The sequence below is a fragment of the Cryptomeria japonica genome, chromosome 8, assembly GCF_030272615.1.
Source record: "Cryptomeria japonica chromosome 8, Sugi_1.0, whole genome shotgun sequence".
Lineage (NCBI taxonomy): Eukaryota > Viridiplantae > Streptophyta > Pinopsida > Cupressales > Cupressaceae > Cryptomeria > Cryptomeria japonica.
Window position 1 is genome coordinate 400166532 of NC_081412.1, and position 288358 is coordinate 400454889.

General features: G+C 37.3%; 1 protein-coding gene across 1 annotated transcript; it reads right to left on the minus strand.

Moving 5' to 3' along the window:
- Positions 1 to 65910: 65910 nt before the first annotated feature.
- On the minus strand, positions 65911 to 228984 carry LOC131079450 (uncharacterized). The gene is made up of 24 exons (XM_058017404.2): positions 228706 to 228984; positions 228200 to 228625; positions 216215 to 216276; positions 215877 to 216014; positions 215428 to 215715; positions 215167 to 215253; positions 162747 to 162848; positions 162604 to 162669; positions 136595 to 136708; positions 136397 to 136458; positions 136130 to 136174; positions 135810 to 135883; positions 128324 to 128391; positions 128134 to 128202; positions 127880 to 127980; positions 127672 to 127753; positions 127456 to 127534; positions 127209 to 127296; positions 126954 to 127107; positions 101526 to 101717; positions 101343 to 101402; positions 100867 to 101201; positions 66409 to 66514; positions 65911 to 66299 (listed from the first exon to the last, which is right to left on the minus strand). The coding sequence occupies exons 1-24, from the start codon at positions 228809 to 228811 to the stop codon at positions 66249 to 66251; spliced, it is 2955 nt and encodes a 984-aa protein (XP_057873387.2). The 5' UTR covers positions 228812 to 228984; the 3' UTR covers positions 65911 to 66248.
- Between the last annotated feature and the right edge of the window lie 59374 nt (positions 228985 to 288358).

Genomic DNA, 288358 nt, shown 5'->3' on the forward strand with positions numbered 1-288358 from the left:
AAATCTTCCTCCAGTAAACCTTCCACCTCTACCTCTTTGTCTCTGCTCATGCCTTTTATTCAATTTCTCTTCATCTTTTATTGCATGCTGGTAAGCCTCTTCAACACTCTCTAATTTGATCATACTAAGTTCATCTTGTATAGACATCCGCAACCCGTTCAAATATCTTGCAATTTGTTCAATTTCATCATCAACATGTCCGGATCTGATGTTCAACTTGTAAAATGCTTCAATGTACTCCTTCACACTAGATTCCTTATGTCTCAGATTCTGCAACTTTTGAAACAAATCTACTTGATAATTTGTCGAGACAAACATTGATTTTAACTTAGCAATCATGCTATCTCATGTCTTAATCTTTTCTTTACCTCTTCTTTGCCTATCAACTTGCAAGTTCTCCCACCAAAGAGATACATGACCCTTCAACCGAGTACATGCATACTTCACCTTCCTCTCTTATGCAGTGTTTTCAAAGTCAAAATACTTCTCCATCTCCGAGATCCAGTCCATCAATTCATCTGAATCTAACTTCCTATCATATTCTGGTGGGGTAAAATGAGGTTTAGTGTTCGCCCTACTCAAAACCCTTAAAAACCTTTCCTCCTCTGGATCAACTGTCGGTAGGTTCACTTGTTCTGTCGGGGCTTCTTCTCCTTCATCTTCACTCACATCCTCAACATGTCAGCCTCTTCTCTGGGCTGTCTCCATGACTTCTAACCGGGCTGCTATTCCTCGCAACATCTGCATTATAGTAGGGTATGCATTCCCACGTGCTCCACCATTCCTAGTTCCTCTTCGCGCCATTCATCCACACTAGTCTTCTGCAATTGCAGGCCGGATCCACAATTTGCCACCCTACAACAAGATTCAAGACATGCAACACCTGAAACGAACTTCGCTCTGATACCACTTTAATCAGTCATCAGTGAGGAGGGACCTCGAGGAGATCAGTCCAAACCGGTCAGCAAGAGTAAACACAACAGAAATACAGAGATATGGAGGCAATGCATAACATATAGTTTTATTGCTTGAAAGTTAATTACATCCAACCGGTAACAACCGGGTTACAACATATCGACACACAAGCCTGGTAGAATAGGTCACACCGGGACCTTGAATCGAAATATCTATCTTCTAGGCACAATCTATCTATTTGATACTCCTTGATTCTCTGCTTGATTACATTCTAAAGCATGATTACATATATATATATATATATATATATATATATATATATATATATATATATCCAAAGGATCTGGTCGGCCCAAAAAGGATCAAAACCCGAAGAACAAGAACAAATGTGCAAAATGAACAAGGTCGGCTCCACCAAGAGATTCCTCCAGAAAATCCAAGGGATGAAATGTAGAAGGTCAGCCACACGCCAAGAAATATCGAGATCAATGTCCAAGCCTCCGCAAGCTCCGGGATGGGTTCTGGTCGATCACTAGAATAGGTCTCAGGCAACCGGTAACAAAGGAACAACCGGTAACAAGAAACTATCAAGGAAACCAGTAGCGATATCTTGTCGGAAAGTGATCCAAATGAGATGTGGTTTGAAAGAAAGAAAAATGATCAAGTCTTCAAGTAGAATCCAACTCCATAGGGACCGGTGAGCCAAAGCCAGGACACACAAAAAGGAAAACTGAAACTGCAAATAGAAAACAAAACATAAAAGAAAATGTTTTTGGTTGATGCAAGATTGTTGTGAACCGGGGATGCTCCTACATCACTGTTCTAGTTCTACCACCAGCGGGGGAGGTTGCAACTATTGATGTAATTGACCTTACTAACAGAATCTACAGAATCAGACTCACGCTCTTCTATCATAATAGTTGCATCGTCAGGATCTCGCGAACTGGATCACTATGTTGGGATCAGAATAACGCTTAGGAAATTAGAGGCTTCAAACTATGCATCACGCTCATCAAGAACAGAAGGAATTGGATCTCGCTCTCGAACTGGCGTAGTAATTGGTCCATGAGCTAGGGCCGGATCTACTACTGTTGAACTTGGAACTGCAATTAATAAGCTTCTTTCTCTATTCTTTCATTTGTTGTTGGTGTTGAATCTACTTCTCTTGCTGCTTACGGGTAGCCATATGGCTTACCAAGGTATGCTTCTTGGTCGATAAGGAAGTTTTCCATATGGGTATAGATCTGCAATGGGTTAATTTGACAACACCTTCAACCTTATTATTTATAAATAATCCCCTACTATATATATATATAAAGCAACTATCTATATAACACATATGGAAATGAGCCAAGGAAGCAAGCTATGACAGGATAAGCTATAAGCAAGGAAGCTACCACTAGTGGGTATGCATCCATCGCATAGATTATGGGACTTATACAGAAGTGGTACCTAGGTATGTGACTTGATCTGTTCTATCAATAGACTAGACACTACCTAACCAAATTAATGAACTATATACTTTTGAGGAGATTCACAAACTAGATACTTTTATGCAGATATTCAAAGAATCCACCTTAGCTCACGGGACGAATAGGAACAACTTACCTTTGTCACATATGCAAAAAATAGGCACATCTTCCTTGCTAATTACCTTATATGGATATGCGTAAAATACATTCATTCTTTATCACTAAATATTCACTAAGGTACTTCACCCTAGCTATAAGAAGAAGGAGGAGGTCTTCTTCCTAAACTACAGATTGCCCTTGAGCCCCTTCTTGTCTTGGTGATCCTGACATAAACCTAATTGAATTAATGGAACAAAGAATTGATTGAAAATAAGATTGGCTTGAAAGAGGGCATTTAACAAAACCCTGTCTCATTCATGTCCATGTCTTCGTCTGGCGAGGGGCCCCTTTTTTGCTGTATTTTTATAACAAGCATGTTACCATTCCCTTCCAATACTTATAGATTATGATTGGTTGTGTGATTGTTTAACAGATTCAGTTGGTGGACATTTCATTGATCATTGGTTTCGAGTATTATCGCTTGGTTCGTCCTCCCCAAGCCCAGTATTCTCTATCAGTTGGCTACTCGACCAACTCTTTGTATGAATGGTCGCCCTTATGAGGAGATTATGCTTTACTTCATAAGCAACCAAAAGTGAAAGTAAAGGAGGCACATTTATGTTAGGAGCGATGGCGACATTCCTATGAGTTTGAGTATGTATTAAGATATTCAAGAAAAAAGGGATTGATTGTGCCCAACAAATTTATGATTTTCTTGGATCGATCCTTCCTATCTCCCATGGTTTATTGGTGCATTTCCAAATTGTGGGTTGTTCGTGTATTGATTCATCTCATTTTTCCTAACCCATGCAAGCAAAAGCATATGGAGATACGAAGTCGATAGAGTCAATCTAGCATAGTAGCTTGATCCTATCAAAAGCTCTGATGGAAATTAGGCCTCCTCAATTCATATGGTTGGTTATTACCTTGACTCATCTTTCCTTTGAGGGGATAGATTTCTTTAACAGTCGACATAGCACCACACCCTAACAAGAAGGTGTACTCCTATCAAAAGTGTTGACGGAAATTAGGCCTCCTCAATTCATATGGTTGGTTATTACCTTGATTCAGAGGGGATAGATTTCTTTAACAGCCGACATAGCACCACACGAAGCACCACACCCTGGCAAGAAGGTGTACTTTCAACCTCTCTCTCGAGGAGCTTAGAGGAATAAGTAAGCTTAGATAAATCTTTATCAGCCCATCAACATTTTGAAACTAGAATTTGAGTAAAGAGAGAGGATTTTGAAATGCTTCTTCTTTAGTAAAGAGATGGATAATCTTCATTGAGACGAATATTTCTAGCATTGAGATGGACAATAGACAGCTAAGAGACATCGATTCCCAATTCTATATGTAACATGCCTACAACTATTATTCCCTATGCACCACTCAATATAGGGATAGACTATCTTATAGATTCTATACGTAACATGCCAACCCCCTACTAAATAAATACCCCTTTTTTGCGTCTTGATTTGCCTCCCTCATCTACCAATGCCTGAATCTGGACTAGGTTGAGGGAGGTGCTTCACTGGCATTCCTCTAGTTCAATCACTCATACCTCCGAATGGGAAAACTATTTTGAAATTGAAAACCCCCACTTTTTAATTGATAAGTAACGTAGGAAAGACTTCTCACATTATAGTGCGGACCATTTAATTTATTTTTAAAATAGGGCCAACCCTCCAATTCTTATATGTGAGTCAAAGGTTTTAATTTATTTAACCAGGCTAATGCTTAAACAAAGACAAGCAACTATGATAATAGTTCCACTATTCGCTGGAATTGTTGGAACTCTGAACCATCTTCACTTCGCACAGCCAAACCAAACGAAGCATACTCATCGACTATGAATCAAAGCCCAGGGAACACCCCTCAATCGTGGATTACTTTCCCTCATATGGATCGTCTAAGTTGATGTCTTCCGACTACTCGATTCTCCCCACATGTATATTCTATAATTTGTCTATTTCAGTACACATGTGCGCATCTGTTATGCTTTGGGTCCATCCAGCAGATTGATATGTTTCTTATTTAGATATATCTTGAAATGCGAGGCACCCTCTTTCGCCATCTCATAATGAGCATGGAAGAGCGGGCCTTGCGCCTTTTTTGAAGGGCATAAAAACCGCCGCTATTTTGAAGAAGCACCGAACAAACTAAGATATTCACGAATGGACTGAACTAAGTGTACCTCTATATTAGCTCCTTACACCCGGTCACTCCACATGTCGTGTCGAGGGGTGACTCACAGATACAGAGTACACATGAAACCAAATTCATGTGTCAAGATATGTGGCCTTACGATTATCTTCGCTAATGAATGCTAATAGCTCAACTATTATGTGTAAGGGCGGCGCCATGCAAATAGAGTCATATATGTGAGGAATCGAACAAGTCGGCAATTCACTATTTACTCTCTCCCTTTTTCCCATCTCTACCTAGGGGTTTCAAAGAAGCTTATTATTATTATTATTTAAAGGCCTAGGATTAGGCCTAAAGTAGGGCCATTGCTTTCCATCACCCCCTATAGAATTTTAGGGCTTCCCATCTATCCAAATCATTCCATTGCAAACCATCTTCCATGGGAAAGTTAGGTCGTCTTTCCATCACCCGGTTGGGGCATTGCTTCCCATCCAAATAATATCATTCCATTGCAAACCATACTCTCTTCTAAGATTCTATACGTAACATGCTAGAGGGGTGGGTGCGAAGAGATAGATGGGGCCCAGGGTGGGTAGGAACTATAGGGCTTGGGAGGGCCTCTAAAATTCTATGGTAGGAAGATCAAAAGTCTGGGTCATATGACTTCCCCCCCCCACTTCAGTATATTATTGTTGTAACCTAGCAAACTTTGTGCTTCGGATCGATATATAGGGCCCACAAATCTATAGGCCGCCCCCCACCCTGCATTGGGATGACGAAAGGCCCACATCTAGATGTAACATGCCCCACCCATAACTAGAATTCCCTCCCACCCTGCATAGCCCCAACATATTAATCTACCTCTCGAGGGGGCGCCATGAAGAGCACATTCGAATAGGGCGGGACTGAATCGTTCTCGATTCTATACATAACATGCCCACAGGATGGGTAGGGTCCCTAAAATTCTATGGTAGTTGGGTATATTAATTCGTGGGAGGAGATAGAAAGCTATAGTTCTGGTTATTTGCTAAGGCTGATAAATTAGGAGGAAGAAGCGCCTACCTACCTACCCTACTTCTTATTCCCACCCACTACTAACTATAGAAATTGCTCCCACCCCACTACCACTATTGTTCGTAAATCCTCCCACCTAATTATAATCATCGTGGTAAAAAAGGGTAGGGGTTCGGTATGGAAGAACTGCTAAAAGCATCTAAGCGGGAAATCGTTCTCTATACAAGTTCTTGCCCAATTGTGAACATGAACAATATAGTTGGCCATTGGAAAATTGGTAAAAGAACATCACTTCGATAGGTGTTTCTGTGTAAGCATTGTGAGGTGTGAAGCGAGATCGTACTAAACTAGGCGATTCTTTAAGAAAGAAACTCACCAGAGAAGAAAGCCCATAGAATTGTAGGGATATTTCAAGCGGTTCAAATAGAACCGGGTGGGAGGGCTGGGGTGGGTGGGAGGATATAGATCATGTAGGTGGGCGGGTTCCTTCTCAATGTAGGGTGGGTGGGAAGCAGGGGGGAAGGGCCCCTAAAATTATATGGTAGTCGGTAGATGCCAAAGTTGGGGTGGGTGGGAGGACCCTACTATTCTAAGGGCAGCGACAACGTCACTTATTGAGCCCCACCCAACCCTTATTAATCAGTCAATTCATTTTATTTTAGCTTATTCTAGCGGGTTGATGTTATTTAATGATTAATGAACCCTACTATTTTCAGTCAACACAAAAGCAAACAAAGAAGATTTAGTTTTGATTGGAAGGAAAACAAGAAGGAGAGAAGGATGAAAGGAAAGGAAAGAAGGATGGAGACTTAGGGACGCCTAGTTGGCTACTAGGTACGAGACCCCTTCGGCCCATAGAACCAACTTGGAAGGAAACCAGAGAAAGGATGGATGGTCCTACCTATGCAGGGGTAGTGCTATAGGGTAAGTGCTTTAATACTACTACTAATATCTAGATGGAAGGAAGGCCTAAGGAAGGAAGGATGGATTTGACCTACCCCTACCCATTCAAATGGAACCCCATGGATTTTACCTTCCCCCCCACATGGCCTCTTATTATAATAGTAGGGAACCTACCCCTACCTATTAAAATGGAACCTACCTCTACCAATGGATTTGCCCTGCCCCCCCCCCCCACACTCACTACCCTAGTGATTAGGTCGACGCCCTCCCACCCATGTTATGTATAGAATCGAGAAGTGGGAGGCCCTACTACTATTATAAGTTGGGCTAGAATAGGTGGCTACCCCTACCCACGAATCACTTAGTGATTCCCCTAATCAAATTGGACAAAATTATTAGCTCGAATTAACAAATTAGAGTCGGTAGATTATGGTGTTGGCATGTTGTGTATAGCATCGAGCCTTTAGAATAGTAGAGCGGCACATACAAATAGTAGGAGAGTTTCCCATCCTGCTAGATTATGGTGTTGGCATGTTACGTATAGAATCAAGCCTTGAGAATAGTAGGGCAGAACTAAATTTTCCCACCCCCCCCCACTTGATTAATGTATGCCTGACCACCCCTACTCCTACCCCATTCTATGGCATCAGATGAATAGTTGTGGATGATTGATCCATGAGGTTTGAATCCTCATTCATCCACCCATGGTGGATCAGTGATAGTAGCATCTCCCCCATCAATGAATTCACACTATTCAAACATCCACTTCACCACATCATTCCAACATCACCGGATAGATGCTTCCCATACCCAGTCATTCCAACACCACTAGATTCTACTACCCATACCCCATCACTAGGTGCTTACCAATCCCACCCATACCCAGTCACTAGATGCTTTTCGAACATGGAATGGACTAGATGCTCGTCGATCATAGAATGGTGGGTCACCCTAGATGCAAATGCTTACCGAACAGTTGATCTGGATGTGTACTACCAATCATGAAACCAAGATGCTTACTTCCGATCACGTAATGGGTTACCCCTCCCACCATACCCAACATCAGGATCTCCTACCGCAATACTTGGCAACTGCACCCGGATCTCCTACCACCCACCATATTACCACCGATCACAAAAAGGGTTACCTAGATCCTACCATAATACCTACTGGTAGTACCCCAATCCTATTAAATACCATGTTCTCGAATTCTACCATACCCAGATCCTACCATACCCGGTATGAACCCAGTCCTTTTTGGATCCATGCCCGGTATGAGGAGTTGATGATCCAGAATTGACCCAGTACAACCCCTTGATTGTGAATCGGGATTCGTTGGTTCCGAGCAACTCTAATTTCCCTGGCAACTATAGTGAGAAGGGGGGTGGGAATTCTAGTGTAACAATGGTGAACCCTAGTGTTGAAAGCAAAGGGAGTGGTGGGTGGGAGGCATGTTATGTATAAAATATAGAATATATTCTAGCCTAGGCATTCCCACATGAACACCCTATAGGCATGTTATGTATAGAATCGATCCTTTAGAATAGTAGGGCTATCGAACTAGACAACTAGAATTTGACCAACATTTTGAAACTATAATTTTAAGGGATTGTTCGACAAAAGTTTTTAGTCGAGTTAGATTAATTTACAACTCAATGGATAGCAGCTACCCATAAGGCCACCTTCCCACTCTGAAATTTACCATCTTGATATGCCACCCTTGAACTCTTTCATTTTTCACTTAAAGTCATGGGGGAATAAAGCAACTACTCTATATAAGGCCACATTTTATTACTGAATTTACCACATTGGAAGCTTTTATTTTGGGGAATGAACCAACTACTCTTCTTCTTTCTTTAGTCTAGGTTCATAGATAGAAATTGACTACCCCAATAGGCTTTGTAGACACTTTCTATCGGTCACTCTAGAGACTTGCAATTGGTAACTCCAAAAGCAAAACATGATCTTCGAGCCTTGGGTTGGGTACCTTCCTCTGTGTGTCCTTACTGTTGCCCTCAAGTTGGATGATTTAGTGATGAAATTTGTCTTTAGGATGCTTGAGTGGGTGAGGCAACTACTTCAACGTGATATATTTTATGTTGTTTGACTATATCGTAAGTTCATTCAACACCAATTTGATCAGTCCATTTGCCCATTCTTTTATAGTAAGTTTGTTTGACTTTTACTATAGTGGGGGAAGTTATGGGTTAACCCTAATTTCTATATAGTAAGTTCATAAGTTACCAACAACTAGCAGCTACTCATGGGGGAGCCGCAAAGCAGCCAACCGGACAAATCCATACAAAGCCATCCACTCCAGTCAGTTATTACCTCACCCACTTAGCCAGTAGCACAAGCCACCATCCAATCGTTCATAAATCAAGCCTTAGAAGAGTTTACAAATAAATTCTATGCGCGTGGTTCAGGCATTCAAACCTACCCTTCTGACCTAAAAGGTAGGGTGCTTAATAGAAGGGGAAGCACTCTAACTAGCCTTTAGGGACAATAGAGCCTCTTTCCGATGGGATGCTTTACTTGACTGGCCCTGGTGTAAAGAGTTCTCAGTCCCTCTGGATTCAATAGCTCTTCTTTATCAGTTAGGCTAGTCTTTAAGAGAAGGAAGGAGAATAGCTCTTATTTATAACTAGAATAGCCTTGATTTGCGCTATTGGGGGGATGGGACCAACTCTAGAGCAGCTATAGCCTCATGCTATTGGGATGGAACAAATTTAGAGTAGCAGAATTCTGACTACCCATGAAGACCCTCGATTCGTACTGCACCTACCTTGACTAATAAAAATATCCCAATTCAATGCCCAACTACTCTTAACTGTTGTATAAAGCTACTTGGGTTGGCTTGGTTCGGTAGTATTCTAGCTTTGAGATAGCGTCAAAATAGCAGGTTGATTCCCCCCTACTATTCGGCAAAGGCTAGTAGGTTAATTAATTGACTCTAACAAGATGCTCACCCTACTATTCTATGGGGGTGGGTGGGAGGAGTTCCTTGGAGGCTGTCTCGAATGAACTAATTAATTAACTGCTTGAATGGCTAACTATTGAAAGCAGGTTAATTAATGAAGGGAGATAACTATAGCTTATGGACGCTCGATTCTAGCCCTTATTATACCAGGTTTATTAATGAATGCCCTGTAGGGCTTTTCCGAATAGTAGGGGCCCACCCATGGAACAACAGGTTTTGATTGATAACGGGCAGAGGAGGCATGCTCCACTATATAGATCGCAGGCATAGATTCATTTATTTTTATATACGTATATATCGATCAGTTATGATGTGGACTCCACGTGCAATGGTTACTACTACAGGGTTTCTCCCCCGTGGTCAAGGAAGGGTGCTTACATGATGTTGGTGGTTCAAAATAAATTACTGAAACTATATATGGAATGGGTCCAACTGAGACTAGCTCTACAATTAGCTATTGAAGAAGCTCTCGATCCACTCAAACGGGCACTGCCATTGGTCCCTTCGATGCGGGCTATGGAACTTTATCTTTAATTGGGTAATAAAAAGAAGTTGGATTGGCCTTATTAAAACCATGACCACAACACAAGGACCCATGTTCTTGTTCCCAAAGAAGATGTTGTAACTGACGGATGAGGGTGAGTTTTAGTGTAGTACCCCTACTCATTGGAACTCATATTTTGTTCTTGTTATTCTCAGTGGATACATTATCATCATTTGTTATTCAGAATTATATAACATTGTTCCATGTTTTATCTGATTATGAGATGTATGATTTATTTGCAGTATTTTTGTACTTATGTTTTATGGCATTATATGGTTCATTGCTATGTACTGACGCTTTACTTCGTCTATGCATTGTGTGTTGTGTATCTGTGAGTGTATGGGATGCAAGGGGACGATTTTCCTTCACTCATCTCAGTGAGATAGGGAACGTCACGATTCTCCTTCATCGATGTGTATGTTGTAATTTCTATATATATATATATATATATGCATGTGTGATTGGTGATGCAGGATGTTGCAGGTACAAGTACTGGGTAGGTACGGGGTATTGTCTCCACCTGGCTACACAGGTCTAAGCGTGCCTTATATTTTTCGATGGAAGTGAAGGAGATAGTAGTTGACCCTATTTTTAGTCAGTTACACTCAGGTGAGTGCCTTCAGTTAGTCGTTCTGTCAATTGGTTTGGTCTTCATATTTTATTGTTTGATCTTTATAAAAGTCGCATGATGCTTGCTCAGTTTGCGTGTCTAGTGTTCCCAATTATTGTATGTCATTGGTAATTGTTACGTTTATTACGTCTATAAGAGTAAAGAGTAGTTTTGGTAGTTGGAGGAAAAAGAGTCAAGTGATCTAGTGACTTAATATTGTTTATAAAGGACGAGTTAATATCTTGGTATGAGTTGATATGAATTTTATCAGCTTGTTAGCTCGATAGTTGCAATTCGATCGTTTGAATATATGTAAGGACATTATATACACGGAGGGCAATAGTCACTTATAAGTAGTTATTGGAGTTAAGATAAGGTGATTGTATTATCAGTAGTTGATATCGCCCATCGGATTATTGTGTTTTTGGATTATGCATGTATATAGTTAGAATTATAAATATATTATATTTAATATGCTTTTCGAACGGGTAATATATATATATATATATATATATATATATATATATATATATATATATATATATATATATATATAATTCGATTGTTTGAATATAAATATATATGAAAAAAAGTCATTAGTTATAAGTATTTGAAATCAAAGTATATATTTATATATTTAGACGTAAAATTGCTATGAAGATTAATGTTTAAATATTATAATGAATGTTATTAATTAATTATTAAAATATAATAATGAAATTATATTAAAACAAATAAAACAAATTTGATTTTATAGGAGGTGGTGGGGGTTATAGTTAGTAATAGGTAAATGGTGGTCGATGGTAATATCGACCACCCCCCTTAATATAGGGAGGGGTCAGTATTACCACCGACTACCCTCCTCCTTCTTAACCCGTGTACTCCCTCTTCCTCCATTCACACTGCAATCAGCGGGCAATGACACCTCTCGCCCCTCTCGCTGTTCAAAGCGATAAACAACCACTTCTCCACGTCCAAACTTTTCCACGAGCTGCAGTTCATTGCATCTAACTGCAGATTGGCCAATTGGGGAGGGGAATAGACTAGCACGCAAGGTGAAGACTGAAACGTAAACCTTAGTTGACTCAAGACCTGGCAGATTAAACACACAATTCACTAAATACAAACACATAACTGTTTGATGTAATGTACCGATCTCTCCATTCAGCCGATAATTACTATAACCACGATCAAGGAGCGTAAAGAGCTATAGATAACTGGAGATGGACTCATTACGTGGAAGAACAAGAAGAGATGGAAGTAAAAGACTTCTGGTCGATAACTATTACTAAGCCCCAGACTTAGGAGAAGTCATGGGTGATTTTTAGTATAAATAGGGGTGGGAGTAAAGAGGAAGAAGGGACAAGTCATTTTGGCATCCAAGGAAGGGCGGTGGATTGTAGAAAGAAGAATAGAGTTAGAGAGGATATTGTTTGAAAGTATCAAGAGAGTTGTTTTTCTTGATAGAGTTGGAAAGTATTGGTGAAAAGGATCGCAAGCAAGGCACATTTATCAGCGAAAGGGCGTTGAGGTCTTGTATATTGATCAACATTTCAATAGGTCAAGAATTTCTTAGTTTACGATCATTATTATTTACAATCTCCATTATATGTCATGTTTATTATCTTGCTTATGAAATAGTTATGGTTATGTTTTATTTATCGTTAGGGATTGTTAATTAAAATCATATAATAGAAGTTGTGATTACGTTATGACTATAGAAGTGGAATAGTGTTAAAGTTCAAATTGCACACTTGTTATTATATGGAAGAAATGTATGGTTGCATTCAAAACCTAGTTATTAAGATTTATTAGACGTAGCTCTAGGAGAGTCTGGGAAGTAATAGTTTACTGTTGATACGTTATAGTGATGGTACGTGTCAAATAGACAGCTCGCAAATCCGTAGCAGGATATGCTCATTACATGAAAGTCAAGAAAGATTCTCTGACACCTGTCAAGCCTGTTGTGGATGACAACCCTACTGAAGAGAACCTAGCTCCTGAAGAGAGCAAAGAGATAGAACAAGGTCCTACTCAGAGTCCAACTAAAGAAGTTATTATTGAAAAAGGAAAAGAACCCAAGCTAGAGTGCTCGCCAGAAAAGCCGATAGTTATAAGTTCTGACTTGTCGGAGGGGTATACCTCCTTAAGTGATAATGAGTCTGTGGGGTACTTTCCCCTGAGTGAAAGCAAATCTGAAGGATATACTCCTTTAGATCATGTAGAGTCTGACGAGTGCACTTCTCCATTTTTTCCGGAAGAATGATGTAGCACTCTAGTGTAAAAATAAAATAAAAATAAAAATAAAGACATTATTCTATTGAGAAATGTATTATGTCTTCTTGTAAGACTTCTTTGATGAAATAAATATATCTATTCTGATCTTAATCTATGGTATAAGTGGAAATTATTGAGGTTGCGTACCTATAGTAGTTAACAAGAGTAATTGAACTCTTAAACATGTTAATAAGTGTTAAATTATGTGTTATACCGACCAAATTGTTCTTTGTGTCTTGACAACATATATTCGTACTACAAGTTAATTGTGTGATAGGTGTTGGTACGTAAGATTGCCTTGTTTATATGGTGGTCGCAGCTAAGTACATTGAGTCATGTTGTTAGTATGTCTTGTGTACTGTGTTTTGGCCAGTTATTTAGATGTATAACCTTAAGGAAATGAGCCACTGTGAGTTGTTCGTAATGGTCAACCTTAGGTTAGTAATTATGTATCTTTCATCCGAGGTAAGTTAGAATTGGGTATGGCTGTCTGTGTCGCCATAAAGTTCTGTAGATAGAACTATCATGTAGTGTCCTAAGAGAGAGAGTGGCTTTCGAGCGGGGGCCGTGCCTGAAGTGGTGACAGGATAACCCGTTGGAAGTTGGTTAAGAAAGTGAAAATCTAATAAATGATTAGGGAAGGGTAGAATAAAAGTTAAATAAAATAATGTGCCTCGCACATAGGTGAGTGCTAGTACAGGGCTCATAATGTAGCGAGAAGGCCTAGAATGGCAAACTTACCACCTTGTCTTCGTGAGAGGATTGGTAAGGACCGCATGAGTCTTAGTTGGAATCGGAGGTTCGGGAGAGGTTACCAGGATAACCCAGGATGGGAGCCGGGACCTATGGAGGCTGTACCATGGTATCCACCGTAAGACATGCGATGACACTTTCTCCTTAGAGTCACTAGTGTTTTGTGAGTTGGGTCACATGATTGTGAGTGGAGTCTTGTAGTCCTTTCGTTCTTATTTTATTTTGCTTGCTTGAGGGTTAACTACTATCTCCGGCATGGTGGGGTGGTTCCTTTTCAGAATCACATGGTCAGGTGGTAGTGTCACTTCCCATCGGATGTACTGGAACGTATCTTCAGGCGAGGAAGGACTTCGCTGATGTTCTTGGTTCGTGGTTCATGTACCAGCTCTTGTTCCTAACCATTATTCAGTTGAAAACTAGAGGTCTTGAAAAGAAAATTTATGTAACTTTCATTTTGTAACATTTTAGCTCATGATGTAATTTTTTTGAAAACATGTATTTTCGAATATTGTAAGAAAAGAAACATTGTAATGTATGCTATTTCAATTACTTAATTCTTTTGTATATATTATATGATTGCTTTGAAGTATTTTGAATTCTTTCATTGTGGAAATTTTATCTTAAATATTTAATTTACGAAGTAATATTCGTTGGTAACCCTTAGGAAATTCAGGTGTTAGACTTCCGTTGTGTTATTAGATGTGCTAAGGTTTAATTCATGCACTTAATCAAAAAAAAAATTATTTCACCCTTAGTTGCATAGATTATGATGTTTTCCTTTAGGGTTCCTAACGGGGCATTACATTTAGAAGGTACCCATACTACTAGGTGCCACCCCAGGAAGAGAGCTTGCCCTAATTCGTGCTCACAATTTCTTTTCTATATAATGAAACAAATCTCTCTAGCCTGTGAGATATATTTTCATTCTCTTTTTCCTCGCTTCTATCGAAAGGATGGAATTCTCGTTTGATTCTATCTTTCTTTATTTATATGTGTGTGTGTGTGTGTGTGTGTGTGTGTGTGTGTGTGTGTGTGTGTGTGTGTGTGTGTGTGTGTGTGTGTGTGTGTGTGTGTTTTTATTTATGTCCTTGCCTTAAGGACACTTCAGTGCTATGCCTCCAACTAGCTAGGTATGTGTACTTGTGCTATGCTAGGTATGCGTACCCATTCTATGCCCACCTCTCTGATTTTTGGGGGAAGAAATAGAAGGGTTGTGCCTATGCAGAGTAATGTTGGTGGATGAAGTGGTACGCCCTATGCTATACATAGCTCAGTAGTAGCTAGGTATGTGTGGCTCAGTCTTAGTAGCAAGGGAAGTTATATGCACACCTAAGTAGCTAGGCGTACCTATGATATGATATGCCTGGGTATGCATTATAAGTAAAATGCAGGCTTGTGTGTGGGGGGGTAAGTAAAGAGGTATTTCTCTGCTACACAAATGGATTAGCATCAATTAGTCAGTCAATTTAGCGAGAGTTAGCGGTCTAAAGGAAGTAACGGCCTATTTGCTGAGTTGGGTTGTTCACCCAAGCAAAACTAAATAGGTGGGTTCGCCGAAAAGAATGATTGCCTTCGGTAACTAGCCAGAGATGGTATCCATTTCGGCATCTTATAAAATTCCTAGATCACGTCATTACATACTTGAATATAGAGTGAGTATCGGTTGTTGGTTGGGAAAGCAAGCCTCATAGGTATATGTCCCTGTGGCTTGCCTCAATAGCTAGGGCCAGTCTCTGCCTCCTTGATAAATCATAAGAAAAATAATCATCATAGGTTTGTGTCCCTTTGTCAAGCTAACTAGGTAGCTAGGCCAGTGGCTTGCCCATGCATGTGGAGTAAAGGTGTTCTTCCCTATGTGGTAGCGAAGTATTTGGTGTCGTTCGTCCCTATACGGGTAGCTCAATGAGAAGCGTCTAGATCCTGGTTGTATACCAGTAGGTAGGTCCCAGTGTAGATAGGCGTTTGGTCTAGATCCCTGGTGGAGGTAATTTCGTAGGCTTGGTGATATGAGAGATCCCAATGTGGCTAGGTCCTTGCGTGTAGACCCTTGCTTCACTGGAGATAGGTCTTGTTTGCCTACTGATAGAGTAGACACCTATGCTGATGAGAACCATGTGGTGATAGGTCCTCGTGGCTATATCAATACTGGAGGTAGGGCGTAGATATGAATCTTTCCTTGAGTTAGCAGTTCTTTCTGACTTATATCTCTAGTTATCCTTACTTAAGCCTCCCTTATATCAATCAATCATTCCTATCTTTATGTAAATGACATATATAAGCTTATTCTAGCTTAATCTAGGAGGTTCTTCTAGCGAGCTAATTAATTACTCGCCTTATATACATACATACATACATATATATATATATGTGTGTGTGTGTGTGTGTGTGTGTGTGTGTGTGTGTGTGTGTGTGTGTGTGTGTGTGTGTGTGTGTGTGTGTGTATGTATGTATATGCATGTATATATATACACATTTATATGTATACACACATATATATACATACATATATATACATATATATATATAGTATACATACATACATATATACATACATACATATATATATATACATATATATATATATGTATACTATATATATATATGTATGTATACATACATACATATATATATATATATATATATGTATGTATGTATACATACATACATATATATATATATATATGTATGTATACATACATACATACATATATATATATATATATGTATGTATGTATACATACATACATATATATATATATGTATGTATGTATGTATACATACATATATATATATATATATATGTATGTATACATACATACATACATATATATATATGTATGTATGTATGTATACATACATATATATATATGTGTGTGTGTGTGTGTGTGTGTGTGTGTGTGTGTGTGTGTGTGTGTGTGTGCATATAGTATATATATATATATATATATATACATACATACATACATAAATATATATATATACATATATATATATATATATGTATATATATATATATATGTATGTATATATATATATGTGTGTGTGTGTGTGTGTGTGTGTGTGTGTGTGTGTGTGTATGTGTGTGTGTGTGTGTGTGTGTGTGTGTGTGTGTGTGTGTGTGTGTGTGTGTGTGTGTAAATATATATATGTATATATATTTATACACACATACATACATACATATAATATACATACATACATACATGCATGCATGCATGCACACGCACACACACACACACACACACACACACACACACACACACACACACACATGAATAGGCCTACATTTTATTCCACGTATACCATATGTGAATCATTCAAACACCACATATTGGTTTTTCCATGATATTACTTTGTGCTAAGTAGGAAAGATGGATTGGGAAGGGGAGCACCCACCATGAAAGGGTGGCACACCCTACTTTAAAGGAGGGGAAAGTGGTGGTAAAAATTTGATGCATTTTTACATGCAATGCATAAGGTGAGCACTCTACATGGTAATCCTTGAGTGTTCATCAACCCTCACTTAAAGGGAATGATGTAGTGTATGGTGGTCGATACATTTGACCAAGCATAGACCTAGTTAATAGGAAAAGCACCTTAGTCATAGGAAAGTATGCATTGGTAATTTAGTTAGAATTAAGGTCGACTTAGTCAATAAGGTATGTGGGTTTTAGTGATAGAAACCTAATTGTTTAGGTAAGTAGTAAGTATGGTTTTTTATTAAGGCAAAAACAGGTTTTGAAGGGACTCGAAACCCTTTACAAACAGATTTTGAATGGATCTGGAACCCTCAACCAGAAAGTTGTCCTAACATAAGGAACATGAAAGCACCAGACAACCATGAGTAAAAAGACACCCATAACCAAAAACATGGGTTTTTAAAAAAATAGGCACCTACAACCTAAAACAAAGCTGCAAAAAGAACAACTAGCAGCTAGCCTAAAACCAGACCCCAACCAAGAGCCATCAAGATTTACATTTGGAGCTGCTCTTATGGGATCAGAAAGTCATGTCAAAAGAAGGCTTAGAGAACTTAACATGCTTGCCCTTAATAGAAATCTATCCCTCTTCCACTTGTGTTGCCTTATCATGCCAAGCTAACACACTACTATCCTGAGAATGAATGCCTATAGCCACAGTCTCAGAGATAACTTCAAAATTCCTCCTTACAGGCATGGCGTTATCTTGGAAACGTCGCCAGATTTGGTAACCAGAATGCTACCACCGGAAAATGCATCTTGAGGCCCATTCTCTCACTCTTTAGGGGTTTCAACATGGTATTCTTGCACAGCTTCAGCAACCCCACTGTTTGCCCCATCAATAGGAACAATAACCAGAGCTAGAACCTCAACCCAAAGATTGGACATTCACTCTATGAAGTTATTATCTCTACAACTGAAGTTAATTTGTTTGTCATTCTAGGGACACATTACTTGAAATGGGTATGCACTATATATGCACTAAGTTCCTGCAATAGCTATTTTGCATTACTGCAACAACTAAATCTATTTGAAATAAATAAGCAAGAATCATAACAATTGAGTGGCTACAAGAAAGCTTAGCATTAACAGAAAATTCTAATTAAAGAACTGTTAACTAAGTTCAGAGCTGACAAACAGGAATTACTCTGTTTGCTTTGGTTGTAGGAATACTCTGTTTTCTTTGGCTATAGGAATTATTCAGTTTGTTGTTAACTAAGTTCAGAGCATCCAATCTATATTGACAGAAGATCTTACTGGCACTCCAAGCCGACATCGAAATTATATTGTTTTGTATTGTAATTATATTGTATAGCCGACATGATGTATTGTAAAGACTCATATATGTATGAGATCTTGTAGGTCATTTTGCAAGTATGAAAGGAATGTAATTAGGTAATGAATGCAAGCAGTATATAAGAGAGAATAACTATATATGCATTATGATGTAATTATTTTATGAGCGAATAAGAGCAGAGAAGAGCAAAGCAAGGTTTATGTCAGTGGTATCTGACAGAGCTTAAACCACTACTAAATCCAACATTGCAGATGCTATTTTGAGCAATACATTGGATTTAACCATCCAATTGTGTAGTCAGTGTGACTCCATTTTTATGATTGAGCAATGAGCTCTAGGCTGTTGGCCTTCTTGCATGTGCAGACCCCTATTGTATAAGTAATATTTATTCATATTGGCCAGTGACTAAATATTGTTGGTCACAAATCCCACCAAGGTTTTTCTCCTACCGGGTTTCGTCACCAAAATATCTGTGTTATGGTGTGCATTGATGGTTATATTGTTATTTCTCTTTATTGCATTATTATTTGCTCACCGGTATATTAATTTAAGTTATAAAGTTGTAAACAAATTTAAATATTTTGGTTACCGGTTAGACACTGATTCACCCCCCCTCTCAATGTCTTTGGGACTTATCAAGTATCTAACATTTGCAACCATCTTACATCTGTCGTCTCTTTTCTTCTATCTACAATGTGGGCAGAATTCTATAAGAATTGCATCAGCTTCCTCATGTTTCTTCTTAGCTGAAAGTGTGTCTAACTGAGTAGTCATATGGTTTATGATATCCTCCTTAAAATCCTTCAAAAGATTACTAAGCTCCATTCGAGAAACTCCATTACTGGATGTTGTTGAAGAAATTCCTGACTTGAAACACCTACTCTTCTTAGAAGAAGATCTAGAATAATTTTGACAAATTTGTCCAATGTCATTCCATGTTGATTGTGTTATGTCACCTCCTCCCATAAGATCCAAAGCATCTGTGCATTCATCACTGATTCCTCTTAAAAATATTAGCTTAAGAAAATCTTCATTTAGAGTACTATGCTTGGACTTCTTGACACTGAATAGAAATCTCTCTAGATAATCTTTTAGACTCTCATCTTCTTTTTGTGTCATTCTAAAAATATCATCCCCATGACGGTCAGTCCCCCTACAATAATCCTTATATTTCACAAGAAACAATCGTTTCATCTCATCCCATGTAGTGATTGTGCTACTCCCTAGACTCATAAACCATCTCAAAGCTGATTCCTTTAAAGTAGAAGGGAATATTTTGAGTCTATCGACATCTGTAGTATAATCACAACTCCTACACAGGACATCAAATTCAAACAAGAAAGTGTCAGGATCCTCTGTCACTAATCCATAGAATTTGGGATGGGAAAAAGTTGGGATATTCTTGAGATTAGCATTATCATGTTGATTAGAAATAGGGAACTCAAACGTTGGGTTTACAGGTGGTGGTGGGTTATTCCCACCAGGGGGTAGATTTCCTTGCATTGGTATTTGAGGAGGAGTTACTGAATGAAGCTCCTCTTCAGGAGGTCCAAAGAGGAAATAAACGTTGTTGTCAGAAAGTTCAAATTCAAGAGGATTCAAATTGTCTGGAGCTTGGTAAAGTGCAGCAAAAGGATTTACATCTAGGGGTTCATATGGATTAAGTCTTCTATGATTAGGATGGTTAGGAAGGAATCTACCATGAGCATATATTCTTCGTCTATGCATGTAGATTCATAAGAATTACTTAAAACAGATTGAGTTATCAAAAACAACTACACTGAAAGCTTAAAAATTCATTACCATAACAGGTTCTTAGTTTGACACCATCCCCGACAACAACGCCAAAAATGTATGCCTCATCAATAGGAACAATAACCAGAGATAGAACCTCAACCCAAAGATTGGACATTCACTCTGTAAAGTTATTATTTCTACAGCTGAATTTCATTTGTTTGTCAACCCAAGGATGTATAACTTGAAATGGGTCTACACTATATATGCACTAAGTTCCTGCAATAGCTATTCTGCATTACTGCAACAACTAAATTTATTTGAAATAAACAAGCAAGAATCATAACAATTGAATGGCTACAGGAAATCTTAGCATTAACAGAAAATTCTATTTAAAGAACTGTTAACTAAGTTCAGAGCTGACAAACAGGAATTACATTGTTTGCTTTGGCTGTAGGAATAGTCACAGGATCTATTTTCAGTGGTTGTAGGAATAGTCAATTGCTAGAACATCTAATGCAGCAAAAAGGAAAATTGAACCTAACGAATGCACAAGAATACTCACCAAGTGGGCCCCCTTGGATGAGTGTATCCAAACTTTAAAGATAACTCTATATACTCAGAATAGCATCATTTTTATCTTTTTTTTCAAAGGTTGATACAACACATGAAATGAAAGAAAATGCTTTTAATTCTAAAAATACTAGGCAACTTTGTTGCTAATCCCCTGTCTGTAACCTCTAAGAAGAAGCGTGAGCTCTTATTTATAAGAAACCTATAACAACTCCCTATTGTCAAGGTCACGCCGATGAAATGTGGCGGACAACATTAATGACAACAAACAGACGGAATTAATCCATTGAAAATGTGGATCTCTGCTAAACCGTAGCCAAGAATATAGCATGGCGGTGTTACAAGATTGATGTTTGTTGAAGACAAACATCAATGAGTCTGGTGCGCCTTGCTATTCCTTTGCCCCTTCTAACACACACTATTCCTGCAATTAAAATGATAAAACATACAAGCACACACACACACATATATATATTTTAATTAATCATAACACACATACATTCACACATGATATCACCTATGATAATTTGCATGGCAACATGAATAATTGGTATGGCAACAAGAATAATTGGTCAAAATAAAATAGAATTTAATGGGTTTAGTTATCATATAAAATGCACATAGTCAAACTTTAATATATCATATGACTCAAATACTATCCCATTATACAAATTAAAACATGGTAAAAACTTATCAGTTATAGAAACAAAAGGGCCAATATCTCAGCTCATCATGTCACCCAACTTAGTGTCTTCTTGATCCTCCAGCAAGAGGAAAATTTCTGATCTGGGCACTAACACGTAAGTCGCCAATGGTTCCCTGTCATATTCCTCTTGTAGCTAAGTTCCAATAAAACCCCTTCAGCTTTTCCAATCTATCCCATCTTGCTTCTTCTGTGGCCTCTTCATATGGTTTGTTTGTATCCCTGCATCCCATTAATGGCCACATAAGGATAAGTGGCTGAAATATCAAGGGTATCCATTTATTGCTCTTTGCCCTACCCAAGTGGATGTACTTGGGAGCTCTTTGTGTAGTTGCATGAAAATTAGGCAGTGAATGGGGTTCACCCTGCTTCAGGTCTTCTAGGAGATTATTCGAGCCCTAAACCAAACACTCAATTGCAGTTGTATTTTTATTTTCAACCAAGTGTTCATATTCCTGGAATGTTTCCTCTCTCATCGGTAAAACCTGGCTCCTGACATCAGGTTTTGTTAACAATTTATGCCAGTCATAATAAAGAAGTCATGGATTTTTGGCTTCAACTCTAAGTGGTAATAGACAATCAAATTAAAAAAAATTGTATGTTTTAGCCTGAGTCCCCATACTGATTTTATTTTGTATCCACAACATTAATGCTTTTAATTGAATGTCACCAATGTATAGTAAGGGATTCCATTTGTTGTCAAAAGTCGCAGCATAATTATGCAAATAATATTCACATAATAAATTCTTAACAGTTGTAGGAAAATTCCTCTGGGGTATCTAGAGAAGGATTAAGATCCCTAACAATGTGGTTTAGCTTGAAACATAGATACTACTCTTTTAAATATAAAGTGTAAACCCTTGGAGGAGCCCTGCATTGCATCAATTGAGGAACCATACTAGCAACTGTGTCTACCTTAGCTTGCAATTCCACAATCTGATTATCCCTCTTTTCAATCTCTTTTTGTTGTTTATCAATAACTCCTTGTAACCTATCCCTTTCTATCTCCCACTGCCTATAAACTGTAAGTGCAATAGATAAACTAGTGAGAGATGAAGGGGACCTATGAGCTGTTACCTAAGGGCGTGAGATTTCTTAAACCGGTTCTCCAAATTATTCTGCTACATGTGCCAAATTTGAAAGTCTCTCGGCTCCATGTTCTTCCTATGGTTTAATCTCTATTTGACTTTCATGCCCTTCTTCCGACATTTCCATGGAAATGACTTCCATCACATCCCCTGTTGCTTGAGTTTTCTGTTTACCCCACCAACTCCTTGAATATATTTTCGGAGTGGCTGCAAGAGGTGTTGCTACAAGAGAATTTTCTTTTACCTTGCATCTTTTAGTTGTAGGAGAAACCTGTGCTGCTTGAGGTTGCTCTATGGTTTCTTCCTCTGCGTCAATTGTTTCTATTGCTTTCCCTTTCCTTATGGAAGATGTCTCTCCACTTTGAAAATGAGTGGAGGGCTGCTCAATATTTGTTTCAATTACCATTTCCTCTGCAACAGGAAAGGCTTCATTGGCAACAAGAGCTTCGTTCTCTACAAAAACCCTAGGAGATGAGGGCTCTCTGATATCTTCTTCCTGGGATGTTATTTTTTCGGCAGCAGGAGCATTTCCCCCCCTAAATTGCAGTATATCTTCTAATGCCCCGTATGTCATTTGAGAGACATCTCTAAGAGAACATTCTACTAACAATTTAATCAAGCCATTATGATTGACAGAATGATTTCCACCCTTATATGTTTCCTTTGCACTTATGGAAATAAGATGATACAAAAAATTGGGAACATTCACCCTTCGGCCATGTTGTAAATGACTAAGTAATTAAAAATGGACCAAATGTAAATTTAAGTACCTTCCATCACAGGTAATGTATTTCATCACATACAATACCACTTGGGGCCATTATGCTGGAAGATATATCCGTCGGGTTCCCTGCTTGTCCACATTTAGGGGTCCATCTGTTGGGCGAGTAAACTCTTCCCTAGCGCTTCTCGCATCCTTCGACTCAGGAAACAATTTTCCCTCCTGCAGTAACCCAGTAACTTCAGCTATTTGTTTCTCTATGGCAATGACTCTTAACCACTTGACAGAGGCTTCTCCTTCATTGTAGGTACACATGAATTCATAGGCAATTTCTTCATTGAAATCCGTTATTTTCATAAAATAATCAATCCACCCATACATTCGGAAGTAATGCTCACACTGAACATCTTGCAGCAACATGTCATGAATTATTGGTTCATGGTGGATAGGAGGTTCTCCCATGACTAACGTGGCTCTCAAAACAATTTCCACAGCAGAATGAAGGACTAAAATAACATCATTTTTATTCATTGTTTTTCAAAGGTTGATACAACACATGAAATGAAAGAAAATGCTTTTAATTCTAAAAATACTAGGCAACTTTGTTTCTAATCCCCCGTCTCTAACCTCTGAGAAGAGGCGCAGGCTCTTATTTATAAGAAAACTATAACAACTCCCTAATATCAAGGTCACGTCGATGAAATGAGGCGGACAACATTAATGACAACAAACAGAAGGAGTTAATCCACTGAAAACGTGGATCTCTGCTAAACCGCAACCAAGAATATAGTGTGGCAGTGTTACAAGATTGGTATTTGTTGAAGACAAACATAAATGAGTCTCGCGTGCCTTGCTATTCCTTTGCTGCTTCTAACGCGCACTATTCTCCTTGTTGTTTTGAATATTTAATCACTCCTTGAATATCTCCACCCGCCTTTATGACGTGACACAATAATCTCTTCTACAACATCTCATTTATTCTTGCAATTAAAAAGATAAAACATACAAGCACGCACGCGCGCGCGCACACACACACACACACATATATCATAACACTTATACATTCACACATGATATCACCTATGATAATTCACATGGCAAGAGGAATAATTGGTATGGCAACATGAATAATTGGTCAAAACAAAACATGATTTAATGGGTTTAGTTATCATCTAAAATGCACATAGTCAAACTTTAATATATCATATGACTCAAATACTATCCCATTATACAAATTAAAACACGGCCAAAACTTATCAGTTATAGGAATAAAAGAGCCAATATCTCAGCTCATCACCCACCATTAATGACATTCGGAGAGGATGCCCCCGGACCCTATGATTCCATCACAACCACCTGAGAAAAACTCCTATGTTGCTTAGATTTCTTCTCAACTATATAATGTCGTTGAGAACCACCTTTCCACCATGTAGTCATCATTGCCTTTTTCTCAAATCCACATTGTGCAGTCGCATGACCTGTTTTGAAACATCGTCTACATCAAAAGGGAATCCCTTCATAGTCCAAAGATTGAACCCAAGAGCCCATAGAAGATTTGAGTAAAATCTTAGTAGGCAGCCCTTTTGAAACATCCATTTCAACCAAAATGCGGGCAAAGGTGGAGTGAAAAATATCAGAGGATTCATCATCTACCATCAAAAAAATCTCCAAGGGCCTCACCCACTTCCTCTAAAAGACAATCAGCCCATAAATGAAGGGGGAGATTAGGAAGCCGAACCCAAATCGGGATCTTATTAAACGTTTCCAAAGAAGGGTTGAAATCAAAGTGCCAAGACTTAATCATCAACAAAAATCTATACTCCCAGCTAAAAAATTAATCACATAAGATTTTGTTTCTATCCTGAGAATTATCAAACTTAGAAATAAAAAATCCCTTAGCCAAGGTGAAAATATGAACTTTACTGGAGTAATAAGAGGTTCCCACTATTCTGAGATCCAGGAATGCAGCTGAGGGAGGTTGAGCAAAAAACACCTAAGCCAATATATAACACCATGTAATGAAAGGAAATAAGCATTGTGATCTATTTCCTCTTCCGTATTTTCTTTTAGATTAACGGTAATAGCATTAGCAATAGGAATGAATCCACCATGAAACGATCGTTTCCCCAATCGTGACCTCGGGGCCTCACCATTCTGTCTCTGCCAACAAACATAGTCGTGACATCGGCAATATTTGGAAGTTTACCAAAAATCTGCACTCCCTACAGACCACCAGTGACAAAGTCACAGGGGTACGTAGCAAAGATTTCACCCATAGGGGAGGAGGTACACAAGCTTCCCACACCCATAGAAGGAGCGATGGGTGTTGAGGGATGTGAAGCACCATCAACAGAATTTGAATTCACCCCATGGGCGGGAAGAACCGTTGTAGCCATCGCAAGAAGACTCACTCTATATCTGAATGTTTATCCAAGTTATCATCAATTAATTGGGTCTATTATACATATACGGATAAGTAGTAAGTGTATGTTGGAAATGTGGTCTTCCACTTGCAAGAGGGAAAACACACCAATGAAGCATTGCATTAGATGTTAGAAATCAAAACACATGAATAGATTAAAAACTCTAAAATTGCCTCATTGTCCTCTATCTCTAAAGATCTCTAAGATTCAAGGTGGCCCTCACTTGGAAGAGCACTTGATCCTCAAGATGACAACCTAGAGAACGAGTTATATGAAAAATGCTACTAGAATTGAAATGGATGCAACTATGATTCTAGTGAGTGCTAAGAGATGAAGATGAAGATGAAGGATGAAAGCTAGGTGATTAGGAGGCAAAGTATATTCCAAATTGAAAGCTAAGTATGCTATGTGAGTTAATTAAACTAAGATGAGAATACAAAACTTATTAAAGAAGTGAAATTAAGCTAAGATGGAAGATTAAAATGCAACTAAATGAAGCTAAACTATGTGATATGGGTATTTGAGGATGATATTGATGCTTGGTGAAGACAAAGAGAGCCCCTTAACTTGTAATGTGACTATAATTTTGATGCACAAAAGACTTGATCAATTGAAGAAGGAATGGGCTCTATTTACAGAGACGATAGAGAAATTGATGGTTGAGATTGAGTAATCTCAATAAGGGCTAGGATTGAAAGTTATCAATCCATGAGGGGGGATTCAATCCAATCCCAAGCTAACAAATGTCACCTTGAGATGGCTTGAGAGGATGCTAAGCAAGCATTAGATGCTAAGTACGCATTAGGGATAACCTCAAGAGGTGACATCATTGGATAATGCTATTATCCAAGAGAGCATGCTATTGTCCAAGAGGTAAACTCTTGTGCAAATTTGAGGGATGGCTAAAGGGACAACCATCATGGCTAAGGGGCGTGGGCTTGTAAGAGGCATTAACATGTCTTTTGAAGACTTTGGAGGGTAACTTGCTCAAAGAGGAAAACCATTAGTGGTTTATAGCCTTACATGTTTGGAAGACTCAACAAGTTAACTTGTTGAAATAGATAAAGTCTTAAATGCATTTTGAAGACTTTCTTCCAAATTTGGAGAAGTGACGCCCCCAATTTTAAGGATGGGACATGACTAGGATAGGATTAGAAGGCTTCTTGAAGAATGATTAGGGCAATGTATAATTTTGCAAGTGGGTGAAGGAAAATAGATAATTTTGGTAAATTACAATGATTTAATTTAGCCAAAAAGGGTACGCAACTTGCATTTGAAGGATTTTGCAAGTGGGGGTATTTTTTATTTATTTAAATGCAAAAGGGATTTTAATTAAATGTGAATTTAATCAAAAAAGGGGAAAAGAGGATTTTAATTAAATAAATAAGATTTATTCAATTAAATGGCTAAGGGTACTTAATCAAACCTTAGTTTAATTAATAGGTTGGACTTTAGAAGAAAGGGGTTTAATCAAATCTTTAATTTGATTAATAGGCTAATTAGAAGAATAGAGATATTAATTAAATCCTAATTTAATTAATTGGAAGAATTAGGGATAATTAAATGAATAAAATTCACGCAACTTTTAGGTGTCTACTGTAAATATGGTTAATCATCATTTGACTAGGTAAATTAAGCATGAATTGTTTTAGAACTTTGTAGGACTATGTATGTGTTGACCTTTTAGTTAGAAGAGAAGCCACATAGTCTTAGTGATGGCGATGGGAGAGAGAGCGGTGGCAATTCAAAGAACTTAATTATAGCATTAAGTATCTCAAGCTTGTGTATAAATAGAGAATCTCTCTTGGAGCATCTATCATCTCATCTTTTCATCTCAATAATCTCTTTTCATTTTACTTATTGTTCATTGTTTTCATTGTTCTTCATTAGTGAGAGAAAGAGGATAGTTCAAGTATTGTGAGGAAGTAGGTTAGTTGTTATCATTGAGAGCTTGTGAATTTCTATTTTTGGTGGATAAGATGTGAAGCTAGCGTGATTTTGAGAAGGAATTGGTATTTGTGTGGAAGCTATAATCCAAGAATGAAGATTCTACCTTTTCTTTTATGTTGAGATTTGTTATATATGAATTTTGGTGTTGCATAAAGCTTAGTTAAAGCAATGATTGAAATTGAGTTACTTGTTAAATATGCATTCTTGAGTTGATAGAAACTTGATAATCTTTATGACTAGATTTACACATATGTATGTGATAACTAAGTTAGAGTTGTGATATGGTGTGTATCTTTAGCATATAGGAATGATTGATTTGGTTAATATGGGGTTATCTCCATCTGTGGATGGGAATAACCTAGTTAGTCATTCTATTATTAACCTTATGGGAATAATATGGGGATGGAATAAATGGTCAGTTTACCAAATAGAGCAATGAAATGGGTGGACATATGACTCACACTCGAAGTACTGGGTGATGAATTATTTTGCCAAAGTAGTGTAGGTTGTCATTGTCTACTATGTCAGTTCACTGTAATCTAAGTTACATACTAGACATGGAACATCATACATGTAGGTTGTAGCCAATGTATGGTAACTCTAGTTATGTAGGACACAACACTATTCTCATAAGGCTACTATTTTGAGGTCACCAAACCAAACTCTTCGTTGAAGGGTCAGGTCGCTTCTATTAAAAGAGGCATGGGGGAGTGTAAAGTCTTGGTTGGGTGGAAAAGAAATTTTGAGTGATGCTCTTCCCCATGCAATTGGTGGCCAAAATTTGAGGACGTATGCCAGCAAGGACATCTAGACCATTTGTTTCTCTTATGTTTCATTAAACTCATAGAAGCTTTGTATGTATTCAAATATTCCTAAAGTAAATGGAAAGTTGAAAAGTAAAAAATGTAAATACTTTCATATGTTTAAGAAAATGATATTGTATTCGATTTATGATTAAACGGGAATTGTTTCAAATATGTATATTGTTTATGAAATGGAAAGAGGAAAAATGTTATTACTTGTATGTTGGCAATTTCTTTCATTCACTTGTGAGTTAAAACTGAGTAAATTGGAAGGGTAGAACAATAGGCATGTTACAAACTTAGCATGCAACTCCTCTAGTACAGAAGGTCATGATGATGCACCCCTACTTGCATGTAGGAATATTGTGATGCTAGGGCTTACTCCCCTCCTTAAATTCCTCCTCATTATGGCAAGTTGATATTTGCAACATAAATGAGAGTATTATTTGTAATTATCTTCATTCATCCATTTTCCAATTATTTAATTATTGTGTTAACAAAATTAGAAATTGCAACAAAGTTCAAAAGCACAACTATTATTCACAACATTCAGAAATTCATTCTAATGCGATCCTCAATATTATCACAAAACAATACATGCATAGATACATACACATGTACATGTACATGCACGTACATATACATATCTACTAGCCCATTGTCTCACACATATATTTCAGATACATTGTAGGAGTTTCCTCCTCTTCGGTTTAATCCTCCTCTAAGGTTCCTCTAGTTATAGACACACTAGTGTGAACATGGTCATGTGTCAAAATGGCTTCCTTCAAGAGAGAAAGCATATTGTATCCATAGCCTAAAGGAAAGTCTCTAATAGATAAGTGTATTATCTTTGGGTTTGGGCATAAGATTTCCTTTGATTGCTCCTAACTCTTAAAGGTTTGGCTAGATCCTTTCCTTTCTAGTGTTTTGAGTTGTTTGGTGATTTATAACAATGGCTTAATGTCAAATATCATTTCTTTTAGTTTTAGGTCATACGATAACAATTACCTTGGATTAGTCTATCTCATTACAACATGGATGTAGTTTTTATGAGGTCTTCCTCATTCCTTTTCTTCTGCGACCCATGATTGCCAACACCAAGTAGCCATATTAGTGCAAAGAAAGGGTGAACACCTAGGTTTCAAGGTGGAAATCTAAACTTTGATATCTAACAACAACCACGAACATGACCCAAGAATTTTGTACATTTTTTTTAGCACCATTCTAATACAATCATAATAACAAATGAGTAAACGAGCATCTTAAGACAACAATGCAAAATAATTTCTAGCAATATAACATTTCACCATTTATGCATACTACATGTCATCCACAATAATATGATTAGATTATGACTCTACAAAGGTCATGTAGAATCCTTGTCCTTATCTTTCCATGGTTCACATTGGGGTGCAATCTGATCCCAAGTGGATTAAATATCTATTCACCCCTCTAAAGCAGATTCTATAGCCTATACTAAGATAGTAAACATTCAACAATCCTACCATGCATATGGTTATCTTTATAATCTCCATTCACCTAAGGTGTTATTTACCTTTGATAATCTAAGATACCAATACCCACATCAAAACATGCCAAACTACGCTATGAGGTTTGTACATTTATTTTCTACCTATTCTTCATTAGAAATTTACTTTCCTTGTAGAACATCAGACAACTAAGAAAACAAAGTGGTCCTTTGCCTGCATGTTGTTCGCCTTAAGGCCCACATGCTACTAGCGGAAAACCATCCAACCCTCTAGCATATGTTTTACATTGATTGTCAACATTTCATTTGCCCATGGTCCTAAATGCTTGGTGATATCTATTCAATCCTCTATAATAATGTGAAGTATCCATTGTCTACATGTTTCTATCTCTAATACCCACATGCTACTGGTGGAATGCATCCCACTATCTAAGTGGTATGGCTAACAATCCACGCACATAGTATGCTCCTTGATTACTATAAAAAAATGAGCGTCAATAAATTTATCTTTGAGTAGGTTATAGGATTTATCCATTGGTGATCACCTCAAATGGAGAGCATTAGCCTACGTTAACCTTTATTTATGCTCTCATCAGGTCCTAGTTTCATCCATTGTAGCAAAAGTTAACACATGTACCCATCTTAGCACTATAGCTAGAAAGAGATTCCTCATCTAAAATTAAGTAGTTTCCAAGCTTAGATTCCTCCATGGCTCAAGTACCCATTATGGGTTTATTACAATATGGAAGATTCGATACTCTATGTGTTCCCAAGTTGTTATGCCAATATTCAACAAATATGAGATTTCCAAGAATGGTTAAAAAAAGTTGGTATGGTAGATAACTCTCTACCCACCCAATGATGGTTTACTACTACCCTTCACATGGCTTAATAGAGGACTCAATTGTTCTAGGTTTATTACAACATTGAATGGACTTCAAAAGTGTGTTTAGAGAAAGGACATCCTTTCCCAATGATCGCTTTTCAGGGTAAGCCTAACTAAATCATCCATTATTAGTTTGAAGATGAAGTCTTGTTGGTTGAAAATTTTGTACACTTTGGGAAATATACAAAATTGTGGTTTCAACCACAGCACGTGAGTAAAACTCTCCTAATTAAGGGAAGGCTCCCCCTATCTAACTAGAACTTTGAAAATAAAATAGGATGGGACAACAATCTTTCTTCTTCTTTCAAGAAAGACAATATCCTTTTCTCTTTACAAAAAAGGATAGTAATTGAATATAAACAACAATAACCACTTTCAAATGAAATGACAGAAAGGAAATGAAGTTTCCTAAAAACACAAAGAATTTTGTCACTTCCTTCGGGATGGGACGACAATATCAAGCTCAAAGACTTGATTATATGAAGTGCTATCTACCCTTTTCTACACTAATTCTATAAAGAACAAGTTATGACAGCTCAAAGACTGAAAAACACTATTCTTTTCTTCTTTAAAACAATAAGAAGTAGTGTAAGCTCAAAGACTCGCAACTATTTCCCACAAAATCTACTCCTAAATTCTCTTAAGAACAAGTGAAAGCACAAAGACTTGCAGCTTCTCTCAACAAAATATTTATTTTAATCTATATTAAACTCAACTACTTGCAGCACAAAGACTGCAAATTAGATGTGATTAAGCTCTTTAGGAACACTTGCAAGAAAGATAATATAGAACACTAACTCAAGAATGTAGCACAAAGACTCAAAGCTTGAGCAATTTCCTTCTATTCCTTTCAATTCTTGAATTTACACATGAAAGCTCAAAGACTTCCTTGTTGTAAATTTGGTAGAGTTTTTGCTTGCTTTCCAAAAAATAAAAATTACAATAGACCCCTCAAGTATTTATAGAAGAGGAGCCTTGAGAAAAAGGTGGGATGATCCTAACTAACTTGAGAGATTCTCTCAACCACGAAGACTTATTCAATAACTAACTAAGACTTCAATAACTAACTAAGACTTATTCCAACTACAGTCCTAATTGGACACAACTTGTAGTTGCCTTACAAGTAATTACAAAAGTGCAAGTAATGAGTAACTTGCATTTTACAAAAAATAATTTTACATGTAACTTGTCAAAACAAAATTACAACTAAAGATTACAAAAGTGGTAAAATACAACTAAGTGTTGAAAAACACTTAAGTTGCATTACGTGAAGACACGAATCCTTTAAACTTTTGAATGCTCATTTGTAGTTCCTCGGGATTTGGTTCATGGGTGTTCTTGGCAACAACCATGGTCTTCACAATAGTTTCATGACACCGAAGGAGCACAGAGTTGTTTTTATCCAAGATAGACTGGATTTCATGCAAAAAGGCTTGGTGTTTCATCAATATCTGAATTGAAGCGGCCGAGAATTGTTCGCTCCTCCATTCATTATGAATCCTCATCTGTAAATCAACAAAAACTTCTTCTGGAATCAACTCTCCATCCTGACTTACTATGTTGCAAGAGGCTCTTTCACAATGTGAGACAATATCTTGGAAAACTTCACCCCGGAATCTCTTTGCATCACCGATCTCCTCAATGAGAGATTTAAGAACAAGGGCCTTGTTTTCCAAGAGCTCTTCAAATTCCAAGTACATGACCTTGGAAGAGATGATGGCATGCTCTTGCAAAACACTCAACTATTGTTGGGGCATGGTATGCCAGATTGTCAAACTTTCTTCAACACTTTCCAGATTCTTTTTGAAAGTATTAGAAGTCTGATCCAGTTTCTCCTCAATGGTCTCTAACTTAGACATAATCTGAAAAATGTCTTTCATTACCTGTGCACATAGATCATGAAGCTGATCAACACAGGAATCTAGCGCTTGTACCTTCTAAGCAGCCCTTTTCACTCCACGAATTGATTCTTGGGAACCAGAAGAACCTATGGAGTTATTCCCTTCAGCAGCAGGTTTTGTGATTTTATGAGCGGCTACCATAAGTTGTCGGTTTTCCTCTTCTAGCTTGTCTTTCTTTGCTAGAAGTTCATCACACCTTTGTACCAGCGAAGCTACAGAAAACTGAGCATCATGTTTAATGACCTCATGTGTTTGTTTTCCCAACTCTATCTTTGTAACCTTATAATCAACAGCTGACATTTCTTCAAGTGGCTTATCTGCAATAGGTTCCACAATTTCAGCTACCTTCATCTTGTTGTTGTCAACAATTACTCTAGAGACAGTCTTGGCCTTCTTAGCAACTTTGGATCTGGACTATTTCAGTTGCTGATAATCAAAGGCATCAGATGAGATTTCTTGCTTCTTCCTTTTCAGATTAAAAGAACTGAGCCATGGAGGAAAAGTCATAAACTCCCCTTTAGTAGCAGTTGTAGGCAAAGGAGAAGCAGTTTCTGTTTGAATCACCGTGGTCATCTTGGGAGGAATATTTGTTTGGACAGCGACCATGTTTTTCTCAGTTACCAACGGGCAGGTAGATTGCCTCATAAATTCTTCAAAATCAGAAGTGGAAGTATCAATTTTTGATAACTGGATGCAAGTAGGAATATCCTTAGCAATTTCCAACACAGTCTCTTGTCGATGATTAGGAGATGGCTAGTATGCTGAAATGGGAATAGCACCCTGCGGAGATTCATCCACAAGAAAATCAAGAGGAGAAAGAAGCGTCTCAATGGAAACTGGAGGAATGATCTCATGAGGCGAGTCTGAAACTGGAGACTTAGGAGCATCATCAGATTGTTGCCCTTCTTCTGGATTATCTAGATCAATCACCTGAACATGAAATTGTGATTTTTCTTTCCCACAAACTATTGTTTCCTCAAGAGGAAGCACTATTGCCCGACTTACTCGCAACTTGATCCTTGTACCCGAAGACAATGCACCTTCCTTGTTGTCAATCTGAATCTCAAACTTACATCCAAGAGGCCCCATAGAATCATCTTCTTTTTCAACCTTGATTTTTATAAGTCTAACAACATTATTTTTCAACCATGCGTTAGTGTTAGCCAAGATAGGCTAAAATCTCTCAAAGATGGATATGCACTCTTTGTGTGACCATTGGATCAAAGGAAGTGGAGCTTCCTCAACCCTCCGCGAAATGTATTCAGAATCAAGTATGTGCCCATCATCAATCATCCCTTGTGGGATATCCACCAAGTTCAAATCAACAATTTGCTCAACAGTGAGCCTGCAGTAATCCATCTCCAGAACTTCGACTTCTGTGCGGAGATCTACTCAGATGTCCTCAATGCGATGCACATGCACAAAGGATTTATTGATCTTCTCCTTCATACCCCTGTAATCAAAATCAGCTCTAGGTTTAAACTTTTTGAGCTTAATTTCCTGCAATTCAATCTCCATGGCCTTAGCTTTCACAAATGTGACAAGGGAATACCGGCCAATTTTCAATGGATTTGTGGTAGAGATCCCCATTCCAACCTTGTGTCTAGCAGACTTAAAAGTGTGGACAGCCATGATTTGTCTTCCCAACTCCATAAGAATGATCTTGTCAATCAGGTATCTAGGAAGCATATATGGCTGACCACCATAGCATCCAATTCTCATATAGGTGAAGGTGGGAAACTGTAGACACAAACATCCATATTCACACACCCCTTCCCATGCCTCATCCGATACTCTTTTGTTCTTCAGAGTTATGTCAAACTAACACATGAAATATCCGAAGAATGCATCTTGGACTCTTCTGAAATGCAGTTTACTGGGTCTCAAAGGCAACTAATTGTAATATTCCCAGACTGGTATACGTGAGTGATCACCCTTGGTAGAAAGACCTGGAAAGTGTCTAAGTGATGCTGCCAAGTATACCAAATACGAGTTCATGAAAAAAGTCATGGTGGTAGGGATTGTTGCAAGTTGTTCACACAAGACATCGTTGATGACTTCTTCCCATGAAATATGATGAGACTGCCTTATGAACATGATAAATTGATACATCCATGGCTCAAAGACATTATAATACTCGAGGCCCATCATCCTGCTGAGAAGGGTTATGGTGTCTCCTATCTTCCATTTGAAATCGCAGTGGTACAACTTTGCCCACCTTGAGAAGGAGGCTCGTGGCTCTTAGATCTGCTTGTTGATATGTCGCTTGCAATCTTTTTCCCACTTCACATAATACTCTGTCGCACTTTCTTTGGAGATTTCCATGTAAACAGGTGCAGGAGGTATTCTAAATACCTTCTCGATCGTATCTACATCAAGACGGATTATAGCTTCGCCATCATTATTTTTGATGACTCTTGTCTCTTTGTCAAAATGATGGCCGCAGGCGAGAACAAACTCAGGTTCTAGGGCAGCCACTGGGAAAGAAGATGCATGATGGATATGGTTGTCCAACAGCCACTGCATGTTATTATCTTGTGGATCTTCCACCCTCTTGACAAATTATGACATATCCACGTGCCCCATTTCCATATCTCTGATATGATCCAAAGGGGAAGAAACTTGGGAAGATGCTACCTCGTTCTGATATTTGTCATATTTGTACTTCATCTTTTTTGAAACTAGAGATGTCGGCAAATCTGACATTGATTGTGAACCTGGAATACTGTGATGAAGACTTAAAAGAGTTAAGGCATCATCATACTCAGCTGCAAATATCATTCTTCCTTCTTCAAATGGGAATTCAAATGGGAAAAACTTCGATTCTTGAACTTCACGATTTTGTGAGAGGAAGAGGGGAAATATATAGAAATGGGAAAATCTTGACTTTGACCAATTTCGGATCTTGGGGAAATTTTTGCAAGTATACAAGTTGGAAAGAACATACATACAATCGAGGTTTTAAAACCCGAATGTAAGTAATTTTGTAAATTTGCAAATGGAGAAATGGATGGAAAATGAGAATTTGACTTGTGGAAAATGACGGAAATGAAAAGTATGGATATGGGAAACATGAATGGATAGAAATGGGAAAATTTGGGAATGTCATTTTCATGAAAATGGGAAGAACTTTTCAACATGTAATCCGGTTTTTAAAACCCGAAATTGAAAGGGGGCGTATTTCACACTTTTCAACTTGGAATTTTAACCAAAAATGGTTAAATTCCTTAACCATAAGGGAAGAACAAGAATTTCCAGCGAACTTGTAATCGGGATTAAAAATCCCGAACACAAGTAAAGAGGGAATATGGGAAGAACAATGCAATTCAAAAATTGCATACCAAGGGGAAGATCTCTCTCACAAAAACCGATTTTTGGGGGAAGAACAACATATTTACAAAAATGCAACTAAGAAGGAACACTAAGAAAACAAGAAAATAATAAAATGAAACAAGAAAGAAAGAAGAACATACCTTGAATGAAACTGAAAATGCTTCTTCAAAAGATGCAATCAATCTTTTAATGAAGAAGAATATCTCTAATAAATAGACACAAAATGTAATCCAAACCCTAGCCACGTTTTTTGCAAAAATGCCTTATGTGGAAAAATGTGGCAGCAAATACATAAGAAAAGGCATGGAAAATGCTTGAATCTTCTTTAACCCTCAACGCCTTATCACTCCTAGCCAAAACGATTCATACCATTGAAGATTTGTGGCATTCCAAAGGGTAAAAAATGTGGTGGCTGATATAAAGCTAAAAACCAGCAAAAGCAACCTCCATGTGGCGTGAAACGTGTCCAATCATGCATGAAAATAGAGAGCAATCCAAAATGCCTACCTCCTCCAACAAATTCTCCACAAAATTTGCCTTGAAATGTTCAACAAAAATGATTTTCTTGCAAATCAGGTTTTTTAGAAGATATGAAAAGTTCTAATTTTCACTTTTTCCTCAACAAAGCCAAATTTGGGTTTCTTAGAACAAAATGCAAGTTTTAAATGTCAAAAATGCACTTTATGAGCAAAATCGAGTTTTTTAGACCAAAGTGCAAGTTTTAAATTGTCACTTTTTCACTTACAAGGCAAAATCAGGATTTTTGGAGAGAGATGCAAGTTTTATGCACTTGTAAAGGGGAAATAAAACCCCTACAACAAGTTATAACTTACTTGCACACATGTAATATAGGTTTAAAATCCCTATTACATGTAAAAACCATTAAAGTAGGGGTTTTTGGAGAGAACTACAAGTTTACTTGTAACTTAACCAAAAAATCCCTATTTTAACTAAAAAAGCCAAAAAACAATAAAAACAATAAAGGAGAAATTTAAAACAAATTACAAGTATTCATCTTTTAATAAAAATGCACATGTAATAAGCTAAAAATTTCTCTACAAAGACCAAAATAATGGACATCATTAAAACTTGAAGTTTGAAGAAAATTCTCCACCTACAGTCGGGATTTTAAAACCCGAAATTGAAGGAAAGACATAGCAAACGAACCCAGAATGCGATGAAATTCGAAACGTAGTTCGAGGATGGACTGAGGATTAAGCCAGTCCAAGGATTAGTCAAAATTCTACCTCAATAAGTGTGCCATAGAGTAAAAAAATTCATTTTTTCACAAAAAATTTATGTAATGGTCCTTCATTTTTGGAAACAAAAAATGAGGACAAGTCTATAGACTACTCTAAATTAGTTTCAATTATAGTTTAAGGATGCTTTGCTTCTTCATTAAATATCATTGTCTACACTAATCCTTTCAATATGAACATGTATACAATATAGCAACTATTACTACCTTTTCTATGACTTGGTTTTAAATATGCTACTAATGGTTATAAAGAAATCAATTAAGAAAAGAAAAATTGTTTAAAGAGTCTCTACATTTTTTCTCATTTATATTTCTTCTATATTCCTTATATTCCTTGAGGTGAGGTAATAGGACAACATTGATTTAAATTTCAAGAATTCACTGAGGTCTAAGTTAATTTTATTGCTATTGCAACTAGCTTATTTTGTGTGGCCTTTAACTAGGTAAACTTAAAATATGCTGAAAAAAATAAAGGTAAGAAATTGTTTTAGCAAACTTAATTTCTCTACCTACAATTGTCCTTCTATTTACTAAGCCCGTCTTTACTAGAACTTTGTTTGCCCTCCAGAAGCTCTTTTTGTGTTCCTCTTCTATCTCAAACTCATTAGTGTTTTAGTCAATAAAATAGGAAACAAAGGGTTGAACTCATATAACTATGTCAAGGCATAGCCAGTCATTCCATCCATTTACAACACTAGGTAGTGTCTTGGGGAAGGTATATGAAAATATGAACAAAGGGCAAGCTTCTAGCATAGGCATCCTAAATTGACTCCGAAAGAATGCCATTTCCCAACCAACGCTTCTCAAATTCAACATGCATATTTCAAAGATGATTAAATAGGAAAAAGTCTATCTCACACTAAGACACAAGTCATATATCTATCATGTATCACAACATTCATAAAAATAGAGTTTAAATTGATATTAGCTAAGTTTTAACCCTGAAACAACAATATAAACTAAAAAAATTGATTAGAAGAAGGAAAATAACCTATATTAATGGCATCTTAGGATTTCAAAATGCTTAAAACTGCAACTCCACCCCCTTGCTCTTGTGTCCTATAGAGTTTCTCCTCTCTTTCTCCATTTTCTTCTACCCAACATAAATCCCCAAAGCACGATTTAAGGAGGATGGTTTTCAGTTTCAAAAAGCATGTCATTTTTAAAACAAACTCTACAATATGTCCTTTCACAAGGTTGTTGAACCCCTTGGAGGTATAGTTGCCCTCCAGCATCTTACCCAACGTTGTTCCCATTTAGTGTAATTTATCACCAAGCCATGGGAAAAGTAGTTTGACATTAATGAAGCTCTCCTATAGGTTGACCAATCTTGTGTCCATTCACATTTTCTCTTCTTTTATTTTTTTGTTTTATTGAAAACAAAAGAAGAAAATAAGACAAAAATTAATAGAAGGAAGTAGTGAAACATAAATAAAAGAGATCCAATCGACAATAGCAAATATGGAAATAAAAGAAAATCAATTATGAGACCCAATCAAGAAGGCTAAATCTTGGGATAAGTAATGAGGTAACCATCAAACATACAAAGGAAACTTATAGAAATAGACCAAGATGCTATTAAGGGAAGAAAAGGACATAAATGAAAGGGTTGTGAATATCATCATTCAAATATTAAAAACCTATGGCCAAAAAGATGTCAATAAGGAAAGAAGGGATTTTCTTAAAGACCAACTTCAATGGACATGACACACCCACCAATCAAATATGATTAGAAAATGGGTAGGTGGTGGAAGGGGTAGGTACATAAGAGTTACTTTGAGGAGAGTAGAAGGAAAGAACATGATAATAAGGAACAAAAGGTTCCTTGGAAGTATGCAAATATACCTTGACAAGGACTTAATTGTAGTACATCATGAAGTGAAGAAGTCACCGGCTAGGAGGGACCTCAAAGAGATCAATCTGGACCGATCAACAAGAGTAAACACAACGAAAACACAAAGATATGATGGAGGCAATGCAGAACAGATTGTTTTATTTCATGAAAATTGATTACAACCAACCGGAAACAACCGGATTATAGCATAACTGGAAATAACCGAATTACAGCATAACTGGCTCACATGCCTGGTAGAACATGCAACATAGGTCACAACCAAGACCCTAAATCTTAAGATCTATCTTCTACACACAATCTCGCTACTTGATTCTTCCATTTATTACATTCTAATGCACAATCATAATTATATATACAATCCAAAGGATCCAGTCAGCCCAAAAAGGGATCAAAACTCGAAGAACAACACCTAATGTGTAAAATTAACAAGGTTGGCCTTCGCCAAGAGATTCCTTCGGAAAGTCCAAAGGATGAAGTGTAGATCGCGGGAAAAGGTCGGCCACACACCAAGTAACATTGGAATAAATGGCCAAGGCTCTGCAAGCTTTAGAAGGGGTTCTGGTAGATCACCAAAATAGGTCCACGCAACCGGTAACAAGAAACTGTCAACTGGTAATAGGAAATTGTCAAGAAAACCAATAGTGATAACTTGCCAAAAAATGATCCAAATGTGATGCGGTCAGGAAATAAGAAAGATGATCAATTCTTCAAGTAAATCCAACTCCACAGGACCCGGTGAGCCAAAACTGGGACACACGAAAAGAAAAGCTGAAACTATAAACAAAAAACAAACAAAATGGAAAATGTTTTTGGTTGATGCAAGATTGCTATTAACTGGGGATGCTCCTGCATCAAGAAAAGAGAAAGAAAGAATGGGAAAAAAAGACAAGGGATCCAAGAAAATGGGCTTGGTTACAAAACATACAAACAAAATTAGTGATCAAATGGCACACAAAATATAGGGATTTAAAGCCCCAAGAAATATTTGACAATAATAAGTTGGAACTTTAAAGGTTAGCAATGAAGAAGAGGACCTAGGTTGGGGCCTATAGAAAAAGGAAGAAGACATTATCAGTCTTACAAAAACAAATGACTTTGATGGCAACAAAGCCCCAAAGTTTGAGTATAAAAAAGCTTCTATTGGAATGAAAGGACATGTAGTGCATGAAGTGAAAAGGGGCATGGAGGTTTAATAATTATAATCAAGGAATTGTGGTTCAAAAACTATAATAGTGAAGAATCAAACAAGCAAAACATATGACTAAAAATAACAATAAGGCTAATTAATTTCTACTTTGTACAAAAAGGTTCAATGTTATATAAGAAAAGGAACCCTATGTTGTCAAGAGCCTTATGCATCACTTAAAAAGGGACATTTTATTTTTTGTTCCATCAAAGAACTCTTAATAACAATAAATTCAATACAAAGATGATAAACATTCAAGCTCTCAATCTAAAAATTGAGTGCAAAGAGAAAAGCAATTCATTATGGCTGGAGAAAGAGATGATCAATTTTGACTAGAGATTTCATAGGATAGTAATGGAAGCATTACACATTATGAGGCAAAGTTAGTGTGGCTATGTAGTTTATAGATGGTCATATGCAATGGTATGAGAACATGGCCAAAATTGGGCAACATCACCTACAAAACTTGCAATGATAAAAAAAAGTGCAGTGGACTATTTCATTTGTTCATAAAATTATATCCTAAGACTAAGGAGTTAGTGGTTGGGGACTGCCTTTTAGAGATAAAATTATATCATAATCCAATATATGTAAAACTTGGCATCCACACAATCAAACATCAACATAAACAAGTCCACTTCAATCAAAAGAAGACATCTTTGTAGGGTAAAATCCCCAAGACTCAAGAAAATAAAAAAACTCTTCAAGGCTATTCTCGAATGATTCTTTTGTGAATCTAAAATCAATTTAAATGGATTAAAAACCATTCGATAAGAAAAAATATGTGAATTCCCTTTATACATGTTGGTGTACGTTTTATCATATATCAAACATTAGAATAAAATATCCAAGCATACTCTATCCTCTCCTGAACAAAATCACTACTTGTGCCAAGATTGCAAGAAAGACCACAAGGCGACTCTAAGGTCTATATGTCCGAACGAGAGGCTTTATGTGGATAGCTTCTTGGGTAGTGTGTTCTGAAATACAGGGGGGACTTATGCTTATCAACTGGTATCATTCACAAGTTGGACTTAGGCGAAGTTTTCAATAAATGCTCTTTGTTTTTGAATTTTCTGATTTGGGATTTCAAAAAAAAAGGATAAAAAGGGTAAAGGTTCAGAAGTTCTATGCTACTTCTGAGATATTCCTATGAACTCAAGAGATGGTAAAGATTGGGTGAAACTGGTAATGACACTTTGTTTCGCCACTCTTGGACAACTACGCAAAGCGGGTGCAATCTTATAGGGTTGTACTTAAGATTTTCACACTTATGAATAATACCAACAATTGAACAATATTACTCAAAGTATAAGTTAAGCATCCACATCAAAAGCTCCGACTAACTTCACACATTGAATGAAAATCATCCATCCAACAAAAGTATGAGCAAAATTTCACCAATCTAAACTATCAATCCTTCATTCATCTAACAACTTTAAAGCAAATTACTTAAAGAAAATATATTCTAAGTGTTGAAGAAAATATGCAACCATGCAACCACTTGATAACAAATAAGACTTCAAAACAATATTGATAATGAACTTTTTATTATCCAAGTAGCTCTATGCAACAATTTCATAAATCTCTCCACATTGAAATGAAACGAGAGAATGAGTTTATATAGAGTTTCTAAAAACAAATGAATGGTCGAGATCAATCTAAGATCAACAGTCAAGATCAAGACAACCTAACCCTAATTAAAGTTTCCCAAACTAAAATTAATATCCAGTGCATGTACAATAAATGGCACAAGGTGTTATCTTTTACGATTGCACCCCTTCTCTTGTTGAGAGGCAAAATATCCAATGAACTTCGATACAACCTGATCAACCTCGTCCATCGTGACATGTGGCAGCATACTTACTCTGAATTATAATCCTTCCAAATCATCTCTACATACAACAAACATGATTTCCCATTCTAATTCATGTTTTTGGAAAGCATCTCTGATTGACAAGAGGTTTGATGCCTTAGACAAATTTTGCCTCAAGATTGGTTCGGTGGAGAACATTTTTTGTGTCTTGTCTTTTAGATTTTCTGACTTCATAACCTTTTCTCAGATAGTTTCTTTTTCAAGTACCTATGCAGCTACAAGGTAAGCCTTGCCTTGAATTTCTTTTATTTGCTCTTTTGCTTTGTCAGTAACTGCCTTCACTTTCTCTAAGACTTCACTGCGTGCAACCAATGTCTAGTGGCAAACACTAAAATCATATTCCGTTCCTGCTTCAATTATACTTCTATCAATTAATTCTTGTTTTGACATTCCTTTCAACACTCTAAGGAAGGGAATAATTCTTCTTGAATTTCTTGAAGGTCGTCCCATGCTTTTGCCATGCTTGCAATTCTGGAAAGTAGAGAGGAAGTTTGTCCATCTGTCAATGCTAACCTTTCCACAAATGTGCTTGCCTCTTTACTTGTGCTTTCCATCCATGCCTTGGTTTCTCTGGTTGTTACTACTCTTCCTCATAACTTATGATTGTTTCCCGTGAATTCAAAAGTGGAGGAGCTTCCGGATTTGCTTGATCAAGTGGCTTAATCAAATGTTGAATATAATCCCTCGAGCGCTCAACTTATTTCTTATATTCCTTCTTTTTTCCTACTTCTTTGTCCAATCTTGCCTTCATGGAAGCAACTAAATTATCCAAGTCTTCAGCTTCCTGCTTCTTGCTAGTTGGTCCTAAATTGATTGCAGTGACTTGATATTCATGAGGACCAATATCTCCCTTTGCCTTATCTAATTTTGGTACGACAATATGTATTGTCCTACATCCCGTTTCATCTCTCTGGATGGTGGAAAACATTTTGGTTGGCTTCTTTACTGTAGTTTTCTCTAACCTGGCCAAGAAATCAGACATGTCATCCTCTTCTTCAACTTCTACTTCTTGTGTCTTTATTTTCAATATCTCCTTCAACCAATCAAGAACAGTAGGTTTCTCAATGCCTTCCATTTCCTTATCGCCTTTTTCACACATAATATCCCGAAGGGCAAAAATCATTCCTTCTTGAAATTCACCTTCCTCAACATCCATTTCATTGTCTGACTCTATTACTGTTGTGCCAGTAGGAGATGGGGGTTGCTCATTCTCTTGATGTACTGCCTCTGCATTTTCTTCATGAACTGAGGAAGGAATTTCCATCTCCGCCAATGACAGATCAATGGCCAATAAAGCTATGTTTGTTGATGCGGCAGAATGAGATGGTTCCAACCTTTGCTTCTTCTGAGCAAGTCGTTCAATCACAATTGCCTTCCCTTTTTCTTTTGTATTTTCAATTGGTTTGGCACTCTGGGATACCTCAGCATTTGAAGAACATTCTTCTGTCTTACCCATCAAGTCACATGTCAAGGTTAAGTTTGTCCTCCTTAGCTTATGAACTTCTTGATCAACCCACCAACGGGAATAGTTCTCAACTAGCCGCATCAAGGTGGTCAAGTCAGCATGCTCCGACTCTGACCACTTGATAGGAGGAAGAGGTGCATCTTTGTCAAAGTGTGGCTGAGTGTATTCTTCATTTTCTTCTACTTGATCGGGCACAAGGAAAAGTTTAGTTATTCTGATTAAGCTTACTGACAGCCTAGAACATAACCTTTTCCTGATATCAAATTCATCTGCAACATTAGCTCAAAAATATTTTGTCCACTCTATGTCTGAATCTTTCTCCATTCACTGATCCAATATTTTCGTGAGGGTCATAGTTAGTTCTGGACCGGTAGAATGTAAAGGAATACCACTGCATTTCTAGTCTAGCACTTTCTGTTGCTTGTGTTGTTGGACAAGACTCCTCCATATTTCCAATAAAGAATGGAAAGGATATTGTTGCCTTCTGCCTTATTCTTTTGAAGCTCTGATATGTTTCAAGTTGCCTAAGAACTTCAAGTAGAACCATCATGTTGGTCTAGTAGATTGGAATTTGGTAAGGATGAACGTCAAAACCTTGGACTCGTATGTATGTAAATTTTGGAAACTGGATAAACCAAGATCCATACTTGTTGATTAAACTTTTGGCTTCAGGAGATAACCTTTGGTGAGTTCCTCCTTGTAATGTTCTTGTGATATACATTAGGAATGCATCATGTTCTCGATAGCTCTTCTCATTAAGTTGTAGTTGCGAGTAACAATCATAAGATCTAAATTCACCATTACCAACCACGCCTCTACAAATCAATCCGAAATATCTATACGTACTAGCCAACAGGTAGATAATGTAGGAGCTCATGTAGAATGACTTTGTGCTCTCCAAATTTATCAACTATTCATGAAGGTTGTTGCTAATTATGCGGGACCAATTGAACATCCAGACTCCCAAGGTAATTTCATATATGAAGTAATACATCCAAGTCTCAAATGGTGCACCCTTAGGGATTCCCATTACTCTATTCAGCAATAAAATAATGTCGCTATATTCTTCCTTGAAGTATGGGCCTAGCAGGGTCTTTAGCACTTTCCCTTGGGGTCTTTTCTTTTCCAACCATGATTTGTTAACAATTTCCACACAGAGTTTAGACTAGGCATCATAAATATTTTGGTTATCTTCTTTGGTCTTGTAGGAAGTTTTATTGTAGTTTGGAATTCGAAACGTTTCTTGAATGGTTAACTCTGAAAGATTAGCTAAAACTCTTCCATCAGGTGCAATGATCTCTCTTGACTGTGCATTGTAATGTCTATCACATTCAACCATCAGCTCAAAAAATGGTTTAGCTATAGGAAATCTGGCTACTTGGACAATGTCATTTCTCATCATCGAGCAGGCAATGGGTGTCGACAGGTGTCCATCATGACAATACATTCTCTTCTTGAATTCTTCTAAATCCACATGTCCAAGGTCAATGTCTGTGATATTTTTCCATTTAGATTTGATTTTGGATTCTTGTTGAACTCCTTTATGTCAAACACAATGCACCACTGAGAGGGTGAATCAGTGGTTCTCAATCTTTTACCTTTAACTATCCTATGAGTGCATACTGGTTATCAGATCTAACTCAATGCAGACTTATCAGTTACTGGGGAGACTAATCACAAATGCATTCACACATAAAAGGACATCACATAACACCAACATATACAAGGAAAACCCAAGATGGGAAAAACCTCTGTGAGAAATGTTTTTGGAGACTATTGCTCCAATCTAGCCTCACAATGAATATTTGATTACAATGTTTAGGGCACCAACCCCTAATTTAGGGCACCAACCTAAGGAGCTACAAACCCCTGATTTTAGGGCACACACCCAAGGAGCTATAACCCCTGCACCGAGCTCCAACTCAGTGATTACAAAACATAATCATTTACAAGTTAATAGCCTTGTTACAAATGGATTTTGTAACACTTCTGCAAATCTCAATTGTTGGATCTCTTGTCCAATTCACTATCGGTTCTCTCTTTGGGCTGCCTCTTCTCTCAACTGCTTTGCCTCTCTCCACCACTGGTCTGGTTAGCTCAGTTAGATATCTACCATCTGATTCATGTCGGTCCTCAGCTTCCCTTCTTTGCAATCTTTTATGGCTCTTCTCTATCGGTTTAGTCACCATCGGTATACTTCTCTCACAGACTCACTTGCAGACTACCAGTTTCTCACTGTTGTCGGTTGATTCTTTCAACCTGATTCTGTCTCACACTCAGTCTCTCTTTTGATCTCATTGAGTACTTGAATGATCTCTTCTCAAATGCACCAACACTCTCTCATTCAGTAGCATAAACAATATATTTTGCTTGCATACATATAGCCAGATTTTCCCGCCAAGACGTGAGTTTGAACTTGGCACCTTAGGGTTTCTTCCACTGATCACGAGGTGCATCAAATCCAATCGGATTTCCTTCCAAAGATCGATCACCCGTAAAAAATCAATCAAGCTCCGCCAATCTCGCGACTTCCAATACATGTTTGCTAAGTTTAGCAAACATGGCCCTGTATGTCGACCTGCATCTGTCAAACGTCATAAATATCTCAGATGTTTCCTTTGACTAGCCAACACAAAGATCAAATCATCCTTCCTTGATCCACTCACCAAACTTCTCTTTCAATCTGCTTCGATCTACAAGAATAGTCCTTTGTGGATTTATGTTGTTTCCTTCATCTTGATCCGCAATCCTCTGTTTTTCTTCCTCGAGCCTCACAGTCAATATTTAATGTTGACCAACCACCAACTACCTCACCGACGCAACACTTCACCGACCTTTGCGAGTTTTCCACTTCAACTCCGCGTGGCATCCTTTGTTAGTATCCACTTCAACAAAGATCTCTGTGTCAGCTAGACTCGGTCACCAACAATCAACACACAACCGATCCTTCTTTTCTATCGGTTTACTAACCCGCTCGGTATCTCACACTTTACCAGTTAACCATCATGTCTGCACTTTGTTGATATGTCACTGGAACATCTTAACCGATCACCAAACATGCCTATCCATAGTATGCTCATTCTCATCAGGTAGGAGCACATCACTTAGCCTCTTTCCTTCCTTACCGGTTCTCATGCGGTTGGTAGCCATTCTGATGACACCATGTCAACAACCTTCAACTAATTCCATCTAAGGCATTTGCATACTAGTTGCACTCTCTCTCTCTCTATAGCTATTTTTATGCCTTTCATCACCATCAGACCAGAAATTATCTTAGCCGGTTTGTCAAGGTGACAAAACCGTCACTTTTTTACTCTTTTTTTTATGTCATGGTGGCATATCATACCTTTTATGTCAGTCCAGTGCATATCCCTGATTTCATGCACTTGAGGCATCCCTTGATTTACCGGTAGATCCAATGTGATCCTCCAAACCCCTGCCTTTACCTCTTCTTCCTTATCTCACAGAATTATGATGCACACTATGCATAATAGGAGATAAGCTCCACTTACTAGTGAGAGTGGATCCTTGTCATATGCATACTACAATGCACTCATGTGGCTTCCCTGTTTGTGAAGCATATCTTCAAATAGGCACATGTGATCCAGTTGGGGCACACTCACTATTAGTCATCTCTTCACATGGTGACTGCATCTCTATCTGGTGGGAGTCATGTTGTTCTGCATCCACACAGCATACCAGTGACCGGTACATCCTTCTTCTCATGTGTTGATGTGATTTAGGTAATATTCCTCCTCTTCATCACAAACAACATCTCAACATCTTGCTTGTACACTGGTCATAAGTTTCTCAGTTGGAAACTACTCACTTGGTTGATTTATCTTCTCCATGTCAACACATCACTTACTAGTTGACATATTCTCCTTACTGGTTGTAGACTATACTGGTAACCTGTCCATATTATCCACACAAGTCAAACACTAACTTATGTACCAGTGACTCTAGTGGTCACTCCTCTGAATGACATTCTCTTCTTTAATGGTGACCTACAACACTAGTTGACATCAATAGCTGCATGTCAACAATATTCCCATCTCGGTTGTCCTTTTATACCAGTTGACATCAATGACAACACAATGCCAACAATCTCCCCCTTTGGCATTGATGTCAACTCATGTAGTATCCGGCATACTACATAATCTTTCTCCCCTTTTGTATAAACCATGGATTCTCACACAGGTAGTATGCGGTATACTACAGAATCCTTCTCCCCCTTTGACAACAATGGCAAAGGGCACTTCCAGGGTCTCTCACCTCCTTGAGTTACCGGGCACTGAAAGAAATATTTCTCCCCCTTTTTACTCTACCGGATGCATCTTCTCCTTTGATCATCATACCTTGCATCCTCTCAATCTCACTGCATTTGAGATGGAGGGCTCGACCATCAACTGACACCAATTGCCCAGCAACCAAGTGTATATGCAGATCGGAGATACATGTATATACAATACTAAAGCCAATTGAAGACCCATGTGACAGTGAATACACCATACCTATAGGTCAAACTGCATCATCTCCCCTTTGATATGCAGAAGTTATTTTGACCCCAAAATGTTGATACCAAGTGTTGAAGCTAACACTAATACCAATTGTATCTCCTCCGATACCAAATGAATGTTCTCTTGTGTAGGTAACTTTTCTTCTTTGCAGGCAACACTCCCAGTGATCCAGTTGTGATTTCAATTGAATAGGCATTGAAATATCTCACAATCCTGGATACCACCAAAGACACCATCACACTAGTACACCCATAGACACTTGCACACCCTCTGTGTCCAGCAAGTTTGATACAAATCAGAAAACATGACTATCAACTCCCCCTGAGTCATGCATTTCAGGTCCAAATTGCCAGTCAGGTCCAATACTGGGGCTCTAATCAACACCATATACCAATTGAGTTGTGCATATGTGATCATCTGATGATCTTTCAGTTCCATTATATCTATCACAGCCTATGTCATGATCTTGGATCTTCACAATGTCATACAATGTCATCATCATGCCATGAATCAAACCGGTTAGCCCAACAACATGCATGTCTGCATGATCAACAACCGGGCCAACATATGTCATTCAGGTCGTCATCAACACCACCTAAGACATAACTTCCCCATTCCATGTTATCGGGGGTAATGCAATGATCTCCAACCTCATTGTCTTACATAACCTGCAAGTACCTGTTAGCATTCATGTCGGTAACATCCTGCACATACCGATTTCATGTACCGGTCCATCATCACTACCGGAGCACCTTCCTGTGGCTCCTAACATTTTGTGTCACTGTGTATCTGATTTTAATTGTTAATCTCCATTGATTCACACATGCAATAGTGATCCAACACTGATTTGTAGGTGTGTAGCCAAGGCAGCCACTACACACACTTATCTTCTCATTTACATCCTTCATACCAACAACACCTTATTCTTCAGTTTGTCCTCTTCCACTAAGCGGGTGAATAATGTGGTCAATGTGTAACTCCCCCTAAGATCAGGCATCTTCTTTAAGTATTAGGAGATATTACATGTGCATTGAATTCACAATGCTAGTCCATGGTTGTATCTTCATGCTTCTTCCTCCATACTTGTTTGGTCACATCCTTCTTCCCATTTTCAGTCTTGGGAGCATGTCTTACCTTCTTCGGCTAGTGGGTCCTTTCATTTCTAAACTCTCCATCATGACCGCAAGCAGTGCTATAGTGGCACACAACATCCATCCCAACTTCATGATTGGGGAATCTCTTAACATATCGGTTTGACCATCTTCTTCCGATCATGTTCCTGTAACTGGCAATTGAAATTGGTGGACCTCTTGATCCCGCTGAGACATTTCTCGTTTGACTCCATGCAGGTCTCTAACTCCCATATGCTTTGTATCCATTTCTAAGTAGAGCATAGCTGCTCTATTGGTTTCCATGTGACTTCAAGTCCTTCTTCCTGCATTCATAACTTCTATGGCCTGATCTATTGCAATTATAACAAATATTATTTGCATAACTGGGAGAAGAATTATGCATGTTTCTACTCCTTGATACATTTTTCTCAAATGCATGAACCCTATAAGATCCTAGATTATTCCATCTGGATCCCTTTCTACATTCTTTTGCCCTATGGTCATGACTATTACATGCAAAGTAATAACTAGAGAAGGGAGGTTTATAACTTACAAACTTATTATGACATGCATCGGGAGATGTTACCGATCTGGCATCTCCATTTCTCTTTCTCTTAGGATGGATCCTGGGTTGTCCATTCTTTGCATTTCCTCCATCTGGTCCTTTCATCTTCCCACTTGTCTTGACATATGGGTAGTAGCATTTATTTGTCTTCAACTAGTAGGATGTCTTCTTTGTTGTCTTCTCATGTTCTTGCTTCCGGTGAAGCTGTCTTCTCCCATCTTCCCTTTTCCTTTGGGATCTGAATTGTTTCTCCTTCTTGCAACACCGTTCTTCATCCTTGTCTGCATGTCTTCACCGGTTGTGGTTAGATCAACCTTCTTCCGGGAAGCATTTCTAACTGTGAAGGTCTGACCCTTGTTCTCTCCATTTGAGGAGACAAATAGAATGTCATTGTGGGGGACATTCTTTCTGGTGGAGCATTCACTGGCACCACTTCCTAATCCTCAGGTATCCTTGGAATGCTTTTGCTTCTTCAACATCTTGTCCAAGGCATCACTATTGCCATCAAACCAGATTCTTACCTTAAGCTCATCCTGACACTTCTCAAAGTCATTTCGGAGAACCTCCATTTCTTCAAGCATCTATTGATATTCTTTATCCTTTACCTCTAGCTTAGATGCAAGATCTTTACACCGACACTCCTTGGTGTCTTCTTCTTGAGTCTTCAACTTTGAGATACATTTCTCAAATTCTTCAAGGCATTTTATCAACTGATTCTACTCCACTATTGCAGCATTCTTGAATAGCTTGTACTCATTCCTTACTCTACTAAGTTATTTTAGTACACTTACAAGCTCTCCTTCAAGATCAAATTCTTCTTCCTCTTCTTCTTCACCTTCACTGTCACTGCCAAACACATCTTGTTGGTAGGAGTGATCTGCATAATCATTTTTAGACATATGACTCTCATCTTCAGATTCATGAGCCATGAAGAGGTGGGTTCCCTCTTTATCATTATTGTGGCTGCTAACAGATCTGCCTTCGTCATTTGTAGATATATGAGATGCATTTCTCATCCTATCTTCACAAGTCGGTTTTGAAGTAGTGGGCTCATTTCCATAGAGTTTCTTCAATCTCTCCCATAATCTTTTTGTCGATCTGCATCTATCCACCTGTGAGGAGACATCATCTGTTAACCCACAGAGTATAGCCTTCATTGTTGATTCATTGCATTGGTTTCTTCTTTCTGCATCTGAATTGGTGGGAGGACAAACTTTACTAGGGCAATCATTTACAACAGACATCTAGACATCATACCCTAGAGAGGATAAGTGAACTTCCATTCTACAACTCCAAATAAAATATTTAGACCCATTAAACACCGGAGTTGGGATTGACACTAAACAGAACATTGTGTCCTTAATCCAGAATCTACCCAAGCTAGAGAAAGCTCGTCAGATTGGGAACCTAGGCTCTGATACCAATTGTTAGACACAGTGCACCACTAAGAGCGGGGTGAATCCATAGCTCTCAATCTTTTCCCTTTAACTATCCTATGTGTGTATACCGGTTATCAGATCTAACTCAATGCAAACTTACCAGTTAGTGGGGAGACTATTCACAAATGCATTCACACATAAAGGAACATCACATAACACTAGCATATAGGAGGAAAACCAAAGATGGGAAAAACCTCAGTGAGAAATGTTGTTGGAGACTAATGCTCCAATCCAACCTCACAATGAATCTTTGATTACAATGTTTAGGGCACCAACCCAAGGAGCACCAACTCCTGATTTAGGGCACCAACCCAAGGAGCTACAACCCCTTATTTTAGGGCACCCACCCAAGGAGCTACAACCCCTGCACCGAGCTCCAACTCAGTGATTACAAAACATAATCATTTACAAGTTAATAGCCTTGTTAGAAATGGATTTTGTAACACTTCTGCAAATCTCAACTATTGGATCTCTTGTCCAGTTCACTGTTGGTTATCTCTGTTGATTGCCTCTTCTCTCAACTGCTTTGTTGCTCTCCACCACCGGTCTTGATAACTCAATCAAATATTTACCATCTGATTCCTGTCGGTCCTCGGCTTCCCTTCTCTGCAATCTGCTATGGCTCTTATCTACCAATTTAGTCACCATCAGTATACTTATCTCACAGACTCACTTGCAGACTACCGGTTTCTCACTGTTGTCGGTTGATTCTTTCAACCTGATTATGTCTCACACTCAATCTCTCTTCTGATAATCATTGAGTACTTGACTGATCTCTTCTCAAATGTAGAAAAACTCTCTCATTTAGCAGCATAAACAATATCTTTTGCTTGCATACATATAGAAACATTTTCCCGCCAAGACGTGAGTTTGAACTTGGCACCTTAGGGTTTCTTCCACTAATCACGAGGTGCATTGAATCCAATCAGGTCTCCTTCCAAAGATCGATCACTTGTAACAAATCAATCAATCTCCACCAATCTCGCGACTTCCAATACATGTTTGCTAAGTTTAGCAAACATGGCCCTGTATGTCGACCTGCATCTGTCAAACGCCATAAATATCTCAGATGTTTCCTTTGACAAGTGAGCACAAAGATCGGATCGTCCTTCCTTGATCCACTCACCAACCTGCTCCTTCAATCTGCAAGACCAATCATTTCTGGATTTCTTCTTTTTCCTTCATCTCGAGCCACAATCTACTTTTCTTCCTCGAACCTCGTAGTCAAAATTTAATGTCGACCAACCGCCAACTACCTCACTGACACGGCACTTCACCGACCTCTACGAGCTTTCCACTTCAACTCCAGGTGGCATCCCTTGTCAGTATCCACTTCAGCAAATATCTTTATGTTAGCTAGACTCGGTCACCGATAATCAACACACAACCGATCCTTCTTTTCTGTCGATTTACTAACCCTGTCAGTATCTCACACTTTGTCGGTTAACCATCATGTCTGCACTTTGTTGATCTATCGCTGGAACACCTTAACGGGTCGCCAGATATGCCTATCCATAGTATGCTCATTCTCATCAGGTAGGAGCACATCACTTAGCCTCTTTTCTTCCTTACCAATTCTCATGCGGTCGGTAGCCATTCTGATGACACCATGTCATCAACCTTCAACTAATTCCATCTAAGGCATCTGCATATCGGTTGCAATCTCTCTCTCTGCAGCTGTTGTTATGCCTTTCGTCACCATCAAACTGGACATTATCTCAGTCGATTTGTCAAGGTGACAAGCCCATCACTTCTTTACTCTTTTTTTTCTATCCATGTAGCTTATCATGTCTTCTATGTTGGTCCGGTGCATATCACTGATTTCATGCACTTGAGGCATCCCTTGATTTATCGGTAGATCTGGTGTGAGCCTTCAAACCCTTGCCTTTACCTCTTCTTCCTTATCTCACAGAACTATGATGCACACTATGCATAATAGGAGATAAGCTCCACTTACTAGTGGGAGTGGATCCTTGTCATCTGCATCCTGCAATGCACTCATGTGGCTTCCCTGTTTGTGCAACATATCTTCAAACAAGCACATGTGATCGAGTTGGGGCACACTCACTCTCAGACACCACTTCACATGGTGAATGCATCTCTATCTAATGGGAGTCATGTTGTTCTGCATCCACACAGCATACCGGTGACCTGTACATCCTTCTTCTCCAATGCTGATGTGATTTAGGTAATATTCCTCCTCTTCATCACAAACAACAGCTCAACATCTTGCTCATCTTTCTTGTACACTGGTCATAAGTTTGTCGGTTGGCAACTACTCACTTGGTTGATTTATCTTTTCCATATCAACACATCACTTACCAGTTGACATATTCTCCTTACTGGTGACAAACTATACTGGTAACCTGTCCATATCATCCACACAAGTCAAACACTAACTTGTGTACCAGTGACTCTAGTGGTCATTCCTCTTAATGACATTCTCTTCTTTAATGGTGACCTGAAACACTAGTTGAAATCAATAGTTGCATATCAACAATACTCCCATACCGGTTGTCCTTCTATACCGGTTGACATCAATGACAACACAATGCCAACACTTTACTGGCAAACTTCATTGGTACTTTTTTTTGTATCAAATTCAAATTTTGGATCATTGAAATTGATCTTTGTGACTGAAATTCACTTTTAATTTTGAAAATGCTATCTTAAAATCAGAAGAAAAAAAAAAGTGCTTTATTCTTGTGTTTCAACACTTGGAAAATTTTACTTCTTCAAAAATCAATTTTCAGAAAAAATTTGAGAGAAAACTTCTTCTCAATTGCTCTCCAAATTTCCAACTTGAATAGTGAATTTTGAAAGTGACTAGTTGAAAATATATAGAGTTTAAGGTTTTAATCTTAGAAGCTTCTTCCTTGTGTTTTTTTGTTTTTTTTTTCTAATTTTTTGTATTTTTTTGTGTTTTAATGTTTTAAATCTTTCCAAAATGGAAAGTTTTATTTCTCTCTCAAAAATTTATCTTTAGCACAGGAATCTTCTAGAACATTCTTTTAATTTCCAAAATTCTTGAGTTTTTGAAAATATTTTTGTGTTGGAAAATAAATAAAAAATTTCATGTGTCACAATTTATTTTCCAACCTGTTCGATGTTTGACCCTTGATTTCATGTGCAATTTCCTGTCAAAATTATTTTCTCTAGCCATTTTTCTCTCTTCATCATGGGAAGTTTATTTTCATGTCTAATCTCCAAGTCTTGGGTGAATTTTTATGTTTGGCTTAAGTATCTTCACATATTCCATTTATGTCTAGGCAAATTTGGAATGCCTGTGTGATTTTTTTTTTTTTTTTTTACTTGATCAAATTTCTAAGATGTTTGGACAATCTTCCTTGGGAAATTTTTATCTTCCTTTCGACAAATTTTCATGTCTTCTTGGTCTTTGCCACATCTTGGCAAACCTTTTTATCTTTATCCTTAACCTAGGCGAACTTCATGTCTTAGCCAACTTAGTCTTGTTTTATTCCACCATGCCTAGGTCGGCTTGGCTTAGTCTTTGACAAGGCGGGCTATCATGTCTTAGACACACTTCCTTGTGGCAGACTTCACATGTCTTTGGACATTGCTTAGCTTTGTGTTTTCTCTTGGCGGACTTAGAAGAAGTCATGTCATCTTTGCCTTGATCAACTTGTGATTTGTTTTAATTCTTCTCCTAGAGGGTGGACTTCATGAGTTTTATTCCAACTTGAATGTGCTTTTCTGAGCTTGTCAAACATCCTCTGGAGAAGGGGGACTTGAGTCTTCATGTGCCATGCTTTATTTTATTTTATCTTTTATCTTTATCCCTTGGGTTGGGCGCACTTTGATGAAGTTTGGACATGTTGAACTTATTACCAGGGGGACTTGGCACTTACTTTGCCATCTACTTTTTATGCCTTGGTGGACTTTGGCAATCCTTTTCCACACTAGAATGGGAAGACTTCATGGTTTGTTTGTCATCTCAACTTCTCCTCTTGGGCGGACTTTGAAGAGTATCTGCCAAGGGCGGACTCGGAATGCTTTATTCTTTCTTCTAGAGGGCGGACTTTATCTTCCTTGTGCTAATGTAGGGTGGACTTTGTTGAAGCTTGGACAAGTCTCTTTATACATGTTTGTAACTTGTGCTTTGATCAAATTTGTCTTTATGATTTCAATCATGTTGTTGTCTTAAACCCTAGGTAGGAGTCTAACTTATGTCATCCTCATTAACTGTAGATAGGAGTTTAGTAGTGTTTGCACGTCATTCTTTATGTCTTGACGGAATTGGAAAGAGTTTGGACAATCACCTTTCTATGTTTGGTGGTTTTGAGAAATTCCTTGCCAAGAATCTTTTCTTTCTTGAGCGAACTTTACTTTCTCTTTCAAATGTCGTGTCATCAATTTGCTTTACATGTCATTGCCAACTTGGCAATTCTCGCTCCAACTTTGCTTTGTCTCATGTTTTAGCTTTATCTTTGATATGCTCACACCAACTTGGAAAGCTTCTAGGCGGACTTGGATAATCTCTAGACAAGGTAGAGTTTGCATGACTCTTGCCATGTCTTGGCGGGTTTGGCATAGGTCTTGCCAACCTTGACATGTGCTTATGCAAATTTTGGAAGTTGATTTGCCAATTGATTTTCTTTCTTTCCACGCCGTAGTTTATTTCTTTCCTTCCAACACGGTCTAACCTCAAGTAGGAGTTTGACTAACTCTTCCCATGAGTTGGTTAACCAAAGGTAGGAGTTTAGCATGTGTTTGACATTTTGGCTTGGTCATGAGGCGGACTTGGAAGACTGTCAGACATCCTAGTGTATGAATGAGCTAGTTAACCAATGGTAGGAGTTTACCCTTCATTTGCCAACTTTGCTTGATCATGAGGCAGACTTGACTAAGTCTTGGACATCTTCTTCATGCATTTGTCAATCTTCCTTAACACACTTGGGCAGACTTGATGACTTGTATGCCATGTCTTTCTCTAAGCCTTGGCAGACTTGGAAGGTCATTAGCCATGTTTGACTTGAGAAGAGCTTGGACACTCGCTTGCAAGTAGATGTGTCATCTTCCTAGACACGACGAACCTTGGACATGCTTCCACTTCATGTTGCTCAAACCTCCTTCCCTTTATTATGAGCGAATTTTAACCTAGACAGCCATATGCCATCTCCATGCTTATCTTTACATTTGACCAGCAATGTCACGTTGAGTCATCTGGAACAAAACCCTAATTAGGGTTTCCACTTTGCTTTTTGCACTTGGAGACCTAATTTTAAAATTCAGAGAACATGGGCACTAATCATATGGTTGATCTTCTAGAACAAAACCCTAATCATGGTTTCCATCTTGCTTTTTACCCTTAATGACATAATTTTCACATCCTGAAGACATGGGTAGTAATAATATGGCTTGAAGATCAAAACCCTAACTCCGAAAAAAAAGTCAAAAACAAAGCCTTGCTTTTTATACTTGGAGAATATTTTTAAATTCTGACAACATGAGCAGTGACCAAATGACCTGAGGAACAAAACCCAGGTTCCACTTTCAAAAAAAAGAAGAAATTCCTAAAAATAGAAAGTTGCCAGAAATGACCCAAAGCAATTGTGATCCTCGTCCTTCAAACCATCTAAGCACTTTGACAACACTCATACATGATTTTGAATATGATTTCTCAACTTGACTCGAGATGACCTCAGAAACTCAAACTCGAAACTCTCTTAGAAAATGGACTTATGAAACTACAGAGCTAGGACAAAACCCTAAAAAGCGAAAAACAGGGGATCCCTATTTGCGATGGGGCGATGTGTGAAATAGCTTATAACTATACACAAGCCTTCAAGTGCATGTAAAAGAACTAGATGCAAAATAGGAACAAAAAACACCTTTCCTACAAGCCCATGGTTTGATAAAGAGTGCAAAGTGGCAAAAGGAAACCTAAGAGAATGTGGGATGGACAAAGAAACTAATGTGTATGAAAAATTATCACCATAAAAAAGATAGATATGTGAACACAAGAAGGGAGGAACTAATTTCTTTTGGAGAACACTACCCAAAGAGCTTTTGAAAGGAACTAAAACAAATAGAAACTAATATCACATATTTCCAATTGCTTGTATATGCAAAGTTTCTATATGAGCATGTTTTGTAAATACAACCTTGTTGTCCTCATTTTTGTTTCCAAAAATGAAGGACCATTAAATAAATTTTTTGTCAAAAAATAAAGTTTCTCTATGGCACGCTTCTTGAGGCAAAAAATTTCTTCGCCCTTTGATTGACTTAATCCTCAGTCCATCCTCGAACCACATTTCAAATTTTATCGCATTTTGGGTTCGTTTGCTATGTCTTTCCTTCAATTTCGGGTTTTTTCTCCCTGACTGCAGGTGGGAAATTTTCCTTGAATTGCAAGTTTTAATAATTTTCTTTGTTTTAGTCTTTGTAAGGAAATTTTTGGCTAATTACAAGTGCACTTTATTGAAAAAGGAACTTGTAACTTACTTTTTATTTCCCCTTGATGTTTTTTGGTTTTTTAAGTCATAATAGGGATTTTTTGGATAAGTTACAAGTTAATTTTAAATTGCATATTTGAAAGTAACTTGTAATTTTTTTGTAAAACACTTATTTTAATGTCTTTTGCTTGTAATGGAGATTTTATTCCCCTTTTGCATGTGTTGAGTTATTAAAACTTGTTGTAGGGATTTTATTTTCACTTTACAAGTTATTTATAACTTCCATATATGCATATCTCTCTCCAAAACCTGATTTTGCTTAGAAATAAAATAAAGTGACAATTTTAAACTTGTTATTGTGTCCCCAAAACCCGATTTTCTCCATAAAGTGTAAATAGAGGAATTTTAAACTTGTCATTCACTCTCCAAAACCCGATTTTGCTTAGAAATGAAATAAAATAACATTTTAAACTTGTAATATGGGAATTAAAAACCGATTTTCTCTATTGCATATAAAATGAAACTTGTATTTCTTCCCCAAGAATCCGATTTTCCTCTCAGACAATTTTGCCATAAATTCTTCCCAATTTTTGTGGAGAGATTCATGGAGCAAGGAGGCGTTTTTGTTGCAAGGCGATTTATGTGAGTTGTGGAACATGTTGCCTTTGATTTGGTGAATGGTTTAACCCTTGTTTTCTACTAAAACCGTTTTCCACATGATTTCCAAAAGCTACGTTTTGGGAGGTTTTGGTGCCACGTTTTCATCTCTACCTTAGGCATTTTTGCTTGCTATGCCAAGGCATTGGGGTTTGATGGAAATTTGACCACTTCTTGTGCCATTAAACTTGCATTTGGTGCCACGTTTTGCTGCCCAAGACATTTTGGTAAAATGTGACAAGGGTTTTGGAATGCGGTTAGTCTCTATTTAAGAGTTTTCCTCCCTTCTTTCAAAGATTGATCATCTTTTTTAAGAGGAATTTCAGTTTGAAGCAAGGTATGATTTCTTTTCTTTCCTTGTTCCATTTTCTTGTTTTCTCATCTTCTTGTTTTTCCTTTCTAGTTGTAAATTTGTGTATATGTTTATTTTGCCCCAAAAATCAATTTTGTAAGAGAGATTTTCCCCTTTGCAAAGCAATTTGTGAATTGGATTGTTCTTCCCCATTTTCCCTCTTTACTTGATTCGGGATTTTAAATCCCGATTAAAAGTTAGATGAAAATAATCGTTCTTCCCTTATGGTTATAAGAATTTAACCATCTTTTGTTGAGATTCCAAGTTGCAAAGATGAAAAATACCCATCCTTCCAAAATCGGGTTTTTAAAACCAGATTACATGTTCAAAGTTCTTCCCATTTTTTGGGAAAGGACATTCCTAAGATCTTATTTTTATCCACCCATATTGCTTATATCCATACTTTCCATTCACGTCATTTCCCACAAGTCTAAATCTCATTTTTCACTCATTTCTCCATTTTTTGTTTTACAAGTATACTTGCATTCTAGTTTTAAAAGTCTAATTGCATGTTCATTCTTCCCAACTTGTAAAATTTTACCCAAGATCCGAAATTGGTCAAAGTCATATTCCTACCATTCCCATTTATTTCCCATCTTTCTCTTAGAAAATCGTGAATTGAGAGGGTTGAAGTTCTTCCCATTTGAAGAAGGAAAAATGTTAGTTGCAGTTGATTATGATGTTGCCTTAACACTTTTAAGTCTTCATCGCAGTATACCAGGTTATCCTTCAATGTCAAATTTACCATCCTCTCCTATTCCGAAGAAGATGAAGTATAAATATGACAAGTACCAGAATGAAGTTTCAACTTCGCAAGTTTCCTCTCCTTTGGATCACATAAAAGACACGAAGATAGGGCATGTGAACATGTCAGAATTCGTCAAGAGAGTCGAGGATCCGCATGAAAGTAATATGCAGCGGCTGTTGGACAGCCTCATCCATCATGCATCCTCTTTTTCAATGGTTGCCCTAGAACCTGAATTTGTTCTCGCTTGCGCCCATCGCTTTGATAAGGAGACGAGAACCATTAAAAATGATGATGGTGAGACAATAATCCGCTTTGATGCAGATACAATTGAGAAAGTCTTCAGAATACCACCAACTCCTGTTTATATGGAAATTTCAAATGATAGTGCAGCCGAGTACTATGTCAAGAGGGAAAAGGACAGCAAACGTCATATTAACAAGTGGATTCATGAGCCACGACTCGCCTTCTCAAGGTGGGCTAAGTTGTACCACTGTGACTTTAAGTGGGAAATTGGAGGCATCATAACTCTCCTTAGCAGGATGATGGGTCTTGAACACTCTAATGTTTTTGAACCCTAGATGTATCAGTTTACCATGTTCATAAGGCAATCCCATCATATATCATGGGGAGATTTTATCAGTGATACTTTGTGCGAGCAACTTGCCGCAGTCTCTACCACCATGACTTTCTACATAAAATCATACTTAGTGTATTTGGCAACGTCACTCAGACATTTCTCTGGTCTTTCTACCAAGGGTGACCGCTCGCTTATACCTATGTGGGAATATTATGATCAGCTACCTTTGAGACCCAACAGATTACATTTAAGAAGAGTTCAAGTTGCATTCTTTGGTTACTTCATGTGCCAATTTGACAAGACTCTAAAGAACAGAAGGGTGTCAGATGAAGCATGGGAAAGAGTCAATGAGTATGGGTGCTTATTTCTTCAATTCCCAACTTTCACTTATGTGAGGGTCGGATGCTACAGTGAGCAACCATACATGCTCCCTAGATACCCGACCAATAAGATCATTTTTATGGAGTTGGGAAGACAAATCATGGTTGTGCACGCTCATCAATCTGTCAGACATAAAGTCGAAATGGGGATTTCTACAACAAACCCATTGAAGATTGGTCGATATTCACTTGTTACATCTGTCAAAGTCAAAGATATAGAGATTGAGATGCAAGAGATTAAACTCAAAAGGTTTAAGTCTAGGGCAAGTTTTGATTACTGGGGTATGAAGGAAAAGATCAAAAACTCCTTCGTGCACGTGCATCGTATTGAGGATATCTGGGTAGATCTTCGTACAGAAATGGAGGTTCTCAAAATGGACTACTGTATGCTTACCGTTGAGCAGGTTATTGATCTGAACCTGGTGGACATTCTACAAGGAATGATCGATGATGGTCATGTGCTCGATCCACAGCACGTCTCATGAAGGGTTGAGGAAGCCCCACTTCCTTTAATCCAATGGTCGCATAAAGAATGCACGTCCACTCTTGAAAGATTTCAACCTATCCTAGCTAACACCAACACTTGGCTCAAAGGTAATGGTGTTAGACTCATCAAGATCAAGGTTGGGAAAGAAGATGACTCTACAAGGCCTCTTGGACGTAAGTCTAAGATTCAAGTTGACAACAAGGAAGGTGCATCATCTTCAAGCACCAAGATCAAATTGCGGGTTAATCGAGCAGTAGTGCTTCCTCCTGAGGAGGTGACAGTTCCTGGAAAGGAAAAGTCTTGGTTTCACGTTCATGTGATTGATCCTGATAATCCAGAAGAAGGACAACAATCAAAAGATGCTCCTAAGTCTCTAGCTTCGGACTCACCTTATGAGATTCCTTCTTCAGTTCCCATTGAGACGCCTCTTTCTCCTCCTGACATAATAGTGGAAGAGTCTCTTCAGAATGTCGTTCCTATTTCAACAGTTGAGCCACCTCTTGATCATCAACAAGAGGGTTTGCTGGAAATTCTGAGGATACTCATGCATGTATCCAATTGTCAGAGATTGATACCTCTACTTTTGGCTTTGATGAATTTATGAGACAATCTTCATGCCCATTGGTTACTAAGAAAACCATGGTCGCCATCCAAACAGATACTCCTCCCAGGGTGACCACGGTTGTTCAAACAGAAATTGCTTCTCCTTCACCTTCGACAACTACTAAAGGAGAACTAGTCGTTTTACCTCTATGGCTTAGTTCTTTTACCCCAAAGAGGAAGAAGCAGGAAATCTCTCCTTATGTCTTTGACTATCAGCAAATGTCTTTAACTATCAGCAACTCAAGCAGTCTAGGCCCAAGGTTGCTAAAAAGGCCAAGATAGTTTCAAGAGTAACTGTTGATAGCAATAAGATGAAAGTGGCAGAAATTGTTGAGTCCCTTGCGAATAAGTCACGTGAGGAAACGCAAGTTGTTGATTACAAGGTTACAAGGATAGAATTGGGCAAACAGACGCATGAGGTGGTCAAACTTGATGCCCAGCAATTCGTAGCCTCACTAGTGCAACGGTATGATGAGATTCTAGCAAAGAAAGACAAGCTAGAAGAGGAGAACCGGCAACTTGTTGCAGCTGTTCACTAAATTACAAGACCTGCTGGCGAAGGGACTAATCCTACAAGTTCTTCCGGTTCCCAAGAGTCAATTCGAAGAGTTGAAAGAGTTGCTCAAAAAGTACAAGCATTGGAATCTTGGGTGGATCAACTTCATGATCTATGTGCACAAGTGTTGAAAGACATTTTCCAAATGATGTCTAAGTTGGAGACCATTGAAGAAAAGTTGAATCATACCTCTGACACTTTCAAACAGAATTTGGAAAGGGTAGAAGGTAGTTTGACAATTTGGCGCACCATGCCCCCAACAACAATTGAATGTTCTTCGAGAGCATGTCATTATTCTTTCTAGGGTCATGTACTTGGAATTTGAAGAACTTTTGGAGAATAAAGCCCTTGTTCTCAAATCCCTCATTGAGGAGATTGATGATGCAATGAGATTGCGAGGTGAAGTATTCCAAGGCATTGTTTCCCATTGTGAGAAGGCCTCTTGCAACATAATGAGTTAGAATGGAGAGCTGATACCAAAAGAAGAAATGCTCGCAGATCTACAGATGAGGATTCAAAATGAATGGAGGAGCAAACAATTATCAGCTACTTCAATTCAGGTTCTGATGAAACATCAAATCTTTTTGCACGAAATCCAGTCCATCTTGGAGAAGAATGATTCTATGCTTCTTTGATGCCATGATACCATTGCGAAGCCCATGGTTGTTGCCAAGAACACCCACGAACCGAATCCTGTTGAGCTACGAATGATCATCCATAAGTTCGAAGGATTCATGTCTTCACATGCTGCAGCTTAAGTGTTTTTCAAAACTTAGTTGTATTTTTCCAAATCTGTAATCTCTTAGGTTTAGTTTTTCTTTTGACAAGTTGCATGTAAAAGTCTTTTGTAAATTGCAAGTTAAGTCTTTACTTGCACTTTTGTAATTACATGTAAGGCAACTACAAGTTGTGTTCAGTTAGTTAGGATCCTCCCACTTTTTTCTCAAGACTCCTCTTCTATAAATACTTGAAGGGTCTATTGTAATTTTTATCCTTTGAGAAAGCAAGCAAAAACTCTGCCAAATTTACAGCAAAGAAATCTTTGAGAATTCATGTGTGAATTCAAGAATTAAAGAAATAGAAGGAAATTGTTCAAGCTTTGAGTCTTTGTGCTACATTCTTGAGTTTGTGTTCTATATCATCTTTCTTGCAAGTGTTCCTTCAAAGAAGTTAATCGAATTTGATTTGCAGTCTTTGTGCTGCAAGTATTTGAGGTTAATATAAATTAGAATAAATATTCTTTTGAGAGGACCTGTAAGCCTTTGTACTTGCATTTATTCTTAAGAGAATTTAGAAGCAAATTTTGTGAAAAATGGTTGAGTCTTTGAGCTTATACTACTTCCCATTGTTTTATGTAGAAAAGAATAAGATATTCCAATCTTTAAGCTCTTATAATTTGTTCTTGATAGCGTTAGTATAAAAAATGGTAGATAGGTCTTCATATAATCAAGACTTTGAACTTGATATTGTTGTCCCGTCCCGAAGGAAGTGACAGAAGTCTTCGAAATTTCAAGAAACCTCATTTCCTTTCTCATTTCATTTCAAAAGTTGTTACTATTGTTTTATATTAAATTGCTATCACTTTTTTGTGAAGAGAAAAGGATATTGGTTTTCTTGAAAGAAGAAGAAAGATTGTTGTTCCATCCTATTTTATTTTTAAACTTGTAGTTAGATAGGGGGGGCTTCCCTTAATTAGGACAATTTTACTCACACACTGTGGTTGAAACCACAATTTTGTATATTTCTCCAAGTGTACAAAATTTTCAACCAACAAACTGCTCAGTAATCAATGCAACCATTGAGTTATTCTCCATTGTGGATATCAATCGAGGGGTAAAAGATTTCAAGAGAAAAAGTGTGCGATTTAGATGGGCTGCAAGCAAAATATTTAAACATCAAGAGATTGAAGCCATTCAAGAGGGTTTCTCAAGGGATTGGATGAGTAGTGTTGCTTTGCCTCTATAAACAAGATGATATTAATTAATCTGTCAAATTACAACACTATTATGGTGAATCTCACTCTTATAAAACTTTTTGGGGTTATGGTTGAATAGAGAAATGGCAACTGGGAAAAAAAGGGACGAGTAGGCTTTAGATTCAAACACTCCACTACTAATTATTGTGTCACCCTTAGATACTTGATTGAAAAGATAAGGGACACCCAAAGTGTCAAGGCTTTTTGTTGCCTTGTGGCCTTCAAAAACCTTTGACATTATGCCTCATGACAAACTATGGAATAGGTTGGAAGAACTCGAAATTCCAAAGGAGCTTAGAGCAACAATTCATAAGCTTTATGAATAGGTCAAAGCCAAAATTAGAACAAGTGACAAAATGTCCAAGTGCTTTTGTAGTGATATTGACATCAAATAGGGCCACCTACTCTCCCAACTTTGTTCAGATTATACAATTATAAGTTAGAGTGAATAAATAAAGTTGGCAATGAGGGAGTTCAGCTTGCTAGATACATAATAAAGTTGCTCTTATATGAAAATGATCCCATCCTAATTGTAATAACAATTCATAATTTGAGAGAGCACTTGAGGGCTCTAGAACTTTTTTTGTCAATAAACAATAGAAAAAAAGAAACAAATTTACTTTCTTTTTAAAGGTAATCCAGTAGAAAAAGTGAAGAATACAAGTACAACACACTCTTTTCACAAACTCAATTGGAAAACATATAGAGCAAAAAGAATTCAAGGGTGCTGAAGAGCATTCATTATATTCACTGCGATAAATGCAAGGGTGCAAAATTATGGAATTGAAAAACCAAGACAATCCTATTTGGTTTGCTTGTCACTCCAGTGACCCTTTATGAATTTGAAATTTGGGGCACTAACATGTCAGATAAGAAATGGAAGTATGTGGAAAGAATTCAAAAACATTTAATCATAAGCATACTCAAAACTAAGATTTCAATTCCCAACAGTATTTTATTAGCTGAAACATATACTTTCCCTTTAGAAGCATCAGCTATGGCCCAAGTGTTAAATTGCTTGAAAAAGCTCTAGGCCTAGGCTGTTTATTGAGAAAGAATAGGTGGATGAAACAAAATGACAAATGGATAAATAAATGGGAAATTAATTTGCAAGAATGTCCAAATACTAATGATGAAATAAAAAAGTATGTCAAGAAAAATTCAAGACTGCCATGTAGACAAAGCAAATTGGTCAAAAGAAAGCTTACCGTATCAAATAATTTAACCCTGCATGGGATCATGTTGAAAAATCTTACATAGAAGCTGATATTAAGTGGAAAGCAAAAGAAATTGACAGCCCAATTAAAGACTACCTCGCATCATCTTATGTGTGAAACCAACAGATGATGAATGCCTAAGGAGCAGTGGGAAATTAGAACATGCCTATTTTGCAACAAAGGTGTGGCTCAGATAGTATGGCACATCATGGAGTGCCTGACCTACAATGACATTTGTATCAACTACGAAGACATCTTAAGAGTAGACAATCTAAATGTCTTATTTGAGAAGGCAAGTCTGGGCAAAGCTGTGAACCTTTTGATCAAGATCTACTGCAGAAGATCTGACATCAAAGAAATTTACAAACCTTATAAAGCTGCCATGACGTTGTGTTCCAAGGCAAGACTTGTTTGCTGCTCTTTTGTTGCTGCCCATGGTCCCATAGGCTGCTTTGGTCTCATGGATGTTATTAAAATCTTTCAGTCATTCATTCAAGATAAACACAACTTCCCTTAACTTCATAAGATATTAAAAAAAAGATTTGGATGAAAAGCTATCAAACTCTGGCAATGCACTGAAAATAAAATCTTATTTGCTTGCAATGCCTACAACTAGACAAGAATGGAATTTCCAAAGTTTGAATTTCATATAACCAACTCTCTTTACATACATCGAAATATATATGAATTTTGCCGGTATTTAAATGGCACTGTAGCATCGACCACCACGTACTAATCATTCCCACTAGATTAGACAAGATTGTTGCTCCAATAAAACAATCTGTGCCTGATCGCCTCATAATCCTTAACTTGCCATTCTTCTTAACAGCCGCGCCTCCCATACCCAGGCCACTACTTCAATCTCAGCTTCATGATTTTGAATCGAAATACAAACTGTGAAATAAATTCTCAAAGAAGCTCACGCATACGTACAGGCCTTTTAACTGCATTTGTGAAGCCCTGTAAAGTTATTGACAAGCATAATTTAGTTGAAATTATGCGTGTCACAAATTTAACCCTTTTAAAGTATAGATTTGATACTAACAACATTCTAAAGGTAAGAAATTACCTCATTAAATTTGAAGAGCAGGGGCCTTGAATCTCTTTGTGACGTTAATAAATTCCCAGAAGATTTCTCACTAGTTTCAAATCCTTTCTGAGAAGATTTTTTGAATCTGTTTATACAGAAATAGGCCAATTAATGCAGTTCTAGTAAATAACAGATTTTCCTCTTACAGCACAATTCCACGTGCACTTTTAATTAACTAAGATCAGTGCAATTAATAAAGAAAATTACATGGTTCAGTAGAAAGACTTGTTTTGCATCATTCATTGATTATAAAATAAAACTCACATGCAAAGTTTTAGGCTAGTTTTCAGAGTGGAAACTTATACTATAATCATCACCAATAAGGCAACAATCCAGATTTTGCAAAAATTTATTGTCCTTATAACTGTGTAACTGTATACAGTACATTCCATGCCTGTCCAGAGCCCATCAACTTCAAAAATATCACAAATCCTATAGTTGTTCTCATTACAGCACCTTCGTATACCAGATTTCATCAAACAACCAAAATGGCAAAAAACAATGATTCTCCAGATCATCGTATAAAAGAAAAAATCATCTGTCGACAGCATAATGCAAGGAAAAACTTCCCATTAAAGCAAAGATATAGTAACTTAAGTCTTATTTCTAAGAATTGGCACATGTAGTGTCTTGTGAATTTTTTGCTGTCTGAAATAACACCTTGTAAAGCCTTGCCTTGCAAATCTTTAGTCAAGAACCCGGGGAGAACCAGGACCAGGCAAGAACCAGAACCCGAACCCAGGCCAAAAGGGGAAGAACCGGTAACTTAGACTTATCTCTAAGAATTGGCACATGTAGTGTCTTGTGAATTTTTTGCTGTCAGAAATGATACCTTGTAAAGCCTTGCCTTTGCAAATCTTTAGTCAATATTCCAGGGAAGAATAGTTTTTATGTTTTTATGCATACATACAGATATAGCCATTTTTATATCAAGAATTGTTTTTATGTTTCTATATATTTATACATTTATAGCCATTTTCTTTCACATATTTATGCCCCCGAATATTGACTTATGATTTGCAAGATATTTATCAAGAGTTGTTTTTTATATTTTTTTATCAAATTTTTCTGTCATTTTATCAGATTCTTTTGCCAAGCTGCATGAATACTTGCTCTCATACTATATGGAATACTATAGCACATCCAAAAATTATATAACATTTTGAAGTATACTTATATGGATATTTTGTGACCTGTTTGCATTTGGCAGGGTGTAGACACCTAAATAATTCCATCTTCACCTAATCACCCCTGATTCGCTCGTTCATCCATGCCCTAAGGCACTTTCATCTAATCATCCTATCGCCGAAGTCATAACTTCTCCCAATCATCTACTTCATCTCATCCTACCATCTAGGTCCTAATTTTATACAATCATCATTCAATTTATTCATCCGTCGTCTAGTACACATACATCATCTCTTTATCACCTAACGCCCAATAATTTAATAAAATAATCCCTCACTTATTTAATTAAATTTAACTAAAATTATTCATCCATTTAATTGATCGTTTATCCACACATTATCTATTAGTTAATTTATTTAATATTAATTTCCAACATGCACACCAATAAATCAATTAATTAAATATTTAATTGATTTAATTCCACCTCACCTAGTGGACTACCTAGTCTAATCAATCCACTCAAGACTTGCAATCCCCCTCATCAATCAAATCCACTTCACTCATTCATGGGATCAAATAACCATTTCATGCAATAGTCAACTCCCCTTGATTCTTTCATGCACCTAGTTAACTCCTCCATGCAAGCAGTTGACTAATCAGTCAGATCTATTAACTCCCAAATCAATGAGTTTGGGCCATCAAGCATGTAAATGCCCTAAGCCTAACTCAAGCTTGGGAATGTCATGCTCATTTCTTGTCTATGACCTTGATTGTTCATTTAGTACCCATACAGTTTGTAGGGTTTCAAATTGGTATGATAATCCAATGGTCTTGATGGACTGACAAAGACCCTTAGGAAGAGATTGATGCTTTTGAGGCAGTGAACTATAAGAGTACGAGGATTAATAAGTTAGTTGAATTATGTACAAGAGCGCATGATGCAATGGTTTGTCTCTTGGTTGTCTTGATGGACATCCTGCATTCAAGTCCTGAAGTGGACATTTGGTTGTCTTGGATGTCTTGGCTTGGTAGACATTAAAGTGTTGGGGATGGGGTCCCCCTTATGTGGTCAAACAGACTGGGCCTTATTAAGCCCAGATTTCACCAAAAAAAAATAGGTTTCTGCCAAAAGGCAAAATCCAGGTTGTAGGCACCTAGATGGTGCTGAGTTCAAATCTTCTTCAATACAAAAATAAAACAAAAGGTTACTTGAATTACGAAGTTGTTTTTATTCTTGGTTGTCTTATCCTGAAAATTGCTGAGATCTATTTGTGTTGAAAGAGGTATCCTTACAAGAGAATTAGATAAATGAATTCTTTTTATTATGACTGTCATATTGTCACGTGTAACTAAACAAAACCTTACTGTAATCTCAAATTGTTTTGAAGTCCTTAAGGAGACTTCTTTTAATTAGCTTCAAGTTTTCTTGATTATTTATGACACATTGATACCCTATCCTTCCTTTGAGACAAATTTTGACAAATGAATAGGAATTTAAATAAGGCTGATGTTAGCGTAGGATGAGCTGTCTAAAGATGATGGATCTGCATAATGAAATAATGTGATTCTTTTTCTTGCTATTTTGGACAAACAAAGTTAAAAAACTAATGCTACAGGTACCCAGACCTAGTGGAAGTTGAAGGGATCACCCACCTATAGTGTTAATTGTGGCAGGTACTCAGGGAGAGACACCATGCAGTCCCTGGCATAGATTAAAAACTTGACAAAACTTACCTAACTCACAAGTTCTCGCAAGTCAAAACTGCTCCCACGTCACTCACCCAAAAATTCAGGGGCAGTTCTTTTGTTAAAAATCAGTGCATTTTTGGCCAAAAACTCACTGAGTACCCACAAGTCTGACCTGAAAACTTGCCAACCAGTGCAAATCTTAATTTTTGTACCAAAAAGGTGGAGGGAAGGGACAATCACAATGCCACTGACCATGATGACATATATCCGTATTCAAATCAGGTTGCTAATGATATTAATGAGCCTGAGGAGCCCCTCTTTTCCAAAGAAGAATTACTGAAATTAATAGAGAAGCAGCAGAATGGGCAGCAATTGTAATGGCAGAAGGGAGTCAGAAGGTGAGGCCGAGGCATCAATCGAGGCTTCATTGAATGCAGCTGCCCATGATATGCTTAAGGAATATATTCCTCTCCAAGCACAATCAATAGCATCCACTTCAAGGGCACCCACACAGCCACTTAGAAGTACTACTCGTAGAAAAAAAATGTACAATATGAATATAGATTTGTAATTTTTTATCATATGACACTATGATGTGCATTGAACTTCTTTTTTGATCTAAGAATGAACAAAAAACTACTTATCAGTTCTTTAAAATTCATTTGATGCATGGTTTTTAAGATTATTCTGTCAATATGTGTGTTTTTTAATGTTCAGAAATTTTGCTGACCTCTAGCATATTTTTAATAAGTCACCAAGTCCAAGTCAAATTTGGGCCTGCCAAGTTTTGCGTATTCATGAGTTTCTAGTCTATGATCCCTAGTATAGAACAGGGTCTTGTCCATCTCCTCTATGTCTAACCACTGTAAGGTTCTAATCCAATGCTCATTTATCCCAATTAATAGAGTGGTTAGCAGCTAAGTTACCTTAAATCCTGTATTGAGTAGCTTGTAAGATAGATGTATAATAAGCATTTATTGGAATTGGAAACCTTAAGCTGAGCTAACGGTTTCTTGGAGACCTTATGTGTGGGTTAAAACGAGGTATGAAATAGGTAAATGTTTAATAAATACTTGGTCAAGTACATGATTTATGTATTCATGGTTTCCCCGTTCATAGTTAATCTTGTTCCACATTAACTGTTGTTATCTTCATGCTGTTTGTGATGACATGTACATGGCTCTCTTTTATTAGTTAAGAATATCCTTATCTGCTGTCCTTGTGAAAGGTAGGGTCATTCCAAACAAGGGGCAGTGTGCAAGAGCTCCATAAGACTCATTGGTTGGAAAGTCACACACTCTGGGGATAGTCTCCCTCTCTTCTAGCTCTTCCAAAATTGCTAGACCAGTTTGAGGCATACATTTCAAACAATAAATTCTATAAAGCAGCCACATTGTATGATAAAGTTTGATTAAATCTATCAATATACTTAATATTTAGTGTACCATCGTTAAAAGCATGATTGTACTTTAATCATATGGTGTGCTTAGGTGTATTTAATTATGATAGGGGTGAGCAATATGATCCCAATGTAATAGATATTTAATCTACTTATAGTTTTAAACAAGGCATGTATGCAGTAATTATGACATGATTTGGGCAGATTTATTTTTCTTGCTTTAATAATGAATATGTCCTTTGTATCTTCAATAATGCCATTAAAGCATTAATGGATTTCTGAACTGCAACAGTAATGAAAAAGTACTAATTATTGAAATATCCATGATAATATCTGTAATAATTATACGAATGGGTTATTTGTTCTTTTCATTGTAATAATGAAACACACAAAATACATTTTCAAGTTTTACTAAAGGAATATTTAAGTGGGTTGAACATTATTATAATTGGTTGTTAATAGAATCCAGGCAACAATAGAGAGTAGTTACTGTCTTGATCAGAAAGTTCAAGGATGCTAACCAAAAAAGAAAATCTGTATAATACCAATACCAGGCTAGAGAGGTTCTAACATTTTTCCTTTGGAGGAGGCACCATATCTTTTGGTGTTTGCGGAGTTTCTATTTTCCTGTTGTCATCCTCATTTCCATCCGTATGTGTCATAGCAGCTAATACCAAAGGCATAGTATGCACTATCGTGTTACAGGGGACTATGTGAAGTGCACACGATTATACTGAGAGGGGGAGTGGAGATTGAATCAGTGATTCAGTATAAAACAATCTTTTACTTTTTCAACTTAACAATCATAATAACATTAATTACATAATATCAGCAACATAAGATGCAACAATTACGCAACATACGTAGAACACACGATTTACGTGGAAACCGTTACGGGTGAAAACCATGGCAAAATATTGCTTATATAAATTTGTTTTACAACTTCGTAGGCACCAGCCCACAGGAGACACCAATCCCCTCAATTCGTGGGCACCAACCCCAACTACTAAGCACAAACTTAGTCAGACACCAATTCTCCTTTAGGAAACACCAACTTCCACCTCAACAAATTCTAGTCTTCTTGGGAAAAACTCTCCTTCAATAACTTCCTTGAATAATCTTCTACGATGTTCTTCTCTTGCATGTATTTGTATGATATTTCTTCTTATGCTCACATTTGCTTCCAATCCTCTTTTTTTTAATCTTTACTCATTTCACTTCTGTTCCTTGCTCTCAATTCGGATGGTAAATCCTTCTTATACCTGCTCACAACTCCTCTACAGAATCTTCATAAACCTACTTACTAATTCTTCACAAATCTGCCCCAATATGCTTCAATAAATCTGCTTGTATTTCTCTCAGAAGTCTGCTCAATCCCACTTTAAATCTGCTCATTGATTTGACTGATTTATCATATCTTCTGCTCTAATGCTGCTTGGAGATCCTATAAATCATTCTAATATCTGCTGCCATGCTTCAAATATTTTTTATTCCACGAATTCTTGAATAATAAATTTTCTTTTTATTCTTCACAAAGCTCTCTCTTATTTTTATTGCTTACTCATTCTTCCTTAATGGTATGTCTTTGTCGCTGCACTAGATCTCTCCTTTATTTCTGCCCAATCTCTTCCTCTATAACTGCAAGATCTTCTTCTTTATCTCAGCATCAGCACTTTCCTCTACATCTACATACTCCTTCTAATTCTGCCCCTTGAACTCTTAGCAGATCTGCAGGTGTAGATATGATATTTATCCTTTTTAATCCACTTAATCATTTTTTCTTCACTTCTCAAATGTATTTTTTATATCTTCTTCAATTCATGAAAGGATGAATCTCTACGAATATAGATCTCCTTTGAAAGAGTCATATCCTTTATGAAGAAATGATTACTTTCTGAAACTAATCATAACTCCTTTTATCCTTTGCTTCAAGCTGCCTTCTTAAGATTAAAATGCTGCCATTAATATGATGATAATTTCCGCCTATTAACATGTAATCACTTCTCCTTATACAAGGTAATTGTTGCCCATAATTTTTTCTTGGTAATCACTACTTACTTCTTTATTATATTTGCTGTACGTCATTAATATTAATCGCTCCACCTCATTGTTTTTTAATTGCTACACAATAATTCATCTTTATATCTCTTTCTTTGGGTGATAATACATCTAACAATTATAGTCGGCCAGCATTAATGTAAATGCAAGTATATCAATTGATGCTTATTGAAAATATACTCCTTATTTAATCACTTCTCTTCCTTAAAGTATTTGCTGCATTTAGACATTCTTGTGAATGTTTGGGCAATTTCATAAACATACATATTTCTTTAATTAGTGTGTGATCGGCCAAAGCTCCTTCCCTTAACCTTTATCACTACTCCTTAATGCTCTTTAATCACATCTTCTAATAGTCATCTTAAACGCAAGCGCTGCCTTAAAACATTGTATTTGTATGCTTCTCTTGGATGCTAATATTGAGGTCGGCCAGCATGTGAAATATATATTAATTTTTCTTTAGTAAGTTTGCTACTCCTTAACACTGAGCACTGCCCCATCATATCTCCATAGAAATTCATTCATTCATCACTCCTTTTGTATTAATTTTGGCTGATTAATATGCATTATTGTGTCTGTCTTAGGCACCAAAGTATGGCTGGCTAAGGTGAATGTGGGACAGCCAGCATTCACAATATAATTAATATTGATCCTAAAATCAGCAATGTCATAGAGTCGGCCATGTTCATAGTCGTATCCTTGGGGTGTAAACTAGATCATACACATTATAATTGTCTCTTTGCATATCTTGCTTCATTATAACAGTTGCCTTTCCTTTCGTCAATCTATCTTTGAGATCAATGACAATTAATCCAACAATCTCATACATAGCTTTTGACATCAATGACAACTTCCAACACTATGTTCAATTCACTCATAAGAGGGCAGCCTTAGCCTGATAATTATGTTCATCTGCATTGTTGGGGCATCAGAGTCAAAGCAGTTGGCTCAACTTGGCTGCAAACTATTGGCATATCGTTTAAGGTTCCCCTTCACCAGTAGAAGAGTACACCATCCTGCACAGTCAGAGTCAACATTTTGTGGAGAGGGGCATCCATAATTTGATCGGCATGAAAAAGACTTGACGTTGTTGCCTGTTTTATAGCATAAGACTGCTATGAGGCATCATCTCTGAACACTGGCCACTGAGCCTTCCACAATGCCTTCGCCAATGTCTCCATGAAGTCTCAAATTTATCATCATTCTCTCCATCTTTTTCACTTTCTTTCACTGAGCCATCAATGAACTCTTCAACATTGCTGAATTGGCTTTCAGAATCAGTGCCTTCCAGCTTGGAACTAACTTCCCTTTGGATGGTTTGGAGCATGATCATACGTCCTAAATTTAATTTGCTTAGTTTCAGGAATTGAAGATCGGCCTCTAGATTTAAATGATACCCATATTTATTCAATTCAGAACCCTGGCCCTTTATGGGCAGCTAGAAATAAACTTTTGTCTTTCTCAAAATAATTATTTATAAGCTTCATAAGATTGGAGCTGCTCCTATAAGATCAAACAAGAACAAGGAAATTGGGAAAAGAAGCGAACAATTCAAATTGTCAACAGCCTATACCTTTGTGGCTTAATAGAACATTCTCATGAAGAAACTCAAGTTCTTGAGCATTCACACCCCTGCGTTCACACTATCATCCCAACCACCATACCTACTCCATAACTATCAGCAGGATGAGCAATATTTTTTTAGTTGAATGGACCTCAAGGACCCCTCACGGTGGAGACCATGGTCTCCTTAATGATACTAAAGCATCCAAGCACATGAGCAATCCACATCAAATGAAAACAAAGGAGCAGAATGAGTGGCTTTTACAAATCTTGCATGCACACAATAGTGTGTTATGGTCACAATAAAGGCTTGAAGCTTAACATAAAAGCAGATCTTTGTGTAAAAGCTGGCACAATTTGGTTGATTGAAGGTTGCATACATGGATGTAAGTCTTGAACATTGAAGGCCTCTGTTTACTCTCGAAGGGATCTAACTTATTTACATAGAGTAAACAGGTACAAACATATGTCACATAACAATATATCATAATAGGAAAATAACATAGATCATGCCCAAAAAGATGTCTTTATTTCAAAAATATGGAATGTGTACAATTGAGAATAATCTATATTTCCAAGACAGCCATGAAATATATAGTACCTAGCGGTTGGTTAAGAGTGCCAACGGTCAGTAACTACCAACAGCTCAAAAACAAATTGTTCATTACATGGCCAATTATAAATGACAAAACATTGTTTATTATTTATGGCAGTTTTGTTGACTACATCAGCCCCCCCAAAAAAAGAAGTCGTCTTCCAGATGATGAAAACAAAATGGGGCTGGAAAACACAAAATCACTTAGAAGCAGGAGGGTGAGAGGACGTTCCTAGAAGTAAAGAAGATGCAGGGTGGATGGCCGAGAGTATCGTTGCTGCAAAAGCTGAAGGTGTTGATTCGCCATCAACTCCCTCTTGCGAGACTCCTTGACCATGTATGTTGCTTCCATCAATTTCTTATGCATCATCTTGATCTCACTACTCTTCTTCCCCAGCTATGTGTTCAGCAAAGTGATCCGCTCATACCTCTCCACCAACTGTGTGTTCAATTCTTCCACCTGTCGATCTCTCTCGACTAACTACTACTCATGCTCTCCCACGGTCTTCTCCAGAGAAGTAACCCGAGAGTGCTACTGGACCAACTAGTCTTAGTCTTTTTGCGCATGTTCAATTAAAGCTATCGAGCACGTTCCACCTAGTGGAGGACTTGCACCAGTTATGGAACATCCTAAAAGTATGTGATTGTTAGTCGACGATGGTTGAGGAACAATTCCCTCAAGACAAGTTCCATGTCATAGAGCGCTCGAAGTACCCAATCATGGCAGCCTCCAAGGTTGCGTCGCTAGGAGATCCGGGCATCTCTCATAGCCTATGTTTCCATCTTCGGCCATCCTCTGGCAATGAAGCATTTGAAGAACTCTCCATCACACTCACCTTGCATAAAATCCAAAAGGAGCTTTGTTGCTTATGCCACCAGGAGGTAGTGACCAATATCTAAGATCCTTGCAATCTCTCCCACTCGGCCAAGAAAAGCGGCCATACCATCCAACTGCCAATGATGTGGACAATGGCATTGGTAGACTTGACCCTACCATTGCCAATGATGCGGACAATGGTGTTGGTGGAATTGACCCTACCACAATTGCTCTAGAAGCAGAAGGGATGGAAACTAGTACCACTACCATCATTGGTGTTTCTGCCACTACCACTATCACTCCAACTGGCAATATGGCTACGTCACTATCCATCTCGATGGTCACCACCGCCTCAACCTCATCATTGTTGTCGTAGCTTCCAATTGCACCCAAGGCACCCAAAGACACATCCTCTGCAATAACCATGTCTTCTGCAACACACACATCCTCATCAAGCACATCCTCTGCAACAAACACATCCTTCGCGCTCTCACTGGAAGACACCTCAATATTCCCCTCCTCTTCTGCACTACTACTACTCTCATATTCTGATACTTGTTAGCACTTAAACTCTTGCGTCTGCCTCTTTTTGGTAGGATGGGCCCAGTCGCTAACATTCGTCAATGTGTCCATGTGACTCTGGTAGAAAATGGCTAGCTTAGTCAGCTCCACACGACTAAGAGGGTGAAAGTGTCCCCGCTTGTTTGCCAGTACCTAAGTGCGGACGGCATCCAAGAACAAGCCGATAGCATGCTAGGACATGTAAAAAGCCTTATGCTAGAGGCTAAGAAATTCTCGAATCTGCCCGATTGTAAACCTTCCCATTCTTAAGGCCAATCATTAAATAAATCATCCAGATGGCGATGTCAAAAGACCTACTTGCTCCAATGAGGTGGCTCTTGATCACGTCAAGAATGCACTTCCACATTGTCATCACCAAGAAGGTTTTCTTGACCCCTCTACTGCTGTTGTTATTCTATACACTATCCCACTCCTTCGGCGTCAAGTCATCATGGCATACCTATTTCGGTAAATTATCCTTCTGCAGTATTGTCATCTTTCCTTGTAGCTTGGCCACCTTGGCAACCTTGGATGGAATTTCGAACACTCGTTTAAACTCAACTGGCCAAAAGGAGAGAGTCACATCATCTCCATTGTAAAGGATGGTGGACTTCTGTGCGTGTCCATCATAATGCACTACTAGAGCTTTCAAAATGAGCTCGAACTCCCCTATATTGAAAACAAGCATCTGAATCACCTTCTCCACCTCCATGTGCCTAAGAACCATCTTGACGTTGTGGTTCTCATTTGTCTCTTGCTACCATGGGCGGTAGTCAATGCTGCTCAAACTTTCCCAAGTGAGAGTGTCGGCTTTAATCCTGCCATCTCCAATCTGCACACGAGGTCGAACCTTCTTACTTTTGCTACTACTGCCAGTTGCCATTGTTGACATTGTTGCTAAATGGGAAGCTTGGCCTTTATAAACGTGGCGTTGGTTGTTATGGTAACTACCACCGCTGCCTCCCGATTGGCTGGTGTTCCCAAAACTGTTTTTCACCATGTGTGAAATGCTATTGTGCAGATTGGCCAAGTTCTTTCCCTATGTGCAAACTAGAATTCTTTTCACTATACGACACGTCTTCCTTTCCTTACAGATGCCTTGCCTCCTTGCCATACAATTGGGTGCTTCTCAATTCCAATACAACCTAATGTCCTTCAAGTACAACTCGATACCTTTCGTACGAGTACGTGCTTGTGGTGTACAGCTGCAGCACTTTACGTACAGCCCAGCAATCCTCTTTCCTGTCGTACAGCCCAAGGTCCCTATACAACATGCTATGTTTGTGCCGACTCACTTCCTCGTATGGTCTCATCTTCTCCCCTTATGGTAACTTTCTCTCCTTGTAGTCTTCCCCTACCCACGTACGGAACTCTAACTTCCCTGTACGGCTCTCCTTCCTCTTGCCTGTACAACATGCTCTCTACTTGGCACGTACAAATCTTTGACTTCCTCATACGACGTGCTCTCTATCTAACATGCACAGATTTCTAACTTCATTGTGCTCCCCTATACAGCTCTGCTAGTTGTGCATGTACAACATACGGTCCAATTTGTTTGAAGACCTCTAGTACAACCATGCTTGCTTCACCTTAGACTCTGCCTACTCCATGTACGGCTTCCTGTCGTACGCCTTCTTCCATTTGCTGCCATCTACCCTTCCCCATATGACATACAGCTTCAGTCCATACAGGTCTCTGCAATCACATACGAATTCCCTATGCCACTTGCCTCTACCAATTTCGCTATTTTCCTTCTTGCCAGTTTTACTTTTCTCCTTGCCAAATTTATTTGTAGGGAAGAATAAACCTGTGGACTTGCTTTATAGTGGACTCCTCCATTTAGGGTTAGCTTCCTGATCAAATCCTTTATTAACTTTATAAAAAATAATTTCCTTCACTTAATATCCCTTGATTCTTTTATTTTTAATATTTGGCTACCTTTTATTCTTTTCCATTGTTTTAATTTCCCAATTAACTTCATAACTATTATTTTATTTTTGAAACTCCTTTGCACTCCTTTGCCAACTGCAACCTCCCTATCTTGATTTAACTCATTTCTACATGCAAAAAAAAAAATTATAGGCAAGTCGGAGCCTTGAAAAAACATTTTGAGCGGGTTTGAAGGCGGAGCTAGAAAAACCAACATCGGTGAGCAATGAGGAGTGAAGTAGCAAGAGAAGTGAAAGAGGTGAGTGAATCTTTCATTTTTTTTTCAAAGTTTTAACAGATAGAATGTATGATTTTTCTTTTCTATTTTGAATTTGCACTTGCATATTGTTTCACAAAATAAAACAACATCAGTGGCAGCAATGAGAGTAATGAGCATGACGAGATGGAAGAAAGAAATGAAAATCAAAATGTGAGAGTTTCAAACTCACTTGGGGGTTCATCAAAGTGTAGGAGTGCTATGGGTGAAAGGGGACAGCCACAAAATCCATTTTAGTCTCACTTTGAAGTTTTAGAACCTTATGCAAAAAGCCCTTTTAATCCCAAAAATCCTTTTCTCCAATCTGTGACAGCCCTAGATAAAGATGAAAAGAAAAATTCAGGAGGCACTACAGAGTGTGATCCAAAACGTTGATGCTAAAAATTCTTGAACGCAATCTAATCTAGAAGCAGCTACAATAATTCAATGGATTGTGGAAACTTGATTTCATTAATTTGAATGATTGCTTTTGGGTAAGCTCAAAGATCACACCCAAATGAGATGCAAATGTTTAATACAAGTTTTGTATCAGAGTCTATTGTCATGGCACACAAAACATTGGAGAGAGCACTAATCAACAAAAGGAAAGAGTTAACACATATAAGGGATAGGATTACTGATATGCTATCATTTCCTCAACCTGCCAACTAGCTCCTTAACAAATTGAAGAGTAGAGAACTAAAGGATTATGCTTTAATTGTGATAGAAAGTACAATCAAGCGATTAAGTGTGGAGAAAAGTAATCGTTCTACATTGAAGTTGCCAATAATAAAGAAATGGAAGAAGAGTTGTTAGGGGAGGCTGATGAAGAGACAAGGGAAAAAACCAAAAAATACAACCATTTCTTGCCATGCCCTTTCAGGAATTAGCACTCCACAAACTATTAAGGCAATGGGTGTTTTGAAAAAGCATAAGGTAGCAATATTAATTAAATCACGTAGTACTTCTAACTTCATCAACAGTAAATCGGATATACATTAAACTGTTTTGTCCATCCAGCTCCAAAGTTTCAAGTCACGATTGTAGATGGTGGAATAGTTAGCTGTTCTAGAAAATTTAATAGTATTAAGCTCTCCATGGAAGAATATCAACTGGATAATCATATGTTTTCCATTCCTATGGGTGGAGTCGATATTGTTATGGGTGTTCAATGGCTAACTACCTTTGAAACGATTGAAATGAATTTCCAAGAGCTTTTTGTGTGTTTCGAGTCAGAGGGAAGGAAATTTGAGCTACATGGGCTCGTGCATAATCACCACAATCAAATGTAGAAGATTCTAGAAAGAAGTAGATGGGTTTGTGGCTCAATTATTTTCCATAGAGGCACAACCAAAAAAGGGGCCTACAACGACAAACCTGTTGGGTCTCAAATCAACAGATTGGATAGGTTCTAAGGAAATGCCAACTCCTATGATCAAACCCTCCAATTGACTTGGCCAACTTATAGAGTGAACCTATTTGGTTACTAACTCTCTCACTTTAGGCTCTGCAGGACCTAGGCGGGTATACCTACTCACTAGTTGTTCCTTCAACTAATGCTTTTTATAGCAGATTTAGTATCTTGATCTGGCTTCCTCCTATCTCAGAATGGCATAAGTTCCTAGGATGGAGATACAGCAGATGAGTTCAAGATTGTTGTTGTAGAAGCTATTTGATCTTTGTGCTTAGAATTTTAGTGTCTTAATATGATATCTCCTAGTCTCAGAATGGCATAAGTTTCTCAAACAGATTGATTTCAGATGTGTGTATTGATCTATGTATCTTACAAAGGTATATATGTTACACTTTGGCTAAATTACCTTACTATACCTACTCTACTAATCCTAATGCTTAAAAGTAAAGGGTAATTGGGATGGTTAAAGGGTTTGTTTACAAATGATCAGTGCCTTTCCTCTTATTTGGGCTACAGAGTCTTATATTTCTTCAGGACTTATTGTGTAAACTTATGAGACAGTTTTTAAACCCACCCCCTCTCGATGAGTCTGTCAGTTACTGTTTCTTATGAGCTCTACTTCAATGTCTATATTGTAAACCGCTTGAATGAATTTAACCCTAACTTTAAGAGACCATCCAAGGAAGAAATACAGGGAACAATTACAATTCACAAGTAAATCTTTTTTGATCCAAATCTACAATATGAAACACAAAATTTCACTGGAAGAACACAAATAACCTTATCTCCTTTAGATAATATCACAAGCAATTGCCTTTTGAAATTATGTTAACTCTCAACACATATGAGAAAGAAAATGCAACTGGTATAATTTTTGATAAAAAGTTTAGAAGTACAAAATTGCCTCCACCTCTTGTATCTCTCCTTCTTCTCTCTTTACATTTTACATCACACATATATATGTGTTTGAATGGTTTTCATACCCCTTTGGGTGAAAAGACACCCCCCTTTTAAATAAAAATAATTCCAAATCCCGAAATTGCCTTAGTTTATGTAATTAATTGTCACTTTACAAGTTGTTTAGGCATATTAGAGGTATTTTAAGGCTATTTTATGGGTATATAATGGATAAATGGTCTTTAAATGATGTAAATACCCCCTTTGGTGCTTCACACTCCATTTTTTATGCCCATTATTGTGTTTATGTTATGGTTTCATATTGTGCAACAAATATAAAATATATTACTTGTACCTATTCAATATATATATATGTATATATATATTTAGAATTTTTCTTGCTCCTTGTCTTGGAATTTGGAATTCTAAAAATTGCAAATTTTAGGGTTCCAACAAAACCTACAAGCTTAATGCTATCAGATTTCCAGATTGTGCATGAAACCTACAAGCTATTGTGGAGAAACATTCAATAGTCTTTGGAGCTGCACCAAAAGGATTTCCTCCCAAAAGGGGTCATGACCATGCAATTCAGCTAGCGCTAGGGTGCCAACCACCTAACATTAGGCCTTACAAGTACCCATATGTCCAAATGAGTGAAATTGAGAGGATGGTACAAGAGATGTTAAAGTAGGAATTATCCATCATAGTCAAAGTGTTTATTATTCTCTAATGGTGACGGTAGATAAGAAGGATGACACTTGGTGCATGTATCTAGATTGTAGAGAACTCAACAAGTACACCATCACAGATAAGTTTACTATTCCAATCATTGATGATTTCTTAGATGAACCAAATGAAGCCATGTTTTTTTTTACAAAACTTGATCTTAGATCAAGAAATCACCAAATTAGAATTAAGGAGAAAGATATTCCCAAGATGACATTTAGAACTCGTAAGGATCAATATGAGTTTTACATTCCAACATTTGATGAATTTCATCTTTAAGCCATTTATAGGAAGTTTTTATTAGTGTTCTTTGATGATAGTATTGATTTATAGCAAGACATGAGAAGACCATTTGCACAATGTTGATCAAGCAATATGAATTCTCCAACAAAATCAGTTTTATGCTAAATGTTCTAAGTATGCTTTTGCACCCAAAGAGGTCACGTACTTAGTTCACATTTGTGTTTCATGAAAGAGTAAGAGTTGATCCAAACAAAATCAACCTTCTGATGAAGTGGGAAACTCCTAAAAGTCAAACCATTAAAAGTTTGAGGGGTTTCCTCGGATTCACTAGATAATATAGAAGATTTGTAAAGAATTATGGCCACATAGAAACACCCCTCACAACACTTTGGAAAACGGATACTTTCCTATGGAATGAGGTTGTTGAAATAGCATTTTAGAGACTTAAGAAGGCTGTGTACCACTCCAAATTTCACCAAGAATTTTATTAAGTGTGCTGCTTTGAGGAATGGTATAGAAGCAATTCTTATGAAAGAAGTCAGGCCCATTACTTTTAAAACTCTTCAATTGAAAAGTAAGAATCAACTCAAACCTATCTATAAAAAGGAAATGCTAGTGATTTTACATGCAGTCAAACAATGGAGGCCATATATGATGGGTCAACACTTTAAAGTAAAGACAGATCATAATAGCCTAAAATATTTATTGAAGCGAAGATTATCCTCTAAAACCAACCAAAATAAGTCACTAAGATGTTGGGATATGAATTTAAGCTCATTTATATTAAAAGCGAAGAAGAATATACCGAATAATGCATCATCCAAACAAGATGATAAGGAGGAGGCATTATTGTGTGCCATTTCAATATTACAAGCAAACCGGGTCGAAGAAGTAAAATTAGAGTGGAAGCAAGATGTCACTACATGGAATCTCATTTTAAAATTACAAAATGATCCAAACAATTTAAAGAAGTTTTGTTGGAAGATTCCCTATGGTATAACCTATGAAGAACTCCACCCTCAAACAAAAGATTCTATAGGAGCTTCATGGTTCTCTAATTGGGGCTCATTCAAGATTATTGATGACTTATCATAGAATCAAGCGAGATTCCTTTGGGATGGGCTCAAAGGGGATGTCGAAAAATGTAATGTCCCCTTTTGTAAATGCCCTAGTTTTTGCCCTAAAATCACAAATTCCTTTCAAATAAGAGATGTGAGATGGTTAGAGGTATAACTTTACCAATTAGATCCTGATTGAGACCCCTCAATTATGTTCGATATAAGATAAATCTTTCCTACTAGGTTAGAAACATTATCTTAATCATCATTGTAGTTTACATAATGTGCATGTGGATTCCTTTCAGGCTTAACCCGATGACCCATCCATGCTATGAAGCCCTCGAGAGATCATACAAGGCACCTTGAGCCTATCCATCAAGTCCAGGGGCACGAAATCACATCCATCATTTGGCCTTCCAACTTAACTTGAATGGACATCAGGCTACTTGCTTTCCTTATATGCTCACATCTTCCCTCCAAAGCGGAACGGCAAATTGGATGAAGCTTTACAGGAATCATTATGAATTATGCATACATTCCTATCTTATTATTAATCATACATTAGAAGCAATAGAATATCTGTATACATTCCTACTTCCTATCAAATGATAGTCCTATAACAAATCAGCCAATTCATATTGCTATGCATTCTACTTCATACCACAGTATTTGATAAACATGTAACTGTTGTTCAATATATATGTGTCGTCTGAATCTGCAATGTTTATTAGATCCAACGCTTATCTTGTCTCTGATGATGATCAGATCATGATTTTTTGCAATCTGATTCGATCTCCTCCTTTTATATTCTCCACGGTGGAATAAATAGACATAACCTTTCATCTAGTTGTCTCTTGAAGGAGACACCACCCATACCTTTTCAACCATCACAATTCTCCATAATGTAATTGCTGCTTAATATGAAATGGTAATCTATTAATGATTAATTACTGCTTTGGGTATAATAATGATTGTTGCATCAATTTAATGAGACCGATGCCTTAATATAATGATATCATTGTTGCCTTTAATTCTCTGGTCTATACCAGTGATAGTATCCATCGTTCTTTTCCTTTGTGCCCAGCTGTAGGTACATAACGATGATTTCGATTTGGACTTAAGATCGTTGCGGTAGTTTCAGATGCCCAACACAGATGGCATATATGGCTAAGGAAAAGAACATTATGATAACTTTAAAACCTACGTTTATCTTCCATGCCAAAATTATGATTTCTTTCCAATGCCTTGTCCCATCAAATATGGGTACAGTAGGTTTCATATCAAGAAAATTGTGAAGTCTTACCGATAAGACAATTTTATGAGAAACGGTAATACCCACCCTTCTTGGGAAAAGCGCAAACGGAATTTTTATTATTTTGTTTTCTTCTTGCTTAAGAAGAATTAAGAGACAATTCCATATAGGGGGCATGACAAAAAATTTAAAGCAAAATGCATGGTTTGCTAGCAAAATAAAGGGGAGACAATTAAGGCTCCAAATCTTCTACAACACTTATCTATTCCAAGCCAAAGGTGGAAAGAGTTATCCATGAATTTTATCACAAGTTTACCCAATCCTATAAGAAAAAAATGTTATCATGGTTGTTATGGATTGACTCACCAAATATACACATTTTTGTGCTTTTTCACACCCATTTGTAGCGAGTGCTATAGTAACAACCTTTATGGATACCATTCAAAAGCTGCATGAGATTGAAAGAATCACAGTAAGTGATTGTGATCCTATATTTACAACTAAATTCTGGACTGACATATCCTTATATTTGGGAACTCATCTTGCTCGTAGCATGTCATATCATCTCCAATCAAATGGATAGACTAAGTTGGTCAACAAATGCTTGGAAGGCTATCTTTGATGTTTTGTGTTTGATAAACAAGAGAGATGGGTGCAAGGATTGCCACTACCGAAATGGTAATATAGCACTTCTTTTCACACTTACCCAAAATGTCTTCATTTTTGGCACTATATGGGTACCATGCACCATCAATAACCTCTTCATTACAAGCCCACCCAAATATGAGAGCAGTTGATGAACGCATTCCACACCAAGAAGAGGTACTCTTTAATCTCAAAGAGAACTTGGCAACAACATAGAACAAAATGAAGCAACAAATTGATCACACCATGGTGAAAGGGCTTTTGAAGTAGGAGATTTGATCTTTGTGAGATTACAACCACATAAACCAATGTCACTAAAACAATAGAAGGATAACAAGTTGATGCCCAAGTATATGGACCTTTTACAGATTTGCAAAGGATTGGAGCTACATACAAATTGGAGCTATGTAATTCAACAAAAAATACATCCAGTATTCCATTTTTCCTACTTGAAGAAAGTTATTTGACAAAAAGTTTTAGCCCATACAAAGTTACCAGAGCTTGGTGAGGAGGGAAAATTGATTTTGGAACTTGAGGCAATCCTTCAAACACACACTATGACGCTACAAAAAAAGGCAATCACAAAGCATTTGATCAAGTGTAAGAATTACCCATTCGACAATGTGGCATACGAATTGGAGATACCTAAATCAGCAATAAATATCTAATTTTCCATGTTCTTGCTTGAAGAAAATTATTTGGAATAGAGTTTCAACCTAGACAAAGCTACCAAAGCTTGATGAAGAGAATAAAATGATTTTGGAACTTGGGGGAATCCTTCAAACACACATTAGGAGGCTAAAGAAAAGGGTGATCACAAAGTATTTGATCAAGTGGAAAAATTCTTCAGTCAAAGTTGTTATGTAGAAAAATGGAGATTTTATATAAAAGCATCCATACTTGATCTGCTTCGAGGACAACAGTCCTCTGAAGAGAGGAGGCATGATATGCCCTTAAACCATTGATTGTATTATGATATGTGTAGCTGACTTGTGGCTGGCATAATCCTCAATTAAATTATACAATCTTATCTGGGTAGTTTGAAAATCCAGGAGGATATGCTCCTTAAAATAGTTTCAAATCTCACGTGGGTGGATGATTCCAAACACAGCAATTTCGAGTTGTATTGGCCCAAAATGTTAGTTGGAGGATTTGAACCCCCAACCACTCAACCTCCGATGTTGCCTCAATACCATTGCACCACGAGATTTGCGCTTAGCTAAACATAGCGCTCAGTTTTATTTAAAGCGTAAACCGCTTAGTGCTATTAAAAGAGAGGCAGGTGGGAGTTGAACTCCCAACCACCGGTCTCCTAAAACCAAGGATGGCCGGTGCGCTATTAATAGTGCATAAGATATTTTTGGAGGATATTTTACATAACCAAATATATTCTGCCTAACCTTATTTAAGTAAGGTTATTTGTTAAAAACAAACCCCTAATAATGGAGTAAAATCCAAACCATAAAATGGAAAGAGGATATTTATGGGATTATTTTCCCAAGGGGGATTATTTTTTGGTTTTGGTGGTTTTAGCCTAATTATGGCTAATTTTATGTATAAAAGGGGGTATTAGGCCTTTGAAAATCATCCAGGTGATGAGAAGGAGATTATGAGCTTGAAGATTTGTTCATTATTCCTACACATTGGAGAATAATGTTGCCATTGTGCTTGAAAGGAATATCTTGTAACACTTATAATTGATTTTGGAGCTAATCGGATCGGTCCCCCTATTGGAGCAGGACCTGGAAACATAGTCCAACCCACGGACGAACTCCGTTATCAATTGTGTTTTGTCTTCCATCTTTCTACTCTCTTTCTTTCAGTTCATTACCTTTATTATGCTTTGTTCATTTAAGCATTATTATGTTAATTCGCTCAGATTAAAGCTTTGAATTAACTTGTGTAATATTGTTAAGCATTTGTCTGTAATTGTCATAGATCCTAATCAGATCAAGTTTGGTATCAGAGCTTTGTTTGACTAGTATTGCAGAATTGAATGCTAACAAGATCCAGGTTTCAACGAGGCGAAGGCAAGCTTGAAGAATATAATCCTGAGATCGGAAAACGAAGAACTAATCCACCATCACAGATGGAAGGAAAAGGTGGTGAAGAAGGTTCCGAAGATAAGAGTATTCAGAAGACTCTTCAAAATTTGGAAACCATTGTACAAGTTTTAGTACAAGAGAGAGAGGACAAGATGCGAAGACGTGCAGCTCATGAGAACAAAGGGAAAAGACCAGGAGGTGACCATGAGCCTCCAAAAACACCCCCATCTCCTTCTTCTCCTTCTTCCCCGTCTTCTCCCTCTTCTACTCATTCTGAGTCTTCTTCTCTTTTCAAGAGTTCACATAAGCCTAAGATTAAATTGAATGTAAAATTTGATCTACCAAAGTATTGTGGGGAATTAAATGCTGAAAAATTAGATGATTGGATTCAACAGGTTGAAGTCTATTGTAGAGTCCAAAACCTCTTAGATGATGCTGATAGGATTCAATTAGCTACTCTTCGGTTAGGAAGTACAGCTCTAACCTGGTGGGAGAGTAGAATTCGGGATGGGTCTTCACAACATGGTAAAATCAATTTAACTTGGTCAGACTTTGTTAATGCTCTCAAGAAGCAATTCTATCCCCTAGGCCATATGCAACAGTTACTGATGAACTGGCAACTTTTTAGGCAAGGGAAAGGTCAGTCTGTCCAGGATTACACCCATGAATTCAAAAAGAAGGCTATTGCATTAAATGTTCCATTGTATACCCAGGACACGTTGCTTAAGTACATAGGTGGTCTTCACTCTTATCTGAGACATTCAATTTTAGTCTTGAATCCTAGTAACTTTGATGAAGTCTGTGTCCAAGCCACACACCTAGAGTCAAGAGGTAAGGGTTCTTTTATTGATAAGTCTGATAAGAAGCCATCTAAGTCTGAGAACAAATCCCAAAACAAAGGGAAGGGGAAAAAGATAGCTACAGTGAAGAAAGAGGGTGAAAAACCCACATGCTCACATTGCAAGAAAGAAGGGCATGATGATTCTAGGTGCTGGAAGCTGCACCCTGAAAAGAGGCCAAAGAGATATGGTGGAAACAAAGACAAACAAAAGACTGCTGCTATAGTTCAACAGGATCTTGGATCTGACTCTGGAGATGAGACAAAGATCGTTGCTGCTGGAATCCAAGGTAAAGAAAAAGGTAGATCTCTCTCATCAGCTACAAGTTCTTCTAATATAAGTGCAAGTACAAGTAAAGATTCTACTCCTAAGAATGATAAGCAAAGGAATGAATTATTTCATATTCGGGTTGTTATCAAACATACTAAAGTTGATACATTATTTGATACGGGTTCTCAAGTTAACTTGATATCTGAAGAAATTGTTAAAAAGCTTAACTTGACTACAACACCTCATCCGAAACCATACCCTCTGGGATGGGTTTGCAATGATGCACAATTGCAAGTAACTAAACAATGTAAGATAAGATTTGCTATCACTGCAAACTTTGTAGATGAGGTAGAAGCTGATGTAGTCCCTTTAGATATTTGTGGTCTTGTACTTGGGAGTCCCTATTTGTATGATCGACAAGCTATCTTCTATAGAGGGGAGAACAAATACCATCTTTTTAAAGATAAGGTTGAATACATTGTACGGGCACATAAGGTAAAGACTAATCTTGCACTAGTTAATGCTGGTCAGATGAAAAGGTTAGTCAACTCTAGTAAGAACTTTGTATTAATGCTTGTAAAAGCCAAAGAGGAAGAAACATCTGAGGCATTTAAAGGATGTGATCCTAAACATAAGGTTGAAATGGTCAAAGTTGTTTCCGCTTATGATGACTTGTTTCAGGAACCAAAAGGATTGCCTCCTAAGAGAGAGATACATAATGAGATTTAGTTGCAGCAGGATGTGCCACTTCCAAACATTGGCATGTACCGGTTATCAGTCTTGCAAAATGAAGAGATCAAAAAGCAGGTTCAAGAGTTGGTTGAGAAAGGAGTTATTCGTCCTAGTACATCTCCTTGTGGTTCTCCTATTGTGTTGGTTCCAAAGAAAGATGGGACTTGGAGAATGTGCATTGACTACAGGGCTCTAAACAAGATAACGGTAAAGAACAGGTACCCTCTTCCTAGAATTGATGATTTACTTGATCAGTTGAAACATGCAATTTATTTCACTAAGTTAGACTTGCGTAGTGGATATCATCAGATACAAATTGCAGAAAATGATATTTGGAAAACTGCTTTTAAGACAAAACAAGGACTTTATGAGTGGTTGGTTATGCCCTTCGGGCTTTGTAATGCACCGGCTACATTCATGAGAGTCATGAATGATGTCTTTCGTCCTTTTATTGATGATTTTGTCATAGTCTACCTAGATGATATTCTTGTATTCAGCAAGTCTTGGGAAGATCATGTAATTCATGTTAAAAAAGTCCTTGATGTATTAAGGAAAGAAAAACTTTTTGTAAAGATGTCTAAATGCGAGTTTGCTAAGACATCCTTAGTGTACCTAGGCTATGTCGTAGGGAATGGTCAACTAAAAGTAGACCTTGCAAAGGTCGATTGTATTGTAAAATGGCCTAAGCCAAGTACAGTCACAGAAGTCAGGAGTTTTTTAGGTGCGGTTCAGTACTGGAGGAAGTTCATTGCAAACTTCTCTTTTATTGCTTCATCATTGCACACATTGACCAGTACGAAGGCAACTTTTCAGTGGGGAGGTCCACAACAGAAGGATTTTGACACTTTGAAGGAAAAGTTGAGCACCGCACCAGTTCTGGCTTTACCAGATTTACATCAACCATTTGAGATCAAGACAGATGCTAGCGGGTTTGCCATGGGAGCTGTACTCATGCAAGGAGGTAAACTAGTCTGCTACCACTCTGAAACTTTTTCGGGAGCAGTAAGTAACTATCCCACTTATGATAAGGAACTTTATGCTTTAGTTCAGAGTGTTAAGAAATGGAAACACTACTTAATGGGCAAAGAGACTGTAATCCACACTGATCATCAGCCACTTCAGTATTTGCACTCACAGTCTAAACTTCAACAAAGTAGGCATTTTAGGTGGATGGGTTTTCTTCAACAGTTTCATTTGGTGATTAAGTATAAGAAAGGTGCCCATAACAAAGTAGCAGATATGCTCTCTAGGCCTCCAGTTAAGAATGCTTTGATAATCCTTAAAAATAGTTCCATGGTTCGTGAAAGTTTTCAGGAACAATATGCTAATGATGAGAACTTTAAGGACATATATGCAGCTATAATCCAGGGTAAACATGTAGAAGAAAAAGATTACTATGTCCAAGATAACTTGTTGTACCACTTCAGCAAAATGTGTATTCCTAAAGATGAACAGGCACAAGTGATTCGAGAAGCACATACCTCTTTGATTGCAGGGCATTTCGGGGTAAGTAAAACATTGGTTCAATTACAGAAGTATTGTTACTGGCCGCGTATGCAGGAAACTGTTACAAAGTATATAAAGGGATGTGTAATGTGTGCAACCAGTAAACCAAGTAACAGGTAATTGGGTTTGTACACACTAGTACCTGTACCATCCCGTCCATGGGAAAGTGTGTCTATGGACTTTGTGGGAGGTTTACCTATGTCTAGGAAGGGACATGATTATTTGTATGTTGTTGTTGATCGGTTCAGCAAAATGTGTATTCTAATGCCTTGTAAGAAACAGGTCACTGCTAAACTAACAGCTCATAGGTACTTCCAATTTGTATGGGTTCATTTTGGGTTACCTACTTCTATTGTATCAGATCGAGATTCTAGATTCTTAGGGGAATTTTGGACATCTTTGTGGGGACTCATGGACACCAAGCTAAAGAAGAGTACAGCCTTCCATCCGCAGACTGAGGGACAGACAGAGGTAGTCAACAGGACAGTTGTTCATCTTCTTAGAGGTTACTGTAGCAAGCATCCTAAGTTGTGGGATGAGAATCTTTATTACGTGCAACATGCTTACAACCATGCAACACATTCTTCTACAAAGAGGTCTCCTTTTGAGACTTGCTTTGGTTACTTGCCAAGAACACCGATGGACTTTGCCTTTGGAAAAGATGATGTTGAAGATGGACGTCATGATGCAGAGAAGGCTTTGAAGTTCATTCAAAAAGTCCAAGCAATTCATCAGGCAGTAGAAGCTCAGTTGGAGAAGAGCCAAGCCAAATACAAGGCTCGACATGACAAACATCACATAGATCATCATTTTCAGGTTGGTGACCGTGTTTGGTTACATATCAGCAAGGAAAGGATGCAAGGTGAAGGTAAGAAGCTTAAGCCTATCAGATATGGTCCCTTTGAGATCTTGGAAAAGATCGGTACCAATGCCTTTCGCCTTAATCTTCCTCCATATATGCAAATTTACTCAGTTGTAAATGTAGAAAATCTGAAGTTGTATGAGCCTCCAATGATATTTGAGGAAGAGGCTAATATTCAAGTTCCTTCAATTGATGACCTTGCACCTGAGTATATGTCAGAGTTGCCAGAGGATGTCATTCATGAGAGAAATGTCAGATCTTCAAAAAGAGGTGCTATCGAGTACTTTAAAGTAGGACGTAAAGGGATGCATCCTGGAAAAGCACAATGGATGGAGGTTGAAAGAGTGAGGGAGTTGTATCCTCACTTACTTTCCGAGTAATCAAGCTTTCGGAGGTCCAAAAGCTCTCTAGTGGGGAGGATTGATCCAGGAGGATATGCTCCTTAAAATAGTTTCAAATCTCACATGGGTGGATGATTCCAAACACAGCAATTTCGAGTTGTATTGGCCCAAAATGTTAGTTGGAGGATTCGAACCCCCAACAACTCAACCTCCGATGTTGCCTCAATACCATTGCACCACGAGATTTGCGCTTAGCTAAACATAGCGCTCAGTTTTATTTAAAGCGTAAACCGCTTAGTGCTATTAAAAGAGAGGCAGGTGGGAGTTGAACTCCCAACCACCGGTCTCCTAAAACCAAGGATGGCCGGTGCGCTATTAATAGTGCATAAGATATTTTTGGAGGATATTTTACATAACCAAATATATTCGGCCTAACCTTATTTAAATAAGGTTATTTGTTAAAAACAAACCCCTAATAATGGAGTAAAATCCAAACCATAAAATGGAAAGAGGATATTTACGGGATTATTTTCCCAAGGGGGATTATTTTTTGGTTTTGGTGGTTTTAGCCTAATTATGGCTAATTTTATGTATAAAAGGGGGTATTAGGCCTTTGAAAATCATCCAGGTGATGAGAAGGAGATTATGAGCTTGAAGATTTGTTCATTATTCCTGCACATTGGAGAATAATGTTGCCATTGTGCTTGAAAGGAATATCTTGTAACACTTGTAATTGATTTTGGAGCTAATCAGATCGGTCCCCCAATTGGAGCAGGACCTGGAGACGTAGTCCGACCCGCGGACGAACTCCGTTATCAATTGTGTTTTGTCTTCTATCTTTCTACTCTCTTTCTTTCAGTTCATTACCTTTATTATGCTTTGTTCATTTAAGCATTATTATGTTAATTCGCTCAGATTAAAGCTTTGAATTAACTTGTGTAATATTGTTAAGCATTTGTCTGTAATTGTCATAGATCCTAATCAGATCATTTGAACAACCTAGGTGGCATCCCCAATATTAGAATATATAGGTGGTAATGAGTAGTAGTTCATCATCTTATTCTAGATTCTATTTCAAATTATTTTACTAATTGCCAATTTTTTGAGAAGCCAATTCTTGATTTTGAGTTGAACAAAAGGCAAGAGAAACCCTTACAATTTGATTTGAGCAATCATTTCCAAAAAAGCATCTATAGAAACACCAATACCCTTGTTAGACAGTAGTGCCCCTAGATGACACTAGAACTTTAAAAACTAAAATTGGGGTAGAACCATACTTGCAAAACTCGGCGAGCAATTCAAAAACTCGCGAGTAATCGCGATCCATAATGGCGCACGAGTTAATCGCGGAAATACTCGGGGCGATTTTTTCATATACTCGCCGCGATTTTTTTGGCAAATACTCGCCGTTAATGGCCAAAACCCGCCCGAAACGCGGCACAAAATGCGAGAAAAACGCGACTTAAGTCGCAGGCAAAAAAAAAACCGAAGTCTTTATTCCATTTCGCGGCTCGCGCGACTCCGGAAGGCAAAAAACGCCACGCGATTTGCAGTAGGGTTTGCATTTGCACGCGCGACCAGGTTTTTACTTGTTTATTCGTGATCTTTTTGTATTGTTTTATTTCGAATACACAGTCATTTTGACTGTGTAATACACAGTCATTTGAAATGACTGTGTATTACACAGTCAAAATGACTGTGTATTGTTTGCATTTGCACGCACGACCAAGTATCTTTTTGTATTGTTTTATTTCGAATGACTAAGACTGTGTAATACACAGTCATTTGAAAATGACTGTGTATTACACAGTCTTAGTCATTTCAAATGACTGTGTATTACACAGTCATCATTAGATTCATTACACAGTCACAGTCATTTGAAAATGACTGTGTATTACACAGTCACAGTCATTTCAAATGACTGTGTAATACACAATCATTAGTAATTATAGTCATTTCAAATGACTGTGTATGATTGTGTATTACACAGTCATCAGTCATTTGAAATGACTGTATAATACACAGTCATTTGAAAATGACTGTGTATTACACAGTCACAGTCATTTCAAATGACTGTGTAATACACAGTCATTTCAAAATGACTGTGTATTACACAGTCACAGTCATTTCAAATGACTGTGTAATACACAGTCATTTCAAATTTTCAAATGACTGTGTATTACACAGTCATTTCAAATTTTCAAATGACTGTGTATTACACAGTCATCATTACACAATCACAGTCATTTCAATTTTCAAATGACTGTGTAATACACAGTCATTTCAAATTTTCAAATGACTGTGTATTACACAGTCATCATTACACAGTCACAGTCATTTCAAATGATTGTGTATTACACAGTCACAGTCATTTCAATTTTCAAATGACTGTGTAATACACAGTCATTTCAAATTTTCAAATGACTGTGTATTACACAGTCATCATTACACAGTCACAGTCATTTCAAATGACTGTGTATTACACAGTCACAGTCGTTTCAAATGACTGTGTAATACACATTCATTTTCAAATGACTGTGTATTACACAGTCATCAGTCATTTGAAATGACTGTGTATTACACAGTCATTTCCAAATGACTGTGTATTACACAGTCATTTTCAAATGACTGTGTAATACACAGTCATTACAGTCATTTCAAATGAGAAATGACTGTGTATTACACAGTCATTTTCAAATGACTGTGTAATACACAGTCATTACAGTCATTTCAAAATTTCAAATGACTGATGACTGTGTAATACACGGTCATTTGAAATTTTGAAATGACTGTGTAATACATAGTCATTTTCAAATGACTGATGACTGTGTAATACATTAATCATTAATGTATATTGTAATTAATGACTGTGTATTACACAGTCAATTGTGAAATACTCATAGTCATTTGAAATGACTGTCAACTGTGTAATGTCAATGTGTATTAAAGTATTTCATTTAAATTTAAATTTGAAGTTAAAAACTTAAAAAAATACACAACAATTAAAAATTTTAATTTTAGAGAGTCATCTATTAATAGATGACTGTAAATAAAATACAGTTATACAGTCATTGTAATTTTTGGATGTTTGTGATTTTTTTTGGTAACAATGTTATTTATCTCTAAATGTTGCCTCTCTTTTGCTAGGTTCTTTTCCACATCTTTTTGAAAGAAAATGGATTCAGCTTCTACAGTTAAAGTTGGTGGCAAAAAGAGAGACCCTTGTTGGAAACATGGGAGACCAGGTCCAAAACGAGGAGATGTTTTTTGCAACCATTGCAAAAAAATTGTAAAAGGTGGCATTAATAGGTTCAAATATCACCTTGCAAAAATTCAATGCCGAGATACCACAAGCTATACGGAATGTACTGAAGAGGCTACGAGAGATGCAATAGCAACGCTTAAAGCATATGATCAAAGGAAGGCAACAAAAAAGAGAACAGCAGAGGCAATGGCAGCCCCAAGGGCAGATTTGAGTTCCATGGGGTCACATACAGATGTGGGGACATCTGGTTCTTCCCTTGGGCCACGGATACGAGCAAAGGGAACTTTGGACAGCAACATGGAAAACTTCTTTATTCCACGTAACACTCCTGGTGCACAACCTGGATTGCTTGGCACTGCATGGAATAAAGAGGCTCACCAACAAGCCAAGGTGGTGTGTGCTAGATTTTTTATCTACAACGATGTTCCGTTCAATGCTATTTCTAGTCCATCTTGGGACCAATTGGTCACCGCGTTGACTGTGGCAGGTAAGGGGTTCAAATCCCCAAGCCGTTACGAGGTAAGTGGACCGTTATTGCAGGATGAGGTCCAAAACACTCATGCATTAGTGGAAGAGCAAAGGACTATTTGGGAAAAGAATGGCTGCACCATTCTTTCTGATGGATGGACAGATGGTAGGAACAGGACACTCATCAACTTTCTAGTTGCTTCAGGAGGACAGTTAGTATTTTTAAAATCAATTGATGCCTCCAATGAAGTGAAGGATGCGGAGACCTTGTGCAACATGTTGGATGAAGTGGTGATGGATGTGGGAGTGCAGAATGTCATCCAAGTTGTGACTGATAATGCAGCTGCATATGTGGCAGCCGGAAAACTTCTAATGGCTAGACATCCGACATTATTTTGGAGCCCTTGTGCTGCCCATTGTCTTGACTTGCTCCTTGAGGACATAGGGAAACTAAGTTGGGTAAAGAAAGTGGTTGAAGATGGAAGGAATATCACCAAATACATCTACAATCACACATGGGTCCTGAATCTTATGAGAGAGCACACTGAAGGTAAGGATCTTGTGCGGTCGGGGGTCACACGCTTTGCTACCAATTTCCTCACCTTGCAGAGCATACTTGCTACACTGCCCAACCTGAAGCGGATGTTCGTGAGTGAAAGATGGTTGGGGAGTCCTTATGCTACAAAGCCTGAAGCAGAGAAGGTTGTGATTGCCATTTTTGATACTAATTTTGCCAAGATAGTGGAGGAGATCATCAATGTAAGTTTTGAAACTTTAATTGATGATTTATTATTTAATTTTCTAATATTTCAATCTGCTGATTTTGTTAGATTTTTTATATCTAGGTGTCAGAACCGTTGGTGAGGGTGCTACGAATGGTGGATGGGGATCATAACTCCATGGGGTATCTATATGAGGCCATGGATAAGGCCAAAGAGGCGATTCAACACTTGTATGGGTCAAACAAGACCAAGTATGAACCCATATGGCGCATAATTGATCGGAGGTGGAACCATCAACTCCACCAACATATTCATGCTGCTGCCTACTTCTTGAATCCCAAGTTTTTTTACTCTCTGAGTTTCAGAGCAGATGCAAAGGTTAGAATTGGCCTTGACACATGCATTCGAAGATTAGTTGATGATGAGATCCTTCGAGACCTGATACTTGATGAGTTGCAGAGTTATAAGAAGGCCTTAGGGGAATTGTTTTCTTCACCTGATTGCAAACGTAGGAGAGCCACCTTACGACCAGGTAAAAAAAAACATATGTTTAATTTTTACCATTTATTTCTCTCTTTAAGATTATTGAAATCTTTACAAGTTATAAATCACATTTTGTATCCTTGCAGATTTGTGGTGGGAAGATTATGGTGCCACAACGCCTAATCTTCAAAAGCTTGCCATCCGCATATTATCACAGCCTTGTAGTGCTTCTAGTTGTGAGCGCAACTGGAGTGTTTTTGAGAACATCCACACAAAAAAGCGCAATAGGTTGACTCAACAACACTTGAATGATCTTGTCTATGTGTGGTACAACATTCGATTACATGAGAAGAAGGTGCTAGGGCAAGATTCACATGAAGCACTTGACTTGGATGACATTGATCCATATGCAGCAGAATGGGTTGCTTCTCCTGATGATGTTGATAATGATTTGGATCCATTCCTTACTAATGAGCAGCTGAGTGAGTTGGAGAGGGCAGGAGAGGAATGGGATGCGGAAGTGGCAGCACGTGAGGAGGAGCAGGAGGTTGATCATGCAGCAGAGGCACCTGTTAGTGTTGAGGATGTTGCCACTACTTCAGCACCACCCACCCAGTGGCCACAATCTGTTTTGAGCTTTAGTCGTAGACGCAATTTATGATTTCTTATTTTCATTGATACCAAACTTTGAACTTGATATGTAATCAGAATTTCAGAGGTTCTTGTTTTGTGGTCTATGACTCTATAACTCTATGAGACTGTCACTATGATACGTTGATATGTATTGAACTCTTATACATATGTTGCACTTGGTTTTTGGTTTATGCTATGATACTTGCATTTGTTGCTATGTATTACCAAAAAAATTTGATTTATATATCATGGAAATCATATATGTTATACAAATTTGGTGTAAATGTGTGTTTTTGAATTATATATAAAAAAAAAATGTATTTTCAAATGTTCGATAAAGTTGCCGAGTTTTTTGCCGAGTTTTGGCGAGTCCCGAGTTTTTAAAATTTTTTGGCCTTGCCGAGTTATTGCAAAATCCGAGTTTTTCAAGCTTGGGTAGAACACTAGTGCCATTAGTCATTGGGGAACATTAATATAATTCTCTACTTTTCTTAATTCTAGCACGAATTTCATTTTTCCTTTTAATTGGGTAGGCGATGTAAGAATATATCTAAGAAAGTAGCAAACCCAAGATCAATATGCCCAAGAGCTAATCATAGAAAAATCTATTGGAGAAAAATGATAGAATAACAATATTCTATACAAAGGATGCAATGTGCAAATACACAAGATGGGTTTATACAAGATAGTTTACTCATATGAGAACTATAGATGGGTTTATACAAGATACATCACCAAGAGATGCAAATGGACAACCACTATGTGATGATTGGAGATGTACTCACATGTGAAGTACATCTCCACCAAACTAGGAAAGCAAAAATTCCATAAGAAAACTCAATGCGCTAGGTATGAACAAGATGAAAAATAAACTAGACTAGTAAATGATGCGTCCACATTCATATGTTCACACCAATGGGCACCTTTGTGCCCATTTTTTTTCTCCAAAGGACTAGCACAAAGATTATTGCATATTTGGTTGCTCACCCTAACCTTTGGGAGTTTGAGGTGCCACCATTATTGGAACCAATGACTTTGTAAGTTTTCCTGCATTTTTCACAACCAGTTCAAACTCAGGTTGAGAGTTTTAGGAGTGAAAAAATCAGATGCTGGCAATTTTCGGACTTCACAATTCTTTAAGGATATCACGACATATGATCATTGAATGTGCGAGTTGGTTATGGCATGATACTACGCAAGTGCCAAGTAGTAGTCAGATGTTACTTCAACTAACCAGCTAGCATGGCCCGGGCAATAGCCACATGTCACTTTCATATATATTATATGATATATCAGGTGACTTCATGGTGGGACCTAGATGGTTAAATAACTCCATAGCTAGTGTGGTGGGTGATACTTCGATTGGACACACCACTATTCCGGGATAGCTAGGACACGTGGCAGTCTGATAGCTCTAGTATATATGTGGGTAAGCAGAAAACTATTCAATGTTTATGGAAACTGCTAGGCGACCAGCCTAAGACACTTGAGAGATCATTGGAGCTTGCCTTTATTTTAAACTGAGCCAAGCAATTGAGCGAGGAAAGCAGCATAGAATGGCTTCAACGAGTTTTAACTAGCTCTGGACTCAACAGATTCATTTTCTATGTAGGACATAGGGGCCCATAAGCCAAGCATCATAACTCAATCACATAGTTAAATATAATATTTGACTGAAATATTTAAAATGTATGGACTATTGGCTGCAGCTCCTGCTTCAACACACAGGATAATTTTTTCTGTTGGCATACTCCCCATCATAATCACACTCATGATGATCTCCTCAGACTGATGTCATTCCCTCACAACCTATCTAACTATTCCCGCTTCAACTGTCAACAAATCGTTGTCTAAGGATTTGAGAATAATTTGCCCTAGTCTTTCTCTGCACCATTGAGATGATTGATCATCTTGATCTGATCAATCCTACCTGAGGGCATCTTTGAATCCTTTGTAATAATATTCTGCAATTATTTGAAGAGAAAAGACTCTGCAGGTTTAGAATATTCTGAAATTCCTTTGTAATTACATGTGCTGATGAAGATTCATCAACCAATCTTTTCTTTCCATGCCAAAGTTACTGAAACTTTGCTCTTCTTGCAATACAACCAGTGTCCCTCTTGTATTCTGCAATAGATATTTTTGTTGCTAATAGAATGTTGAATAGTGTCTGAAAGCCTTTAGCAGTGAAAATTCTTGTTGTAAAGACATGAATAGTTCCTTCTACTTCTTCAGGGAATACAAATTCAAGGAAAACTCCAGCATTCTCAGGTGAGTGATCACCATTCTCCTACGAAACCCAGGGACGCGTCCCCTACCTGAAAACCGCCGTCCCAGTCCTGGGGACATTCCGGGGACGTTTCAGGGACGGCCAGGGGACGTCCCCCCCCCCCGTCCCCAAATTGTCAGAATTTTGAGGGGACGTCCCCGAAACAGGGGGACGGCTTCCCTAGCTGGGGGGGATGTCTGTACGTCCCGGGGATGGCTGGGGATGGATTGGGGACGTCCCAGCTGTCCCGAGGACAGCTAGACGTCCCCCACATCTAGGGCTAGGGAAAAATATAAAAAAAAAAATGTCGTATTTTAAATTTTTCTAACATGGGCCCTCTATATTGAAAAATTTTAAAAATCGACTATCAATTTTTTTATTATTGAATTTGAATAGTTATGAAATCAAAATACGACTATCTATATTTTATTATTTTTCTAACATGGGCCCTCTATCAAAAATTAAAAGGCAACATTAAGCAATTTTAGTATTTACTTAGTACTATTTTGATTTCCATATCGCAATTGACAATGAAACAATATGGCAGCAGTGTGGCCTTTGGGCATTTTGTATGTTATTTCTTTAATATCTATTATGATATGCATATTGACAATGTGAATGAATTGAAATTCTGAATTATGAGTGCATATTGAGTATTGAGTCTATTGATAATGTTGTATGTTCGATGTTTGCATTCTAAAATGTTTTCATAGTATCATACGCATGCTATATCCATGTTTTCATATGAATATAATGTATAGATGCATGCTTTATCCATGTTTTCATATGAACATTTAGAATTTTCCTATATATTTTAAATTTTCCCTATATTTTATATAGCCGTCCCCTTTGCCATCCCCCCCCCATCCCCAAATTTGGCAAAAAAATTTGCCGTCCCGGAAACTCGTCCCCCTGTCCCCCCGTCCCCCCGTCCCGGAAACTTGGGGTAACGTAGCCATTCTCAATTTCTCATGCTTAATTTTAACCAAAGCGATTTCTCTTGAAACCAATCAAAACAAGTTTTTTTGTATCTCTAATGGGGTTTTCCAAATGTTTCTAAGGCTACTCAGCCTTTTATAAAACCTGCAATTTGTATTCCCTGTATCACTTATGAGCATTTATCATGCTGAGCATGAGTCACTGGTAGGATCCTGCATGATATACAGCCCAAAAGGCTCATCCACATCCGAACACTACTGTAACCACCAAAAAATTAGTGGATAGATATTGAACTTATGATACAGAAAGACCAGGATAAATTTCCTAGGCCTTCTAACCCAATGCCATCAGAATTTATTATTTATCCTTGCCATGATTTTCAACAACTGTGTTGATGGAATATAAGGTCCTTGATCCTTGCTATGATTTTTAACCACTATGTTGATAGGAAATGAGACCCTTGATCCTTGCCATGATTTTCATTCATTATGTTGATAGGAAAAAATAGAAATTTACTATTTACCAGAAGAGGTATACAACTAAGTTTCTGGGAAAAAATTCTTCTAATAATAAATCCTATCCATGGCTAGAAACTTTCTTTGCAAATAAACACATTCATACTGAACTCAAAGTCAAGATAGTGAATAGGCATTCTTGCTAAATGCCTTAAAAGTCAAAACCGATGCTAACATTATTTCAGTGAAGGCAGTCAAATATAACTAACTCATGGAATTGCTAAGAAAAAATGGAAGAACACATCACAAGTGAAATTCTACCTCAAATTAACATACAAAAGATACTCTACCAAACCAGGAGTCAAATGTAACTCGTACCTTTCAAAGAAATCAAAACTGGCAGCAGGCTTCTTTACTGTTCCTGGCAGTTTGGACTTGGAATCAACAACAGATGAAATGGATTTGTTTTGTACTGCTTCTCTGTTTAAACCCTTGGAATTAAAAAGATTTACTATTGAAGGTACACATTTGTTTCTTTCATTGTCAGAAGCGAAATGCTTTGATGCTTTTTCAACTGTAGAAAGATTATCAGTGTCTTTCTCTACATGTGTTTCAGATGCTTCAGTAATAGAGACTTCTTGTAGCAAGGTAGCTACTGCATTTGCCCGATCATTTCTAGCATTAAAATCACGCAATATTGTCTGCTTCTCAAACTGCAACAAAAATTGTTGAATGTAAAATCAAATCAATTAGCCTTTTGAGGAAATAAAGGCTAGCTACTCTGCAGCAGATTTAATCAAAAGGCTATGTCAAATCTGAGAAAGTGCTTACAAGTCAAAAACTTGGTAAATTACCTCGTGACTCAAAATCTGGCGCATAGCAGATGAAAGGAGATAATGACTTGGAGAATAGTCCTTGAGGAAGAAACAAGCATACAACCTTATTCAGGGCAGCTGCCAAATGTACATATACAACAATATTCTGACAGAAAACAGATCTATTACCAATCAAAACTAATAAGTTTACAAGGGTCAAACCTTGAAAGTAACAAATTCATTAATTGGTGGGCAAAAGCAAAGTTCGAGGGAGCCCAAAGTTGCATCCTGTCTCTGGTTTCCATGTGGAGAGAGAATTTTAGCCTTCTTGTAAGTTACGGCATAGTCAACCATAGCATTTACTAGTTCAAATATTTGGCTTTGCTCTTTTTCTGATAATAATCGTGATGCCACCTGAAGCACAAAATTTTGTCAGTTTTCCAATAGATGAGCACCAACTAGATACATGCTAGTTAGCACTGTATTAAGCCATTGTAGAAGATTAAATTTTAATGAATGATAAAATGTGAATTTGTCCTTGTGTTTCCTTTTTTTTTAAATAGACAAATAAAGTTGCATTTAGTGTTAAGAAAAGCTCTACATTATTTTGCCTCTAATAAATTTGAACTTAAAGCACACATTACATTATTGCAAGTTTTAAGTTCTTTGGAGTCTTTAACAGAAAAAGGTATAAAACTGCAATTTCACATGTGTGATCAAGTTATATCCCAGATTAATGTTTATTATTTAGGAGCCTATATATTAACAATTTCTGAAAAGTATTTCAAAACAAAATGTAGGGAAGGAGATGCGGATCACGCATAAATGTCTCCACACTTATAAAATAAATATTAGAGAATAACAGACATTTAAAAACAAAATTTAGAAAGTGACACATTTTGCTAATTGTTATTGGGTTTAGAAAGGTTAAATGATTAGAGTTATTGCATGGAAGTGAATTCAATATTATGTTAGGACTAAAAGGATGATTAAAATGTGGATCTATTGATTAATCTAACAGTCATAACCATAAACTTTTCTGGCAGTCTTGCTGAATATTTTCAAACGAAGCTGTGTTGATATCTGATTGCTAACTGATATGTCATTTCTACATAGAGTTTTCTAATATCGTTGTTATATATCTGGAACTACTTTATTTTAAGCCTAAGCTTTTGATATATATTGGTAGACTTTACTCTTTAGCTTTCAATATAGAAAAAAATATTGCGGTATACTGTGTGAATGGTCCTGATGGTAAAGGCATCTAGAGGGGAGAGAATTATACACCTCACTGAACAATATGTAAGGTAAATGTTATAAACTTATAAAAATTCCCGTGTGGGCTTCCATTAGGGAATTTCCATGTACCAAATGACCTTAAAATTTACCAACACCTATACCCTTACAAGTGCCAAAAAAAGAGAAAAATTAATGCATACTTCAATTTCAAAGCAACCATTAGAAAGACATGCATAAATAAAATATTCACTAGAAAGCCAACAAGACATGTAAATAACCAACATTGGTTGTAGATAAAACAATAATGTTTAAAAATCTTGTATTCAAATCTATCTACATGAATCAAATCAAAGAAAAACAAAGAGGCAATCGCATAGAGAAATACAACTGATATGAAATGGATCACTACAACTATATAAAGATACAAACACATCCATCCAACAGTCACAAATATGAAAATATCACCTCAAAATTGACAAACACTATGCAAACCAGTAAGGCAAGGGAGAGTCAATTTAAAGAAGTCTGCAAAGGGTTACAAAATTCAAGCGCAAATACATCAGAGTATATCCCAACCCTCACAAGGCCTTAAGCAAATTCAAGTCTGCATGAAAGTCATCTAATAAAGGTCAAGGTAATGGTTAGTTTTGTTGGAATCAAGAAACACTAAGAGGGGGGGTGAATCAGTGTTCTACCAGTTATCAGATTTTCTACTTTAACTTTAAACCACCGGAAGCACAAGCATGAAACTGAAATGCAGAAACTCAAAACAACCAGCCACAAAATCATAACACCAAGATTTTTACGTGGAAACCCAAATGGAAAAAACCACAATGGGATTTGAACCCACAATATTATTCAACTATAACCAGTAGTAAAACAATATTACATGAGGGGGAATGCACAAGCATTCAAGCACACTGCCTAGAGCTCACTGCTCAATTACAATAATGGCTACAACCCCGGAAGGCTCACTACCTTACTGATCAATTACAGAGATGAAATACAATGAAAGAACTCCAAAATAGCATCTAACAATGCTTGGATGAGTTCCGGTTAAGTGTCAAATCTCTAATTGTATCTGCTTTGCAACTCTGCTTTGTTTCTTGTCTCAGTCAGCTACCGGATCAAGAATGCGCACGTGAAACTGTGCTACAAAGGATTCTCAATCACCACTCGCTCGCATATCAATCATACACCACACACCAAAAAGATCTTTTGCACCGGTCTTATATATCCACAATCACAAAATAGATCATTCATCAAGTCGGCCTGCTAATGTAACATGTGTCATATGTCGGCTTGACCGGATCACCAAAGATAAATGCAGATCACCAAATCGATGATAAAATTGTCTCTATGTCGGCCCAATCATCCCATACACGATTCATATCACCACAATCACCGGAAAGCTTCCGGACCAAAACTGCTATGTTCAACCTGAGATACCGGTTAACTAGCTACCGATTGGCATCCGCTTATGGATAGGAATCTCAAGAAGAGTTGCCATCAATGACAACCCTAAACCAATAATCAAGCATCAAAATGCACCGGATGAGTGTCAATTGCCAACAAGTTTTTCAGATTAGCACCAAGTGAGACACCAAATTCGTGTTTGAGACTCCTCTTATGCAAGTATCCCACAAGGGGATTGTTTCCAATTAACCTATATATTGCTTGACCATATCTACAACTCTTCAACCTCTAGATGTAAACATGCATCGTCCACTAAAAAGTTCAATACTTTATTAGATTGATAAAGAATTCAAGCTCATTGAAGCCCACTGAAGAAGACATTAACTAATAGATCTAACAATTGGATCTAGATTTTCGAACATGTAAACAGTTGATCAAATGGAAATCTGTAGTTTCTCCAAGTTTGTTTTATTCTTAACTCTTTCTCATTGGAAGTTTGTTTCATTTGAATGGTCTAAAAACTGTTGGTATGAATTGGCACACTACAAACGTTTTTAAGGTACTTTTTCTCCATGTTGAAGGGGTTGAAAAAGCTGATAAACATCCATGAATATTATATCATTGACATCATATTCATTTCAGTGTCTTCACTTGTGTAATTGATTTACTGGGTAGAAATTGAATACATAAGGTAAACTTCCACAAAATAGTCAATGTTATGCTCTAATTTGTACTCCTGCAATTTTGAATGCATGAATGGTTGATTAAGTACTTCAGAGTTAATTTCAAGAAGGTTTTCACATATGCTTTAATTGAAATTAAAACCCAAAATGTTTATCATGAATTGCAATCTCTTTAATGGATTTGAGTAAATACTGTTCTCGTTGAAGGAAGTTTACTGTAAAAAATTGTTCGTAACATTTAATAATTTTTCTGCAAAGAATTGCTGAATTAAAGTATACTTTTATCCTCAACCTTTTATTTCTATTTTGGTTATTTCTTATACTCTAATTAATGTTTAAGGTGACATATTAGTTTTACAATAGCCTATTTCTTTTTTCTTTTAGTGTCTTGAAACTTGAAAGTCTTTAAATATTGAATTTATAAGAGCTCCTTGTGTGTGGCAGGCAAATCATGCATTGATTTCTTTGAGGCCTAAAATGAGAGGAATTCGATTCTTGAACAAGAGTTATATTCCCTTATCTGTTGTGCATGTGAGACACACATCAGCACAACCAAATTGATGAACAAGATCAATCACTTTTCAGTTGTGTTTTGAGTGGCAATGGGCTGTCCTCATAAAGTATCTCTTTGTCAAGTCTTGGTCACAAAGCCTTTCACAAATTTGAAATATTGTGTACCACTCCAAATCTATGTTACCCCAAGTTTCCAGGATGGGGATGTGTTGACGTGTATTTTATACACAATCATACACAGAATAAAATACCATTAGGCATCTTATCCTCTCTTGAGAAAATAGTCTCTAACTGCTGAAGATCTGCAAAAAGGATCAGTTAGATGGACTCCAAGGTTCTTTTAGTGGGGTCTCCACGTGTGGACAAGCTTTTTAGTGGTATGATGTGATTTGCTGTTTCCTCCAAGGAGTCTTACGTATTCAAAGCTCGAAGATTTTACTAAACTAAAGGAACTTTCAAAAAAAGCAAAAGATAGGGTTTAAGAGGTCTAATCTAGCCTAACCCTATGAACGACTTAGCATGAATGAGATTTGGCAAGACTCAACCAACTTCAATTTTGCCATAAGATAACAACTCAATTGAAATTAGTGCGATCTTCTAAGGTAATAATGATGTTCAATGCATCAAAGACCAAGGACACTACTACGAAGGTACATATCCTAGATACGACAATGCTTGAAGGTTAAAGACTCAAAATGTTCTCCAATCGACCACGCAAGGCTTTCCTACAATCAGCAAGAAGCTAGTGGTTTGGATTGCGAATCTTACCAAATATCAAATCTCACACTTAGTCTTTCAAATTAACAAACTACTTTGATTGAGCGTGATTCAAGTACATCCAACAACCATGAAGATAACTTAAGAAATTTGCAACAAAACACCATAACTTCAATATTTTATTGATTTCCAAGTCATCATATACAACAATTGCTTGAATTTCTCTCTTCAAGACTCAATCTTGCTACAAAATAAAATTGCTTCTAACTTTAATCTCTCTATTTCACTCTTATCTGACTATTACACTATTATCTATTAACTGAAAAATGGGGGTATAAATAGCATCCCCAGTTACAATGAAAGGTTCAGATTGAAAGTAAATCAACGGACAAGATCATGACACCTAAACCCTAATTAGGGTTTGTTACAAATGACCTCCTTTTTACTGAACAATATTAAATACATAGCCAAATATTAAATTCGGCACAAAAATCTAGGAGGTATCAACCAATGAGAAATAAGATGTCATGTCATCTGTAACAACCTTTCATCTAGAATCTTATTCCCTTTCCAATTCTCTTTCTTAGCATATGCAATGAATTTTGTCACGATTCCTTCAATTTCTGTGATTGGAATCTCGGGAAGATTCTTGATACTCTCTTCTAAGTGGATGACCTGATCAAATGCATCTAGAAGAGCTGCGTCCCAAGTAGGTTCAAGTTCCTTTGTTCTATCAATCAGGAGCATGGTGGCATACATCTGATCATACTGTTCATCTGTAACATCTGCGTCCTTGCGAAAGATGATCTTGATTCTATCCTCAAATTCCTGGATATCCACATCTGTCTCGACCTCGATCCTTCTGCCAAGAATGGTACGAAGTACCTCAAATACTCTGTCCTGGATCGGATTGATCACCTCCTCAACTTGACCACATCTAACACTGATGTCCTCGAAGAGAACACTCTTTATATGGAGTAAGGTTGACCACTGAAACAAACTGTGAGAATCACCTTCTAAGATCCTCTCCTGCGTTAAAATTCTTCTGGATGTGTGTCTTATTACTTTCAAGACAGGGATGACAACGTCCTTGGTATGGGCAAATGCAGCTACTGTTGTCATCAATCTGTGGATAATCTCAAGAACTTGGATAGCCTGATGAATGATCTTCGACATCCTTGTAACAAACTCTATGGCCATTGTATGAGATCTATCCATCCAACTACATGTACGCTGGACCAGGTTCCTGAATCTTTCTGCTTCATTAATCGATTGAAGGGGCAATGCCTGCACTGGTGACCTAACTGGATCCTGACGTCCCAAAGGTTCATTGATGTGACTGAAATATGTCCTCCATGCACCGACCTCTCTCTCAAGCTTTCTATTCTTTTCTACTTCTTCTCTAAGCTTATCCTTCAATGCCTCAAATGTGTCGGTGGCATCATCTAAAGTTTGCTCTGCTGTGGATGGTCCTAACTCAATAGTCTGTATATGATAGTCTTCTGCTAGGATCTCACCCTCATATTTGTCTGCTGCTGGTGTAGCTATCTGCAGTTTTCTAGATCCAGTCTCATCTCGAATCATCTTGGACATCTTTGTAGCCTTCTTCTTTTCTGTTATCACATGTGAACGTCCAACAAGGCTCTCTAAGTCAATTGCATTGTCCTCGTCCTCAATTACGATCACCCTAGTCAATCTTTCCTTCAACCAATCTGGGATATTCGATCTTGTCTCTTGAACTTGGATTTCTTTATGTACTATTTCTTCTTGTCTGGGAGGAGATGTTACTTCATTATCTTCTTCTAAATCATAGTCTTGGAGAGATCCATCTGACGAAACATGCTGTGCCTGTCCTTCTTCCTGTCTGTCATTCTGTACCATCGACTCCATGGACTCTTCCACTCGAACTGTTCTATTCTCTGGTCTGGAAGAAGTACCTGGCGCTTGATCTTTGTTGGCACCTTGCTTTTTCTTGGAAGATTCTTTCTTTTCCGATCTTTCCTTTCTCTTCGAACCTCTCGAATGGAGATTGCCCTCACTGGCACATCGAAGGTTACCTTCACCTGAATTCCTAGGATTAGGATTGCCTTCACTAACACTTGCTCCACCTTCGGCTGGTTTCTCTTCCAAAGTAAAAGACATAGCTATGCCTTGTTCCCTCAACTTCTGATGCTGAACGTCTACCCATCTGCGAGTACAAGACAAGACTGGTGCCATCAAATCATCTGAATCCACGACCTCGGGCTCATTCCAATTCAAACTTATTGTTTTTCTTTCTCTATCATATGAAGACTGGATGTGCCTGCCATTGTCCTGAGCTTGGTCAGCCACTCTGTAAATCCTGCATTTCCTGATGAAATCCAAAGGCAATCTAGAATGTATCTTTCGTTTCACTTCGAGATCATCTAAGAGGTTCATCATAAAATCTTCAATTTGGTGCTCATGCTTAAATCTTCTACCGACCGTCTCCTCTAAATGTCCATGTGGATCAAAACTATTCCTCCAAGCAAAAGATGAAAAAGAATACAAGGCTAACTCCTTCTCTGCGTCATCCATGGCTAAGACATTAGGACATACCTCAACTGAATTACCCAAAATAATAGGTACCTGGACTCCATTCTGATGTCTGTGTCTGAATGCCTTCACATATGCTGCCAATTGCCTTGTTACTTCAAGTAACACAATTCTGTCTGTCGGGTACCTCGGCAACATGTATGGAGGTAAAGGACATCCATGCACTCTAATGTAAGTGAACTTGGGAAACTGAATGAACCAAGCACCGTACCTCTTGATGAACTCCTGGGCATCCTGAGATAATCTGTTGTGAATCCCTCCTTGCAACGTCCTTGTGATGTTCATCGTGAAAGTATCATTGACTAACTTGTAGTTCTTCCCTGGTGGATGATGCAAGTAGGTATAGGATTCACAAGCTCTGACCTCGCCGGGTCCTCTTCCAATCACTCCTCTGTGGGGTAGTCCTGCGTACTCAACGCTCCTGATTAAGGCATAGATGACGTATGAACTAATGTGGAAGGACTTAGTAGCCCTGAGTCTTCTCAACTGTACGTCTAAGCAATGGCTAATTATTCTAGCCCAATGTATCGTACCCTTTCCTTGAACAATCACCTGGATGAAGTAAAACATCCACTTCTCAAAATAGAAAGCATGAGGTGCTCCTGTAACTCTGTTGAGCATGGTAATCAAATCTCTGTATTCCTCCTGGAAATCAATCCGGTGCGGTGTGTTCGGTACTTTGCTCAGACGGGGACGACTCTTGAGTAGCCAATTCTTGTTGATTATGCTTAGGCAAGCATCTGGATCATCATCGTACACTGATCTGGCTCCTTCAATGCTCTTATATATCATGTCCCTGTGCTCTGGAAGATGGAAGGCTTCACTTATAGCTTCCTCTGAAAGGTACGCCAAAGTGTTTCCCTCATTGGACACAATTGTCCTGGACTGTGGATTGTAGTGACGGGCACACTCGATCATCAACTCGTGGCACTGAATAGCTGGAGGAAAACCGGCCGCCTTGATGATGCCACTCTCTATAATTCTCCGGGCGACAGGTGATGGCTTGCCAATGTAAGGGACCTCTCGGAACTTCTTCGTGCTAAAGTTCCCCAAGTTGGTATCTCCAATGTTGCTCCACTTCGACACGATCTTGGTCTCCACCTCTTCGGTCTTCTGATCTTCTTTCATGAGAGCCGAGCGGCTGGTGGATGCTCCCGCCTTTGGGGTCGCCATACCTACACAACATTTCATTATAAGAAATAGATTTTGCAATAAATAACGGTGAATAAGAGAGACAAAGTTTTTAGGAAACCTCATGATAAGTCTCTAGAGTTATCATTTCCTAAAAACAACGATTGAGCTAAGAGAAACTCAAAAATCAAAAATTCAAAATTTGGAATATGACGATGAATGAATAAAGCAATAATAATAAATCGCCATACCTCAATAGAGAGCTAACTCTAGAATGCAAAAACAAAATTCGCCTAGGCAAAATTTGAGGTATAAAATAGTCTTCAATGTGGTCTCCTCAAAATTGACTTTGCCACCTCTGGAGTGAATGTGATCTTCAAGTATCGCCTTAGACGTGGTCTTAAATGATCTTCAAATTTGCCTTTGACAAATCGCTCAAACAAATCCTCCAAGTCTTTAGCAAATTCGCCTTAATGTATCCTCAAGTTCGCATTTGATGTGGTCTTCGAATTCGCACCACCCTTGATAACTAAGCGCCACCCTTGGTCTTCAACGTAATTCGCACTCCACACAAGATGATATTAGCGCCACCTTTGGTTTGAAATCGCAACACCTTTGAACACACTTCGCACTATATTCGCCTCCTCTTAATTCGCATGAAGAAAGGTAAAAATGATTATGTGAAAATGAAATCTTTCACCCTTCATATATAGCGCGCTCATCCTTTCACCCCTTAGGCCGACTTGCTTAATAAAACCATTTTTTAAATGATTTGCAATAAAATAACAAGGCCGACTTGCTTAATTGGGCGTTCCAAATCGATTTTATATTAATTAATTAATTAATTATTAATGCCTTGCGTTTTTTAAATGTTAATTTCGATTTTAAATAAAAGGCAAAAAATAATTAATAAAAGGTAACGCCATATTAAATGCTAAATAAAATGGATATTCAAATTTTAAATTGATTTAGCATTTGAGGAAAATTCGAATTGCTTACTTGGTGCCAAAACTATGAAAACAAAGGGGACGTACCTCATCGCCCTGGTCCCTTGGAGAGGGACAGGAGCGATCCATTATTTGGTCTGGATTTTTGCATTTTTTACGTCTAACTCCTTCATCTCCACGTTCAATATTGATCATCATGATAGGTTCTTCGAATTTGATCATCTTGCATGTGTGCTTAAGGGCCTCTTTAATGCTCATCGCCCTGGTCCTTGTCCAAAGGACAGGAGCGATCTTCTAATTTCCACGTTCAATATTCATCTTTGTTCCTCGATCTTTCATTATTGGCGAATAACATCCTTTGTTCGTGTCTTTTGCGCTTATTCCATTTGTCTTCATTATGTGTTTGGATGCATTAAAGGGATCATCGCCCTTGTCCCTTGGAGAGGGACAGGAGCGATCCACGTTTTCTCCTTAACCTTGGCAAGTTTAAACCTCAATCTTCGTTGTGATGTCTTCCAAACGATGTCCCTTACCTTGCTTAACCTCGCCTTGCCTCGTTTTTGAAAGAATATGCGTGCCTTTTGATGATATCGCCCTGGTCCTTGCCCAAAGGACAGGAGCGATGTGAGCTTTTACCTTGATTGGCAATGTTTGGACGTTCAACACTCTTGCGAATTATCTTCAAACGATGCCTTGGACCATATGCTATCTTATGACGTCTTGACTTAGTTTGAATTTGAAGCAAAACGAGGAATCCAAAGAAAATCGCCCTGGTCCCTTGGAGAGGGACAGGAGCGATATAGTCTCCATGCTCAAAATGATGATCATTTTACGTTCAAAACCCTTGTATATCATCCTTTTATCATACCATGGACCCTTTAAAACATTGCAACATCTTGTCCTTACGTAAATTTTGCATGAAATGACCAATGCATTCAACATCGCCCTGGTCCCTTCCTGAGGGACAGGAGCGAACTAGGCTATAGGGTGTCAATCTCTTCATTTTAACGTCCTTTGAGTGTTTGCGCATGATGAAGACGCCTTGAAATGTCCCTCACCACCTTGTCTTGACTTGTGTCGACCTTGAACTTTGGAGGAACGACCTTGAACTTGCGTAGGAAGTATCATCACCATTGTATCGCCCTGGTCCCTTGGAGAGGGACAGGAGCGATCCTTCCCTTGTGGCCACTATCTCACTTTGCCAGGTTCCAAGTTTATATTCAACGGACTCGTCCCTCTTCACTCTATTCGCCCATGCCTTGACATCATCTGTAACTTTGCAAGAAAAGCAATTATATCAAAAATCGCTCTGGTCCCTTCCTGAGGGACAGGAGCGAACTAGGCATGTAACACTGTTATGGACGTCCCAAAAATCTTCAATTTATATTCAACGCATTTATCTCATGTTTTCCCTTGTTTTTGAACGTAAACTTGCCTTGACCTTTGTCTGGATTTTGCATAATGAAGGAAATCGCTCTGGTCCCTTGGAGAGGGACGAGAGCTACAAGGTACCTCGCCCTGGTCCCTTGGAGAGGGACAGGAGCGATTTAGTCAATATAGGTCATTCTCCTTCGTTTTTGCATCTCAAATTATATTCATTTGGCAAAGCATCTTCCTTCGGACCCTTTCAAATTGTTAAGTTTTCAAAATCTTGCAAGGACAAGGCGAAATTTGAATTGCAGCTCCGGTCCTTCACTAAGGGACAGGAGCGATTTTCCTCCTGGAGGCATTTCTGTGCTCATGAAAATCTTCAATTTATATTCAATGGAAAGATATCGCCGTTCTCCATCGCTTCCAACTTGAAATTTGTCTGGACTCTGCAGGGATGATGAGATATTTGAAAATGAGCTCCCGTCCTTCACTGAGGGACAGGAGCGATTTTGCTCCTACAGGCCAAAATAACATGATTTCTCACATTCTAACACTTCACGAGGCGAAAACAAATCAATTCCAACGCCCAGGATCAAAATCAAAAAAAAGTCAAAATTTGGTCAAAATATTCAATCGGACAAAAATTCACATTTCACTTTCAATACTTAGACAAATTTAAGCTCTGCATTAACATTCCAATTGAAAATTAGACCAATTTGGCGAATTCATTGCATTCAAAATTTGCATCCTAGAAAAGGAAGCTCAAAAGCTCTCAAAACGACTGGGTTTTGGCCTGAAAAGACAGAAATTTAAAACCCTAAGGCTTGACCCTAAATCCAGACGACTAACCGACTAACAAAACCCTAAAAACGAAAGCAAAAGCGAGCGAAAAACGAGCAAAAAGAGGGGGTCCCCATTTGCGATGGGGCGATGTGTGAAATGGTCACAACAGGATGGCAGGAGACAGGTTTCCAGGAAAGCGATTTTTTTTTGCCAATTTTGGGGATGGCTAGGGGACAGCAAAAGGGATGGCTATATAAAATATAGGGAAAATTTTAAATATATAGGGAAATTTTAAATGTTCATATGAAAACATGGATAAAGCATGCATATATGCATTATTCCATATGAAAACATTATAGAACCTTAAGTTTTAACATACAACATTTGTGTTCAAAATTCATTGTCAATACTCAATATGCATTCATAATTCAGAATTCATTGTCAATATGCATGTGATACTAAAATAACTAATATACAAGATGCCCAAAGGTTACACTGCTGCCATATAGTTTCATTTTCAATTACGATATGAACATACAAAAAAACAAAGTACACCGCTGCCCTAATCTGCATCTCCTAACACTGCATCAAAATCAGAGCCCTACTCTGAGTCTCTACCAATGTCATGGTCCACGTCCACCTCATCCGATGGAATCCCAACCAAACCCCTTTGGTGTCTCCTCATCAACCTGGGCCACACTTCAGGATCAACATCCCACTGTAGATTCAACCTCTTTTCCTTCTATCCTGCTGCCCCTCCTCTTTCAATGGCTGCTTTCTTCAAACCCTCTAGCTGCTCCACTTTTTTTCCTCTCATACAAATGATCAAATAAGTCAATCTTTGGCTAATGACTTTGGGTGACTGAGGAGGTAGGGGCCCACAAAACAATTAAAAAATGCATTTTTTGCAACTTGAAAGTGTTTTTTATTTTAAAGTCTACCTGATGCTAGGAATGTCTAGCCATCCCCAAGGCAGTTGGGGGACGTCCTAGACATCCCCAAGACGGCCAGACACCTCAGTGTCAGGGGACACCATTTCTAATTTCAAGTGGAAAAGGGGACGTTAGAGGGACGTCCCTTGGCTGTCCCCATGTCCTCAGGACATCCCCAGTATAATGACGGAATTTTCAAGACTGGGGATGTGTCCCCGAGTTTCGTAACTCCATATTGAAATCTGGTAGTAACAGCTTCCAGAGGGATCCTTCAAGTCAAAAACCAAAAATGGTGATTTGGAAGAGTTTCCAGTAGTTGAGAACTGCCAACGGTAGCCTGATGATATGACCCCATCAAGATGGGGGTTAGCATTTTGAGTGGCAATGATGGCCCGTCCTCATCAAGTCTCCCTTTGTCAAGTCTTGCTGAAGATGCCTTTCACAAATGTGAGATATTGTGTACCACTGCAAACTGAAAACTGGCAGTAAAAGTTTCCAAATGGATCCATAGAGTCAAAATCCGAAAATGGTGATTTGGAAGAGTTTCCAGTAGGTTGAGAACTGCCAACAACAGCCAAGCAATGTAACCCCCTCGAGTCAGGGGTTAGCATTTTGAGTGGCAATGATGGTCCACCTCACCAAGTCTCTCTTTGTCAAGTCTTGATCAGGAAGACTTTCACAAATATTGTGTACCACTTGAAACTGAAAACTGGCAGTAATAGTTCCCAAATGGATCTTTCAACTCAAAAACCAAAAATGGTGATTTGGAAGAGTTTCCAGTAGGTTAAGAACTGCCAGCAATAGCCTAGTGATATAACCCCTCCAGGAGGCCTGACAAAACATCTATGCATTAGTATCAAAAAGTTCATTTGCCACAAGACTACCTCAACAGCAAAACACAAGAGGCATACTTTTACAGGGGGGATGATTGTTTCATCAATGGCAGATCATAGTTATTTCTAGATTGCATAATGGAATGCTGACTATAAAAGAGTTTTCAAGCATTTCAATGGGATGAAACTTTTCAAAATCAAATTCGGAGATTTTTTGTAGTTCCACTACAAAACACTTGGAGGGTTTCTAGGCTTCATTTTGCATAAGACTCAAATGGAGATCATTCATTTGGTAGAAGACTCGCACACAAGAGTTGTCAAAATTAAGTTTTAGAGCATACAATAAAGACAATGAAACTTTTAGTGAAGGTCTTTGCTAATAGGTTGCTTCAGCATCTTAAGCATTCTCAACTTGATTAAAATATCCAAAGAGTATCCACAGCAAATTCCAAGATGAAGTGATAAATGTCAATTTACCAACCATTCTTTTATTAATAATAAATTAATTGATTGATCTATAAATGAATTGATTTTATCTAATGATAAAGTGTTTAAATAACCCATTAACTATTTCAAATCCAGAAAATATCATGAGGTCTCTTGAACTCAAAATTTTACTCTGATTTGTATCATAAATAATTCATAAACTAAAAGGGGAATGTACAGTTAAAAAAAGGCATAGATATTAAGTAAGTTGGTTTAAGAATAATATTAATGTCTTGAATTAAGACATGCAAGCTACTGTTTTAGAAATGTTGATATAAAAATAAATTCAAAAAGACTTACATGTGAAAAGAGAAAACGTGGAGACAAAACGGAGCTTGAATGAGTGAACTCAAGTCAATTGTTCCAAAATTAAAGAAGTAGAGACTGAAACTTCAAGTTGTAGGCAGAGGTGGTGGTTTTAATGGAATCCCACTTCCAACTCATCATGTTTGCAAGCCCACCTTCATACCCATTACAAATGCATGTCAAGTTTTAATTGTATCCACCTTGCCTATAACTCAAAATATTTTAATTAATTTACAAGAAAGGTCATCTCATGCTTCTACTTTAAGGGGAAGGGGGTCAATTGCTACCATGAGGTTAACTGCATAATTTTAACCACTCAAAGAAACAGTTGCAAACCCTATCTTCCTAATTCAACTCAGTGCCCTGGTCTTCAGCTTCCACTTCTCACTTTAGAGAAAAGAGGATGCATTTTATTTGAATGAAGATTCTTGGTCAAAAATGGCATATCCTCATTTTCATAAAGAAGACATTTGGTTGAAGCATGTAGTTGAAAATGAATGCAAGCTGAGATGCTGTTGAAGCATAGTGTCTTAGTTTGCTTATAAACAAATTTCTGTATGACAAGTGCTGAATTGTTAAAAAAGAGTTTGCTCTGCAAGGTATTATCAACATCACCCATTGCACTTGCAAATAGTTGAGATGGCCATCATTTGATTTAAACACAACCAGATTTGACTGCAAGAGTGTGTGCATGCTTATCATAACCAAATGCAACTGTGCTAAAGAGTGGAAAGTGGCACTGCCATCTGAAAGAGAGGTTCTGAAACAAACTCAGGCCTCTAAGATCATGTTGGAAACATAATGCCTGGCACCTATTTATTTGAAAACAGTATTCAAAAGAAAAAGACATCATACAAGTTGGTTTTAATGGTTTTAATTATTGATGCAATTGGGATTAAAAAATCCCTCCAAGATCTAATACCATTGTCCTATCCCCAAGCCACAGGAAATCCGTGTAAAGAGTAGCATTCAATAAAAGTTAGTTAGACACCTGACACCTGATTTGTTTGACAAAATGTAGCAAAGAAATGTGCTCTCATAAACTGAAAACATTGCTGGACGTGCACAAAAAATTTGTTGTTACCTCCCTGGTCTTGTCTTGTAATTAATTTTTGATACTCTTCCGGGGTAGTGCTGATAGGATATGATCCTGCTCTAATCTGGGATAATATGCATACTGTGACCAAGATGGCAGTCTGATATTATATCTATTTTGTATTGTGTTCGCTTTATATTTAATAGAAAAAAAAACATTTGGAGAAATCTCAATAAAACTTTGAATTTCGTCGTTGTTTAAAAATTTACTAAAACTGCCAGGATTAATTTTAAGGCATCTGCACATCATTGCAATCTAGATTTTTATTCTTCCTTGCAAATAAAATTATATTTTTGTGCTAAAAGATTCTTGAATGATCATCAATCACATACCTTTCTTCAAGACCTTGTTTGCAGAAAAATATCCTTTGAGCTCCATTTAAACCAATTCCTATCCCAAAAACACCATCCCTCAATGATCTCTATTCTAAAACCCCACCATTTTGTGGTGATTTACTTAATTAATCATGAAATACTAGATGATATAAAAGACTCTTCATTTACTCACAAGGCACAAGACATTAGGATATGGACTTCAAATACAAATTTTCACAAACTTGAAATTTCCAATATAAACCCCAAATTCTTTGAAGCGATACTCAATTCAGACCATGGGACAAACAAGTATTTCAGAAGCACTAGAAGCTTTTAGAGCCAATGGCGGCGACATCGCCAATTCATCAAGAGGGCACGGTTGTTCATATCAAAAAAGAGTTACTCAAAGGTGGAGCCTGCAAAAATGAGCAGAGTTTTATAATAATCACCCCTAAAAAAAATTGTTTTTTCCAACCAACGAAGTTCACATTAAAAGAATGCAAATAGTGATCCTTGCTGTCATAAAGTTCTGATATTCACCTTCATAGTGCAACTGCATATAATTGCTGTTACAAGTTTCTAGGAAACTAAACATTCAGCATTGATGCTTCATTACACAAAATGGATAAATATATGAAACACAACATGAAATACATTATAACAGAGCTGATGAAGATTATTGCAGGTCTTCTGTTCACAATTTACGGATCATCACAGCCATGGAAACTCCTCAAATTCACTTCCAGTCACCTTGGTGCACTTCCCAAAGATGGCAATCAGCAACAGACACCCTTCCAGCATTCAAAACTCTCAACAAGGCAGGAAAAAAGGAGATTACAGGTCTGCAACTATTTTATGATATACCTAGCATTGACAGGGGCGCTGCAACAGGGGTGACCAGCACTCAGAAAATTCCCCAAACAATAAACTTGCTTATCCAACCTGAAATTGTTTGCAAATGTTGCCTATGAGCTAGGCATCACTTTTGGGCTGGAGATGGTCCTCAAAACTTAGGCGTCCCAACCTAGATGGCTCACACCAAGCAACACAAGTGACCCATTAATGAATGGTATGGCCCCTCACAAAAATTAATATCATCTACAAATAACTTTAAAACCAACCTTAATCTAGTTGCCCAAGCATAAGGAAGATGACTCTAACAATCATCGATAACTTCAACCCCTTATTAAAACCTCACAAGCATGAAATTATGGTACAGCCTTGCTAGGGCATCACATGGAAAAACACAACTGTACAGCCAGCAAAGGAGACTCTAAAAACACCTTTCAAAACACCAGAAAATCTCTAAAAAAGAACTCCAAATATAGGGCAGTAGAAGGCTTGGGTGAAGTGGTTACATTTGGGTGAGAATTGTTATACTTATAACTCCACCTATCACATGTCCATCAAGATGTCTCCTTCCATGGCTTTGTATGGGTATGAAGCTCCTAGCTTGATTGGTTTGTTGTTTGGTTATAGTAGAGTGCCTAAGGCCAAGTATTTATTGCAGCAATGTCAAGACATAATGAAATCTTTGAAAGATAACCTCCAACATGCTTAGACTCAGTAGAAGTTGCACATCAAACAGCACCTTATAGAACGTACATTAGAGGTAGGAGACATGGTCTATTTGAGATTGCAGCCCTACAAGCAGTCCACTCTCAAGAAGAGTGGATTAAATAACTTGAAGCTAGGTTTCTACGACCCATTCAAGATTTCCAAGAGGATTGGAGAGGTGGCATATGAGCATAAGAGTCCCAATTGCTGTAGGAAACTAATTATTTTCCATGCTATCCTCCAAAAAGATATTTCATTGAGTTATGACGGCTAACAAAGAGGAGTCATATTCCCCCTAGGAGACTTGAGCTCGCTTTTTTCTTTTCTCTTATTCCAACACCCAATCACACCTAGATGATTAATACAAGTATTTCTATGTTGAAAAGTTTGGCAGCAGATTATATCCCACTCAAGGTGTATCGACAACTAGCAAAGTTGATGATTCAAAATACATTTGCAAGGCTGAACCAATGTGGCGGCTGAATAAGAAGTTCTATTTGAATACAATCCCTTCACAAAAACCAATGAAATTCTTCAAATATCCCATCACCATCCTTCATCAAGTACGAAAAACTTTAAAGATTGGCGGCTAGCAGATAGAATGGATGATATTTATTTGGAGCAACTAGAAATTATAGCAAAAACCTCTTTTTAAGTGCCTTAAGTATGCCTCTTGCTTCTCAAAACCAAAAAATCCTTTCATCTATATTTGTGAATCATTCCTTGAAATACAAACTCACAACTACAATATTAAAAATTAAATACCTAGATAAACTTTTGATATCACAATCTTCAAATTGGTCACATTCAGCACCAAAAGTGATTTCCTGAATGGAAACACTCGTAACAAAACAAGGGTTTCCATCCTGTTGTGCTGTGCACACACTCCCCATTTCCGACAGGGACCCCCTTTCTTTCGCTTGCTCTGTCGGTTGTTAGAATGAGAGAGGATAGATCTAGGGTGTATGGGGCATAGGGTGAAGTTTGAGCATGAGAGGAACTGAGTAAATGAAGAGGAGGGAGAAGGGTCTTCAATGGCCAAATCTGACCCCTAAAAGGGTCAATGAACAAAGTTAGCCAAAATTGAATTTAGACTGAAATTTGAAATTATCCCTCAAACTCAGTGGTTGCATCAGAAATCAGGCCTTTCCAAAAAACATTCCCACCACCGAGGTTTTGGCCGAACTTTCACCTTTCACTCACAAGTTCGGTATTAGCACTGAAAGTGGGATTATGTGTTATTCCTGGAATGTTTCCTAATGCTGAAATTTATACCGAACTTTCACCCTCCAATCAAAGTTCGGTGGTAGCATAGAAAGTAGGAATAAGCGCTATTCCTAAGGTTCTTCCTTAGATCAAGGTTTATCTTGAATTTGCTACTAAATCCAAATTTTACAATTACAAAGCACTAAGATTCGGGTAACCAACATTGGCATAAAGTTGCAGACAAAAGGAATGATGAACAACGTAGGATGATGTGCTTAGAGGGCTAGAGGCCAAGAAAAGTGAGTTGCAAACAAGGTATGAGTTCCTTGAAACTTGAGTTCCATCCTGGAAACTCAGTACTTCAACTACAAATAGAATTATGTGTTAAGCCTAAAATATTTCCTAACCCCGAAGTTTACCCCAGGTTTCACCTTTCATCCTTGACGTTCGCTATTTTCAAGCAAAATCAGATTATGCATTGTTCCTAAAGTTCTTCCTAACCCCGAGGATAGGTCCAAACTTTCACCCTCCAATCCAAGTTCGATGGTAGCATGGGAAATAGGATTAAGCAATGTTCCTAAATATCGGTATTTGCACAAGAAACGTGGGTTGAGCTTTGTTCCATTTATCTTTCCTAAGCCCGAGTTTGGCCACAAACTCTTTCAAGTGCTAAATGCTAGGTGCTTAAAGAACACTTTGAAGTCCAAATTCTATCAAATAAAGATCCTTTGGGGGATGAGTGAAGAATGATACGATGGTAATGTGAATGGCTAAAGGCAAAAGTAATTGATCCTTGAAATTGTTTGTCTGTGTAGGATGGATGACACCCAAAGGGGGGCCGGAGAGATGAAAAGATCGGGGAGATGAAGACTACCCACAGAGTCAAAGCGCGAATGAAATCCAATGCACAGATTGAAGATATGATCGCAGTCAAGCTAGAGGGTCACCAAGGACAAAGTGCATGATAAAGGACCACTACCACAGTACAGAAGACCAGAGTGATGTCCTTCCCTGAGCTCTGGAAAACAATGACAGGACACAAAAATGCTACAAGAACACACAGAAATGAAGAATGAACAGCTAGGTCTGAGCTGGAAAATGATTTATTTGTTTAAAGGATTAACCTATTGTAAAAATAACAACTTTTTGGCCCAATTTAATGCAATTCAAGAGGGGGCCAGAAGTTAGTTATTTGTCCAACTACCAATTTTGTCTTTTGGGACCAAAAGTTATTATGCCAGGCTGTCATTTTGTCCTGTAGTGGGGGGCAGTTGGAAAGTAGTTGGAAGGTGGTTGGGAGTTGTTGAGGTCATTGACTAAAAGCTGTTAAGATTTCTAGAGAGCAAATTTGGGCCATGAAATGGATTGAATTCTGGCCATTGATTCAGAATGTGAAATCTATAAAAGGCCAGTGCCTCTCTCATTGTAAGGAGTTAGAAAGTTAGAAGGTTAGAAAATAGAGGTAGGTAGTAGATGTTAGAAGTAGAATTAGGCATAGAGTAGGAATTGTTGAGCAAAAATTGCTGTAATGGCAGTTGAAGCAAGTGAATAAAGCATTGAAGCATGGTGTTTTGCCATTTGCCTCCTCCTGTTTGCCTGGTTTCTTTTCATCAAATTAACTAAAGTTCAGTTATTTTAATGGTAAAGTGTGAGGGTATCCGATTGATTTCAGGTACATACCATTGGAGGCTTGCTGACTGTAGGTTTTTATGCATGGTTAGTCTGAGCCTTCTATTGTTGTTAGTTCAACTATGAATGTTCATCTAAGTTGCACCAGAATTGGGTACTTAATGAATGTTTATGGCTTGAAAGTACTTTTAATCCCTTTGGAGATTGCATTGTTTCTGTGGAGTTGTGAGATTATCTTTGGCTACGAAGGAACTATCATCAATCAGATTAGACATTACTATCATTGTCGCTAGATTCTCTGAACCCTATCCCTTTGCTCTTTATTTTATCCATTTCTAGAAGTGGAGCATCAATTAGATAGCCATATCAGATGCAGGCCAGCTTGTTAGATGCATGAGTCCCCTTGAGATTACTAGCAAATCACATTAGCCTTCAATTACCCTAAGCCTAGTCATGACCTGACATTAGAAACCTTGAGGTTACCTTGTTTGTACAGTCGGAAGGCATACAAAGTTCCCTTATTCAAGAGAGAATAGGATAGACTCTGTGCATTCTATTCTGTGTTGACAGAAGTGCTAAATTTCCCCATCAACACATCCCCATTTCGAAATTTTTGCAGCACCTTGTTAATCCATATAGATGGAAACGCTCTGTAGAAGACAAAGGGTTTTCATTCTCAACTTAAATTTCGAAGGTTTTCATCTATCAAATAACCACTAGGATTTTTGTCCCATTGGTAAAAATCTGGCCACAAGTATGAATCTCAAAAAGACAACTTGATTTAATTAATTGAATTATTTTCTTGTTTGTCGCTAAAGACTGGATAAAGGGACATCACATTCAAAACTCTCAACAAGGAAAGAAAAAAGGAAATTACAGGTCTACAACTAATTTTCTAATATGCACTAGCATTGACAAGGGCACTACAGCAGGGGCAACCAGCACATAGAAAATTCCAAACTCCCCACAAACTTGCTTGTCCAACCTGAAATTGTTTGCAAATGTTGCCTAGGAGCTAGGCGCCACTTTAGGATTGGAGAAGGTCCTCAAAACTTAAGCGTCCCAACCTGGAGGACTCATGCCAAGCAACATGTGTGACACTTCAATGGTATGGTCCCTCACAAAAGTTAATAACAGTTGCAAATACCTTCAAAATCACCCTTAATCTAGTTGCCCAGCCATAAGGAAAATGACTTTAACAATCCTTGATAACTTTGGCCCCTTATCAAAACCTAACAAGCATGAAATGATGGTACAGCCTTGTTAAGGCATCACCTAGAAAAACACAATTGTACATCAAAACACCACAAAATATCTAAAAAAATCTCCAAATATAAACCCCAATAATCTGCAATCAAAAAACTTTGAAAATCTTCATTTTTGGAACCCCAAATCTGCAAAATTGTGAAAACAATGGTGATTCCTATGTAGAATCACTCCCAACCAGCTAGGAATTGTCTTCCAGATCCAAACTACCAACCAAAAGAGGGTTTTTGTCCTCAATTGATCCTGGATGAACTCACAGGTTCAATCCGGCAACATCTCATTATGTGTAAACTTCAATATAATGCAAATGTGAGCCTGAGGCATCCTTTTATAGCTTTGGAGGGAAAATAATCCATTCTGAAATTTTAAATAATTCATTTCCCACTCAACACACTTTTTGAAATATTAAAATGTCTCGTGTTAGTCCCCTTCCCCTAGGCATCCACTTTAGGGGGGCATAACGTGACTTTATAAAATTATAACACCAATGTAATATAAAATAATATTAACATTATAACTTTAGTGTGTAATTTAAATACTACTGTCCAAGTTGTGGAAGCGTCAAAGGAATACATGAAAGGAGGTCATCTATCAAAAGAGATGTTCCCAGAAAGGAGCAAACTAGTCTCAAAGTACCAACAATGTTAGCATCTAACAAATCCCGATGAAGCAATCTGCTCATAGAAATGAAAAGCTAAGTATGATGAAATATCTCTTTTTAAAGATTTCTGGTAAATTCAATGAATTTGTTTTATTTTGTTTGTGATACACTCAATTTTGTTTAGAAATTTTTGATAAAATGGCAATTGACAAAGCCCTATAATTTTTACTTTTTTCAACTATTTCGTGTATTTTTGTGAGTATTTGACCAAATGACAATAGAGATAACAATGCACCAGCTAATAATGCATTTACAAGATCACTATGAAATTAACAATATCTCTTCTATATAAAATTCAGACATTATAGTATTTTTAAATTATGATACAATTTTACCATATTCCATAACTGGACGTGATTATTCCACACATTCATAACCAAAAAGATATATAAAATTCTGAGCTTTTTATTCAGATTGATAGCTGATAGAAATACTAAGGAATATCTTATAACGCTGAATATTACTATGACTGCCTTCCTACAGACCTGTACAGCCTGCTGCAACTTCAGTAGAATCCACAATTCATCTAAAGGAGGCCATGCCTCACTCTCTCAGAATATTTCATACACTACTCACTAACATTGGCATGGCTAGCTTGTGGTGCCAATAAGGGGTACAAAAATTTTTGGAGATGATACGGCTAGAGTTTGGTAGTGAATGGGATCAACAAGAAATATTACATGCCTCTTCACTTGATGAAATTTGTTGGTAAATATTTTTCGATAAATATTCAAAAAACCTCACCACTGGAATCTGTCAGAATTTGTAGCTCTACCACAAATCAAATAACAATCTGGGATTGATTATTTTTATATTACCTTCAAATCTCCATAAATCCTCTTACATTTAGCACAAATTTGACCTCCTCATGAAGCCGACAATGAGACTGAGAAGGTTTTCGTCCTCAGGGTAAAAGAATGAACAAATTGTTCAAGCTCTGCAGATAGAGATTTCAAAAGCTGATAATGAATAGAATATATCTCTTTTTCCAATAATTCCTTTTTTAATCACTTTCCATCCAACTCTAAATTACTTTTAATTAAATATTCATCTTTTCCAACCTATAATTATTAATTACCTTTTAGATAATTAATATTTCTTTTAATTGAATATCCACCCTTTTTTCAACTTATAATTTTAATTTGTCTTTTTAGCCGTATATCCAATATTTCCTTTTGGCCGCATTTGATAGTAATAAATTGTGTTATTTTTCCAAAGTTATAACTTAAAGTATCTTTTTGAACAACCTAATTAATTAATTATTATATTATTCCCCTATTAAATCCCTCCTTTAGCCTCTAGGAGTAAAAATAAACTTCAATTCCTCTAACTTGATTTAGTTCGAAAAAGAGGACATTACATATGAATACCTCTCATGACTAGAAGTTAAATCCCCATGGATTTGAGTCCATAGTCCACTTGCAATAGACCATGCAATACAACATTGGAGACCCCCTCAATACAAGCCCAATCGACAAAACTCAAGCTAGGTCCCCAAACTCAAACCAATATAAAACTAGGCTTGATGATTGTATCAAAAAGACAATTTTTTACAAGATATCTTGGAAGTAGATTTGGAAACATTGACACTCCAAGACAGAAGTAAGTAACCCTTGCAAAGATGCAATTGAGAGGTAAGCTTAATGCTAAAGGAGGCACAAGAATATTGGACTTCCAAGTCTGAGTAAGTCAATGTGATCTCCAAGGTTGCCTACTTGTAGAAGAAATGATATCTAGAAAAAAAAACATTTGGAGATGTTAAAATTAGACGTATTAGTTTTACCAAGGTTGACCACAAGATGGTTTAGTTCACATAAAAGAGCAAGTGCATCAAATTCTTGTCATACGCCTTTAGCAAAATGTGAGAGAACATCAGGTAAAAAAATAAGATGGACAAAACCACCTCATGTAAAATACAATGATCATCCATATGAGTATATTGTCAATGAAACTCCTTCGGCTCATCAATGTAAATGCTAAAGTGGGTTGGAGAGACAGGACATACTTGTTTGACCCCAATGGCACCCCTCACAAAGTTGGAAAGACAATGACAAATACAAAAATGCCCAATAACTATCTGATAAAGCCTCCAAGCTGAAATAATGAGAATCAAGAAAACTGACATGATGCATTCTCTACAAAAAAAGGTATCTCGAAACAGTCCAAGGTCTTCAAGTCTAGAAAACAATATAAGACTATGGAAGATTGATGATGAACCTCCTTAATAACAGCCTGAAGTGTAAAAATTTGGTCAGTGGTCTAAAAATCTCTTCTGAAATCAGCCTGCCCCTGAGCTCTGAGATTTCATCTCTCCAAGCACTCAAATACTACGTGTTAACATAATAGCATTAAATTTAGCAAATATATGCCCGATAATGATATATATGCACATATTTATCTACAACCACTACACTTTACATGCACTACTTCAACCCTTCACCGACAAGGAATTCATCAAATTCATTGAACCCATATATGCATCCTATTTCATTCTATTGGAGAGGATAATTGAATTGCAAGAGCCTTTGGAACTAATGATCATGACATGAGAATGGAATTGGTGGGGCAAGTCCAAGATAGAGAAAGGATTAAGGATGAAAAAAGTGAATAAAAGCAAGAGTTATTGGTTAGATGCCAAATACATAACTTCTGTCTATCTGCAGTTTTCATGTTGATCAGATATGTAGACTCTGGCAATTGTAGCCTTGAATGATATATGAAATTGATAGCGATCTTGGCCGAATGAAGGTTGTCGTTTGACAGAGCAACCCCCACCTTCCTATTTACAATGAGCACATTCAGTCTATCAATTATCAAAGGTGGGAGAAGTTGAACACTCAATTGCACATGCCACCCTTGCAGTTACCTGAAGTGGTATTTGGAGAAACCTAGAAGACTTTTCCCTGTAGATGATGAGAAGGTGAAGAAAGGCTCCATCAAGGCTATTCAGAAAATGTACATTACAAAGGATGCATTAACATGACACGAATACACCTCATTTGCCAAACTCAAGATCTACATAAGTTTGGTAAAGATAGATGGGGAAACATTGGCACAAAAGAATCCAGTGAGATGTTCATAGTTTTATGGGCCTCCATCATTCATATGCCCACTAGCCATTTGGCTCTTACAACAGATATGTGATTCATTTCTTGCTGAGAGAATCTAACCTGCAACCAAATTCATTCACTCTATCAAGAAGAAGAAGCTTATCTCTCAAAGAAGCTTCTGGTTACACACAGTGCCCTGCATCTCATGGATTGAAAGAGGATTGAATACATGGTCAGTCAATCAGCATGGTGAAAAGGAGAGCTTGAGGAACTAATGCAGGTTGATGGGGATAAAGCTGTGCATGCAAGGTTGGTCAGAGTCCTATTGCAGAAGCTATGCTAGTCTAGTAATTCCATGAATGAAGAGTGTGACATGCCATTTGCATTGGACAATGTGCTAGATTCGTTGTTGTATTTTGTAAGTTTGTACTTTGTATCTTGAATTTGAGAAACATTTTTTTTAAATTATAGCTGCCCACAATGCCTAAAACAAGAAAAAATAATTCCTGTTCCCAGAACTTAGAGAAATATTGATCTTGCCTATTACAAATGCCATTGAATATTTTCACCAAAAATGTCATACAATGTCCATATATTCATGCATGTCAGGAAAACTACAGTTTCAAGTCCACTCAGCATGCCACATGGTCTTTTTTTCTTCATATTTCTTCCTAGAGTACATGATTGTTTTGTTGGTTGCCAATGCAATTAAAATAAATAAACCTAGATGTTAAGAAATATCATTAATCTATATGAAATACTGGCTTTTCAATATTTTTTTCCTTTCAATTACTTTCTCCTATTTCAATTCATAGGCCTGTTTTATATAAATTTGTGAAGCTCTTAAAAATTAAAACTGCTTTAAATTAACAAGATCCTATAACAAATTAAATTAAAAAGATTCTATAACAAATAAGGTGCAATGGTCTTGATAACTCACTGGCTTTAAAGATGGAGGTGATAAAATGTACAGCAACGAAGTAATAACATCCTCCACAATTGAATTAAGTGAGAGAAATCTTGAAATAGTTGGAGAAATGCTATTCAACCATGACTTCAACAAATCTTTTTTTTCAGACAAAATTGTCCTGCACCTGAAGTTCGTAAACAAGGAATTAGTTGTGACAATTTAAAGAACCACATAAGATGATCTCATAAGGCAGAAATAATTATTGTGACAGCAATCAAATCAAACCTTTGATGTGACTTTGGCCATTCAATATTTGGCTTTTCAACTTGGGCTATTAAACAATGAATAGCAACAATGATGGAAGGCTGATATACTTCACACAAAAAGTACAATCATAAAAACTTTGTGAGATACTTTGTCCTTGTGATGCAAGTTCTAGCATAAGCATCTCAGTGTTGCATGTTACAGAACTTTGGAAGCATTCAGTTTGAGGATCAAATAAATGAACAAAACCCTCTGAATTTTAGCATACCATTAAGAAAAAAATGCTGAGATCGCATGATACGCTGACTAAGCAGATCTGAGTTACAGAAAAAATCAAGACACTTGACCTATACATGACATGAAAATATTGTTGGTGCATTAAAATTTGAAAAGACCTGTAATGCCTCTGAATAGCTCATGAAGATTCAAAATAACACATGAACAAACAGCTTGCAAAAAAAAAGGCCAAGCATGTAGTACATACAGTCTTCTCCATTGCTGAATCATGGTACCTCACATGTAGAAAATTCTCATGAATTCCTTCAACTGCCAACTCATAATCGCCACTACAACATTCATTTTAATGTCGTAGTATTCAAAAGTTAAGTACGACTTGCTAGGAAAAGAAAATGGTAAAGAAATATGGGAGATCATAGAGCTACAAGAATATAGATGATGACATTAATACTCACTGGCTAGAAAAGATGTCATGCAGTCGTATAAAATTCTCAACTTCTTGTTTGCTACTATTCATTGTAGGTCCTTGAAATTTGGACTTTCGCTTTTGTAACACCTGTATAATGTATGTTATGAAGCCAATTCAAGGCAACAGAAAATATGAAATGAAATCCTTAGTGACAAAAATAATTACACTTAATTGAGGAAAATATAAAGGAAATAAAAATGAGTCCAACACATGCACTAAATTTAAGAAATATTGTACTACCTCCTTCCAAATGTCAAAAATACTGCTGGTCATATCTTTTCGACCAACTATCTGAGAACCAACATCTACCTGTATATTGAACAGTCATCACCCTCAATAAGCTTAAGATTAAGTAGAAGTGGAAAGGATATTTCCAAGGAACTATCACACGTCAACAAAACACATTACAATGAAATAATAACGTTCTTACCACATTTAATATCTCTTTTTTTCTCTTCAGAAATTGAAGAGTATTGAGACATGCCCGTATATCACATTCTGTAAACAAGATGAACACAATATTATTAAAGTTGATATGAATTTTGTCTATTTTATTGCATTGTGTATTCCGAATACTTGTTTGCATACTTTTCTCTCATGGGGTTATGTGGAAATTATTAAAAAACAATATTAAGACAATTTTAAACATAATATATATATAAAATTTAAACAATATTAAATATATATACATTATTCATTTTAAACAATATTAAATCCTAAACCATTATATATACATTTAAACAATATTAAAATTTTAAACAATATACAATCAAAATATTGAAATATTTTAATTTAATATTTAAATTATAAAGAATATTGAAACCATGAAATATGCTATATGTAACAATATACAATATACAATGGATTCATGAAAAAAACAAATAGTTACTGAATTCCAAAAAAAAAAGGCTTGCAACGATTATGGAGAATCAGAGATTAATGGTGATGTTGGAGATTACTAGTGATGATATCTTAAAAAAACAAAAAACATGAAATGAAAATACCAGAAAAAAAAATCGCACTTACCTGCAAATTGCTGCTGCTGGAGTCATCCATCACTGAGAACCATGTGTTTTTCTTTTACGTGACTAGGGTTTTTATGGACAAAAAGGCAAAAAAACATGCGTTTACTGCGTTGGAAATCGTGTTTTTCCCACATTTGGGCCATGTATGGGATTCCGACAAGTTTTCCACGAGTTAATGGCAATTTTTTGCAGTTTCCAAGCTGGGTAAAAAAACCCGCAAGTACTCGCATACTCGAAGAGCACTGTAAACCAAGGCATTGACCTTCCAATCATGATTGCCATGGGCTTGGTCCAAGTAAGCTTGTAGTTAGGAGGTCATGTTGTGACGTTTTCACACATCGCCCGATTGCAAATGGGGACCCCCACTTTTTTCTGCTTTCTAGGTTAGTTGTAGAATTTTTCACTATTAGCCTTTCACTTAGATGAAGTGTAGTATCTTAGGTGGCTAGGAAGTAATCAAGTCAAGTCTCTCTCTTTAGGATGAAGTGAGGTCGGTTAATTCTCAAGGCTTACAAAGTGAATGATTCATAATGATCATTCCATTTGATCATCTGTTGCTTGCAAAATCAGAAATGAAGTGCTGAAATTTGGCTAAAAGCAAATTGTTTTAGAGAGTCAATGCTTGGAAGAGGGGTAGGCTAGAAGTCTAAATCGTTATGAAAAAGATCAAGGAAAGGATTAGGATAGCGAAGTTGCCATTTTTAGAGGACTTTCGATGATGCCCCAAAAGCATGACCTAAGGAATGATGACTTCCTATGAAACCTCAAAAGCATGACCTAGGGATTGGCACTTCCGGTCAGGCCCTCAAAATACGAACTAAGGTTTCCTATCAGCCCTCCAATGTGCGACCTAAGGCATAATCACTTCCGGTACCCAAGCAAAAGCGCGAATTTCCTTCCACTTCCTACCTCTCCCAGCACTACCAATAGGTTGTCAAACCCGATCACTCCCATTCCATCCCCTATCCTTTCCACCCTTCTATCTACCCTCACCTTCCATTTCCATTTTCTTCCATCTTTTCTTCACCTTCTTTCCTCTCATCCATTCTTCCTTTAGCATTCATCCCTCCACTTCTCCCTCATTTCGTCACCTTCCCTTCCTTCCACCCTTAGCACATGCTTCCTTTTCCCTGCTTTCATTTCCATCTCCCCTCATTTCCATTCTTCACCTATCCATCTTTCCTTCCTACCTTTCCATTTCACCTTTCACTCCCATCTCCTTCCACTACCTTTCTTACCCTTCACCTACCATTACCACCTCACCTACATCTTCTATCCCTTCATCCTCCGTTACTTTATCCTTCACCTTCCACCCATCTTTCTTCTTGCATCCCTTATCCCTCCATCTTCCTTAATCTTTCTTCCTTTATCACCTCCTAACCATGGCATTCATCTTCCCACTTCCTAACTTCCCTTCCCTACACCCTTCCTTTCATCTTTGCTTCCTACCTTTCTTCTATCCCTTATACCTCCCAACTTCCCTTTCCCACATCCTCTAACCCACATCTCAAATCACTTACCCCTGACTTCCCTTAGCATACCTTTCCACTACCCACCTTCAACTCCTTTACTACCCTTCATAACCCGGATCCTATCCTAACCTGTCCCCCTTAATCCCTTCCCTTTGCCACGACATCCCCTTATCCCTTATGACTCTCCATCTCTCGGCATCTTCCTTACCACTCCCTATTCTTCACCGCATCTCTTCCAACTCATTATCTTCAACCCCCCTCCGCCACTATGCCACATGCTTGGGCCCCACAAACTCTAAGTTGGAGATAAAAAGTTTTTAAGGCATTAACAATGCCATCTTAGAAGCCAGATCAGCACTTCCTTTGAGGCTTCCTATGCCTTCAAAAAAGCACAAACTAATATTTCCGGTTCCTCCCTCAAGGCATGACCTAAGGATTAACGATTTCCTATAAAGCCTCCAATCCACGACCTAAGCATTTTTGACTTCCTTTGATGCCCCCAAAGCACGAACTAAGGAATGAGACTTCCAATTCCCTCTTCAAAGCATGCCCTAAGCATTTCCTTCGACCTATCAAATGTGCAAACTAAGACTTCCTTTGCTTGGGTAAAAACGTGAACCTTTTGTGTTGCTCAACTTCCACATTGGAAACACATATATTTTAAGTGCTAATCCATGAGCTGCCGCCAAGTCAGATAAGAAAGCCCGATCAGTAGGTAAGATGATTCACTTAAAACAATCACCACTGGAATTTAAACTTGAAAAAGAAAATAAAATATTGTGGCCCTTCACGTTCGAAAGGAGTAAATAAACAAATCATTAAATGGAAATCATCAAGTCGGCTATGCATGAAGAGACACACCTCCACACATTAGCACCTATAAGAGGCAGTATCCTATGTCAATCAAACATCATTTAATGCAATTGTGTTCCATAAATCTGATTGATAACCTACAGCAGTGCAAAATTCATTAAGGAGAGCATTTTTTTTATCATTTCATTGATCAAATTCCTCGTTAAGGAGGTGCGACCTTGCTTAGGGAGGCTTGGACTTGACTTGGGAACATATTTCATTCATTTTTGAAGGCAACAACAGCAGGTTTGAGCGAATTTCCATGCATGATCAGGCTTGTAGCAAACATGTAAATCAGACCTGTAGCAAACATAGGAAACAGACATGAAGTAAGCAGAACCAGATCTTAACATATCATTTGATCAAACAAAATCAGAGCACAGACAGATGCAAAGTAAAATTAAGTTTACGTTATATGTGTTTGATGCCTTCTTGTTTGTTTTGCAGGTGACAAAGGAGAGGATCAAAAGGTGCAGGTCTGGTTGAAAAGCGATCAGAACAGCGAATTTGGAGACTGAAGTTGTTCAAACATCATTCAAACTGAAGAATTCCGAGGATGAAGGACATTTGCAACCTTGTAAGAGAGAGACATCATGACCTCAAACAGTGCATATGTGATGATCAACACCTTCAAGGATGCTATTGAATGAAAGAGAAAGAAGACAGCAAAGAGCAAGCATGAGATTGACAATGCTAGAGATAAGAATTTTACAAATATCTTGAATTTCCTCTGGAAATCCAAGAAGCATTGCTAGTACAAAGGAGTAATCAAGAAAGGCAAAGAAGATCAAAGACAATCAAGACAAGGGATTCCAAGGTTGGGAAGTGAAACATATCCAAGACGAAGGAGTTTCCACACAAGATAAAGAGAATGCAAGTGATCAAGGCAGGAGATAGTTCCAGAAGAGTTAATCAAAGTTAGAAAATGATGCAATTTGGGAATATCTCCTACCTTCATCTCATTCATGATCGAGCTTGGAAATGTTGAGTATCAAGAGATATGCCTCTTTCATCTACAACTCGCAATGAGTTACAAAGATCAAGCAAACTGAGGTGGCACCAAGTCATCACTTAGCCAATCATATTATTCTAAGATAAGGCATCCAGATACAATGTACCTAACTTATCCAACAAAGAGATAACTACCACATGTGGACACAAAGTCCGATGCACCTACCCTCATCATCTATTGGTCAAATATTCAAAGGACATGTGTCACACTCGATGTAATTTTACCATTGGTCAGGCATTAAATGCTTTCTAGTGGGTGTCACAAACCCTATTAGGGTTTTCTATCCTTCAATCTCGGCCATTGATGTGGATTTGATCTTGGCCCTTCACTATAATGAGAGCACTATATAAGGCTCCACTTCTTCATTTGTAAAGGTTAATAGTGAATAGTTAATAGACAATAGTTCAGCAAAAGTCAATAGATAGTAGATAGAAGTTAGATAGCAAGCAATTAGAGTAGAGTAGGAAGAAGGCAAAAAGTTGCCAAGACATTGTTGTAAGCAGCATATTAATTTCATTAAAGATATGATTAACTTTATGTGTTGATTCAGCAATTTGCATGGTCTCTAATTCTCGTTTAATTTTCATATTGTTTAGATGAATGGAAGAACTTTGTGTATGATCAATGGTGAAATTTGTATATCCATACTACTAACACCTTGCTGATTGTAAAGTGTCTTGCGTAATCAATTGGATTCATCTTAGCTAAGCTTAACTTCTATTACTACTTCATTGATATGCCTCACCTTGAAGATATCTATGCTTGTGGTGGTGATTTGAAAATCATCAAGCTATCCCTAGAAGATCACACTAGCCTTGTGGAGATTTTCGTTGCATGTCAAAGCAAAGTTTAGTTGAGTTTCACCAAAAATTGTCCATTGCTCTTACATTCCTAGGATTAGCGTAGCATTCCTAAACCCTTTATCCTTTTTCTTTTTTTTGGTTAAGTGAAAATCCACGTTCCATCAACATTCAAAGCATTCAAGATTCAACGTAAGTCCAATGTGTGATTCCAGCAATATCAGATCATATACACTGAGTCTATCCAAGAGCACGTCAAGACCTAACATTCGGAACCTTGGAGTCATCCCATTTGATCACGTAGTTTAGCACTTGGGAATTCTTTGTTCAAGAGAGGATAGAATACTTAGTAATTTATTCTGTGTTGCATAGTGCGTAAAAACACCATCAAAAGGTCCCTAGGTCCTTATGCTTTTTCCTCCTTCATGCCTCTCATTGCCTTCAATCAGCATTATCATGCTTTGCTTTCACTTTCTCCACCCTTGGTGAGTTAGTTCACTTGTCCAAATTTTGTACCCTTATATGTCTCTAGATCTTTTTGGACAAGCTTGAATTTGGTCAATGTATTCAACCCAACTAAATTCTCATATTCTAGATCTTTTTGGATAAGGTTGAATGAATGAATGAATGCTTTTAATAACATCCACGAGAGGCCAAACAGCCTATGGGACCCACAGGTAGCCAGCAAGAAGAGTATGCAAAGACCAAAGAGCTATCTGCTAAACCTCCCTTTCCTTTTCCTCTTGCATCTTGGATCGTAAACTGTGTAACTTGATCAAGAAATCTGCGACTACCGTTATCTTTTCTTCTTCAAATAAACTGCTCAAGGTGTTTACATTTAGCGTGTCAATGTAGTGGATCCGGATATCCTTGTAAGTTGGGCATTCCATGATATAGTGCCATTCTATCTCCACAAACCCTTGGGTACAATATCTACATTTTCTATCTGCCCACTCCTCTTTAGGTATCATCCATCTTCTGGTTTCACATCGAAGTTGATGTGAGCTAGTTCTAATCTGAGCAATTAACATTTTTGCTTTCCATTTTCTTTGGTTGAATTTGGTCAATGTATTTAACACCAACCAAAATTCTCATATTGTTGATCTTTCCCTAAGTAGGCCAATGTATTCAAGCCTAATCTAAATGACAGATTTATTTAAGTATTGACCTAAAAATTACTATATCCTCATTTCCCAAATAAGACATTTTGAATTTTTGTTCACATTTTCAGTAAATATTGACCATGGACTCTTAACGGCACTCAGAGGCAAAGGAACTTCACCAATGGAATACTGTTTGCTCAAATCTGAATACAAGAATAGCGGAACACCAATGACATAAACTAGAGTCTAAGAGATCCCTATCTGGTCTATTAGATTTTATCCATCCCTCTTGGTTAGCCTCCTACATCTTGCCTCATGCCAACCTTGCTTTGATCAAAGCAGGAGATCAATGCACTGTTAAGTCTCCCAATGTAAGTATCCCTTTGCTGTACACCTTTCCATTTCATTCTTTTGATCATACATTTTGATCAGTTTATTTCTGCCATTGACTCGTTAGTCGTTACATTGCCTACGCATTGCCAATTAGAGTGTTTATCAAGAGAACCTCCCCACCTCTCCCCACAACCTTATTAAGCTACAAAATCTTAACAAAGAGGTTCCTCTTTTTAGTATATGCACTATGCAACAAGGATTGACACATCATGTACAACATCAAAAAAAACAATTTCCTAAGAAAGCAACATCATGTTCCAATTCATATATTCTACTTTTTGAGAAATGAAAACAATTATACAATTCTTTAATTTTGTTTCCTTGGAAAGGTTACAATGTTTCAAATGATTCAAGATTATCACATCTACAAATTCAATATTCCTCATGCAATTAAGAAAACAGAGTCATTCTAACAATTCAAAGGAGTACAATGGGAGGGAAAAAAGTTTCATCAATATTCACAAATACAAGGATTCTTGGACAAAACTTTCTTGAGTGAAATATATTACTGTTCATCCCAAAGGCATCAGATGCAATGTGTAGAAAGTTAGTGGGACTATTCTAGCTTTATTTTGACTCGGAGAGACACCAGATTCAAATGCACACAAAGGTTTAGCTCATATAGATAAACCACAATGGAAAATTAAAAGACCGACTTCAATGGCGCAAATATAATGTATAGGATACAATCCTAGCTAGCATCACTAAACTTCGTTGGCTCAATGTATGACAGTGCCTGAGTTTGCATGATGGTTTCTCCCCATATAGATTTTCAATCAACATTTGTATGTCTCATTTTGAACAATTAATTACATGTCATGATCATTACATTCTTGATCAGAATGGCAAGACAGAAAGAGGCATCAACAAACAGAAGGTTATGAATGAAAATTTGTAAGGAGAATACCCGAGCATCTATCCTATCCTTAAAAGCTATAGTACATTCTACAACAATTTCTTGAAATTGGCATTTAAATCAAACTATAAAACTGAGCAGTCAACACTAAATCAATTTAGAATAGGAAAAATACTGAACAACAAAAAGACTTACATTTTGAAATATTTTATCACACAACTAAAGTTACAGCTATAGCATTCAACTTACATCTATTTGTTAGATTCATAAAATATATGATGGAAATCAAAAAATTAAATGACGTAAACCAGAGTATAATTTGTATTGGATTTCATAAGATAATGACTCATATTGCAAATGACATTATCATTTAAGCCATAGCACTAAGCTAACTCACTCATACCAGTAAATTCAGCCAATGTTGTGAGGCCTCGTGCACTTGCCTTAAATCCTTCCTTGGTGCAAATATACTTAAGCCTGTAGCACAGTAAGCACTCCAAAAATTACAGTTTCAACTGAACATGATGACTCTAAGATATTATAGCTTCTTTGAGCACGTACTTTGTGTCTACAGAAATGCAAACAATCAAATGTAATTGCAAAATAAAACTTCAGATTAAAAAGATGCAATATAATAATTATTTTCAGTGAATTTCCATAGAAGTCATTTGAGAAGCATATAAGTGTCAATTATTTTTTAGGTCATAATTCATTTTGACATACCTACTCACCACCCGACTAGCACTTGGTTGCACAAAGATATGAACCCTGTTCAAAATCAAAAAATTGATGATCACGTGCATCACATATGTAAATCCAAATAGAAGATCAGTGACTTCAAAAAACATGAACCTTATTTCATTAAAATCTAGTCACAATATTCTAAGTGCACTCAAATCCAAGAAGACTGCTTTATTTCAGAACAAGAAATCAGGACATCCATTTCCAGATCAATTAACAGCATAAAATTGGTAAGGAATAAAAAAATACCTCGCTACCTGGCGTAGAGAACGCAAGGCAGGTGCATATAGATCATTGCAGATGCAAATCACCTTGATACAAAATTTATCAAATTAAGTTTCACAACAAACTATATTATCAATATTGATGTAGATGATGATCTTATCATCTAAAAAGCCAAGAGAAAAAATCTATTTCAATTATAATCTAGATAAAATTCCGGCTTACAGGTCTTGACAATCTGCCAGACTTTGACGAGCCTTTCTTCTTGGTAGCATTTAATGATTGTGTATTACTTCCATCATTCTCCTTCTCTAAAGTGTACTTCTTTTCTGAAGAAAGCTTTAAATATTCATATCCATGCAAAGCACAAAGGAACACAAGCAATAAGATAAATGTTAATTTAGCATTCCAATTATATTTACCTTAGCATAAGACTAACATGATTATATGATATCTACACAAGCATAGTACCAATACCAAAGCATTTACTGCTATCTAAATCATAATCATATGAATGCAGAGTACAATGTTAATGATGTCTTGATGCTAGAAGTCCTGACATCAACAAGAAAAAACATGCCAATATACAAGGTTAACCATGCAGAATAAACTATTGCTTGTGGAACTCAAATACCAGTAAACATCAAACTTCAAGACATGGTAGCCAGAATTTTTCGATCTTGTGCTGATGAGGCTCAAGGCACAAATATTAGCCCATGCTTAAAAACTTACCAAGAGGTCTAAGCTCAAGATGCACCAAAAAGAAATTTTCCAACACATCAAACAAACCAGCCAATGATGACAAGCAAACCCATTGATCACAGGAGGAATCACTCCAGCCTTGTAAATGACCAAAGCACATATGCAGGAGTTCCTTTAGAGCAACACCATATTAAATTTTCTAAAAATGTTTTGTATTGCATTGCAGCTAAAATACTGATTAAAATATTGCTTTAATATGAAAGGGATGGGGGGGGGAATAAAAGTTGGGTTTTTAGAGCAGTGCTTGACCCCTGTATGTGTGGTTAACGTACTTTGTTGAGTATTTAATTGCAGGAAGAATCAAAGAAAATAGCTTTTTATTTATGATGCTATTACAGTAGCTGCTGAAATATCTATTAACTTGGAAACTATTAAAACCCAAATGAGAATTTAGCACTGACGTAATCAAAGACATGAGGTTCCATGATGATGTTATTTGTTTACAGCCCCACACAACAAGCCAATATAAAGCAAAGAAATATCTCCATTGAAAATTCATGGAGGACCTTCTAGATCCCATGGGAAGAAAGGAATCCAAGCAAAGAAAAAGAAGAAATAAAAAGTGATAGATTAAGCATAAGCAATAGATATAAATATTCCTCAATTATTTAAAGACATATGCACCTGTTTTTTTGGTATTCCTTGTAGCATGCATTACATATTGAACTTAAGCAAGTTAGCTGCTATTTTCCAGGGCTTTATTTCAGCTGTTACTATTACCTTTACATTGGAGATACAATCACAATTGAAGTTCATCTCACATGCATTCTATAAACTCTCAACTAAAAGTATACCAATGCTAATCTTTTGACTATTTTATGTGATAATTTTCACAATATTTGATGATAATCCTCAATTTTCTCGATCATTGCATACATTAAGTCTTAATTTCATAGATATATGGTAATGAATTGTTAATGCATGGTAGCTTATGCAAGATAAGATCTTCCTAACCTTCCTTGTTCTGTTATTCATCTACATGCTTCATGTCTGATTTATATTACATATGATTATCGGATTGTACAAACATTGCTTATCATTAAGTTATCGGGTTAAATTAGCCGATACATACTTGCTATCGGATGCATAAACATTGGCACCGATTCACATCTGTTAGCGGGCTTAATTATATCGAGCATATTTGTTATCGGGTTTAATGAATACACCGCTTCATTTGGCATTAAACATTGGTTAACAAATGCACCGGTTGGATTATATTCATCATGCACTTTGAATCATCGATGTTTATCTGAACCGATTCATTAAATAGATCAGTCATTATATTATGATATTACAATATGCTATCGGGGGTTTTTGAACCGATAATCAGCATTGTGTTAATGGTATAATTGTAAAGGCACCGATCAATGGGTGCATTGATCGGTCATGCCTAACACCAATCGACCGGTTGCCTAAATGATATATATGCCAATTGAATTCATTTGGAGAGACATAGAAAATATTAAATGATCTCTCTCCTTCAGACCTGCAGATAAAAATCAGATTTATTAGATATTGACATAATTCCTGATATCCATTTATAGCATTCATAGTTCATAACTTGTTCTTCAATTAAAATTGAAATAACTTTACATGGTATCAGAGCCAAGGTAATCGAACCTTAGGCTATTCAATTTTGATAAAATTCAAGGACTAAGTTACAAACTACATCACATTTCCATAATGGCCAACGCTATCAGATTCGAAGATAGACTCGGAGGTAGCGAAGATTTTTCAGCTTGGAAGTTTAGAATCAAAACGATTTTAAGAGAAAACAAAGTTGATTCATATGTCCAAACTGAAAGTGCACAACCAGAAGATGAAACCGAGAAATCCACATGGATCGAGGGAAATGATAAGGCTATTAAAATAATAGTGGATGGGGTAAGAAATAATATAATGCCCATCATTAGAAAGCAGGAGACGGCTTATAAAATGTTCAAGGCACTTGAAAGGACATTTGAGATATCAAATGCAAGTCGTAGTCTAGCACTAAAACGAGAAATAAATCATATCACAATGAACAAAGGGGAGACAATCAACGCCTACTTCATGCGGATATCAGTTCTAAAAGATGAACTTGCAACTCTAGACTACGAGATCCGAGGCAAAGAACTAACACTCATTGCTTTAGATGGGTTGCCTAGTGGATGGAGCACATTCGTCCAAGGCATCAGTGCAAGGTCCAAATATCCTAAGTTTGAAAGACTAAGAGATGACTGTCTACAAGAAGAATCCCGATTGAACAAGGTAGGAATAAAACAGAAGAATACAGATGAAGACTTGCAAGTCCTAAATACAAACATCAATAAGAAATACAAAAAGAAGCAATTCAGGAAAAGAAAAGCTAAACAAGGCAAGAACACTTCTAAGAAAGACCTATCACATGTTCAATGTTATAGGTGTGACAAATTCAGACACTATGTTGCAAACTGTCCGGAGAAAGGGAAGCAAGCCACATTTGCAAAAGTGAGGAAATCTAGAAAAGAAAATGACTCCGAGAACTATGTCCTCTACTCAGCACTTACAAGCCATACTTCAAACAAATCTAACTCATGGGTGATCGACAATGGTTCATCCAAACACATCACCGGCTTTAGAGAAATACTAGACTCCATGATAGAGAAAGATGATGAGGAAGTAACCATCGGAGACGATTCTTCACATCCAGTCAGAGGAATTGGAACCTGCACCATCAAACTGAAGACAGGCATGTCACTACGACTTGAAGAAGTACTATATGTTCCAGGCATCAAAAGAAATCTAATCTCCATATCAGCACTAGAAGATCAAGGATACAGAGTGACCTTCATGGAAAACAAGGTGTTGGCTTGGCCAAAGAGATCCTCCATCAAAGACGCTAAGGTCATTGGTCGAAGACAAGGCTATTTGTATGAGCTATGTACAGAGCCCAATCTAGCATTGATCCATGAAGCAACTAATGCAAATGAAGTATGGCGCAGGAGATTAGGCCATCTGAATTATAGAGCTTTGTCAACCATGGGAAACCTTGTCACAGGTCTACCTAAGTTGAAGCAATATCATTCAGAGGCATGCAACAAGTGTGCCTTAGGTAAAAATACCAAAAATGCATTTCAGAATAGTACTAGGAAAACTAGCAAAGTTTTGGAGTTAATTCATTCTGATGTATGTGGACCTATGTCCGTACCCTCGCTAGGGGGATTTTTGTACTATGTAATTTTTGTTGATGACTACTCTAGGAAGACGTGGATCTACTTTCTGAAATGTAAAGAATCAGAAGAGATCCTAAGTAGGTTCAAAGAGTTTAAAACATTAACAGAAAATCTCTCTGAAAACAAAATTAAAACCTTGAGAACTGACAATGGGGGGGAATACACATCAGGACTATTTAAAGACTTTTGTAGAAATTCTGGGATTAAGAGGGAGTTGACAATACCTTATAATCCACAACAAAATGGAGTAGCTGAAAGGAAAAATAGGACCATAGTAGAAGCTGCCAAAGCCATGATACTAGATCAAAATCTAAACTTGAACCTTTGGGCAGAAGCAACTAACACTGCTGTGTACATACAAAATGGATGTCCTCATTCACACCTTGAAGATAAAACTCCTGAGGAAGTCTTTACCAAGACAAATCCAAATATCAACCATCTTAGGATATTTGGGTGTCCAGTCTATATTCATGTACCTAAAGAGAAAAGACTAAAACTAGAACCCTCTGGAAAAAGGGGAATACTTGTAGGATACAGTGAAACTTCTAAAGCCTACAGAATCTATGTACAAGGGCAGAGAAATATTGAACTCAGTAGGGATGTAATCTTCGAAGAAAATTTAGCCTTCAAAAGAGCCCAAAATACAATAGAACCTGAAATTCATAATCCTACTCCTAACCTAGAAGAAGAACCTACTCCTGAGCTTCAAAGGGAGTATCTTGAGGAAACTATAAGTGAAACACAAGACCCACCTATAGATAATTGCAAGAAAAGACCACTATGGGCCACCAAAACTATAGTAGAAGATCAGAAGTTTGCTGCTCCTTCAGGAACCTTCAGGGAAAGCAAGAGGCCTAATAAATTCATCAACTATGTTGCACTTATGAATGATCTCTCTAAAGCTGAACCTAACAATGTTTCAAATGCACTCAAACATCAAGTACGGATAGATGCCATGACTGAAGAATATCAGTCCATTATGAAGAATGATGTTTGGGAGATTGTTCCTAGGCCAACCAAGAAGTCTGTCGTGTCTTCTAAATGGTTGTTTAAAATCAAGCATGCTGCAGATGGCAGTATTGAAAAACACAAGGCCAGATTTGTAGCTAGAGGGTTCTCATAGAAGGAAGGAATAGATTACGAAGAAACATTTGCACCTGTTGCCAGGTACAAATCAGTAAGAGTTGTCCTAGCCATTACAGCAGCAAAGGGGTGGAAGGTACATCAGATGGATGTTAAGACAGCATTCCTAAATGGCGAGATCGTGGAAGAAGTCTACTTAGAGCAACCTGAAGGGTTTGAAATTCATGATGCAAAGTCTCATGTGTGTAGACTCAAGAAAGCTCTTTATGGGCTCAAACAGGCTCCCAGAGTTTGGTATGAAAGAATTGACACCTATCTCTCAAAGCTGGGTTTCTCTAAGAATGATGCAGATCCTAATCTCTACCTCAAAAGAAATAAAGGTGATATGTTAATATTAATTCTATATGTTGATGACTTATTAATTACAGGAGATGATCACCTAATAGATCAATGCAAGAAAGATCTATCCACAGAATTTGATATGAAAGACTTGGAGCTTCTTCATTACTTCCTAGGATTGGAAGTATGGCAAAATTCTGATAATATTGTACTGAACTAAGGGAAGTACACCTTGGACATATTGACAAGATTTGGAATGCTAAACTGCAGACCCATGACCTCTCCTATGGAAACCAACTTCCATAAACTTAAAGAAGCAGCAGCAGAATCAAGACCTACTGACCCCACTCAATACAGGCAGATAATTGGGTCCCTGATGTATCTAGTAAATACAAGGCCAAATATCTGCTATGCTATTAATGCCTTAAGTCAGTTCATGTGTGAACCTAAGGAGATACACCTGGTTGCAGTAAAGCATATAATGAGATATCTACAAGGTACCCTAAAGCTTGGTCTTAAATATGAAAAGGTTGACATAGATCTACATGGATTTACAGATTCAGATTGGGCTGGCAGTGTGACTGACAGAAAGAGCACTTCAGGGTGCTGCTTCAGTTTAGGGTCAACCATGATATCCTGGATCAGCATAAAACAATCTTCAGTAGCTCAGAGTTCCACAGAGGCTGAATATATTGCAGCTTCAATGGCTGCCCGAGAAGCAGTATGGCTAAAGAAATTGCTCGTGGGATTATTTGGAGAACCTATGAAACCTACAGTCATTCAGTGTGATAATCAAAGCTATATAAAACTTTCTGTAAATCCAGTATTTCATGACAGGTCCAAACATATTGAGATTCCATATCACTATGTACGAGATATGGTTGACAGGAATGTGATAAAGTTAGAATATGTGTGTACAGGAGATCAAACTGCAGATATTCTGACCAAACCACTTTCCAGAGTGAAGGTTGATCACTTCAGAAAGGGTTTAGGTATGATAGAAAGGTAATCTGCTTTGTAATCTATACTTACATATATTTAAGATGTTTAAGGTGTAAACTTCTTTGTCATGTTTGGACTATCTCTTGGCTTCTTGCCACCTGTGTTCATATCTAAGAGGTGACGATCTCTCAAATACTAAACACTTGTATGTAGACATCATAAGGTGACGATCTTATAATAGTCAAACCAGTAATCATGTTGGATCACTGGTAAGTCATGGATGTGCCATGACTATGTTGTGATACAACATTTGTACAAATGTTATTGCATTATCACAACTTGGATATGATGAGAACTTAGCACTTCTCATATGGTTATCCTTGTGTTGCATGTTAGGCAATACTGATCACGTGTAGGTGATATCTCAACCATTGATCATGTTGGATCTCTGGTAAGTCATGGATGTGCCATGACTATGTTGTGATAAACATTTATAAATGTTATTGCACTTATCACAACTTGGATATGATGAGAAACTAACCTTTCTCATAGACTTATCCTTAAGTATTGCGTGTTAGGCAATACTGATATCATGTGTTAGGTGATATCTTGATGAATCTTACAGATCACATGTTTTGGTGATTTCTCACATGATCAGGTTGCCTTATCTATCTTCCAAAGCTAAGAGGGAGTGTTAATGCATGGTAGCTTATGCAAGATAAGATCTTCCTAACCTTCCTTGTTCTGTTATTCATCTACATGCTTCATGTCTGATTTATATTACATATGATTATCGGATTGTACAAACATTGCTTATCATTAAGTTATCGGGTTAAATTAGCCGATACATACTTGCTATCGGATGCATAAACATTGGCACCGATTCACATCTGTTATTGGGCTTAATTATATCGAGCATATTTGTTATCGGGTTTAATGAATACACCGCTTCATTTGGCATTAAACATTGGTTAACAAATGCACCGGTTGGATTATATTCATCGTGCACTTTGAATCATCGATGTTTATCTGAACCGATTCATTAAATAGATCAGTCATTATACTATGATATTACAATATGCTATCGGGGGTTTTTGAACCGATAATCAGCATTGTGTTAATGGTATAATTGTAAAGGCACCGATCAATGGGTGCATTGATCGGTCATGCCTAAAAGGCATGACCGGTCAATACACCAATTGACCGGTTGCCTAAATGATATATATGCCAATTGAATTCATTTGGAGAAGACATAGAAAATATTAAATGATCTCTCTCCTTCAGACCTGCAGATAAAAATCAAATTTATTAGATATTGACATAATTCCTCATATCCATATATAGCATTCATAGTTCATAACTTGATCTTCAATTAAAATTGAAATAACTTTACATGAATTAGTGCTATAGCCCTCTTCCTCTAAGACATGGAGTTACTCGAATCTCTAATTTATTAAGGTATTCCATCTAATTGTGATTTTCATGCAATCCTGAATTTTATTTAAAAATTATCATGTTATTTCACATTTCTTGTGCTTTATGTTTCGAATTTTGAAGATTCTTCTTTAAAATCAAACAAATCCTGATTATGAGTCAGTTCCTCTCAAGAAGTGGGGTTTTGTAAGTCTCGTAGATATGGAAAAGATGAGTGTAAATTGAGGACCTCTAGGATGATGTAGAGACCCTGTTGATGGACATTGCAATTCAACACACAAGTTGACCATAGCAGCCGAACTATTGAAACTTCTGGACACAATTCTTGATCTGCAAAAATGCAGACACTAAATGGTTTTTAAAACAATATCTATTAGAAGATATGCTTCCACTGGTTTTTCATACTGTCACATCCCGTATAATTAGTCTAGCTTGATTATTGAATTATTGTGTATTAATTATTTAATAGCAAACACTTACGCAAGATGGTATGATTATGCTCTCAGTCTTTAAAGAATGATTATGATGGTGATGAATGATGAATGATTATGTTAGTTTGACAAGAATTAGCGGCACTCTTCAGGTACGAGAGAGAGTATCATTGAAGAGAAGGTTTTAGCTAATTGGGACAACTTGTCATGATGGAAGTAATACACACACACTCACCTAGATCCATGTAGTTAGGTTGCATGTGTGCGAATAAGATTAGGTATTTTGGGATTTGATATTTGGATAATCAGTAGAGCTCATACCAGCTTTGAGTCATAAGACAAATTCTTCATAAGGTGCTACTTGGTAATATGTAGTAGTATCTTGACATTTCATTAATAGAACCAAACTAAACTAGAATCAGCACGGGAATGCAAATGCTATTCTCCTTTTATCTATTTATTTTACAATTAAAAAAATGAAATAATATTGGTAGTAAATGATATTATATTTAATAAAAAAATTATGTACAATATATTTTATTTAAATATTATTCAAAAGATAAAATAAAATAAATTTTAATATCAAATTATGTGATACCTTTGTTTTATTGGAAGGGAGGAAATGTTATTGTTCCTATGGGAAAATATACTCCCACAGTCATGACATCTTGGAGGAGACTGCGAGTCCTTATGACTCTTACGAAGATGGTAATGATGTCTCTGTGAGAGTTGAAGATCAATTTTCTTTTGGAGCAATGGGTATTTAGTGTACCTGAGGCAACAACACTCGACATAGCAAAATTGTTAGCAAAATAATTACAGTGTGCATAAGCTTCTTTGCGTTTGTTTACTTCTGGTAAGCCTAGTCAAAAGGCAGAACAATGTTAACTCTTGCATAGGGTAAACAACAGATGTTATGACTTTCAAAACTGTAAAATGTGTCCATTTTATTCACTAGTAATGTAAGGTAGTTGGGTGTTTATTTAATTTATTATCACCTCTAGTTCAGCTCTCTCTGTTTGTAAAAATTTAAATGCAATCCTTATGTAGAATGCCAGTAGTAGGTTGGAAGTTTTTTTTACTTGATTCATCAAGTTCTGCCTGGAGAAATTCTGTTTTGTCAATCTCAAAATTTGATTGTTTTTTTCCTATAAGTGACTTTCTTGAGCAAATATAAGCTGAATCAAAGCATTTTGAGCCATGGTGACATAATGGCTGGCTCCTTGATTTCTTCTTTCAATCGCTAATAAAGTGATCTGTCATTGCATTATATTGCTGGGCATGTGCATGATTACCTTACAATATTGCTTTAATTTGACGTTGTCCAAATGATGAGTTGTGTTATTCTTCACTATGGCCTTTAAAAGAAAACAAAGTATTAAAGGCAGAGTCAATGATAGAGATATGCTGAGTTGTGCTATCCTTCCTGAGATATATTTTAATTACATTTTGATAAAATATGTTTAAAATGAATCTAATTACTTGAGCACTTCTGAAATAAATTGTAGAATGTGAAGAAGGTTTGTTTTGTGAAAATTTCCTATATTCCATTATTCTTGTAAGATTTGAAAAAATAATGTTCATCTCTAGTTTAGTTTATGGAATTAGGAGTTTCCCATGACATGAGAGATTTGATTGAACTATTAATTATTTTCATGACTCAAATTGGGTTTGCCATTCTCATGGGCTGTAGGTACAAGGAATTCTCTGGTTTTAACCTTAATCCATTGTCCCATGGCAATTATCATGGTAGATATTGCTAGCATCTTGAATATATACAGATACAACTCATGTGGTTGGTTCTTATCTTTAAAAAAAACTGGGTAATGCATCTGAGTAAGGTCTGCAACAAAGTCTGTAACTGTCACAGGAAATAAAATTCATAAAACAATATTTTTCAGCATGTCTTTAACTTAGTAGAAGTTTTCTTAGAAAAGTTAAAACAGATTCTATGTAAATTTTGGTTCAGTCAACAAAAGAGCCATGTGCTCTAACCTATGTCACAAGGTTCGAGTTCGAGTTCGTGTTTGCAAGCCATTAAATTCGGACGAAATTTGACAAGGGGAAAAAGTTCGCAAAAAATTCGTGATTAAATTTGCCTTTATAAATTTGATTTTTTTAAATATAAGTAATAAATCAATAAAAATAAAACACTATTATATTAAATTTAAATACATTATAATAAATTTTTTAAAATTATAATTAATATATTTAAAATTTTGATTCAATTATTATTAACAAATATATCAAATTTTAAATGTTTTTTGTATTGATATAGTTAGTAAACCGGATTACAAACAAGTATGCAACTGTTTTAGCAGTTCGTTATAACTGTACAAGATAGGAACAACTTGTTACTTAGTAACTATACAAAAATGTAAGTGATTTGCCAGTAACCGCTATACGCCAGTCTAATTACAATAATGACAAAAAAACGAAAAAGACTTGTCCATGGTGTATGCCTGGATTCCATCCAAGTGATCCATCCTGTAGGTCCTTCCATCCAGAAAAGCCTGCAATCTGTTGTCCTCATTTTTGTTTTCAAAAATGAAGGACCACTTCGGTAAAAAATTTATGAAAAAATTGAAATTTTTACTCTATGGCACGCTTCCCAAGGCAGAATTTTGACTAATCCTTGGACAGGCTTGATCCTCTGTCCATTCTCGAACTACGTTTCGAATTTCGTCCAATTCTGGGTTCGTTTGCTATGCCTTTCCTTCAATTTTGGGTTTTAAAACCCAGACTGCAGGTGGAGAATTTTCTTCAAACTGCAAGTTTTAATGATATTCATTGTTATGGTCTTTGTAGGGGAATTTTTGATCAATTACATGTGCACTTTTATTTTAAATATGTCACTTGTAATTTATTTTAAAGTTCCCCTTTGTTGTTTTTATCTTTTTAATTGTCTTTTGGTCATTTTTAGTTAAAATAGGGATTTTTTGGCTCAACTGCAAGTTGTTCAAAAAACCCCTACTTTAATGGTTTTCACATGTAATAGGGATTTTAAATCCCCATTACATATGTGCAAGTGTTTTTAACTTGTAGGGATTTTATTTCCCTTTTACAAGTATTTTTAAACTTGCAGTTTGCTCCAAAAAACCCGATTTTGACATGAAAGTGCATTTTTGACAATTTTAAACTTGTCATTTGTCCAAAAAAACCCGATTTTGGCTTGATGAGTGAAAAAGTGAAAAATTAAACTTGCTATTTGTCTTAAAAAACCCGATTTTGACATGAAAGAGGGAAAAGTGAAAATTGAACTTGTTGTTTTCTATCCAAAACCCGATTTGCTTCATTTTGGACAAATCGAACTTGTCATGTGTCTCCCAAAACCCGATTTTCAAGCAAAATTGATTTGTTGAAGATTTCAAAGCAATTTTTTGTGGAGATTTTTTAGGTAAGGAAGGCGTTTTTGCTTCTACCCTATTTTCATGCAATCATCAACATCTTTCATGCCAAATGGAGGTTATATTGACTGGTTTTTGGAGCTAAATCAGCAAAAAACGTGGTTCTTTAAACCCACATTTTGGGCATTTTTACTTCATAAATCTGCAATCTCCTTAAGCGTTTTGTCTTCTTCTACCTAGCCGTGGAGGGTGAGAGGGTTTTCGCACCATTTAATGATGTCGTTGGAGTTTATTATGGTGGCCACGTGATTTCCTTTGGCCACGTTTTCTCCCTTTGGCAGCGTTTTCAATCATTTGGATCATTGCTTTTTCCTCTACCTTAGGCGTTTTGCTTGGATGCACACTCTCATTGGCATTTTGGTCCTCCAAGTTTAAGATTGCTGCTATATTTGGGGCATTCTTACAAAAAACGTGATAAGGGTTTGATATTCCAGTTGTGCTTCTTCATCTCAAGAATTGTTGCATTATTGGAGAAGCATTTTGCATTTTTAAGAAAGGTATGTTCTCCTTCCTTTCTTCTCTTCATTTTATTATTTTCTTGTTTTCTTTATTTTTCGTTATTTAGTTACATTTTTTGGCATGTGATGTTCTTCCCCAAAAAAATTGGTTTTCGTGAAAGAAATCTTCCCCTTGAAATGCAATTGTTGAATTGCATTGTTCTTCTCAAAATTCCTTCGTAACTTGTATTCAAGATTTTTAATCTCGATTACAAGTTCGCTGGAAATTCTTGTTCTTCCCCTACGGTTAAGGAATTTAACCATTTTTGGTTAAAATTCCAAGCTTGAAAAGTGTGAAATACCCCTCCCTTGCAAATTCGGGTTTTAAAAACCGGATTACATGTTGAAGAGTTCTTCCCATTTTCATAAAAATGACTTTCCCAGATATTCCCGTTTCTATTCATTCACGTTTCCCATATCCGTACTTTCCGTTTCCATCATTTCCCGCAAGTCAGAATCTCATTTTACGTCCATTTCTCCATTTTCAAATTTACAAGTATACTTGTATTCGGGTTTTAAAACCCCGATTGCATGTATGTCCTTTCCAACTTGTATACTTGCGAAAATTTTCCCAAGATCCGAAATTGGTCAAAGTCAAGATTTTCCCATTTCTCCATATCTCCCCTCTTCCTCTCACAAAACCGTAAAATTCAGAGATCAAAGTTTTACCCATTTAAAGAAGGAAGAATGATATTTGCAGCTGATTATGATGTTGCCTTAACTCTTTTAAGTCTTCATCACAGCATTCCAGGTTCACAATCGATGTCAGATTTGTCGGCATCACCAACTCCAAAGAAAATGAAATACAAATATGACAAATACCAGAATGAGGTTGCACCTTCCCAGGTTTCTTCTCCTTTGGATCGCATCAGGGACACGGAAATAGGGCACGTCGATATGGCTGAATTCATCAACAGGGTAGAAGATCCACAGGATAACAACTTGCAGCGGTTGTTGGACAGCCATATCCATCATGCATCTTCTTTCCCAGTGGCTGCCCTAGAACCTGAGTTTGTTCTTGCATGCGCCCATCATTTTGACAAAGAGTCAAGAGTCATCAAAAATGATGATGGTGAAGCTATAATTCGTCTTGATGCGGATACAATCAAGAAGGTCTTCAAAATACCTCCTGCACCTATTTATATGGAAATCACCAAAGAAAGTGCAGCAGAGTATTATGTGAAAAGGGAAAAAGATTGCAAGCGACACATCAATAGGTGGATCCAAGAGCCACGTCCTTCCTTCTCAAGATGGGCAAAGTTGTACCCTGGTGATTTCAAGTGGAAGATAGGAGACACCATCACTCTTCTCAGTAGGATGATGGGCCTTGAGCACTCTAATGTCTTTGAGCCATGGATGTATCAATTCATCATGTTCATATGGCAGTCGCATCACATTTCATGGGGTGAAATCATCAGCGATGCTTTGTGCGAACAACTTGCAGCAGTTCCTACCACTATGACCTTCTTCATGAATTCTTATCTGGTATATTTAGCAGCGTCACTTAGACACTTTCCAGGTCTTTCTACCAAGGGTGATCGCTCGCTTATACCAGTTTGGGAATATTATGACCAGTTGCCATTGAAACCTAGCAGACTGCATTTCAAAAGAGTCCAAGATGCATTCTTTGGATATTTCATGTGTCAGTTTGACGTGGATCTCAGAAACAAAAGAGTATCAGATGAGGCATGGGTCAAGGTGTCTGAGTATGGGTGTTTATTCCTGCAATTTCCCACCTTCACCTATATGAGGATTGGATGCTATGATGGACAGCCATACATGCTTCCAAGATACCCAACCGATAAGATAATTCTTATGGAGTTGGGAAGACAGATCATGGCTGTTCATGCTTTTCAGTCTGCTAGACACAAGGTTGGAATGGGGATCTCTAGCACAAACCCATTGAAAATTGGTCGATACTCCCTTGTCACATCTATGAAGGCTAAGACCATGGAGGTTGAATTGTAGGAAATCAAGCTTAAAAGGTTCAAACCTAGAGCTGATTTTGATTATAGAGGTATGATGGAGAAGATCAAGAAATCCTTTGTGCATGTTCATCGCATTGAAAACATCTGGGTAGATCTCCGCACGGAAGTCGAAGTTCTGAAGATGGATTACTGCAGGCTCACTGTTGAGCAAATTGTTGACTTGAACTTGGTGGATATCCCACAAGGGATGATCCATGACGGGCATATACTTGATCCTGAATACATTTCACGAAGGGTTGAGGAAGCTCCACTTCCTTTGATCCAATGGTCACACAAGGAGTGCGTCTCCATCCTTGACAGATTTCAGCCTATCTTGGCCAACACTAACGCATGGCTGAAAAGCAATGCTGTTAGACTTATCAAAATCAAGGTTGGTAAAGAAGATGATTCTATAGGGCCTCTTGGACGGAAGTCTGAGATTCAGATTGATAACAAGGAGGGTGCTTCATCTTCAGGCACAAGGATCAAGTTACAAGTTAGTCGTGCAATAGTGCTTCCTCCTGAGGAGACGACTACTCGTGGGAAGGAGAAATCACGATTCCATGTTCGGGTGATCGATCTGGATAATCCATAAGAGGGGCAGCAATCTGACGATGCACCTAGGTCTCCAGTTTCAGACTCGCCTCATGAGGTCATTCCTCCAGTTTCCATTGAGACGCCTCTTTCTCCTCCTGATTTGCTCATAGATGAGTCTCCTCAGAATGCAGTTCCCATTTCAGCATACGAGCCTTCTCCTGATCAACAACGAGAAAGTGTGTTGAAAATTCCTGAAAATAATCCCACTTGCATTCAGTTATCAGAAATCGATACTTCCACTTCTGGTTTTGAAGAATTCATGAGGCAATCTTCATGTCCATTGGTAACTGAGCAAACCGTGGTCGCTATTCAAACAGATATTCCTCCCAGGGTGACCACCGTAATTCAAACAGAAACTGCTTCTCTTTTGCCTGCGGCTGCTACAGGGAGTGAGTTGATGACTTTGCCTCCATGGCTTAGTTCTTTCACCCCGAAAAGAAAGAAGCGAGAGATCTCACCTGATGCCTTTGACTACCAGCAACTCAAACAATCCAGATCCAAAGTTGCTAAGAAGGCGAAGACTATCTCTAGGGTAACTGTTGATAGCAACAAGATGAAAGTAGCTGAAATTGTGGAGCCTATTGCAAATAAACCACTTGATGAAATGTCAGCTGCTGATTATAAGGTCACAAGGGTAGAATTGGGCAAGCAAACACATGAGGTCATTAAACATGATGCTCAGTTTTCTGTTGCTTCACTAGTGCAAAGGTGCGACGATCTTCTTGCAAAGAAAGACAAGCTAGAAGAAGAAAATCGACAGCTCATGGCAGTCATTCATAAAATCACAAAACCTACTGCTGAAGGGAGTAACTCCATAGGTTCTTCTAGTTCCCAAGAATCGATTCGTGGAGTGGAAAGGGCTGCTCAGAAAGTACAAGCACTGGATTCCTAGGTTGATCAGCTTCATGATCAATGTGTACAAGTGGTAAAAGACATTTTTCAAATAATGTCTAAGTTGGAAACCATTGAGGAGAAACTGGATCAGACTTCTAACACTTTCAAAAAGAATCTGGAAAGTGTTGAGAAAAGTCTGGCAATCTGGCGTACCATGCCCCAACAACAGCTGAGTATTTTGCAGGAGCACGCCATCATCTCTTCCAGGGTCATGTACTTGGAATTTGAGGAACTCATGGAAAACAAGACCCTTGTTCTTAAATCCCTCATTGAGGAGATCAGTGATGCAAGAAGATTCCGGGATGAAGTCAATCGAGGTATTGTCTCACATTGTGAAAGGGCCTCTTGCAATATGGTAAGTCAGGATGGAGAGCCGATTCCGGAAGAAGAGGTTCTTGCTGATTTACAGATGAGGATTCATAATGAATGGAGGAGCGAACAATTCTCAGCAGCTTCAATTCAAGCATTGATGAAACACCAAACCTTTTTGCATGAGATCCAGTCTATCCTGGATAAAGACAATTCCGCGCTCCTCTGTTGTCACGACACTATTGTGAAGACTATGGTTGTTGCTAAGAACACCAATGAACCGAATCCCGAGGAACTACAAGCGAGCATCCGAAAATTTCAAAGATTCGTGTCTTCACAAAATGCAACTTAAGTGTTTTTCAATACTTAGTTGAATTTTCCCTCTTTTGTAATTTTTAGTTGTAATTTTGTTTTGACAAGTTACATGTAAAAGTATTTTTGTAAAACGCAAGTTACACATTACTTGCACTTTTGTAATTACATGTAAGGCAACTACAAGTTGTGTCCAATTAGGACTGTAATTGGAATAAGTCTTAGTTAGTTAGAGTAACTCTTAGTTAATTAATGAAGTCTCAGTTATTTATTGAATGAGTCTTGGTGGTTGAGAGAATCTCTCAAGTTAGTTAGGATCCTCCCACCTTTTTCTCAAGGCTCCTCCTTTATAAATACTTGAGAGGTCCATTGTAAATATATCTTTTGGAAAGCAAGCAAAAACTCTGCCAAATTTACAACAAGAAGTCTTTGAGCTTCTGTATGTGGATTGAAAGTTTTTGAAAAATAATAAAGAAGGATTACTCAAGTTTTGAGTCTTTGAGCTACATGTTTGAGTTTGAATCTTTTTATTTCTTCTATGCAAAGTGTTTCTAAAGGAGCTTAGTCCAATCTGATTTGAAGTCTTTGAGCTGCAAGTAGTGAAGATTAATTAAAATAGGAAAATCTCTAGAAGGAGCAGCAAATCTTTGAGCTTGCGTCTATTCTTGAGGAAAAATTATTGTTTGATAAGAAATAGCAGCAAGTCTTTGAGCTTGCATTAGTTCTTGTCTTTGTGTTAAAAGAATAGATTATTCCAGTCTTTGAGCTGTTATCTTTTATTCATTGTAAAAATTTAATATAGCAAAGGGTAGATAGGACTTCCAATAGTCAAGTCTTTGAGTTTGATATTGCTGTCCCGTCCCAAAGGAAGTGACGGAAGTCTTTGCACTTTCAGGAAACTTCATTTCCTTTCTCTCATTTCACTTGAAAGTAGTTACTGTTGTTCATATTCAATCGCTATCCTTTTCTGTGAAGAGAAAAGGATATTGTCTTTCTTGAAGAAAGAAGAAAGACAGCTGTCCCATCCCATTTTATTTTCCAAGTTGTAGTTAGATAGGGGGAGCCTTCCCTTAATTAGGAGAGTTTTTACTCATGTGCTGTGGTTGAAACCACAATTTTGTATATTTCCCCAAGTGTACAAAATTTTCAACCAACACAATCATCCAGCATCCTTGCAGATTGCATCTTTTGTTGTCTAACCTGGTGGCCATTGCCTCTGATTTCTTCCGTGAGAGCGTCGAGGGCGTTCACAAAAGGAGTTCTCTCAGCATTGGTTCTCCCCCAAGTGTATCCATGGGATAGCTTGAAAATGAATACTATGGCATGTCCATCTGAAAGGAACCTCTGGAACTTCTCTTTGTTAAGCCTGAACACCATAGTGACCTGCGTGCAGACAGAGTGGAGGGTGAGACTTCGAAAAGACTTAGTAAGGACCCTGACTTGCCCTTGAAATTTTTCTAAATTCCTAATTTTCCATAAATATCAAAGGATATCACCAGAAAGTAAATTCTAGAACACAACAGTATCTTTCTTAAGTCCTTTAATGACCCCTGTAACAACATCAAGAATATTACAATGCACAGGAAGAGTAAATCCAAACATAAGCCAAATTTCCTTAGCAACAATGCAGTCGAAAAATATATGTCTACTGGTTTCCCTGACTTTACAGATAGAGCACAGGTCCTCTTTAGTGTAGTCCGATCTGGTAGGGAGCTTGTCAAGAAGTAACAGCCATCTGAAGGCTTTCTTCCTCGGAGCCAATGGAGACCCCCATAGAGATTTAAAGATATGAACCCATTGAGCTCGCAACAAGTCAAAATACCAGATCGAGTTGAGATGGTTGAGGATGCTGCAATCAGAGGAGAGGGTTTTATAAATAACCAGAGGTTTAAGGTTCCCAATCGGGCTTCCATCGGACGAAGTGAAGGAGAGAAGGCGGCTAACATCACAAGCAATGGGAGGCTGGAGGAAATTACAAGCATTGCACAAGATGTTACATGTCCTTTTATTAGAAAGAGGCAGATTAAATTTAGCAGAGAGCTCTTCCCAAGGGATCAAAGTTCTGTTTGTTATGATGTCTTTGAAGCAACAAATACCTTTGCTGGCCCATTTTTTGGCCGAACACACTTGAGTAAGGGCTAGAGGCTTATCTTTATGGGTTAAGTTCCACCAGATTGACCTATCCCCATACACTTGATTAACACGGCTGCTCCAACCATTGCCAACATTAGATCTAATAATTTCCCATGCTTTCCGGATGGTTTTAAAGATAACAGAGCCTGCGATAGAAATTGAAAAAGATACAGCTAGTAGATCACTAATGGGGAGGAACTTCCAAGATTTAGCTTTTTTAGGAACCCCCATGCTAATATTATTACGAATGAGCACTTTCCATGGTTCATTACCTTCCAGAACATGAAAAATCCATTTGGCAGCCAATGCAATCCCTTGGGTTTTCAAATCCTTAAGACCCAGACCACCAATAGATTTATCCATGCAGCACCAATCCCATTTGACTGAGTGAGCTTTTTTGTGACCTCTTCCATCCGACCATAGAAAGTCTCTGATGGTTTTTTGGATCTCATTGATCTAATAGTTATTGAACATCCATACAGATGCATAGTAAATACTGTAAGATGAGAGAATCTTTTGGCACACTTGCATTCTTCCTGCTAGCAATAAATAGTGCTTTTTCCATTTGGAGAGCTTGGATTCAATCTTCCCCTTAATCCATGCCCACAAGTCCTTAAGGCAAGGAGAGATTGCAAAAGGGATCCCCAAATATCTGACAATTGTGTTCGGTCCTCCCCACTGATACCCATAGGTAGAGAGCCAGTCTAGAGGTTTCTCAGTCCATCCGAGCAGGGTAGATTTGGGTTGGGAGATCTTAGCCCCTGCGGTGTCACAGAACAAGGAGAGCTTCGATGATAGAGCATCCAAATTCTCTTTTGATAGTTCAAAGAAAAGGGCAGTGTCATATGCAAATTGGATGTTGATCAGCTCTGAGTTGTCTGGGAGGGAGATTCCCTTAACCCTAGGGGAGTGGGAGTTGTCCCTCAGCAGATAAAATAGAGCATCGGAGGCAATTGCAAAAAGAGCAGGGGCAAGAAGGCAGCCCTGCCTAATAGATCTACCGAGCTCGAATGAATGAGAAATCGGGCCATTCACTTCTATCTGGGCATGAGCATCCCTAAGAAGGACCTTAACAAACTGGCAAAAGATCTCGGGAAACCCAAAGGCTTGGAGCATGGTGGTGATGAAACCCCATTCAATCCTGTCATAGGCTTTTTCAAAGTCTAACAAAAACATGGCCACCTTTTGATCCAAGACTCTAGCCCATTCCATGGCCTCCCAGCTTGTAATCAGATTTTCCAAGATGTATCTCCCTTTAATGAAGCTGGTTTGGGTGGGGCATATAAACTTGGGGAGGATATTTTCGAGCCTTAAGGCAAGCATTTTAGCAAGAATCTTGTAAGAGACATTGAGTAGAGTAATAGGGCGCCAGTTTTGGATTAGAGCCTTGTCCCCTTCTTTGGGAGTAAGCTTGATCAATCCTCTATTAATGTTAATTCCCAAAGTTCCGGTCTTGATGGCTTCATTATAGACCTCAAGAAGATCATCAACGACCCATGCAATATTAGCCTTATAAAACTCTATGGTAAACCCGTTCGGTCCTGGGGCTGTCATTATGAAGGGAATTAATAGCTCTAATAATCTCCTCCGCTAAAAAGGGTCTACTAAGAGAGATAGCCTCATTGGGAGATACAAGCTTAGGTATAAGCTCCTTACATTTGATCCTTGTAGCCCTTGAAGTGGGAGAGTCCTCGGAGGAGAAGAGTTGCTTGTAGAATTTGATGAACTCACTCAGGATTTCCTCGTCAACAGAAATTTCCTTGCCATCCACTAATAGCTTATCAATCCTTTCCTTGCATTGTTCTTGCTTCAGAATGTTAAAAAAGAACTTTGAGCCTTTGTCTCCTTTGTCTAGCCAGAGCATCCTGGCTCTGGTTTGGGCACCTAGTGCCTTATGATGCTGCCTTTTCCGGAGTTCATCTCTAGCTATGGCCACTTGAAGATTAAGATGAGAGTTGCTAGGGTCATATTGAAGGGCTTGCTCTGCATTGAGCAGATTAGAGGATAGAACTAGCTCAACCTGTCTGGCATCTTTGGCTTTCTTTTTGCCAATGGTGCCAATTATCTTCTGCCAACTTCTGACCAAAGTATCCCAATTGTTTATGTAGGAGCCACTAGAGGGATTCCACTTATTAAACATTCTTACTATATGAATAGCCGCAAGAACATCCTGGTCTTTGAGGAGGTTGTTGTTGAGGATAAATTTACCTCCATTTTTACTATGAGGTTTGTTTGCACTCCTAGTAACAATTTCAACAAAGATGGGGTGGTGGTCTGAGAGGGAGGAGGGTCTGACCACCACCAGGCAGCCTTGGTGGTCCGGGATAAAGCAGAAGAAGTCCTTATTGGTATAAAATCTATTCAATCTGGAGTAAATTCTGCTACCAGCTTTCTGGAAGTTGCACCACGTAAACCATATGCCCTTATTAACATGCTTTAATCCTTCTAATGGGTCAAACAATCTCTTCATGCTTTTCATTCTATCCCAATGAAGCTTTTCTCCACCTTTCCACTCATTTGCAATGCCCCCTGACTTGTCATCCTTGTGTTCGACCATATTGAAGTCACCCCCCAAAATCCATGGGTGTCAGGAAGAGAAGCAAACCACTTCCAAAGCTCAGATCTATCCCTGTAGTCATTGGGAGCGTATATGTTGCACAACCCAAATAAAGAATCACCATGATGGAAAGTAACCCACACAGCTCTATTACAAGGGGAGAATCCTGAGCAAAAGATAGAGTTATGCCAATTAGGGTTAATACGAATGGTAGCCCCTCCTTTGCCTTTCTCATGTTTAGTGAAGAATTTGAGGGAGTCCTTCCATATGAAGTTTAGATTGATCTCTAAGGTGAAGTTAATAGCTTTAAATTCCTAAAGAAGGACAAAATCCAAGTCCTTATGACTACTCAGCATTCTTCTCACAATATATTTCCTGTTAGGGGATTCTAACCCCCGGATATTCCAAGATAGACATTTCATGGAGAACAGATAATTATTTTCCATTCTTGTCAGCCTTGAAGTTGTTAAAGCACTTAGGGATGCTCGCCTTTCGGTTAGATTTTTTGTGCGCAGGAGAGAGTTTGTTTTTAGAACCTAAAGGCCTCCCTCTTTTCCTCCTAGTGAGAGCTTCACCCTCAGAGATTTCCTCATTTGTGAAATCTGCATCCTTAAGCTCCTCACCATTAATGGTCGATAAGTTGGATCTTGAATCAGTTTCTATCTCAAACTCGTGAATGTCCACATAGGAGGCATCTTCTTGGGAATCTCCTTCCGACATTCCTATCTTAGGAGCGAAATGGATTCTAGAGTTGACAACTGATGGAGCAGCCGAGATAATCTCATAAAGGACATTGTCATCATCAACCAAGGTCTTAGCTTTAACAGGAGCAGGGGTCGAGGATGTGATGAGGATAGGATGAGGGGAGCAATCCTCATGCCCTAGAGGGTCTAGCGAATCGTTTTGCACAAGTATCGAGTCTAATGGATTAACCCCAACTTGGGATTGACATGTTGTGCGAGCAGATTGAGGATCGTCAAGGGCAGGGGGGGTTGCAGCCCTACTCCTACTAGCATCATCTCCACGATCAATGCCTTCAAAAGTCCTGACAATTATTTTGACATGAGAGTCCTTGCGGGGGTTGGTTTTTGCCAACTCCTTCGGGGGGGTATTAGACCCCTCTTGCACTATGCCTGGTTTGACCGATTGAAAATTTTGATGCCCTCTGGCCCTAATCTTTTACAAGGCCAGTTGTTGGGCATTATTTTTTTTAGACCTTTTGTTTCCCCTTGAGACCACCTGGAAGCTAGAGTCATCGATATTTTCCATCTAAGAGATGGCTGCAGTAGGTTGAGTCTTAGGGAAGTTAGCCACTGCATTATTAATGGCTTTACTTAACAAATCCAATTTATCTTTAACAGACGGTTCATTCGAAGGCTTAACTGAAGGATTGGATGGAGCAGGGCCACCTTTATTCCCTCCAGACCCAAGCGGGTTATCGAAAGGTTTGGATCTATTCGACAGAATAGGACAAGAGCGCCTGACGTGCCCTTCCCTTCTACAAAGGAAGCACGAATTCAGACCCCCTAGGGTTTCCAAAATGCAGGTGAAGGATTCATTCCGCAATTTAATGTCAAGAAATCTGGGAATGTCTACTCCCAAGTTGTGATGGATATCAAGACTCTGGCATCCAAATTGGGGACGAGGTGTGTCGAATGATCTACTCTAACCACTTTCCCTATCGAATCAAGCAATTGCGGAATGAAATTCCAAAAAATGGGAGGTAGATTCTTAATTAACAGCCATCGAGGGCAAGATATAGCCAGAATTTCTTCATTAATCGCATCAAAAGACCATTTGAGGGCCCTAAAAGTGGTTTGGCCAACGGCCCAGAATTGTTTATGTAGCACCTCTAACTGTGATTTATTATCTTTAAAGAAAATAACAAAAAGACCATTATGAATCATTCTAAAGAAAGAAAAATTGAAACCTAGCTTTTTAATCCATACATTTTTTATCCAATCATCAAGGAATTTCCTCGCTAGACATTTATCCACATTAGTAACAACAAAGAAAATAGCTACGTCTTGGAGTCTTTTATTTTCAAGTTCTAGGGCATCGGCCATGGCATCGTTAGGAGAGATAAAGAGAGTACAAGGAGCCAAGGCAGGGTCCTTACCTCGTCCTCTGCCCCAGCCATTACAATCTACAATCGAAGCACTTACCAAAGCGAATTTCACCTCTTTCGAGACCTGCACTACATCACCAGCGATCGCGTCTCGGAAGGACTTACCAATGAATGCTTCCTCGACGGCTTTATTCAAGGGCACATGGGTTGAGTCTGCCCCATTAATCCCTGCCTCCATCGAGCATTAACTGCTTCCGCCCTCCTTCGTACCTGCAATAAATGCACCCAACTCGGCAAGAGGTTAGGAAACAAAGGAGTGGAGGAGGTCATACGCCTCCTCCACCAGCAGGGCTGCTAGGGGTCCACGTCAACCCTAGTTGCATGCCCTAGTTGCAGAGCGCCATCCTCCTTCCGATTTGATCGTTTCTGAAAAATTATTCCAAATTTTAAATGTTAAATAATGAATATATTATAATTAAAATCTAATTTAAATATTTTTAAATATTAAATTTTAATATATTAAGTAAAAACTAAAATTAAATAACAAATAGACATGGTTTAAATATTAAATATGAAGCTATGAATTTTATTTAAAAAACAGAAAACTAAAATAAAAAATTTAAAAAAAAATTAAAATCGAGAAATTAAATATTAAAAACAATAGCCGCATCACAAACAAACCCTAAAAATTAAAATCGAAATATTATATATTAAACAGTAGCCGCATTACCCTTCTCTGACTCGAAGCATATAGTCAATGTGTTCTTGTTTTTTGTGGATCGAGTACAACAAGTTCGTGATTCAGCTTGACCAACTGCTAGAACAAGGAATGACCTCGCGTGCTATCATCTGTGAAAAAATCATCATGAATAAATTGTTGGGCTATATGCGTGTGATTTCTTCTCCTCAGACTTGAAAGAAATCCAAATAACCATTGTTTTAAAGTATATTTTGTTAATAAAAATATGCTCTTAACCCGTACGAATTTTAGGCGAATTTAAAATTTTAAACGAATTTTTTCACGTTTTAAAATTTGCCAAATTTCGAACCTCGTGACCAAAATTTGGCAAATGCAGTGACTAAGGCTCTAACCATTGGCAAGAAAAAATATTATTTTTATTCATGCTTTCTCCATTTTAGATGGAGAAAGAAATAGTAAGCTTGAAGGTTGAAATAATTATGTCATTAATGATAATGATATTAGGGTCAAGAAATGAACTTCAAGTTTGACATAACAGAGATTTATAAATACATATGCCACCACAGTAGTATCCAATCTTATGGTGTGATGCTACAGTGGCCAATGAAATTATGCATTATAATTGTTAGAAGGATCCAATGATTTGGGAAGTGAATATGGAAAAAATTCAAGTAGTCAATTACAATTATCCTTTATATCAAATTGTAGAGTTTTATTGCATAAAATAAATGAGAAAGACTTAATGTTTTTATTCAAGTTGACTAGTAATGAGTTAGGACTACCTTATCAGAAAATTGTGATTCAGGGTAGAAAGCTAGTGAGCTAATTTGCAGAAAAATCTGCTCTCATATAGTTAGGAATCTAACAAAACACTTTCTGGGTTATGTTTTTTGTTGTTTCCCCTTTCCAGAACGTAGAGTTTTTAAATTTGGCTTAGAAATGCAAAAGTTATGACTATCTAAATGCTGTTCTTTGACTACAGTCAGCAGCAGACTAAAAGAAATGATAATGATTAAATAACAAAAATATGTGGATCAATTGGGTATTGCCATCATGATTAAATGTTATTGCCTTAGAATTATGTTATTGGAACTAATGCCAGTATGGATCTATTTTTAGATACTATATTTTTATTCAACCTGATCATAGTGAGGTGATCATGACAATATATCTTACTAGCATTGTTTATCATTGATTTACACTCATAAGTGCTTATAGATTGGATTGATTTGCATTCTCTTCCATATTTTGTTATCAATTAACATGTGCATTACATACATGATGCTTGGGCATATAGGTATGCTAGCTTGTCAAATATTCACATGGCAAGTTAGGTTCCATCATGTATGTTGTCCACATAAGGTTAGATCCTTTGTGATGGGTCGGGCTTCTCCAATGGAATAGCACGGGGAAGCTAATGCTTCGTGGCAGGGTGGAAATCACTCTCTCTCTCTCTCTCTCTCTCTCTCTCTCTCTCTCTCTCTCTCTCTCTCTCTCTCTCTCTCTATTCTGCTTCATGCAAATGTTGAAGTACTTATTTATCTTGTGACTTGCCAGTTTAGAAGAGTAAATGGCACTTAATTACTGCTTATTATTCTCTTGCTGATTTTGAGTGTGAATTTGTATCCATAAACAAACAAATTCAGTTTTGCAGTCATGCCAAAAAAAATTGTTAAGGTTTTATGCGAATTGTAATGATTATAGAATCATTTTTATATTCGTTAAAAAAAAGAAGTCAAATGTCTGATTCTTTTTAGATTAGCTTTACATTACCTTCATGTTATCCATAAATTACCATTTTCTATTAATGATCAATTGCCAGGTGTTACACATACAACGTAGACTATACAGTTACTAGTATAAATGTACAATTATTATGCTTTCATGACATTTTCATAATTGTACTGTTCCTTTATTGCAAATGAAAAATATTGAACTCAACTGTTGTTCAATGAAAACTGCTACGGTTTTAATCGTCTGCTTTTATAGAATTCATTTTTATGTTTATGATGTGAAATATTGAATAAAAAATTGTGTTGCCACCTAGAATTTTATGTTTCTGTATAGTCTTATGACAGATATTGAGTTATTTGTAAGTTTCCGCCTTTTCAATTTTTCATGTATACTGAATCCTGATACAACCATTTCTTGCCTGACCTTTATGACACCCCTCTTCTCCCAATCCACATCCCAGCTGTTGTGTCTTTGTGGTAGCTTAGAGTAACATCAAGGCTGCAGAATTGGTTGTAGCCATAGATTAGCGAGTTTAACTTCCAGCAGGAAGACAAAATATCACATGATGACTATTACAAAAGGTTAGGATATTTATTCATCAATATCTATACTAATAAGTAGTAACATATCTGCAATCTAGCCTTCTATATTTGAGTTAGTTTTTTTCCCATATACTGAAATGACAGGACAATTAGTCTATACCAAGCACAGAGCTCAATAACATATCTGACAAACGGCAGACATATGGATTCAACCAGCCACATTCATTGATTTCAATCAAACAATCATACATGTGAGAAACTGATGCCATAGACAAGTATACAGATTAAACAAATGTGAACATAAAGTGTCAAGAATATCTACAAGTGTGTACCATCTTTAGCAGAACTTCAATAGCACCCTTCCCATCACCAAGGGCCCCATCAATTTCATCAATCACCTGAAAAGAAATTACCATAAGTCAGACTAGATCTTACGCATATAAAGGATCTCTGAAGAATATAACCAAAAACTTACCAAGCACTTTGGCTTGGAATCTGCCATGACAGAATTCATTTGCACCACATCAAGAATTTTTCTCTCCACTATTGACGCACTACGGTCATCACTTGCATTTATCTGGATTAAAATGAAAACAAAATCAATTTTGTTGAAGAAGATAAATAAAGAGAAAATTAAGGAGAAAGCAAGTAAAGTGAAATCAAATTGCATTAATATGATCAAGTTTGAAAGGAATATGGGTGCTTTTTGCAGCAATTAAAGAAATCAAAATATTGAACTTATGAATGGATATTCAACTAAAACAACTTTGTGAAGCCTAGAACTCAATGTGCCCTCATCTTGTAGGTAAACCCAACATTAGGCTTGAATATGAATCCAAGAATACATATAACTGCACAATATGCCTATCCAAGCACTCTTTGAGTAAAGCATAAGAACATAACATATCAAGCTCACCAGATACATGTTTTAACTTGCCCAAAATCAAACATTGTATATTCATAGCAGCAGTGGCATACGCAGTTGATAACCAATTAGGAATGTGCATTTTGATGAGAATTCATGGAAAATCTCACATACTCTCACACCCAATCCCCAACTTTGCACTGTCCTTCTAGCTTTCCTATTGCTCAGAATTGGGATTTATTGTGTCAAAAGAACTCTATCTATTGTTCAAATTTATCATCTACCCCTAAATATCAAAAGTATAGGCTAACATGATAGCTAGTTTGAATTACCTGACAAACTTTGATTATAACGACTGTCTAAGTACACTAAAAACAAAATCACATGAAATGGGTCCAAAGAATGACATCAGCACCCCTTGCATATCCAAAAAAGGCAGCTTATAGCTGCAACGACTTCTTCCTAAGTTAATGGTCCTAGTATTGATTCAGGTTTAGGTTCACAAGTTCAATTAAAAACAATTGGGCGTTGGGTTTGTTTTGGGTTTGTCCATACAAAAACATATAAAAATCAGAAGTACATACATATTTGCAGTAGTAATCAAGTTCAAAATACCTCATAGCATCATATAATAAACAAAACCACTACAAAAACTAAAAATACTACAATATCAATTAGTAAAACTCAATTGTCGTGATATATATTAAAATTTAAAAAAATAATGTCAAGTATCAACAATCAACTGTACTAGTGTATTAGAAGAACCACAAGCAATGTCAAGTAGCGCCATTGCACTATCATGCTCACTAGCTAGCTCAACCTCAACAGAAAGCACAGCAAGATAAGAAGTGGAAGCATCCAAGTCAATATGTTTTGACTCAATATCCCACTTCTTTAAATCCCCTTCCCTGTAGCCACTTTCTTTGTGTGAAATGAGACACAAGTTGGAATGTATATACAGTATACGCTAAGTCCTTTGCCTTTTATGAAGTGCAATTGGTTGCATTTTATTAAATGGATGGAGTATGCACTCCAACTCCTCTCAGATATAGATGAACTAGTAATCTACTAAGGCGAAATTAGAGAGTTAATGAGTTATAAAATTTAAAAGTTAAAATTATAAATGAAACTGAAAACTAAATGATAAAAAATAAAAATTATAAAACTTACTTGCAATAAAACTTTGATCACAAGAGATTGTACATGTGTAAATGATTGCTCATGGAAGTGCCACCAATTGTGAGAATCAACCTTAAACTTGTCATAACGAACATCAATACTATAGTTATTGGAGTGTACAAAATCCATGAATTGAATCCTAGTAGCATCCCACAAGCCAAAATCTATGACGAGTCTACAAAGTGTTGCCTTGTACCCTTGGCTATATGGGGCAAACCTCATCAACAGAGAAAGGATCTCAACAAACTATAGTATTCAAGACTCAATGCAAAGGCAAGAAGATGTAGTGAGGCGATCATTTTGTTCCATCTCTTCAATAATTTTGTGTAGCTATTTTAAAAAGGTTACTCTGGGATCTTGTTCTTTCTCATTCATGATGGTCTTCATTTTCTCAGTCATAGGTGCCATCATATATCTCTCCCAAACAAGGTTCATTCATGGTAACATAACAGATCATACTCAACATAGTGAGTGAAACTGAAAAAATATTCAAAATGATCCTTCAAAATGTTTTTGATTAAAAAAGCAATGTTAACCAAGGCGCTGACCCTTAACATACCCCAAGGCTATCAACAGCACTCTAACAACACTAGAACAATTTCAAAATATCAAAAACAAAAAGAGAAATGACAGTTTACAGCAAAAAACAACAGGGCCAAAACCCAAGACCACAGCAAAAAGCACAAAGACCAATAGCCTAAGACATAAGGGGCCGAATTACAGACACCAGTCATGTCTATGACCTTTTCCCAATCATCAGAGAGGAACCTGTAGAGTTCCCTGGCCGCTTGTTTGTCCGCCTCATCCTCAGCAGTCCTATCACGTAGGAGGGAGAGTGTCGGCACAGAGCTATGAAGCACCCGGGTGCAGAATTTCTTAATGCTGACCAACAATTTGTCTCTGGTGTCCAACCTACGTTTGATTTCATTGATTTCCTCTTTTAGCTTCTTAGTTTCAAGAACCTGCCCCAAGCTATCAATGCGGTTCAACAACTCACAGACCTCACTATTAAGGGCATGTAGCTCATCCATCCTTGGGTTGCCCTTGGGTTCCACAACCTTTTCCTCCTGCATATCCTTGTGCTCCTCCTTTTTGGGCAGACCTATCCCACCTTCCTTTTCCTTTCCATCCTTGTCGGTCTTTTTGTCTTTAACCCCATCATCAACAGCAACCCTCACATCAACCTGAGCCCCCAAATCCAGCTAAGAAGCCCTCCAAATAATAGGGTCCACCATATCCATAATTTCGTCCAGGTCCACAAGGTCAATTTTATCCAAGTTCCTTGGTGTCAAGGTTCAAGTTTCAGGACCCAGAGGGGACCCAAGGTTATCCATGTCAGCCATGTCCCTAGAAGCATTGGCAACCTCTTCTCCCACTAGCTCATTCAAATTGCCACCATCCTTGCCCTCCACAAGGTCTTCCTCAGTGTCCGTTGCAAGTTGGGGTTTAGCCTTCTTTCCAGTAGAACCCCTAGAGGCAAGCCTGCAAGATCCTCTCCTGCCATCCGTTTTGGGAGTCGGGTTATCCTCTTCCGACTCCTCAGAGGAAGAATTATTAATGATAATTCTCTTGCGTTTCCCAAAAGACTTTCCTTTTCCCTTGTAGGAAATGGGTTTCTTATCCTTCCCAAGGGAGAGGGAGGGGAAGGTGGGGGAGTGTTATGCGTTGCACACGCGGCAACAGGGTCCCCTTTCCCTTTTGGGCCTTTCCGTCTTCGCCCTGTTGAGTTTCGTGCAAAGTGTCTCGCGTCCTTTTGAGCGAGCCCACAATCAGTCTGTAAGATGATGATGTTGAATGGAGGAGCTTGTGAATCCATGAGGTCAGTTGAGCCTTCGGGCATGAATTCCAAGAGATTGTCTAAACTTGTAAAATCGCCTTAGATAGGCGTGGGATGATAGAGACTGGCGAAATCCGCCAAGTAAAGGATAAAGCGTCTGAAGGTGGTAGGACCCAAAGACGTCGATTTTCGCATAAGGATATAAAAGAGATAAGAGGGTGCAGAGGTGTAAACTTTTTTAAAAACCTCCTCTGTATCCTGAAATTTGCACAAAAAGGGAGAGATTACATGATGTTTTTAGAAGTTTGCAGGATTTGTATGAATGTCGATTTTCACCAGCTGAAAGGTAAAAAGGGGCGAAAGCCTTAAAGTGCCCCAAAGTGCCAAAATTGACAAAACTCACCCAAGTGCCGAAACTCGCACTTTTAGTAAAAAATGACCAAAAGGTCCGAAATTGGCAAAAATGACCAAAAGGTTCGAAATTGGCAAAATGACCAAAAAGTCTGAAGTTTTCAAAGTGACTAAAAAGTCCGAAATTGGCAAAATGACCAAAAGGTCCGAAATTGGCAAAATGACCAAAAGGTCCGAAATTGGCAAAATGACCAAAAGGTCCAAAGTTTTCAAAATGACCAAAAGGTCCGAAATTGGCAAAATGACCAAAAGGTCCAAAGTTTTCAAAGTGACCAAAAGGTCCGAAATTGGCAAAATGACCAAAAGGTAAAAGTTGGCAAAATGCCCCAAAAGGCCGAAATTCAGACTTCTAAGTGAAAATGTGAAAAGGAAAAAGTTGGCAAAATGCCCCAAAAGGCCGAAATTTGGACTTTTAAGTGAAAATGTGAAAAGGTAAAAGTTGGCAAAATGCCTCAAAAGTCCGAAAATCGCATTATGGAGGAAGACTGAAAGAAATAAAAAGTTTGAAATAGCAATCTGTTGTGCGTATTGCACACACACCCCGTCAGTTGACAGGGGACCCCCCCCCTAAATTTTGTCTGCTGTGCGAGAGAAATAAGACCAAGTCTTGTGAAATTCGCCAGTAATGGGTAATTTGCAAAGTTTTTATTAAAGGTTTGCAAAAAAGCCTAAAAGGTCCGAAATTGGCAAAACACCTAAAAGGGCCGAAATTTGGACCTTTAAGTGAAAATGTGAAAAAGTGAAAGTTGGCAAAATGCCTCAAAGGGCCGAAATTTGGACCTTTAAGTGAAAATGTGAAAAAAGGTAAAGTTGGCAAAATGCCTCAAAGGGCCGAAATTTGGACCTTTAAGTGAAAATGTGAAAAAAGGTAAAGTTGGCAAAATGCAAGGGCCGAAATTTGGACCTTTAAGTGAAAATGTGAAAAAAGGTAAAGTTGGCAAAATGCCTCAAAGGGCCGAAATTTGGACCTTTAAGTGAAAATGTGAAAAAAGGTAAAGTTGGCAAAATGCCTCAAAGGGCCAAAATTTGGACCTATGAAAATGTGAAAAAAGGTAAAGTTGGCAAAATGCCTCAAAGGGCCGAAATTTGGACCTTTAAGTGAAAATGTGAAAAAAGGGAAAGTTGGCAAAATGCCTCAAAGGGCCGAAATTTGGACCTTTAAGTGAAAATGTGAAAAAAGGTAAAATTGGCAAAATGCCTCAAAGGGCCGAAATTTGGACCTTTAAGTGAAAATGTGAAAAAAGTGAAAGTTGGCAAAATGCCTCAAAGGACCGAAATTTGGACCTTTAAGTGAAAATGTAAAAAAAGTGAAAGTTGGCAAAATGCCCCAAAGAGCCGAAATTTGGACCTTTAAGTGAAAATGTGAAAAAGTGAAAGTTGGCAAAATGCCCCAAAGGGGCGAAATTTGGACCCTTAAGTGAAAATGTCAAAGTTTTAAAGTTTGCAAAAGTGCCCAAAATCACGAAATTCACCATGAAGGGGTGAAAATGTCAAAGTTTCTAAAACTTTTCGAATGCCCCTCTTGCCCGAAATTGCCAGGAACAACTAAATTCACGGAACGAGTAAAAGCGTTAAAACTTGGGAAATTTTCAAATGGCCCTCCAAGCGTTAAATTTTAATATTTGTTAAATTAAATTAATTAATTTTTCAAATTGATTTATTGAAATGAAATTGATCGTTCGCAGGTCACAGGACGTCATTAGAGAACCAGGAGAAAGACCTGAAACGCAAATCGAAGAAGGATCGCAATCAAGGCCAGGCACTGAAGACTGGAAAAGAAAAAAAATGTGGGAACGCAATGCTGGAGCGCGAGAGAAACCAAACGTTGGGAACCGTGCCGCTGAACAAAGATGAAGTCCACCACCGGGACCAAAGACCGAAGGACACTCTGAATGCTGCAAGTTTATGCCTTCTCGAGAAAAAGCACACAGCTAGATTTAATTCCAGGAATTCAATTTCTAAAAAGCTGAAATTGTTTTATTGTAAAACTGCTTGTAGGTCCCACTCAAATATTTTGAAAGAAAGGGGAAACAAGTCAGTTGTGGATAGTTATGTCCAACTACCAGATAGACTCAAATTGAAGCCAAATAGTGGCAGGTAGTTGAAATTGTGGTTGAATGGATGAGTGAGAATTTAATGGGCATGGGTTAAGGCTGCTAGTTTCTGGAAGGCAGATCAGGACCCTTGGATGCAATTAATCCTAGCCTTTGGTTCGTATTGTAAAATCTATAAAAGGTAGAGGCCTTTCTCTTGTAAAGGGTTAGATAGTTAGAGATTGTTAGATAGTTAGAGATTGTTAGATAGTTAGACTCTGGTGAGAGAGTTAGATTTTAGAGTTAGAATAGGTTAGATTTTAAGCAGTAGCATAGAGATGCTGCAGAAATTGTTGTAATAGGCAGCTGAAATCAATATATAGACATTGATTTGGTGTTTATTGTCTTGTTTTCATCCTGTTTGCATGGTTTCTCTCAGCATTTTAGATAGATCTTTCTATTTTGGGTGTGCAGGTATTTGATAGATTCAGGCTTATACCATTGAGGATATACTGATTGTGTATCCTTTTGTATGGTTAACCTGAGCCTTTAATTGTGCTTAGTTCAATTGCAGGTGTCCGTCTGAGCTGAGCCAGAATTGGGTGCTTAGCCGTGCGTCTCCAGCCAGAAAATCTTCCAAGTCCCTTTGAAGATTGCACCGTTCCTGCAAGGTTGTGAGCTATTCTGGCCAAGCGGGAATTGGTTATGTTGAGTCCGTCTACCCACATACCCGTGTTGTTAGTTTCAGATCTCCTAACCCTTTCCTTTTGCTCTTTATTATGTAATTCGAGAATCGTAGCAAACCAGCTTGTTGCAAATCGTAAGTCCCCTTGTGCTCCCAACAAATCACATTGACCACTGAGTAATCCCGCAGTCAAGACCTGACAATCGAAACCTTGAGGTCGTCCCCATTGATCAAAGAAACAGCATTAGGGATTTTCTTATCTCAAGAGAGGATAGGATACTCAGCGAGTACATTCTATTCTGCGTTGGCCGGATGAAGTTGCAAGTTCGGTGATTTTAGACACGTCAACAAAATTGGCGCTAGAAGGAGGGTGGTATGATGAATGTCTAAACAGCCAAATACGGATCATTTCAATCTATATTTTCGAGGAATAACTTTATAGCTTTTACCCTCCGCACGCAAGAAAATCGGGAGGGCACCTTAATAGTTCCTTGCAGCAAGTTGAGTCTAATCGACCTTTTAAATGCTATATTCGGGATATGCAAGATCCTTGTTAAACCAGAAAATACCAAAAATATTTATGAGTCAATATGTTGAGTCAGTCGCTTCATGAAGGCTGTTCGCAGTCCGAAATTTTTCAGATCCAGCAAAGGTTGAGTTTGCAGCTATATCCCAAGCGGTTGTTCGAATTTGCATCTAGAGCTCACTATAGAATTCACAACACCACAACGCACGATGAACTGAATTGCTTGACATTTTTGTCAAGGGTTGAGATCACATTACAGGGGCAGATATTCTTTTGGGATGTCCCCAAACCAGAGGCGATCGTACAGCCGGATATCCCCAGTCCTTCGTCCAGCATCGAAGAATTTACAAGATTCAAGAATTTGATTGAGAACCAGTTTGGTCTCGAAGAGGAGTTATGCTTGGAGAACGTGTTGTCACCTTGGTGGTGCAGAATTCACCGCGCCCCACATTCAGAGTTCACCTACTCGCTATGCATGGAGGCAGTCAGTCAAGTTAAAGCTCAGTTTGGATTGCCGGAAGAACCAAAGGAGAGCATCACCAGCAAAGTGTGGAGTGCCTACCTTGCTGCAGACGAGTATAGAAGATTGCAAAATCAATACAACACCACACCTTCTAACGATGTTAAGTTGGGGCTATCAAGTGCTGAGCAAGATGAACCAGTCAATCAAACCAAGGTAGCAGATGAATTTATTATCCCTGCAACTGATGAGGACAGTGTTCAAGAAGACGATCAAAGGAGCTTTGTGGATCAGCCACAGGTTGAAGAGCAGTTTGCAGCAGCCCCACAAATGGACGATGCAGTCCAAGAGTCCGTCGAGGATGTTTTTGAGGGCCAATCAATCAAAGAGTCCCTGCTGTTTGAGGACATACTGATACAAGTGCATAAGGCCGCATTGTTCATACAACCCAAGGATTCACTGACAGATGATGCCCCTCTCTTTCCTGAGTTCGAGTTTGGTTTCAAGACTAATTTTCAGCCTACGCAACCTAACGTGGAATGTGATGCTGATTTGCATACACCAGACGCTATCGAGATGCTGCACCACCAATGGCGACTTCCTGACACAGCTGTTGAAGCCTTCCTGCCGCACAACCCATCGTACAATACTCTGCATGACTCTGATCACTGATTTTGAGGCAATTATGGCAGCCTCAGGAAGATATACTGACCAATGGTTGCACCAGCAGATTGAGCGACTAATACATGAGGGAATCCAGTGCACTTACCACTTGATGGGTAACCTTGATTCTCAGTCTTCCGAAGATGAGGGAACTTCCGGTGCACCTAAGGAAGAGATTGAAAAGCTTGAGAAAAGAAAGAATGCTAAGGCCAGCAGAGGAACTCGGACATCCAAAAGGACAAGGGAAAAGATCCCTATTAGGAGACCAAAGGTCACTTCATCATCAAAGGACCCTAGTTCGTCCGATGATGTAGTAGAACTAGATTATATACCTGCTCCGCCTTCCCAAAGTGATATTGACGCATTTGGAGCTAACAATCCACCTCCACCCGACATGCTGGAACCCGAGCTAAGAGTCATTGAATCAGCCGAACTAGATAGACAAATAGAGGAAGGAGAGATTCCATCCACTCAAGGGATCGAAGTACATGAACCCACCCAACAGAGCCGCCACGAATTGCCGCTCCATAGTACTACCAAAGATGACTCCATTGTTGAAGGAGAGCAAAAGACAGATGATACCCGCAGGCCTGAAAAGACTGAAGAATAACCATCACACGAAGGCACCAGACAATTGTTCAATGAAGTGGGAGAAAACTCGGCTGCGAGCAAAGAACTTGACACCTCTCTACTCCTCCTGTAACGGAACAGCTGCAAATTTGTGATGAGACTGTTGAAAACATCAAAGAGCAGAGTGCAAATTTGACCATAGCATCAGCCCAGACTGTACCTCAAGAATAGTTGATTGCCCGAGCTCAGCGCAAGGCTGCCACCAAGCCACCCATCGATTTGGAGGACATCTTCTCACGCATAGACCAAGCTAAAGCCAAGGGGAAGAAAAAGCCTAAGGCATATTCCAGAATAACCAAGGATGAGCAAAGGAACTGTACTCTTCACATCGCCACCACGCCTGTAGACAAGCCAGCAGATCAGATTACACTGGCAGATTATAGCATCACGAGGGGCAAAGTCTTGAAGAAAAGGAAGAATCCAGGGATTCAGTACAAAACATACTCAGGCAACTTGAAGAAATAACAACTGAAAAGAACATGTACCAAGCTCATGCTGAGCAGGCCGAGGGGTACATTGATCAACTCCTGAGACCATTACACAATGCTTCTGAATCCCACATTCCCCTGACAGCATTGGCACAAAGGACCACGACAAAATTTTAAGGAGTACGGGATACTGCAAGGGCCGTCAAGGAATGGATGCAGGGCATTAAAAGAAAAAGGAGAGCAAATCTTCAAGGATCTGCACGAAATGGCCCTCCATAGGGAAGCCGTTGTTATCAAAATGTGTAAGCTGAAGAAAGAGTGCTATAACATTCATGAGGCGATGGCCAAGACTTTGCCCCTCATTAGGACTCTATTCTGGACTTGTTCTCAGATCCCTGATGTTGATGCTATCCTAAATCCTTATAGTGTCAGTACCTTCAAAGACTGGTATTGGACCCTCAGCATGAAGGACGACATGAGGGATAATATCAACAAAATGCATGATAAGAGCGATGGCACTTTATCAAATGTGAAGGACCTTGGTGAGAGGATCCTCAAATCCATGGTTCCTGGTTGGAAGAATGGTATGGAGGATACTGAGGTGCAACCGCAGTGGGAGGACCGGCTCAATCCCAAGGTTGCATACTCCATAGGGGATTTAGATTTTGCTTATGAGCTTCAAGCGAACATATCATGTTTTGAAAATCACAAGTCATACTGGAAGAAGGAGCTGGAGAATTTAGATAGCCTCCTACAAGGTATCCATTACAAAATTTTCAATCCACCTATGCCGCCAACGACCGAATTATTCAAGTTATGCTTGAGATTTCAGGACTACGTTCGAGTAGAACGTGCAGCTGGTCGGGATATCTGGAGAGAGTATTTGCACGACGAAGTCGAGTTCATCACCGAGGAATCTAGAGCTAGAAAAGAGAAAGTGCTCTCCTAAAGTGCTTTTCTTTTCAATTTTGAAAAGTGCACTTTTTGGCCAAAGGGTCATATTTGACTTCCAAGTCAACTATAAATGTAAACTTTATGTGTGTGCACCTTTTTGAATTATTTTGGATAAGTTTCAATTACCTTTTTGGGTAGTTATTGCTCCCTTTGGGGTAGTTGCTGATATTTACCCTCCATTTATGGGTATGGGTACTCTTTTGTAAAGGATGAATCTGAGCCGCTTGTTTAGATTAGATCTTGGCCATTCATCCATTTTTTAAGCCTATTTAAAAGGGACTAGTTTTCCCTCATTTTGTAAGAAGTTCATGGATTGTTGCTAAAGCTCTGGCAAAATTTACAGGATTTAATGCAAAGTTAAGACTGTTTCAAGTTTCCTTGTGAGTGCATGGTCTCCTTCTTCATTAATTTAGAATTTTCATTTATGTTTCTTTCATTTCTCTATAGCATTTTCTAGATAAACATCTGATGGAATCCTCGTTGTTCATACCATTAGGGGATGACTGATTGTTTTTCCTTCTGTATGGTTAATCTGAACCTTTCATATGCTTAGTTCGGTTATTGAATGCTCATTGAATGAATGTTAAAGTTCAGATGTTGTATTTGATAGCATGAAAACTCAATTTTCCCTTGAAGATCGCACTAGATTGATGCAAGTATTGTGCTTAAATGGCTGGTAATGCTTAGTCTAGTTATTTGGAGGTGTCTGTTTGTTTTCTGAATATGCTATCCTAGTTAAATAATTTAGACTTTCTGTGTCTCTCTTTCCCTATCCCTCTTTTTTCCTTTTTTACCAAGAAGAATCCTTAGTTCTGCTAAAACAGTATCATGCAACTGAAACCAATCGATAAACGAGACTGTTAAAGTTTTAGGGAACTCATCCAGCAATTGCCTATTTTAGCGTAAGTCCCCTTGTGTTTTCAGCAAGAACACATCAAACCACTGAGTAATCCCGCAGTCAATACCTGACAATCGAAACCTTGAGGTCGTCCCCTTTGATCAAACGTGAGAAATGGCATTAGGGATTTCCTTATCTCAAGAGAGGATAGGGTACTCAGCGAGTACATTCTATTCTGCGTTGGCCGGCTGAAGTCGCAAGTTCAGCGATTTTAGACACGTCAACAAAGAGCTCAAATCGGTAATAGAAACAGAGGACGAGGGAATCAAGAAGGAAACAAAAGTTTCATTAGAAAGTTGAAACAGTCTGTAGGGGGCTAAGCCGCTAGCATAGGCCGCCAGGGGGTGAGAGACAAGCAGCAGAGGTTGGATGACCATGATCTTCCTGGGAGGGTAAAAGAGACAAGTGGTAGCGGTAAAGCCTGTAAATCAGGCCCTGATGGAGGGGGATGGGAGGCTTATTAGCATTCTTCAGGTCAAGGGCTTCCTTGATGGAATTTTCCATGGAATGCAAAAGATAAAAGGGCAAACATAACAAATCATTATTTCTAAAATGGTTCAGCAAGGGCGGATGGTAGTAGTAGTATACCTTGTGGTAGCCCTCGAGAGTGAAATACTTCATAATCATTAGGCAAATCAGGTCCCACGGGTATTTGAGCTCCTCCCTAGCAAACCCACCTTACAATTTAACCGGTTCTTCCTTACCCCTGAAAAATTTGTTCAAGCCCTCATTGTTGGCAACATGGCTTGCCCTTTTCCACCTTCTTCCGTCTAAAGAAAGGCCAATCGCCTGGGCAATGGTTTCCTCGATGACTTCAAAAGAAATCCCTCCAACAATAACCCTTCTATTATTCCAGGAAACCGCAAACTGGATAGATAGTTGTTCGTCGTGACCGCACAAATTTTCCATGAATTCCACAACCCCTCCTTCCGCACAATAATTCCAGACCACATCTTGCTTGAAATCGTCAGGTTTATCAGATTCATAACGGACTCTATCACCTCCCATTGCCGAATCATAGAGTAGCCAGAGCTTTTTCACAAGCTCGAGACATGCATAGAAGCAGAGAACTTAGCCAAAAGACAAAGCTTTAACAAAATAGAATTACAATTAACATAAATGTTAGAGATTTTGGTGGAGATTTGGCGATCATGCAAACCTTCGACGAGATAATTGCCATAGTTATCCTCTTAACAAGGAAAAACATGTGGGAGGTAACTCAAACCTTTCGACGTGACATTGGACATGAAGAAAGCCTTCTTGGAGTCGGGTCATAAGAAATAATCATTAATGCAAGATCCACGTGTCACATTAGGCCTAATTCGTTCAAAGAACACGCATTTTCCCATAGTTTTCACATGAATGATAATGCAAGCCAACTGCATTATGAACAGATACAAAAAGGAAACTATGCCACTTAATGATATGATGGTACGAACAGCAGCCTTTGTGGCCTTGTTGGCAGTCCACCTCATCTGACCGTTAGTGCCCATCAGCAAAAGGTTGAGATTTTTCAAATTTGAAAATTCCTGCCTCCGGTGGCCCCTGAAAGCCCAAGAGAAAGGGCAGGTAGAATCAGTGGGGGGGGGGGCAAGAGCATCAGCAACCCTGTTTCCTTCTCTGTAGACATGGTTAATGCAGAAAGAGTCAAACCCAAAGATGAGTCGGAGGATATCTCTAATAGTACCATCAATAGACCAGTTGATCCCGTTAAGCCCTTTGATAGCATCAATGATAAGTTTAGAGTCCCCCTCTATGGCAATTGACCTGATGCCAATAGAAAGAGCAATACGAATACCCCAAGCCAAAGCCATAGCTTCTGCCTAATTACTGGAGCAACCATTCAAATTACCAACATAGGCAGCAACTAATTCCTCGGTGTGAGATCTTATAATACCTCCCCCTATTGCCAACCCACGTCTAGCAGCACCATTAAAGTTGAGCTTCAAGAAAAAGGGTTCGGGGGGGACCACTTGGTATTCCTCCTGAGTAGGCGCTTGGAGTTGTCTGAGGCCACAACGGAGTGAGGGAAGTTCCCATGGAGAGCAACCTCCCAGTCACTAATGGAGGGAGGATTAGACCGCTTTTTAACCGAGGTGACCGAGATGTTCTCCAAAATGAGTTTTCGGAAGCAACAGAAAACAGTTTCCACAGAGGCTTCCTTATCCTTGAAAATCTTGTTATTCCTCTCCTTCCAAATGCACCAACTGAGGTGCAGAGGAATCTGCTTCCAAAGTTGTTGAACCAGAGGGTTGGAGGTGGGGCCCCCCCACTCCAATAACAGATGTGTCATATTTTCATTCATAGTCTAGCATAGGTTAAATTTTTGGTAGACCATACCCCAAAGGGTTTTAGCAAAGGCACAGTGGAGAAAGAGATGAGGGGAGTTTTCCTCTTCCATCTTGCATAAGACACGTCTGTTTGGGAATTGAAACCCTCTCTTGGAGAGGTTATCTTGGGTAAGAATTTTGTTGTGGAGAGTAGTCCACCAGAAGAAATTGATCTTGGGGATGAGGTGGGGGTTCCAAACGTGTTTCCACCAATCCTGAGAGTTGAAGTCCTTTAAAAGATTGTGGTAAGCAGTGTTAACAAAAAAATCCCCACTTGGATTCCATTTCCAAATAAATTTGTCCTCTCTTGGAAATAGTGGAAGTCTGATCATACCAAGCATGTCTTGTAGCTCCCGGGTAGTAGGCAGAAGATGGGGTTGATTGTGACAACATGCTGAAATGTTTGGCCAACGATGTATCTCCATGTTTTCTGACTTTTGGTAAAAACCCCACCTCTACTAGGACAATCTCATATGGAATAGATGATTTAATCTTGAGGCTATTTGTGATTAGATGTTTTTGTAACCTCTCTGTTTGTCTCCATTTGCTTGTTGATGTGTTGCTGCCCCATACTTCACATCCGTAAAGTACCACTAGAACCACAAGAAGGCCAAAAAGAGTTTACATAATTTTCCAGTCCCATAATTCAACTCTTCTACATCTATTTTGTAAAGAGTATAGAGCTTTCCATCCCCATTGAAAATTTTTTGCTCTACATGTTTCCCAATTGAGTTTACTGTGGAAGTCAAGGCCAAGGTATTTATATTCATTGATTATTTGTAAGGGGGTGCCTTCAAAAGCAAATTCTCTATGAACCTTCTTTCTTTTCAAAGCAAAGATTATGAACTTAGTTTTGCTAGTATTCACTTGCATCCCCACCTCATGGCAAAAGATTCTAGAGCCTTCAAGTGTTCCTTCAAATCTTGTGTTGTTTTTGCCATTAAAATAAGATCATCAACATATAAAAGCAGCTTTATTACATAATTGGTCAAGTGAACTCCACCACCACCAAACTTGTCTATCCATTCCTCTAATTTGTCAATGTATATCCCAAATAAAATAGGAGATAATAGGCAATCTGTTTGAACCCAATGTCACTTCTAAAGCATTCTAATAATCCTTGTTTGGTTTGGATTTCTGCCCAGACTTGGTCATACAATTTGTGAACAGCAGCCCTATAATGTTCAAGAATTTTCAATTCTTCCATTCTGCTCCACAATTTGCTTCTAGGTACCATATCAAAAGCTTTCTTGAAATCAACGAAGCGGGAAAAGACCTCTCCTTCTTGTTTGTCCCAAGCCTTCTCAATCAAATGCCTAAGTGTGATGCAATGGTCGATGGTAGAATGCTTTGGCCTAAAGCCCGCTTGCCCTTTTGCTCTCTTTCCCTCCTTTTCAGCCCAAGTACTAATTCGTCTTTCTATCATGCTCCCAAAAAGTTTACCAAAAAGAGGATCGATCATTATAGTGCGATAATTTGAGGGGTTGTTGATGTCTCCACTTTTGAGCAAAGGGATGACAACACTAATTGTCCAATTTGTCGGAAACCCATTTTGAATTTACCCCATTGAATATTCTTCTAACGTGAGGCATGAGAATTTCCAAGCCCCATCTTAAATATTCTGCTTGTAGGCCATCTATGTCTCAAATTTTACCCATCGCAAGTTTTTTAATTCTTTCCTTAATATTGTTCGAAGAGAAGAGTTTAATTCTTGAATTGATTGCCGAAGGAATATCTTTATCTTGTACTCTCTCATATAGCTGCTTTGCATATTCTAGCCATTAAAGATTCGTGATACCAACTCTTTTCTTCTTCTTTGCATATAAGCCTTTTTTTTTCATTTTTACCAACATTGCATATTCCTTGTTATTACCCCATACTTTGACCATTTTCTTTGCTACCTTGCAATCTTCATCATACCACAGGTTTGTCGGGAAGCTATTCTTATTGCATCTTTTAAGCCTAGACCTTTTGCATGAGCTGAGTGCCTTGAGTATTATTGAGGTCAACTTGACGCTACCTATTGTTTCCTTGTTTGACTTGTCCAAACCATTAGCTCCCATTTCATGCAGCTGTTTTTTGAGCATTCTTCAAAAGATTTCTTGGTTTTCATGCGTCAAAAGGATTGTGCCTTGAGTGACCTCTTTCTTTTCTGTTTGATGTATCTTCTCTTGGTGCTGATTATCTTGTTGCATGTTAATCTTTACATATTTTGGGTTGTGATCTGATTTCATTTCTATGGGACAATCCTTCACTTCAATGCTTATTAAACTTGTCATAAGTTTCTCGAAGCTTATAACATAGTCCACCACACTTTGACCATTGTAGGTGTGGCACATAACATTCCCTGAACTTGGCCAAGCTTTTAAACCATTGCATATGATAACATCATATAAGCTGCAAACTCCCAACAATTCTGCCCCATATCGTGTGATAGCTACTTTTTCATCTTGAATATTAAAAAATTGTAATATTTTTAAATAGTCATCTTAGTTGCTTTAGGAAGTTTCCTTTTTTGTCTTCAGTTTACAATTGTTTCATTTAGAAACATCGTCTTTCTAAATCTATTTAAGGAGCTATCGTATCCTTTGTTAATACATCAATTGAACATAGCAAGTTTCAATAAAAAAAAAACATAGGAAGGTTTTATAATTTTATCCACAAAAAATTATTTCCGAGTTTTATAATTTTTGTCCACAAAATTATTCTGGGTTTTCACAATTTTTTCCTAAAAATTGTCTGTAGGTTTTTTCCATTTTTTACTTAAAATCGTTAATGGGGTTTATAATTTTTACCTTAAAAAAATATTCAAGACTTCTATTTTTTTGCCAGAAAAAACCATGGGAGGGTTTTTCAATTTTTCCAACAAAAATGTGGCGTTTTGTGTCTAGGTATTGATCGATTTTTCTCCTCAAAAATCATGTTGGTTTTTGATTGATTTTTCTCCTCAAAAATCATTTTTGGTTTTTTTTATTTTGTCCTCAAAAATCATCTGTAATTCACAAAGTTCACATGGGATTTTGGTTATCTGGGTTTAAAAAATTTATTGGTGGGTTTTACCCTTTTTTCCACAAAAATGATGATTTTTAAATTCGATTTTAAAGGTTTGACGATTTTCTCCACAAAAATCGTGCTTTGTTGCAATTTATTTTGGGTCACACCTGGAGTTGTTGGGCCGAACATTTGCAATCGTGGTATCTTGCAATCTATTTTGGAGTTATTGGAGCGAACAGTGCTCAATGCTCATTTGCAAAAGGGTTTGTCGATTTTTCCTCAAAATCGTGGTTTCAAGTTTCAGTTTTGTTACCTAACATCAGGTTGGACGGATTCAAGTACTCTTGATCATTAACATTCTATAGATCCAGGGAGGGTCTCAGCAGCAACAAAGTGTTCTAAAGAGGAGCGGGTAGTCTTCTATGCATTTGTGACCAAAAGACCTGCAAATTATCTTATGTAGGGTAGTGTTGATGTGTCTTTTGTACATGACCAAACACAGAATAAAATACATAAAGGTACCTTATCCTCTCTTGAATAAAGCTTCCCCGAATGCTGAAGATCTCGCAGAAGGATCAATCGAAGTAGCTCCAAGGTTCTGATTGTAGGTTCTCTACGTGTGGATGAGCTCTTGCGATATGATGTGATTTTGCTGGAATCACAAGGGGACTTACTTTCGACGACCTAAATGTCTAATTTGCGTTGGATATTACTGGAACATGGAATTTCACTGGCCCTTGATTTTGAAAAAAGGAAAAAAGGATAAGGGTTGGAACGGGATTTATTTCTAACGCTAAGAACGTAAGAGCAATGAATGACCTTTGATGAAATTCTAACTAAGTCTTGCTTTGACATCCTAGGATCATCTCCACAAGATCAATGCGATCTTCTAAGGAAAGCTTTATGATGTTTAGATCACCGCTACAAGCATGGACACCGTCAGCTTGATGTATATCAATGAAGAAGCGATAATTGAAGTTAAGCTTAAGCTGAATGATTCCAGTTAACTAAGCAAGGCAAGTCTGCAATCAACAAACCGCTAGTAGTATGGATATACGAATTTCATCGTTGGTCATACAAATTTCTTCCATTCACCTAATAACATGAAATCAAATTTGAGAAGTATAGAGACCATGCAAATTGTTGAATCGACCCATAGAATTCACCATTTCTTCAATGAAGTTTACAAGTCTTTTGCAACAATATCTTGGCAACAATCTTTGCCTTCTCTTTCTACTCTACTCTAACTATTTCCTACTCTCTGACTATTCACTATTAGCCCACTATTAAACTTTACAAATGAAGAGCCAGAGCTTTATATAGAGAGCTCCTTACAAATTGATGGCTCTGATTGACTTAGAACCAATGGCTAGAATTACAAGATAGAAACCCTAATTAGGGTTTGTTATAACAAACTTCCTTAGCCAATGAGAAAATTACATTCCAGGAGTGAGGACCAATAGGAAGCAGGGGTAGGTGCCTCGAAGTTTGTGTCATCCCTGATGAGTCAAATACATTGAATTTGGACATGCTGAGATGGACCAATCCGATTGGAGGAGCAGTGACTGGGATGCCACCTTGTCTAACGTCTGTGCCTTGGTTGATCTTCCTTCGTCCTTGATGTACTTTGATGAACAGTGTACCTCCTTGACTCCCATATGCTTGATGAGGCTTTCTTATTGTCAAGTCTTCCTTCTCTGGTAGCATACCTTGCCTCGAAGTGCTGGCAAAGCCTTTCTTTGTCATCTTGTGGTAGAATGAGGTCTTGAGGCTAACTTGAATTCCTTGAGCACCCCTAGTCTTCCAACGCTTCAAAGCACCTTGAGTCCTCCCTTTTTGCATGTAGAACGTCCTTGATGATGATGGACTAGAATAGGTCGTCCTTGTCCTGGCTTGGTCTCCTCCTATCTGCAAAATAAATCAAAGGATGACTAAGTACATATGACATATTCATTTCAACATAGCATTTTCCACCTTAAATCATTAATGAGAAGACATCAAATGGAATTTCGTTCCTCTCCAGGGACAGGCCCTATAAGAATTTCGCTTTGGACCCTTTGGAAGGGTCAGGAGCGAATTTTGACAAAGTTGCTCAATCAGACCTCATTTTCAACATTACTTCACCAAGATCAAGTCATTCACCTCCAAAATTGCCAAGGAATAGGTTTTGCTCAAGGACCTAGGCAAAATATTAGACCACCTAGGAATTTTGCTCTGGACCCTCTGGAAGGGTCAGGAGCGAAATTCTTGTTTAGGCTCAAGTTCTATCACTTCTCCACTCCAAAATGTCTTCCAAGGCAAGCATACACTAGTCCTCTCTCCACCAAGGCCTGGGAATCCATCTCTTGACCTTAATCATGAGCAAATTAGGTGAAATTGAGAATTTCACTTTGGACCTTTTGGAAGGGTCAGGAGTGAAATTCTTGACTTACTTGTTTTCCTTCACCAAGGTCTATCCTTTTCACTCTCTATACTTGGACTCTCATCTTTGGATCCCTCTCCCATACATGCAACACTTGCTTGACCCTCAAAATGGCTAGAAAGGAGAATTTCGCTGAAAATCATGGCCAAGGACAGGACCTATTTAGGATTTTGCCCTGTACCCTTTGGAAGGGTCAAGAGCAAAATCATTGTCCTAGCTCAAAATCTTCATTTTTGGTGGCCAAAATCCATCCAAGGGCAATCCTAGGGGCATCGCCCAACTTCTCTCACCTTGGTCTAGGCTTGGCTTGGCACAAATTTTGGAAGATAGAATAGGTTTTAGGATTTTTGCTCTGGACCCTTTGGAAGGGTCAGGAGCGAAATCCTTGCTCTTGAGCTTATTCCTTCATTCTTCCATTTCAATTCACCTCAAAGGCCAAGAAAACGTTACTCCATTCCTATCCAGGCCACGAGAACCAAAAGTTTGATTTGTTTTGAAGGAGAAATAGGTGATCTTAGGAATTTCGCTTTGGACCCTTTGGAAGGGTCAGGAGCGAAATCCTAGTCTTTGCTTAATTCCTTCATATTTGTTGATTATTAGCAACCCAAAGTTATGCCCAAGGACATCTCCAATCCTAATTCACCTTAACCCATACTAGACTTGGCACAAAACTGAGAAAAAAGGGTGGTTTTGTGAAATTTCGCTCTGAACCCTTTGGAAGGATCGGGAGCGAAATTCCAACTCTAGGCTTGACTCTTCATCTTTTCAACTCCAATCTTCTCTGGAAGGCGAAAATACATCACTCTTTACCCAAGGAACAAGGTTTGTAGCCTAAGAAAGGGAACAAATGAGGTTTATAAAGAATTTCATTCTGGACCCTTTGGAAGGGTCAGGAGCGAAATTCATCCTTTAGGCAAAATCTTTATCTTTCAATGCTTTCAATCACTTCCTGAGGCAAGAACATATCAATCTACCCCCACCATGTCCAAGGAACAAGGATGTTAGCCCAAACAAGGGAGAAAATGAGGTTTACAATGAATTTCGCTCTAGACCCTTTGGAAGGGTCAGGAGCGAAATTCACATTTAGGCTCAAATCTTGACTTCATTTCTCGCATTTCTTCATCCAAACAAGTGTTTTGCCCTCAATAATGCCTGGGAATGAGTTAGTTCTAAGTTTGGGTCAAATTAGAATGTCTTATGGAGAATTTCGCTCTGGACCCTTTGGAAGGGTCAGGAGCGAAATTTGACATTTTGGAATATAACATTTAAGTATAAGAGATTCTTATACTTTAAGTTATATTCCATATATACTGTCAAGATGTTTGAGAGTGGTTTCGGACCTCCAAGAGTTATAATGCAAAATCTAGTTTTTGGAGCATTCTTCAATTTTCCAGACACTCAAATTTCAGGATCAGGATGACATTCCAGACAGCGCCAAATTTCAGGACATTTGAAGATCAGGATGACATTCCAGACTTCATCACTCACCAACTTGACCTAACTCAAACCTTCAAAGATGATATTCACTCACCAAGCTTCATTGACCTCCTCAAACTCAAACAAGACACAATTAGCAACAAGAGCAAAACTTTGTCCTAAGGAAGACTTTCAAAGATGATCCTAACCCGGAGCATCCACTAACTCACCTTTAGCTAAAACAAAGTCTGCTCTCTTAGTGATCCCTCTGGCAACACTCAGCATGCAAAGGCTAATAGACAAAACCCTAAAAGACCTAGAAACAAACCCCAGAAAGCTAAAAAAAAGTAGGGGTCCCCATTTGCAATGGGGCGATGTGTGAATACGTCCCAACAGGTAGTTAGATCGATGACCATTAAGGGAGGGTATTAAAATATTGTAATGTTTCTATAATGGTCATCTTAGATTTAGATGTTTAGGTAGTTTCCTTTTGATAATTCGTTTCTATTTTAGAAACTTTGCTTGTAATTGCTTATTTAAGGAGCTTTCGCCTCCTTTGTTACTAGAACATTGAGATACTCTTTCCCGTTTTTTATTCCCTTCCTCTTCTAACCATAAAGGATTGTCTCCTATTCCCTGATTAAGATGATTTCTCCTTTGTGGTTGTATGTTGATATATCCTTCTTCAAGGCTGCATATGGGTCCTCTTTGTCTATTTTTTTCTTCTTATAAAACTTTGAACTATGAGGAGCAAAGTATCATGCTGCAAAATAAATTACGAGCTTTTTAGTCTCTATTTTTATCCATATGCACTGCTTATTTGGGTATTCCTTTTCCGCTTGTATAATTATTTCCCAAGATTCTCTTATTAAGATTGTTACCCCTCCATGTCCTTTTCCACTTTCAATTAGCTCATTCCACACTGATATCTTCATGTAGCCTTCGAAATTCGGTACCTTACAACCATCATGCTCGTGTGTTTCAAGAAAGGTAATTATGTCCATCTCCTCAACTATGGGCCCTAAATCAGGCCCTCTCCTCCAAGGGTAACCACTACAATTCCAGCTTACCATTGAGAGGTGTGCCCGAGGGGCCCCGCCTTCCAATTTACTATGTGTTGTTTTGTTGTTGAACTGGGCTTTCCCTCTATACATCCATGCTTCATTACCTACACTTCTTGTTACTACTACTTTTTCCCATTCTTTTCTTCTTTCTTCTAATTGTATAAGAGTTAAATCTTCATCTATGAAGAATCATGTACCTTTGAGAAACCTTTGGTTCTTTAAAATTCTATTCTTGTCCTCTATACGTTTCAATGTTACTCTTATATTCTTGTCTTTCCCATCTTATGACACTACCAATTTTGCTTGCTTGATGAATGTGCCCTATCCACTCCAACTTATTTGCTAGAAAGTGTTTTATTAACCTACTGGTGTGCTCACCTTCTCCATAATCCTTCAAACCTTATATTATTCTATTTGCTACCCTATCCTTCTAGTGCCTTTCTTCCCCTATTTGTACTTTAATTTGCTTCTCTATGAGCTCTCTTTGGCTCTCTATTGACCCTTTCGTTGCCTGTGCCCACAATTTTGACTCTTCTAGCTGCTCCTTTAACTTAGCTTCTTTGATGTCTATGATTGCTATTGCTGATTGAAACTCTTGTAGATGTGAAATGTCTTTTTCCTCTGCTGCTTTAAGTAAATCTCCAATTTTAATTTGTTTTAGTTCCTCCTTAATGGCCATGATTTCTTGCTGCCTTGTTTCCAAATTGGCTTGCAATTTGACTATTTCCTCTTTAAGAAACTTATTTTCTTGGGTGATTTTATGATTCGTGTCCATGATCTCTTGCCATTTGTTATACTTAAACCGTTCTGATTCTTCCAAACCTTCGAGCCTCCTCTTTAGTCCCATTAGTTCCTAAACATACAAATCTACGGACCAAGTTGAAAGAGTTGAGTTAGGGCTATATTGGTCCCGCTTGCTTTCACCTTCCAACTCCTCCTCTTTTTCGACCTCTTGCTGCTTCATTCCCTCAATGTATTTAAGTTGATGATTCTGTTGGCCTACTTTTTCAGTTTGATTTTCAAAGTTTTCATCATTCCCTTGCATTTCCATCTTTGTCTTTACTTGCTCTTGTTGCCTCTCATATATGACTGTTGTTTGGTTGAAGCTTACTAGCCTTGGCAATATTGTGATAAACTTAGTGTGCTCTAGACATCTCAACCTTCTATTTATTTTTGCTTGCCTTCTCTGTAAAATCCTCTTGTATTGCTTGGCATTAACAAATGTTAGTCTTTCTCTTATATCTAGAACTTTGACTTGTGTGCATACTTGGGGTTCCAAATTCATCGTTGAAAAAGTTGGGGCATATGGCACCAACATATCTACCTGCAATAAAACTTCATGTTCCTTTATGTTCCCCTTCTCACACTTTTCCCCAAGTTCTTCCAATAAGACAATGTGTGCATCTTCTTTGTAGTTTGAGAAGTCTATCTTTGTTTTATTGTTTACAAGGTTATTTTAGGCTATTAAACAAATAAGTAAATAAGAATTGTGGGATTTACAAAGAGGTGTGACCTACTAGGTGGCTTGTGGGCCAATCAAACCTTGTTGTTCCTTGCTAAAGTGAAGTTGACACCTTTAAAAGAGATAAAACCAATAATTTATGTTGTCATATTTCCCTTCGAAGGCGTTGTACCACATATTACTTAAATAAGAGAATTCCTTGGGATTGCATCGAAAATTAGAACAACTGCTAACTTTTTCCAAGGTTGTTAAAGGAGTCGTGTGAATTTGGGAAGACATAAGGAAAAAAAAGTGTGGCACTAGCAAACCAAAAAGTAACGCAGCCCTTGTAGGAGTCATGGCGGGGTCCTTTCAAGAGTTGCAGATAGTCAAACTCCATTCTTACAGCTAATAATATTATTTCAATCGTTATTTTTGAGTAAGGTGTCGCATTTTTGGGAAGACTTGTGTGGATCTTAGGAGCCTTGTGTTAGCTGCTACCAATCCCTAAGGTGGCGTGAGTTCATTCACTTGCTGGATGTGACTATTACAGGGGGTGGGCGTGTGATTCTTTCCTCTTAAATGGTGTGACATCCATTTCAATTGTTCACCACTTGTATTAGCATCAAGGCATAGCAATTGTGACAGATCACAGGCAGAAATGACTGATATGTGGGACGATAACATCATTAGAGGACACGCATTAAAGTTGTTGCTGATTCGGGAAATGATTTTGGAAATCCCAGGGGTCGTTCAAGTCCAATTGCTACCTATAAACCAACCTCATTCCTTGGTGATCGAAGCTTATTGTACAGAAATTTAATGGAGGATGTGTTGTGTTGTGCACACACTCCCCGTCTCCGACAAGGACTCCCTTCCTTTTTTGCCTAGCTAGCCCAGAGAGAGAGAGAGAGCAAAGAAGATGCACAGGTGTATTTGGAATCCAAGCCCATAAGCCAAAATCTGCATGGCATCCTAGAGACAAAGAAGCTTGATGTGGAGTAAAGGTGAGGTCTGAGCGTATGAGAGACTAAGTAAATTAGGAGAGAAAAGATTGAAATCCTAATGTCTTCCCAAGTGTCTAGCTTCACACCTCTTAAATTCGATGTTTTCTATCAAAGATGGGAATAGGCCTTAATCCTTTTGGCCTTCCTACCATCCAAGGTTTGTCTCAAGTTTGCTCCCTAAAGGACTCTTGAAAATGCCTAAGCAAACACCAAAATTCATCCCAAAAGCCTAAGCAAAGTTCGACATTTGTAGGGAGAAAGTCAGATTTCTTCTTCTTTCCAACCCCCTAGAAAATGCCTAAAAATAGACCAAAGTTCACCTTTACCTCTTAAAGATTGGTATTGTCAGATGTTTTGGTTTGCAAGTCCCTTGGAAAATCCCGAAGTTTATACCGAAATTCACCAAGGCATGAGAGAATTTCGGTGTTGACAGAAAATTTTTGCCTGAAAAGTCCGAACTTTAGGTCGAGGTTTAGGCTAAAAGTCATAATTCCCTCCGAAGTTCATGAATTTGTAGTAAAATAGAGATGAGTTTTAGTCATTTTGTGCCACCAAGTTTCAGTCCAAGGCATAATGGAATCCTTATGAGCATAAACAAAGGGTTGCAACATCAGATTAAAGTGTTTAGAAGGATATGACTAAGGAAATGAAATGAGAACAAGGTATGAAGCTGAGTTGCAGACCAAACCTCAATGTTTGCTTAAGAAACAACCTCATTCCCTAGGCCTTGCCGAAGTTCATGCTGTTCCTAAGCAAAGTTCAGACTTTTCTAAACCTTTGGCATTCCAAAATGCCTAAAAACACCTAAGTTCTGACCGAAGTTGATCAAAACATGGGAAAGTTCAGAGTTTTCTGAACTTTTTGCTTGCAAACCCCATGGAAAAGGCCGAAGTTAAGGCCGAGTTTCATACATGACCATCCAAACTTTAGTAGGAGTAAAACATTGTTTCAATGACCCCTCCAAGGCTGAGATAATGGATGAACTTTCTTAGTTTGTGGCATGTGCCAATATTCAGTGCTGTCCTAATACTCCTTCAAATGCTGAGTTTTCATTCCCAGGCCTGCTTCTCAAACTTGGATTTTGCAGCCACAAAAGGTGGGATTGAGGGCATCAAGGGCTTTTCCTAGACCAACTAAGTAGCATTCCAAAACTAGTGTTGATTGAAGCTCAAAATTAGGGATAGTCTTCATTCCCAAAGTCTCTCTCTCATTCATCCCCAAGCTTATGAAGGTCATCACTTCCTCAAAATTAGAAGACCTTTGTAGATGCAATTGTAGAGTAATGTTCAAATCACAAAAGGGTGTAATCAATTTGAGTTCCTTCGGGGAATGAGTGAATAGTGAAAGGATGATTGATCTTTGACCTATATGTTCATGCAGGTTGGAGGACTCAAAGGAGGTCATGTGGAGATGCTTGGGACAAAGAGGGCTCTATGACACTACCCTCCAGAGGATTCCCAAAATAAAGCCAAAGAGAGAATTCCATGCCAGCACCCTGAAGATGTCAGCAAGTGGAGCCAAAGACAAAGAACGGTTGGATGAGTAAGGACCCCTACCACCATCAGCACGGCAACAAGTTGAAAGCCAGGGCATAAGATTGAAGGAAGGATCACAGAGCGCTGATTGGTGTCGTTTCCAAAATTTTGGAAGGCATTGATAGAACACACAAAATGATACAGGACATGTACAAATAGAAAAAGAACAACTAGAGATAACAGAAAATAAATTTATTGTAAAAGCAATTGCATTATTGTAAGATGACTACTTGTGGGCCCGATTTAATACAATTAAAAAGGGGGGCACAAGTTAGTTATTTCCCAACTACCAAATTCACCTTTTTGTGCCTTGAGCCCTGTGAAATTTTGTCTTCTAGTGGGATTAATTGAAAACAATTGAAGGTAGCTGAAAAAGTGGTTGATGGTTGTTGAGATCATCAAACAAAAAGCTATCAAGACTTCTAGAAGGCAAATCAAAGCCATTGGATGGATGTAATCCTAACCATTGATTCAGAATGTAAAATCTATAGAAGGCCAGTGCCTCTCTCATTGTAAGGGGTTAGAGGATTAGCTTTTAGAGGCTAGCAAGCTAGAAGTAGCAGAAGTTAGAAATAGAAGTAGAATAGAGTAGGATTGTTGGACAGAAATTGTTGTAATAGCAGTTTGTTGAATAAAGCATTGGTAGACACATAAATTTTTAATTTTTCCTCATAGCCAACTTGCTAATGAATTTGGTATTATTTTCTACAGCATTTAATTTCATTAATTCATTAGATGATTTTCTTCATTTTTAATTATTAAATCATTTCATTATCTATTCATCTATCTCTATTATTTCATAAAATCTTAATTTTCACCTAATCTCCACTATATCTTACCCATTCAATGTATCCCTTCCATCTCCCATCCATCACACTCACTTGGAGAATGTGGGATAAATATTTACTCATAACTAACTTCTATATCCCACATTCATCCCTTGGCTGCTCTTTTTTATGAGGATATCTATAAAAACCATTTGCCTCTCACATTTTGCTCTCTCCCGTCTTGATGTGTTATTGTCGTAATATTATTTTACATATTTGAGAAATCATTGTGATCTTTCAATCAATTTTTCTTCCATTCCTTCATAGCCTCTTGTGCATTTATGTTAAAATCTAAGAGCAAATATGCTTTAAATGCTAAGATCTTGGAGGATAGGATAGCAATGGAGTAGGATTTTCTTGAAATGCATTTGTTTGTTTAATTTAGTTATTTGTTTTACATTTGCATTTATTTGAGAACACTCTATTGTATGGATGTTGGAAGAAGCTAAGTCAATGGCTTAGTTTCCCGTTTCCTCCATCTTACAGTATTAAAATATGGTGTTTTGCCCATTTGGTTTAACCTGTCTACATGGTTTCTTTTCATCAAGTTAGTGAAGTTCAGTGACCTTAATGGTGAAGTGTGAGGGTATTTGATTTGATTTCAGGTTCATACCATTGGAGGCTTACTGATTGTAAGTCTCTAAGCAAGGTTAGTCTAAGCCTATTGTTGTTCTTCATTCAAATGTGAGTGTTCGTTTTAGATTGCGCCAAAATTGGGTATCCAAAAGAATGTTTGTGGTCTGAAAATCTTTTACTTCCCCTTGGAGTTTGCACTATTCCTATTAAGTTGCGAGTCTATCTCTGGTTGAGCTAGAACTAGTTTATTCGAAATCTATCTACTTGTAACACCAACTGTTACTGTCATTGTCCCTAGGATCTCTAAACCCTATACCTTTGCTATTTACTCCGCCCAATTTGAGAAGTAAAGCATCACCTGATGGCTATACCAAATGCAAGCCAGCTTGTTCAAATGCATAAGTCCCCTCATGTTTACTAGCAAAACACATCAATCACTGAGTTATCCTAAGCAAGTCAAGACCTGGCCGCTGTAACCTTGAGGCTATCCCTTATGATCAGTCCGAACAGCATTAGGGATTTCCTTATTCGAGAGAGGATAGGATACATTCAGCATTCTATTCTGCGTTGACCAAAAGTGCAAGCTTACGCCATCAACAGGATGAAATCTGTAGTTAAAGGTCAGAAAATCAGTGTTCTGTAATTATATAATTTATAAACAGCAAGTTAAATCTTCCAATAATACTTACAGCTCTTATGTGAATGAATAATAATTGTTTAGTTGAGTATTTTAAGATCTTATGAATATTTAGAAATGCAGATATGATTCAAATCCACTGGGCAATTATCACAAAACCTTGCAACTAGAAAATCCTTCAAAGAGATGCAAATAAACTGTTATGCCAGAGTAGCAGAATTGCATTGTTTCATTTACCTTTAACAACTCTGATTTCAAGAAGTTTTTGAAAATGCCTTGTGACATATAAAGGTTGGAAGTTGGTGTAATGTCCCCATTTTCGAATTAGAAAATAATTTAATTTAAGTTGCCCAATCAAATAACTTTAATATATAGAGGACAACTTATATTTTATTATTAAATTATTCAAGTACTTCAAAATGATATTATAAAGTGTTTTTAAAAGAGGACCTAAAGTGATATTATAAAATGTAACTACGCATGGGGTACAAAGTGATAATATTTAAAAGATCCAAATTGCAATTACATTTTTGGAGGTAAAAGGAGAAAATAGAAAATTATATTTTATTTCCTCAAAAGTTCTTATAAAAAAGTTGTGGATAGAAGAAGAATTCTAGCTTATTATTAATTTCTTATTTCCTAAGAATGAACAAGAGTTCTTTGTTTGTCCTAGGGTGAAAACACTTTGGCAAGATTGTTGGACAGAAACCCTTTTAGCCATTTGAGCAATTCCATCCAGAGATTACCTGAGCACCAAATGTTTGTGCAATAACCAACCTAGATTTCTTTTGAATTTTTGCCACTGAGAAACAACAACATAAACTTGCCACATAGAGATACACTGCTGTCATACATTTCTTATATGAAAATTCAGCATTCTTACAACTGCTGTTACAAATTATTGATGAGAAATCATTCATAGAGATGCCAATACATGAACTGAACAAGATAGAAAGTTAGCTACTAGAGGATACCTCAAATGAAGGATGGAAATAGGCAAGTCCAGGTCTGTACAGACTGAAAATGAACTTCTACAGAGCTGATATGTCTAAATCAAAAGTTGCATGTCTGCTGTCCAAGGTTGCAACGCAAATCAGCAATGAAAATATCCATCCAACACCTTCCAAACTCTCCAAGAATGCCTCCCAAGGTTGCTAAAAATCAAACTCATCCAACAACATTCCAACACTCTCAAAGGGTAAAGATATGACAGCTATAGAACTAATAATGTGATACAGAGGCTGTAGGTCTGAAACACATTTATTGCAGGTCATTGCAGGCAGCAGCTATGAAAATTCATCAAAAAACCCTTCCAACCAGCATGAAACACCACCATTGATAACAATCAGCAACCATATACACCCAACTCCACAAAACACCTTCAAAATGCAAGGAAACAGGCAACCACATGTCTGTTATGTACTTTCAGTCGTACCCAGCACTAACAGAGTGCTGAAACAGGGCGACCAGCAAGTAAAAAATTCAAAGCTCTTCAAATCCCTGCTTGTCTAATGCAAAATGAACTGAATTTGATAGAAAATGTCAAGGTTCCTCCACACAAGGTAAATGAACCCCCAAACTCAAGGCATTTCGGCCTGGGAATCCTCAAGCCAAGCTCCAAGTACAACAGGCAAGTGGTACAAACCTTAGGAAATCCGAACAACCTGCAAATGGCCTCTGAAACACCTAAAAAGGGATCGCACAGCTATTAAACCCTCCATACACAGCTTCAAAAGACTTTAAACCCTATCTCAACTTTACCCAACACAAAATGGATGGTACAGCCAGCGAAAACCCCACTGGAATCACCTTCAAAACACACCAAAGAACCTCTAAAAAATCAATGCTAATCACACCCAAAAATTTGCACATCAAAACACTTTGAAAATCTTCATTTTGAAAGCCTGGAAACTAGAACTTGGTTGAAGCACAGTGTGATTCTTAAATAGAACCACTCAAACTAGATTAGGCATGTTTTCCAAACCCAAAACTAGTAATCCAATGAAGATATTCTTCCTCACAAGATTCAAGGAAGAACATGCAGGTTTAATCCGAAAGTGTAATGTCCCCTCCTAGTTAGATTTCAGCTGTCAGCAGGATTAGCCTATCGGTTGACCCTCGTAGGCTAATGAGATTGGATAGAGGGTCCTTTGTGGCGGAGACCTAGTCAGTGAATGGATTATTTCTTCTCCAGAGTTCAATAGATGCAAGCTTGGCCTTTGCAGAGGTTTTAGGGTTCAGTTTCTCATACTTACTCTTTATAGTAAGTCCTTGGGGTCATGGGAGTCCAGAGTTACTATTTATAACAAGGCACCTGAATGTATTACAGTTGGCATGGTCGATTCCGATATTCAATTGGTTTGATAAAATAAGGAGTTTGACCTAAGTTATAACATTTAATTATTATTAAAGGTAACTTTAATAATAATTAATACTTTAATGTTATATTATAAAACGTTATATTTGCACTTTATGACTTAGGGTCAATCCATCATAAAAAAGGGGGCCAGTTTATAATTAATGTCTTGGGCGCCAACTCCTAGGCATTATTTTTTATGTTTACAAAATGCAAATAAATATGAATTTAAGCGATTTTATTTTAAATGGCTTTTTGGAGAGGGTCGACCTCATGAAAGAATTATATAATATTATAAGGCTGCCAAAGGGAAATCGAACTCATTATTATTGAGCACTTTTACTTTGTCTTTTACGGAATATTGGGATTTGTGAGAGGCCAAGGGTTTCTGCAGATTTTCAATCATTTCCAGACTTTGGAGAACATTCATTCTTCATTGTTCAGCATACTGAGGTTGTGGAATATCAACTGAAGATTGCTAATCTGATTGGCTTCATCCAGAGGTCAACATAGCGCCAAACTTGTGAGAAATCATAAGGGTTTGAAGCAGATTGAAGGTTCTAGCATAAGGAGGATTTTAAGTCTGTGTTTGGGTGATTATTTGCACATATTTCAAGGCTATACGGCCTGCTTTTTGCAACCATTAATTGCAGCAAGGGAGGCGCTAAGGATTGGAGGGCGATTTTGATCAATGACGGCACAATAAGTCCCAAGAAAATTCTAGAAAGGGTGCTAGAGCTTAGGGAAGACATTAGCATCAGTTTCGAAGGAATTCATTCCTAATTTTGGGAGTATCGAACCATCTAGAGGCTGCTTTTTACCAGCAGAAGTACAGAAGTAATCTGTTCATCCATTATTGAGTATGCATGTCTGTGTAAAGGTTTCAAAAATAAATGAATAATGAATATATATGGTTGCTGCAGTTGTTACCTTCTGTATCTATTTAGTTTTCAGTTTTGAGCATTCCTATGTGTTAATGTAGATTAGATTTCTTAGTAGATAAAATAGAGATGTCTTTTAATTTTATTATCTCACAACTGATAATCTTCCTAACCTATGATTCTTGCAGGTTGCTACTAGTATGAAGGGAGATAGCATGTTCACAAGATATATTGAATTCCTAAGTTTCAATAATACTTCAAGTGCTGCTGATTATATCACAACTATCGCTGTGTTTAGAATAAGATCGATCTTCTTGGAATTTCACTCATTGATTTCGGTACTCTTCTCATCGATCTGTTTGTGAGTCATATATATGTTAGATGGGGAGGCACATCGATGGATAGACATGTCTCCACTTGTGTGGAGGCATGTCTCTCCACCTAACATAATCAATACCGATTCATAATCGGTGGCATTAGTAACTGTTTATTGTTATAAACTAATACTGATTCATAATTGGTGGCATTAGTAAACCGTTTATTGTTATAAACTAATAACGATTCATCATCGGAGGTTAACTATTCAGTTAACACAACCGATTCACAATCGGTATATTAAACTGAAAAGTCAGTTAATCGATACACATAATCGATTTAGATCGATTTATGGTGGATCGAGGAGGATATTCGATGCTCTTTATCAACAATAAGTGAATCATACATGATTTTCGATTTTATACTAGGGAGATGACAGTCAATATATGATCAATCATTATATCATTTAATTTACTCATGGAAAGATTATGTATGTATATTAATGTACATAGTAATAATAAACTCAATTTATTATTACTATGTATATTGGTATACATATATGAAATATTCTGATGATGTAAGTTTTATTCATGATCATATTTATCTGACCGAAGCTATTATCTTTAAAACTCCCTCTTAACTAGGGAAGATAAAATCTATCCAAGAGTATAACACAATAGATCCATTAATTGTGAAGGAAGATATGGTATGACCAAGAATATCAAATTACATGATATTTATCATATCTCCCAATTATCCATATTTATGGTATGTGCACTTGACATCACGTCTCATGATGCCTACCATAATGAATATCAGATCATGGCATATCCATGGATATTAAGACTCATAATATCCACCATGAAGATCTCTCGTAGAGTTATTATGGTTTTATTTAATGATATCTACCATAATGTCTAAGAGATATTAACTATCATGATATGTCCACAGATATCAAGTCACATGATATCCATCATGATAGTGAAATTGATCATTGTAAAGTCGTCACCTTACAATATCAATTTGATACAAGTATTCATTATTGAAAAGTCATCGCCTTTCAACAATGTTCACAGGGGGGCCATGAAGTCATGGAGTCACACACGTGATAATAAAAGAGTTTACACATTAAACATCTTTAAATATTACTACAAATAAAAATAATTAGAGACTAAATCTCAAATTTAATTTACATGTTCAACCATACCAAATTTATCCCGAAAGTGTTCAACATTTATCTTGGAGAGAGACTTGGTGAGGATGTTTGTTGTCTGATCACTTGTACTAATATACTCCAACTGAATCACAATCCTTTCTACCATGTTTCTAACATAGTGTTAAGGAATCTCAATGTGTTTTGATCTATCATGAAACACTCGATTCACTGAAAGCTTGATGCAGCTTTGGTTGTCACAATGGATGACGGTAGGATTTAAGGGCTGTCCAAACAGTCCTACAAGCAATTTCCTAAGCCACACTGCTTCTCTTGCTCCCATGGAGGCTGCAATGTACTCAACTTCTGTAGAACTCTGTGCAACTGAGGATTGTTTTCTACTGATCCATGAGATCATTGTTGATCCTAAACTGAAGCAACATCCTAATGTGCTCTTTCTGTCCACCACACTTTCAGCCCAATCTGAATCAGTGTACCCATGTAGATCTAGGTCTATATGTTTGTATCTAAGACCATATCCAATGGAGCCTCGAAGGTATCTCAGAATGTGTTTTTCTGCAACAAGATGTATCTCCTTTGGTTCACACATAAATTGGCTAAGTGCATTTACTGCATAACATATATCAGGTCTAGTGTTGACCAAATACATCAAGGATCCAATTATCTGTCTGTAGAGAGTGGGATCTGCAAATTCTGAGTCTATTGTTGCTTCCTTCAATTTGTGCAAGTTGGTTTCCATAGGTGTAGACATGGGTCTGCACTCCATCATTCCAAACCTCTTCAGAATGTCAATAGTATACTTTCCCTGATTTAAAGTGATGCCATCTGCTTGTTGCCAAACTTCTAATCCAAGGAAGTTATGTAGGATACCCAAATCCTTCATCTCAAATTCTAAAGCTAAGTCTTCTTTACACTAGGCAATTAGGTGATCTTCTCCTGTGATTAACAAGTCATCAACATATAAAATAAGAATTAACATATCACCATCAATTACCTTAAAGTAAAGGTTTGGATCTGCATCATTCTTGGAGAGCCCTAATCCCAAGAGGTAGTGATCAATCCTTTCATACTAGGCTCTAGGGGCCTGTTTGAGTCCATACAAGGCCTCCTTCAATCTACAAACATGTGATTCAGCCTTATGTATAACAAATCCTTCAGGTTGCTCTAGATAGAATTCTTCCTCAATAGTGCCATTTAGGAATGCAGTCTTCACATCCATTTGATGGATCTTCTATCCCTTTGATGCTGCAATGGCAATTACAGCTCTGACTGAAGTGTATCTGGCAACAGGGGCAAAAGTCTCTTCATAATCGATTCCTTCTTTCTGAGAGAACCCTCTAGCAACAAACCGGGCTTTGTGTTTTTCAATGCTACCATCTGCAGCATGTTTGATTTTGAAGAGCCATTTTGATGATACAACAGATTTTTCTTTAGGCCTTGGTACGATGTCCCAGACATCATTTTTTACAATGGACTGATACTCTTCAAACATAGCATCTTTCCACACTTGATGATTGAGAGCTTCTTTAACACAGGATGGTTCTGAATTTATGATCTCACTCATCAAGGCTACATAGCTAGAGAATCTGTGAGGTCTCTTGCTTTCCCTGAAGGTTCCCTTTGGTGTTGTATAATTCTTGGCTTCCTGAATCATCTTCCTAGCCCAAAGTGGTCTCTTTCGGTTTGCATTACTGGGTTCATCTAAAGGAGCAATTTGATCTTCACTGTCAATTTCTTCAAGAGTCTACCTCTGAATCTCAAGAGCTTGATCCTCTTCCATATTGTCAGGAGGATCTTGATCTTCTATCTCAAGAGAGCCTTTGGATTTCCTGAAGGCAATGTCTTCCTCAAAGATGACATCTCTGCTAAGTTCAATTCTTTGGCCAGGTATGTATATCCTATAGGCTTCAGATGTTTCACTATAGCCTACAAACATCCCTTTTCTGCCTGAGGGTTCTAACTTAGACCTCTTTTCTTTAGATATATGTAAGTAGACCGGACAACCAAAGATTCTTAGATGACTTATATCAAGTTTGATGCCTGGTAAATGCTTCTTCAGGTGTTTTGTTATCTAGAAGTGAATGAGGGCATCCATTTTGGATGTAGACAGTTGTTCTAGAGGCTTTAGCCAAAATGAAGTTTCTATGTTTTGATCATACATCATAGCTCTAGCAGCTTCTACTATGGTCCTATTCTTTCTTTCTGCTACCCCATTTTGTTGAGGATTATAAGGTATAGTAAACTCCCTCCTAAGCCCAATATTTACACAAAACTCCTTAAAAATATCTGAAGAATATTCCCCCCCATTGTCTATCCTTAATGTTTTGATTTTCTTCCATGACATGTTTTCTACAAGAGCTTTGAATTCCTTGAACCTTATAAGGATTTCTTCAGACTCTTTACATTTAAGAAAATATATCCAGGTTTTCCTAGAGAAGTCATCTACAAATATTACGTGGTACAAGAATCCTCCTATAGAGGTTACAAAGATGGGTCCACATAAATCAGAATGAATTAGTTCTAATATATTTTTAGATTTGCTATCACTATTGTGGAAAGTTCCTTTTGTATTCTTTCCTGGGACACAACCCTTGCAAGTTCCTTCATGATTTTGATTTAGCTTAGGCAAACACCATTTTCTCTATGGAGGGTAGAGCACGAAAATGGAGATGTAATGCCCCGTCAGGAACCCTAAAGGAAAAACATCATAATCTATGCAACTAAGGGTGAAATAATTTATTTTTTTTAAATTAAGTGAATGAATTTAAACCTTAGCACACCTAATAACATAGCGGAAGTCTAACACCTGAATCTCCTAAGGGTTAACAACGAATATTACTTCGTAAATTAAATACTTAAGATAAAATTTCCACAATGAAAGAATCTAAAATACTTTAAGCAATCATATATTATATACAAAAGAATTAAGTAATTGAAATAGCATATATTACAATGTTTCTTTGCTTACAACATTTGAAAATACATGTTTTCAAAAAAGAAAATTACATCATTAGCTAAAATGTTACAAAATGAAAGTTACATAAAGTTTCTTTTCAAAACCTCTAGTTTTCAACTGAATAATGGTTAGGAACAAGAGTTGGTACATGAATCACGATCCAAGAACATCAACAAAGTCCTTCCTCGCCTGAAGATACGTACCAGAACATCCGATGGGAAGTGACACTACCACCCGACCATGTGATTCCGAAAGGGAACCACCCCACCGTGCTGGAGATAGTAGATAACCCTCAAGCAAGCAAAATGAAACAAGAACGAAAGGACTACAAGACAACACTTACAATCATGTGACCCAACTCACAAAACACTAGTGACTCTAAGGAGGAAGTGTCATCGCATGTCTTACGGTGGATACCATGGTACAGCCTCCATAGGTCCCGACCCCCATCCTGGGTTATCCTAGTAACCTCTCTCGAACCTCCGATTCCAACTAAGACTCATGCGGACCTTACCAATCCTCTCACGAAGAGAAGGTGGTAAGTTTGCCATTCCAGGCCTTCTCGCTACATTATGAGTCCTGTACTAGCACTCACCTATGTGCGAGGCACATTGTTTTATTTAACTTTTATTCTACCCTTCCCTAGTCATTTATTAGATTTTCACTTTCTTAACCAACTTCCAACGGGTTATCCTGTCACCACTTTGGGCACGGCCCCCGCTCGAAAGCCACTCTCTCTCTTAGGACACTACGAGTTAGTTCTATCTACAAAACTCTATGGCGACACAGACAGCCATTCCCAATCTTGACCTACCTCGAATGAAAGATACATAATTACTAACCTAAGGTTGACCATTACGAACAACTCACAGTGGCTCATTTCCTTAAGGTTATACATCTAAATAACTGGCCAAGACACAACACACAAGACATACTGACAACATGACTTAATGTACTTAGTTGCGACCACCATATAAAACAAGGCAATCTTACGTACCAACACCTATCACAAAATTAACTTGCAATACGAATATACGTTGTCAAGACACGAAGAACAATATGGTCGGTCTAACACAGAATTTTACACTTATTGACAAGTTTAAGAGTTCAATTACTCTTGTTAACTATTATAGGTACACCACCTTAATAATTTCCATTTATACCATAGACGAAGATTAAAATAGATATATTTATTTCATCAAGGAAGTCTTACAATAAGACATAATACATTTCTTCATAGAATAATGTCTTTATTTTTATTTTTATTTTTATTTTTTTATTTTTTTCACACTAGAGTGTTACATCATTCTTCCGGAAAATACGGAGAAGTGCACTCGTTAGACTCTGCACGATCTAAAGGAGTATATCCTTCAGATTTGCTTTCACTCAGGGGAAAGTACCCCACAGACTCATTATCACTTAAGGGCGTATACCCCTCCGACTAGTCAGAACTTATAACTATCAACTTTTCTGGCGAGCACTCTAGCTTAGGTTCTTTCCCTTTTCCAACAGTAACTTCTTTAGTTGGACTCTGAGTAGGACCTTTATCTATCTCTTTGCTCTCTTCAGGAGCTGGGTTCTCTTAAAGAGCTGGGTTGTCCTCCACATCAGGCTTGACAGGTGTCAAAGAATCTTTCTTGACTTTTAAGTAGTGAGCATAACCTGCTACGGATTTGCGAGCTGTCTGTTTGACTCGTACCATCTTTGTAACGTATCAATAGTAAACTATTACTTCCCTGACTCTCCTAGAGCAACGTCTAATAAATCTTAATAACTAGGTTTTGAACGCAACCATACATTTCTTCCATATAATAACAAGTGTGAAATTTGAACTTAAACACTATTCCACTTCTATAGTCATAACGTAATCACAACTTCTATTATATGATTTTATTTAACAATCCCTAACGATAAATAAAACATAACCAAAACTATTTCATAAGCAAGACAATAACATGACATATAACAGAGATTGTAAATATTAATGATCGTAAACTAAGAAATTCCTGACCTATTTGAAGTGTTGATCAATATGCAAGACCTTAACGCCCTCTTGCCGATAAATGCGCCTTGCTTGCAATCCTTTTCACTAATACTTTCCAACTCTATCAAAAAAAAAAAAAAAAAACAACTCTCTTGATACTATCAAAACACTATCCTCTCTAACTCTATTCTTCTTTCTACAATCCACCGTCCTTCCTTGGATACCACAAATGACTTCTCCCCCTTTCCTCTCTACTCCCACCCCTATTTATACTAAAAATCATCCATCGCTTCTCCTAAATTTGGGGCTTAGTAATAGTTATTAACTAAAACTCTTTTACCTCCAACTCTTCTTGTTCCTCCACGTAAGGAGTCCATCTCCAGTTAACTATAGTCTTTTGCGCTCCTTGATTGTGGTTATAACAATTATCGGCTGGGTGGAGAGATCGGTTCATTACTTCAAACACTGATGTGTTTGCAAACAGCGAATTGTGTGCTTAATCTGCCAGGTCTTGAGTCAACTAAGGTTTATGTTGCGCGGTATCCCTATCTCTATACTTTTTGATTCCGGAGCTTCAGATTCTTTCATTTCTTCGTCTATTGTGGAGCGGTGTGGACTCACGTCTACTAAGGAGATGAATAGGTGGCAAGTAGAGTTGGCTACAGGTGTCTGTGTTTCTATAGATGCCTTTATTCCCAGTTGTGAGTTGAATCTAGGAACCATAGTTACTTCAGTTGACCTTCGAGTCATTCCTTTGGGTTCTTATGGAGTTGTGTTGGGAATGGATTGGCTATCTTCTCATAATGCTCACGTAGATTGTCGCAAGAAGACAGTGGAGTGTTTAGATGACCTTGGCAAGGAAGTGAAAATTGTTGGAGTTCAGAGACCAATATCCTTAGGTATGATCTCTGCTATGCAACTTAAGCAGTGCATGCGTAGGGGGTGTCAGCTTTTTGCAGTTACTCTTGAGGACATGGATGAGTTAAAGAGTCGAGAAATCGCTCTTGATAGTCACCCTATTCTTCAAGAGTATGCTGATGTATTCCCATTAGATATTCCTGGTATGCCTCCAAAGAGAGACATAGACTTTCACATTGATTTGGTTCCTGGTGCAAAACCTATTTCGAGAGCTCCATATCGGATGACCACTCAGGAGTTGAGTGAATTGAAGTTACAACTAGAAGAATTGTTAGCCAAGGGATTTATTCGTCCTAGTGTTTCTCCTTGGGGTGCGCCTGTTATCTTTGTTAAGAAGAAGGATGGTTCTCTTCGGTATGTCCCCCTTTCAAGCATTATATGGTCGTCCTTGTCGTACTCCTTTGAGTTGGGATCAGTTAGAGGATAGGGTGCTTATAGGTCCGGATATTCTTCGGGAGATGGAGCAACAGGTTGGGCGAATTCGAGAGCATTTGGTAGCTGCACAGGATAGGCAGAAGAAGTATGCAGATGCTCATAGGATAGATCATCAATTTTCTGTTGGCAACCGTGTGTTTCTGAGAGTGTGTCCACGGAAGAGTCCGATCCGTTATGGGAAGGGTTCTAAGTTGGCGCCTCGGTTTGTAGGCCCTTTTGAGATTCTTGAGAGGATAGGTCCTGTTGCTTACCGCCTTGCCTTGCAACCGAGTCTATCCCGCATCCACGATGTCTTTCATGTTTCAGTTCTTCGACCTTATCACCCTGATGTGACACATGTTCTTGATTGGAACTCTTTGCAGGTCGAGGACGGGCAGCTTTCCATGGAACCCGTGCGCATTCTTCAGCGTCGGGATTTGATCCTCAGGGGTCGCACCATCGACCAGATAAGGGTCCTATGGGACCCAAATGATGAGACCTCGGCAACTTGGGAGGATGCAGTGAAGATGAGAGAGTTATATTCATATTTGTTTTAGGCTTCCAGGAGTAAGCCTAGTCTTGGGGGGGAGAATGTAGTACCCTTACTCGTTTGAACTGATATTTTGTTCTTGTTATTCTCAGTGGATACATTATCATTTGTTATTTAGAATTATATAACATTGTTCCATGTTTTATCTGATTATGAGACATATGATTTATTTGCAGTATTTATGTACTTACGTTTTATGGCATTATATGGTTCATTGCTATGTATTGACGCTTTACTTCATCTATGCACTGTGTGTTGTGTATTTGCGAGTGTATGGGATGCAAGGGGACGATTTTCCTTCACTCATCTCGGTGAGACAGGGAACGTCGCAAATCTCCTTCATCGGTTTGTATGTTGAAATTTCTATATACGTATATATGCATGTGTGGTCGGTGATGCAAGATGTTGCAGGTACAAGTACCGGGTAGGTACGGGGTATCGTCTCCACCTGGCTACACAGGTCTGAGCGTGCCTTATATTTTCCGATGGAAGTAAAGGAGATAGTAGTTGACCCTATTTTTAGTCAGTTACACTCGAGTGAGTGCCTTTAGTTAGTCGTTCTGTCAATTGGTTTGGTCTTCATATTTTATTGTTTGATCTTTATAAAAGTCGCATGATGCTTGCTCAGTTTGCGTGTCCAGTGTTCCCAATTTTTGCATGTCATTGGTAATTGTTACGTTTATTACGTCTATAAGAGTAAAGAGTAGTTTTGGTAATTGGAGGAAAAAGAATCAAGTGATCTAGTGACTTAATATTGTTTATAAAGGACGAGTTAATATCTTGGTATGAGTTGATGTGAATTTTATCAACTTGTTAGCTCGATAGTTGCAATTCGATCGTTTGAATATATGTAAGGACATAATATACTCGGAAGGCAATAGTCACTTATAAGTAGTTATTGGAGTTAAGATAAGGTGAATTATCGAAAGGATATTCAATGTTTGGTTTTCAAATTATACTAAAAGTTATACGTATTTTATATGTTGATTCGGACTCGGACATATATATATATATATATATATATATATATATATATATATATATATATATATATATATATATATATATATATATATATATATATATATGCGTATAGGTAATTAGGAGTCATGCTCAATTATCATGAAATATGATTACTCCATGAGTTTTGTATATATCTACGTAATCATTTCAGGTTAAAATAAAAGGTTTATGTTTATATATATACGTATTATATAAGAATATGGTTCGACAATATATTTGTATAAATTAACCATATACAAGTAATACGCATATGTAAATATAGAAAGTCACATATTGTATAAAAGTGGCAAGTTTTATTAGATAAGCGGCTAAAATTGACAAGTCATTATTTATATATAAATAAATTTTAAAATAATAATAGCAAATATGATTAAGTCCCGTGTTAAAGGAATATATTCAAAAGGTGGTGGGTTTTTAGTTATCATATATTATAAGATATTGATACTAAAGAATACCAAATTAGAATTTAATTCTTTGATTAAAATATAAAAGTTTAATATAAATATATTTTCGGTTATGTTACTGTTAGGAGAGTTGATAGTCAAGCCGATAGTCGAACCACTGTAGCTGGTCGACTTGGCATATATTCTTCACAAACCACGGTGTAATGGCAGGGAAACCAGTTTACTTACTCGACCCTCCTGCCTTTCGATAAAGCATGCTCCACATAGCAAGTAGAAAACGAGGGCTATTCCACGTACTCCCTCTTCCCATTATCACTGCAGTCAGCGGGCAATGACACCACTCGCCCCTCTCGCTGTTCAAAGCGATAAACAACCACTTCTCCACGTCCAAACTCTTCCACGAGCTGCAATTCAATGCATTCAACTGTAGATTGGCCGATTGAGGAGGAGAATAGACTGGCACGTAAGGTGGAGACTGAAACATAAACCTTAGTTGACTCAAGACCTGGCAGATTAAGCACACAATTCGCTGTTTGCAAACACATCAGTGTTTGAAGTAATGAACCGATCTCTCCACCCAGCCGATAATTGTTATAACCACAATCAAGGAGCGCAAAAGACTATAGTTAACTGGAGATGGACTCCTTACGTGGAGGAACAAGAAGAGTTGGAGGTAAAAGAGTTTTAGTTAATAACTATTACTAAGCCCCAAATTTAGGAGAAGCGATGGATGATTTTTAGTATAAATAGGGGTGGGAGTAGAGAGGAAAGGGGGAGAAGTCATTTGTGGTATCCAAGGAAGGACGGTGGATTGTAGAAAGAAGAATAGAGTTAGAGAGGATAGTGTTTTTATAGTATCAAGAGAGTTGTTTAGAGAGGATAGTGTTTTGATAGTATCAAGAGAGTTGTTTGTTTGTTTTTTTTTGATAGAGTTGGAAAGTATTAGTGAAAAGGATCGCAAGCAAGGCACATTTATCGGCAAGAGGGCGTTAAGGTCTTGCATATTGATCAACACTTCAAATAGGTTAGGAATTTCTTAGTTTACGATCATTAATATTTACAATCTCTGTTATATGTCATGTTATTGTCTTGCTTATGAAATAGTTATGGTTATGTTTTATTTATCGTTAGGGATTGTTAAATAAAATCATATAATAGAAGTTGTGATTACGTTATGACTATAGAAGTGGAATAGTGTTTAAGTTCAAATTTCACACTTGTTATTATATGGAAGAAATGTATGGTTGCGTTCAAAACCTAGTTATTAAGATTTATTAGACGTTCCTCTAGGAGAGTCAGGGAAGTAATAGTTTACTATTGATACGTTACAAAGATGGTACGAGTCAAACAGACAACTCGCAAATCCGTAGCAGGTTATGCTCACTACTTAAAAGTCAAGAAAGATTCTTTGACACCTGTCAAGCCTGATGTGGAGGACAACCCAGCTCCTGAAGAGAGCAAAGAGATAGATAAAGGTCCCACTCAAAGTCCAACTAAAGAAGTTACTGTTGGAAAAGGGAAAGAACCTAAGCTAGAGTGCTCGCCAGAAAAGCCGATAGTTATAAGTTCTGACTCGTCGGAGGGGTATACCCCCTTAAGTGATAATGAGTCTGTGGGGTACTTTCCCCTAAGTGAAAGCAAATCTGAAGGATATACTCCTTTAGATCATGCAGAGTCTGACGAGTGCACTTCTCCGTATTTTCCAGAAGAATGATGTAACACTCTAGTGTAAAAAATAAATAAAAATAAAAATAAAAATAAAGACATTATTCTATGAAGAAATGTATTATGTCTTATTGTAAGACTTCCTTGATGAAATAAATATATCTATTTTAATCTTTGTCTATGGTATAAATGGAAATTATTAAGGTGGCGTACCTATAGTAGTTAACAAGAGTAATTGAACTCTTAAACTTGTCAATAAGTGTAAAATTCTGTGTTATACCGACCATATTGTTCTTCGTGTCTTGACAACGTATATTCGTATTGCAAGTTAATTTTGTGATAGGTGTTGGTACGTAAGATTACCTTGTTTTATATGGTGGTCGCAACTAAGTACATTAAGTCATGTTGTCAGTATGTCTTGTGTGTTGTGTCTTGGCCAGTTATTTAGATGTATAACCTTAAGGAAATGAGCCACTGTGAGTTGTTCGTAATGGTCAACCTTAGGTTAGTAATTATGTATCTTTCATTCAAGGTAGGTCAAGATTGGGAATGGTTGTCTGTGTCGCCATAGAGTTCTGTAGATAGAACTAACCCGTAGTGTCCTAAGAGAGAGAGTGGCTTTCGAGCGGGGGTCGTGCCCAAAGTGGTGACAGGATAACCCGTTGGAAGTTGGTTAAGAAAGTGAAAATCTAATAAATGACTAGGGAAGGGTAGAATAAAAGTTAAATAAAACAATGTGCCTCGCACATAGGTGAGTGCTAGTACAGGACTCATAATGTAGCGAGAAGGCCTGGAATGGCAAACTTACCACCTTCTCTTCGTGAGAGGATTGGTAAGGTCCGCATGAGTCTTAGTTGGAATCGGAGGTTCGGGAGAGGTTACCAGGATAACCCAGGATGGGGGCCAAGACCTATGGAGGCTGTACCATGGTATCCACCGTAAGACATGCGATGACACTTTCTCCTTAGAGTCACTAGTGTTTTGTGAGTTGGGTCACATGATTGTAAGTGGAGTCTTGTAGTCCTTTCGTTCTTGTTTCATTTTGCTTGCTTAAGGGTTATCTACTATCTCCAGCACGGTGGGGTGGTTCCCTTTCGGAATCACATGGTCGGGTGGTAGTGTCACTTCCCATCGGATGTTCTGGTACGTATCTTCAAGTGAGGAAGGACTTCGCTGATGTTCTTGGATCGTGATTCATGTACCAACTCTTGTTCCTAACCATTATTCAGTTGAAAACTAGAGGTTTTGAAAAGAAACTTTATGTAACTTTCATTTTGTAACATTTTAGCTCATGATGTAATTTTCTTTTTTGAAAACATGTATTTTCAAATATTGTAAGCAAAGAAACATTGTAATGTATGCTATTTCAATTACTTAATTCTTTTGTATATAATATATGATTGCTTAAAGTATTTTAGATTCTTTCATTGTGGAAATTTTATCTTAAGTATTTAATTTACGAAGTAATATTCGTTGGTAACCCTTAGGAGATTCAAGTGTTAGACTTCCGCTATGTTATTAGGTGTGCTAAGGTTTAAATTCATGCACTTAATTTTTAAAAAAAAAATTATTTCACCCTTAGTTGCATAGATTATGATGTTTTTCCTTTAGGGTTCCTGACGGGGCATTACAGGAGATGCCCTAATCTTTTGTGCCAAATCTCGTTTGAATTTGAGGTCTCATGAATTAGGGCTTGAGTGGGAGTAGTGCATAGTTTGTAAAGGCATCCATGTCTAATTCCTATAGTATGAGCCTTCTTGATTGTGGAGTTCTTTGGCCATGCTAGAACTTTGCCTTCCATAAAGGTTATCCTATACCCTTTGTCTTCCAGTGCAGAAATGGAGACTAGATTTCTCGTTATTCCTGGCACAAATAATACTCCTGTAAGCTGAAGAGATATGCCTGATTTTAAATTTATGGTACAAGTTCCAACCCCTTTGACTAGGTAGTTAGAATCGTCCCCGATGGTTACTTCCTCATCAACTTTTCCGCCATAGTGTCTAGGTGTTCTTTGAATCCGATGATATGGCGCGAGGCTCCACTATCAATTACCCAGGTGTTGAGACTAGTTGACACTTGGCTTGATAAGGTTGAATAGAAGACAAACTTCTCGGGTTCATTCTCCATGCTAGCCTTTTCAACTTCAACAATGGAGGCTTGTTGTTTTGGCCTATCTAAACACTTCATGGCATAATGTCCATACTTATCACATCTGAAGCACTGCACTTGAGACATGTCCCTCCTCTTCTTGGAAGAGCCTTTTCTATTGGTGCCCCTGTCCTTCTTCCTCTTGAAGTTCCTCTTCTTCCCTTTCTTGTGAAAGTGAGAATTCAACACATGAATGTCTTCATTGATTGCATTTTGGTCAGTCCCCCTCGTAATCAATCTGGATTCTTCTTGAATGCAATCCGTCTTCAACCGATCGAACTTGGGAAGTTTTGAACATGCACTTATTCCTTGAATAAATGATTCCCATGATGTTGGGAGTCCATTTAGAGCCATCAACATTAACTCCTTGTTGTCAATTAGATAACCAATTGTGGAAAGTTGGTCCCTCAATTCAGTGATCCTCATAAAATATGATGTGACATTTTCTCCCTTATTCATCTTTACATGATGGAGTTGTCTTTTCAACATGAGAGCTCTGTTGGTATTGTTTATTTCATACATGTCTTCAAGTGATTTAAACATGCGGTATGCCATGTCATACCTTGAAATAATTTGAACTATATGGTCTCTAACTACATCCACGATCACTTTCATGGCTTTTCCATTGTTCTTGTTCCATTGAATTTTCTCAACATCATCATCTGGTTCAGGTATGTTTCCCTTTATAAATGAATCTAGTTCATTCTCTTTTAAGGTAAGCATGATCCTAGACTTCCATGACACAAAGTTTGCTGCTCCTTCAAGACGATCTTCGAATCTGACTCCACTTGCCATTATGAAGAAAGGAATGTGATTTTCCCTATTGAGCAAAATGATAGTCTAGATTAATCTACTATCTCAAATCTAATCGGATCTGCCTTGACCTTGCTCTGATACCATGTTAATGTAGATTAGATTTCTTAGTAGATAAAATAGAGGTGTCTTTTAATTTTATTATCTCACAATTGATAATCTTCCTAACCTATGATTCTTCCAAGATGCTACTAGCATGAATGGAGATAGTATGTCCACAAGATATATGGAATTCCTAAGTTTCAATAATACTTCAAGTGCTACTGATTATATCACAACTATCGTTGTGTTTAGAATAAGATCGATCTTCTTGGAATTTCACTCATCGATTTCGGTACTCTCCTCATCGATCTGTTTGTGAGTCATATATATGTTAGATGGGGAGGCACATCGATGAATAGACATGTCTCCACTCGTGTGGAGGCATGTCTCTCCACCAATATGTCTGTCCATCTAACATAATCAATACCGATTCATAATCGGTGGCATTAGTAACCGTTATTGTTATAAACTAATACTGATTCATAATCGGTGGCATTAGTAAACCGTTTATTGTTATAAACTAATACCGATTCATCATCGGAGGTTAACTATTCAGTTAACACAATCGATTCACAATCGGTATGTTAAACCGAAAAGTCAGTTAATCGATACACATAATCGATTTAGATAAATCGATACACATTATCGATTTATGGTGGATCGAGGAGGATAGTCGAGGCTCTTTATCGACAGTAAGTGAATCATACATGATTTTCCATTTTATACTAGGGAGATGACAGTCGATATATGATCAATCATTATATCATTTAATTTACTCATGGAAAGATTATGTATGATATTAATGTACATGGTAATAATAAACTCAATTTATTATTACTATGTATATTGGTATACATATATGAAATATTTTGATGATGTAAGTTTTATTCATGATCATATTTATCTGACCAAAGCTATTATCTTTAACACTATGATTTTATTTGCATTGCTTTTATATCAAAAAAAACACAAAAACAGTACAAAATTCAGAAAACCAAAACAAAACTTCAGTAGTTTTCATCGCAGATTTAGAGTATCACCGTTTGGGAGGACTTGGGGTCTTCATAGACAGCATAATGGCATGTGTAATCTTCAACATATAAACAAATGAGCCCCACCCCCAACACCGCCTTTTATAGCTTTTTGGAGGGAATTTGCAATTAAATATTATAATAATTCTTTTTCCCTCAAAAATGATCTTTTTGAGATAATTATAACATTTCCTGTGCAAAAGAACCCTTAACTAGACATCCAACTTTTAAAACACTTTATTACATTTCCAACGAGCTATTAAACTAAGTAGTCCTTTCATTATTTTTCAACATTAGACCACTGTTTACCACTACAACTGGTAAATTAAATACAAGATAATAATGTACATGACAATGCATACCAGACACGGCAGTAAAATATATCTTTATTTGCACATGCAATTATTACAAAGAAGAAGACTGGCCAGCCAAGAATTACAATAGATCCGACTATACCGTACCACTTCTTTAATGGTACACAACATATTTAAAGAACCCGACAGTTGCCGAGAGGTACACAACCGTCAACCAACCAACACCTAACTACCCGAGAGTGACAACCCACTTAATACATTGTCGGATAACAAATATTATCAAATATAACCATAGGCATTTTAAGCCGACTACAACCACATTAGTGAAAGATTAATAAATTATTTAATATCTCACCCAAGCTGTGAAAAGCATTGAACCTGAATTTAAATCAAACTCTAATTACATTGGGATGATACTGAAGATGTACAGTGAGATTGGAGCCAACTGAATGACGAAAAATAGACGTTTTCTCCAAGAAGTTTGGAGAAGACCCCAAAAGTACAAAAACAATTCTGAAAGTGTCATAGTGATCCATAACGCCAACTGAGCTCGATGCCACAAATAAAAACCCAAAAATACCAAACTTGCATCGTCCAAGAAGTTTGGAGTTCTCCAGAACAAACCTAGAGCTTACATGATTACTCAAAAACTAGCCAAAAGCTCATGAAAAAATATTACTAAAAATGGGGACATTACAGTTTGCAGTTTTCAATTTGTTGGTTGTGAAGTCCATTGTTGTTGAATAGTTGCAATATTATTTCCAGATGTTTCAAGTGTTCCAATTCTTATTGTGATTTACAAATTCAAATTTGTGAAGTTTCTAGTTGTTTCAGCAAACCTAACACCATATTTCAAGGTTTCATTGCTAGATGAAAATCTGAAGGGTTTTCATACTTATTCCATTGTTGGACATGACAATGTGGAGTACTGCAACAAGTCGTACATCTCCTGAAACCTGTCATACCATCTCATAGAGGTGGCCTTACATGATATACTGAAGTTGTTTCTATTTTTTAGTGAATATTGGCTGCTAATCACCACTAAATCCTTCTCTCTATTGGCTGCTCCAATTTAAGTATGCATTTCTTCATTTTAAATCAGATTTAAGTATTGTTGTTAATGCTGCTATTTCTGATCATAACAGGGTTTGGATACATTCAAGAGCTTGTTCTAATATATGGCAAACGTTTTCAAATGTTAATTATTCAGTTGTATGACAGTATTGACAGTTGAAAGTCATTTTTAGATGGTGTTCTACATCGCAGCAGTTGCATAAGTATGTGGCACATTAGAACTAAGACTTATATATTAATTTTGGATCATGTTCTTCATCACAGCAGTCCCATGTGGGTGTCTATTAGAATTTAACACGGTTGTATGTTAAAGTTTCAACATTGATTTATCATTCAGACATTCAAAATCAGTTTTCAACTCATATAATTGGCCATTTTGAGCAGATTTGAACACATTATTAGTAATTTTTTGGAGTTTAAGCAATGATATGACATTCTGAGCTTCACATCTTTCCATTTCAATCACTCTAAACGTAATACTGCTGATAATGTTTCCTAAATGTGTGTAATGTCCCTACTTTGAAATACAATTTAATGATAAATAATAATTTAATAAAATTAAAATTAAAATATAAAAGAACATAATTAAAATTTAATTAAGTTAATGAATGGTCAAAGACATGAAATGAGAAGTTGCGACTCTCTCAAACATGAGATATAAACGGGGGAAGAGAACCTCATTTGAGGGGGGATAATTTGTGAATGTAGTTGCATTTTCTTTTGCTGTAAGTTTTTATGTAGCTGCACTTTTATTTTATGCACAAGTTGTAAGCATTCTGAACTCTACAGTTGAATTAGTCAACTGTGCCCCACATTTTCTCAACTCCTTTCCTATAAAAGGAGGAGCCTCATTTGTAATATTTTATCTTTTATAAGCTTAGCAAAACTCTGCCAAACTTTCGCCTCAAGTGAAACTTTGAGTTCACTTGTTTTGAATTTAATCAAGCAAATAAAGAAATCAATTTTATGACTCCAAACTTTGAGTTGGACAAAGAATTGTTGCCTATAAGTGGATGTTCTTATGTCATTTACTTATATGTGTTCTATATCCTCTTGATGGTATTTACATATGTTATATGAGTAAACGAGTTTTCTAGATGTGAGTATAAACTTTGAGTTATATTACATGTTTGGAAATTTTATTGTAATACAGTAAGTAGGAGACTTTACGCTACTGCTGATTGCTTTCAGTGGTTAGAGGTTATATATCTTGAAGACTTTGGGCTGCAAGATACTTTAGTTGTTAAGTTAGGGATAGTATCTTTATTCACATAAGACTTTGTGCTTATGTTAATTTAGAGGAAAGCTAATTATTGTTTGCAAGTATAGTTAGTTTTTCGTAAGAAGATTGTATCAAGCAAAAGGACTGCTGTTAATTCTGAAAATAGAGAATTATACACCTTGAGCTTAACCCCAGAATTTAAGTTTCAGTTATTGAAATATCAAGTTCTACCAGGGAACCTCCCCTTGATGAGAGGAGAGACTTTGTCTCATCATAGCTGTGTGTGAAACACATATTTTGTCTTCAGTACGCTGGTGACAAAATATTCACCCAACAAAGAGGACTGACCCCCTAGAGATGAGCACCCATCATGTGCAAGCAAATAAATTAAATAAAAAAAAATTGTTGCTATTTTGGGCCCGACCCCTTGAAGAGTGACCCCTCTTGGATGAAAGGGTGTATTTGGCATGGTATATAAGAAGATAAATTTGAGATGAGAGTGGGGATTAATTTAATTAAAAGAAGATCTACAGCAGACCTAGAGCAGAGCAGAAAATAAAAGGAAATATTATTTTAAGGAGCAAACAAGAGACCCGAAACCAGAAAGGGAGGAAGAGCAGATCGACCCCTAACATATATAAACAATCAGATCAGCAAATCATTGTTTATTGCAGGCTGTAGCATTACTATCCAATTGTGGCATGCATAAATGTGTGTGTTATGTATGCTTGATATATGGGCTATAATATATGTGAAATGATGTATTTAATGAATAATCCTTAATAAATTGGTATAGGCAATTATGTGAAATGACTAGATTTCCAATCTGTCTATTTGCTGCAACCAACCATGAGGTTAGGAAAGGAGTACAAGGAGGAAGAAACTGTTATGAGGTCCTCTTCTAAGCACGCCACATCATGGTGGTGACGGATACTCCCATGAGGCCAAGGGGGTGCAAGGAGTGCCCTGACCTTGGGTTAAAAAGGAAGGACGCTCCAGACACCCTATTGTGACTTCCCCACCAATCTCAGCAAGGGCTAATTATTGGAATGAATTCAAAGGGATCTCAATCATAGATGGCGAATAAGGAGGCACGAGTAGGGAGAGCAGATACAAGTGTCCTCACTAGGTACACCACCTCATGAAGGATGGATGGTAGATGGCAGCATGAGGCCAGGAGGGATGATATATCCACTCTTGGGCCAAGGGTAGAGAGTCGCTTCAGGCGCCCTGTAATGTCCCCTACAAGGAGGCTGCCAATTCCTATAACTTAATAATAGTTCTGATCTGATCTGATCGATGGTCATGTCACTATATGCTTTTAATTCCTTTCCTTTATATCTCTCAATGTGAGGGAGAGGTCACACCTCTTCACACCCTTTCACCATTAGCACCCTTTGAAAGAGTGCAACTCTTCATTACTTGTGCCCTTTGAAAGGGACACAACCTTTCACAATCAGATCTGCACTTATTTAAATCAGATCTGCACTTCTGATTCCCAAATTATCCCCCTTTCAAATGAAGTTCTCTTCTCCCTTTTATATCTCATGTTTGAGGGAGTCGCAACTTTTCATCCTATGCCTTTTGACCATTCATTGAACTTGACTAAATTTTAGTTATAATTATGTTTAACTTTATTCTTTTATATCTATAGTTTTATTATTATTGTTCATTATTAAATCCTAATTTGAAAAGGGAAAAGTACAAGCCCTATCATGTCCCCTTATCCGGGCCATTATGGTGAACCCCAAATAATAAATTATAGATATTAATATGATTAAGATGGTTGTGAATATACGTGCTCTAACCCTAGTAGTAATAATTGATATTATGATTTTCAATGATTATCTAACATAGTTGTAGGATCTCAACCAGGATTTATCTTGTTCAGCAATTTAAGTTGGTAAATGACATCCCTAACTCCACTCCATTTCTTGTTTTACTTAAAATTGTGATTTTAGGGCAAAAATTAGGGCATTTACAAAAGGGGGCATTACATTCTTGCATCAAGCATACTCCACTAAAGAAGTGTAGACCTGGCTAGCTCTGCCACCTTGTGTGCTTAGTTAAATAGATCACTTCATGTTGCTGCATTTTAGATAAATGGCTAAGTTACCGGTTCGGGTTCGAAGAACCCAGTACGCCGGTACGGCAAAATTTTGAAAAGGGGTTTGGGTTCGTTTGGGTTCGTTAGTACAGAAACATGTAAATTATATATATATGCAACCTATAAGCATGAATTAAGATTAGCATGTCACATAGCATCATATAAACAACAAAACCAACATAAACTTGTAATCGTAGCATCATGATCATACCATAACAGCATCATATACATCAAGTCTAATATCAAAATGATAAAATATTCAAGTATCATTGTTTCAACTTTCAACAATTTAAAGTTTGATCATTAAATGGATTCAAACTAAGAACATCCAAGTTTAATTTTTCAAACTGAGGACCTGGATTTTGCCGGCAACACCCCCAACGGGGTCAAGGGGCAGCACCCCTTGCGGGGGTCTGGGGGCAGCGCCCCCAACGGGGTCAAGGGGCAGCGCCCCTTGCGGGGGTCTGGGGGCAGCGCCCCTTGCGGGGTCGAGGGGCAGCGCCCCTTGCAGGGTCCCGGGGCAGCGCCCAGGGCGCGCTCCCTATTGCGGTACAGGGCGGGGTCGAGGGGCAGCGCCCCCGCCGCCAACACCAAATCACAACCTTCAAACCCACACGGAACTCCATGGCGTGCATCAGTTTTCTGTTTTTTTAAAACGTCTAATTTTCTGCTTATTAAGGTTATAACTTTCACTTTTTACAAGGCGGAATTGAAAAAAAAATTAAATTTGCATTGTTTTTTGACTTTACAAGCCGCCCAGCCGCCCAGGTTCGACTGGGTCTGCCCGGGTTCAACTGGGTTCGACCAGGGTCGAACCCACTCTGGGTTTTTCGAACCCTGGTCGAACCGGACCCGTACCACGGACCCGGTCGAACCCGGACCCGTACCACGGACCCGGTCGAACCCGGACCCGTACCAAGGGGGCCCAAAGGCGAACCCGATAACTTAGATAAATGGGTGTGGTCCTATACACCGGATGCTCTCACCTTGCCCATCTCGGGAAATGGGTGATCAAAATGTGATAAGAACGTTGCATTGTAGTTTTGATTCGGTTGAAAATTTCAAAAAAAAATCGGGGTGGTTATACTTATTACAATCATTACAAGATATAGAGAGAACAAACTACATGAATGATGGTGCTCTAAGGGCCATTCAAGATGCTTGGAGTCTTTTGCAAGTACAACAAAGACAGAATATAGAAAAAGTGAACTCGCGTTAGAACATAATCCACGTTTGTTCAATTATGAAGTAATTATTCTCGTTTGGCATTCTGAATTATTTTTCTTGTTTAAAAGGTTTTTACTTTTATGTTTTGGTAATTATTGAATGCCAATAACCTTTTTGTTTCTCGGGTATCATATTCCCACCTAAGGTCTCAAAGCATTTACATGAACTAAAAATTCATATTCACGATCATCATATAGTCATTATACAAAATATACCAAGACATAATTGAATGAATTCGACAAGGCTTGTGCTTCATAACCAAATTGGCCTTTGAATCAACAATTGGGAACATAATAAACGTATATAAATAAATGCAAGGAAGTATGGATTTTCTTGCATTTTACAAACCCAAGAAAATATGCAGAAATAACATAAACGTTGAACAAAGTGGATTGAAACAGTTTACAATCTAATCAAATAGGCTCCACAATCTTGGAGATATCAAACCCAAATATATATCTAGAAGAGCTTTTTGTTTTTTGAAAATTGAAACAGGTCTCATAGTCCTTTAGACCATACCTCCACTACATGATATCCACAATGCTTAGCAGCAACATGAGCTAGAGTAGTCTTTCCCAAACCTGGAGGTCCACATAGTAAAAGTACCTGCAAATATTGGCATTCCAGTGCATTAAAAAATTGCTGAGCTCCATATATACCTACACAAAAATCTGTGTAACATATTAGAAATTCTGCTCATCTTGACTTAACACATCAGAACTTTTTGCACATCTTGACCTAACATATTAGAACTTTTTACATATCTTGGCCTATTAACACCTTTTCGTCTGGCCGGTCATCATCAGCTTGCTGCTTCTTTGATTGACCTGAAATATTAGCATTATTTTCTTTTGAATAACTTAAATTGTTGATCTTTTGAACACCATCTTGTGCCTTGCTTGTTTGAATTCCCCCACTGTCCTTGTATGAAAAGTTTTTGCTGCGAAAGGATCCATTACTTTGAGAAAGAAAAGAACGTCTTTTTAAAGCAGATAGGACCTCATTTGAGGTCAGAGTATTCTTATAGCCAAATACACAATGATCCCATTGTTTCAGCCAGCGTAAGACCTATGACACAAAAAACACAAGTCCTATCACAAACAACTTCCATGTAACAACCATTTTACAAGAATAAACAAAAAGATGCCTTGAAATTGCAGCCCGACAATAATATTGCATATGTGTGACTATACATACAGCACAAAAAACAGTACAGCATACATGCATACCTCTCTATTTGTCTGCTCATCGCTCAAAAGCTCAGTAAACGACTTTGGAGCATACTTGTCCACCCACAGCTGCTCATTTGTTGTTTGGCTGCATAAGGTAGTTTCATCCCTCATACCTTCTGTGGTAGCTCGGCAAGCCTTCAAAAGTAAAAGAAAGGTCGGTCCAATAAAGCTCAAATTTGAGCAAACATTCGAACATTTGACAATTTCTTGGTTGAGAAACTTTATTTCCAAAAGCATGAATCTTAAAAATCTACAGAATATTCTTTTATTTGTATTTTCATCATTAAGATTTTTGTGTAAGGTACAACTTTAAAACAAACGTGACCAAAATATACCTGTTCAAACATATCTTTTTCAACCCTTTCAATGACAACATGAATTGACTCAGACAGAAGTCCTGCAAAAGTGATAGACTACATCAATTAATGAAAAGCATAGAATATACAGTATTCACAACTGCACAGCAATAAACAAAGAGTCCTGACTAAAGACATTCACCATTCCATATGAAGGATATGGTAGGAGACTACAACTATCATACCTATATTTAAAATAAAAAAATATGTAAAAGACGCTGAGAGATATCATTTTCAAGGTGTCTATTTGTTTGAGAAAAAAAGTTAATAAAAATAAAAATGTAGACGGCAGATATGCCACGATTATAGTTAATAATCTGTTTGTTAAATAATGGCAATGGAATCAACTATAGTCCCCGAAAGGGTAGTTGGTAGTTGCCAGCGGTTGGCACTCTTAACCAACTGCCAAGTGGTATATATATCTCATGTTGTATCAGAACAGGGGATGTTAATTACTGTACTCATTACATGTTTTGGAATAAAAGGGATATCATTCTGCCATATGTTCTGTGAGTTTTGTATTGCTGTGTTCCTCTCACAGTATCAGTTTACTTCCAGTGGTTAAAAGTTAAAACACATATTCCATAGGGAGTAAACATTTTGGCACCACTGCCTCTTTCAGCTGAGTGTGTCTTGCTCCGCAGTGGCCACCTGCTGCTACTCTAATTCAACCTCTAACGCCACTCTCCAAAAATTTAAAGGATGTGCATTAAAATTTTTACCTCAACTTTCAAAATTAAAAAAATAACGCATCACATAAAATTGAAGTGAAATATTATTGTGAAGGATTTGCTTTAGACTTTAAACTTAAAAATATTGCTTAATATCCATCTTATCTTATCATCTGCAACACCTATAAAGATGTTTTTATTACTTATTAAAACATCTATAATAGATATTTCTATTACTCATGAAATATTATCATTCGAAGGGGCAACAACCACTTACAAAAGAACAAAACAAATATATATACAACACACTATTACAAAATAATTGAGAGCTATATAAATAATTCACTTAAAAACATATAGGTGCAAACAAAATAATAAAATTGACTATCTTGGCTACTATTCAAATGTGGCTAGACAAAGTAAATGTACCTACTCAAGTCAATTATTCTCCGCCTTATACTTAGACCAGATAAACTTTGACTGAAAGGCTAACCATTGGAATCCTGTAATGAAGATGTTAAAGAAGAGGCTGCAAGCTAAATTATAAAGTAGGGAAGCATCAAAATTAAGAAGAGAAATAAAAGAATGCAATTTTCTGTCATGCCCCCGCCATGGTACCTTCTTACACTGTCCTCAGAAGAAAATAAAAAGACTGATATTTATATGACTAAAAAGAGCAGCAAACTGATATACAGAACATCGATTAAATATTTGTTTAGAGCAGCAAATTACTAGCATATAAACATATTTACCACCCACACTTGTATGGCAGTGATTACTATGTTTTAGACAGAAAGCAGAAATTAATGCTACAAGCAACGATTATTATTTGAATTATGCAGCAGGCAATGAATGAGACAAGAATAACATAAAACAAATTAAGAAAAAGATAAAATAGAAAATAAGACAAATTTGTCTTATTTACATCCTGAAAAGGTGCAATTGAAAAAGAAGCAATTATTTGTTTTTGATAGAAAGAAAATATTAATCCAAAGCATCGAGTCATACACAACAAAGGTGGTGACTTATTAATGCATCGATTCAATATTTGATGATAACTAGTCTAAAGATTGAGGTGCAGCGATTCAATAAGGTTGTGATAAGGCAGCAAAAAGGTTATCTTTATTAGTAACAAAGACAATATAAAAAGCAGCAATTAGTTATACAAAATAGTTCTGTTAACAAAGGGTGAAAACCTTTAAAAGAGTTGTCTTTTTGAAAAGGATGTCTCTTTTCATATGGATCATGAAGATATATATAAGGTAGCTGTAAAGTATGAGTAGGATGAGTGTTGAGGAAAGAAAGAGAAGAAAATACATCAGATACACCAGCACTTGAAGAGAAAAATTTGAGGAGATTATATGCTGACTCATGAAGAATTTAACGACAAATTATAGCAGAATTAAAGAAGCTAGATTCAGAAATGGGGGGCAAATCGAAGAAGGATCGGATCTGATATAGATAGCCAGATTCAGGCATACAGAGGTTTAATGTTATAACTGTGATTTGGTATGAGTAATGATTCTTATGATAGACAGCATAATGAAACCTTATTTATAATTACTCACGTATGAACAATGTGTATGCAATCTAGGAAATGATATTATTATATGATCTTTTATATATAGAATATAGGCAATAAATTGTTATTCCTTATATATTTGTTTAAATGTTGCAATCAACCATGATAGGGATAATAAGGGAATAAAAGGAGGGGAAACAGTTATGAGGTCCTCTTCTAAGCACACCACCTCATGGCAGTGACGGATAGTCCCACGAGGCCAAGGGGGTGCAAGGAGTGCCCCGCCCTTGGGCTTAAAAGGGAAGGATGCTCCATACACCCCATTGTAGTTCCCCGAAACCTCTACCATGGTTGATCATTGGATTAAGGAATTCCAATCATGTGGAGGAGAAAAAGGATGACAAGAAGAGGGGAACAGCTATAGGATTCCTCACTAGGTACACCCCCCTCATATGGATGGCAAGGGCCACATGAGGCCAAGGGGGACGGTATATCCGCTCTTGGGCCTAGGGTAGAGGGTCATTTAAGGCACCCTAATATACCTCCTTATCCTAACTCTCCTATGGTTGGATTCCATCAATAAATTAGATATATTGTATGATTAAGTTAATGTTCCTAACCCCAGTAGGAAAGGTCTATGCTTTTAATTTAAAATAATGTTTCGAATAAGGAATATCTATTTATGGATTATGTTTCAATGATTTCCTAACATGTTTGCAGGATCTCAATTGAGTAAATGATGTCACTAACCCTATTCCATTTCTTGTTTTACTTGGAAATTGTGTGTTTTGGGCAAAACTGGGGCATTTACAAAAGAGGGACATTAAATTTTTCTCCTTACATTTTAAATATCCAAATTATAAAAAGATCAACCCAAATTGGTTATAGCTACATTATAAGTATATTTTTAATCTTATAATGCTCTTGCCTGCAGCAATAAGATTAATTTTGTGAGCTTATATTAATATCCCTACAATCTTATAAATAGTATCTTCTCAACAGCAATTAAACTATTATACTCTACTTAGTTATCAAGAATAGTTCTTTATTCAAGTAATGATTTTACTCTCAAAAACTTTAATAGCCGTTCATTTTAATTTTATTACTATTTATCATTATTGTAAGCTTTTAACAGCTGTGATCATGTAAAAATGCTGAAAATTTAAAAATATATGCATAATGTTATTGAGGTGAACTTGGGTACCATGTCTAAAAATTTCATTGTGCATATCAACAAGGCACTTTCTCCTTCCGTACTTGTCTAAATGATCATTATTTATGCAAATTTACCCACCATTCAACTTTACATCTTGGCCCTTGATTTTCCTCATGGAAAATCTGTAAATTGGAAGCCTTCCCTTACATCGTCATCATCCACTTTCAGCTAATCTTATGCTGCCATTTTTATACATCTACTTCCATGCTAAATGCATGTTGTTCATTTGATCTCTAATCCAAATCCGAAAGTCATGCTATTGGTTCACTAAGCAACCACATTTCCACAATACTAAGTACATCCAGTGGTGCATTGGATGCACTCTATTTCAGCTTAATGTTGAAAATGTTGTCATTGATGTCAAAGAAATTAATAATGCCTTGGGGAATTAATATTTGCCTATGCAAATGGTGGCCAACTATGAGGTTTTCATGAAGAATATTCATGCTGACCAACCTTATGGATCTCTGAGTAGTGCTGCAATTTCTAGATCTGGTACATACCTGCTAATGGCTTGGTAAAGCCCTGCCATGATTTCATTATCACCACTTCCATCAATAGAAAACAACTTAGGCTCCAAAAAGCAAGTTGTTGCATGTAAAGGTGTGTGCATCATTTTCCATCTGCAATCAACTGTCTCCCATATCTGCATATATTCTGCTTCTTCATTATTTAGTGCTTTTTGTATAGATTCCTTACACCGGTCCATGCTTTCATAAAGCATGCCAAGGCAAAAAGTGTCACCATCAACCATACGAAGCACATCAACAATTGGTTCACATACAAGCAAAACTTTTGCTGCACTTTCCCAGAAATTGCTGTTTAGGATGATTTGCTCTATGTTCTTCCCCTTAGGGCCTTTAGAAAGCACTAAACTTTCCCACTGATTGGAACAAATAACAGATCTCAAAGCTGCTTTTTCTTCAACCACTCTTTTCAAAGTGATATAATATGAAGCAAATCTTGTTTCACAAGGCCTCAACAATTCCTTTGATGCATGTTGCCTATAAATACTCAATGTGAGACGATGATTCCGTATGAAATTTGCAATTGCTCTCCCTCTATGAATAGCTTCATTTACCCATGGGAATTTAGCCAAGTCATGAAGCAACAAATCGAGACAATGGGCTACACATGGGTTCCAATATATCTGTGGGTACTTCTCTACAATCAACCTCCCAGCTCCCACACAATTTGTTGCACTATTAGTTACCACTTGAACCACATTTTCCACCCCTACTTCAAGAATGGTTTACTCTAGTATTTGAAAAATATACTCTGAAGTTTTCTTGTGGTTCATGGTGTCAATGACTTTCAAAAACACAAAACCTTTAGGACAAGACACCAAAACATTAATCAATGGCCTTTGACACATATCTGACCATCCATCACTCAATATAGTGCAACCTATTTCCTTCCAAGTGGCTTTGACATCGGCTAATTTTTCAGTCACTCTATCTTTTGACCTCTGCAAAAGAGTTGTCCTGATAGCCTCTGAACCTGGGGGTGACAAACTCTGCAATTTTCTGAACTACATTACGGAAATGAGGATTTCTCGCAACATTGAATGGAATAGCACTTGTGTAAAACAAATCAGCAACTGCATCATCCACCTGTTGTTTCTCTACTGGTTTCCAAAAGTTGTTCAGTGTTCCACTCTGTTTTAATACACTCACCGCTTCGGATTGCACAGAAGAGGAAGACATGATAGATGTGAATCTAGATATATCTCCTTCAATTCTCTGTTTCTTTTGTGCCTTCTTCATTTTGCCTACCGTTGAAGCAGCCAACTCATTCTCTAGAATAGCTTTAAGTTCTGGAGTCGCACCTATGCATGCTTGAACACCTCCACCTGGACCCCCTGTATTAGCAAGGAAGTGGTCCCTAAGCCTTGTTAAAGTTCCAATCATATTTCCCTAACATAGGTTACATTTGATGTGAGTTCCATTTTGGGTCACATGCTTCCATGCCTCAGAAGTTGATTTGGGAGGAGCCATTAAATGAAAATCTGCATGTTTGGAAAGAAAAATTAAAAAACACACTACATTTATTTCAACCTTTCAAAATAGAAATACTTTTAAGTTTTAACAATTTCACAAATGACCTCTTAAAAATATATAGTAAAAATATATAATATTAAACAATATAATAAAAAACCATTAATATAAAATTATAAAGTATATAATAATAATATTAAACAACATTATAAAAAATAAACATTATAAAGTATAAACTATTAATTAACCTAAAAAAATATTAAATAAACAACATTATTAAATAATAAACCTAAAAAAATATTAAATAAACAACATTATAAACATTAAATAAACAACATTATAAATAAATAATAAACCTAAAAAAATATTGAATAAACATTATTAAATAATTAATAATAAACTTTATAATAAACATTATTAAATTGTTTATAAAAATATTAAACCTAAAAAAAATTAAAAAAATATAAAAATATATAATATAAAATTACAAACTATTAATATAAAATTATAAATTTTTAAACATTATAAACATTATAAATAAATAATAAACCTAAAAAAAATGGTGGCCTACCTGTGCAGGTCGTGGACTAGTGGCGGACAAGTCGCGGACTGGTCGCGGACTGGTCGCGGACTAGTCGTGGACTGGTCGCGGACTAGTCGTGGACTGGTCGCGGACTGGTGGCGTCGCGGACTGGTGGCGGACGGGCAGATTGGGTGACTCCCATGAGTGTGGCAAACTGGTAGCAGTTGCAAGCGTGGGCATTGGCAACTCCCATGGCCGCCCTATTTATAAAAACCGCGATGAAACCTTAAAACGCAAGCCAAAAAAAACATTTTCGCAAACCCTAAACTTTAATTCAAATTTAATCGAATTTAATCGAATTTTTGCATAATTTTTCAAGTTCAGTGAATTTCGAACTTCAAGGTTCAAATTCGGCCGAACCTGGTGACTTAGAATGGACATCAGCAGTGCACGTGCAGCAAGTGGAGCTCCTAGAATAACAGATGAATCTTATGACTATCAGGTCACAGAGAAGAAGATAGAAGGTGAGCTTTGTTTGCCCTTTTTAGCAATCCATAATCAGAATATCTACAGGCTTTTTGGTGAGCTCAATAAGTATGAAAATGTAAAATCTGTTTGTTAAATTGCAGTTTTGCAGCAATATATTAAATGTATTGGTTTATAAAGCTTGGAACTCATGGATGTCTTTGTTCTGTTCTGTCCGCAATATCATTGGTAGACTGGAAGATTACTAGTTTGTCTCACATATGCATGCAAATATTTATGAATGTGTATTTGTTGGGGACAGAATGAGATAACTATGTCCTCCACAGGTGTCTGTCTGTGGATTGCCATTAATTTTTTGCATAAGACAGGAAAAATGCAATTGTTTAAGCATGTAGTGATCATGAATATATAGAAAAAATTGTTTTCTTTACATTCTTAGTTAGGCTGGATAGCATATCAATTCCCATAGAGTTTAACCAATCTTTACCCTTCATATCAAATCCTTGTTTATAGATTTCTAATATTGCATTTGATTTGCTGACTAAAGCATATGAGATTTAATTGTGGCAGGTAATCTGTTGCACCCTGAAATCTATGATTCTGGAAAACCTCCTCAAAGTTTAAGTAATGAACTACATGCTGATAATTCTATCAGTGATGATGTAAATTGCCCCAGCCTTACTCATCAAGCCAGAGTTTTTTGTGGACACAAATATATGGAAACAACTGCATATTATGAAAAATCTATTTCTTGTTCAGAGGAGTATATTATACAAGTTAAGCTCTGTTTGAGACTGTTGCTTGCATGTTGGAATGGTGGAAACGGCATAGAAGCCAGAAATTTACAAGAAATGTATGAAAGGACATTTGCAACAAATTTAAATTTAGAGGAGCTAGGTTTTACATCTATTGGAGAGCTAATTAATTGTTGGTTGGATATTGCTCTCTTAAATAAAAACAAGCCAGGCATTGTTTTCCTTCAGCCATCTGTTGAAAACAAATGTATTGTGAAGACAGTTGCCACTGGATTTCGTGCAACAGTTTTATCTGTGCTGTTAAACAGCTTTCCTAATGGCATGGATATTTCCACTTTTATAGAGTCACTTAGTCAGTGTTGTGGGAACTTTCTGGAAGTTCTCAAAGAGAATGGCTATGTGTATGCTGACATGTCAGAGATCAGTAGTTTTTTTAGAGTTGAAAGATGTCATTCTCAGCAGCATATCTCACAAACTCTCAGGTTATTTTTTCATGACATTTCAGATTTTGTTCGCTTTGGATGTCAAGAAGACGGCTCACTGGTTGTTAAACTAAGAAGCGAAAAATTTCCCATATTGGACTTACCAGATTGCAGCATAGATGGTTTTCTGCCTGAGAAGGTCTTTGAAAAGAAGATGTGTTCAATAGAAGAGAATGCATCTCTACCTGCTCGGCAGTCCCTAAATGGCCCAGTGAATAAGTCAGAAAATTATTTGCATACTTATGTTGTTGAAATGAATGGCTATAACTTAGCACCCCATCTTGGGGAATTAAATAAATTAAGTTAGTTTAATAAGGCCAACTGTAACGTCCCGTTATTTGCTTAATTATGAGATAGGGACAATTATCTGATTGTGAAGGATTTCTGACTTTGATGATTTTGACTATATGCTGATGTTACTTTGCAAATAATATAAATTATGAGATATACTGGTATTTGTGCTATTTCTGATATGCAATTATCAATATGCACAAGTATTGGGTAATTAGAATATAATATATATAGATTACTTGCTGCCTCAGATGTAGATGTGTATAAAATTATAAATAAGCAAAGGAATCTTCAATGCTTAAGTATATATAGATGATAATCTGCAATATTTGAATACTGCTGCGTCTGATTTAATACTTTGAATGTATGCAAAGAAGTCTGTTGCTCTCGCAGATGAAGAGTGGTCCTTGCTTTCCCTTATGCGCTGATATAATCATGCAATGATCCTTCTTTGGAAATAGTTTATAAAGCTATTAAGCTGCTATGTCTGATCTATCAATAGAATATGCAGATCGTAGATATTGGTATCACTCTACAGTGATACAGTGCTGTTCCAGATATGAAGTTATGTGCTTGCAACTGAGAAGGTGCTGTCTCTGATATAGATATTGTTCCTTAAGCAACCAATTATGGGCCTTTGGACTTGCTCACTTCGAGCTCTTCCAAACTGGAATAAGAACACAAGATAAAATATATTCGACGCCTTTCCAAATGATTTGGATGATCTTCACATACATTGAGGGAGGTGCTGAAGAGACACGTCTCTTGTCTCTTGAAAAACGTTTATCTCAAAGGCAAATTTATAAAGAAAAGTAAATGCAGATTTGAGGAAGAGAAGTATATAATCAGATTTTATGAAAGCAGTGTAAGATTTATCATCCATTGAAGAACACATATTGGTGTCTCTTGCTCAGTTGGTGCTCAGTTGTGGGGATTGGTGTCTCCAGTAGGTCGGTGCCTACAGATTGAAGAGATTGGTGTCCCTCGCTAAGTTTGTGCTTAGCAATGGGGGTTAGTGCCTCCAGTAGGTTGATGCCTGTAAAGTTTGTAAGACAAGTTTATATAAGCAATAGTTTGTCATAGTTGTCTCTCATAAGGGTTTCCATGTAAATATATTGTGCAATTGATGTTATTGTGAATCTGTGATTGTTATCGTTTGTTTTTATGGAAGTAGAATAGTAATGGTTCATGTTCTAGTCAATTTTACATTTGAACATAAGATTTTATGAATCAACGTCATTCTCCATAACCTAGTGATTAACAAACATGTGCAACCTTTTCCCCAGAAACAGCATCCTATGAACCCTCAAGCCTCTCACCTAGACAGAGTAGAGGTTGCAAAACTCCTTCATATCGCAAACAATTCTGAAACCTTAATGAATCTGATTGATATATGTTCAAATTTAAAATTGAGAATTACAAGTGAAAATCTAATTTTCTTGTATAGGATGAAATATTGGAAAACTTCGAAAAAAAATGGTAGAATCTATTTGAAAGAAAAGAAATTTGTGTCCTATTAATTTTGATAAATTTGAATACATAAGAATTCTAATTTTTCTGGTATATGACCAATTTTGAGTTTAAGAATGTCAACCCTAGTTCTTATGACATATTGAAACATGTAGGTGAAAGCATAACGAAGGGAATATGAACATATATTAGGGCTTGATAAAATTGAGACTTGATGAATGTTTCCCTGATGGATTTATGACTACTTGATTATTAATTGCTGATTCAGGGCAGCGTGTATATAATTTGATGTCTATTTCAATTGAATCAAGAATTTAAAAAATTTTGTGAACTAGTGAACTAATAAATTGAAACTGGAGATTCTACTTTCTTAAAATTGTCGAATTGATTGTTCTCAAATGAATTTCAACACAAAATAAAGGTCTGATAAAAATGTGGAACTATGTCGTCTCTTGGAATTTGGGATTTAATACGAACTAAGAATTAGTTGTGCTGAAAAGGAAAGTCCTACACTGTTTTGGCCATATCTCTTAAACAATGATATGGGTATTTCTAATCTTTTGATATATGGTTCAAAACTGGGGGATAGAATTTCCCTCCAAAATTTAGCCCTTCATCTTTTATACATTGTCTACAACGATTAAAACAAAATGACTATTTTTTCTAAACAAGGGGTGAAAACCCATCATATGACAACATACGCTCCTCTTAGTAGAATTTGATATGTAAATGCATGGATTGTAAGACTAGATAGCAATCTAACTGTCCATCAAAAAGGAATTTTGTTTTTACCTTACATTTGTGATTTTGTATTAGTTTGTTAGTAAACTAGCTAGTAGTGTGTGATACTCATGCTCTAATTACGCCAATGTATATGTATTATGTGAGTTGAAGATGGATGAGTAGTTGTGAGTTGAGTTCACTCCTTACAGAGAGCCCATGTCTGAATATTGTTTGTTTGTTCTAAGATAGGTGTGTAGATCTAGGTTGTGTCTACTCCTTGTGCAGACTCTATTTTAAAACAATGTTAATATTGTGAAACCTATTGAATCATGTTCCAAATATTATGACGAGAGATGGTTCGTCTTACTATCTATCCATGTTGCATCATAACTACATGGAAGGTTTATTCCACAGTTCATTTTTGAAATAATAGAGTGCATGAGATCTATCACATGGTTCTACTTGAAAGAGTAGGATTCTATCCAAAAGGATAGAGTGCATGGGAATATTGAGATCCCATTCCTTTGTGCAAAGCCAATTTTGTATTTGAGTAAAAGGATCTAGGTGTCTTTTACTACAGGTCATATCTTTCACTTTTTCTCCATGTTTAAAGTACTTTCCACGATTACAATAATGTTGAAAGGAAATCTACACTATTGATGTCTTTTTCACGCTTTAAATTGTACTCGTAGGAATGATTGGAATGCTTCTCTTCATCAAGCTTCAAATACTTCAAGGTAATCATCTCTATTTGTTCTTTAAACATGATGAAGTGACAACTTGGAGAATGCATCCATTGTCCTATGGTGTTCCTCTTGGCCTCTCCTAGATACGCCATGTGCAAACTAGATTATGATTACAAATTAACCCATCAATAAACTCATTGATCTTGGAACGAGGGAGTTCAAATGTTTCCTGGTCAGCCTCCGTGTAGTCAGTGTGTATCATCGTAGAGTTTTCTTGATAGTCTTGCAATTCCTCCTCATGGGGGTTAATTATAGACAAATCATTCTTCAGAATGACATCACATGGCCCAATCATTTCTGTACGCTGCAAATCATTCTTACATGGTTCAATTATTTCAAAAAATTGCGTGAATGTTTCTTGGGCATTATCTGCAATAATGGATACATCTTCAACAATAACAAATAAAAACAGAAAACTAAAGAACTTATTCTACATTACCAAAATTTACAAAAGAAAATAAAAACAAATGCACGAAGAAAACATTATAATGAACGTGTTAAGATGAGTTAAATGGGACCTGTAGGAGACATTATAAAGTGTTGAAATTAGATAAAATACCATTTCCAACTTGCTGCGTCATACATGGCACATCCAAATGAACAAGGACAGGAGCACGTCTTAAGTAATATTACAGAGAAAAAAAGTGTGCACAAAATGGATTGAAAACAGAAAGCTTGATTTGCTATTGAGCTTAAACCCATAAATTACCGTTAAGGGAGTGTTTTTAACTATCATTTTGCCGCTCACAAAATCTAATTTGATGTAATCCGACTGCTTTATCGTTTTCAATCTTCAAAAACTACAGCACCATTTTGCTTTTCTGCCAATCTAGTTTGATATAATGGCACTATGTATTTTTGTTGGCACTATTCATGTAAATGAAGCTTGTAGAAGATTGTTTGGTAGTTACTCATTCATTTTTATGTTGGCACTCTTCATGTAATTGAAGCTTGTAGCAGATTTTGTGTTAGTTACTCATTCGTTTTCTCGGATCTGTGTCACATCAATCTAGGGTATATTGAGCATGAAAACAAAAAAAAGTGGATTGAGTAATTCCTGGTCTATTCAGCGGTGTACTCACCTCCAGCATTTGCGTTTCTAGTGGTGGTAATAGAAGGCAAAGGACTGAGTTTTGCATAAACACGCTCGCCAGAGGGGCCAGTTATGGAAATGCAATCGCCTTGTATGTCTCCTGCCATTCTGCGAGGTACCTCAAATTCCTCTTTCTCGATCTCAGTTTCCTTTGGTGGAGGTTGCAGCCATTCCTCATCAACAAAAGGCGGCTCCTCCATTCTGTGAGGAACCTCAAATTCCTCTTTCTCGATTTCGTTTTCCTTTGGTGAAGGTTGCAGCCCTTCCTCATTATCAAAGGGTGGCTCCTCCATTCTGCTGCGCTTCTCATTATCCTTGAGGACAAAAATATCATCATCATCTTCTTCTCCTTCTCCAGGGTAAGGCCTCTTACGACCCCCATTTTCTTGAGCTGAATACCTGAAGGTGGAATTTGCTGCAACACAAAAAAATTTGGCTTAATAAAATGCATCTACATGTGTGTCTATATCTGTACAGGTTTGTCTGGACAATTACATGTAAGCAGGTGAAACTCATCTTCTTCGTCTGGAATAAAAAGTTCTTCATCTTGCTGGTGAGACAGCCATTCCAACTCATCTGCATCGGGGATTTCCATCTCCATTGATATAGCAATGCTCTCTCTTCCCCTCTTCCTGGACTTCTGTGTATGCTGCTGGAATGCAGAATTTCTCTGGCATATGTTTGGGGGTAAGAACACAATGGCGGGAAAAATCAATCGTCTGGTGCTTTTGTGTCGTTTTTCGTCTAATTGTAAAATTCTTAGTCTATTTTATGTCATTTAAGGTGTTTTTTTTGTAATTTCTTATGAATGGATCAAGTTCTTGTTCTATAAGGGAGTGTATCAGTAGTGGATATAGCTAACTTCGTTCATTTAGAATTCTTAATTCATACATCGAATTTTGATTTTTTTTTTTTGAGTTGTCTTTGCATACGACTTAAATGCTTATAACTAAGGATTTGGCTTATGGGTAGTAACAATGCACACTATGAAAATTCTTTTATGCAAATAGGTCAAAAAAAGGTCATTTAGAAGTGTCATCTCATACATAAACACATTTCCATCAATAGTAGATAACTCAAAATTTGGAGTAGTAGTGGACAAGTGCCCCAATGGTAGATCACATTTTTTTTACTCTAATTTGCCCATTTGTGCAAAATTATCCACTATTGGTACATGTGATATTCATTAATGAACTTTTCATTATCAATTTTTGGGGCTCCTTTACAATCTAGTAACGGGGGGTTGGGTTGACAAAAAGTTGTCCCCTATTAGAACTATGTCCACTACTGGTTTGCTTCCCCTAATCATAATGATATATTTTTGTGTTAAATCTGGTGAATGATTTTATATTCTATTTTTATTTTATTTTATTCGTATTGGTATTTGTTTTTATTTAACTATTTTTATTTTAGTTTTTGTTGTCCTCATTTTTGGATTCTCAAAAATGTGACAACCCCTAAAAATTTTCGCCTAAAAAGTGTCATTTTTGTCTCCAAGGCACATTTTACGAGGTACAAAACTCACATTTGATAGTGTCAAATCATTGGGGGTTGTCTTTGCCATCGTTGTCTAAGTTTTGGTGAGTTTTGGTCTTCCTTTTCCTAACTTTCTGTGCAATTTCGGGTTTCAGAACAGTCACTCCAAGTTGAAGATTTTACTTTATGGCACACTTCACGAGGCAAAATTTTGACTAATCCTTGGACTGGCTTAATCCTCAAACTACGTTTCGAATTTCGTCGAATTCTGGGTTCGTTTGTTATGTCTTTCCTTCAATTTCGGGTTTTAAAATCCTGACTACAGGTGGAGAATTTTCTTCAAACTACAAGTTTTAATGATATTCATTGTTCTGGTCTTTCTAGGGGAATTTTTGGCTTATTACATGTGCACTTTTATTTAAAAGATGTTACTTGTAATTTGTTTTAAATTTCTCCTTTGTTGTTTTTATCATTTTTATTGTTTTTTGGTCTTTTTTAGTTAAAATAAAGATTTTTTGGCTAAATTACAAGTAAACTTGCAGTTTGGTCTAAAAACCCCTACTTTAATGGTTTTTACACGTAAAGGGGATTTTAAACCCCTATTACATATGTGCAAGTTATTAAAACTTGTTGTAGGGATTTTATTTTCCCTTTACAAGTAATTAAAACTTGCACATCTCTCTTCAAAACCTAATTTTGCCTAGAAATGAAATAAAGTGACAATTTTAAACTTGCTATTTGGTCCAAAAAACCCGATTTTGCTTATAAAGTGCATTTTTGACATTTTAAACTTGCTATTTGGCCAAAAAATCTCGATTTTGCCCAACATGTTGAAAAAGTGAAATTTTAAACTTGTTATATCTTCTAAAAAACTCGATTTTCATTGTTTCAATGCATTTCGAACTTGTTATTGGTTCCAAAAAACCTGAATTGTAAGGAAAAACGTTTTTTTAAAGGATTTTAGGCAAAGTTTCGTGGAGATTTTTTGGGAGATAGAAGGCATTTTGGATTCCTCCCTATTTTTATGCATTTTCAAACACCTTTCACGCCACATGGAGGTTAAGATTACTGGTTTTTAGCTTTATAACAGCAGCCACGTTTTTTCAAAAAACCACTTTTTTTTGCCATTTGGAATGCCACGAATCAGCAATGTTATGAATCATTTTGGCTTGGTATGCTAAGGCGTTGAGGTTAGAAAGAGTCTTGGCCATTTTCCATGCCATTTCTCATGCACTTGCTGCCACGTTTTTTCAGTTTTGGGCATTTTTTCAAAAATGTGGCTAGGGTTTTGGATTATGGTTAATTTATTTTTAAGAGTTCTCCTTCCTTCTTTCAAAGATTGATCATCTTTTTGAAGAAGGCATTTTCAGATTGGAGCAAGGTAAGATTTATTTTCTTCTTGTTTCATTTCTCTATGTTTTGTAAATATGTTGGTTCTTCCCCAAAAATCGGTTTTATGAGAGATTTTCCCCTTTGTAAAGCAATTTTAGAATTGCATTGTTCTTCCCCATTTTCCCTCTTTACTTGTATTTGGGATTTTAAATCCCGATTACAAGTTGGATGAAAATAATTGTTCTTCCCTTACGAATAAAAGATTTAACCATCTTTTGTTTAAATTCTAATTTTCAAAGATGAAAAATACCCATTCTTTCAAAATGGGGTTTTTAGAACCAGATTACATGTTGAAAGTTCTTCCCATTTTCTTGAAGATGATCCTTCCAAAATATTTTCATATTCATTTCCATCATCCATACATACCATTTCATCCACTCATTTCACACCACCATTCATTTTCTCCATTTAAAGTCTACCTACTGTTAGCCATCCAGAACCCAAAATTGGTCCAAAATGCACTCAAAAAACACTTGAAAATGAGTTCTAAAGGTCCAATTACAAGTGCAAACTTGTGTTTACCCATTACACATATGAAGTTGCATGTTTGTTCTCCACAATTGCAAGTTAATGCTCTTGTTTTCCTCACACATGTAATGCAACTTTCAAAACCCGAAATTCACTTGTGAGCCCATTTTTGCATCAATTTCTCTCTTCCCTTATCAATCTGGTTTGCACACATGATCTACCAAATCAATGGATTAAGACATGGGCCTTATTTTGCAAGCAAATTTCAAGAATGAAGGACGATATAAAGAAGAGATACAACAACAATTCACGGTTGAGAGCATAGAATGCTTTCAAGACAAAGATGGTCATGACATGAAAAGAGGAAGGCAGCTCGTTCCCTCTTGAAAAGCTAGTACTACCCCAAGCAAGAAGATACGTTTGAAGTTCGTTGTACAAGGACACAAAGATCATTAAGGATGCAAATTCTCATTCCGGTTCAAGATGCCGTCACTGATCCAGAATACTTCAAGTTCTAGCATCCTGAAGCAACATGAAGATCATCACAGACAAAGGATGATGCAGTTAGAGTCATGTCTTTAGACACATGGAATAGTTTTAGTTGTGCATTTGTAATTTTGTTTTGACAAGTTACAAGTAAAAGTATTTTTTGTAAAATGCAAGTTACACATTACTTGCACTTTTGTAATTACATGTAAGGCGACTACAAGTTGTGTCCGATTAGGACTGTAGTTGGAATAAGTCTTAGTTAGTTAGTGAATAAGTCTTGGTGGTTGAGAGAATATCTCAAGTTAGTTAGGATCCTCCCACCTTTTTCTTGAGGCTCCTCTTCTATAAATACTTGAGGGGTCTATTGTAATTTTTATCTTTTGGAAAGCAAGCAAAAACTCTACCAATTTTACAGCAAGAAGTCTTTGAGCTTATGTATGTGAATTGAAAGTTTTGAAGAATAACAAAGAAGGATTGCTCAAGTTTTGAGTATTTGAGCTACATGTTTGAGTTTGAATCTTTTTATTTCTTCCATGCAAAGTATTTCTAAAGGAGCTTAATCTAATCTGATTTGAAGTCTTTGAGCTGCAAGTAGAGAAGATTAATTAAAAAAAGAAAATCTCTAGAAGGAGCAACAAGTCTTTGAGCTTGCGTCTATTCTTGAGGAAAAATTATTATTTGATAAGAAATAGCAGCAAGTCTTTGAGCTTGCATTAGTTCTTGTCTTTGTGTTGAAAGAATAGATTATTCCAGTCTTTGAGTTGTTGTCTTTTATTCTTTGTAAAATTTAGTATAGCAAAGGGTAAATAGGACTTCCAATAGTCAAGTCTTTGAGCTTGATATTGTTGTCCCGTCCCGAAGGAAGTGACGGGATTCTTTGAGCTTTCAGGAAACTTCATTTCCTTTCTCTCGTTTTCATTTGAAGTTGTTGCCATTATTATACATTTTCTTGTTATCACTTTTCTAAGGAGAGAAAAGGATATAGGCTTCCTTGAAGAAAGAAGGAAGATTGTTGTCCCATCCTGTTTTTATTTCAGTTTTAGATAGATAGGGGGAGCCTTCCCTTAATTAGGAGAGTTTCATACTCACACACTGTGGTTGAAGCCACAATTTTGTTTGCTTTCACGAGTGTACAAAATTTTCAACCAACAGTTTTCACAAAATTTAATATTTTTGTCATTTTATTTATCTAAATTTACATATTTTTACACATTCGATTCTTGTCTTAGATTGATTATTTTTTTGCTTGGTTTATTTTTTATGGCTGAAGGTTGACCCAATTCACACTGAAATTTAGATTTTTAAATTTTCACCATTTTTCATGCGTTGTTGTGAGCTAACATGGCATGTGTTTTTTTAGAATTGTTGTCATGCCTTGCTATTTAAAGGCATTTATTTGTGCAATTAATTCATTTGTTGAAGATATCATAAAGGCATACAAGAATATGAAGAGAAAGCATTGGAGCACATTTAGTTTTCTAAGGGTTAAGAAATCTTAATATGCTTCAAAATCATATAGGCCTTTTGCAACTTTGTGCAGGTTATCTTTATTCATTCATTCAAAACCACAAAGTTGTTTACATGAATGATTGACCTACAAGAACTTAACTCTAGTTGTCTAACAATCTCCTCTAAGGTTTTTGTAAACACCACTTTGATTGTTTCAAACATGGAGAAAATGAAGGTGATAGTTCTCTTTGCACACATTTTGTCAATTCATTCTTAGGTAGCCTAGTTCATTCATTCAAAGTCATGGTGCTAGGTTTGATATCAAGGGATTCAAATCTAAACTTTTACAAATGATGAACTTTGGAAACTAAAAAATTCTTCTAAATTGAGACAATGGTTTTTGCACCTACAGCAAATGGTTACAATGCAATATCAACAATATAAATATTCACTACTGCTCCCAAACTATGTGCATATATCCTCACATTTAACATTGTAAGTATGGTCTCTCTTGTCATCCTTCGGATGGGAGGAGATTGATTGGATTCGTAATGGGTCTATTCGTGATAGATGTAGTTCTTGGGGCTATCATTGATTCCATGCCATCCTTAACTATATTTTTTCTCTCTTTTAAAGATAATATTTGTCCCAATGGGTTTTCTCATTTCTTTATTTGTGATGGATCATTTACATGGGTACCTAACATGGCTTGTAGTTGGGACTCGTATTGTATCTTTGAATCTTGTATCATTTGCAGAATAAATCCATCTCCCTAAGTTGCACTTAAGAGGGGGTGATAGAGTGAATAATGTATAGTCCCTAGTCAAAGGCTTCTACCTTGTAATTACCTAGTGAAGGGAACATTTTCACATGTTAAGTTAACTTAGGTCCTAGGTGGAAAATTCTATAAGTTAGTTATAATGGGGTCATATTTACCTCATTTACCTTTAGTTACTTGGGCATTTAATATTTGCATTAGGCATTTAATATTTGTGCCATGTTAGCTATCCATACTATATCGCACATTACCTTTATAAGCAAGGCATCTCCTTGTATATTTCATATTCAATCAATCATCCTTATTATGAAAAATGCTCTTGTCATTCTCTCTTACGAAAATTGTTTTTGGTCTTGCAGGGATTCTGGGGATGTCGAGGAGGTACCTATCTACTCCTATAGGAAGAAGATTGAGGTTTTAATTGATCAGTGGTGGTTGAGTTAACTAGCGTGATGGAAATGAAAATTATTAAAAATGGTAATTATCTCACATTTAATTAAATAATATAATATTATTGTATTGAATGAATAAAGAATGGATGATAAATGGTTATTAATAAGTGTTGATAAAATATTAAAAAATGCTATGATATGATAATAGGTGAATTATTTTTTTATTTACATTTAGTCCCTCTTTGAAGCAATGTTCAAAGTGACATTGTTTCAAATAAAAGAAAAGTAGCCAAAAAGAAAAAATTAAAAAGAAGACTATGGTGATTATAACATGCTTGAGTCAAGTGTGAAATAGAAAACTAAAAAGACGAGATAATTAATTCCCCCTTGAGAGATTAATTGTGCATAAAATGCATGAATGATCTCTCAAAAGAAGAGAAGACGAAGAAAATATTAGATGAAAGATGGTAAATGGTGGGAGAAAGAGAAGAAAACATGGATGCAACAAACATGATTATGGATGAAATGATGTTGTGTTATGTTGAATTTGAGATTAACAACCTTTATTTAACCTAGCAATGGATGTTATGCACCATGGTATATAAGGCCAAGTCAAAAATGCATATGATCCATGGAATAACTCTAAAGCAAATAAAAGGCAATACTAACTTTCAAGAAAATAGAAGATAATAGGATGCCCCATCACTCACAAGGTGTATGACTCTCTTGGTGGGTTTGTGATGAGACAACCATCAAGCACGACACACAAAAACACAAGACATTGTCCTAATATATACCATTCAAAGCACACCATGATATGAAATGATCATGTTGACTCCGAGATAGGCATAGTATGGGTCAAAAGATAAATCAAAAGAAATCAAAAGAAAAATACAAGCAACAATCAACACACACAAAATTGCTATCTTGTGACAAGGTATAGAGATACTAAAGGAGGGATGTGGATCATGTTTGATTTCATAAAGTAAACATCCCATATAAGAAAAACATTCAATTTAGGAAAGGAAATATCTCATATAAGACAAGTGATACGCGATGAGGAAATGTCCATGACAAGAAATAATTGTTTTGATCATATGTTATCTAGGTTGATGTCAATTTCTAAGGTTTTACATTGAAAGCATGTGTTTCAACCATGATGTTTGAAGGTTTCAAAGTACGTGTTGAATATTTAGATGTGTATGTTTTATTGATGGGGTGCATATGTTGGGGATGGTATATACCATAGGGACCATGAAAGATGCAAATTAATAAAAGATAGACACAACCAAGCAAGTATGCATGCACAGTGATGTAAAGACAAACATGATCTTGTCCCTATTTAAGCTAGAAACTGTTGATTGAATGATGATGATAACTTTGTTGAATAGCATCCCAAAAGTAACACAAGGATTGGGAAAGATATATCCTTGTGACAATAATGTGATTAAAGTGGCTCGAGGTTTGCAACAAGGTTGAGAATAAAAAACCAAGTAATATTTTGGATTGTCTACTAGATTACATAGTAAAATTGCATGGATTAGGATTGTTGCACTTGGGTAGGCTACTTTTAAGACTGGTTAGATTATTGAGGAATGGTTATATATGTGGATTGGATTGGATTAGAGGTTTGAAACAAGTGACAAGGGACAATCGAATTCTTTGAATGAGGATGAAATGATAACAGATTATGTAGGTAGATTGCGGTAGGATGATTAGGTTAAGGATCACTTGATGGAGGATTTAGGATGTGATCTCTAAGGACTATGTTGTATTGGAAATAACTTGTTTTCTCTCTCTCCGAGATATGGTGTTGGCTAGTGATGTATAGGTATTTGTGTGACATTTGATGGTGTGTAGCCAAAGGATGGACATGTCAAAAGTTTTTTGAAGCATGTTTAAAAATTATGCCCTAATCCTTATTGATGTAGAGACTTTTGGAGGCCATAATTTTGACCTGAGAATTTAGTTGGAGCAACCTTGATTTTTCCAATTGATTTATTTTTAATTAATTTCACTCTTACATTGAATTAAATCAGTAAGTTGAAAATTATTGTTAGTTTAGTTAGTTTCAAATAATTGGCAACTTTTATAGGCCATGTGAATAAGCATACAAAAAAAAAATTAAAAGGCAAGTTAAGAAAGATTCTAAAATTTTCCAAAAAAGGTTTTCAGATTTTGTTAAAAATTGCCAAAAAGGGTAATTATTGGACTTGTACTTAAAAGGAAGTTGTTTTTTAATTTTAGAGGAGAATGAAATGAGGAATGAAGCAAAATTTATTATGTTTTGAGCTTTTCGAATTTTAGTTGCATAATGTAGTGTCAGAGTAGGAAGATGGTTGGGAGAGGAAGAGGAAGAGGAGGTATTGCGTAGATGTATAAAAAATCTACAAAGACAAGTAGTAGATATTGAGGGTGTGATAGTGGATTAAATAATAAGGGAACTAATTTTGATGAAGAAGTAAGACAATGAGGCGAAGATCAACATGCGGAACACAAAGAGAAATAATGATTAGAGCAATTAACCTTTGAAGAAATGATACTTATAGCATCAGAAGGAAGAAATGAATGAAGGTCCAACCAAAATTTAAGTTTCTAATGATGTAGGCAGTCTCCAACTAGAGGAGCTAAAATATTGGTTGAACAACATGGAGAAATTATTTGAATAGAAGACTATGGCAGAGGCAAAGAAGGTAAAATTTGCATGCACCAAATTGAAGGGTCTATTGGGCCTAATAAAAGCTGTCAAATTATTTGCATATATGGCTTGTTCTGAAACCATAAACCCTTAAAATTGGTTGTGCTTCACTTTGATTCTATCTTGTTGTTGACATGTGTTACCTGATGGCAATGTGTTTAAATTATCTCTTAGGATGTCAATGACATCATGTATACAGGCCCCTTTGTGCTAGGATTTTATTGTTTCGCCGGCTATTCAAGTTTCCATACATTATGGTATTGTTTTAATTTATTATTCCTTAGATCCTAGGTTAACGACCCTACATCCCTCTATAAGTGTTCATGTGTGTATTTGTCTTGTCGTTGGGAGCTCTTTTATTTCAGTGGGCGAGATATTGAGGCTCATAGACTCAAAAAGTGCCCTTGTGGTCATTTGGAGCAAAACAAGCTTTAACATATCACTGGGAGCTTTCTTGAGCCTCGACAAATCAATGATCCTCTTGTTGGTCATCAAAGAAAATGTGGGCCCAATGTTAGTGGGACTAATATTGCATATTGTTAGGATGACTTTTTGCCTCTCCACGATCTAGCAATGAAAGGTGCAAAACAAGGATGGTGGGTCTGCTCGAAAAAGTCAACTAGCAGTGGCGTGACATACAAGATATCTTATTGAGACTTCATTGTATTGTTGGGAGATGTTTTTAGCCCCAATGACTCAATGCAAAATTAAGTAGTTGAATCCAAGCCTAGTATCGACCGAGCGTTAATGCATCGTTGGGGGCATTTTATGGCCCCAATGATCCAACGATTGAGGAAATATTGTGACATGGCTCACCTAGTAGAGGTACATGTGGACATTAAGGTGGTTTTATTGAAAACTTTCATATATTGTTAGGACTTGTTGCAAGCCCTAGCGACCCAATGATAGTGGGCTAGTGGATGAACAGGGAAGCAGTAAATTGGCTTGACGTTATTCATCTAAGAGCAAAGCATATAGATGTTTTAACAAAAGATTGCAGAAAATTGTTGAGAGTACAAATGCGAAGATTGATGAACAATTTAGAGGAACTTCATATATACACTCTGAATTGACAACAAAGATACTGACAAATGAACCTACATTGAACCCACCGGTACAGAATGAAGATCCAGTTACACCGGTATCATCTGAAAATTCCACTGTAACTGAGAAATTGCAGCAAATGAAGACACCCCGGTATGTAAGATTGAACCACTTTGAAAATCAGATAATTAGAAACAAGTATCAAGGAGTTATGACAAGAAGAAGACTGGCAAATGAAGAGGTATGTCTTATTTCTAAAATTGAACCATCATCAATTAATGAGGCATGTGAAGACAAACACTAGATTAAAGCTATGGAAGAGGAATTAGAACAGATTGAAAAGAATAACACATGGACATTAGTTCCCCGACCTAAAGACAAAAATGTAATTGGAACAAAATGGGTATTCAGAAACAAACTTAATGAAGATGGTAAAGTAATCAGAAATAAAGCAAGACTAGTGTGTAAGGGATATTCTCAGAAATAAGGAATTGATTATAATGAAACCTTTGCACCAGTAGCTAGATGAGGCAGTCAGATTATTCTTGGCTTTTGCAGCACACAAGAACTACAAAATATATCAAATGGATATTAAATGTGCATTTATGAATGGAGATCTTGAAGAAGAAGTTTACATTGAACAACCTGATGGATTTTCTTTGACAAATAACAAAAATATGGTTTGCAGGTTAAGGAAAGATTTGTATGGGTTGAAGCAAGCTCCAAGAGCTTGGTATGCTGACAACAACTTATACTATAAAGTGACTAATGATGACATTTTGGTTATAGAAGTTTTTATTGATGATATAATATTTGGAGGAGAAGATGGATTATGTAAATACTTTTCTATTGAAATGCAACAAGAATTTGAAATGTCCATGATTGGAGAGATAAAATTATTTTTATGATTGCAGATTTCACAAACTGATAAATGTATATTCTTGAGTCAATCCAAGTACTTGAAGGAGTTACTAAAGAAATTTGGTATGGAGAACTCTAAACTAGTAAGCACACCTATGACTACAAATGACAAAATATCACTAAGGGATGAATCTACACCTGTTAATCCGACTAGGTACAAATCTATGTTAGGAGGTTTACTGTATTTGACACAAACAAGACCTGATATTTTGAATGCAATATGTATTGTTTCAAGATTCCAGAGTAATCCTAAAGAAAATCATGAATCAACAATAAAAATGATTTTCCAGTACTTACAAGGCACTACAAATATTGGTTTATGGTATCCTAGAGATGAAAACTTTGAATTATGTGCATACACAGATGCAAATTGGGCAGGAGATGTCGATGACAAAAAAAGCACCACCGATGGAGTATTTTTCCTTGGCAGCAGATTAATTTCTTGGTTGAGTAAGAAACAAAGTTGCACATCTTTATCAACAGCAGAATCAGAATATGCTGCAGTAGCAACTAACTGTACACAGGTATTATGGCTTAAGCAAATTTTGAAGGACATAAAGGTAAAATGCAAGGAACCTATAACTATCTATTGTGATAACACTACAACAATTGATATATCTAAGAATCCGGTACTTCGTTCTAAAACTAAACATGTTTTTATCAAATTGAATTTTCAAAAAGAGAATGTTGAAGCAAAAGAAGTAAAACTGGTTTATGTGAATACTAAAGAGCAGATTGCAGATATTTTCACTAAGCCTTTGCCTAAGAAGAATTTTGAATATCTTAGAGAGCAGCTTGGGGTCATACCCCCACTGGTAGAGACTTAGACAGTTGATGTTTGTCATCAACTGGCAGAATTAATAGAAAAATCTTTTATTCTGACTTTGATGATGAAAGCTACTTCTCAAGGGGAGTAGTTGGTATACTGAATTGGTTGGTATTTTGTATTTGAACTTGGTTTTGTAGTAACTTTGGCATTTGATATCAAAGGGGGAGAGATTGATATGGAAAAACACAAAGAAAACACATGTTACTCTCAGGGGGAGAGATTGTTATTGATTACTCTCTGTATCTAAATTTTGATTTCTGGTTATAATCTCTTTTGGGAGATTGTTGGTTTTTGGTATTTGGCATTTCTGTTTTGGCACTTTGATGGTTTTTCCATCTTGTGTTTCCATCAATGCCAAAGGGGGAGATTGTTGGTATTTTGGTTATATTGATATGGTTTTGTCATTGATGTCAACACCTATTAACACTTATCAACCCTGGCACTTTGGAGAATTGGCAATGTTCACCAACAAGCAAGTGACTTATGCACAGTCACCGGTATCTGGTACACCAGCAAGATATATTGTTCACCGACACTTGGAATAACATGAAAAACTCTTGGTTATGTTGAAGACATCATTTGGACACTTTGTCTTGGAGATTTGTTCATTGGTATATTCGTGTTTGCATATTTGTTGTTACCGACAAATAGGTCTAGGTTATGTACCGACAGGCTTATCTATTCCAGATCAGCACGACACGCTATGAAGATGATTTATTATTGTTGTAAATGCATTAAGCCGACATGTTGAACCAGATATTGCATCAGTTATTGATTTACTTGTAATTATTTTATTGTAATATCTTTTAGAGCCGACCTACTCAAATTTGTCTTAGGTTATGGTATATATGTAAGATCTTATTTGTAAGATCGGTATGCAATTGGAAAAGGGAATTGTAAGAAGGTATATGCGAGAATAGGCAGAGCTATACATGCAGACATCATTTGAAGGTGAAGCAAGGTTTTTGTGAAGACATATCATAACTACACTGGTACTAAATCCAGCATATGAAGATGTTATTTTGAGCAGTACATCATTATTGGATTTGACCATCCAATTGTAGTCACTGTGACTCCTATTTGTGATTGAGCAGTGAGCTCTAGGCGCTTGGCCTTTCTGCATGTGCAGACCCCATTTGTGTACACATACTATCTGCAGTAGTATCATCTGATTGTGGGTAAGGTTTCCCACCATGGTTTTTCCTCTTATAGGGTTTCCACATACAAACATTGGTGTTATGTGTTGTGGATGTTATTGTCTTTCTGTTTTCATGCATTAATCTTTACCGGTACTACAATTAACTGATAAACTGTCTACTGACATAAAGTTTGGTTTACCGGTATTAAGCATTAAGTTTAGTTAAGTTGTTTTTGGTTTGAATTTATTAGACAACTGATTCACCCCCCACTCTCAGTTGTCTCCGAGACCTAACAGTGTCATCATTTTATCGTATCCCTATGTAGATTCGAATATAATTTTAGATTATCAGGTATTTCAGGTATTAATATTGCATGATTCAAAAACACCATAAGTATTATACAATATAACATAAATGTAATCCTTCTATATATATATATATATATATATATATATCTATATATATATATATATATATCTATATATATATATATATATATCTATATATATATATATATATGAGTGTACATGTGTCTTCATATACTCTTTGTTTTTTTTTTATATTGAAAATGATTTGAACTCAACACCATCTAAGTGTCATACTTTTCCATTAAACCAAATGACTTCACATACATACATACACACACACACACACACACACACACACACACACACACACACACACACACACACACACACACACACACACACACACACACACACACACACACACACACACACACATATATATATATGGATGTGCATGTGTTTTATATACTCTTACTATTATCAATATATTGACATAGTAACACGCATTTAAACCCAACTATTATAAACAAATTCCATACCCTACTCTTGACCATCTCGAAATGGTTGATCTATCATTGATTGATATATTTAACACAAACTACCTAGCCACTAGGAAAAATAAATTTAAAAAAATATTTATACGACAAAGACCAAGTGGAAGAATCGAGGGCTTTATTGCAACTATTAATTCGTTAGTACAAGCTTCTATTTTTTAGGAAAAGATTCTAAATAATTTGGTAGCAATTTTTTTTTCCTTCATGGGACTTCCTATTCCTTAAAAATGGAATCTCAAGCCCCTCCACAAAACCACACCCTAATTATTTTACTAAAATTTAATTCATAATACTATCTTAGCTTGATTAAGGATTACTCTTTAACTGACCTCATTGATGACTCAACATTATCAGTAACTAATATATTAACTAAACAACATTGTTAATTGAATACTTCCATGCGGGTGAAATGAATGGTACTAAATTATCATTAAGTCTCTCTATAAAATATAGAAGAGTGCATAGATCTATATTATAGTTTATTCAAATTGGGAGGCATGCAAGGATTGGGTGGTTAGAGAGTATTAATATTGCGTTCATGGTTTTCATAGATTAAATAAGTAGGCATGCGGTTTTTTGATAACTTACTTAGTACAGTGTTCACTAAGATATGACTAAGGAAGGGTGCCATGGGCCACCAAATGGAATATGCAATTAGTTGTGACCACAAGGTGCCGACCCTTTATAATGAACAAAAACTAAATTTGGATTGACATGGATCTACATAAATAGGGCCCAAAAACTCAAATTGAGGATAATAGCTTTCTGACTTGACAAAATCTAAATAAATATCTACGAACTGTAATTTAATTCCACTATCATATTTTGTATTGAAATATTCAAACGAGCTAACACTTCAAGCTTCTAGATTATGAAATCTATCAATTATCATATTAAATAACAATTTTGGCTTTTCTATCGGCAAATATGACTTATAAGGTGATATGCACCTTTCAAAATGAATCGAGGAAGATATCTATATGCTTAATATGATGCTCACACATAACTTACCTTAACTTTGCCAACTCCAACCAAGAAGCACCAAGAAACTCTTTGCTTGTATTTCACTTGAAGTTGTGATTTCCACAATGAACTAAACTTTCCCTACTAATCCAGACAATCTCTCCTCCTATATTCTCAATACTTTCCCCCAGAATAAATTCTCATTGCCCCTCTCTCCCTTCCATGCATAGCTCCTCTTCCCTTCATGACCTCTCTTCTCTTTTCACTAAGAATGCATAGACATATTGAAGCTACCGAGGTGAAGGTTGCATCATACATCAATGCACAAAGAGCAAGAATTCAAGAATAATTAAACCTAATGAGGATAACAACAATTGAAGATGCATACCAATTTGAATTGAAAGTTGAGAAGAATTTGAACAAAATATTTGAACATAAGCAAATAGGTAGAGATGGAAGGTCACATAAAACTTGATTACAAAGTGGTGAAGTAAGGTCACATATGGGATAGTATAAGGAAAAACATTGATGTCACAATGAAGAAAGAGGTAATAATGTATAACATTGGGGGAGGAATGACATAAGTTCCTACCACAATGGCAAAGGAGGCAGTAATACCTACCACAATGAAAGATATCAAAGAGGTGACAAGGGGATTTATAAGAGGTCATTCAAATCAACTATTATCCTCAATTTGGAAAAATTGGGGTAGCCAAGTACAAATTTTTGGTCCATTTGTAGTTAAAATGCTCTATGCATGATTTTCAAGACGATTCTATCACCTCATATACAGTTGTCATTTTGGTTTTCCTATAATTCCTTTCCTTATAAGTTTTAGGTGTTAATCAAGCCTATAAACCCGATTTACACCACTTATGGCCTTTAGGTGCAAATTGGGTTCATAGCACCGATTTACACCACCTCTTTATGTTTTTCCTTTTGCACCTAGATGAAAATTGGGTTTATGAACCCAAAATGCACCTTGACCTAGCCATAAGTGCAAATTGGGTTCATGAACCCGATTTACACCTATTTATTGCACTTTGTGTTGAATTAATGTATCCTTTGCTGATTAGATTTAGGTCTCCTTAATTTCATTTTTAATCTTTTCGGCCTGCATATTTTCACGTTGGCTTATCGCTTTGCTTAGGGGCGAATTCGTGGAGTATTCTTCTCTTATGAGGTTGCAAGATTCACTCCATTTTTATCAGTAAATTCCTTTCTCTATGTCTTTTCATGTTAGTTTTTTCCATGGCTTTTCTTTTTGTGCCCTAGTAGGGGTGCTTTATTTTTTATTTGCATCTGTATCTCCCATGGTGTGGTCGAGTTTGTAAACCCGAACCACATTGTTTTATTTATATGGCATGATTCAGGTTTTGAGTTCTATCTTTTATCATCACCATTCTTTTTTTTGCCCTATCTCTAGTGGTGTTCAGGTTGGTGATCTCGAATCACACCAATGTATGGTGGTATTCAGGTTCATCAACCCGAATTCCATTTCATTTTTCCCAATGTTACGCTGTTTGTGGAGGGTGTTGTTCAGGTTTACCGGTCCGAATAACATTATTCATATGATGGTGTTCAGGTCCATAAACTAGAACAACACCATGTTCATTCCATTTTTTGCCCATGCTTGTGTTAGGTGGCGTTTGTATTTATTGGCCCTCACAACACCATATACATGTTGCGGCTTGGGTATGTAAACCCAAATAGCACCATATATTTTTCATGCCAATATTTGTTTCAGGTGGTGTTCAGATTTATAGATCTAAACCAAACCAACCCCTGGTGGAGTTCGGGTTTATAAACCCAAACCTCACCAATTTGCATCTTCCCTTATAGGTGTAGATCAAATAAATAGGTCTAACCTACACCATATCTCTTCCCTTATTGCTGTAGTTTGGACCTATCGACCTGATCTACACCTATTTTACCAATTGCACTATTAAAGTGTAGTTTGGACCTACGGGTCTGATCCACACTTACATTTTTCCCAAGTGTAGTTCTAGTATGTAGGTCTGAACTACACCTAGTTTTTGTTCTCATCTTTGACGTGTAGTTCGGGTCTATGAACCTGAACTATACCTTTGATCCACACAAACTTAAGTGTAAATAGAGTCTACGAACCCAAATTACACCAAATGTACACACATGTAAATAGGGTCATAGGCCCGATTTACAAATTCTACCATGATACAATGAGGGTTTTTGTAACCCTGATGACACTAAATTCAACAAATACATGATCCTTCTGAGTTCAAATGATCAAGATGGTTGATTATTACTTTTATCAAGCATTTATGATTGCCTTATGCTACAGTGTCATTCTTATACAAGCATTGTAACCCTAATGACACTAAATTCAACAAATACATGATCCTTTTGAGTTCAAATGATCAAGATGGTTGATGATTACTTTTATCAAGCATTGATGATTGCCTTATGCTATAGTGTCATTTTTATACAAATGACATAACCGTCTGCAAGCAAGAAGATCGTGAAGTTCAAGAAGCAAGATCCACATCTGGTCTTCCCACTTTCATCAATATCTTCAAACATTGACAATATAAGGGATATTGAGATAGGTCATGTGGAGTTGGCATAATTTATTAAAAGGATTGAGCAACCACCTTCATACTATAAGATAGAGCCTACTATCAACAACAATATTCATCTTGTCTCAACATTTCCAATGTCAGCTCTGGATCCTGAATTTGATCTTGCAGTTTTGATCCTATTAGCAAAAGTCTGAAAGATACTATATGAGGGAAAATGTGCGTGTTAACCTAAAGGATAAAAAGATAAACTAATTAACCAAAACAAGCCATTAAACTCATCGAAATGATAAAACCAAAGCAAAAACACAAATGACAAGCAATGCAAACCAATATCCTTGCTTCGATTTGTTTATTTCATGATTGATTGGATGTGTGCTCATGACATCAATGAATGTCCGATTTGTGCTCCGTTATTGTAGATGCAAGTGATAATGAGAGATTAAAAATGGGTGTGTGAGTATGAGTGATTATTTCGGCAGAGTAATGATGCATTGAGTGAAAAAGTGGATCAGAGAGGATTTGCTCTAAAAATGGATGGATTAAATAGGCAAGATGAGGAATGGAAGGGGAGGTGAAGATGAGACACTTGTCCTCAAAAAGGACAAGTGGCTCAACTAGAAAGAAAAATGATTGACATGTGTCCATGAGGACACATGTCTATTTTGGGCAAAGCCACCCAAAAATAGGAAGAGTGGCATGTGTCCCTGAGGACACATGTCTATTTTGGGAAAAGCCACTAAAAAATAGGAAGAGTGACATGTGTCCCCAAGGACACATGTCTATTTTGGGCAAAGCCACCCAAAATAGGATATTTTCCCCAAAAGGGGAAAAAGTGGTTAGGATATGCACACATGTGTGAGATGTTAGAAGGGATAGGATAAGGTTAGTTGGAGGGTTGACTAGGGTAGGGAAGTGGGTTGGAAGGATAGGATTGGAAGGAGGTTAGGGAGAAAATTTAGGAGCCATGTGACTAATTTAAACAATTAATTAATTATTTAAATGGGGAGAGGGTAATTAATTAATTTAGGTTTAATTAATTAAAGGGGATTGGAAAGGGAACATTAATTAATTAGGAATTAATTAATGGGAATAGAATGAAAGGGGGATTAATTAATAAGAAATTAATTATTAAGATAGGATGAAAGGGGGATTAATTAATTAGGTTCTCACAACCTTCTTCACTTCGAGCTTTGTTGTACCAGGAGGGTGTTTCTATTTTGGGCCTGCACAGATAATAACCTTGCAATATCTCAATCTACAGGCCTACGAAAGATGAAATATTTTCAAACACATAAGGACGTTCTAATTTTTATTGGAAGTGAATGGTGAATGTGTGAAAAAATGGAGATGAATAGGGATTAGAGAACGAGCCAAATTTAGCACAAAAGTGTGCCACTTGTCAATATGTTAGGTAATTGATTTAGTATTAATTTAACTAGTTTTTCTATTAAGTAAATTATAAATTGATTTTGAATTGTTAATAATTAATTAATAGGACAGTATGCAAGGAGGATTTTAATTAATTTAAAGGGATGGGCTAATTAATTATTATATTTTAAATTAATTAAATGGCTAAGAGAAATAAATTCGATTAAATTGATTAACAAAATTTAAGTGTCTACAGATACTAACGACAAAAAGCTCAATAGGCTTGATGAGGACTTATTCAACACTATCTTCAAGTGTCCCAACATTGAGAAGTATTTTGATCACCATGCAATCAACACAAGCTTATTATGACATAAATTTAGATAAGTGCATAAAGAATATGAATGACAATTGGTTGAAGACCTCAAGACTTATCCTTGCTAGGTGGCCGAACACCTTTCATAGAAGTGATCTTATTGAAGAGGTGAATGACATGGTTACTCTTTTGAGTAGGGTGAATGGACTTCATACCTAAGATACCTATTATGAATGGATGTATTAGTATGTTCATGTTATTAGGCAAAATAAAGAGAAGATATTTTGGGTCAAACAAGTAAGTTATGTCACATGTGAACAACTCGCTAAGGTACCAACTATTCTCTAATTTAAAATGACATCTTATTAGGTGTACATAACGACTTGCTTGAGACATTTCCCAATTTTGCCTACATCAGGATCGAGATAGAAGGCAAGTTGTTGTGTATGAATACTATTCCTAGTTGGCATTGAAGAATAGATTTCATCATTTTTGAAGGGTAAATGATGCATTCTTTGGCTATCGTATGTGCATGTTGAACAAGGATTTATACAACAAAAGAGTGTCGGATCATGAATGGAAGGTAGTGAACCAGTATGGGTATATGTTCCTTCAATTTATTACTTTCACTTATCTTAGAGTAGGATGTTTTAATGGTGAACCTTTTATGCTCCTAAGGTATCCATCAGATAAAATTATCTTGATGGAATTGGTTCGTCAAATGGTGGCAGTACATGAGGCACAATTCGGTTCACATAAGGTATGTTTCAAGTTCTCATTGACTATAGGTAGGTATTACATCAATTCCATTTTCAAAGCAAGGGCAATGGAACAAGAAACAAGGAGAGTAACTATGAAAATTTTCAAGGAAAAAAGAGACTTTGATTATAGAGGAATAGGGAATAAATTGAAGAAGGCCTATGTCCATGTACATCACATTGAAGACATCTGGATTGTTTGTAGGACAAAACATGATATCAAGAAGGATTATTCCTGACTCATAGTGGAGAAAATTTGGGAGCTTAATCTCGCAGATATTCTAGATGATCTTGAGGAAGATGGTAATGTTCTGGATCTTGTCTATGTAGAAAATAAAGTTTTAGGAATATCCTTTCCACTCATTCAATGGTTACAAAAAGAAGCAAATTTCATTAGAGATAGATTCCAGAGTATTCTTGTGAATAATAATGTTTGGTTTTTTAACAAAGGAATCCAATTGAAGCCCTTATCCACTGGTTCTGATGATGATATTGCTGGACCTATTGGTAAAATGTCAAGGATTGGGAGAAAGAACAAACAAGATCATGCTACTCCTTAGAAGGCTCATAAGTTGAAATTCATAGTTGGGGCTAACAAAGGAAAATTCCAGGGAGAATCTTCTATTTCAAAATCTTAGGAGGCAAAAGAAGTTGAGGTAAAAGGTGAATCTTTGAATGATGAACCTCTTGATCTAGAGTCCATTGATGTAGATCAACTTGAAGGTGAGGAGGCAAATAATGAGGAACATGATGATGAATATGATGAAGAGGGATTACCAGAATCTTCCAAGACTTCTAAGTCAGATAAGTCCTATGAGTCCCTTCCATAAGTATCTCTTTCTTCCTAAACCATTGTTCATGTTCCTATTTCTACCATTGATTCAAAACCTTTTGGATCTACTATCACTTGTATTACACCTAGTATAGTTATTCATGTTCCTTCCATTAGTACTAGTGAGTGTGCCTTGGACACCCCTTATGACATTATTGAGAATGTTTTCTCTACTTTTCCAAAATTGTCTAAAGTGTCAACCACCATGTTAGATGACTTTGATAAATTCATGAGATAAAATAGTCCCAGAATAATTTGTCATATCTTGAGAATACTCCTATCATTGTTACGACAACTTCACCTATTGTGGCTACTGCTTCTCAAGAACAAGCAAATCGGTTTCAAGATTTAGTCACAGGTGTTGATGATTCCTCTTTACCACCATGGTTGCGTTGAATAGATCAGAATACTGAGAGGGGCATGAATCAACATTCCACTTAAATTCAACTTCTAAAAACTGAAACAAATAATATGTTGATCTTTACTAAATCTTAATTATCCTTGAAATGAAACACATAAATAAATTGTATAGCACAACCACATAAGAGACACCAAATATTTTTATTCACAGAAAACCCAATAAGGAAAAAACCACAAAGAGGGTTAGCTCTCAAGATAATATAACTAGTCATATAAGGTTACAAAATAAGCTCTTTGTCAGAGGGCTCACTGCCCGAAGAGCTTACTGCTCAAATAGAATCGACTTACTGCCAAAATAAGTGAACTGTGAAAATTGTATCTACACATGCATGAAATTAGTTATAGTTAAAGCTATGACAATATACTAATTGCTTGCAACAAATCTAGTTAAGAACCTCTGAAAAACTCTTCAACTCACTGCAATACACTGATTGTTCACAATAGATCCGATCAAGAACCTTTGCAAAACACTTCACCAACTTATTGCACCAATCTTCTCATACCAAACCAATACCTTACCTCTGTTGAGCTTACTACTTCTATTCTTCACTCATGCTCATTTACTTCTTCGCAACATACTCAATCTTATTCTTGCACACACATGCACATCCATACATCCTAAAGAAATGTGTGTGTGTGTGTGTGTGTGTGTGTGTGTGTGTGTGTGTGTGTGTGTGTGTGTGTGTGACTTTTGGAAATATACATCAAGTTGGTCTCTAGGATGCTTTACAAAAGAAATTTTCATGATTAGAATACATGCTATAATCACTAGAGTAAAATAATAATATAAGTCTTCAAAGTCGGCCATGTGAGGCCCTACCCCGACCCATCCTAGTATTTAAGTGATTTTCATGTTGGAACTATTATCGATGCTCTATTTTATTTCATTATGGATGTAGGACTTTATATGATCCCAGGAATTGGATAACATTGATATATTGATGCTTCATTTCTATGCATTATAGATATAGAATTTTATATGGCTCTAGAATAGGGTAACATTGAGGCGTTGTATGTTATTATTTGATTTGGAGGACTTTATTATGATGCTAGAAATATGGTTCCATATCTTATGAATGGATTAAATTACGAGGATTATGATGAATTGCTTATGTGAATTGCTTTGATGTGTTGTAAATTGTATTGTATAATGTCAATTCTATGCAGAGTGATTGAATTGTATTCTTAATTATGTGTTTAATATTATATGAGGCTATTGGAATGTACTAATGTTTAAATTGAGATGCACAGGAAATTATCCATGTGACCATGGAAATATTATGGAGAATCAAGCTTAGGCCTATGTACGTTCGTAAAACCAGGGGTTGTCTATTAGGAGAGACAACACCCCATATGTATCGTATTTTATTCGTAAACGTAAAATGTTTGCATGAGTGTAAATTGTATTTATTAAACTATTTAAATCATTCAAGAGACAATTGCCATGTGTGTAATTGTGATGTGGAATTATTTTTGTAGTGTCACTTGACACATATGTTGTATGTTGTGTTGGCAATTGTCATGTCACTTTTTGGAGAGATTTATTTTGTTTAATTGTTATATCTCCTAATCATCCTTGAAGGTACCAAGAAATATAGGATAGTGAGCCATAAGGAGGGTCAACTCAGAGTTGACCCGTAGGTTAACTTTAGGTGGACTTTCTAAGGGTTAAATCAACTCCTAGAGTCAGTTTTGGAGCATTTTTATTAGGCCTCATGGGGTACCTATGGGTGAAGGCCAAATTTGGCCATGTGTCTTTCCCCTAGGGCTTGTTTAACCACCCAAAAAAGTGGGTTTTCCTAGATGGTCGAATTTCATCTTTAGGAGTGCCATCCTTGGCTAGATAACCTTCTTGGTAGGTGTTATTCCTCTTCCCCATTTCATTCCTCTTCTTGAGGTGCCTTGGTTAGGGAGTGTGTAAGAGCCAGGGAAGACCAACCAATGGGAGTCCCTCACTCTATCCAAGAGGTTGGAAGGAGTGAGAGAAGCCTTCTTAGGCTAGAGATTGAGGCTTAGTGAGCTAATCACCCACTCTCCATCTTTGGAGATTTTGGACAATTTTTGGAAAAAAAAACCAGTTTGAGAATAGGAAAATTTGGCTAAGTGTTGCAGAAAAGTTTTGTGGATTGGGCTGCTCTTTTCCAAGCTATCCCTAGAAAACCCCTTGGTAGATTCAAGGTTGGTGTTTTTCTTACTTGTTTATTTGAAATTTGTATGTAGGATGCTTGAATGTAAATGTTGTATCCTAATTCCTTGCATTGTATTTGTGAAAGCTTTATGTGATTCTTTTCCTATTTCTATTTATGCATTTTGTTGTGTTTTGGGAGTATCTAAAACTATCTTACCCTTAGGAGGGCAAAATGGTCTTGGGGGTGGAAGGAGTTTGAGAGCCTTAGAGTAAGAGGCTCTCATCATGAGAGTGATCTCAAGGGTTTGTCCATGTGACCCTTGATGCATAGTTTTGTTTATGAATTCGGGGGTCATAAGGGGAGAAAATATGGCAGGTATGCCTTTGGGGGTCATAAGGATATGAGGGTTAAGATGAGTTTTGTTGTGTTTCTTGGATGCCATGAGTTGGTTGTGAGTTACTATCTAGCAGATCTCCTCAAAGGTACTTGGTCCACTTCCACCCTAGTAAAATATCACATTATGTGATGAAGTTTTAGCCTTGGGAATGGGAATGTGTTTGTTGTGTTTTCCCCTTGCATGTTTGTGTTTGCTTGCATCTAGGACTTGGTTCTCCAAGCTCGAGGGTGGCTTCTAGTAAGCTTAGGCTGGGAGGTGAGCACCCCATGGTCACAACCTTAAATTTTGAATGCAGGTTGCTTGGAAAGGAAAGCTAGGAGTTGCAGATTTAACTTAGTTGCAGAAATAAAGAAATAAGGATGTATTTATTGTAATTATTTAAAAGAAAGAAATGTGTTATTTAGTTAAGTCCTCGTTCATTAGGAATGAGAGACTAATTGAGTATTTTACCCATTTGTAAAGATTGACAACTTGAGTTCATACATTCATATAAGAAAAACAATTTTATTTAAAACCTGTAATATATTATGCTGCTGTTATTCTTATTTAATTTTGTCTTAAACTGAAATCTGTTGTTATTTATCTCTGCAATTTATATTAAAAAAAAGGAGATGCAAAAAAAAAGAAATGAAATGTGTTCTAACTATTTTCTGTGCTATTTATATGCTGTTGCAAATGTATTTACTACTGTCATTTTATTTTACTTAGAACAAAAAAAGGCAGAAAGCTAAAGTAGAATCATGTAAATTTTACTTTCCCTATAGATATCTAAGTGAAGTTAAAAGTGCTCCTACAGTCATATTTATTACTGTCACTTTTATCCCTGTTTATTCATTGCAGAAAATTAATCTATAAACAAAACAAAAATAATAAATAAACCTATTTAAAGTTTTTTAAGCTTGTTGCTATCATTACTGTCATAAAATGTACTGCTATTTTAAAAAAAGAAAATATTGCAAATTTAGTCTTAGGCATGAGGATATAAGTTAATCTATTCATGTTAGATAAATCTTTTCAATTTTTTTTTATATAACTATATCTATCTAAGGGTTGCCTGTACATTTCCAAACATTCCTGCATGTTAATGTCTAAATTTATTTATTTTTTTAAAAAGAGAAATCCTAACCCTGAGAGTTTGATATATATATATATATATATATATATATATATATGTTAAACAAAAAAATAAATAATAAACCAAAAAAAAGGGCATTTTCCTTAGGGCCGAACCACTGTGTGTTAACACAGTGGATGGCTCACGGGCCGAGCCACTGTGTTTACACACAGTGGACGGCGCGGGAGGTGTCGCCATTGTGTGTAGACATAGTGGATGGCCCAGGCCGCCACTGTGCTTACACACAGTGGATGACACTATCCACCACTGTGTGTACGCACAGTGGCATCCGAGGGAGCCCCACACTATGCAATCAAACCTCCATTCGGTCTCCGCCCTTTTACTCGGCTGTCGCCTTGCCCCATTTCGGTCGTTGCCTCTTGGCCATCAAACCTGCACAACACACACAGTTCATACACACATACACTCAAACTAAAATAAAATATAATAAACCCTAACCCATTTTGGGTTAAGGCAAAAACAAATAAAGAAAAGAATGCTTGATAAAAAAAAATGCAACCCTAACCCAATTTCAGGTTAGGGTTAGCATTTAAATAACCAAGAATAATAAAAATGCAAGCCTAGCCCATATTCAGGTTAGAGTTTGCATGTAAAAATAAGGGGAGGGAATTTAAATTAAGTTTTTAAATTACATCTTGAACTTTAGGGTTAATTCATAAGTTGCATTATAATATTTAATGGGCATAGTTGATTCTTTTTAGTAAAATAAATGTACATGTATAAATAGGTTTAAACATAGAATTGTCCACAAATTGTTCATATGTATATAATTTATATATATGCTATATTTTCCAATATAGGTATATATACAATTATTTATACATATTTGAGGTTAAGTTGAAAGCCTATTTAAATTTATTTTATTAAATTTAATATACTTATCATTTCACATTTTTGACGTAATTTTGTCAAGTAATTTTAATAAGGATGTTTCTTAGATAATTTTTGTATTTAATTAAATATGGACGTCAAGAGGAATTTAATTTGGGGAAAATTTGTAAATGAGGTTTATTAATTAGCAATGTTGGCCAGATTTCTTAAATCATCAAAATTGAAGGTTTAGGGGAAATTAAACTTGGCTATAGTATAAATTAGAATTATTTGGCAAATAACATTATTAAATTTGAAACCTTATTGGCTAAATATAAATAACGAAATTTGCGTGCACTCGATTAATTAAATTGTAGATTTAAGATATCCACAACATTATTCAATTTGCTCAGAATAATTTATATGCAATTTAAATATTTAATTTTCCCTCGACTTTAATTAGCGGCAATTTAATTAGGTTAATTGAAATATCTAATTAAATTGCGAGGACCCTCTTAAGGGATAATTAGTCCTCATTAATTAATGTCGCTTTTATGAGTGAGTTAATTAATCCAATATTAGTGAACGATTCTACTTGCATCTTAGTTAAGACAAAACTCTATTGATTTCATTTTAGTGTAGACTATGTTATGAGTTTATGTTGTTCAAAAAAAAAATTGTTCTGTTTTTTTTTTTTGCCCTAAAGGCTAGGCACGACATTTTGGTATTAGAGCAAGGTTTCCAACACTAGGAACCTTTCTCCATTACGTTTCGTTTTAATTATTTAATTTATTAAATTTTTCCCCAAAAATTATTTATTTATTTTATTTTGTTTGATTTTCTCATAAGGATGCCTCCGACTATGCAACAAGCTCACAAGCGCGGAAGGGGTCCTAAGCATACGCTTATGGCACACGAAAATGTTGTTAGGGAGGAACCGGTTCTGGAAGGGAACCCAGAGGCCCCTCTCGAACCACCGGTTGACACAAACTGAGACATCTTATTAGCATTTCAGAACCTGATTGGGATAGTGCAGGATAGGCTTCCAGTAGTAGACCATCATGCAGAGAACCAGAACTCAGGGAGCCTTAGATCAGCGGATAGGGAACGGAGTAGGAGTCCACCTCCTAATTCCTTAGAGGGCCAAGCTAAGCATGAGCCTGAGTCCGTTCATCTACCTGGACCACCTCCGGTAGCCACACCTGTTTATATTGAGAGGACACGTCGAGAACCAGGGGATCTGATTAGAGATGTTTTGCACCTCCAGCCACCATCTTTAGGGGGATCTACCGACGGGGTAGAAGCTGAGGCTTGACTTTTGAGCCTAGATCGGTGCTTCGCATTGTGATCTTATGAAAGCAATCTGAAAGCACGAGTTGTAGTCCACCTTTTGAGATCGATGGCCTCCACATGGTGGAGACAGGAGGAATACAAGTGTGGTCTAGCTGCACACACCCTCACATGGGAGATCTTCACAGAGAGGTTCAGGGAGAGATACCTGTCAGAGCACTTCAGGCAGCATAGGATAGATGAGTTCCACGACCTCCAGCAGAAGGGTCTCTTAGTGACCCAATACGAGAGCAAGTTCATTGAGCTCCTACCTTATGTAGATTACCTGAAGGATTAGAAGCTTCTCGTCAACCGATTTATCAGGGGACTTAATGTCAGGATAGTAGGACCGGTGAGGATGGCCGCTCCAGGGAGCCTTCGGGTTGCCGTGGAGAAATCCTCGATAGCCGAGGAGATTTAGGTCAAGCCACAAGACACAAGGGATCGGTTTCATAACCAAAACCCGACACCCCAGTCTTTTGGGTTTCAAAAACCCCATTGGAAAGGCAACCATAGAAATGCATCAGAGTCCTATAAACCCCCTCCTCCACAAAAGTCATAATAGAGTCAGAGACAGAGGCCCCCTCAGGGACAACAGGGCTCCAAGCCCAAGCAGTGGCAGTCATAGGGTCCTAGACGCGACCAGAAAGCACAGGGTACATACACACCTTCGACACGGACTCAGCAGTCCTCTAAGGGTGGGTACAGTGGTTCGAGCAGGACAGGTGGGCAACCTTTCTCTAGGCCTTAGGGCACACGGTTCCAGGCACGCTGTGCTTGTTTCACATGTGGAGTCATGCGACACATGGCGAGAGAGTGCCCGCAGGGTCAAATGGCAGGTAGTTAGAGGATGACAACATCAGAGCCTACAGTTGGAGATATGGGCAAGTCCCATAGAGTCTTCGCAGTGGTTGGCAACCGCCAAGCAGAGCACCAGGCCACAGTCATTGAGGCTGCAGGTATGATCAGAGGTATCAGTATTTCTATATTATTTGACTCAGAAGCGACTGATTCCTTTATATCTCCATTGGTTGTGGAGCGTTGCAGGCTAGTGGCAGTTAGGCAAGGTGTCAGTTGGGAAGTGGAGTTAGCATCAGGGGCTAGAGTGTCAATGGATTAAGAGGTTAGGGGATGTATGCTCCAGATTGGTAATACCACCACCTTAGTAGACCTTAGAGTTACACCACTTGGATCCTATGACGTTGTACTTGGCATGGATTGGCTTTACACCCATAGAGCCAAGATGGATTGTTGCCTGAAAAAGATCAAGTGCGAGGATGATCATGGTGCTCCCATAGTAAGATTCAGAGGCCCGTGTCTTTTCGTATGATTTTCGCTATGCAGCTTAAGCGAAGCATGCAAAAGGGATGCCAATTGTTTGATATCACCATCAGTGATAGAGAGGAAGAAAATGAGGAGCCTTCCCTAGATGATCATCCCATCCTCGAGGCGTTTGCAGATGTGTTTCCAACCGAGCTACCTGGTATGCCACCTAGCAGAGAGATCAACTTCCACATAGATCTGGTACCAGGAGCCGAGCCAGTTTCGAGAGAACCTTATAGGATGACCACACATGAGCTTAATGAGCTCAAGATGCCACTAGAGGAACTCTTAGAGAAGGGTCACATTCATCCTAGCATCTCCCCTTGGAGCGCACTAGTCATCTTCATGAAGAAGAAGGACAGGTCCCTTCGGTTATGCATGGATTACAGGCAGCTGAACAAAGTAGCCATCATGAACCACTATCCCTTGCCTAGGATCGATGATTTGTTTGATCAGCTTCAGGGTGCTAAAGTGTTTTCCAAAATAGATCTGAAGTCAGGGTATCATCAGTTGAGGATTGTGGAGAGTGATATCCACAAGACCGCGTTTTGCACCAGATATAGCCACTAAGAATTCACTGTGGTCCCATTTGGTCTTACGAATGCTCTAGCTGTGTTCATGAGTCTCATGAATGGGGTATTCTGCACTTTCCTCGACTGATTTGTGATTGTGTTCCTCGATGACATATTGATATATTCTTAGAATGAGAAGGAGCATGAGGAGCATTTGAGGCAGGTTTTGCAGTGTTTGAGGGACAACCAGTTGTTCGACAATTTGTTGAAGTGTGCTTTCTTTAGATCAGAGGTCAAGTACCTTGGGCATGTTATATCCGGTGATGGGATCTCAGTTGACCCATCAAAGATCAGAGATATAATGGATTGGCTAGCACCAACCAGTGTGACAGAGGTCAGGAGCTTCATGGGTTTAGCAGGATACTACAGACGCTTTGTTGAGGGATTTTCCAGAGTTGCACACCCCATTACATCCCTCTAGCGAAAGGGAAAGAAATTCGAATGGACAGAGAGGTGTGAGAGGGCTTTTCAGGATCTGAAAAGGGCACTCACTAGTGCACCTATCCTCATTGTGCCAGACCCCATGGCTGATTTCATAATATGTATGGATGCTTCCTTGGATGGATTAAGAGCAGTCCTTATGCAGGAGGGTCGAGTTATATCTTATGAGTCTAGGAAGCTTAAGACTCATGAGCTTAACTACCCTACACAAGACCTAGAGCTCGTAGCAGTAGTACATGCACTTGTGAGGTGGAGACACTTCCTTTTGGGTCATCACTTCGAGCTTCATTCAGACCATCAGAGTTTGCAATACATCTTCACCCAGCCTAATCTTAATGCTCATCAAAGGAGATGGATGGAATTCCTATGCGAGTATGATTTTGATGTCCACTACATCAAGGGGAAAGAGAACATAGTTGCAGATGCCTTGAGTAGGAGACAACATGAGGTATACTCCATATCTATGAGAACAAATTTGAGAGATCGTATATTGCAGCGGTTGCTAAAGGATGGATGGTACCTAGAGGTTTGTTAGAGGATTTGATCTTAGGAGACCCTGGAGGGGAAATATGTGGATTACTCGTTAGAGTCTAATGGACTATTACCCCATAGAGGGTGCATCTATGTACCTTCTCCCAGGGGATTGTGAGAGTTCATTGTCATGGAGGCTCATAGAGCTCCTTATGCAACACATCCCGGGGTTAAGAAGATGCATGCAAACTTGAGACAGTTATATTATTGGCCAGGTATGCGGCAGCTTATCGCTGAGTTAGTAGCCTGATGCCTTGAGTGTTAGAGAGTCAAGGCGGAGCACCGCCATCTAGGTGGGTTGCTCCAATCTCATGCTATACCAGAGTGGAAGTGGGATACTATATCCATGGATTTCATCATTGGTCTTCCCATGTCATCTCGTTGCCATGATGCTATCTTGGTGACAGTTGACAAGTTGAACAAAGTGGCCCACTTCTCACCAGTCCGGACTACCTTCACAGCACCAACAGTGCAATAGGTGTTCTTGCGAGACATTGTCAAGCTTCATGGTGTTCCTCACAAGATTATTTCTAACAGGGATTCCCTCTTCACTTCTTCCTTTTGGAAGGCATTACAGGTAGCAATGGGCACCAAGCTCAACTTCAGTACAACCTATCATTCAGAAATGGATGGACAGATAGAGCGGGTTAACCAGGCGTTAGAGGATATGCTTTGTTGGCATTATGTGAACCGATATGAGGACATGATGACATTGTATGTTGTCATTGATGTCAATATGCTAAAGAGGAGAGAACCGGTATAACACTGTGAACTGGAATTTGTGCCAAAGTGAAGCGGTGTGTTTGTTTAAGGTGAACCGACATGTGGTTATGGGAACCGGCACATGGAAGCTTTGTATGACTACCGATTGGTAGTCTCAACTTCAGGGTTTTTGGTTGAAGTGCCTCAAGCCTGTGTGACTCAATCGGTGACTTTGTGTGATGAGTTAGCATTGTAACGAAGAACAAATCGTGTTGCCATGTCAGCCTTGTGCGCGTGAAGGATCTTGCATGAAGGAGATTGTCCCTATCTACCTCAGGAATGTGCGAAGTCTGTAAACGGTGATAACACGTGATGGGTCATCAGTCGCCATGAAATTAGTGGAAAACCAATGATGGAGAATGTCTTGAGATTGGTTCAAGACTGTTGCAGTTAATGCAATGTTCTTAATGATCAGGGTCGAACCGTTTGAATTGCTTAACCTAACAGGTTTAGGGTTTAGGGTTTATGCTACTGACCTATCTATTTCCTATAAGGTCGATGTTGTGTTTCTTTCTGAGGTTGTTGGCAAAAGTTGTGTGTGTGTGTGTATCTAAGAGAAGAGATACGTGATTCTTGCCAGACCGGAAGAGAGAAGTGATACCTGTAGAGTGTAAGTGCAGAAGGTGAAGAGGAGCTAAAGCGGATCTGCATTAGCATTGAGTGCTGTTACCAGATCATTGTAATACCTGTTGATCTCTAACCACTTCAACAGTTGGGAAATCCCTTAACAAGGTAGCTTTAATGAGCTTACTGTAAATCCTTTAATAGGGTGACTCAAAACCATTGAGTTCTTGAAATCCTCTAACAAGGTAGCCTTTAACAGGGTTTAACCCTTAACTGGGTATTCTAGCCATCCCTTAACCAGGTGATCCCTAACATGATCGGTTCCTAACAGAACATGTTGTATCAGTCTTTAACCAAACAAGGCTCCTAACAGAGTGGACTTCTAAAGAGTTCAAAAATAGCTTATGGGTATTCATCCCCATCGTGGTTTTTTCCCAGTTGGGTTTTCACATGAAAAAATTTGTGTCATGTGTGGTGTTATTCATGTGATGGTTTGAGTGATTTATGTCTGAAGATAAATCATGTTGATCTAGCTATTTATATATCTTTGATGATAGATTAACTGTTCATGCACTAGGGTGAAATGGAAATGAAGTATTAGATTGTATGAAAAGCTAAATGTCAACTGGTTTATGCTTGTCTCAGTTACTCTGGGTTTTGCCGGTTGTACTCTATTTAAGACCGGTGTTACTGTTTGTCTGCCAAAGCATAGAGTCTGCTGACAAACCGGTTTAGGATTGTGTTTTTGTCTGTACTGATTACCCCCCCCTCTCAGTACCAGTTTGGTACTATCCGTTCATCATTGAGTTATCAATTGGTATTAGAGAATCCTCCAGGTCCTCTGTGTTATAAGCTTAACCGCTTGAGGTAAAGATCCCAATCTAATGATGAAGAGGGAAGGTTCAAAGTTCAACAGAGAAAATTTTAGTCTATGGAAAGACAGAATGAAGATATACATCAGAAGCATGGGTGCTCAACACTGGAGCTATGTTGAGAATGCCTATGTTGCCCCTACCGGTACTCTCACCGATGACCAAAAGAGAGAGATGCAGGAGAATGGGCAAGTCATGGAAGCCCTAATTAGTAGTTTATCTGACATTAAGTTTATTGATGTCCAAGATAAGGTAAATCCCAAAGAGGAATGGGATACTATTGAAAATATCTATGGTGGTGATGAGCATGTAAAACAAGCCAAGGAAGAAAGCCTTAGAGGGAAGTTTGAAAACATGCGGATGGTTGAAGGTGAGACCATTCAACAGTATGGAATAAGAATCAAAATTGTTGTCGGAGATATCAAGAGTGCAGGTGGTAAAATGGAAGATTCCACTGTGGTAAGCAAAGTCCTGAGATCCTTATTACCGGTCTATGTAATAAGGGTTGCTGCTATTCAGGAGTTGAGATAAATAGACAAGACTAAGGTATCCCTAGACTCCATCATTGCAAAGTTAACAACCTATGCGCTAAATAGTTTTGATGGCAGTGTTCAAAAGACTGAATCAACTTTTAAAGCTTCTGTTGTACCATCCACAAAAGGAAAAGAAGCTAGCACTAGTGGTGAACCAAGACAGAGCAAAGAAATGGATGATGAGGAGATTCTGATGGCATTTGAAGCTCTTCTTGCCAAGAAACTTCCTAAAGAAACTGGTAAATACAGAGGTAAGCTCCCTTTGAAATTCTTTTCTTGTAATCGGATAGGACATATTGCTGTAAACTGTCCTAATGATGACGACAAGGACAAATCGGAAAGGTTCAAGAAATTCAAAGGAGGAAACTAGAGAAACTATTTTGTGGCAATTGATGAAGGTGTCACAGATGAGGAGTCAGAAGATGAAGAAAATGAAGATATTGTGTTTGTTGCTGTCAAGGAAGATGTGTCAGACAAGAAGGCTCTTGTCTCCCACTTTGATAATTCCAATGAGTGGATTATTGACAGTGGTTGTTCTCACCATATGACTGGTGACCGGAGCAAGTTCTATCCTTGGAAGAGTATGATGGTGGTGTGGTTCACTTTGGTAATGATGCACCATGTATGGTCAAAGGCAGAGGGTCCATCTCTCTGAATGGAAAGAGTAGTGCTGACAATGTGTATTGGGTTGATGGTTTGAGACACAACATTCTGAGTGTTGCCCAGCTGAATGATAGTGGTCTCACTCTGGAATTCAAGAATGGAGTGTGCAGAATCAAAGGAAAGAATGGTGAATTGGTGGCCACCGGTATGCAGACCAAAGGTAACCTATTTCAGCTGAATGCAAATATAAGTACATGTCTTATGGCCAAATTTGATGATAGTTGGATATGGCATAGGAGACTCTGTCATGTAAACTTTGATAACATTGTGAAGGCCAGTAAGATCAAGGCAGTTAGAGGGTTGTTGGTGTTGAGAAAACCGGAAAATACCTTGTGTAGAGAGTGTCAACTAGGGAAAATGTCTTCCTCAACCTTTAAAGGTAAACCTTTCACTGCTAACAATTTGCTTGATCTTGTGCATACTGATTTGTGTGGTCCTATGAAAACTAGGAGTGTGCAGGATGATAGGTACTTCATGATTCTCATTGATGACTGCTCAAGAATGATGTGGGTCACATTCTTGAAAGATAAGTCTGAAGATTTTGTAAAGTTCAAATATTTCAGAGCATTAGTGGAGAAGGAAAGCGGCAAAAGGATCAAGTGCCTGAGAATTGATCAAGGAGGAGAATTCACTTCTGGTGAATTCAACAAGTACTGTGAAGAACATGGCATCAAGAGGCAATTGTTTGCCCCCTGAACTCTACAATAGAATGACCTAGCAGAGAGGAATAACCGGACTGTGGTTGAAGTAGCTAGAACTATGTTGATTCAAGGAAAGGTCGCTCACACCTTTTGGAGAGAAGCGGTGAGCACTGTAGTCTATACAATGAATCAGGTACTCATCAAGAAAGGTAAGGATAAACCTCCTTATGAGTATTGGACCGGTAAGACACCTGTGGTTAGCTACTTTAGAGTGTTTGGTAGCAAATGTTACATCAAGAGGAGCAAACACCAGAGCAAATTTGATGCGAAATTGGATGAGGGAATATTCCTAGGGTATTCCACCAAGAGAAAAGCTCTCAAGTGTTTTAATAATAGGACTCAGAGAATTATAGAAAGCATCAATGTAAGAGTTGATGAAACCTCTGAGAAAACTAAGGAAACCAGCTGTGAGCAAGCGGTAAATGAACTAGTTGTAACCTTCTGGGAATTGGTTGTCAGTCAACCAAGTACCAGTAACAGTGTTCCTACACCGGTAGATGTAGATGCTGATACTAATGGAGATGAGGATGAAGAAGAAAAGCAAGAGGAATCTATCAAGACCATTCCTTAGTATGTCAAGATGAATCATGATCCTAAGTAAATCATAGGAGATAAGGATGCAGGAATTCTTACAAGAAGAAAGGTCAGAGAAAACTCATGCATGATCTCTAAATTTGAGCCTAAATCATTCAAAGAGGCACATAAAGATGAAGACTGTATCAAGGCAATGGAAGCGGAACTTGACCAGATAGAGAAAAATGGTACATGGTCTTTGGTACCTAGACTAGAGCATAAAAATGTCATTGGCACCAAATGGGTTTTCAAAAATAAGCTGAATGAGGATGGCACAGTGATTAGAAACAAAGCCAGACTGGTGTGTAAATGATATGCCCAAGAAGAAGGAGAAGACTATGGAGAAACCTTTTCTCCTGTAGCTAGATTGGAAGGAGTTCGTATGCTTCTTGCATATGCAACTTTTAAAGGATTCAAAGTATATCAAATGGATGTAAAATCTGCATTCCTAAATGGTGTACTTGAAGAGGAGGTGTATATAGAGCAACCAGATGGGCTTTCCCTATCTGAAGATAGTGACATGGTATGTAGACTACATAAAGCCTTATATGGTCTAAAGCAAGCACCTAGAGCATGGTATGAATGCTTGCATTCCCATCTTGTGAAGATTGGATTTGAGAGAACAAGCGAAAATAGCAATATCTACTTGAAGTCTGAAGGAGATCAAATCCTAATCTTTGAGGTATTTGTTGATGACATTATCTTTGGTGGAGATGTCAAGATGAGTCATGAGTTTGGAGATGAGATGAAGAAAGAGTTTGAGATGTCACTCATAGGGGAGATTAAGTTCTTCATTAGACTGCAGATTCAACAGATGAAAGATGGAATCTTTATCACTTAGTCCAAGTATGTCAAAGAGGTGTTGAAGACCTTTGGCATGGAAGATAGCAAACGGGTTGGTACACCAATGGTGACCGGTTGTAAACTATCCAAAGAGGATGACTCAACATTGGTTAATGAGAAGGCATACCGATCAATGATTGGTAAGTTGCATTATGTAGTACATAGCAGACCAGACATTGCACATGCAATGGGTATTACCGCTCAGTTTCAACAAAGCCCTAGAGAATCCCACTTGGTAGCAGTCAAGCGGATTCTTAGGTATCTGAAGGGAACTATTGACTATGGGTTATGGTATCCATACAATAATGATTTAAACCTGAAAGTGTTCACAGATGCTGATTGGGCTAGTAATGTAGATGACCGAAAGAGCACAACCGGTGGTGCATTCTTTCTTAGTGGTAGACTGGTCTCATGGATGAGTAAGAAGCAGAGTTGTATCTCTCAGTCTATAGCGGAAGCAGAGTATGTTACAACTTTCATGAACTGCACTTAGATAATTTCGATGAAGCGTGTATTAAATGGCTTCAAAGTTCCTGTATCTGAACCAATTAGTATATTTTGTGACAATACTAATGCAAGTAACATCTCCAAGAATCCGGTTTTACATTCTAGAACCAAGCACTCTGAGCTTAAGTATCATTTCTTGAGGGATAAGGTTCAGAACAAAGAGATTGCACTGGAACATGTTTCTAGTAAGGATCAGTTAGCAGACATATTCACCAAGCCTCTCCCAAAGGCTACATTTATGTACTTAAGAGGTGAATTAGGGGTGTTGCCCCTTCAGGAAGTAAACTAAAGGTATATGCACATCAGTCAAGTATTGCATAGTCAAATTTTTCTTCAAGATTGATGTGTTGAAGGATGCTACTCCTCAGGGGGAGCAACATAATGGAACAGGGAAGCTTGTGCCTTCACTTTGGCATTGTTGTCAAAGGGGGAGAAGAAGAGAAGCAAAGAAGATATCTGCAGAAATTGGGGGAGAAGATGTGAAGCAGAGAGATATCTTTGTATATTGCCATCAATGCCAAAGGGGGAGATTGTTGGCATTATGTGAACCGGTATGAGGACATGATGGCATTGTATGTTGTCATTGATGTCAATATGTTGAAGAGGAGAGAACGGGTATATGTGAGAACCGGTATGTTACCAAGAACTGGTATATGTGAGAACAGGTATAACACTGTGAATCGATATTTGTGCCAAAGTGAAGCGATGTGTTTGTTTAAGGTGAACCGACATGTGGTTATGGGAATCGGCACATGGAAGCTTTGTATGACTACCGATTGGTAGTCTCAACTTCAGGGTTTCCGGTTGAAGTGCCTCAAGCCTGTGTGACTCAATCGATGACTTTGTGTGATGAGTTAGCATTGTAACGAAGAACAAATTGTGTTGCCATGTCAGCCTTGTGCGTGTGAAGGATCTTGTATGAAGGAGATTGTCCCTATCTACCTCGGGAATGTGCGAAGTCTGTAAACGGTGATAACGCGTGATGGGTTATCAGCCGCCATGAAATCGGTGGAAAATGAACGATGGAGAACGTCTTGAGATTGGTTCAAGACTGTTGTAGTTAATGCAATGTGCTCAACGGTTAGGATCGAACCATTTGAATTGCTTAACCTAACAAGTTTAGGGTTTAGGGTTTATGCTACTGACCTATCTGTTTCCTATAAGGTCGATGTTGTGTTTCTTTCTGAGGTTGTTGGCAAAAGTTGTGTGTGTGTATTCAAGAGAAGAGATGCGTGATTCTTGCTAGACCAGAAGAGAGAAGTGATACTTGCAGAGTGTAAGTGCAGAAGGTGAAGAGGAGCTAAAGTGGATCTGCATTGGCATTGAGTGTTGTTACTAGATCATTGTAATACCTGTTGATCTCTAAGTACTTCAACAGTTGGGAAATCCCTTAACAAGGTAGCTTTAACTGGCTTACTATAAATCCTTTAATAGGGTGACTCAAAACCATTAAGTTCTTGAAATCCTCTAACAAGGTAACCTTTAACAGGGTTTAACCCTTAACTAGGTATTCTAGCCATCCCTTAATCAAGTGATCCCTAACAGGATCAGTTCCTAACAGAACCTATTGTATCAGTCTTTAACCGAACAAGGCTCCTATAGAGCGGACTTCTAAAGAGTTCAAAAACAGCTTGTGGGTATTCATCCCCACTGTGGTTTTTTCCCAGTTGGGTTTCCACGTGAAAAAATCTGTGTGTCATGTGTGGTGTTATTCATGTGATGGTTTGAGTGATTTGTGTATGAAGATAAATCATGTTGATCTAGCTATTTATATATCTTTGACGATAGATTACCTGTTCATGCACTATGGTGAAATGGAAATGAAGTATTAGATTGTATGAAAAGATAAGTGTCAACCGGTTTATGCTTGTCTCAGTTACTCTAGGTTTTGTCGGTTGTACTCTATTTAAGACCGGTGTTACTATTTGTCTGCCAAAGCACAATGTCTGCTGACAAACCAATTTAGGATTGTGTTTTTGTTTGTACTGATTCAACCCCCCCTCTCAGTACCAGTTTGGTACTATCCATTCATCATTGAGTTATCATGCTCCGCATGTACGTCATGGATTATCAGACTAGATGGGAGGAGTACCTTCATTTAGTAGAGTTTGCCTATAATAATGTGCATCACACTTCTTTGGGGATGCCACCTTTTCAGGCTTTGTATAGAAGACCTTGCAGGACACCTATGAGTTGGGACCATATTGAGGATAGAGTGGCCATAGGCCCTGAGATGGCTTAGGATATGGAGCAGTAGGTAATTTTGATTAGACAATGCCTTAGAAAGGCACATGATAGGAAGAAGAAATATGCAGATGCAAAGAGGATAGACCGAAGTTACATGGTTGGGGAGACAATTTTTCTGAGAGTATGACCACATAAGAGTCCAATCCATTATGGAAAGGGTTCTAAGCTCACACTCGCTTTGTTGGACCTTTTGAGATCCTTGAGAGGATAGAACCATTTGTTTATCGCCTAGCTTTGCCACCTAGCCTGTCATGCATCCACGATGTGTTTCATGTATCAGTTTTGAGGAAGTATATCTATGATGAGTCTCATATTTTAGATTGGGATGCCTTGCAGGTGGAGTCAGACGGGCAGCTCGCTTTGGATCCCATTCGCATTTTGGCTCGCCGGACGTTGGCCCTTCGAGGTCGAAAGATGGACCAGGTTAGGGTCTAGTGGGATTGCTATGATGAGGTTACAACTTCATGGGAGGATGCAACATGTATGAGATCACAATACCCTCATCTTTTTGATGAACTCCAAGAGGACATTCATGCCTAGAGCGGGAGGGTGTGAGGCCCTACCCCGACCCATCCTAGTATTTTAGTGATTTTCATGTTGGAACTATTATGGATGCTCTATTTTATTTCATTATGGATGTAAGACTTTATATGATCCCAGGAATTGGATAACATTGATATATTGATGCTTAATTTCTATGCATTATAGATATAAAATTTTATATGGCTCTAGAATAGGGTAACATTGAGGCGTTGTATGTCATTATTTGATTTGTAGGATTTTATTATGATGCTAGAAATATGGTTGCATATCTTATGAATGGATTAAATAATGAGGATTATTATGAATTGCTTATGTGAATTGCCTTGATATGTGGTAAATTGTATTGTATAATGTCAATTCTATGCAGAGTGATTGAATTGTATTCTTAATTATGTGTTTAATATTATATGAGGCTATTGGAATTTACTAATGTTTAAATTGAGATGTGCAGGAAATTATCCATGTGACCATGGAAATATTATGGAGAATCAAGCCTAGGCTTATGTATGTTCGTAAAACCAGTGGTTGTTTATTTGGAGAGACAACACCCCGTATGTATCGTATTTATTCGTAAAAGTAAAATGTTTGCATGAGTGTAAATTATATTTATTAAATTGTTTAAATCATTCAAGGGACAATTGCCATGTGTGTAATTGTGATGTGGAATTATTTTTGTAGTGTCACTTGACACATATGTTGTATGTTGTGTTGGCAATTGTCATGTCACTTTTTGGAGAGATTTATTTTTGTTTAATTGTTATATCTCCTAATTATCCTTGAAGGTACCAAGAAATCTTGGATAGTGAGCCATAAGGAGGGTCAACTCAGAGTTGACCCGTAGGTTAACTTTAGGTGGACTTTCTAAGGGTTAAATCAACTTCTAGAGTCAGTTTTGGAGTATTTTTATTAGGCCTCATGGGGTACCTATGGGTGAAGGCCAAATTTGGCCATGTGTCTTTCCCCTAGGGCTTGTTTAACCACTCCCAAAAGTGGGTTTTCCTAGATGGTCGAATTTCATCTTTAGGAGTGTCATCCTTGGTTAGATAACCTTCTTGGTAGGTGTTATTCCTCTTCCCCATTTCATTCCTCTTCTTGAGGTGCCTTGGTTAGGGAGTGTGTAAGACCCAGGGAAGACCAACCAATGGGAGTCCCTCACTCTATCCAAGAGGTTGGAAGGAGTGAGAGAAGCCTTCTTAGGCTAGAGATTGAGGCTTAGTGAGCTAATCACCCACTCTCCATCTTTGGAGATTTTGGACAATTTTTGGAAAAAAAAACCAGTTTGAGAATAGGAAAATTTGGCTAAGTGTTGCAGAAAAGTTTTGTGGATTGGGCTGCTCTTTTCCAAGCTATCCCTAGAAAACCCCTTGGTAGATTCAAGGTTGGTGTTTTTCTTACTTGTTTATTTGAAATTTGTATTTAGGATGCTTGAATGTAAATGTTGTATCCTTCCTTGCATTGTATTTGTGAAAGCTTTATGTGATTCTTTTCCTATTTTTGTTTATGCATTTTGTTGTGTTTTGGGAGTATCCAAGACTATCTTACCCTTGGGAGGGCAAAATGGTCTTGGGGTTGGAAAGAGTTTGACAACCTTAGAGTGAAAGACTCTCATCATGAGAGTGATCTCAAGGGCTTGTCCATGTGACGCTTGCTGCATAGTTTTTTTTATGCATTCGGGGGTCATAAGGGGAGAAAATATGGCAGGTATGCCTTTGGGGGTCATAAGGATATGAGGGTTAAGATGAGTTTTGTTGTGTTTCTTGGATGCCATGAGTTGGTTGTGAGTTACTATCTAGCAGATCTCCTCAAAGGTACTTGGTCCACTTCCATCCTAGTAAAATATCACATTATGTGATGAAGTTTCAGCCTTGGGAATGGGAATGTGTTTGTTGTAATTTCCCCTTGCATGTTTGTGTTTGCTTGAGTGTAACACGTCTAGGACTTGGTTCTCCAAGCTCGAGGGTGGCTTCTAGTAAGCCTAGGCTGGGAGGTGAGCACCTCATGGTCACAACCTTAAATTTTGAATGCAAGTTGCTTGGAAAGGAAAGCTAGGAGTTGCAGATTTAACTTAGTTGCAGAAAGAAAGAAATAAGGATGTATTTATTGTAATTATTTAAAAGAAAGAAATGTGTTATTTAGTTAAGTCCTCATTCATTAGGAATGAGAGACTAATTGGGTATTTTACCCATTTGTAAAGATTGACAACTTGAGTTCATACATTCATATAAGAAAAACAATTTTATTTAAAACCTGTAATATATTATGTGTTGTTGTTCTTATTTAATTTTGTCTTAAACTGAAATCTGTTGTTATTTATTTCTGCAATTTATAAATAAAAAAAGGAGATGCAAAAAAAAAGAAAATAAATGTGTTTTAAATATTTTCTGTACTATTTATATGCTGCTGCAAATGTATTTACTACTGTCATTTTATTTTACTTAGAACAAAAAAAAGGCAAAAAGCTAAAGTAGAATCATGTAAATTTTACTTTCCCTATATATATCTTAGTGAAGTTAAAAGTGCTTCTACAATCATATTAATTACTATCATTTTTATCCCTGTTTATTCATTGCAGAAAATTAATCTATAAACAAAACATAAATAATAAATAAACCTATTTAAAGTTTTTTAAGCTTGTTGCTATCATCACTGTCATAAAATGTACTGCTGTTTTAAAAAAAGAAAATATTGCAGATTTAGTCTTAGGCATGAGGATATAAGTTAATCTATTCATGTTAGATAAATCTTTTAAAAAAAAAATTATATAACTATATCTATCTAAGGGTTGCCTGTACATTTCCAAACATTCCTGCATGTTAATGTCTAAATTTATTCTTTAAAAAAAAGAGAGTAATCCTAACCCCAAGAGTTTGATATATATATATATATATATATATATTTAAAAAAATAAAATGCACATAAATAGAAACATTAGAATATGTTTAAATCTGCTACTTAAAAAAAAAAATGCACATAAATAGAAATATTAGAATATGTTTAAATCTGCTATATATATATAAACATGTTAAACAAAAAAAAAAAAATATAATAAACAAAAAAAAGGGCATTTTCCTTAGGGCCGAACCATTGTGTGTTAACACAATGGATGACTCATGGGCCGAGCCACTGTGTTTACACACAGTGGACGGCACGAGAGGTGCCACCACTGTGTGTAGACACAGTGGATGGCACGAGAGGTGCCACCACTGTGTGTAGACACAGTGGATGGCCTGAGCCGCCATTGTGGTTACACACAGTGGATGACACCGATCGCCACTGTGGGTACACACAGTGGACGATACTGCCCGCCACTGTGGGTGCACACAGTGGACGACATTGCCCGCCACTGTGTGTACGCACAGTGGCGTCTGGGGGAGCCCCACACTATGCAATCAAACCTCCATTCGGTCTTCGCTCTTTCACTCGGCCGCCGCCTTGCTCCATTTCGACTGCCGCCTCTTGGCCATCAAACCTGCACAACACACACAGTTCACACACACACACACTCAAACTAAAATAAAATATAATAAACCCTAACCCATTTCAGGTTAGGGCAAAAACAAATAAAGAAAAGAAAGAAAAGAGTGCTTGATAAAAAAAATGTAACCCTAACCCAATTTCGGGTTAGGGTTAGCATTTAAATAACCAAGAATGATAAAAATGCAAGCCTAGCCCATATTCGGGTTAGGGTTTGCATGTAAAAATAAGGGGAGGGAATTTGAATTAAGTTTCTAAATTACAACTTGAAATTTAGGGTTAATTCATAAGTTGCATTATAATATTTAATGGGCATAGTTGATTCTTTTTATTAAAAGAAATGTACATGTATAAATAGGTTTAAACATAGAATTGTCCATCCAAATTGTTCATATGTATATAATTTATATATATGCTATATTTTTCAATATAGGTATATATACAATTATTTATACATATTTGAGGTTAAGTTGAAAGCCTATTTAAATTTATTTTATTAAATTTTATATAGTTATCATATCGCATTATTGACGTAATTTTATCAAGGAATTTTAATAAGGATGTTTCTTAGATAATTTTTGTATTTAATTAAATATGGACGTCAAGAGGAATTTAATTTGGGGGAAATTTGTAAATGAGGTTTATTAATTATTTTAAACGAAATTTTGACCTATGAGGCCAATGTTGGCTAGATTTCTTAAATCGTCAAAATTGAAGGTTTAGGGGAAATTAAACTTGGCTATAGTATAAATTAGAATTATTTGACAAATAACATTATTAAATTTGAAACCTTATTGACTAAATATAAATAACAAAATTTGTGTGCGCTCGATTAATTAAATTGTAGATTTAAGATATCCGCAACATTATTCAATTTTCCCGGAATAATTTAGATGCAATTTAAATATTTAATTTTCCCTTGACTTTAATTAGCGGCAATTTAATTAGGTTAATTGAAATATCTAATTAAATTGCGAGGACCCTCTTAGGGGATAATTAGTCCTCATTAATTAATGTCGCTTTTATGAGTGAGTTAATTAATCCAATATTAGTGAACGATTCTACTTACATCTTAATTAAGACAAAACTCTATTGATTTCATTTTAATGTAGACCATGTTATGAGTTTATGTTGCTCAAAAAAAAAATTTGTTGTTCTGTTTTGTTTTTTTTTTGCCGTAAAGTTTGGGCACGTGAGGCCAATCCAAAAAATAACACATCCTTGAGGTACCAAAAACAATATGCTACCAGAATGCCACAATTACCAGAGCACAAAATGGAACAACTGAAACATAGCTAAGACCAAAAATTATGGAGCATAGTAATCACAATCCAAGTCAACATCACACAATTCAAGATGTGAAAACCAAACCACCGAATGAATGTTACCAAAAATCAAAGAAACCCGAGGAAACCAGAGCATAAGAATCCGCTCATCATAGCATATCCGAACATACAAATGAAGCATGACATCCAAAGAATAGCTTCTAGGGCACAAGACCAAAATACATAACCAACACCAAAAAATATCACATGCATACACTCATGTCGTCATGATTTCAGAGCAATAGCAATAACAACAACAACAACAATAGGGATTTGCAATATGTAGTATTCATACTGTAGACACTTAAAAATAATTATTTTAATTATTTTTAATGCCTCACATAATTAATTAATTAATTATGTTGATTCAAATTCTCCTCAATATTAATTAAATATAATTAATATTGTCACTATAGCATGTGATTGATTTATTTAATAAATCAATCCTTTTCTTTATTCTTCTAAAAAATCAAATCCTCACAAATCTTCCTCTTAGCTAATTAATTTCAATTAATTAGTTAACCTACATGATTTCTACAAATCATCTTCTTAATTCATCATTAACCTAATAAATTTTTCTAGAAACTCCCTAAACTCACTTAACATTGTTCTTTTAATTTTTTATTCCCTCCACTCATTCTCTCTCCTAGTCAAATTATCCTAATCCCACCTAACATTTCCTCTAATCCCCCTCTTAATGAATCGTTAATGGCTAATCAACATGATTAGCCACAAAGTCATTTCCTTGCTTTTAAATACTCTTTTCTTAGGTGAATGTAAGATTTTCGAAATCTCACATTCCTCCAAGCATCCCCTCTCCAAAGGAATTTTTAATTCTTTTTTTATTCCTCCGATCCCCATGATATCCTTTTTGGAAAATTTTTAATTCCTCTAATGCACCTTGTGGAGTGTGGAGATACGAAATGCCTTTGAGGCATATTTCTTGGTCTCCACACCCTCTCTTGGACCTTGTGTGAGCTCACAAGTAAATCCTAGCCCTTCATCTCGAATCCATCCTAGCCATCCATTTTTCTCTCCTCTTCCTATAAATAAAGGGCTCCATCCCTTCATTCAAAGACATCTCGAAATCTAGTAAGCTTATGCTGCCCTTTTGAGCCCAAGAAATCATCTTGGCAGCTTCATCATTTTCATCCTCCTGAAATCCATTTCATGTTGTGCACATCATTGGAGAGCCATCCACATCCAGCGATTAAAGGAGCACATCAAGTGGAGCATTATCAAGGGGCGCCTTCACTTCATCAAGCTCAATTTGAAGGAGAAGGTAAAATAGCAAGGTAAAATGGTCTTTTCATGCTATTTTAGCATTTTGCAGGTTTATTTTGTTATGTTTTGATCATTTAACCTTCTAATCTGTTTTCCCCTCTTCACATACCTATCTGCAACTTCATATATACAATATCTCACAGATGAATTCTAACCGATCTGGATCACCAAATTTGACATCAATGGCAACTTAGATATGAATTCCAATAATCTGTCCCTTTGTCATTGATGGAAAAATACTTATATCAAAACTTGCCATAACTCCCCCTTAGATAATGCATCCAAGATTCCCAAAAAGAAAAAAACTCAATATTTCTCCCTGAGACACAATATTTCTCCCCTTTTCACATCAAGGACAAAGGGTAACAACAAAAATGGGTCACCAAGACAAAATCTGCACTGCAAAAGAAAGAATGCTTTACTTACGCTTCTGAAAGATTCTCTTATACTTCTCCTTCAATTTTGGAAGGAAAGTCTTGCAAGAGTTTATCGCCAAATGGATACTCAGGCTCAACCTATCACTCTTCCCACTTACATCAACAACATCTGATAATAAATTGGGAATAGAGATGTTTCGCTCACACTTCTCAACTTCAAAAAGAATACCGGAAAGATGCTCCAATCGAGCATCAACAATCTCTTTAACTTTCAAGAATATACTCACCACATCTTCTTTTTTGTTTTTGATAAAATATAAGATCTAATTGCAAGGAGTTTATCTTCCTTCTCTGTGAACCATCAAGATCACTGAAAATATCAAATACCTTACCCAAGGAATATAGTTTAGATTCAATAGATTCAACTTTTGCTTTGAACCATTCCACAGCTGCGGGCCACTGAAAATAGTATTTGTATACTTTGCTTGCTTCCACCATACAAAATCTCATATTCCCTATGTCTTCAGATAATCTGTTCTGAGCATATACACACTTCTTCTCCATGTCATCCTGAATATCTTCTTCAACAACTAATGCCTTAACAAACTTCTTCGTTTAATCTCCAAGCACTTCACATAGGATATCTGACAAGATGTATGCAATATTGTCTAGAGAAATGTAGTTTTGGACTAGATAATTTGCTAGAATTTCCTCAATTTGATCTTGATAATAGGAGGGATTCTCAAGCCATAATTCACCAACCTTTTTCAATACAACTTCTTCCTTTAGCAAACTTTGAATATTATCAACACTGCACGGATCCTCCTCCTCATGTCTATCTTTAACCACAATGGATGATTCTGGATCATCCAGAGAAATAAACTCATGCGCAACTTCACTTTTTGTCTTCTTCATTGATCCTGGAGGAGACATCAAACTTTTCCTCTTTGTACTTTCACAACCAGAGGCACTTCCTCCAAGAATACTAATAGAACTAGGAATCGGACTAGAGAAAAACTTCTTCTGAAACTCTAAGAAATATTCTTCGCATGCAAGATCTTTGCTTTCCAAATGAGCCAAATATCTAAAAAATTTGTTTTCCAACATGAATATTTGATTTCCATGTATTGTTTTCTTTCAGGGGTAATGACTTTGTGGAGTAAATCATCAAACATACAATCAAAGAGCCAAATTTGAAAGGATAGTCTTCTTCCTTAGTAATCTTGATGTTTTCCACCAATTGTGCTCTCAATAACTCACATAAATCAAAATTATTATCTTCTCTCACCATCTAATGCATAATGTATACAACAATAGCTGAAGTAGAATCTTCTCTATTTCTAAAGTAGATTTTATAAGAATCTCCATAAGAAACATACCTCACTGCAGAGAAATAGTGTTAATTATGAGTGCCTATTGATCACTTGAGACATCGGTTAGGGTTTCAAATTCTTTGTTTTTCATCAATTTATTTACCAGAAGGGGTCCGTTATCACATAAACTAGACACAACAAAAATAGCTTCTTTCGAAATTGCATGCGACTTGTCTAAAATCATATAACCATTCTTAATGTAATTCAAGAGAAATTTTATCATGTCTTCATCTTCAAACCAAGAAAATTCATTCCAAAGATCTAAATCCTTATGCCCTAATTCCTTATTTCTAGCACATCTTCATTTGACAGAGAATTCCCCAATTTCCTAATTTTCTCATGATTATACTCATTTCGACGTACATTCTCAATTATCCAAATAATCGCTATCTTAGAATCTAGAGGAAGAGATATGAAAAATACCTTATGCACAAACTAAACTCTGAATCTCCTTTTCTCCACTTGCTCTATTCTTCAATTTTTGTTCAACGCAAGATACAAAATGATTGAATATTTATCTTACTCAGAGTACCCAGGGTTTCACTGCGAAAAATGTCTTATCACAATGATGTCGATCGAAGCTTTTCTCTTCTGCATACACAGTCTACTAGAACAGACATCACCAACAATATTAACACTAGCTTGTGTTGCCACAAGCATTCCCTTCTCATAGGGGGGACAAATATATTTTTCATTGTATTTCCCCTTGAGCACTAAATATCGAAACATTTTCTGAAAGAAGAAGCACCCACATTGGACACAAGTGCAGAGGACTCAGTAGATTTCTTTTTTTCCATATCATAACATTATTTTTTAGATTTATTTACTGGAGCCTTCTCATTCCTGCAATCATTAGCAAAATTTCCATATGTGTTGCAATTATGGCACTTTACCTTCTTTTGTCCCAAGTTCACTTAATTTCCTCTGAGTCTACATTGAATAGCTTTATGACCATTTTTATGACATGCATGACAATGACCTTGAAAGAAAACATTCACTTGTGATTCATTCATTTCACTCTCAAATGATCTATAGCTTCTTTTATTAACTTGACTACTACAGTTGTTAGTCTTATGTCCAAAATTTCCATATGTAAAGCACTGAATATTTTGATTCACATTTCTCCTATAATCTACAGTTTTATGTCCAAAATAATTGCACTGAAAATAATATCCATTAAATGATGAGTACCTTTGAGCATTAGGTGGCCAAATCGGAGGTCTATGTGTAGCGGGTCTGGTAGTCCAGACTTTGTTTGCACCTTCAATCTTCTTTTCAATATCCAACTTTTCTCTCCCTTTACCTTTGTCTTTTGAACAATCACCGATGAATCCTTATCCTTCCTTATCCTTATGTGCTTTCTGCATTGACAATAGTTGATCCAATAACACACTGCTTTCACTAACTTTATCTTCTACAATTATTGCTCTAACTTCCCATTTTCTTCAGTCTTCAGATTAATTGCATTCCTCAGGCTCTTTTCCATTTTCATGCTTTCTTTTGTATGCAATTTTTAATTTCATAATAGTCTCATTTGCTTGCTTCAATTTCTTGCTAACTTCTCTATGCCTTTCTTTGAACTTCTGGATTTGATCTCTCAGCTTTTGCACACATTCATTCATTACCTTCACATTCTCTTTCAATTCTTCATTTTCAGACTCCACGTGGTGCATGAGCACCTAGTTGAGTAAAACTCCCATTTTTTAGTTTTTAATGCTTTCATGTTTGTAATGTCTTGTGTTAGGTTGATAATGTTGTTTTAGGTTGTTATGAGTCATGTGTAGTGGTTTTGATCTCATTTTGGGCTCAAGAGATCAAATTTTACATTTCAGGCTTTGAGTTGACAATTTTTGGCAAAAAAGTGCAAAATTGCTAAAAAGGTCTTCTAATGCTTTCAAAAGCATTGAAACATGTTTGATAAGTGTTTTTAGGCATGTCTAAGTTGATTAGACAAGTTGATAAGGCTAGATTGTCAAAAATGCCTTTTTGAGCAAGAAATGTTGTCATTTTTGTGTTTTTCTTGCAAAACGTGGTTGTGGAAGCCTCCTGTCTATACTGAGCTTGATAACCAACTTGTTGGACTATAAAAATGCCTCTCTTTTCTTTGAAGAAGGTTGGTGATTGTTTAAACAAGAGTTTCTTCAATAAAATCATGAGATAATGGCTTTATGACTAGTTTTTGTATCTTTTAGTGCAATGATCCGTACTATAGCTTCTTAATCCATACTGTACCTTTGGGAAAGTGTGAATAGTATTTGTATAATTTTCTCTAGTTTATTTTTGCATTGGTTTCTTTTGGAAGTTTGATTGTACAAAATTATTTCCAAACTGTGTGCTCGTTGCCCTGTCAAGGGTTTGAAGTTCCAAAATGACTCCACTTGACTAATCCATGCTTGGGATCCCACAATATGGATTCATTCAAGTTGGAACTCATGTATATATTGTACATATGCTTTTTTTTAAGCCAAAATGGTGGTTGGAAGAAGGATTTGAGTGAATACTAGGCAAGTATTGATTACTCGGCTAGTAGTGTGTTTAAAACTCAAGATTTGCACCCAAAGTCTAATTTGGAGTGAACAAATACATGAGGCAGAGGTCTGGACATATGGCCAATGGTGTGTAAGATCACATTTTCTCATTGGTTTAGCTTGATCCTATTAAACTTTATCTTTTTGTAAGCAAACAGTGAGTTCACTATTTTTATGACTTGTATTTGACAAAATGCTCATGGAATGCTTTAAGAGCATAATCCAAGCCTTGAATAATGAAGGAAATGTAATAGGAGGTTTTTTTGATGTTTTAAGACCTCATTGGGGTTTTGTACAAGTTGATACTTCTTGTAAAATAGGTCCAAAAAGTGCACTAGCAGTTTGATTGGTAAAGGGCAGCAAGTTGATAGTCACAGTGACATTTCTCTCCATTTTCAGTTGCTTGCCAAGTGTTTGGAATTATGCTTGTGTGTCAGAGGTAGGGGACACATTTCTAAGACATATCAAATTACTTAAGAAGGTCTAGGCACTTGCTTTGATGGACAACAAAGAAAACTAGGTGGACAAGCTTCAAAACCCTCCAAAACCCTACAGTTAGGCTATAAATGGTGGACAATCTTCATATTGCCCTAACAACGGCCTAAACCATGAAAATAAGTTAGTATATACCTCTAAACCATCAACCAAATTATTTTTTTTGGAGGATAAGCCCATCGTTGGGCAGGGTGAGTAAATTTAGGCCAATTAGGCCTCCACAGGCTAGTAGCCCTTTTTGACAGTTTTGACAAAATTTCAAAATCCGATTTCAAGGAGGACTTGGGGACTCATGGAATCTTATGAGATCTCTCCAAAACCATGAAATTGAGCATAAAATAGGCCTTTGGACAATGTGTAGTCCCTTTTGGAGGTTTTTGACCTTTGGTTGGAGTTTGAGTAGCTAAGGGCTATGAGCCTAAAGCCAAATTGTGAGCATCAAACCTTGAAGAAAACTTTTCTGCCCCTACATGTCCATGTAGAAGACTCCTAATGCATTTTGAAACAATTTGTTGAATTCCAAGGGAATAGGGTTTGAGTATGAGTAGTTGGGTGGAGTGAGCAATTGAAGTAAGTAGAGCATGGGTGTGAGCCATCACCAAGGAGAGGAGGTTGTTGGTGGAGACTTGTAGAGAGACCTATCAAGTGTAACTAAACTTGTCATTGCAAACATTAGGAGTAGACACAAACAACACAACTTGTTTCCTATTATTGACCTTTGAGTCAAATTGGCCCTTTTGAGCACTTTCCTAGCAATCTCCCTATCACCACGCTTTTAAGATTTTCAAGGGATGTCTTCAGTTCTTCATCTAGTTAATATCCTATACCCATTTCCATAGGATCCATCTATTCAAATCAAGATCTCCCTCAAGTGGTTAAGCTAATAGCAAGGGACTAGGCTCTGATACCAACTGTTGAACAAACCAGAATACTAAGAGGGGGGTGAATCAGTATTCCACTTAAATTCATTTTCTAAAAATTGAAACAAATAATATGTTGAACTTTACTAAATATTAATTATCCTTGTAATGAAACATATAAATGAATTGCATAACACAACCACACAAGAGACGCCAAATATTTTTATACGTGGAAAACCCAATAAGGGAAAAAACATGGAGAGGGTTAAATCTCAAGATAATATAACTAGTTATATAAGGTTATAAAACAGGCTCACTACCCAAAGAGCTTACTGCTCAGATACAATCGACTTACTGCCAAAATAAGTGAACTATAAAAATTGAATCTACACATGCATGAAATCAGTTCCAGTTAAAGCTCTAACAATATACTAACTACTTGCAATGGATCTAGTTAAGAACCTCTGCAAATCTCTTCAACTCATTGCAATACACTGACTGTTTGCAATAGATCTAGTTAAGAACCTTTGCAAAACACTTCACCAACTTACTACACCAATATGCTCATACCGAACCAACAATTTACCTTTGTTGCTTACCACTTCTATTCTTCGCTCATGCTCATTAACTTCTTCACAACATACTCAATCTTATTCTTCCACACATATGCACATCCATACATCCTAAAGAATTTGTGTGTGTGTGTGTGTGTGTGTGTGTGTGTGTGTGTGTGTGTGTGTAACTTTTGGAAATATACATCAAGTCGGCCTCTGAGATGCTTTATGAATCAATATTTTAGTGATTACGATACACACTACAATCAACAAAGCAAAATACCAATATAAGTCTTTAATCTCAGCCAATCCAAAAAAGAACACATCCTCAAGGCACCAAAAACAATACACTACCAGAATGCCACAATTACTGGAGCACAAAATGGAACAATTGGAACATAGCTAAGACCAAAATTTTTGGGGCACAATAATCATGATCAAAATCAGCATCACACAATTCAAGACATGAAAACCAAACCATCAAATGAATGTTACCAAAAATTAAAGAAACCATATAAAATTGGAGCACAAGAATCCACTCATCATAGCATATCCTAACATAGAACTAAAGCATGACATTCGGAGAACAATTTATGGAGCACAAGACCAAATGACATAACCAACACCAAAAAACCTCACATCCATACACCCATGTCCTCATGATTCCGAATCAATAGTAACAACAACAAAAAAAAACAAGTATCTACAATATGTGGTAATCATACCCGTCTGCAACTCAACATATACAAAATCTCACACATCAATCCAGACCAATTTGGATCATCAGATTTTACATCAATGACAACTCAAATAAGTAATTCCAATAGGTTATTCTCGGATGCACCTAAGAGGAAGAAACAAGCCATCTCTCTTGATGGCTTTTTTAGTTAGCTTGTCTCAACTAAGCCAAAAACTACCGAGAAAGAAAAGGCCTTATCAAGGATAAAGGAAGACAAAGCTAGGAACAAATATGAAGAGATTGTTATTCCTCCTACTAATAAGGATATTGATCAAATTCAAGATTTAGATTATACTATTAGTAGGGTTGATTTGGGAAAAAAAACTCATGACTCTATCAAAGGAGATATTCAAACAACTTTAGATGCTCTCATTGATAGATATGATGAGGACAAAATCAAGAAATATAAGCTTAAAGCATAGGTTGAACAACTGAATACTATTCTAATAAAGGTGACCTAGTCCTCTGAGGCAATTAAACTGGTGACTTCATTACTAGATGAACAAGTCATGAAGAGATCTGATAAAGTAGCTTCATGGATTAGAGCAGTGGATGAATGGATGAACAAAATTCTCAGTCAAGGATCACAACTCCCGAATTTAGCTATCACCATAGTCAAAAATCTTGACATTGTGAAAACTGAGGTGGATAATACTATAAAACTCTTTTCTCAAGAGTTGGAAACACAAGAGAAGGAATTTGATACATGGTTGAAACTTGAATTTTTCAACTCAGATGTTCTTGTAGAAAATGGTGTCATTCCTTATCAGAATATGTATGTTGAGTAGTGGGAAGCATTAAATCATTAAATTAATATTCTGGAGTGGCTTATCAAAGACCTAAGTGTAGTGTCATGAAATTGTGACCCTATCAATTTTCGACTGCATTAGGGTCCTTACACATGAAAAATCAAAACCTCTAGCCTGATCGAAGACTAGAGATTGCTTGGCTTGCGAAAACAACTTCTTCCTTGGCCTCTGGATCACCCCGATCACATTCTACCCTAGAGAAAGGGCTAGGATAGGGGCATGGTGCCACTGTCCCCCCTTGGAAAGGGGCATGGTGCCCTTGTTCTCCTAGGTTTGGGGTGTGGTGCCCCTGTCCCTGCCCTATTTTAGGGAAAGTCCCTTCCTAGAGCATTCATTATGGGTTGTGCCTCAGACGAGAAACTCCCCAAATGTTGGCCCGTGACAAAATTCAAATCCACTAAACAAGTATTTAAGGAGCATTATTCCTCTCATTTGCATAAGTTTAATTGGTTGGATGAGTGGGAAATTCACAAGCGATCAAGCATTCAAGAGAATTCAAGAACTCTTTTCCAACACTGAGAATTCTCAAGTCTCCATTCAAGGCTAGGTGTTGCATTCAAGTCAAGGATTCAACCATTAAAGAGGAGATTGATTCCAAAATTCAATTCCACACAAGAATTTCTATCGACATTGATACCACAACCTCCCTTGAGTTGATTTACAATTGAGTCTTTCACTTACATCTACTTGCAAGCACTTTCTTTCATTACTTCATTAATTCCAAAACTGGGGTTTGGCCTAAAGGCAAATCCCCAATCCCAACCCAATTTCCTCTCTTTTCTGTGTGTAGGTTGTAGGTGCACAGCTATACTTTCAGATTTGAGCTTCATTTGCAAAGGCAGAAAAACCCTTTTCGTTTCGCAAATTGTTCGAAGGACCATGTACATTCCCGCCACGATCTAGGCAACTTTTTCCTCAAATTCGCAGAGCAACTTCGTCTTGATATTTTACTTCCAAATCCAAGTGCACAACTTCATCCCATATTCTGATCTCAAGTTATAATCAATTATTTGCCACTTTTACACTACATAATTCAATCAATTTCTTTTCTAAAACAAACAAGGAAAAGGGGGATCATCCTAACATTCAGAACTCAATCTACCATCTTTGTGTGGAGAGATTGAATCTAGTGAATTATCCTTCCCCCTTCCTAATGTAATGGTGAAAAGTACTTGAATGGTAATCAATAGTGAAACTATCATCTCTCTTTGAGGGAAAGGGTAGTTTTCCTTCTTGATTTATCATTCATCATTTTCCCACCATTACACTAAGAAAGGCTCAGAAAAAATGCAGGGATAAAAGAGAGGAAATTGTTGATAAAGGATCAGAGATTCCTTTCACTTTCATAGATGAAAATTAAAAAAATCTAGAGGTGGATATGATCATCAAAGAGTTTAGTTTGTTACTAATTGATTAAATTGAGAAAGATGACTTCTCTTTGTCCTCTATTGACAAGTTGGTTTATATTTAGTTCATTCTAGATTTTTTGGATTCTCTCTTAAAGAAACATAAGAAATGCTACATTGATTTGGGAGATTCTATTACATGTGTCAAGGTCATCACCAATCATACTCAGGGACCCGATGAAGCCCAAATGAAAATTTCTCTACAAATTTTTGAAGAATTCTATAGACGAGATCAAAATGAAGATGCAGACACATATTATTTTATGCTCTCTTAGTGTCATTTTGAATAACCTATCGACACCTCAGGTGTCTTTCTATGTATACATTAGTACACATGTAGGTTTGCATGTGTCCTAAGTCAAATAGGTTTCTACTTCTGACTTAGTCACAATTAGATGTAATTTTTCCCTATTTTTGTGCATCATCACTCTTCTATATATGAGGGATCCTTTTGTAAAGAAAATCTTTTGGGTAATACATCTAAACTCTGCGAAATTTGAGTTTGTAGTGTTTTCAAGAAGTTTAATCAAAGAAGAAAAGAAGTTGCATCCAATCTTTGTCTTGGGACTAATTTTTGTGTGAGGGATGTTCTTATGTCAATCTTCTACTTTCTTTGAGATTATATCTTGCTTTGTGAAAACTATTCAAGTTGAAAGAGATAAAGTAAAACTATTGTAGACTTTGTGTTATGATATCTTGCTAAAAAAATTGTATTAAGTAGATAACAAGGTGAAGACTTTGTGCTTTGTTGAGTTATCTTGTTAGAGTAGAAAGCTTTGTGATATATTTGGAAGAATTTATGCTTACAATTTATCGATATTTGGGTTACAGTGGTTGATAGGAGTTGATTATTTTAAGGAGACATTGAGCTCTTTGTATACAAAAGACCTATCCCTTCAGTCATTTTTAGAAAAAGTAAGCAATGGAAGACTTTGCACTTTCATGGAACCTTTGCTTCTAATTAGCATAGGTTTTTAAGATTACTGCAAGTTAGAATATTTTTATCACTCTATTCTAAATAGAGAATTAGAGAAATACTTGTTTTGAGAAAGAGAACTAAGTTATTGTATCATCCTGAAATTAGTGTAAAATTAATAGGTAGATTAAGAATAGATATAGATTGCAGTACAAAGGGGGATCCTTCCCTTATAAAGAGGAGAGACCATATCTTGCCTTCTGAGAGGTATTGTCTCACACATTGTAGTGAAAATCCACATTTTGTAAGCCTCCCCGACTTTAAAAAATTTTTACCAAACAATTTTTGGCAGCTCTGCTAGGGAAACAAGCACACAACTATTTTCTACTCTGGCAAGTCAAATTTACACGAGTGGGACAAGAAATTAAGGTGTTGTCGATCCTATCACTAGTACATTCGGAGCTGATTTCCGATGGTAGTTTGTCGGATTTGCGACGAATTTTCATCGGAGTGTCGACGAAATCCACCGTCGAAAACTCGGCGTTAGATTGGTCGACGATGCCATGCCCATCAGAAATTTGACAACCAATGGACTTTGCTGATGGTCAAAGAAGTCATCAATCGAAAGCTTGGTATTTGTCGTAATTCCGATGATGATAATTTTTATATAAAAAAAAAATTATTATCACCGAAGATAATTATTATCACCGATTATGCATTTTCATCGAAAGAATAATATCAATTAGACAAAAGGAAGCTACATCGATAAAAAGATATCGATGAGACCCAGCGATGTCTCATTGATATAAAAGAGTCATCGAAGGAAAGAAACGCCGATGAATTGCAGAAAGGACCCACTCAAGATAATAACTTCATCGACAAAAGATATCGAAGAAAGAAGAGATGGTCTTCATCGATGGGAAAAGTTCTCGAGGAAATAATACTATCGGTCCAACATAAAAAGGACCCACCGAAAGGAGCGTTTTCATTGAAAGAATAATATTGATCAGACAAAAGGAAGCTACATTGATAAAAGGTATCGATGAGACCCAACGATGTCTCATTGATATAAAAGAGGCATTGAAGGAAGGAAACACCGATGAATTCCAGAAAGGACTCACCGAAGATAATAACTTCATCGACAAAAGATATCGAAGAAAGCAGAGAGGGTCTTCATCGACGGGAAAAGTTCTTGAGGAAATATTACTATCGATGCAACATAAAAAAGACCCACTGAAAGGAGCGTTTTTATCGAAAGAATAATATCGATCAGACAAAAGGAAGCTACATTGATAAAAGATATCGATGAGGATATAGGTTTCGAGGAGGTTAAAAGGCATGTTCTCGATATGCATGGTTTTGCCGATGTAACTTTATCGGTGAAGAATGATAAGGGAAAATAAAGAAAAGCTTCGGTGAGATAATAGACTCATTCATCGACGAGGCATAGTGATATCAATGAAAGAAGTATTTCGATGGAAAAATAAAGGAGGACATTGAAGCCCAAGGGTTCTTCGATATAAGACCTGATGGATGTCGAATATTTTTCGATGAGGAGACAGCCATACTGACCGAATACAGTATTTTGGTGAAGGGAAAAATAATTGATCGAAGTAATATTCGAAACAAAAGTATTGTCGATAGAAACAAAGAGACCGATGGACTAAAGAAACAAATGATCGAAAGACATATCCTCATCGAAATGATTATTGATTGCCGTGAAAATCAGAAACAAATCCCACAAAAGGTCACATCGCCATTAAATTCGAACGTGTGCTCGAGTGACCATTGTCCAAAATGGCCATTACTAACTGATTAAATACGCCATAAGTAGTGGATCAACATCAAAGGACACAACATTAAGGAATTCACAGGCGACGAATTGAAAGCAGGAATTGGGTGAATTCACAGATAAAGTTCATTAATTCCAAGTAAGTTGTTTGCACACAAACCTCTTTTTTAAAATTCAAATGGAATCATAATCTAAAACTAATAAGACCAGAAAGGGAAAAGAACCTATCGCTGTAGAAGAAAAACCTAAAAGACAGAAAAGGGAAGGGTGTTCTTTGGCCTAGGTTCTGATTGACTAGTGCCCATCATCCAGTTTGAGGTCCAAGAAGATTAGAGCTGATGAGGAAGGCCTAGAGGACTGATTTGAGGATCTTGGAGACATATGGACAGAATTGAGAGGGTATAAATTATTCATATATGGGTACAACAAAAGAGTGAACTTAGGAAGGTTAGCTGTGGCTAATGTATTTGTGAATGCGAAGCTCATAAAGGCATTGGCAAACAATTATGACCCTAAAACCAAGACCATATATAACTACATGAGTGAGCCAATTCTTGCAATCAGAAAGGAGGTTATTGACACCGTGTTTGAGTTAGATTGGGGATTTGAAGAATTAATTGACCTCAAGAAGTTAACAAGTGAATATTTTAACCTAGAGCACATTCACAAAACGTGGAGACTCCCTATATATAGACCTAGGAATGCAGGGTCCTTAGTGCCACTAGGTCAGGATGACAAAGCTCCCTTTGATGTCAAATCTTTCCATCCATATTTCAAGTATATCTATTAATATGTTGCCCAAGTGCTAGGGATAAAAGCCCATCCTTTGATGGATATTTCAACCATGGTCATTTGTGCTGATTTGCAGTCTAAGGATCCCCGCTTCTTTGATTTTTCTGCTTATTTGGTTGAGGTTTTGAATCATGGGTTAGAAAAGTTAAAGGGGGATGTCATCAATGTTCATTTCAAGCATTATTCCTTACTTATGAATATGCTATTGTATGTGGGCCAAGATGAAGGGTTATGGCCAGGAGAGTTATGTGTCAGGACATATGACAATGCTGGGATGAGAAAACCAGTGCAACTATGGGTTTCTTCATGGGACCAGAGGTATGTGAATAATCAATATTGGCATTTTGAGGAGTTCTTTGTCAAGCCATTATATAGACTGTTGGGATGCCTGTGTGATCATGCCCTTACACTAGAGGTTCAAATATTCTTAAGACCAAAAGATTTCGCTGAAGATCCCTCAATTGAACACAATTGGGGAGATTGGTATTGTTTTTCAGATTGCACACAAGTAAAAGTATACGAGTTTGAAGGGAGACCATACTTACTACCACTTATAGTCCCTAACAGAGTGGCTTGTCTAGAAATTGTGAGGCAACTGTCAATAGTGAGTACAAAACATCTGACAAGCCATGGGAAATAATCAATTGTACCTGGGTTGTTAGTATTTTTAGATTTTATTGTGAAAAGTTCAAAGAGTTATGGCTTGATGCAGACAAAATTGGATTATTATGGCATTGCTATGGGGGATCCAAGGCCCAATTTTGATCCTGAAGGATACATAAGGATAGCCTAGTCATCACAAAAGCTAAAGGTTGGAGAGCATAAATCTTACCTACCAGATGACCTCATTAAGAACATTGGCAGAGAAGAGGCTAGTGTGAAGCGAATAAAGTTTGAGAAAGTAATGCAGGCTTATAAATGGAAGCTTTTTAGAAGGAAAATGGATGAGAACGTGCTACAAAAGATTAAAGACCCCTTGGAGTTGGCCAACAAACTTATGGAGCATGAATTGGAAATACTTGAGGGAGTCCCCCCTCATGTTTTTAGGGATTACATTGATACTATTAGGAATACAAAGACTTTGGCTCATATGTCTCTTGCTTCCACATCTGGCATCATTCTATTCATTCCTCGAGAGGATTACCCCCCTAGTTATGCAGAGGATACACTGATAGACTTGGCAACAGGACAACTGAATGTCTGAGAAGTGGCTGACATCAGATTCCTGGAGCATGAGGATTTCATTGCTGATAGTGACTTCATTGCTTCCAAGGAGTTCACTGCATTCCTCTATCAATATAAAGGATCTCAAATTAGGAATACAATGAGAAATAGTGAAGAAGAGAACCAACTTCAAAAGTTACAAGAGGAGATGGATCTTGTGATGAGAGAAATGACACCTAAGAAGGGAAGATAGTTGCTTAAGGAAGCTGGTGTGCTATTATACTTTGGATGGGACATGAACTCTGCCTTGTTGTTTGATGGATTCCTCAAGAAATAGGACCCAAGTAAGCAAATGATGCCAAAAGAGATTGATAAACTCTTTAGAGTATCAGGATATGATCCAGATCAGAAGGCTCTTCTATAGTGGGCTATCTATCCCAAAGATAAAAGACCTATATTGGTTGATACAGAAGAATCTTTTGGACATTTGATGGTGTAGCAGGTTGGAAAGACTGGCCCTAGAACAACTGCCAAACTAAATTTGGATGTCGCTAAACTGAACCAAGATTAGATAGAGTTTCTGGTCCGAGAAAATTCTACATACAAAAGCCTATATGAGAAAACCAATGAAGAAAAATAGAGGCTGCAAGCAAGATTGCTTCAGATTGATACAAGTACCAGTCAAATAGGGATGACATACGGTGTTGACAGAGATGCCATGGATTCCTTGACAGACGCTATGTATTGGAGGAACAGGGCCGAAAAGAGATCTCGGCAAGTAGAAAAGGTACAACAAAAGATGGATAAGTTGATTCTGGAGATCATTAAACATAGGTTTAGGAGTATGATGCAAGTTGCAGAAATCTATTGGAAAACATACATTGGAATAGTCAGAGCTTTGAAAGAGCATGAAAGGCTCAAGTCTCGGTTGGAAGACATGATGAATGACAACAGTCTAATTAATCCAGGTGAGAAAATTGAAGTCAAGGCTTACTTGAAGTCCCATGATGAATTGGCAAATCAATTAAGGAAAGAGCTTTAGAGGCTGGATGATGGGAATACCCCTAGGGTGCCCTCTTTTTATAGTAATGGTGAGTTAGTATCGTTCGAACAGTGGAAACAAGAGTTCATTGATGAGAAGAATCGAGCAATAGTAGAGTTGGATCGGGATAAAGAATTGTCACTTTGTGTTAACCATATTCTATCCAATCATTTCCAAATAGAAAGTGACATGAGGACACTAAACAATGATATTCTAATGTATAAATATGATAAGTACATTCAACACATAGGAATGCTGAACTTGTTTATCTTCCAGTTTGTTAACAAAAGTGCTAATTAATAATTATGTGCTGAAAAGCCACGATGCTTGGTGATAATGTATACCCTCATATAAATGAGGGAACTTTTGTAAAAATAAGGATCATTAGAGAAGAAGTAGAATATAGCCTCAGGCTTACTATTGTACCATTTTGTGAACATACATAATATAATCAGTCATCTTTCCTTTGTGTATATGCTATGGATTACTGCATCTTTCTGTAGGCAATTGCTTGTGATATTATCTAAAGGAGATAAGGTTACTTGTGTTCTTCTAGTAAAACTCTATTTTTCGTATTGTGGATTTGAATAA

What these genes read in the sequence shown, in the direction of transcription:
- LOC131079450 (XM_058017404.2), bottom strand. Translation starts at nt 228,811, where the DNA reads ATGGAGATGGAAATCCCCGATGCAGATGAGTTGGAATGGCTGTCTCAC. An exon ending in TAGAAACGCAAATGCTGGAG is followed by an intron (nt 216,277 to 228,199) that starts GTGAGTACACCG and finishes TCACTTTTGCAG; the next exon opens with GACTTCTGTCTGAGTCAATT. An exon ending in GCCAGATTTTGAGTCACGAG is followed by an intron (nt 101,202 to 101,342) that starts GTAATTTACCAA and finishes TTTTTGTTGCAG; the next exon opens with TTTGAGAAGCAGACAATATT.